Genomic DNA, 288,358 nt, shown 5'->3' with positions numbered 1-288,358 from the left:
AAATTTATTTTTTACTGGTGCTTAACTTGTCAACATAAAGAATAACACCCAGTGCTCATGCCATTAAGTGCCCCCCTCAGTGCCCGTCATCCAGTCACCCCCATCCCCCGCCCACCTCCCTTTCCACCATCCCCAGATCCTTTCCCAGAGTTAGGAGTCTCTCACATTCTGTCTCCCTCCCTGATATTTCCCACTCATTTTTTCTCCTTTCCCCTGTATTCCCTTTCACTATTTTTTATATTCCCCAAATGAATGAGACCATATAATGTTTGTCCTACTCCGATTGACATATTCAATCAGCATAATACCCTCCAGTTCCATCCAGGTTGAAGCAAATGGTGGGTATTTGTTGTTTATAATGGCTGAGTAATATTCCATTTTTTTATGTAAATTTATTTTTTATTGGTTTTCAAGCTGCCAACATATAGAATAACACCCAGTGCTCATCGTGTCAAGGGCCCACCTCAGTGCCCATCACCCAACCACTCTTACCCCTCAACCACTTCCCCTTCCACACCACTAGTTCATTTCCCAGAGTTAGGAGTCTTTCATGTTCTGACTCCCTACCTGATATTTCCCACTCATTATCTTTCCCCTTTATTCCCTTTAACTATTTTTTACATTCCCCTAATGAATGAGACCATATAATGTTTGTCCTTTTCCGATTAACTTATTTCACTCAGCATAATACCCTCCAGTTCCATCCTTGTCGAAGCAATGGTGGGTATTTCTTGTTTCTAATGGCTGAGTAATATTCCATTGTATACATAAACCACATCTTCTTTATCCATTCATCTTTCAATGGACACCGAGGCTCCTTCCACAGTTTGGCTATTATGGACATTGCTGCTAAAAATATCAGGATGCAGGTGTCCCGGCATTTCATTGCATCTGTATCTTTGGGGTAAATCCCCAACAGTGCAATTGCTGGGTCATAGGGCAGATCTATTTTTAATTCTTTGATGAACTTCCACACGGTTTTCCAGAGTGGCTGCACCAGTTCACATTCCAACCAACAGACCAAGAGGGTTCCCCTTTCTCCACATCCTCTCCAACATTTGTGGTTTCCTGCCTTGTTAATTTTCCCCATTCTCACTGGTGTGAGGTGGTATCTCATTGTGGTTTTGATTTGTCTTTCCCTGATGGCAAGTGGTGCGGAGCATGTACTCATGTGCTTGTTGGCCATGTCTGTGTCTTCCTCTGTGAGATTTCAGTACATGTCTTTGGCCCATTTCATGATTGGATTGTTTGTTTCTTTCTGTTGAGTTTAAGAAGTTCTTTATAGATCTTGGAAACTAGCCCATTATCTGATAGGTCATTTGCAAATATCTTCTCCCATTCTTAGGTTCCCTTTTAGTTTCCTTGACTGTATCTTTTGCTGTGCAAAACTTTTGATCTTGATGAAGTCCAAATGGTTCATTTTTGCTTTTGTTTCTCTTGCCTTTGTGGATGTATCTTGCAAGATGTTACTATGCCCAAATTCAAAAAAGGTGTTGCCTGTGTTCTCCTCTAGGATTTTGATGGAATCTTGTCTCACATTTAGATCTTTCATCCATTTTGAGTTTATCTTTGTGTATGGTGAAAGAGAGTGGTCTAGTTTCATTCTTCTGCATGTGCGTCCAATTTTTCCTGCACCATTTATTGAAGAGATTGTCTTTCTTCGAATGGATACTCTTTCCTCCTTAGTCGAATATTAGTTGACCGTAAAGTTCAGGGTCCACTTCTGGGTTCTCTATTCTGTTCCTTTGATCTATGTGTCTGTTTTTGTGCCAGTACCACACTGTCTTGATGACCACAACCTTGTAGTACAGCCTGAAATCTGGCATTGTGATGCCCCCAGCTATGGTTTTCCTTTTTAATATTCCCCAGGCTATTCGGGGTCATTTCTGATTCCACACAAATCTTAAAATAATTTGTTCCAACTCTCTGAAGAAAGTCCATGGTATTTTGATAGGGATTGCAATAAAAGTGTCAATTGCCCTGGGTAACATTGACATTTTCACAATATTAATTTTTCCAATCCATGAGCATGGACTATTTTTCCATCCCTTTGTGTCTTCCTTAATTTCTTGCAGAAGTGTTCTATCATCTTTAGGGTATAGATCCGTTACCTCTTTGGTTAGATTTATTCCTAGGTATCTTATGCTTTTGGGTGCAATTCTAAATGGGATTGACTCCAAAATTTCTCTTTCTTCAGTCTCATTGTTAGTGTATAGAAATGCCATTGACTTCTGAGCTTTGATTTTGTATCCTGCCACATTGCCAAATTGCTGAATGAGTTCTAGCAATCTTGAGGTGGCGACTTTTGGGTTTCTACGTGGAGTATCGTGTAATAGGCAAAGAGAGAGAGTTTGACTTCTTCTTTGCTAATTTGCATGCCGTTAATGTCTTTTTGTTGTCTGATTGCTGAGGCTAGGACTTCCAGTACTATGTTGAATAGCAGTGGTGAGAGTGGACGTCCCTCTCTTGTTCCTGATCTTAGCGGAAAGGCTCCCAGTGCTTCCCCATTGAGAATGATATTTGCTGTGGGCTTTTCATAGATGGCTTTTAAGATGGTGAGGAATGTTCCCTCTATCCCTACACTCTGAAGAGTTTTGATCAGTAATGGATGCTGTATTTTGTCAAATGCTTCCTCTGCATCTAATGAGAGGATCATATGGTTCTTGTTTTTTCTCTTGCTGATATGATGAATCACATTGATTGTTTTACGAGTGTTAAACCAGCCTTGCGTCTTGGGGATAAATCCCATTTGGTCATGGTGAATAATCTTCTTAACATATTGCTGTATCCTATTGGTTAGTATCTTGTAGAGAATTTTTGCATCCATGTTCATCAGGGATATTGGTCTATAATTCTCCTTTTGTTGGAGTCTTTCTCTGGTTTTGGAATTAAGGTGATGCTGTCCTCATAGAACGAGTTTGGAAGTATTCCATCTCCTGTCTTTCCAAACAGCTTTAGTAGAATAGGTATGGTCCTTAAACATTTGATAGAATTCCCCAGGGAAGCCATCTGGCCCTGGACTTTTGTGTCTTGGGAGGTTTTTGATGACTGCTTCAATTTTTCCCTGGTTATTGGCCTGTTAAAGTTTTCGATTTCTTCCTGTTCCAATTTTCGTAGTTTGTGGCTTTCCTGAAATGTGTCTGTTTCTTCTAGATTGCCTAACTTATTGGCGTATAGCTGTTCATAATATGTTTTTAAAATCGTTTTTATATCCTTAGTGTTGGTAGTGATCTCTCCTTTCTCATTCATGATTTTATTAATTTGAGTCTTCCCTCTCTTCTTTTTAATAAGGCTGGCTAATGGGTTATCTATCTTATTAATTCTTTCAAAGAACCAACTCCTGGTTTTGTTGATTTGTTCCACAGATCTTCTGGTCCTTATTTCATTGAGTTTTGCTCGAAACTTTATTAACTCTCTACTTCTGCTGGGTGTAGGATCCATTTGCTGTTTTTTTCTCTAGCTCCTTTAGGTGAAAGGTTCGCTTTTGTATTTGAGTTCTTTCCAGTATTTGGATGGCTGCTTGTATTGCGATTTATTTCCTCATCAGGACTGCTTTTGCTGTATCTCAAAGATTTTAAATGATTGCATCTTCATTCTCATTAGTTTCCTTGAATCTTTTTAATTCTTCCTTAATTTCCTGGTTGACCCTTTCATCTTTTAGCTGGATGGTCTTAACCTCCACTTGTTTGAAGTGCTTCCAAACTTCTTGTTGTGATTTAGTTCTAATTTCAAGGCATTATGGTCTGAGAATATGCAGGGGATGATCCTAATTTTTTGGTATCGGTTCAGACCCGATTTGTGACCCAGTATGTGGTCTATTCTGGAGAAAGTTCCATGTACACTTGAGACGACTCCGTATTAAATTGTGTTTGGATGTAAAGTTCTGTAGATATCTATGATATCCATCTGGTCTAGTGTATCCTTTAAAGGTCTTGTTTCTTTGGCGATGTTGTGCTTAGAATACCTCTCCAGTGTAGAAAGCGCTAGATTGAAGTCACCAAGTATAAGTGTATTATTATCTAAGTATGTCCTAACTTTGGTTATTAATTGATTGATATATTTGGCAGCTCCCATTTTCGGGGCATATATATTGAGGATTGTTAAGTCCTCTTGTTGGATAGATCCTTTTAATGTGATATCATGTCCCTCTTCATCTCTCACTACAGTCTTCAGGATAAATTTTAGTTTATCTGATATAAGGATGTCTACGCCTGCTTTTTTTTGAGGACCATTTGAATGGTACATGGTTCTCCAACCTTGTATTTTCAGGCTGTAGGTGTCCTTCTGTCTAAAATGGGTCTCTTGTAGACAGCAAATTGATGGGTCCTGCTTTTTTATCCAGTCTGAAACCCTGCGCCTTTTGATGGGGTCATTATGCCCATTCACATTCAGAGTTACTGTTGAAAGATATGAGTTTAGTGTCATCATGATACGTATTCACTCCCTGTTTTTTTGGATTCTTCCAATGGACTTCCTCTTAAAGAGGTATTTTAAGAGTCCCCCTTAAAATTTCTTGCAGAGCTGATTTGGTGGTCACATATTCATTCATTTTCTGCCTATTTTGAAAGCTCTTTATCTCTCCTTCTATTCTGAATTAGAGCGTTGCTGGATAAATTATTCTTGGCTGCATGTTCTTCTGTTTAGGACCCTGAATATACCCTCCAGCCCCTTCTGTCCTGCCAGGACTCTGTGGAGAGGTCTGCTATTAATATGATATTTCTCCCCATAAAAGTTAGAGATTTCTTGTCTCTTGCTGCTTTAAGGATCTTCTCTTTATCTTTGGAATTTGCAAGCTTCACTATTAAATGTCGAGGTGTTTGTTGAACGGTTTTCATTGATATTGGGGGGGGTGTCTCTCTATTTCCTGGATCTGAATGCCTATTTCCCTTCCCATATTAGGAAAGTTTTCGGCTATGATTTGTTCAAATACATATTATGGACCTCTGTCCCTTTCGGCGCCCTCAGGAACCCCAATTAAATGTAGATTTTTTTCCCTCAGGCTGCCACTTATTTCCTTTAATCTATCCTCATGATCTTTTGTTTGCCTCTTTTTCCCTCAGTTTCCCTCTTTGCCATCAACTTGTCTTTTAGGTCACTCACTCGTTCTCGTTCTTCTGCCTCATTAACCCTCATCGTTAGGACCTCTAGTTTGGATGGCATCTCCTTTAATTGATTTTTAATTTCTGCCTGATAGGATAATAATTCTGCAGTCATGAAGTCTCTTGAGTCCTTTTTGTTTTTTTCTAGAGCCAACAGTAGCTTTATAATTGTGCTTTTGAATTGGCTTTTTGACATTGAATTGTAATCCAAATTTTGTAACTCTGTGGGAGAGGGGACTCTTTCTGTTGAGGTGAGTTTTTCCTTTTAGTAATTTTGCTCAGTGCAGAGTGGCCAAAAACAAGTTGTTTTGGGAAAAGGAGAAAAAGAGAGAAGAGAAAGAAGAAAAGAAAAAAGAAGAGGGAAAAAAAAGAGAAGAGAAGAAAAAAAAAAGCGGGGGGAGGCAGCAAATCAAAATTAAAACACCAAAATACAAGGGGGAGTATCCTCTGATTCTGTATACTGTAAATCCCTTGACTTCTCCTGGAACTTTCTAGTGCTGCTTGGTCAATAATTTCTTTTTCCCCCTGTCTGTCTAGCTGGTCTTCTTGGTGAGGGGCCTGCTGTGCTGATTTTCAGGTGTTAGCACTTGAGGGAGCTGCTCAGCCCCCTGCAGGGTTCAGGGCTCAGTGAAAGTTGTTTAACCAGTTTATCTGGTGAGGCCGCTGTGAGGCTCAGTGGAGGTTGTTTATCCTGTGAGGCCCCAGGAGGCACAACAACAGTAGCAGCTTGAGTCAGCAGCTGCAGTAGCATGAGCTCTCAGTCTACAGGGGCCTTGATGCCCTGGGGGCGGGGCTGCTGATCTGCTCAGCTCAGGGCCACCAGGAGGCACGAGTGTCCTTGCTGACCTGGGCCCTCCTGGCTTCTACCTGACCTGGGGGCAGTGCTGGATCTTGGGCTGTGTCCTTTGCACCCTGTGCTCCCGGACGTGCGCTGTTGGAATTGCGCTCCCGGCCGCGCAGCCCCCTCCGTGGGAAACCTCTGCCAGAGCTGCCTGCCTCCGAGCTGCTCCCGGGTCCAGCCCTGTGCGCTGCAGCCCTTTAGGGAGCTCGGCCACCGGGTTTGGCGCGCTCTCCTCGGGCCGCAGGTGTCTGTTAGTGTCCCAGGGAGCCTGAGGGCATCCCTACCCTCCTGGAGTCCTGCTCCAACTCCCTGCTAGTGCCTTTCCGTCCTTGAAGATTGGTAAAGCTCCTGCTTCTCCAGGACGGAGCTTTCCTGTCCTGGGGGCACTAGCTATGGCCTTAGCCCGACTCCTCGTGGGGCCCCTCCCCCTTGGATGCCTTTTGTGTCCCCCCTCTCCCCCCCCCCCTCCCCCCGTCTTCCTACCTTGATAGAGGCGTGAATTCTCACTGTAGCATTCCAGCTGTTCTCTCTTTAAATGTCAAGCCAAGTTCCTAGGTTTTCAGGATGATTTGAAGGCTATCTACGTAATTTGGTGGGGACGGGTGACTTGGGGTCCCTACTCTTCCGCTATCTTGCCCCACCTCCCTATCAGCTAGTATCTTGTTGAGAATTTCTACATTTGTGTTCATCAGAGATATTGGTCTATAATTCTCATTTTTGGTGTAGTCTTTCTGTGGTTTGGAATTAAGGTGATGCTTGCCTCATAGAATGAGGTTGGAAGTATTCCATCGCATTTTATCATTCTGAAAACCTTTAGTAGAATAGGTCTTCTCTAAATGTTTCATAGAATTCCCTTGGGAAGCCATCTGGCCCTGGACTTTTGTGTCTTGGGAGGTTTTTGATGACTACTTCCATTTCCTCCCTGGTTATTGGCCTGTTCAGGTTTTCTATTTCTTCCTGTTCCAGTTTTGGTAGTTTGTTGTTTTCCAATATGCATCCATTTCTTCTAGATTTCCTAATTAATTGGTGTATAGCTGCGCCTAATATGTTTTGAAAATCATTTGTATTTCCTTGTTATTGGTGATGATCTTTCCTTTTTCATTCTTGATTTTATTAATTTGAGTCTTTTCTCTCTTCTTTTTAATAAGGTGAGCTGCTTTCTGGGCTCTAAAGTTCTTCCCAGGCTAGCAAGTTTGAGTCTTGAGCATCACCTCCCACTGGCACCCGAAGATCCAGGAGCTTCAGTCCACAAATAGGGTTTCAATGTATTCACCAAAGCAGCTGCACCCAGCCTGGGCCCCGGGATCATCTCAGATGTTTACTGAAGAGCACTCTCAGGAAGGTTCAGCTGTTCAAACCATGTCCGAAGTGTTAGTAAAGAACCTTAGCAAACTGACTCTCAACCCTAGTATCAAACTCCCTTCCCCTCTACCAGAATATCCACCCCAGCAGCAGGAGAGAGAGAAGAAAACACAGGGGCTTGTTGACAGCATCCTCAGCAACAACAGGAAGAGGAGTGGAGTGAGGACTCTGTTAACTGCGAGGAAAGAAAGGATGGAGAGGATGATTCGATTGATTCAGTACCAGCGCTACCTCAAAGAGCAGTCCATGCTTCAAAAGGATCTACCAGAGCAGGAAATTGAGGGTGAATCCAGAGTGGAAAGATTTAGATGTACCTGTCATTATTGCCTGTATCATAAAGATATTTCTGAGGATACAGCATGGAGAATAATTATGACACGGAGCCAATGTAAACATAAACTTGTACTATTTCCTCTAATTAGTAATTCAGGATCGTTATGCAGCAGCTCGGGAAAGCTGTTCTATGTTAAGAAAAATTGTAATATTTTAATAATATATGATATAAACTATCTTGTATCTATTCTAGATTGATATTAGTAGTTTGTGAGGAATCCTGTAGTTTTCATTTGAATGACTTCAGTTCCTGTAGTTTGCATTTGAATGGTGTCAGTTTATGTCCACTTTTCAATTTGACCTAATAGTGAAGCTTGCAAATTCCAAAGATAAAGAGAAGATCCTTAAAGCAGCAAGAGACAAGAAATCCCTGACTTTTATTGGGAGGAGTATTAGGGTAACAGTAGACCTCTCCACAGAGACCTGGCAGGCCAGAAAGGGCTGGCAGGATATATTCAGGGTCCTAAATGAGAAAAACATGCAACCAAGAATACTTTATCCAGCAAGGCTCTCATTCAAAATGGAAGGAGAGATAAAGAGCTTCCAAGACAGGCAGGAACTGAAAGAATATGTGACCTCCAAACCAGCTCTGCAAGAAATTTTAAGGGGGACTCTTAAAATTCCCCTTTAAGAAGAAGTTCAGTGGAACATTCCACAAAAACAAGGACTGAATAGATATCATGATGACACTAAACTCATATCTGTCAATAGTAACTCTGAATGTGAACGGGCTTAATGACCCCATCAAAAGGCACAGGGTTTCAGACTGGATAAAAAAGCAAGACCCATCTATTTGCTGTCTACAAGACACTCATTTTTGACAGAAGGACACCTACAACCTGAAAATAAAAGGTTGGAGAACCATTTACCATTCAAATGGTCCTCAAAAGAAAGCAGGGGTAGCCAGCCATATATCAGATAAACTAAAATTTACCCCGAAGACTGTAGTGAGAGATGAAGAGGGACACTATCTCATACTTAAAGGATCTATTCAACAAGAGAACTTAACAATCCTCAATATATATGCCCCGAATGTGGGAGCTGCCAAATATTTAAACCAATTAATAACCAAAGTGAAGAAATACTTAGATAATAATACACTTATACTTGGTGACTTCAATGTACCTCTTTCTACCCTTGATAGGTCTTCTAAGCACAACATCTCCAAAGAAACGAGAGCTTTAAATGATACACTGGACCAGATGGATTTCACAGATATCTACAGAACTTTACATCCAAACTCAACTGAATACACATTCTTCTCAAGTGCACATGGAACTTTCTCCAAATAGACCACATACTGGGTCACAAATCGGATCTGAACCAATACCAAAAGATTGGGATCGTCCCTGCATATTCTCAGACCATAATGCCTTGAAATTGGAACTAAATCCCAACAAGAAGTTTGGAAGGACCTCGAACACGTGGAGGTTAAGGACCATCCTGCTTAAAGATGAAAGGGTCAACCAGGAAATTAAGGAAGAATTTAAAAGATTCATGGAAACTAATGAGAATGAAGATACAAACGTTCAAAATCTTTGGGATGCAGCAAAAGCAGTCCTAAGGGGGAAATACATGGCAATACAAGCATCCATTCAAAAACTGGAAAGAACTCAAATACAAAAGCTAACTTTACACATAAAGGAGCTAGAGAAAAAACAGCAGATAGATCCTACACCCAGCAGAAGAAGAGAGTTAAGAAAGATTCAGGCAGAATTCAACGAAATCGAGACCACAAGAAGTGTGGAACAGATCAACAGAACCAGGAGTTGGTTCTTTGAAAGAATTAATAAGATAGATAAACGGGATCCCTGGGTGGCGCAGCGGTTTGGCGCCTGCCTTTGGCCCAGGGCGCGGTCCTGGAGACCCAGGATCGAATCCCATATCAGGCTCCCGGTGCATGGAGCCTGCTTCTCCCTCTGTCTGTGTCTCTGCCTCTCTCTCTCTCTGTGACTATCATAAGTAAATAAATAAAAATTAAAAAAAAATAAGATAGATAAACTATTAGCCAACCTTATTAAAAAGAAGAGAGACGAGACTCAAATTAATAAAATCATGAATGAGAAAGGAGCGATCACTACCAACACCAAGGAAATATAAACGATTTTAAAAACATATTATGAACAGCTCTACGCCAATAAATTAGGCAATCTAGAAGAAATGGACGCATTCCTGGAAAGCCACAAACTACCAAAACTGGAACAGGAAGAAATAGAAAACCTGAACAGGCCAATAACCAGGGAGGAAATTGAAGCAGTCATCAAAAACCTCCCAAGACACAAGAGTCCAGGGCCAGATGGCTTCCCAGGGGAATTCTATCAAACGTTTATTTTTTTTTTCTATCAAACGTTTAAGGAAGAAATCATACCTATACTACTAAAGCAGTTTGGGAAGATAGAAAGAGATGGAGTACTTCCAAATTCGTTCTATGAGGCTAGCATCACCTTAATTCCAAAACCAGACAAAGACCCCACCAAAAAGGAGAATTACAGACCAATATCCCTGATGAACATGGATGCAAAAATTCTCAACAAGATACTAGTCAATAGGATCCAACAGCACATTAAGAAAATTATTCACCATGACCAAGTTGGATTTTTCCCTGGGACACAAGGCTGGTTCAACACTCGTAAAACAATGTGATTCATCATATCAGCAAGCAAAAAACCAAGAACCATATGATCCTCTCATTAGATGCAGAGAAAGCATTTGACAAAATACAGCATCCATTCCTGATCAAAACTCTTCAGAGTGTAGGGATAGAGGGAACTTTCCTCGACATCTTAAAAGCCATCTACGAAAAGCCCACAGCAAATATCATTCTCAATGGGGAAGGACTGGGAGCCTTTCCCCTAAGATCAGGAACAAGACAGGGATGTCCACTCTCACCACTGCTATTCAACATAGTATTGGAAGTCCTAGCCTCAGCAATCAGACAACAAAAAGACATTAAAGGCAAAGAAGAAGTCAAACTCTCCTTCTTCGCTGATGACATGATACTCTACATAGAAAACACAAAAGTCTCCACCCCAAGATTGCTAGAACTCATACAGCAATTTGGCAGTGTGGCAGGATACAAAATCAATGCCCAGAAATCAATGGCATTTCTATACACTAACAATGAGACTGAAGAAAGAGAAATTAAGGAGTCAATCCCATTTACAATTTCACCCAAAAGCATAAGATACCTAGGAATAAACCTAACCAAAGAGGTAAAGGATCTATACTCAAAAAACTATAGAACACTTCTGAAAGAAAATTTTTTTTAATTTATTTTTTATTGGTGTTCAATTTACTAACATACTGAATAACCCCCAGTGCCCGTCACCCATTCACTCCCACCCCCTGCCCTTCTCCCCTTCTACCACCCCTAGTTCGTTTCCCAGAGTTAGCAGTCTTTACGTTCTGTCTCCCTTTCTGATATTTCCCACACACTTCTTCTCCCTTCCCTTATATTCCCTTTCACTATTATTTATATTCCCCAAATGAATGAGAACATATAATATTTGTCCTTCTCCGACTGACTTACTTCACTCAGCATAATACCCTCCAGTTCCATCCATGTTGAAGCAAATGGTGGGTATTTGTCATTTCTAATAGCTGAGTAATATTCCATCGTATACATAAACCACATCTTCTTTATCCATTCATCTTTCGTTGGACACCGAGGCTCCTTCCACAGTTTGGCTATCGTGGCCATTGCTGCTATAAACATCGGGGTGCAGGTGTCCCGGCGTTTCATTGCATTTGTCTCTTTGGGGTAAATCCCAAAAGATTTTGATGGAATCTTGTCTCACATTTAGATCTTTCATCCATTTTGAGTTTATCCTTGTGTATGGTGAAAGAGAGTGGTCTAGTTTCATTCTTCTGCATGTGGATGTCCAATTTTCCCAGTACCATTTATTGAAGAGACTGTCTTTCTTCCAATGGGTAGTCTTTCCTCCAATATCGAATATTAGTTGACCATAAAGTTCAGGGTCCACTTCTGGGTTCTCTATTCTGTTGCATTGATCTATGTGTCTGTTTTTGGGCCAGGACCACACTGTCTTGATGACCACAGCCTTGTAGTACAACCTGAAATCTGGCATTGTGATGCCCCCAGATATGGTTTTCTTTTTTCATATTCCCCTGGCTATTCAGGGTCTTTTCTGATTCCACACAAATCTTAAAATAATTTGTTCTAACTCTCTGAAGAAAGTCCATAGTATTTTGATAGGGATTGCATTAAACGTGTCAATTGCCCTGGATAACATTGACATTTTCACAATATTAATTCTGCCAATCCATGAGCATGGAATATTTTTCCATCTCTTTGTGTCTTCCTCAATTTCTTTCAGAAGTGTTCTATAGTTTTGAGGGTATAGATCCTTTACATCTTTGGTTAGGTTTATTGCTAGGTATCTTATGCTTTTGGGTGAAATTGTAAATGGGATTGGGCATTGATTTGGTATCCTGCCACGCTACCGAATTGCTGTATGAGTTCTAACAATCTTTCGGTGGAGACTTTTGGGTTTTCTATGTAGAGTATCATGTCATCGGCGAAGAGGGAGAGTTTGACTTCTTCTTTGCCAATTTGAATGCCTCTAATGTCTTTTTGTTGTCTGATTGCTGAGGCTAGGACTTCCAGTACTATGTTGAATAGCAGTGGTGAGAGTGGACATCCCTGTCTTGTTCCTGATCTTAGGGGAAAGGCTCCCAGTGCTTTCCCATTGAGAATGATATTTGCTGTGGGCTTTTCATAGATGGCTTTCAAGATGTTGAGGAATGTTCCCTCTATCCCTACACTCTGAAGAGTTTTGATCAGAAATGGATGCTGTATTTTGTCAAATGCTTTCTCTGCATCTAATGAGAGGATCATATGGTTCTTGGTTTTTCTCTTGCTAATATAATAAATCACATTGATTGTTTTATGGGTGTTGAACCAGCCTTGTGTCCCAGGGATAATCCTACTTGGTCATGGTGAATAATTTTCTTAATGAACTTTGGATCCTATAGGCCAGGATCTTGTGGAAAATTTTTGCATCCATGTTCATCAGGGATATTGGTCTGTAATTCTCCTTTTTGCTGGGGTCTTTGGTTTTGGAATTAAGGTGATGCTGGCCTCATAGAACGAATTTGGAAGTACTCCATCTCTTTCTATCTTTCCAAACAGTTTCAGTAGAATAGGTATGGTTTCTTCTTTAAACGTTTGATAAAATTCCCCTGGGAAGCCATCTGGCCCTGGACTCTTGTGTCTTGGGAGGTTTTTGATGACTCCTTCAATCTCCTCCCTGGTTATTGGCCTGTTCAGGTTTTCTATTTCTTCCTGTTCCAGTTTTGGTAGTTTGTGGCTTTCCAGGAATGCGTCCATTTCTTCTAGATTGCCTAATTTATTGGTGTAGAGCTTTTCATAATATGTTTTTAAAATCGTTTTTATTTCCTTGGAGTTGGTAGTGATCTCTCCTTTCTCATTCATGATTTTATTAGAGTCTTCTCTCTCTTGTTTTTAATAAGGCTGGCTAATGGTTTATCTATCTTATTAATTCTTTCAAAGAACCAACTCCTGGTTCTGTTGATCTGTTCCACACTTCTTCTGGTCTCGATTTCGTTGAGTTCTGCTCGAATCTTTATTAACTCCCTTCTTCTCCTGGGTGTAGGATCTATTTCCTGTTTTTTTCTCTAGCTTCTTTATGTGTAAAGTTAGCTTTTGTATTTGAGTTCTTTCCAGTTTTTGAATGGATGCTTGTATTGCCATGTATTTCCCCCTTAGGACTGCTTTTGCTGCATCCCAAAGATTTTGAACGGTTGTATCTTCATTCTCATTAGTTTCCATGAATCTTTTAAATTCTTCCTTAATTTCCTGGTTGACCCTTTCATCTTTAAGCAGGATGGTCCTTAACCTCCACGTGTTTGAGGTCCTTCCAAACTTCTTGTTGGGATTTAGTTCTAATTTCAAGCATTATGGTCTGAGATATGCAGGGACGATCCCAATCTTTTGGTATCGGTTCAGACCCGATTTGTGACCCAGTATGTGGTCTATTCTGGAGAAAGTTCCATGTGCACTTGAGAAGAATGTGTATTCAGTTGAGTTTGGATGTAAAGTTCTGTAGATATCTGTGAAATCCATCTGGTCCAGTGTATCATTTAAAGCTCTCATTTCTTTGGAGATGTTGCGCTTAGAAGATCTATCGAGTATAGAAAGAGCTAGATTGAAGTCACCAAGTAGAAGTGTATTATTATCTAAGTATTTCTTCACTTTGGTTAATAATTGATTTATATATTTGGCAGCTCCCACATTCGGGGCATATATATTGAGGATTGTTAACTCCTTTTGTTGAATAGATCCTTTAAGTATGATATAGTGTCCCTCTTCATCTCTCACTACAGTCTTCGGGGTAAATTTTAGTTTATCTGATATATGGCTGGCTACCCCTGCTTTTTTTGAGGACCATTCGAATGGTAAATTGTTCTCCAACCTTTTATTTTCAGGCTGTAGGTGTCCTTCTGTCTAAAATGAGTCTCTTGTAGACAAAAATAGATGGGTCATGTTTTTTTATCCAGTCTGAATCCCTGCGCCTTTTGATGGGGTCATTAAGCCCGTTCACATTCAGAGTTACTATTGACAGATATGAGTTTAGTGTCATCATGATATCTATTCAGTCCTTGTTTTTGTGGAATGTTCCACTGAACTTCTTCTTAAAGGGGAATTTTAAGAGTCCCCCTTAAAATTTCTTGCAGAGCTGGTTTGGAGGTCACATATTCTTTCAGTTCCTGCCTGTCTTGGAAGCTCTTTATCTCTCCTTCCATTTTGAATGAGAGCCTTGCTGGATAAAGTATTCTTGGTTGCATGTTTTTCTCATTTAGGACCCTGAATATATCCTGCCAGCCCTTTCTGGCCTGCCAGGTCTCTGTGGAGAGGTCTGCTGTTACCCTAATACTCCTCCCCATAAAAGTCAGGGATTTCTTGTCTCTTGCTGCTTTAAGGATCTTCTCTTTATCTTTGGAATTTGCAAGCTTCACTATTAAATGTCGAGGTGTTGAATGGTTTTTATTGATTTTAGGGGGGTATCTCTCTATTTCCTGGATCTGAATGCCTGTTTCCCTTCCCAGATTAGAAAAGTTTTCAGCTAGAATTTGTTCAAATACATATTCTGGCCCTCTGTGCCTTTCGGCACCCTTGGGAACACCAATTAAACGTAAGTTTTTCTTCCGCAGGCTGTCGTTTATTTCCCTTAATCTATCTTCATGGTCTTTTAATTGTTTGTCTCTTTTTTCCTCAGTTTCCCTCTTTGCTATCAACTTGTCTTCTATGTCACTCACTCGTTCTTCCACCTCGTTAACCCTCGTCGTTAGGACTTCTAGTTTGGATTGCATCTCATTCAATTGATTTTTAATTTCTGCCCGACTGGATCTAAATTCTGTCGTCATGAAGTCTCTTGAGTCCTTTATGCTTTTTTCTAGAGCCACCAGTAGCTGTATAATAGTGCTTCTGAATTGGCTTTCTGACATTGAATTATAATCCAGATTTTGTAACTCTGTGGGAGAGAGGACTGTTTCTGATTCCTTCCTTTGAGGTGACGTGTTCCTTCTAGTCATTTTGCTCAGTGCAGAGTGGCCAAAAGCAAGTTGTATTGGGAAAAGGAGAAAAGGAGAGGAGAGAAAGAAGGAAAGAACAGAGAAAGAGAAAAAGAAAGGAAGAAAAAAACGAAAAAAAAAAAGAAGAAAAAGGGAAAGCAAAAGAAAGAAAGGAGAAAAAAGAGGGATGGGGGAAGGAAACAAATCAAAACGCAAAACAAAACAAAACAAAACAAAACAAAAAAAGAACTACGGGGGAGTATCTTCTGATTCTGTGTTCTTTAAGTCCCTTGGCTTCCCCTGGAACTTGTCCAACTAGCTGGTCTTCTGGGGGTGGGGCCTGTTGTGCTGATTTTCAGGTGTGAGCACTTGGGGGAGCTGCTCTTCCCTCTGCCTGGTGCAGGGCTCAGTGGGGTTGTTTACCCCGTGAGGCCCCAGGAGGAACAGCCCCAGTGGCGGGGCCAGCTCTGGAGCCCTGGAGTCAGCTCCCGCAGTAGCTCCAGAGCTCTCCGTCTGCAGCGCCTGGAGGCTCCGGGGCGGGGCCGCTGATCTGCTCAGGTCGGGGCAGGAGCGTCCTCGCTGTCCTGGGCCCTCCCGGCCTCTGCCTGTCCCGGGGGAGGCCGGATCCTGGCCTGTGTCCCGGCGCCCTGTGCTCCGGAGCCTGAGCTGGTGGATTCGCTCCCGGGCCGTGCAGCCCCCTCCGCGGAGCCGCGGGCCGAGCCCTCCCGAGCTGCTCCTGGAACCGCGCAGCCCCCTCCGCACGAAGCCTCTTCCTCTGCCCGAGCCCCTCCGAGCTGCTCCCGGTCCCGCCGGGTCCCGCCGTGCGCGCTGCAGCCCTTAGAGAGCTCGGCGCACTCTCCTGGTCGCGCAGTTGCTCTGTTACTGTCCCAGGAAACCCGAGGGCATCCTCACCCTTCTGGGTCCTGCTCCCACTCCCTGGGAGCCCCTTTCCTCCCAGGAAGGTTGGTGCAGCTCCTGCTCCTCCGGGACGGGGCTCTCCTGTCCTGGGGACACTCGACCCAGCCTCAGCCCGGCTCCTCGGGGGGCCCCTCCCCCTTGGAGGCCTTTGTTTCTTTATTTCTTTTTCCCCGTCTTCCTACCTTGATGGAAGCGCAAACTCTTCTCACTGTAGCATTCCAGGTGTTCTCTCTGTAATTCTCAGGCCGAATTCATAGATTTTAAGGATAATTTGAAGGTTTTCTAGGTAATTTGGTGGAGACAGGTGATTTGGAGACCCTACTCTTCCGCCATCTTGCCCCTCCCCCCCACTTCTGAAAGAAATTGAGGACTACACAAAAAGATGGAAAAATATTCCATGCTCATGGATTGGCAGAATTAATATTGTGAAAATGTCAATGTTACCCAGGGCAATTGACACGTTTAATGCAATCTCTATCAAAATACCATGGACTTTCTTCAGAGAGTTAGAACAAATTATTTTCAGATTTGTGTGGAATCAGAAAAGACCCCGAATAGCCAGGGGAATTTTAAAAAAGAAAGCCATACCTGGGGGCATCACAATGCCAGATTTCAGGTTGTACTACAAAGCTGTGGTCATCAAGACAGTGTGGTCCTGGCACAAAAACAGACACATAGATCAATGGAACAGAATAGAGAATCCAGAAGTGGACCCTGAACTTTATGGTCAACTAATATTCAATAAAGGAGGAAAGACTATCCATTGGAAGAAAGACAGTCTCTTCTATAAATGGTGCTGGGAAAATTGGCCATCCCCATTCAGAAGAATGAAACTAGACCATTGTCTTACACCATACACAAAGGTAAACTCAAAATGGATGAAAGATCTAAATGTGAGACAAGATTCCATCAAAATCCTAGAGGAGAACACAGGCAACACCCTTTTTGAACTCAGCCACAGTAACTTCTTGCAAGATACATCCACGAAGGCAAAAGAAACAAAAGCAAAAATGAACTATTGGGACTTCATCAAGATTAAAAGCTTCTGTACAACAAAAGAAACAGTCAACGTAACTAAAACACAACCTACAGAATAGGAGAAGATATTTGCAAGTGACTTATTAGATAAAGGGCTAGTATCCAAGATCTATAATGAACTTATTAAATGCAACAGCAAAGAAACAAACAATTCAATCATGAAATGGGCAAAAGACATGAACAGAAATTTCACAGAGGAAGACATAGTCATGGCCAACATGCACATGAGAAAATGCTCTGCATCACTTGCCATCAGGGAAATACAAATCAAAACCACAATGAGATACCACCTCACATCAGTAAGAATGGGGAAAATTAACAAGGTAGGAAACAAGAAATGTTGGAGAGGGTGCGGATAAAAGGGCACCCTCCTACACTGTTGGTGGGAATGTGAACTGGTGCAGCCACTCTGGAAAACCATGTGGAGGTTCCTCAAAAAGTTAAAAATAGACCTGCCCTCCGACCCAGCATTTGCACTGTTGGGGATTTACCCCAAAGATTCAGATGCAATGAAACGCCGGACACCTGCACCCCAATGTTTATAGCAGCAATGTCCACAATAGCCAATCTGTGGTAGGAGCCTCGGTGTCCACTGAAAGATGAATGGGTAAAGAAGATGTGGTTTATGTGTACAATGGAATATTACTCAGGTATTAGAAATGACAAATACCTACCATTTGCTTCAATGTGGATGGAACTGGAAGGTATTATGCTGAGTAAGTAAGTCAATTGGAGAAGGACAAACAGTGTATGTTCTCATTCATTTGGGGAATATAAATAATAGTGAAAGGGAATATAAGGGAAGGGAGAAGAAATGTGTGAGAAATATCAGAAAGGCAGACAGAACATAAAGACTCCTACTTCTGGGAAATGAACTAGAGGTGGTTGAAGCGGAGTAGGGCGGGGGGTGGGGGTGAGTGTGTGACGGGCACTGAGGGGGACACTTGACAGGATGAGCACTGGGTGTTATTCTGAATGTTGGTAAATTGAACATCAATAAAAAATTATTTTATTAAAAAAAATAAGTCGAGCTAATGGTTTTCCTATCTTATGAATTCTTTCAAAGAACCAACTCCTAGTTTTTAAAGATCCCTAACTAGGAAACGAATTAGGGGTGATGCAATGGGAGGAGGGTGTTGAGGTGGGGGTGAATGGGTGACATGGGTGAATGGGTGATGGACACTGAGGGGTGCACTTGACGGAATGAGCACTGGGTGCTATTCTGTGTGTTGGCAAATTGAACACCAATAAAAATTAATTTATTATTTAAAAAAAAAGAAAGAACCAACTCCTGGTTTTGTTGACCTCTTCCACAGTTCTGGTTTCTATTTCATGGAGTTCTGCTGGAATCTTTCTTAACTGTCTTCTTCCGCTGGGTGTAGGTTATATTTGCTGGTCTTTCTCCAGATCCTTAGGTGCAATGTTTAGCTTGTGTATTTGAGTTTTTTCCCAGCTTTTTGAGGGATGCTTGTATTGCAATGTATTTCCCTCTCATTACTGCTTTTTCCATACCCCAAATATTTTGAGCAGTTGTATCTTCATTCTCATTAGTTTCCTTGAATCTTTTAACTCTGCTCTAATTTCCTGGTTGAGTGTTTCATCTTTTATCAGGAAGCTCTTTAACCTACACGTGTGTGAGTTACTTCCAAATTTCTCCTTGTGATTGAGTTCAAGTTTCAAAGCATTATGATCTGTACATATGCATGGACAACCCCAATGTTTTGGTATCAGTTGAAGCCTGCTTTGTGACCCAATATGTGGTCTATTCTGGAGAAAGTTCCATGTGCACTTGAGAAGAAAGTGTATTCAGCTGCACTTGGATGTAAAGTTCTGTAAATATCTGTTGAAATCCATCTGGTCCAGTTTATAATTTAAAACTCTTTTTTTCTTTGGTGACATTTTGATTAGAATATTTGTCATTTGCTGAAAATGCTGTGATGAAGTCTCCCAATATTAGTGTATTATTATCAAGTATGTCTTTACTTTGGTTATTAATTGATTTATATACTTGGGAGATTCCAGATTAGGCATGTAAATATTCACGATTGTTAGGTCTTCTTGTTGGATAGATCCTTTAAGTATGATATAGTGTCCCTCTTCATTTCTTACTACAGTCTTTGGGATAAACTTTAATTTAATTGATAAGAAGATTGCTACCCTGCTTTCTTTTGAGGACCATTTGAATGGTAAATGGTTCTCCAACCTTTCATTTTCAGGCTCTAGGTGTCCTTAGGTCTAAAATCAGTCTCTTGTAGATAGCAAATAGATGGGTCTTGCTTTTTTTATCCAGTCTAAAACCCTTCATCTTTTGATGGGATCATTTAGCCCATTCACATTCACAGTTACTATTGAGAGATATGAATGTTGTGTCATCCTAATACCTATTCAGTCCCGATTTTTGTGGATTATTTCTTTGGGCTTTCCCTTTTTTTCACAGAGTCCCTCTTAATATTTCTTGCAGAGCTGGTTTGGAGGTCACATATTCTTTCAGTTTCTGCCTGTCTTGGAAGCTCTTTATGTCTCCTTCTATTCTGAATGAGAGCCTTGCTGGATAAAGTATTCTTGGCTGCCTGTTCTTCTCATTTAGGACCTTGAATATATCCTGCTATCCCTTTCTGGCCTGCCAGGTCTCTGTGGAAACGTCTGCTTTTAATCTAATATTTCTCCCCAAATAATTTAGGGATCTCTTGTCTCTTGCTGCTTTAAGCATTTTCTCTGTGTCTTTGGAATTTGCAAGTTTCACTATTCAATGTCAAGGTGTTGAACTGTTTTTATTCATTTTGAGTTGGGGGACCTCTCTATCTCATGGATTTGAATGCCTGTTTCCCTCCCCAAATTAAGGAAGTTTGCAGTTATGATTTGTTCAAATATGCTTTCTATCCCTCTGTTCCTTTCGGTACCCTCTGGAACCCCCTTTACACGTAGATTTTTCCTTCTGAGGCTGTCATTTATTTCCCTTAACTTTTCCTCATGGTCTTTTGTTTGTCTCTTCTTTCCTCGGCTTCCTTCCTTGCCATCAACCTGTCTCCTATGTTACTCACTCGTTCTTCTACCTCATTTTTTTTTTACCTCATTAACCCTATCGTTAGGACCTCCAGTTTGGATTGCATCTCATTTAATTGAGTTTTAATTTAGGCCTAATTAGATCTAAATTCTGCAGTCATGAAGTCTCTTGAATCCTTTATGCTTTTTTCCAGAGCCACCATTAGCTTTATAATTGTGCCTTTGAACTGGCTCTCTGACATGGAATTGTAATCCAAATTCTATAACTCTTTGGTACAGAGCACTCTATCTGATTCTTTCTTTTGCGGTGATTCTACTTTCTAGTCATTTTGCTCGGTGCATAGTGGCTAAAAACGAGTTGTACTGGAAAAAGGAAGGAAAGAAAAAACCAAGAATGGGTATCCTTTCGTTCGATATACTGTAAACACCTGGACTTCCCCTGGAGCTTTCCAGCACTGCTAAGCTAAGAACTTGCTCTTCCCCTGTCTTTCCAGCTGGTGTTCTGGGGGAGGGGCTGCTGTGCTGATTATGAGGCGTGTGCACTTGTGGTAGCTGCCCTGCCCTCTGACTGTCTCAGTGGAAGCTGTTTATCCCGTGAGGCCCCTGTTCCCTGCCTGCCCCACTGCATCCTAGGCACATGACGCAAGTAGGAACAACACTGTCAGCGGTCAGCTCTCCAGCCTTGGTGTCAACTGCCACAGTCTCCCAGTGTGTACTGGCCTAGATGCTCTTTGGCTGGAGGTTGCTGATCTGCACAGCTTGGGGGTGCCAGTTGGCAGGAAGGTCCTAGCTCTCCTGTGCCCTCCTTGCCTCTTCCTGTCCCAGGGTGGAGTGCAGGATTGTGCGCTTTTGTTCCCCAGCGCCCTGGGATCTGGTGCCTGGGTGCTGGAATCCTGCTACCAGGGCCTCGGTTCCCAAAGCCAGCAGGGCGCAGCCCCCTCTTCTGCAAGCCCCCACCTGACTGACCTACTTCTCCTCACAGCTCCACTGGTAGTGCACTCCAGCCCTTTACGGAGATCGGCCCACAGTCTGGCTTGCTCTCCCTAGGGTGCACTACCTCTCCTAGTGGTGCTGGGAGACTGGAGGCTCCACTGCCCCTCCTGCACTTCTGCTCAAATTCCCTGCTAAGCACCTTCCTGTTGGGAAAGAATCCGGTACAGATTTTTAAAGTTCCTGCTTCTCCGGGGCTGAGCTTTCCTCTCCTGGGAGGCTTTTACCACTGCCACCACTTAGCCTGGCTCCTCGCATGGCACCTCCCCCACTTGATTTTTTTAAATTTCTTCCACCTTCCTACCTACAGTCTCACTCATTTGGGGAATATAAAAAATAGTGAAAGGGAATAAAGGGGAAAGGAGAAAAATGAGTGGGAAATATCAGAAAGGGAGACAGAATATGAAAGACTCCTAACTCTGGGAAACGAACTAGGGGTGGTGGAAGGGGAGGTGGGCGAGGGGTGGGGGTGACAGGGTAAGGGGCACTGAGGTGGGCACTTGACGGGATGAGCACTGGGTGTTATTCTGTATGTTGGCAAATTGAACACCAATAAAAAATAAATTTATAAAAAAAAAGAAGCGAAAACCCTTCTTTCTGTAGGATTCCAGCTTTTCTCTCTTTAAAACTCAGGTTGAATTCATAAGATTTTCAGGATAATTTGAAAGTTATCTAGGTAAGTTGGTGGGGACAGGTGACTTGGGAACCCTATTCTTCCGCCATTTTGCCTCGCCCCTCAGATTTTCTACATGTAGTATAAGTGTTTTCTAAACAGTGAAATCTTGAGTTTTCCTTGCTGATTTTGATGCCTTTGATTGCATTTTGTTTCCTGATTCCTGAAGTGAGGATTTACATTAATATGTTAAACAACAAGGGTGAGGTGGACATTACTGTTTTGTTCCTGACAATAGGAGAATAGCTCTCAGTTCTTCTCCATTGAGGATGGTATTAACTGGGGATCTTTCATATAAGATCTTTATGATGTTGAATTTGTGTTCTGTCTATACTTACTGTGCTGAGGTTTATTTTAAATCAAGAATGGATGCTATAATTTTTTTAATAATAAATTTATTTTCTATTGGTGTTCAATTTGCCAACATACAGAATAACACCCAGTGTTCATCCCGTCAAATGCCCACCTCAGTGCCCATCACCCATTCACCCCTACCCCCCGCCCACCTCCCAATTCACCACCCCTAGTTCCTTTCCCAGAGTTAGGAGTATTTATGCTCTGTCTTCCTTTCTGATATTCCTACCCATTTCTTCTCCCTTCCCTTCTATTCCCTTTCACTATTTTTTATATTCCCCAAATTAATGAGAACATATAATGTTTGTCCTTCTACAATTGACTTATTCACTCAGCATAATACCCTCCAGTTCCAACCAGGTTGAAGCAATGGTGGGTATTTGTTGTTTATAATGGCTGAGGAATATTCCATTGTATTTTATATATATTTATTTTTTATTGGTGTTCAAGCTGCCAACATATAGAATAACACCCAGTGCTCATCCTGTCAAGTGCCCACCTCAGTGCCCGTCACCCAATCACCCTTACCCCTTGCCCACTTCCCCTTCCACCACCCCTAGTTCGTTTCCCAGAGTTAGGAGTCTTTCATGTTCTGACTCCCCTTATGATATTTCCCACTCATTTTTTATCTTTCCCTTTTATTCCCTTTCACTATTTTTTACATTCCCCTAATGAATGAGACCATATAATATTTGTCCTTTTCCGATTAACTTACTTCACTCAGCATAATACCCTCCAGTTCCATCCACTGGACACTAACAGACACCTGTGCCCCAGGGAGAGTGCGCCGAGCTCCCTAAAGGGCTGCAGCGCACATGGCTGGACCCAAGAGCAGCTCAGCGGGGCTTGGATGGAGGCTCCGCACAGAGGGGGCTGCCCAGCCGGGAGCTTGAATCCACAGCGGGAGCACAGAGCGCCTGGGACACAGCCCGGGAGCACAGAGCGCCTGGGACACAGGCCAGGATCAGGCCTCCCCCCAGGACAGGCAGAGGCCAGGAGGACCCAGGACATCAAGGATGCTCCTGCCCCAAGCTGAGCAGATCAGAGCCCGCCCCCAGAGCATCCAGGCCCCTGCAGACTGAGAGCTCTGTAGTTACTGTGGGAACTGACTCTAGGGCTCCAGAGCTGACCGCAGCCACTGTTGTTGTTCTTCCTGTGGCCTCACAGAATAAACAACACCCAATCAGCCTCACAGTGCCCTCACCGGATAAACAGGATAAACATCACTCACTGAGCCCTGCATCACACAAGGGGCAGAGCAGCTCCCCTAAGTGCTAACACCTGAAAATCAGCACAACAGTCCCCTCCCCCAGAAGACCAGCTAGACAGACAGGGGAAAAAAATTATTGACCAAGCAGCACTGGAAAGTTCCAGGGGAAGTCAAGGGATTTACAGTATACAGAATCAGAGGATACTCCCCCTTGTTTTTTTTTTTTTTGATTTCTGTTTCCTTCCTCCAAACTTTCTTTTCTTTCTTTCTTTTTTTCTCTTTTTTATTTCCATAATTTTATTTTACTTTATTTATTTTATAATAAATTTATTTTTTATTGGTGTTCACTAGGCCAACATACAGCATAACACCCAGTGCTCAATCCATCAAGTGCCCCCCTCAGTGCCCGTCACCCATTCACCCCCACCCACTGCCCTCCTCCCCTTCCACCACCCCTAGTTTGTTTCCCAGAGTTAGGAGTCTCTATGTTCTGTCTCCCTTTCTGATATTTCCCACACATTTCTTCTCCCTTCCCTTATATTCCCTTTCACTATTATTTATATTCCCCAAATGAATGAGAACATATAATGTTTGTCCTTCTCTGATTGACTTATTTCACTTAGCATAATACTCTCCAGTTCCATCCACGTTGAAGCAAATGGTGGGTATTTGTCATTTCTAATGGCTGAGTAATATTCCATTGTATACATAAACCACATCTTCTTTATCCATTCATCTTTCGATGGACACCGAGGCTCTTTCCACAGTTTGGCTATTGAGGACATTGCTGCTATAAACTCTTTATCTTCTATTTTTTTCTCTTTTTCTTCCTTCTTTCTTTTTTCCTTTTCTTTCCTTCTTTCTCTTCCCTCTTTTTCTCCTTTTCCCAATACAACTTATTTTGACCACTCTGCACTGAGCAAAATGCCTAGAAGGAAAACCTCACCTCAAAAGAAAGAATCAGAAACAATCCTCTCTCCCAGAGTTACAAAATTTGGATTAAAATTCAATGTCACAATGCCAATTCAGAAGCACTATTATAAATCTCCTGGTGGCTCTAAAAAAGCATAAGGGACTCAAGAGACTTCATGACTGCAGAATTTAGATCTAATCAGGCAGAAATTAAAAACAATTGAATGAGATGCAATCCAAACAAGAAGTCCTAATGACGAGGGTTAACGAGTTGGAAGAACGAGTGAGTGACATAGAAAACAAGTGAATAGCAAGAGGGAAACTGAGGAAAAAAGAGACAAACAATTAAAAGAAAATGAGGACAGATTAAAGGGATTAAATGACAGCCTGAGGAAGAAAAACCGACGTTTAATTGGGGTGCCAGAGACTGCCAAAGAGACAGAGATCCAGAAGATGTATTTGAACAAATCATAGCTGAAAATTTTCATAATCTGGGAAGGGAAATAGGCATTCAGATCTAGGAAAAAGAGAGATCCTGCCATAAAATCAATAAAACCATTCAACACCTCGACATTTAATAGTAAAGCTTGCAAATTCCAAAGATAAAGAGAAGATCCTTAAAGGAGCAAGAGACAAGAAATCCCTGAATTTTATGGGGAGGAGTATTAGGATAACACCAGACATCTCCACAGAGACCTGGCAGGCTAGAAAGGCCTGGCAGGATATATTCGGGGTCCTAAATCAGAAAATCATGCAACCAAGAATACTATAGCCAGCAAGGCTCTCATTCAGAATGGAGGGAGAGATAAAGAGCTTCCAAGACAGGCAGGAACTGAAAAAATATGTGACCTCCAAACCAGCTCTGCAACAAATTTTAAGGAGGACTGTTAAAATTCCCCTTTAAGAAGAAGTCCAATGGAACAATCCACAAAAACAGGGACTGAATAGATACCATTGTGACACTAAACTCATATCTTTAAATAGTAACTCTGAACGTGAATGGGCTTAATGAACCCACCAAAAGGCGCAGGGTGTCAAACTGGATAAAAAAGCAGGACCCATCTATTAGCTGTCTACAAGACACTCATTTTAGACAGAAGGACACCTACAGCCTGAAAATAAAAGGTTGGATACCCATGTACCATTCAAATAGTCCTCAAAAGAAAGCAGGGTTAGCCATCCTTATATCAGATAAACTAAAATTTACCCCGAAGACTGTAGTGAGAGATGAAGAGGGACACTATATCACACTTAAAGGATCTATCCAACAACAGGACTTAACAATCATCAATATATATGCCACGAATGTGGGAGCTGCCATATATATCAATTGATAACCAAAGTTAAGACATACTTAGATAATAATATACTTGGTGACTTCAATCTAGCGCTTTCTATGCTCGATAGATCTTCTAAACACAACATCTCCAAAGAAACGAGAGCTTTAAATGATACACTGGACCAGATGGATTTCAGAAATATCTACAGAACTCTACATCCAAACTCAACTGAATACACATTCTTCTCAAGTGCACATGGAACTTTCTCCAGAATAGATCACATACTGGGTCACAAATCAGGTCTGAACTGAAACGAAAAGATTGGAATCGTCCCTGAATATTCTCAGACCATAAAGCCTTGAAATCAGAACTAAATCACAACAAGAAGTTTGGAAGGACCTCAAACACGTGGAGGTTAAGGACCATCCGGCTAAAAGATGAAAGGGTCAACCAGGAAATTAAGGAAGAATTAAAAAGATTCATGGAAACTAATGAAAATGAAGATACAACCATTCAAAATCTTTGGGAAGCAGCAAAAGCAGTCCTAAGGGGAAATGCATCGCAATACAAGCATCCATTCAAAAACTGGAAAGAACTCAAATACAAAAGCTAACCTTACACCTAAAGGAGCTAGGGAAAAAACAGCAAATAGATCCTACACCCAAAAGAAGAAGAGAGTTAGTAAAGATTCGAGCAGAACTCAGTGATATAGAGACCAGAAAAACTGTGGAACAGATCAACAAAACGAGGAGTTGGTTCTTTGAAAGAATTAATACGATAGATAAACCATTAGCCAGACTTATTAAAAAGAAGAGAGAGAAGATTCAAATTAATAAAATCATGAATGAGAAAGGAGGGATCACTACCCACACCAAGGAAATACAAAGGATTTTAAAAGCATATTATGAACAGCTATACGCCAATAAATTAGGCAATCTAAAAGAAATGGATGCATTTCTGGAGAGTCACAAACTACCAAAACTGGAACAGGAAGAAATAGAAAACCTGAACAGGCCGATAACCAGGGAGGAGATTGAAGCAGTCTTCAAAAACCTCCCAAAACACAAAAGTCCAGGACCAGACGGCTTCCCAGGGGAATTCTATCTAACATTTAAAGAAACTATACCTATTCTACTAAAGCTGTTTGGAAAGATAGAAAGAGATGGATTACTTCCAAATTCGTTCTATGAGGCCAGCATCACCTCAATTCCAAAACCAGACAAAGACCCCACCAAAAAAGAGAATTATAAACCAATATCCCTGATGAACATGGATGCAAAGATTCTCAACAAGATATTAGCCAATAGGCTACAATAGTACATTAAGAAAATTATTCACCATGAGCAAGTAGGATTTATTCTCGGGACACAAGGCTGGTTCAACACTCGTAAAACAATCAGTGTGATTCATCATATAAACAAGAGGAAAACCATGAACCATAGAATCCTCTCATTAGATGCAGAGAAAGCATTTGACAAAATACAGCATCCATTACTGATCAAAACTCTTCAGAGTGTAGGGATAGAGGGAACATTCCTCGACATCTTAAAAGCCATCTACGAAAAGCCCACAGCAAATATCATTCTCAATGGGGAAGCACTGGGAGCCTTTTCCTTAAGATCAGGAACAACACAGGGATGTCCCCTCTCACCAATGCTATTCAACATAGTACTGGAAGTCCTAGCCTCTGCAATCAGACAACAAAAAGACATTAAAGGCATTCAAATTGGCAAAAAAAGAAGTAAACTCTCCCTCTTTGCTGATGACATGATACTCTACATAGACAATCCAAAAGACTCCACCGAAAGATTGTTAGAACTCATACAGCAATTTGGTAGCGTGGCAGGATACAAAATCAACGCTCAGAAGTCAGTGGCATTTCTATACACTAACAATGAGACTGAAAAAAGAGAAATTAAGGAGTCAATCCCATTTACAATTGCACCCAAAAGCATAAGATACCTAGGAATAAACCTAACCAAAAAGGTAAGGGATCTATACCCTAAAAACTACAGAACACTTCTGAAAGAAATTGAGGAAGACACAGAGAGATGGAAAATATTCCATGCTCATGGATTGGCAGAATTAATATTGTGAAAATGTCAATGTTACCCAGGGCAATTGACACATTTAATGCAATCCCTATCAAAATGCCATGGACTTTCTTCAGAGAGTTAGTACAAATTATGTTAAGATTTGTGTGGAATCAGAAAAGACCCTGAATAGCCAGGGGAATTTTATTTTTTTTTTATTTTATTTTTTTTTGTTTTCACATCTCATTTTATTTATTTTTTTTTATGCCAGTTGCAAGCCCTCTGTTTCTTTCTCTTTTTTTAATTTTTTTAATTTTTTTAATTTTTTTATTTTTTTTATTTATTTTTTATTGGTGTTCAATTTACTAACATACAGAATAACCCCCAGTGCCCGTCACCCATTCACTCCCAGCCCCCGCCCACCTCCCCTTCCAACACTCCTAGTTCGTTTCCCAGAGTTAGCAGTCTTTACGTTCTGTCTCCCAGGGGAATTTTAAAAAAGAAAACCATATCTGGGGGCATCACAATGCCAGATTTCAGGTTGTACTGCAAAGCTGTGGTCATCAAGACAGTGTGGTACTGGCACAAAAACAGACACATAGATCAGTGGAACAGAATAGAGAACCCAGAAGTGGACCCTGAACTTTATAATCAACTAATATTCGATAAAGGAGTAAAGACTATCCATTGGAAGAAAGACAGTCTCTTCAATAAATGGTGCAGGGAAAGTTGGACATCCACATGCAGAAGAATGAAACTAGACCATTCTATTACACCAGACATCAAGATAAAATAAAAAATGGATGAACGATCTAATTGTGAGACAAAATTCCACCAAAATCCTAGAGGAGAACACAGGCAACACCCTTTTTGAACTCGGCCATAGTAACTTCTTGCAAGATACATCCACGAAGGCAAAAGAAACAAAAGCAAAAATGAACTATTGGGACTTCATCAAGATAAGAAGCTTTTGCACAGCAAAGGATACAGTCAACAAAACTCAAAGACAACCTACAGAATGGGAGAAGATATTTGCAAATGACCTATCAGATAAAGGGCTAGTTTCCAAGATCTATAAAGAACTTATTAAACTCAACAACAAAGAAACAAACAATCCAATCATGAAATGGGCAAAAGACATGAACAGAAATCTCATAGAGGAAGACATAGACATGGCCAACATGCATATGAGAAAATGCTCTGCATCACTTGCCATCAGGGAAATACAAATCAAAACCACAATGAGATACCACCTCACACCGGTGAGAATGGGGCAAATTAACAAGGTAGGAAACAACAAATGTTGGAGAGGATGCGGAGAAAAGGGAACCCTCATACAGTGTTGGTGGGAATGTGAACTGGTGCAGCCACTCTGGAAAACTGTGTGGAGGTTCCTCAAACAGTTAAAAATATACCTGCCCCCCCAAAAAAAAAAAATACCTGCCCTACGACCCAGCAATTGCACTGTTGGGGATTTACCCCAAAGATACAAATGCAATGAAACGCCGGGACACCTGCACCCTGATGTTTATAGCAGCAATGGCCACGATAGCCAAACTGTGGAAGGAGCCTCGGTGTCCAACGAAAGATTAATGGATAAAGAAGATGTGGTTTATGTATACAATGGAATATTCCTCAGCCATTAGAAATGACAAATACCCACCATTTGCTTCAACGTGGATGGAACTGGAGGGTATTATCCTGAATGAAGCAAGTCGTTCAGATAAGGACCAAAATTACATGTTCTCATTCATTTGGGGAATATAAATAATAGTGAAAGGGAATAGAAGGGAAGGGAGAAGAAATGGGTAGGAAATATCGGAAAGGGAGACAGAACATGAAGACTCCTAACTCTGGGAAATGAACTAGGAGTTGTGGAAGGGGAGGTCTGTGGGGTTTGGGCTGAATGGGTGACGGGCACTCATGGGGGCACTTGACAGAATGAGCACTGGATATTTTTCTGTATGTTGGCAAATTGAACACCAATAAAAATAAATTTATTATTAAAATGTAAAACAAAATCCAATTTGTCTGATATAGGGATGGCTACTCCATCTTTCTTTTGAGGATCTTTTGAATTAAAAATATTTGTGTATCATCTCACTTTCAAACTTACTCATATCTGTTTGACTTAGATCTCTGGCTCTAACCTTATCCTGTTCTTTCATTTGAGATGAATTCTTCAGGCTTAGCATTTTGTCTAAATCTCTGTTTTCTTCTTTGTGTTCGAAAAGCCCATTATATTTCCTGTTCCTGGGAGTCATGGGTTTATGAGGAAGAGTTCATATAGTTTCCAGAGCCTACCCTTCATGGCATGTCTCTGGTGTGTGCTGCGTGCACTCTACTCTTGTGTTTTAGTTGCTCTGGCCTTCAGGCCAGTCATCTGCAGAGACTCTCCTCACCCACATTGGCAGTGTTTGATCCTTGGCCAGGTTGTGCTGAAATTTTTTCTGAATTTAACTAGGTGTTCTCTGATCTGCTTGTTAAGTAAGATTTGATACTACTTCCACTAGAACAGAAGCTTTTCAGGACTCTCTGGCCAGGAGACGTTGTCTTTCTTCTGATCTTCTAAAAGGGGTCTACTGCACTGGGATTGAGGCAAACTTGACCAATAAGTATACAGCCAGAGCTCAGGGGTATGGGAGTTTGTGTAAGCAGGTTAGATAGGCACTGTAGGCCCTGTGTTCTTTATCACAGGTAGCCCTATGTTTATGCTGAGGAATAGGTAGGTGATGGAGATAGTGTCAGCCAGCTCCTTTATACCTGGAGAGGAATTTCAGGATATGTTGCTTCTTGAGAAGAGCAAATAATCCTTCTGTGTATCCCAGGTATTTTTCAGATCACTTTTTCTACACTGTCTGCTTCCCAGTTTTTTACCTGCCTTCTCTCCAAGAGCAGAACAGTGTCTTCCAGGCCCCATCCCAGGCAAGCTTGCTGACTTTTTTCTTTCAAGATTTTATTTAAATTCAAGTTAATTCATATAGAGAGCAGTATCAGTTTCAGAGGTAGAATTTAGTGATTCATCAGTAGCATATACACCCAGGCCTCATCCCATTATGTGCTCTAGTTAATGCCCATTACCCAGGTACTCCAACCCCAATTACCTTCCCTCCGAAGACCCTCAGTGTGTCCCCTGTATTTAAGAGTCTCTTATGATTGCCTTCCTCTCTGTTTATCTTTTTTTAATTTTCCTTCTCTTCCTCTATGTTCATCTATTTTGTTTCTTAAATTCCACATATGAGTTAAATCATATGATACTTGTCTTTCTCAGACTTATCTATCAACTGCACTACTAGTACTACTAGTACAACATATGTTGGGTCTTGCTACACTGGGACTGACACATACTTGATCAAGAAGGGCAGTTGTGTTGAGCGTTGAGGTGTGGGACTTGGCATAAGCAGGTTAGGCAACCAGTGTCCCAGCTGACCTGCATTCCTCAGATGGCCCTGCATTTATGCTGAGGGGTGAGGGAGGGAAATGGTGCCAGCCAGCTCCCTTGTCCTCAGAAAGGCATCTCCTTGAAAACTAATTCTCAGTGATTCATTCCAAGAAATGCAATAATCACCCTCTTGTGTGCTCCAGGCATTTCTCAGGTAGCTGTTTCCACATGGTCTGCCCCTGGGTTTTTCGCCTGCCTTTTCATCTGGAGTAGGGCACTGCTTTCAGGGCTCTATCCCAAACCAGCCCATCGGCCTTTAAAACTCTAGGCTTTAAAAAACAAAACAAAACAAAACAAAACAAAACAAAAGCGAAACAAAAAAACTCTAGGCTTTAAACCCCACTGGTTGCAAGAACTCATGAAAATAAGCCCCTCTATTTTCCCCATTCTAGTTCATGGGAAAATGTTCTAGTTATTTCCATGTCTCCTCTTTGTCTGACCTTCCTCTGTGACCTTGGCTCCCTCATTTCCCCTCCATAGCACCAGAGAGACCTATCTTCCCCAAAATAAGTCTCTGCACTTCCTATTTTCTTCAGTGTGGCTTTGTCTCTCTCCTTAGTTGTAGAGTTTGTTCTTTCAGTCTTCAGATTGATTTCTGAGGTGATTTGACAATTATCTGGCTATGTTTCCAGAATGAGACAAGCCTAGTGTCATCCTACTATGCCATCATCTTGGCTCCTTCTCCCCACATCTTCATTTTTTTCTTTTTGCATTTAAGCTTAGTTGCTTTCCATTACCCTATCTTCCAAATTGCTGATTCACCTTTATGTGTTCTATAAACTTCCTTTAAAAAAAGATTACTTATTTATTTGAGAGAGAAAGCGAGAAAGAGCACAAGCATGGAGAGGGGCAAAAGGAGAAAAGCAGACTCCCCACTGAGAGCACAGCCTTACACAGAGCTCAAGCCCAGGACTGAAAGATCATGACCTGAGTTGAAGTCTTACCTAACCAACTGAACCAGCAAAGTGCTCCTATGTTCTTTAAACTTCTACTAATACTTCAAAGTGCATTATTTATTTCATTTGTTGGATTTTTAAATTCTAATTTTATCCACTCATTTCTCAAGTCCATTTAGTATCTTTATAAACATTACTTTAAATTCTTCATCAGGGATATTGCTCATCTCTAATTCCATTTAGCTCTTTTGCTATGATTTTTGTCTTTTTCTTTCATTGGAGGTATATATGTCTTTCTTCTTATTTTATCTAAATCTCTGTGTTTTATTAATGCATAGTTAAGTCAACTATATCTCCTGGTCTTGAAATTAGTGGACTTGTGTTGAAAAGTACTTATAGTCTCCTGTAGCACAATACCCCCTGGTCAGCAGAAAACAGAACTCTAGGGGCATTTACTCTGTAGGTTATGAGCACCCCACTGCTATGGTCAAGCCACATTTTCTGCTGCTTCTGCTTCTTCCTCTCCTCCTCCTTTTCCTCCTCCCCCCTCCTCCTTCTCTTCCTCCTTCTCTTCTTCTTCTTCTTCTTCTTCTTCTTCTTCTTCTTCTTCTTCTTCTTCCTCCTTCTATATGGCTTCTACATTATGATTACCTGCACAAGGTCTCTTCTGCCAGTCTTCAGGTCATCTTAAAAGTTAGTTGCATATGTGTATTTGTTATCTCAGTATATCCATGGGACAAAGGGAACTCAGGATCATCATGAAAACATTTTCCCCAAACCCCTGAATTCCTGTGTTCACCTTAGGATCTTTGAGCATATTTAGAATATTTTATTTGAAGGTGTTTCTAATAAATCTAATTTTTGTGTTTCTCTAGGAACAATTTCCAGGATGGTTATTTGTTTGTTGCTTTTTAACATTTTTTAATTTAAATCCCAGTCAGTCAAGAGAGGGAATAACATTAGTTTCATGTGTATACTATAGTGACTCAACACTTTTATACAACACTCAGTGATCATCACTACAAGAGCACTCTTTAGTCTCCATCACCTATTTAACTCATCATCCTTCCACCTTCTCTCTGGGAACCATCATCTTGTTATCTATAGTTAAGGGTCTGTTTCTTGATTTGTATTTCTCTCTCCCTTACCTTTGCCCATTTGTTTTCTTAAGTTTCTTTCTTAAATTCTACCATATGAGTGAAATCATAAGGTACTTGTCATCCTCCAAGTAATTTATTTGGTGTAACAGAATATTCTGTAGCTCCATCCACATCATTACAAAGGCCAAGATTTCATTTTTTAAAGATTTTTATTTATTCATCACACACAGACACAGACACAGACACACACACGTGCACGCAGGCAGAGACACAGACAGAGGGAGAAGTAGGCTCCATGCAGGGAGCCTGACGAGGGACTGGATCCTGGGTTTCCAGGATCACACCCTGGGCTGAAGGCAGCGCTAAACTTCTGAGCCACCCAGGCTACCCAGATATCATTTTTTGATGGCTGAGTAATATTGAAATTTTGAAACTTTTTCTTCCTTTTCTATTTTTGGAATAGTTTGAGGAGAATAGGTGTTAACTGTACTTTAAATGTTTGATAGACCTCACCTGTGAAGTCTTCTGGCCCTGAACTTTTTTAGTTGGTGGATTTATGATTACTACTTCAATTACTTTTAATCAATGTGTTCAAGTTTTCTATATCTTCTTCTTTCAGTTTTGGTGGTATAATGTTTTTAGAAATATAGACTTTTCTTCCAGCTTCTGTAATTTGTTGGCACATAGATTTTCATAATCTTCTCTTACAATTGTGTGTCTTTCTGTGATGTTGGTTACTTATACTCTCTCAGTTGTGATTTTATTTAATGGGATTCTGTATCTTTTCTCTTTGATAAGTCCGGATACAGGCTTATCAAATTTTTTTTCGAAGAACCAACTCCTGGTTTCATTGACATATTCTATTTTTTGTGGTTTCTATATCAACTTTTTCTACTCTATTAGTATTTTCTTCTTCTACTGGCTTTAGTATTTATTTTGTGTTCTTCTCTAGCTCTTTTACATGTTTAGTTAGGCATTTATTGAACGTTTTTCATACTTCTTTAAGTAGACCTGTATTGCATTATACTTCCCTCTTAAGCCTGCTTTTGTTGCATTATTTTGGATTATTTTTAACGGGAGAAAATATTTCTTTTTTTTATTGGACTTCAATTTACCAACTTATAGCATAACACCCGCTGCTCATCCCATCAAGTGCCCTGGTCAGTACCCGTCACCCAATCACCCCCAACGCCACCCACCCCCCTTTACAGAAACCACTTGTTTGTTTCCCATAGTTAGGAGTCTCTCAAGTTCTGTCCCATCTCTGATATTTCCCACTCCTTTTTTCTCCTCCCTTCCCCTTTATTCCCTCTCACTATTCTTTATATTCCCCAAAGAATGAGACTATATGATGTTTGTCCTTCTCCGATTGACTTATATCACTCAGCAAAATACTCTCCGGTTCCATCCTCGTCGAAGCAAATAGTGGGTATTTGTCGTTTCTAATGGCTGAGTAATATTCCATTGTATATATAGACCACAGCTTCTTTATCCATTCATCTTTTGAGGGACACTGAGGCTTCTTCCACAGTGGCTATTGTGGACATTGCTGCTATAAACCTTGGGGTGCAGGTGTCTTGGCGTTTCACAGCATCTGTATCTTTGGGGTAAATCCCCAGCAGTGCAATTCCTGGGTGTAGGGCAGATCTATTTTTAACTCTTTGAGGAACCTCCACACAGTTTTCCAGAGTGGCTGCACCAGGTCACATTCCCACCAACAGTGCAGGAGGGTTCCCCTTTCAACACATCCTCTCCAACATTGTTGTTTCCTGCCTTGTTAATTTTCCCCATTCTCACTGGTGTGAGGTGGTATCTCATTGTGGTTTTGATTTGTATTTCCCTGATGGCAAGTGATGCAGAGCATTTTCTCATGGGCTTGTTGGCCATGTCTATATTTTCTTCTGTGAGATTTCTGTTCATGTCTTTTATCCATTTCATTTTTGGATTGCTTCTTTGCTGTTGAGTTTAATAAGTTCTTTAAAGATCTTGGAACCTAGCCCTTTATCTGATAGGTCATTTGCAAATATCTTCTCCCATTCAGTAGGTTCTTTTTAGTTTTGTTGACTGTTTCTTTTGTTGTGCAAAAGCTGTTTATCTTGATAAAGTCCCAATTGTTCATTATTGTTCTTGTTCCTCTTGCTTTCATGGATGTATCTTGCAGGAAGTTGCTGTGGCCGGGTTCAAGAAGGGTGTTGCCTGTGTTCTTCTCTAGGATTTGGATGGAATCGTGACTCATATTTAGATTTTTCATCTTTTTTGAGTTTATCTTTGTGTATGGTGCAAGAGAGTGGTCTACTTTCATTCTTCTGCATGTGGATGTCCAATTTTCCCAGCACCATTTATTGGAGAGGCTGTCTTTTTTTTTTTTTTTTTTTGAGAGGCTGTCTTTTTTCCAGTGGATAGTCTTTCCTGCTTTGTCGAATATTAGTTGACCATAAAGTTAAGGGTCCACTTTTTGATTCTCTATTCTGCTCCATTGATCTATGGGTCTGTTTTTGTGCCAGTACCACACTGTCTTGATGACCACAGCTTTGTAGTACAACCTGAAATCTGGCATTGTGATGCCCCCAGCTATGATTTTTTTTTAATATCGCCCTGGCTATTCGGGGTCTTTTCTGATTTCACACAAATCTTAACATAATGTATTCCAACTCTCTGAAGAAAGTCCATGGTATTTTGATAGGGATTGCATTAAATGTGTGAATTGCCCTGGATAACATAGACATTTTCACAATACTAATTCTTCCAATCCATGAGCATGGACTATTTTTCCATCTCTTTGTGTCTTCCTCAGTTTCTTTCAGAAGTGTTCTATAGTTTTAAGGGTATAGATCCTTTACCTCTTTGGTTAGGTTTATTCCTAGGTATCTTATTCTTTTGGGAGCAATTGTAAATGGGATTGACTCCTTAATTTATCTTTCTTCAGTATCTTGTTAGTGTATAGATATGTCACTGACTTCTGGGCATTAAATTTCTATCCTGCCACACTTTCGAATTTCTGTATGAGTTCTAGACATTTTGGGGTGGAGTCTTTTGGGTTCTCTATGTACAGTATCATGCCATCTGCGAAGAGGGACAGTTTGACTTCTTTGCCAATTTGAATGCCTTTTATTGTTTTTTCTTTTTGTTGCCTGATTGCTGAAGATAGGACTTCTATTACTATGTTGAACAGCAGTGGTGAGAGTGGACATCCCTGTCTTGTTCCTGATCTTAGGGGAAAGGCTCCCAGTGTTTCCCCATGGAGAATGATATTTGCTGTGGGCTTTTCGTAGATGGCTTTTAAGATGTCGAGGAATGTTCCCTCTATCCCTACACTCTGAAGAGTTTTGATCAGGAATGGATGCTGTATTTTGTCAAAAGCTTTCTCTGCATCTATTGAGAGCACTCTATTTTTCTTGTCTTTTCTCTTGCTGATATGATCAATCACTTTGATTGCTTTGTGAGTGTTGAACCAGCCTTGTGTCCTGGGGATGAATCCCAGCTGTTCATGGTGGATAATCTTCTTAATGTATTGTTGGATCCTATTGGCTAGTATCTTGTTGAGAATTTTTGCATCCATATTCATCAGTGATATTGGTCTATAATTCTCCTTTTTGGTGGGGTCTTTTTCTGTTTTGGAATTAAGGTGATGCTGGCTGAAAGAACGAGTTTGGAAGTATTACATCTCTTTCTATCTTGCTGAACAGTTTTAGTGGAATAGGTATGATTTCTTCTTTAGACATTTGATAGAATTCCCCTCGGAAGCCATCTGGCCCTGGACTTTTGTGTCTTGGGAGGTTTTTGATGACTGCTTCAATTTCCTCCCTGGTTATTGGCCTGTTCAGCTTTTCTATTTCTTCCTGTTCCAGTTTTGGTAGTTTGTTTCCAGAAATGTGTCCATTTCTTCTAGATTGTCTAATTTATTGGCATATAGGTGCTCATAATAAGTTTTTAAGATCGTTTGTATTTCCTTGGTATTGGTGGTGATCTCTCCTTTCTCATCCATGATTTTATTAATTTGAGTCTTCTCTCTCTTCTTTTTAATAAGTCAGGCTAATGGTTTATCCTTCTTATTAATTCTTTCAAAGAATCAACTCCGGGTTTTGTTAATCTGTTTCACAGTCCTTCTGGTCTCTTTATCTTTGAGTTCTGCTCGAATCTTTTTAACTCTCTTCTTCTGCTGGGTGTAAGATATATTTGCTGTTTTTCTCCAGCTCCTTTAGGTGCAATGACCGCTTTTGTATCTGAGTTCTTCCCAGTTTTTGGATGTATGCTTGCATTGCGATGTATTTCCCCCTCAGGACTGCTTTTGCTGTATCCCAAAGATTTTGAACAGTTGTATCTTCATTCTCATTACTTTTCATGAATTTTTTTAATTCTTCCTTAAGTTCCTGGTTGACCTTTTCATTTTTTAGCAAGGTGGTCCTTAACCTACATGTGTTTGAAGGCCTTCCAAACTTCTTGTGATTTAGTTCTAATTTCAAGGGATCATGGTCTGAGAATATGCAGGGGATGATCCCAATCTTTTGGTATCCGTTAAGACCTGATTTGTGACCCAGTATTTGGTCTATTCTGGAGAAAGTTCCATGTGCACTTGAGAAGAATGTGTATTCAGTTGTGTTTGGATGTAAAGTTCTGTAAATATTGGTGAAATCCATCTCATCCGGTGTATCATTTAAAGCTTTTGTTTCTTTGGAGATGTTGTGCTTAGAAGATCTGTCAATTACAGATATGGCTGTGTTCAACTCTCCCTGTATAAGTGTATTATTATCTACGTATGACTTAACTTTGGTTATTAATTGATTAATATACTTTGGCAGCTCCCACATTCGGGGCATGAATATTGGTGATTGTTAAGTCCTCTTGTTGGATATATCCTTTAAGTATGATACAGTGTCCCTCTTCATCTCTTACTACAGTATTTGGAATAAACTTTAATTTATCTGATATAAGGATGGCTACCCCTGCTTTCTTTTGAGGACCATTTGAATGCTAAATGGTCCTCCAACGTTTTATTTTCAGGCTGTAGGTGTCCTTAGGTGTAAAATGTGTCTGTTGTACACAGCAAATAGTTGGGTGCTGCTTTTTTATCCAGGCTGAAACCCTGTTCCTTTTGATGGGGTCATTAAGCCCATTCACGTTCAGAGATACTATTGAAAGATATGAATTTAGTGTCATCATAATACCTATTCAGTCCCTGTTTTTGTGGATTATTTCCTTGGTCCTCCTCTTTCCATTACAGCATCCTCCTTAGTATTTATTGCAGAGCTGGCTTGTTTGTCACATATTATTTCAGTTCCTGACTATCTTGGAAGCTCTTTATCTCTCCTTCTATTCTGAATGAGACCCTTGCTGGATAAAGTATTCTTGGCTGCAGGTTCTTCTCATTTAGTATCTTGAATATATCCTGCCAGCCCTTTCTGGCCTGCCAGGTCTCTGTGCAGAGTTCTGCTGTTAATCTAATATTTCTCCTCATAAAATTTAGAGATTTTATTGTCTCTTGCTGTTTTAAAGATATTCTCTTTATCTTTGAAATTTGCAAGTTTTGAAAGGTGAATGGATAAAGAAGATGTGGTTTATGTATACAATGGAATATTACTTAGGCATTAGAAATGACAAATACCCATCATTTGCTTCAACGTGAATGGAACTGGAGGGTATTATGCTGAGTCAAATGAGTCAATCGGAGAAGGACAAATATTATATGTTCTCATTCATTTGGGGAATATAAATAATAGTGAAAGATAATAGAGGGAAGGGAGAAGAAATGGGTAGGAAATATCGGAAAAGGAGACAGAACATAAAGACTCCTAACCCTGGGAAATGAACTAGGGGTGGTGGAAGGGGAGGAGGGCACGGGGTTGGGAGTGAATAGGTGATGGGCACTGAGGTGGGCACTTGACAGGATGAACATTGGGTGTTATTCTGTATCTTGACAAATTGAACACCAATAAAAATAAATTTATTAAAAACAAGAAATTTGTAAGTTTCACTCTTAAATGTTGAGGTGTTGAGCGCTTTGTTTGATCTTAGGGGAGGGGGATGTCTCAGTCCTGGATCTGAATGCCTGTTTCCCTTCCCAAGTTAAGAAAGTTCTCAGTTATGATTTGTTCAAATACATATTCTGGACCTCTGTTCTTTTCGGTGCCCTTGGGAACCTCAATTAAACGTAGATTTTTCTTTCTGAAGTTGTCATTTAATCCCCTTAATCTCTCTTCATGATCTTTTAATTGTTTTTCTCTTTTTTTCCTCAGTTTCCCTCCTTGCCATCAACTTGTCTTCTATGTCACTCACTCATTCTTCTACCTCATTAACCTCATTGTTTGGACCTCTGGTTTGGATTGCATCTCATTTCATTGATTTTTAATCTCTGCCTGATTAGATCTAAATTCTGCAGTCATGAAGTCTCTTGAGTCCTTTATGCTTTTTTCTAGAGCACCCAGTAGCTTTATAATTGTGCTTCTGAATTGGCTTTCTGACATTGAATTGCAATCCAAATTTTGTAACTCCTGGAGAGGACTGTTTCAGATTATTTCTTTTGAGGTGAGTTTTTCCTTCTATTCATTTTGCTCAGTGCAGAGTGACCAAAAACAAGTTGTACTGGAAAAAGGAGAAAAAGAGATAAGAGAAATAAGAAAAGAAAGAAGAAGAAAAAGAGAAAAATAAGTGAGGCGAAGCAAACAGAAAACAAAAAATAAGGGGTAGTATCTTCTGATTCTATATACTGTAATTCCCTCGACTTCCCCCGGAATTTTCCAGTGCTGCTTGGTCAGTAACTTGCTTTTTCTCTGTCCTTCTAGCTGGTCTTCTGGGGGAGGGGCCTGCTGTGCTGATTCTCACGTGTGCACCTGGGGGAGGTGCTCAGCCCCATGCCTGGTGCATGGCTCACTGGGAGTTGTTTATCCTGTTCATCCTGTGAGCCCACTGTATTGTTTATCCTGTGAGGCCCCAAGAGGGACAGCAACAGTGTGTGTGATCAGCTCACCAGCCCTGGATTCAGCTCCTGCAGTAAGTACCCCAGCTCCCAGTCCACAGGCACCTGGGTGCTCCGGGGCGGGTGCCGCCCATCTGCACACCTTGGGGCCGCCCAGTAGCAGGAGCGTCCTTGCTGTCCTGTGCCCTCCCTTCCTCTGCCTGTCCCAGGGGGAGTGCCATAACTTGGGCTGTGTCTCCCAGCGCTCTGGGCTCCCGGGCCTGCACTGCTGTAATCGCGGTCCCAGGGGATGCAGCCCCCTCCCCGCGCCGCCGAGCCACTGCCTGAGCCCTCAGAGCTGCTCCCGGGCCCCACCCTGCCCGCAGTGCAGCGCTTTAGGGAGCTCCGCCCCAGTGTGTGGTGCGCTCTCCCTCGGGGTGCTGGTCCTCGGTTAGTGCCCCTGGGAGCCCGAGGGCATCCCCGCCCTCCTGGGTCCTGCTCCAACTCCCCGCGAGCCCCTTTCCGCCCGGGAAGGTCGGTGCAGCTCCTGCTGTCTCCGGGACGGGGCTCTCCTGTCCTGGGGACACTCGCCCCGGCCTCAGCCCGGCTCCTTGCGGGGCCCCTCCCCCTTGGAGGCCTTTGTTCCTTTATTTCTTTTTCCCCGTCTTCCTACCTTGATAGATGCGCGAACTCTTCTCACTGTAGCATTCCAGCTGGTCTCTCTTTAAATCTCAGGCCGAATTCATAGATTTTCAGGATGAGTTGAAGGTTATCTAGGTAATTTGGTGGGGACGGGTGACTTGGGGACCCTACTCTTCCGCCATCCTGCCCCCTTCCAATATTTTGGATTTTTGTGTTTTTATTTTCATTTATATCTCTGATTTTATTATTGTTTTCTTTTTTTATTGGTTGACCCCTTCGGTATTTAGCAGTTTGTTGTTTAACGTCCATGTATTGTGGTCTCTCTAAAGTTTTTCTTGTAGTTAACTTGTATTTTCATAGTATTGTGGTCATAAAAGGTATATGGTAGTATGTCAGTATCTTTTTTTATTATTGTTGACACTTCATTTATCATATAATATGTGATCTGTCTTGGAGAATATTCCATATGCATTTGAAAATAATGTGTATTCTGATGTTTTAGGATTGAATGTTGTGAATATATCTGTAATTCCATCTGGTCCAATGTATTTGGGTGCTCCCACGTTGGGGGCATAAATATTTACAATCATTAGATCTCCTTGTTGGATCATCCAACTTATGATATAGTGCCCTCCTTTCTCTCTTGTTACTATCGTTGTTTTAAAGTGTAATGTTCTGATTAAGCATTGCTACTCTGGCTTTCTTTTGAAACCATTGCAAGATAAATGTTTCTTCATCTCTGACTTTCAATGTGCTGGTATCTTTAGGTCTAAACGGAGACTCTTGTAGGCAACATATAGATGGGTCATGTTTTTTTGTTGTTGTTTTTGTTTTTGTTGTTGTTGTTGTTGTTGTTTTTATCCATTCTGACACCCTCTGTCTTTTGATTAGAGCATTTAGTCTATTTACATTCAGAGTAATTAGTGAAAGATGCGCATATTGCCATTTTAGTACTTGTTTTGATTTTGTTTCTGGAGATTTTCTCTGTTTCTCTATTGCCTTTGTTTCTTTTGGTCTCCTTTGCACTCAAAGTATCCTCTTTAGTATTTCTTTCAGAGCTCGTTTAGTGGTCATGAATTCCTTAATTTTTGGTTTGTCTGGGAAATTCTTTATTTCTCCTTATATTCTGAATGGTAGCCTTCCTGGATAGAGTATTGATGGTTGCAGAATTTTCCCAAGCAGTACTTGGTATAAATCATGCCACACCCCTCCGGCTTCCCAAGTTTCTGTTGAGAAATGTTGAGCCTGTCTTATGGGTCTCCCCTTGTAAGTTAAGGACTTCTTGTGTCTCTATGCTTTAAAGCATTTTTTAACATTGTATTTTGCAAATTTAATTATAATATTCTTGATTTTGGCCTGCTATTGTTGTTTTTGATGAAAGTTGTCTATGCCTCCTGCATCTTGATGTCTGTTTCCTTCCCCTGAATAAGGAAGGTTTTTACTTTTATTTCTTGAAATATTTTTTTCTGTTTCCTTTACTGTCTCTTCTTCTTCTGGAACTTTGATAAAATTATTGTTATATTTGATGGAGTCGGTGAGTTCCCTTAGTCTATTCTCATATTGCATAATTATTTCTCTGCTTTGTACAGCTTAATTATTTTCCATTATTTTGACTTTTAATACTCTGTTTCTCTGCTTCTTCCAGGCTGATCTTCATTGCATCAAGCCTGTTTCTAATGTTGTTTATTGCATTCTTCATCTCTGATTGATTCTTTATTTTATTTTATTATTTTTTATAAATTTATTTTTTATTGGTGTTTAATTTGCCAACATATAAAATAACACCCAGTGCTCATCCCATCAAGTGCCACCTCAGTGCCCGTCACCCAGTCACCCCCACACCCCTCCCACCTCCCTTTCCACCACCCCTAGTTCATTTCCCACATCTTTCATGTTCTGTCTCCCTTTCTGATATTTAGACTCATTTTTTCTCCTTTCCCCTTTATTCCCTTTCACTATATTTTATATGCCCCAAATGAATGAGACCATATAATGTTTGTCCGTCCTTCTCTGATTGACTTATTTCACTCAGCATAATACCCTCCAGTTCCATCCTTGTCGAAGCAAATGGTGGGTATTTGTCATTTCTAATGGCTGAGTAAGATTCTATTGTATACATAGACCACAGCTTCTTTATCCATTCATCTTTCAATGGACACTGAGGCTCTTTCCACAGTTTGGCTATTGTGGACATTGCTGCTATGAACATCGGGGTGCAGGTGTTCCAGCAGCGTTTCATTGCATCTGTATCTTTGGGGTAAATCCCCAGCAGTGCAATTGATGGGTGGCAAGGCAAATCTATTTTTAACTCTTTGAGGAACCTCCACACAGTTTTCCAGAGTGGCTGCACCAGTTCACATTCCCACCAACAGTGCAAGAGGCTTCCCCTTTCTCCACATCCTCTCCAACATTTGTGGTTTCCTGCCTTCTTGATTTTCCCCATTCTCACTGGTGTGAGGTGGTATCTCATTGTGGTTTTGATTTGTATTTCCCTGATGGCCAGTGATGCGGAGCATTTCATCATGCTTGTTGGCCATGTCTGTGTCTTCTTTGGTGAAATTTCTGTTCATGTCTTTTGCCCATTTCATGATTGGATTGTTTGTTTCTTTGGTGTTGAGTTTAATAAGTTCTTTATAGATCTTGGAAACTAGCCGTTTATCTGATACGTCATTTGCAAATATCTTCTCCCATTCTGTAGGTTGTCTTTGAGTTTTGTTGATGGTATCTTTTGCTTTGCAAAAGCTTCTTATCTTGATGAAGTCCCAATAGTTCATTTTAAAAACTTTTGTCTCGGTTTTAAGGGTCCACTGGTTTCTTCTATCATATTCTCAAGTCCAATGAGTATCCTTATGATTAAATTCTCTCTCATGCATGTTACTTACATCTGTGTAGCTTAGATCTCTAGCTGTGGCCTTACCTTGTTCTATAATTTGGGATAAATTCCTACATCCTAGAATTTTTTCTATAAAGCTGCCTTCTTCTGTATTAGAAAAGCTATGTTTCCTTCTCTGAATGTAATGACCTCATGAGAAAAACTTCATGTAGTGTCCACAGTCTGATGCTTCAGGGATTGTCTCCAGGATGTGCTATGTGCTCTGCCTGTTGTGTTCTGGCTGCTTTATTCCTCAAGCCAGTGATCTGCAGAGGCTCTTCTTGCCTGCTGTGGCATAGTTTTGTACATGGCCTGAATGTGATGTTTTAACCAGGTGTGCCCTGGAATGTTTGTGAAATGAAACCTGACAACAACTCCTCCAGAAGTAAGGCCCTGCAGAACTCTCTTATCTGGAGACATGGTATAGGCTGAGATTTATACTGGTTTTCAGGGGTGGGTTCCCATGTCTTTGAAACTATGACAATCTTGACTGAGAGGAGCTCTGCAAGAGCATAGAGTTATGATGCTTGGTACAAACAAGTTAGGCAGCCAATGTTGGTGATGTGTTACTTCCCATCATTGGCTTTGCGTTCATCTTAGTGCTGGGAGAAAGTAATGGCACCAAGCAGCTCCTATGTTCATGGAGAGGTATTCTGTGAATGCTGCCTCTTAGGGTACACTCTGAAAAGAGCAATCACCCACCGACACCATGGCCCTGTCTTTCTTCACTTTGCTGTTCCCAGACTCTCTGCCCTTGGTTGTTTTCCTGTCCTATCTCCTGTTTTGCCTTCCAGGCTCTCTCCCATCCAAGCCCACTGACCTTAAAACTCTGCTTTAAAACCCTACTGCTTTCAAGAACTCATGAAAATCTACCCCTCTTTTCCAAGCCAATAGTTTCAGGGAAACTTTCTCCTTGTGTGTTCCCCTGTGTGATCCTCTCTCCTTTCACCATTCTCTGTGACCATAGCTCCCTCCCCTCTGCATTATCCAAGATCCATTTCTTCTCTAAGTCATATCTATGTACTTACTACCTTCTTTGATGTGGTCTCTTCTTTCCCTTCAGCTGACATTGTAAAATGTCCCTTCTGGTTTGATAAGCAAGTCATAGTGGAAAAAGTCTTGTAAGAAAGATTGAGACACATGAAGAGAATATTCCAGAGTAAATGTAGTGCTAAATGTGTGGCATATATGGAAATGAAAATATGTTGATATATTAATGGAGAATTTTCTTGTAAAAATAAGAACTGGTGATGGACTAGTTAAAAATAATGATGGAGTAGGGGACAAAAAGATAATTTCTAAAGTGTGAGGCTTTCTGACTTAAATAATAAGGGACTGGGGCACCTAGGTGGCACAGTGGTTGAACATCTGCTTTTTGCTCAGGGCTTGATCCCAGGGTCCTGGGATCAAGCCCCATATTGGGCTCCCTGTAGGGAGCCAGCTACTCCCTCTTCCTGTGTCTCTGCCTCTCTCTGTGTGTCTCCAATGAATAAATAAGTCAAACCTTTAAAAAATAATAATAATAAGGGACCACTACATGAGATGTGTGTGTGTGTGTGTGTGTGTGTTTCCTTACGGGTAATGAAATAAAGTTTAGTTTAGTTTTGTTTTCATTTAAACTTCAAGTTTTACAAGAAAAAAATCAGTGAGGCAGAAAGATTCTTTACATGGAAATTAAAACAACAATATTTCAAAAGGACACATAGATATTTAATATTCAAAATTTTAAAGAATCATTTATTGTAGCAAATCTATAACACAAGAAAATCTACAGCCACACAGAAAAGATTTTCACTTTCTTAAATGAAGAGAGTGCTCAAATGCTTATAAAAGTTACCTTTGCATACATTATAATCTCATCTGGTAAAACACAGATTTCTGTAAATGTATTGTCAAGATTTAGCAAAGAAATTGTGGGTAAATATCCTCTGTACAAAATATTTCTTGTTTCATTTATATTCTGTGCAATTTCTTGAAATTCTCTTCTTCAAATCAAAATAAAATATTTGTCACTTCCATTTTTATACTTTCTTGTTAGGGATAATGGTACACTGACTCACATTTGCATTTTGTTTTATTCTCTCAGGATTTATTCTCCAACAACATTGATTCTGAGACTCCATGAAAATCTGCTTTAATCAGAGTTACCTTCTGGAAATGTGGTGTTTATTATTGTAACCAAATTTTCTCTTTTCCAGTGAAATCACAGTTATTGTAGTTTCTGAAAATAACTTTTAAGAATTTATAAAAATAATACATTATGATAAACGTAAATGAATAGAAAAACAGACACATAGATCAATAAACAGAATACAGATTCCATAAGTGAACCCATAACTTTATGGTCAACTAATATTCAACAAAGCAGGAAAGACTATCCACTGGAAAAAAAAAACACAGTTTCTTCAATAGACGGTGCTGGGAAAATTGGACATCCACATGCAGAAGAATGAAATTAGACCATTCTCTTACACCATACACAAAGATAAACTCAAAATGGATGAAAGATCTAAATGTGAGACAAGATTCCATCAAAATCCTAGAGGAGAACACAGGCAACACCCTTCTTGAACTTGGCCACAGCAACCTCTTGCAAGATACATCCACGAAGGCAAAAGAAACAAAAGCAAAAATGAACTATTGGGACTTCAACAAGATACGAAGCTTTTGCACAGCAAAAGAAACAGTCAACAAAACTAAAAGACATCCTACAGATGGGAGAAGATATTTGCAAATGACCTATCAGAAAAAGGACTAGTATCCAAGATCTATAAAGAACTTCTTAAACTCAACACCAAAGAAACAAACAATCCAATCATGAAATGGGCAAAAGACATGAACAAAAATTTCACCAAAGAAGACACAGACATGGACAACAATCACATGAGAAAATGCTCCGCATCACTGGCCATCAGGGAAATACAAATCAAAACCACAATGAGATACCACCTCACACCAGTGAGAATGGGGAAAATAAACAAGGCTGGAAACAACAAATGTTGGAGAGGATGTGGAGAAAGAGGAACCCTCTTGCACTGTTGGTGGGAATGTGAACTGGTGCAGCCACTCTGGAAAACTGTGTGGAGGTTCCTCAAAGAGTTAAAAATAGAACTGCTCTATGACCCAGCAATTGCGCTGCTGGGGATTTACCCCAAAGATACAGATGCAGTGAAACGCCAGGACACCTGCACCCCAATGTTTATAGCAGCAATGTCCACAATAGCCAAACTGTGGAGGAGCCTCAGTGTCCAACGAAAGATGAATGGATAAAGAAGCTATGTTCTATGTATACAATGGAATATTACTCAGCCATTAGAAATTACAAATACCCACTATTTGCTTCGACGTGGAGGGACCTGGAGGGTATTATGCTGAGCGAAATAAGTCAACCAGAGAAGGACAAACATTATATGGTCTCATTCATTTAGGGAATATAATAATTAGTGAAAGGGAATAAAGGGAAGGGAGAGAAAATGAGTGAAAATGTCAGTGAGAATGACAGAACATGAGAGACACCTAACTCTAGGAAATTAACAAAGGGTAGTGGAAGGGGAGGTGGGCTGGGGGTTCAGGTGACTGGGTGATGGGCACTGAGGTGGGCACTTGGTGGGATGAGCACTGAGTGTTATGCTAAATGTTGGCAAATTGAACTCCAATAAATATTTTTTTAAAAAAGTAAATGAATGGAGTAGACAAACTTCTTTTTTAAATTGAAGTTGGATTAAGTTACACACTTTTTCTTTTAGGAAATACACAAAATCACCTCAGCTTCTAGTTGCCTTTTCAATGAATTAAATTAATGAAACTAAAAGTTAAATAAAATAATCAATAAAAAGAATGGAAGAAAAGAAAGAAATCCAGTTATAGCTTTGGGATCAATGAAGTGATAAATACAGTACTTAGATATAAATTATTCCATTGAATTGATATTGGAATTATTACTACCATTAATGGGATATGGAAATATTTCTTCAGTTGTGACTGGCTCAGAATATGCTAAACAGAAAGATTGAGTTATGTTTATCATTGTGGCATTGCACTAAGACACTCTTAATTGTACCAATTATACTATGTCTATTTTGGTATAATTCAACCCAAAATGTCCATATTAAGTAATATCAATTTTATAATATAATTTTCAATACTTACCTTTTGAAATTTGGTTTAGGAATCCATTATAAATTGATTATTTTAGAGTGTCTCTCAAATCCTTTGCATGTTTGTGGTCAAAAGCAATATCTTTCTTGCTAGAACTTTTCTGAAAGCTGTCTTCACATCTTTGTTTCTCAGTGTATATATGAGAGGGTTTACCAAAGGGGTAACCACACAGTAAAACACTGAGATCACTTTACCAATGGTGAAGTTGTGCTTCGCTGGAGGGTGAACATAGGCAAAGATAATGGTGCCATAATAGATAGAGACCACAGTGAGATGGGAGGCACAGGTGGAGAAAGTTTTTTTTTGTGCCTTTTGGGAAGACAGCTTGATTATTGTGACCACTATGTAGCCATAAGAGGACATAGTGAGAAGGAAAGAACTTAGAATCACGACAGAGGTACATGTGTAACCCAAAGTCTCCACCAAAAGTGTATCTGAGCAAGAGAGTTTGAAAATGGGGTCTGAGTCACAAAAGAAATGGTTAATCTTCTGAGGGCCACAGAAATTTAGATGAGAAATGAGTATGGTAGGTGGGAGAGGGGCAATGAAGCCCCCAATCCAAGATCCAGCTGAAAACCGCAGGCACATACGAATACTCATGAGGAGTGAATAATGGAGAGGACTGCAGATGGCCAGGTACCGATCATAGGCCATCACTGCCAGCAGTATGCACTCTGTAGCTCCCATAGAGAAAAAGAAGTAGTACTGGGTGATACAACCAGAAACAGAGATGGTAACAACCTGTGAGAGGCAGATGTCCAGCAATTTAGGTACCGTGGCTGTGGTGTACCAGATCTCCAGGAATGACAAATTTCCTAAGAAAATGTACATAGGTGTTTGGAGTGTGATATCCATGAGAACAATGAAAATAATGAGGGTATTTCCCATGAGGGAGAGCAGATATACAATAAGAAATATCACAAACAAGGTGATCCGCAGATGTAGAACACCAGGAAACCCAAGAAAAATGAACTCTGTCACTCTTGTTTGGTTTGTTATATCCATAGCTCATCGTCTCTGATCTAGAATAAACCAGCAAAGCCCAGAGTGTGGTGGATAAGCAAAAATGGAATATTTATTTCATGATAATAGACTTCTAATAATAATTTAAAAAGTTAGTGGCTGGCAGTAACCTTAGTTGGTGTCTTTATAAAAATTTTCCATGAGTTAGCTCATTTGGTTTGCAGAATAATTCTCCAAAATAAATAGTATAATAATCCACTTCTCTAATAAAGAAACTGAGTTGAGAAATCATTTTGTCACTGTTACATCACTTTAAGTGGTGAGACAGATTCTATCCAGGGAGGTTGTTTTAAAAGTCCACAGTCCAAACTAATATATAAAATGTGGCTATTGGAAGAACATAGCATTGTTCCATAACTGAGTATTTCACATACTATTCATTAGATGATGGAGAAAGATAAATAACATGTTTATCAGGGGCTAGTGGATAGGATGGAGCTCTTATAATGAAGCTCCTAGGCATACTTGTTGTCTTATGAAGATAAATGGTTGCCTGCAGTATTAACTTTATTACCCATAATATACACCACCAATTAGGGTTAGGTTGGAGATGGGTACATGAGTAAATTCTATCTCCAGAAAATAGTAGGATTCAACATCTATATGGAGATAATTTTTTCATAAATATTCCCTTAATTTTCTTATTTTTTTATTTTTAGTCATTACACAAACCAATTTTCCTACATTAGGGACAGTAAAGAAAATAATTTTAAGTCAAAAATCCATTATTCTCAACGAACATAGAGTTTGTTTCCATAGTATCATTACTGTGAAAGAACATTTAATATAACCACTTACCAATTTTAAACGTACAATATGATATTTATAGTTATAGTTATGTTAAATGTTTCTGCCAAAATAAACACAAAAAATAGCCTAGAATTTATAATATAAGAAAATGATTAGAGAAAAAATTGGGAGTAATTTTTTAAAATATTTTTCTTGAGTTTGATTTTTTATTTTCATTAGAAAAATATTAACATTTATGTAACACATGTAAGACCAAGAGACCGAAGTATCTCTTTTTGCTATTATCAGATAAATATTGTATGGAAAATTTTCTCCTAGTATTAATATAACAAGAAAAATAAGAGTTTGGAAAGTATATCACTAGAGCCATGAAAAAAGAATTATCACAAAGAAAAAAATTTCTCTTTCTAAAAGACATCATACTTATTTAATTCTGTCTTTAGTAAAAATAGGGTTATATATGGGGTGCCTGTGTGGCCCAGCTAATTGGGCATCTGCCTTTGGTTCTGATCATGGTTTCAGGGTCCTGAAACCAACCCTGTGTTGGGCTCTCCTGAGCAGGGACTCTGCTTCTCTCTCTCCCTCTGCCCCTCCCCTCTGTTCCTGCAATATTTACTCTCAAACAAGCAAACAAATAAATCATTTTAGAAAAAGGCTTAGACAAGTTATATATAACCATAGGAGGGAATTGGGTGATTAAAAAATCAATTTTAAATCATTTAACAGATTTATAAAAATAAAATAATATTGAAATATGAATATGAACATATATATTTTTAAATTTATAATTTTATATATTTATTTTATACTTTGCATACCTATAAATTTATGCATAATATATTTACATTATTTATAAAACTATATATTTTTAAATTCATTAAATTTAAAAATTAATTCATATATTATTAAAATTTATTTATAGTTGTTTTAATTTATAGGCCATGGTTGACTATCCTACATGCCAAATAAAATTCTGAGAAGGAATATTTCCCCAGATTGCAGAAATATCCCAAATTATAAAAGTATTTTATTAAATACCTCCACTATTCTCTAGGCAAGTGAAAAACAGTGCAGATTATATCCCCCAGATGTACTCACAGAATTTATTCTGTTTGATTATTTTTCAGGAGTGGAATTTTATTGGTTACATGCTCTTTAAATATTTCTTTTCACCAAGGTATATGTTACAGCACTCTGTATTCAATTTGTTACAAGGGAAGTAAGCTAAGTAATCTCCACCCTGCTATTTTATTGGCTGTTTTACACCATCTATGCTACAAATAAACACCAAATTCCTTGTGTGTGTGTGCGTGTGTGTGTGTGTTTTCCCTCTATTTTCTTATACCTAATTGCCAGGATGCAGGAAACAGCACATTCTGAAATTGCCTGTGTGAGAAGTATTAGAATTTTATGAGTATTGAGCCTTGGAAATTTGCCTTTACCTTAGGGCATTCATGTAGATTCCCTGAGGACTCTCCTTTGGAGAGGGTCAAAGTACTCTCTCCCCTTGGGGCCAAAGGAAGAACAAAGCAACTATGAGAAATATTAGAAACAGAAGGAATAAAAAAAGAAAAAAAAGAAACTGAAGGAATAGTCTCCTAAGTGGCTTCATTAGCTGCTATTGCTCATGGTATTCACCCTTCATTTATGAGTATGGACTTGAACCTCTTAATATTTCAGCCACCAGAGGCATGACCAGAAAATACTATTTCCTAGCTGCAAAATACATACAAGATCAGCATTGAAAATCTTCTTTCAAAATAACAGAATACAAAACTAATAAGACAAACAAAACCCTGGATTGGTATCATTTATAAAATAAAATAATTAAGAAAGCACTGACCAAGTGTGTAAGAACACATTGCTACCCACTATGCAGATTCCAAGGTTTAAGCATTTCACAAAGGTTTTAGGTACAGGAGCATAGTGAATATGTGCAGAAAGTATGAAAATATGACAAACTTTCGTATTGGAAGATAAGAAAATGATAATATAGAAAATCAAATAAAATAAATATGGATGATATCCATATATGTGTATTTATAATAAAGGAATTTACAATATGAGTTTGAGCTTGTTCAAATTATTCAAGGAAAAGTATGTTTTGTTCAGTAAATTGTTTTATGAACACTGGTTATGCCATACATAAAATAAAAATTCACATCTTGTGCATAAATGCCAAGTAAGCCAAACATTTATTTATTTATTAAAGAATGGAACTTTAAACAAATGCTTATCACTATGTAAGTGGAAATCACCAAGGGATACTTGAAAATATGCAGAGGTGTTCATCTGCAGTGATATGGGATGCTGATGGCATGTATCTAGATGGACATGAGCATTGCTAATTATGTAAGGATGCCAAGTAATGCACCAGGGTGTTAGTCCTCTTCTCACTAAGAATAATTCCCCAAAAGGCAACAGGAGATATCTTTTAAAAATAAAATTGTGGAGTTACAGTTAACATATGATAAAATACACCTGTTATAAGTGTAAAGTTCAATATATTTTGGCAAATGTATACATATGTGTAGCTACAACCACAATAAAGAAATACAGTCTTCTTAATCACTCAAAATTTTCTCAAGCCTAATGCACTCAATTAATTTCTCCCTTTAGAGTCAAGCAATCACTGTTCACTACTATGGCTTAGCTTTCCTTTACTAGATGTTCACATATGCACAGTCATAAAGTATATACTTCTGGTGTTGGGCTTATTTCATCCACCATTATAAATTAGAGATTCAATTCATGATGCTGTGTGTTATTTTAAAGATTTATTTATTTAACTGAGAGAGAGGAAGTAAGTGGAAAGGAGGGGAAGAGGGAGAGAATCTTCTTGGCTGAACATGGAGCCCCAACAGGGCTGGATATCATGACTCACAGTATCATGGCCTGAGTCAAAATCAAGAATTGGACACTCATTCAACTGAGCCACCCAGGTGCCTCCTTACTGCTGTGTTCTTTGTAAGCCTATCACTTTTTAGTGCTGAGTTGTATTCCTTTGAATAAATATACTAAATTTAATCATCCATTTACTCATTGTAGATTTATTTGTTTATTTTATTCCTATTTTGATAAGAATGAAACTGCTTTTAAAAAGAATAAAAACTGCTTTGCATTGTTATGTACAAATCCTTGGCATAGATGTGTTTCTTTGTTGTTTTGTTTCCAAATGTTAAACTATCTTCATATTACTTGCATATATTTTGGTTGGTCATGATTCAATTCACATATTATTTTGTATGTGTCTATTTATATAGTCTGAAAATTACCTAAAGGTCTGATGAAGGGTCCTTATCTGGCTTGCTTAACTTGGAACATAGACTGGAAGATTTGCAGACATTATTCCTAAATGTTACAGTAAAGAGCATTAAAACACAAAAGGAGGGCAGCCCAGGTGGATCAGCGGTTTAGCGCTGCCTTCAGCACAGCGCATGATCCTGGAGACCTGGGATCAAGTCCCACATCGGGCTCCCTGCATGGAGCCTGCTTCTCCCTCTGCCTGTGTCTTTGCCTCCCTCTGTCTCTGTGTCTCTCATGGATAAATAATTAAAATCTTTAAAAAAACATACTAAGGATAGGAAAATTCAACTAGTCAACATAGAATTGACTTCCAAAATTCAGAAGAAAAGAATTTTGAAGATTCATTTGACATTGTGGACATTTGAACATAACCATGTGTACAGGACACTATAGAAAGTTATATGTATGTTCAGGGCATGACATGTTCATAAAAGACTGGAGAAAATGTAAAGCTTCTTACCATAGTCTGATCCCTAGGATTAATGCAATACTGGCTAAAGGTGGAAGGATAAAAAAAATTAAAAAAATAAATAAAGGTGGAAGGAGGCTCACTATAGTCAATACACTAAGGCTAGGAATGTTCTGATAGGTGTGTGCATTTTATTTTACTAGTTCCTAGAATTCATATGAACCTCTCAAAATACATTTGTATTTACAAAATATCAAAAAATCATTAAACACCTAGGATAAAATAATCAAAGCATGTAAGTTGTGTACATGGAGTACAATATCATATTGCTGAAAAAAATTAAGAAATAAATTCTGAATAATTTAAAAGATATATTGTGCTTCATATACAAACAATTCAGTCAACATTTCAATACTACATAATCTGCAAAGTCAATGTCTTTTTTTCTGAAATGGAAAGCTGATTTTCAATTACCTAGAATTCTTTTTTTTTTCAAGATTTTATTTATTTATTCATGAGAGAGAGAGAGAGAGAGAGAGAGAGAGAGAGAGGCAGAGACACATGCAGGGAGGCTGACATGGGACTTGATCCTGAGACTCCAGGATCACACTCCAGGGCTGAAGGCGGTGCTAAACCAGTGGGCCCCTGGGGCTGCCCTATTACATAGAATTCTTAGATGCTTTAAAGAGCCAAACTTTCTTGAAAAAAGAAGAAAATGTTGAAGGACTCATATTCTTGATTTCAAAACAATATAAGACTGACATAAGAGTAGACATATACCATTGATATAGAATGACAGATCAGAAATAAACACATCTATGGAAAATAGATTTCTGAGAAGAATGCCATTTCCACTCAATGGGAAAAATGAAATTTCTTTAACAGATGATATTTGGATAAATGAACTTCCATATGCAGGAAAATGAAGTTGGACTCCTACCTCAGTATATATGATAATTAATCCAAACAGACCAAATACATAAATATAAGAGTTGCTATTATAAAACTCTTAGAAGAATAAATGGTAATAATACTTTGTGACTTGATATTTGACAGTGATTGCTAGATATAATACCAAATATACAAGCAGCAAAAGAAAGTAATGATAAATTGAACTACATCAAAATTAAAAGCTTTGTGTATGAGAAGTCATTGTCAGGAAAGTGCAAAGACAACATATAGAAGTGAAAAAATACTCATAAATTATGTCTGATAAGGTTTTAATATCCAAGTTATTCAAATAAGTCATGAAAAAATTTAAAAACACAATAAATGATCAAAAGACATAAATATTCATTTCTTTGATGATATACATATATGATCAATAAATACATTCAAATGTGTTCAAAATCATTAGTAATTAGGAAAATTCAAATAAAAATTGTAAGAGGGACACCTGGGTGGCTCAGTGGTTGAGCATCTGCCTTCAGCTCAGGTTGAGATCCTGTGTCCTGGAATCAAGTTCCATGTCAGGCTAGAGAGCCTGCTTCTTCCTCTGCCTGTGTCTCTGCTTCTCTCTGTGTCTCCCATGAATAAATAAATAAAAATTTTAAAGAACATCATAATCTAAAATGACTTTGCACCTACCGCATATTGTATATATACAGTGGAATATTATTCAGCCATAAAAAGGAAATCCTGTTATTTGCAACAATATGAATGGACCTGTACATATCTCCTGTATGTGGAGATATCATACAGAGAAAAACAAGTAGTATATAATGTCATATATGTGGAATCTCAACCAGCAAAACATAGAGTGAGAGTAAATTGCTGGTTAATAATGTATAGGGTTGGAGGAAATAACAGATATTATTTAAGGGTATAGGCAAGATACAGGTAATAAATAAGCCCTAGAGATCTAATACAGAGTATAGTAAATATAGGCAACAATATTATATACAAATCATCAAACTTACTGAGATGAGAACTTAATTAATCCAACCACTGAAAAGAAATGATAATAATATAATAGGGGTGCTAATTATCACTGCAATGACAATTAGATGACAATATATGAGTGCATCAAATTATGTATACCATACATTTACACAATATTATATTATAAACAAAAATTAAAATAAGTGTGATATCTCATTTGGCTTATAGCCATAGATGAGCCATCTCCATGCACTTTTCCCGTGTTCTACCACCCAAATGGCTTTAAAGTACAGGATCCTCTTTGAAATGCCCAGAAATAACCAAGAATCAGAGATTTTGAACTTAATTTGTCTGCCTAGAGCATTTGTCAGACTTTTGCCTACATACTACAGGAGGAATTAAATAAAAAATAGTGGTAAGAATATTTGGGCAGGAAATTGGAACAATTCATTATTGTCAAAATACTAACTCTCTGTCAACATCATGGTTGGCTTCTAGAAACTGTATGAAATTTTAGTTAATGAATTGTTTGTATAATTTGGAAAATCCTTCATAAAGCTATTCACAAGAAACAGTCATGCTTGGGGATTGTTATTGTTATAAATTTTCCATACCAGGCAATTGTTCATAATTGTTGATTTATTAGATTTCTTAGGAAGATATTTCCTGAGAACTTCCATTTATGGGACATATTTGATTTCCAAGATAAGGCCCACACTTACTATGTTAAGGCATTGAGCTAGGAAACCTTTAAAAGCTATTGGGTGAAGAGAGATGTGGTCTAACCAACTAGTTTTGTCCCTATTTATTATCCAGGAGAAAAGGGGTAAATATAATTATTTGAATTCAGTGTTTGAATAAACATGATCCAGCAGGGCAAGATGGTGGAAGAGTAGGGTCCCAAAGTCACCTGTCTTCACCAACTTACCTAGATAAATTTCAAATCATCCTGAAAACAAACAAATTCGGCCTGAGATTTAAAGAGAGAACAGCTGGAACACTACAGAGAGAAGAGTTCGTGCTTCTAAAAAGGTAAGAAGATGAAAAACAAACAAACAAACAAACAAACAAATAAATAAATAAATCCAGTGGGGGAGGGGCCCTGTGAGGAGCCAGGCTAAGGCTGGGCAGGGAAAGCCTCCAGGACAGAAAAGCCCAGTCCCAGAGAGCAAGGAACTTTAACAATCTTCACGGAAGGCCAGGTGCTCGCAGAGAATAGTGGCAGGATCCCAGGAGGGCAGTGGAGACTCCAAGTTCTGAGGATCACTAAGAGAAGAGGGGCGCCCTGGGGGAGAATGCGCCAAACACCTTGGGCCAAGTGCAGTAAAGGACTGGAGCACCCGCCTGGCAGGAACCTGGGTGCAGCTCAGGCATCTATCCGGATGGAGGGAGCTGCACACCCTGGGAACGGGATTCCAGTAGAACAGGCCCCAGATCCCAGGGCGCTGGGGGACACAGCCCAGGATCCTGCATTACCCCCAGGACAGGCAGAGGTGGGAAGGGCACAGGACAGCAAGGAGGCTCATGCCACTGGCCTATCATGAGCTATTTAGGTCAGTTCCTTCCTCCCCTGGATCATCCAGCCTAGTGCAGACTGGGAGACTGTGGTGGTTACTGCGAGAGCTGACTACAGGGCTGGGGAGCTAACCACTGCAGTCTTGTTGTTCCACCTTGTGTCACCCGGTAACTGGGAGGGTCGCCAGGGAACAGGGACAGGAACTCAAATAAAAAGAGAACCTTGCACCTACAGGAGCTGGAGAAAAAAACAAAAACAAATAGATGCTACACCCAGCAGAAGTAGAAAGTTAATAAAGATTTGAGCAGAACTCAATGATATAGAGACCAGAATAACTGTGGAACAGATCAAAAAAAAAACCAGGAGTTGGTACTTTGAAAGAATTAATAACATAGATAAACCATTAGCCACCCATATTAAAAAGAAGAGAGAGAACTCAAATTAATAAAATCATGAATGAGAAAGGAGAGATCACTACCAACACCAAGGAAATACAAACGATATTAAAAACATATTATGAACAGCTATACACCAATAAATTAGGCAATCTAGAAGGAATGGATGCATTTCTGGAAAGCCACAAACTACCAAAACTGGAACGGGAAGAAATAGAAAGCGTGAACAGGCCAATAACCAGGGAGGAAATTGAAGTAGTCATTAAAAACCTTCCAAGACAAAAAAGTCCAGGGCCAGATGGCTTCCCAGGGGAATTCTCTCAAACGTTTAAAGAAGAAAACACACCTATTCTACTAAAGCTGTTCAGAAAGATAGAAAGAGATGGAGTACTTCCAAACTCATTCTATGAGGCCAACATCACCTTAATTCCAAAACCAGACAAAGACCCCACCAAAAAGGAGAATTATAGACCAATATCCCTGAGGAACATGGATGCAAAAACTCTCAACAAGATACTAGCCAATAGGATATAACAATACGTTAAGAAGATTATTTACAAAGACCAAGTAGGATTTATCCCAGGGAGGCAAGGCTAATTCGACACTGGTAAAACAATAAATGTGATACATCAAATCAGCAATAGAAAAACCAAGAACCATACGATCCTCTCATTAGATGCAGAGAAAGCATTGGACAAAATACAGCATCCATTCCTGATCAAAACACTTCAGAGTGTAGGGATAGAGGGAACATTCCTCAGCATCTTAAAAGCCATCTACGAAAAGTCCACAGCAAATATCATTCTCCGTGGGGAAGCACTGGGAGCCTTTCCCCTAAGATCAGGAACACGACAGGGATGTCCACTCTCACCACTGATATTCAACATAGTATTAGAAGTCCTAGCCTCAGCAATCGGACAACAAAAGGAAATAAAAGGCAATCAAACTGGCACCGAGTCAAAATCTCCTTCGTCACAGATGACATGATACTGTACGAAGAAAACACAAAAGATTCCGCCTGAACTCATACAGTAATTCGAAAGTGTGGCAGGATACAAAATCAATGCCTATATCAGTGGCAATTCTCTACACTAAAAATGAGACTGAAGAAAGAGAAATTGAGGGGTCAATCCCATTCACAATTGCATCCAAAATCATAAGATACCAAGGAATAAACCTAACCAAAGAAGTAAAGAATCTATACCCTAAAAACTACAGAACACTTCTGAAAGAAATTGAGGAAGACACAAAGAGATGGGAAAATATTCCATGCTCATGGATTAGAAAAATTAATACTGTGAAAATGTCAATGCTAGCCAGGGCAATTTACACGTTTAATGCAATCCCAATCAAAATACCATGGACTTTCTTCAGAGAGTTGGAACAAATTATTTTAAGATTTCTGTGGAATCAGGAAAGATCCCGAATAGCCAGGGGAATTTTAAAAAAGAAAACCATACCTGGGGGCATCACAATGCCAGATTTCAGGTTGTACTACAAAGCCGTGGTCATCAAGACAGTGTGGTACTGGCACAAAAACAGACACATAGATCAATGGAACAGAAAAGAGAATCCAGAAGTCGACCCTGAACTTTATGGTCAACTAATATTTGAAAAAGCAGGAAAGACAGTCCACTGGAACAAAGTCTCTTTAATAAACGGTGCTGGGAAAATTGGACATCCACATGAGGAAGAATGAAACAAGAGCATTCTCTTTCACCATAAACAAAGATAAACTCAAAATGGATGAAAGATCTTTTTTTCATATATAAATTTATTTTTATTGGTGTTCAATTTGCCAACATATAGAATAACACCCACTGCTCATCCCGTCAAGTGACCACCTCAGTGCCCTTCACCCAGTCACCCCCACCCTCCACCCACTTTCCGTTACACCACCCCTAGTTCGTTTCCCAGAGTTAGGAGTCTTTCATGTTCTGTCTCCCTTTCTGATATTTCCCACTCATTCTTCCTCCTTTGCCCTTTAATGTCTTTCACTATTTTTTATATTCCCCAAATGCATGAGACCATATAATGTTTGTCCTTCCCAATTGACTTATTTCACTCAGCATAATACCCTCTAGTTCCATCCATGTCGAAGAAAATGGTGGGTATTTATTGTTTCCAAAGGCTGAGTAATATTGCATTGTATACATAGACCACATCTTCTTTATCCATTCATCTTTCGATGGACACCGAGGCTCCTTTCACAGTTTGGCTATTGTGGACATTGCTTGTATAAACATAAACTTGCATTCTGGGGATAAATCCCACTTGGTCACACTGAGTAATCTTCTTCTTTTTTAAATAATGAATTTATTTTTTATTGGTGTTCAATTTGCCAACATACAGAATAACACCCAGTGCTCATCCCATCAAGTGCCACACTCAGTGCCTACCACCCAGTCACACCCACCTCCCGCCCTCCTCACTTCTACTACCCATAGTTCATTTCCAAGATTTAGGAGTCTTCCATGTTCTGTCTCCCTTTCTGATATTTCCTACCCATTTCGTCTCCTTTCCCCTCTATTCCCTTTCACTATTATTTAAATATCTCAAATGAATGAGACCATATAATGTTTTTCCTTCTCTGATTGACTTATTTCACTCAGCATGATACCCTCCAGTTCCATCCACGTCAAAGCGAATGGTGAGTATTTGTCACTTCAAATGGCTGAGTAATATTTCATTGTATACATAAACCACATCTTCTTTAATCTTTCATCTTTTTATGGACACCGAGGCTCCTTCCATAGTTTGGCTGTTGTGGACATTGCTGCTAAAACCATCCGTGTGCAGGTGTCCCCGCATTTCATTGCATCTGTATATTTGGGGTAAATCCCCAGCAGTGAAATTGCTGGGTCTAGGGCAGATCTATTTTTAACTCTTTGAGGAACCTCCACACAGTTTTCCAGAGTGGCTGCACCAGTTCACATTTCCACCAACAGTGTAAGAGGGTTCCCCTTTCTCCACATCCTCTCCAACATTTGTGGTTTCCAGCCTTGTTAATTTTCCCCATTCTCACTGGTGTGAGGTGGTATCGCATTGTGGTTTTGATTTGTATTTCCCTGATGGCAAGTGATGCAGAGCATTTCCTTATGTGTTTGTTGGCCATGAGTGTCTTCCTCTGTGAAATTTCTGTTCATGTATTTACCCATTTTATGATTGGATTGTTTGTTTCTTTGTTGTTGAGTTAATAAGTTCTTTATACATCTTGGAAACTAGCCCTTTATCTGATACGTCATTTGCAAATATCTTCTCCCATTCTGTAGGATGTCTTTACTTTTTGACTGTATCCTTTGCTGTGCAAAAGCTTCTTATCTTGATGAAGTCCCAATAGTTCATTTTTGCTTTTGTTTCTTTTGCCTTCGTGGATGTATCTTGCAAGAAGTTACTATGGCCGAGTTCAAAAAGGGTGTTGCCTGTGTTCTTCTCTAGGATTTTGATGGAATCTTGTCTCACATTTAGATCTTACATCCATTTTGAGTTTATCTTTGTGTATGATGAAAGAGAGTGGTCTAGTTTCATTCTTCTGCATGTGGATGTCCAATTTTCCCAGCACCATTTATTGAAGAGACTGTCTTTCTTCCAATGGATAGTCTTTCCTCCTTTATCGAATATTAGTTGACCATAAAGTACAGGGTCCACTTCTGGGTTCTCTATTCTGTTCCATTGATCTATGTGTCTGTTTTTGTGCCAGGACCACACTGTCTTCATGACCACAGCTTTGTAGTACAACCTGAAATCTGGCATTGTGATGCCCCCAGATTTGGTTTTCTTTTTTAAAATTCACCTGGCTATTAGGGGTCTTTTCTGATGCCAAACAAGCCTAAAAACAATTTGTTCTAACTCTCTGAAGAAATTCCATGGTATTTTTTTTTTAATTTTTATTTATTTATGGTAGTCACACACAGAGAGAGAGAGAGAGAGGCAGAGACACAGGCAGAGGGAGAAGCAGGCTCCATGCACTGGGAGCCTGATGTGGGATTCAATCCCGGGTCTCCAGGATCGCGCCCTGGGCCAAAGGCAGGCGCCAAACCGCTGCGCCACCCAGGGATCCCAATTCCATGATATTTTGATAGGGATTGCGTTAAACGTGTAAATTTCCCTGGCTAGCATTGACATTTTCACAATATTAATTCTGCCAATCCATGAGCTTGGAATATTCTTGATCTCTTTGTGTCTTACTCAATTTCTTTTAGAAGTGTTCTAGAGTTTTTAGGGTATAGATACTTTACCTCTTTGGTTAGGTTTATTCTTAGGTATCTTATGCTTTTGGGTGAAATTGTAAATGGGATTGACTCCTTAATTTCTCTTTCTTCAGTCCCATTATTAGTGTATACAAATGCCATTGATTTCTGGGCATTGATTTTGTATCCTGCCACACTGCCAAATTGCTGTATGAGTTCTAGCAATCTTGGGGTGGAGGCTTTTGGGTTTTCTATGTATAGTATCATGTCATCGATGAAGACGGATAATTTGACTTCTTCTTTGCCAATTTGAATGCCTTTAATGTCTTTTTGTTGTCTGATTGCTGAGGCTAGGACTTCCAGTACTATGTTGAATAGCAGTGGTGAGAGTGGACATCCCTGTATGTTCCTGATCTTAGGGGAAAGGCTCCTACTGCTTCCCCACTGATAATGATATTTGCTGTGGGCTTTTTGTAGATGGCTTTTAAGATGTCGAGGAAAGTTCCCTCTATCCCTACACTCTGAAGAGTTTTGATTAGGAATGAATGCTGTATTTTGTCAAAAGATTTCTCTGCATCTAATGAGAGAATCATATGGTTCTTGGTTTTTCGCTTGCTGATATGTTGAATCACATTGATTGTTTACGAGTGTTGAACCAGCCTTGTGTCCAGGGGATAAATCCTACTTGGTAATGGTGAATAATTTTCTTAATGTACTGTTGGATCCTATTAGCCAGTATCTTGTTGAGAATTTTTGCATCCATGTTCATCAGGGATATTGGTCTGTAATTCTCCTTTGGGTGGGGTCTTTGTCTGCTTTTGGAATTAAGGTGATGCTGGCCTCATAGAACAAATTTGGAAGTACTCCAACTCTTTCTATCTTTCCAAACAGCTTTAGTAGAATAGGTATGGTTTCTTCTTTAAACGTTTGATAGAATTCCCCTGGGAAGCCATCTGGCCCTGGACTTTTGTATCTTGGGAGGTTTTTGATGACTGCTTCAATTTCCTCCCTGGTTATTGGCCTGTTCAGGTTTTCTATTTCTTCCTGTTCCAGTTTTGTTAGTTTGTGGCTTTCCAGAAATGCGTCCATTTCTTTTAGCTTGCCTACTTTATTGGCGTATAGCTGCTCATAATATGTTTTTAAAATTGTTTGTATTTCCTTGGTGTTGGTAGTGATCTCTCCCTTCTCATTCATGATTTTATTAATTTGAGTCTTCTCTCTCTTCTTTTTAATAAGGCTGGCTAATGGTTTATCTATCTTATTAATTCTTTCAAAGAACCAACTCCTTGTTCTGTTGATCTTTTCCAGTTTTCTGCTCTCAATTTCGTTGAGTTCTGCTCGAATCTTTATTAACTCTCTTCTTCTGCTGGGTGTAGGATCTATCTGCTGTTTTTTCTCTAGCTCCTTTATGTGTAAGGTTAGCTTTTGTATTAGAGTTCTTTCCAGTTTTTGAATGGATGCTTGTATTGCCATGTATTTCCCCCTTAGGACTGCTTTTGCTGCTTCCCAAAGATTTTGAATGGTTGTATCTTCATTCTCATTAGTTTCCATGAATCTTTTTAATTCTTCCTTAATTTCCTGGTTGACCCTTTCATCTTTTAGCAGGATGGTCCTTAACCTCTACGTGTTTGAAGTCCTTCCAAACTTCTTGTTGTGATTTAGTTCTAATTTCAAGGCATTATGGTCTGAGAATATGCAGGGGACGATCCCAATCTTTTGGTTCGGTTCAGACCCAATTTGTGACCCAGTATGTGGTCTATTCTGGAGAAATTTTCATGTGCAGTTGAGAAGAATGTGTATTCAGTTGAGTTTGGATGTAAAGTTCTGTAGATATCTGTGAAATCCATCTGGTCCAGTGTATCATTTAAAGCTCTCGTTTCTTTGGAGATGTTGTGCTTAGAAGACCTATCGAGTATAGAAAGAGCTAGATTGAAGTCACCAAGTATAAGTGTATTATTATCTAAGTATTTCTTCACTTTGGTTATTAATTTATTTAAATATTTGGGAGCTCCCACATTTGGGGCATATATATTGAGGATTGTTAAGTTCTCTTGTTGGATAGATCCTTTAAGTATGATATAGTGTCCCTCTTCATGTCTCACTACAGTCTTCGGGGTAAATTTTAGTTTTTCTGACATGAGGATGGCTACCCCTGCTTTCTTTTGAGGACCATTTGAATGTTAAATGGTTCTCCAATGTTTTATTTTCAGACTGTAGGTGTCCTTCTGTCTAAAATGAGTCTCTTGTAGACAGCAAATAGATGGGTCCTGCTTTTTTATCCAGTGTGAAACCCTGTGACTTTTGATGGGGTCATTAATCCCATTCATGTTCAGAGTTACTATTGAAAGATATGAGTTTAGTGTCATCATGATATCTATTCAGTCCTTGTTTTTGTGGAATGTTCCACTGAACTGCTTCTTAAAGGGGAATTTTAAGAGTCCCCCTTAAAATTTCTTGCAGAGCTGGTTTGGAGGTCACATATTCTTTCAGTTCCTGCCTGTCTTGAAAGCTCATTATCTCTCCTTCCATTCTGAATGAGAGCCTTGCTGGATAAAGTATTCTTGGTTGCATGTTCTTCTCACTTAGGACCCTGAATATATCCTGCCAGCCCTTTCTGGCCTGCCAGGTCTCTGTGGAGATGTCTGCTGTTACCCTAATATTTCTCCCCATAAAATTCAGGGAATTCTTGTCTCTTACTGCTTTAAGGGTCTTCTCTTTATCTTTGGAATTTGCAAGCTTTACTATTAAATGTGGAGCTGTTGAACGGTTTTTATTGATTTTACGGGGGGATCTATTTCCTGGATCTGAATGCCTGTTTCCCTTCCCTGATTAGGAAAGTTTTCAGCTATGATTTGTTCAAATACATATGCTGGCCCTCTGTTCCTTTCGGCGCCCTCGGGAATCTCAATTAATCGTAGTTTTTTCTTCCTCAGGCTGTCGTTTATTTCCCTTAATCTATCCTCATGGTATTTTAATTGTCTCTTTTTTCCTCGGTTTCCCTCTTTGCCATCAACTTGTCTTCTATGTCACTCACTCTTTCTTCCACCTTGTTAACCGTCGTCATTAGGACTTCTAGTTTGGATTGCATCTCATTCAATGGATTTTTAATTTCTGCCTGATTGGATCTAAATTCTGCAGTCATGAAGTCTCTTGAATCCTTTATGCTTTTTTCTAGAGCCACCAGTAGCTGTATAATAGTGCTTCTGAATTGGCTTTCTGACATTGAATTGTAATCCAGATTTTGTAACTCTGTGGGAGAGAGGACTGTTTCTGATTCTTTTGAGGTGAGGTTTTCCTTCTAGTCATTTTGCTCAGTGCAGAGTGGCCAAAAACAAGTTATATTTGGAAACGGAGAAAAAGAGAGAGAAAGAAGGAAAGAAAAGAGAAAAAGAAAAAAGAAAAAAGGAAGAAAAAAGAGAAGAAAAAGAAAAAGAAAGACTGGAAAAAAAGGGTGGGGGAAGCAAACAGAAATCAAAAAGGAAAAAAAAAAACCCACGGGGGAGCATCTTCTGATTCTGTGTACTTTAAGTCCCTTGACTTCCTCTGGAACTTGTCCGTCTAGCTGGTCTTCTGGGGGAGGGGCCTGTTGTGCTGATTTTCAGGTGTTAGCACTTGGGGGAGCTGCTCTGCCCCCTGCCTGGTGCAGGGCTCAGTGGGGGTTGTTTACCCCGTGAGGCCCCAGGAGAAACAACCCCAGTGGCGGGGCCAGCTCTGGAAACCTGGATTCAGCTCCGGCAGGAACTCGGTCTGCAGGGCCTGGAGGCTCCGGGGCGGGGCCGCTGATCTGCTCAGCTGGGGCAGGAGCGTCCTCGCTGTCCTGGGCCCTCCCGGCCTCTGCCTGTCCCGGGGGAGGCCAGATCCTGGGCTGTGTCCTGGCGCCCTGTGCTCCGGGGCCTGCGCTGTTGGATTCGCGCTCCCGCCCCGCAGCCCCCTCCGCGGAGCCGCCCCCGAGCCCCCCCGAGCCGCTCCCGCCCCGCAGCCCCCTCCGCGGAGCCGCCCCCGAGCCCCCCCAGCTGCTCCCGCCCCGCAGCCCCCTCCGCGGAGCTGCCCCCGAGCCCCCCCAGCTGCTCCCGCCCCGCAGCCCCCTCCGCGGAGCCGCCTCCGAGCCCCCCGAGCTGCTCCCGCCCCGCAGCCCCCTCCGCGGAGCCGCCCCGGAGCCCCCCCAGCTGCTCCCGCCCCGCAGCCCCCTCCGCGGAGCTGCCCCCGAGCCCCCCGAGCTGCTCCCGCCCCGCAGCCCCCTCCGCGGAGCCGCCGCCCGAGCCCCCCGAGCTGCTCCCGCCCCGCAGCCCCCTCCGCGGAGCCGCCGCCCGAGCCCCCCGGAGCTGCTCCGGGTCCCGCCGTGCGCGCTGCAGCCCTTAGGGAGCTCGGCGCACTCCCCCGGGGCGCAGGTGCCTGTTAGTGTCCCCGGGAGCCCAAGGGCATCCCCGCCCTCCTGGGTCCTGCTCCAACTCCCTGCGAGCCCCTTTCCGCCCGGGAAGGTCGGTGCAGCTCCTGCTTCTCCGGGACGGGGCTCTCCTGTCCTGGGGACACTCGCCCCGGCCTCAGCCCGGCTCCTCGCGGGCCCCTCCCCCTTGGAGGCCTTTTCTTTCTTTATCTTTTTCCCCGTCTTCCTACCTTGATAGAAGTGTGAACTCTTCTCACTGTAGCATTCCAGCTGGTCTCTCTTTAAATCTCAGGCCGAATTCGTAGATTTTCAGGATGATTTGAAGGTGATCTAGGTAATTTGGTGGGGACAGGTGACTTGGGGACCCTACTCTTCCGCCGTCTTGCCCCTCCTCTTATCTATCAAACCGGTATTTAAGTTCTAATATGTGACTTAAAAGCATCCTTTTTTGAAACTCTCTCCTCCACATTCTATGTATATTCTGTCATATTTTACACCTAATTACAAACTCCTCCTTTTTACTTGAATAAGTCCCTCTGGTGACACAGGTGGCTAAGTGTCCAACTCTTACTTTCAGCTCAAGTCATGATCTCAGGGTCCTGAGATTGAGCCCCACATCAGGCTCCATGCTCACAATGGTGTCTGCTTGGAATTCTCTTTCTCCCTCTGCCTGTCCCCCTGCTCACTCTCTCTTTCTCTAAAAAATGAATAAATAAAACCTTAAAAAGAAGTCTCTTTGACTTACTTCTAAGTCTGGTTTAGTGATGATAAGGTCTTTCAACTTTTGTTTGGTAAAAAGTATATCGTACTGCTGGGTTTGGGTCTTCAAAGTTTTTGCTGATAAATCAGCATATAACCCTTGTATGTGACATTTTCCTTATCTCTTGCTGCTTTTAAAATTCTATCTTGGGACTCCTGGGTGGCTCAGCAGTTGAGCGTTTGCCTAACGATATATTATTTATTTCCACTTTTTTAGTTTGTTTTTATTTTTTAGTTCTTTTCTGAGATTTTGTCATGTTCCTTCTATTGGGGATATATTCATCTGTCTTTTTGTTTTGCTTGACTTTCTGTGTTTGTCCCTGTAGATTGGCCAAAATGGTTACTTCTTCCCAAGTTTAAGGAATGGTCTTCTGTCTAGTTGTTCTCTATGTAGATTCTGTGTTCTTAATGACTTTTTTTTTTGGTGGCTGGAGATATGGTTGGAATTATCTTGGGGATGTGGGGCTTTCCACTCAGTTGTCACCCTGTCAATACAGTGGGTGCATGCTTGGTTGTCCCAAAGCTGTATAAGCAGAGGACACCTTGGCAGGAGAGCTAAAAGCTAAAGTGGATATAAGCTGATGTATCCCAGGTCTCTCCACAAAGCAGGTGCCCTGGCAGGGAGTCTGGAGATGAGGCATGAATAATCTGGCAGGTCCTGAGTCTTTCCTTTCAGGGGATTCCCTGACAATAAAGCTATAACTAAAATGGGTACAAGCCAGTGAGTCCAAGTATTCTATACACCGAGGCCATCCTGGCAGAAGAGCTGAAGGTGAAGTGGGTGCAAACAGGGTGTCCCAGGATGCTCCAAGTAGGATGTGGGGCTGTTGAGCCTGAGATGGTTTACGGCCTGGGAGTTCCCTGAGATCCCATCACAGGGGGTGCTCTTGGAGGACACCTGAGGCTGAAGTGAGGGCATAGGTGGGGTCCTGGAACTCTACAAACAAAGTGCACCTCAGCAGGATGGGTGAAGTTGAATGAGTATAAACTGAGGTTTTCTGGGAATCTAAGCACAAAACGTGCTCTGAACGGTTTGGCTAGAGCTGAGGAGGTGGCCTGGGGGCACTCCACCCTGATGCCATCATGGAACAACACTAAAACTGAAGTCAACAGAAGCCAGCCTGTCCCAATGCTCTGCATGGTGAGGGCACCCTTACTTGGCAGTGGAGGGTAAAATGAGTGCAATGCAGCGTATTCCAGGGAGTACCTAGGCAGGGTAGCTGGAACTGAGGAAGGCATGGGCCAGTGTTTCTTGCGATGCCTAACACAGGGGGCACATTGGTGGGGCAACTAGACCAGAGGATGTATCAGCCAGGAGTTCAAAGGTGCTCAGCCAGGGGTGGCCTCGCAAGCTATCTAAAACCAAAATAGTGTATCCATCTATTCTTCCAAGAGGTTTTGTGCATATATAACCTTGGTGCAAAGGCTGGAACTATAATGAGTGCTATTCAGGGGTGTCCCAATATGCAGTGCCCTACAGTCACGTTGGTGGGATGGATGGGCCTGGTATGGGCTTGACATCTGGGTACTCCTGAGATGGTAGGCTGTTTAGGGCACCCAGAAGTATGCACTGGTCTGTGCTTTCAGAGTGAGGAGGGAATGCAAACATTGTCTACCAGCCTCTCCCACGAGAAGACAGTTCCAGGAGCTGCCTAGTCGGATAGCAGACCTCTAGGGCTGGCTTTTTATACACTAGTTGCTCTTTTAAATCCCAGGGCTTCTTGTATGTGTGCTCCAGAACAAGTGCATCTGCTCCCAGTCCCTTAGTACTATCCTTGTCCAGTTTAAGCATCATGGGTAGTGACACCTTTGTTACCATGTCGCCATCTCTCTTGCATTTGACTCATGCCCTTCTCTCTCTCTTGGGTTGTGCAGAAGCTATTCTGTCAGGCTTCACTTGTTCAGTAGAAATCATTCTATAAATAGCTGTAATTTTGTGTGTTCAATGGGAAAGGTGAGTGTAGAGTTTTCCTATGTTGCCATTATGAACTGGAACGAATAGCTTGACTTTTCATTTTGTTGGCTGTTTCTTTTGCTGTGGAAAATGTTTATATGTTTCCAATTTTAAATATTTTTTTTCTCCAGCTCCTTTAGGTGCAAGGTTAGCTTTTGTATTTGAGTTCATTCCAGTAAATAGATCCTACACCTAGCAGAAGAAGAGAGTTGATAAAGATTGGAGCAGAACTCAATGAAATCGAGACCAGAAGAACTGTGGAACACATTAACAACACCAGGAGTTGGTTCTTTGAAAGACTTAATAAGAGAGATAAACCATTAGCCAGCCTTACTAAAAAGCAGAGAAAAGACTCAAATTAATAAAATCATTAATGAGAAAGGAGAGGTCACTACCAACACCTGTATTGTATTTGGAAATACAAACGATTTTCAAACATATTAGGAGCAGCTATATGCCAATAAATTAGGCAATCTAGAAGAAATGGATGCATTTATGGAAAACCACAAAATACCAAATGGGAAAAGGAAGAAATAGAAAACGTGAACAGGCCAATAACCCGGGAGGAAATTGAAGCAGTCATCAAAAACCTCCCAAGACACGAAAGTCCAGGGCCAGATGGCTTCCCAGGGGAATTCTGTCAAACGTTTAAAGAAGAAACCATACCTATTCTACTAAAGCTGTTCCAAAGGATAGAAAGGGATAGAATACTTCCAAACTCTTTTTATTAGGACAGCATCACCTTATTCCAAAACCAGACAAAGACCCCACCAAAAAGGAGAATTACAGACCAATACCCCTGATGAACATGGATGCAAAAAATTCAACAAAAGACTAGCCAATAGGATCCAACAATACATTAAGAAGATTATTCGGGATCCCTGGGTGGCACAGCAGTTTGGTGCCTGCCTTTGGCCCAGGGCGCGATCCTGGAGACCCGGGATCGAATCCCACATCGGGCTCCCGGTGCATGGAGCCTGCTTCTCCCTCTGCCTATGTCTCTGCCTCTCTCTCTCTCTCTCTCTCTCTCTGTGTGTGTGACATAAATAAATAAATAAATAAATAACATTATTCACTGTGACCAAGTGGGATTGATCCCCAGGATGCAAGGTTGGTTCAACACGCATAAAGCAATCAATGTGACTGATCATATCAGCAAGAGAAAAAACAAGAACCACAAGATCCTCTCAATAGATGCAGAGAAAACATTTGATAAAATATTGCATTCATTCCTGATCAAAACTCTTCAGAGTGTAGGGATAGAGGGAATATTCCTCAACATCTTAAAAGCCATCTAAGAAAAAAAAGCCATCTACGAAAGCCCACAGCAAATATCATTCTCAGTGGGGAAGCACTGGGAGCCTTTCCCCTAAGATCAGCAACAACACAGGGATGTCCACTCTCACCACTGCTATTCAACATAGTACTAGAAGTCCTAGCCTCAGCAATCAGACAACAAAAAGAAATAAAAGCCATTCAAATGGCAAAGAAGTCAAACTCTCCCTCTTTGCCAATGACATGATACTGTACCTAGAACACCCAGAAGACTCCACCCCAAGATTGCTAGAACACATACAGCAATTTGGAAGTGTGGCAGGATACAAAATCAATGCCCAGAAGTCAGTGGCATTTCTATACACTAACAATGAGACTGAAGAAAGAGAAATTAAGGAGTCAATCCCATTTACAATAGCACCCAAGAGCATAAGACCTAGGAATAAACCTAACCAAAGAGGTAAAGGATCTTACCCCTTAAACAACAGAACACTTCTGAAAGAAATTGAGGAAGACACAAAGAGATGGAAAAATATTCCATGCTCATGGATTGGAAGAATTAATATTAGGAAAATATCTATGCCACCAGGGCAATTTACACATTTAATGCAATCCCTATCAGAATACCATTAACTTTCTTGAGAGTTGGAACAAATTATCTTAAGATTTGTGTGGAATGAGAAAAGACCCTGAATAGTCAGGGGAATATTAAAAAAGAAAACCATAGCCGGGGGAAACACAATGCCAAATTGCAGGTTGTACTACAAAGCTGTGGTCATCAAGACAGTGTGGTACTGGCACAAAAACAGACACATAGATCAATGGAACACAATAGAGAACCCAGAAGTGGACTCTGAACTTTATAATCAACTAATATTCAATAAAGGAGGAAAGACTATCAATTGGAAGAAAGTCTCTTCGATAAATGGTGCTGGGAAAATTGGACATCCACATGCAGAAGAATGGAACTAGACCACTCTCTTTCACCATACACAAAGAGAAACTCAAAATGGATGAAAGATCTAAATGTGAGACAAGATTCCATCAAAATCCCAGAGGAGACACAGGCAACACCCTACTTGAACTTGGCCACAGTAACTTCTTGCAAGATTCATCCATGAAGGCAAGAGAAACAAAAGCAAAAATGAATTATTGTGAATTCATCAAGATAAGAAGCTTCTGCACAGCAAAGAATACTGTCAACAAATCTAAAAGACAACCTACAGAATGGGAGAAGATATTTGCAAATGACGTATCAGATAAAGGGCTAGTTTCCATGACCTATAAAGAACTTATTAAACTCAACAGCAAAGAAACAAGCAATCCAATCATGAAATGGGCAAAAGACATGAACAGAAATTTCACAGAGGAAGACATAGACATGGCCAACAAGCACATGAGGAAATGCTCTGCATCACTTGCCATCAGAAAAATGCAAATGAAAACCACAATGAGATACCACCTCACCCAGTGAGAATGGGGAAAATTAACAAGACAGAAAACCACCGATGTTGGAGAGGATTTGGAGAAAGGGAAACCCTCTTGCACTCTTGGTGGGAATGTGAACTGCCGCTGCCACTCTGGAAAACCGTGTAGAGGTTCCTCAACGAGTTAGAAATAGATCTGCCCAATGACCCAGCAATTGCACTGCTGGGGATTTTCCCCAAAGATACAGATGCAGTGAAACGCTAGGACACCTGCAACCCAGCGTTTATATCAACATTGTCCACAATAGCCAAACTGTGGAAGGAGCCTCGGTGTCTATCGAAAGATGAATGGATAAAGATGTGGTCTATGTATACAATGGAATATTACTCTGCCATTAGAAAGGACCAATACCCCCCATTTGCTTCGACGTGGATGGAACTGGAGGGTATTATGCTGACTGAAGTAAGTCAATCAGAGAAGGTCAAACATTATATGGTCTCATGCATTTGGGGAATATAAAAATAGTGAAAGGGAATAAAGGGCAAAGGAGAAAAAATGAGTGGAAAATGTCAGAAAGGGAGACATACCATGAGAGACTCCTAACTCTGGGAAACGAACTAGCGGTGGTGGAAATGGAGGTGGGCGGGGCGTGGGGGTGACTGGGAGACGGTACTGAGGTGGGCAGTTGACGGGATGAGCACAGGGTATTATTCTGTATGTTGGCAAATTGAACACCAATAAAAATAAATTTATATATAAAAAATAAAATAAAATCATTATTCCTGGAGAAAAAAATGTAATAAATAAATAAATAAATAAATAAATAATAAATAAATAATTTTTTAAAAGATTTTTTTTCTTTATTTATTTATGATAGTCACACACACACACACAGAGAGAGGCAGAGACACAGGCAGAGGGAGAAGCAGGCTCCATGCACCGGGAGCCCGACGTGGGATTCTTTCCCGGGTCTCCAGGATCCCGCCCTGGGCCAAAGGCAAGCGCCAAACCACTGTGCCACCCAGGGATCCCCTAAATAAATAATTTTTATTGTCATTCCAATATATTTAACATGTAGTGTTATACCATTTTCAAATATTCAGTGCTCATCAAGATAAGTGTACTCTGAAAAAATATTTTTAGTTTGATACAATCCAATTCATTTTTTTCCTGTTCTTTTTTCTGTTCCTCTTCTTTGAGAAGCTGTGTCCAGATAAATATTCCTAAGGTCAGTGTCCAAGACATTACTACCTATACTTTGTTTTAGGAGTTTCATTGTTTCAAGTGAGGATTTAACCATTTTGAAGCTGTTTTTGTGTTTGGTGTACAAGTGGTCTGAGTTCATGCTTTTGCATATAGCTGTCCAGTATCCCCAGGGGCATTTATTTAGAGACTTTCTTTTCCCCATTATAGAATCTTGCCTTCTTTGTCAGAACTTAACTTTATAATCATGTGTTTAATTCTGGGCTTTTTTGTTCTATTAATGTGTCTATTTCTGTGCTAGCATCACAGTGTTTTGATTACAGTTGCATTATGATATACTTTAAAATCTGATATCATCAGCCTCAGTATTCTTTCTCAAGATTGCTTTGGCTTTTCAGAGTCTTTTGTGGGTTCATACAAATTTTACTATTGTTTTTTTTTTAGCTCTGTGGAAAATGCTGTTGATATTTTCTTAGGGATTGCATTAAATCTCTAGATTCCTTTGGGTGTATTTTAACAGTATTTGTTCATTGATCTATGAGAATGGAATGTCATTCCATTTCTTTGTGTCATCCTCTATTTCTTTCATCAGTATTCTATGGTTTTCGGAATATATGTCTTTCACTTTCTTTGGTTAGGTATATCCCTAAGTATTATTTGGGTATAAATATAAATGGGATTGCTTTCTTAATTTCTTTTTCTTCTGTTTCATTATTAACATTTAGAAATACAACAGTTTTGTGCACTTTAGTTTGTATCTGATTTTTTAAATAAATTCATTTATCAGTTCTAGTAGTTTCTTGGTGGATTCTTTTGAGTTTTCTACATAGAGCACCATGATACCTGCAATTGGTGTTTTTATTTCTTTATTATTTGGATGCCTTTTCCCTACTTTTTGTTTTCTTATTGCAATGTCTAGGACTTCTTGTACTATGTTGAATCAAAATGGTGAGAGAGGACATATTTGTCTTGTTCTTGACCTTAGAGGGAAAGCTCCCAGTTTTCACCATTCCGTATGTTTGTTCTGATTTTTTTAAATATATGCCCTGTATTATATTTATGTATGTTCCCTCTAAACAAACTTTGTTGAGGGTTTATGTTATGAATGATTTACTTTGTTAAATACTTTTCCTGCATCTATTAAAATGATCATATGGTTTTAACCCTTTTTCTTATTTATATGTATCATATTGATTCATTTGCAAAGACTGAAGCAGACTTGCAACCCAGAATAAAATCATATGTGATCATGGTGAATGATTCTTTTAATATATTGCTATTATTTTGTAGAAGATGAAGAGTTCTTTTTTGTGGTGTCTTTATCTGGTTTTGCTAACAGGATATTTTTTTTCACAGAATGAATTTGAAAGCTTTTCTTTCACTTCTCTTTTCTTTAGGGGGGGGCAGTTTGAGAAGAACTTGAATTAACTCATCTTTAAATGTTTGACAGAATTTGCCTGTGAAGTTATCTGGTGTGGACTTTTATTTGTTGAGTTTGCTGATTACTGATTCAATTTCTTTGCTAGTAATAGGTCCTTTCAAATTTTCTTTCTTTCTCTCACTTTCGGTAGTTTATATGTTTCTAGAAATTTATCAATGTCTTCCAAGTTGCTCAATTTGTTGTAATATAGTTTTTTTTTTAAATTTTTATTTATTTATGATAGGCACACAGTGAGAGAGAGAGAGAGGCAGAGACACAGGCAGAGGGAGAAGCAGGCTCCATGCACCGGGAGCCTGACGTGGGATTCGATCCTGGGTCTCCAGGATCGCGCCCTGGGCCAAAGGCAGGCGCTAAACCGCTGCGCCACCCAGGGATCCCGTAATATAGTTTTTAATAATATTCTTTACAACTGTTTATATTTCTGCCGTGTTGATTATTTCTCTTGTCTCATTTGTGATTTCATTTATTTGAGTCCTCTTTTCTCTTGATTATTTTGACCACAGATACATATATTTTGTTGATTTTTTTTCAAAGAACTGATTCATGGTTTGATGTTCTGTCATTTGTTTTGATTTTCTATCATCTCTTTCTGCTCTTATTTTTATTATTTCCTTTCATCTACTGGTTTTGTGTTTTGTTTACCATTCTTATTCCAGCTCCTTTAGTGTAAAGTTAAATAGTTTATTTTCTTTCTTTTTTTGATTTTATTAATTTTTAATGGAGTTCAATTTGCCAACCTATAGCATAACACCCAGTGCTCATACCATCAAGTGCCCCCCTCAATGCCATAACACAGTTGCCCCAACCCTAGCCCACCTCCCTTTCCACTACCCCTTGTTCATTTCCCAGAGTTAGTGTCTCTCATGTTCTGTCACCCTCACTGATATTTCCCACTATTTTCTCTCCTTTCTCTTTTATTCTGTTTCAGGATTTCTTATATTCCCCAAATGAATGAGACCATTTAATGTATGTCCTTCTCCAACTGACTTACTTCCCTAAACATAATACCCTCCAGTTCCATACATGTCAAAGCAAATGGTAGGTATTCTTCAATTCTAATGGCTGAGTAATATTCTATTGCATACATATACCACAGCTTCTTTATCCATTCATCTTTTGATGGGCTCTGAGGCTCCTTTCTCAGTTTGGCTATTGTGGACATTGCTGCTATAAACATTGGGGTGTAGGTGTTCCAGTGATTCACTGCATTTGCACCGTTGGGGTAAATCCCCAGCAGTGCAATTGCTAGACCATAGGGCAGATCTATTTTAAACTCTTTGAGGAACCACCACACAGTTTTCCAGAGTGGCTGTACGAGTTGACATTCCCACCAACAGTGCAAGAGGGTTCCCGTTTCTCCACATCCTCTCCAACATTTGTTGTTTCCTGCCTTGTTAATTTTCCCCATTTACACTGGTGTGAGGTGGGATCTCATTGTGGTTTTGATTTGTATTTCCCTGAGGGCAAGTGATGCAGAGCATTTTATCATGTGCTTGATGGCCATGCATTCTTTAGTGAAAGTTCTGATCAGGTCTTTTGCCCATTTCATGATTGCATTGTTTGCTTCTTTGCTGTTGATTTTATTAAGTTCTTTATAGATCTTGGGTACCAGCCCTTTATCTGATATGTCATTTCCAAATATCTTCTTCTATTCTGTAGGTTGTCTTTTAGTTTTGTTGACTGTTTGTTTTGCTGTGCAGAAGCTTCTTATCTTGATGAAGTCCCAATAGTTCATTTTGGCTATGATTTCCCATGCCTTCATAGGTGTATCTTGCAAGAAGTTGCTGTGGCCGAGTTCAAAAAGGGTGTTGTCTGTGTTCTCCTCTAGGATTCTGATGGAATCTTGTCTCACATTTAGATCTTTCATCTTTTTTGAGTTTATCTATGTGTCTGGGAAGAGAATGGTCTAGTTTCATTCTTCGGCATGTGGATGTCAAGTTTTCCCACACCATTTATTGAAGAGACTGTCTTTATTCCAGTGGATAGTCTTTCCTCCTTCATCCAATATTAGTTGACCATAAAGTTCAGGGACCACTTCTGGGTTCTCTATTCTGTTCCATTGATCTATGTGTCTGTTTTTGTGCCAGTACCACACTGTCTTGATGAACACAGCTCTGTAGTACAACCTGAAATCTGGCATTGTGATACCCCAAGCTATGGTTTTCTTTTTCAATATTCCCCGGGCTATTTGGGGTCTTTTCTGAATCCACACAAATTTTAGGATGATTTGTTCCAACTCTCTGAAGAAAGTCCATGGTGTTTTGATAGGGATTACGTTGAATGTGTAAATTGCCCTGGGTAACATTGACATTTTCACTATATTAATTCTTCCAATCCATGAGCATGGAATATTTTTCCATCTCTTTGTGTCTTCCTCAATTTCTTTCAGAAGTGTTCTGTTGTTTTGGGAGTAATATCCTTTACCACTTTGGTTAGGTTTATTCCTAGGTATCTTATGCTTTTGGGTGCAATTGTAAATGGGATTGACTCCTTAATTTCGCTTTCTTCAGTCTCATTGTTAGCGTATAGAAATGCCACTGACTCCTGGGCATTGATTTTGTATCCTGCCACGCTACCAAATTGCTGTATGAGTTCTAGCAATCTTGGGGTGAAGGCTTTTGGGTTTTCTATGTAGAGTAGTATCATGTCATCGGTGAAGAGGGAGAGTTTGACTTCTTCTTTGCCAATTTGAATGCCTTTAATGTCTTTTTATTGCCTGATTGCTGAGGCTAGGACTTCCAGTACTACATTGAATAGCAGTGGTGATAGTGGACATCCCTGTAATGTTCCTGATTGTATGGGAAAGGTTCCCAGTGTTTCCCCATTGAGAATGATATTTGCTGTGGGATTTTTGTAGGTAGCTTTTAAGAAGCTGTGGAATGTTCCCTCTATCCCACACTCTGAAGAGTTTTGATCAAGAATGGATGCTGTATTTTGTCAAATACTTTCTCTGCATCTATTGAGAGGATCCTATGGTTCTTGTTTTTTCTCTTGTTGATATGCTCTATCACATTGATTGCTTTACAAGTGTTGAACCAGCCTTCTATCCCAGGGTTAAATCCCACCTGGTCATGGTGAATAATCTTTTTAATGTAATGTTGGATCCTATTAGCTAGTATTTTGTTGATAATTTTTGTATCTTTGTTCATCAGGGATATTGGTCTATAATTCTCCTTTTTGGTGGGGTCTTCATCTGGTTTTGGAATTAAGGTGATGCTGGCATCATAAAATGAGTTTGGAAGTATTCCATCTCTTTTCATCTTTTGGAATAGCTTTATTGGAATAGGTATTGTTTCTTCTTTAAATGTTTGACAGAATTCCATTGGGACGCTATTTGACCCTGGACTTTTGTGTCTTAGGAGGTTTTTGATGACTGCTTCAATTTCCTCCCTGGTTATTGGCCTGTTCAGGTTTTCTATTTCTTCCTGTTCCAGTTTTTAGTTTGTGGTTTTCCAGAAATGCATCCATTTCTTCTAGAATGCCTAATTTATTGGCGTATAGCTGCTCATAATTTGTTTTTAAAATCGTTTGCATTTCTGTGGTATTGGTGGTGATCTCTCCTTTTTCATTCTTGATTTTATTAATTTGAGTCTTTCTCTTTTGTTTTTAATATGGCTTGCTAATGGTTTATCTATCTTATTAATTCTTTCAAATATCCAATTCCTGATTTTGTTTATCTGTTCCACAATTCTTCTGGTCTCTATTTCATTGAGTTCTGCTCAAATCTTGATTAAGTCTCCTCTGCTGGATGTAAGTTTTATTTGCTGTTCTTTCTCCATTTCCTTTGGGTGCAATGTTAGCTTGTGTATTTCATTTTTTTCCAGTTTTTTGATGGATGCTTGTATTGTAATATATTTCCCTCTCAGGACTGCTTTTGCTGTATCCCAAGGATTTTCAACAGTTGTATCTTCATTCTCATTAGTTTCCACAAATCTTTTCAAATCTTCTACAAAATCCTACTTGACCATTTTATTTTTTAGCAGGATGATCTTTAACCTCCACGTGTTTGAATTTTTTCCAAATTATTCTTGTGATTGAGCTCTAGTTTCAAAGCATTATGATCTGAAAATATGCAGCAGACTCTCCGAATCTTTTGGTATTGTTTAAGGCCTTATTTGTGACCCAGTATGTGGTCTACTCTGGAGAAGGTTCCATGTGCACTTGAGAAGAATGTATATTCGGTTGCGTTTGGACATAAAGGTCTGTAAATATCCGTGAAATCTATCTTGTCCAGTGTACCATAAAGCTCTTTTTTCTCTGAGGATGCTGTGCTCAGAAGATCTGTCATTTACAAAAAGTGCTGTGCTGAATTCTCCGAGTATAAATGTATTTTTAACTAAGTATGTCTTAAATTTGGTTATTAATTTATTGATATACTTGGCAGCTGTCACATTAGGGGCATAAATATTCATGATTGTTAGGTCTTCTTGTTGAACAGATCCTTTAAGTATGATAGAGTGTCCCTTTTCATTTCTTACTACAGTCATTGGGATAAACTTTAATTTTTCTGATATGAGGATGGCTACCCCTGCTTTCTTTTGAGAACCATTGGAATGGTACATTGTTCTCCAACCTTTCACTATCAGGCTGGAGGTGTCCTTAGGACTAAAATGAATCTCTTGTAGACTGCAAATAGATGGGTCTTGCTTTTTTATCCAGTCTGAAACTGCGCCTTTCAATGGGATCATTAAGCCCATTCCTAGTTATGATAGAAGAATCTGAATTTAGTGTCATCATGATACCTATTCAGTCCCTGTTTTTGTGGATTGTTTCTTTGGAATTCATCTTTCTTTTACAAAGTCCCCCTTAATATTTCTTGCACAGCTGGTTTGGTGGTCACATTTTCTTTCAGTTTCTGCCTATCTTGGAAGCTCTTTATCTCTCCTTGTATTCTGAATGAGAGCCTTGTTGGATAAAGTATTCTTGGCTGCATGTTCTTCTCATTTAGGACCTTGAATATATCCTGCCAGCCCTTTCTGGCCTCCAGAGGTCTCTGTGGAGAGGTCTTCTGCTAACCTAATACTTCTTCCCATAGAAGTAAGGGCTCCCTTGTCTCTTGCTTCTTTAAGGATCTTCTCTTTATCTTTGGAATTTGCAAGTTTCACTATGAAATGTCGGCTTGTTGAGCATTTTTTATTGATTTTAGGGGGTTGATATCTCTATCTCCTGGATCTGAATGCCTGTTTTCCTTTCCAAGTTAGGGAAGTTCTCAACTATTATTTGTTTAAATACACTTTCTCATCCTCTGTCCCTTTTGGTGCCCTCTGGTACCCCTATAAAACATAGATATTTCCTGCTGAGGCTGTCATTTATTTCCCTTAACCTATCCTCATGATGTTTTAATTGTCTTTCCTCTTTTTTTCTGTTTCCTCCCTTGCCATCAACTTGTCTTCTATGTCACTCACTTGTTCTTCTACGTCATTAGGACCTGGAGATACTGCATGCTTTTTTATTGATTTTTAATTTCGGCCTGATTAGATCTAAATTCTGCAGTCATGAAGTCTCTTGAAACCTTTATGCTTTTTTCTAGAGCCACCAGTAGCTTTATAATTGTGCTTCTGAATTGGCTGACATCGAATTGTATTCCAAATTCTGTACCTCTATGGGAGAGAGTACTATTTCTGATTCTTCCTTTTGTGGTTCTTCTTTCTAGTCATTTTGCTCAGTGCAGAGTGTCTGAAAACAAGTTGTACTTGTTATAAGCGTGAACTCTTCTCTCTGTAGCATTCCAGCTGTTCTCTCTTTAAATCTCAGGCTGAATTCGTATGTTTTCAGGATGATTTGAAAGTTATCTAGGTAAGTTGGTAGGGACAGATAACTTTGGGACCCTGCTCTTCTGGTATCTTTCCCCTCCCTCCAAAAGTAAATGGTTTATTTGAGATTGCTCTTGTTTCTTGAGATAGCCCTGTTTGTATAAACTTCCCACTTAAAACCATTTTTACTGTTTCAGGACATTTTGTTTTCATTATATCGTCTTCCATGTATTTTTCATTTCTTCTTTTATTTCCCAGTTGACCCATTCATTCTTTAGTAGCATTTTACTTTAACCTCAATGTATTTGTGCTTTTTCCAGGTTTTTTCTTCTGGTCTATAACTAGTTTCATAGTATTGTCATAAAAGACACAAGGAATGACTTTGATCATTTTATGAATTTTTTTAGGCTTGGTTTTGGGGCTAATTTGTGATCTATATGGATAATGTTTTTGTACTTGCAAAAAATATGTATTCTGCTGTTTAAATTTAGAATGTTCTCAATATATATGCTAAATCCAACTGCTCAATGTGCCATTAAAAATACTTTTCTTGGGGGATCCCTGGGTGGCTCAGTGGTTTGGCGCCTTCCTTTGGCCCAGGGCGTGATCCTGGAATCCCGGGATCAGTCCCGCATCGGGCTCCCAGCATGGAGCCTACTTCTCTCTCCTCCTGTGTCTCTGCCTCTCTCTGTGTGTATGTGTGTCTATCATAAATAAAAATAAATAAATAAGTCTTTAAAAAATATTTTTCTTTGTTGATTTTGTTTTCAAAAGCTGCCCATTGATATAAATGGAATATTAATGTTTCCTACTATTATTGTATTATTATCAATTACTTCCCTTGTGCTTTCTATTAATAATTTCCTGTATTTGGATGCTTCCATATTGGGTGCATAAATATGTATGATTGTTATATCATTTTGTTGACTTGTCTCTTAATGATTATAGTGTGCTTTGTCTGTTAACAGTTTTTCTTTACAAGTCTATTTTCATCTAAGTCTATTTCTACTGTGGCTTACTTTTGATATTTATTTTCATGATAAATATTTCTCCATCCCCTTCTTTTTAATCTTCAAGTGTCTTTGGGTCTGAATTGAGTCCCTTGTAGGCAGGGTATAGATGAATCTTGTTTTTTTATGTTTTATTATGTATTATTTAATCTACTCTGTCATACTGTGTCTTTTGACTGGAATATTTCTTCCATTGGCATCAAAGTAATTATTTTTTTAATTTTTTAATTTTTTTATTGGAGTTCAATTTGCCAACATATAGCATATCACCCGGTGCTCATCCCTTCAAGTGCCCCCCTCAGTGCTCATCACCCAGTCACCCCGCCCACCTCCCTTTCCACTATCCCTTGTTCATGTCCCAGAGTTAGGTATCTCTCATGTTCTGTCACCCTCTCTGATATTTCCCACTCATTTTCTCTCCTTTCTCCTTTACTCTCTTTCACTATTTTTTAAATTAAATTAATTTTTTTATTGGAGTTCAATTTGCCAACATATAGCATAACACCCAGTGCTCATCCCATCAAGTGCTCCCTTCAGTGCCCATCTCCCATTTCACTATTTTTTATATTCCCCAAATGAATGAGACCATATAATGTTTGTTATGGATTTAGATGTATTTATTTCCATTTTTTATTTGGTTTGTGGTAGTTCCTAAAGATTTTCTCAGATCCTATCTTCTCTTGTTCTGTTTCATGGTTTGCTGGTTTCCTTTAGTGATTTACCTGGAAATCTTTCTCCTTTTTCTTTGCGTATTTATTAGCTGTTTTTGATTTGTGGTTGCCATTTTTTTCTTAATTTTATTTTTTAATTTAAATTTGATTTAAGTAATATGTACTGTTTCAGAGGTAGAATTTAGTTATTCATTAGTTGCATACTACACCTAGTGTTTATTCCATAAAGTGTCTTCCTTAATGACCTTAACTTATCTATCATTCCCCTCCAGAACCCCTCACTTTGTTTTCTAGAGTTAAAAGTATCTTATGGTTTGTCTCCCTCTATGATTTTATTTTTTCCTTTTCTTCCCATATGTTCATCTATTTTGTTTCTTAAATTCTACATATTAGTGAAACCACATATATATGTCTTCCTCTGAGTGACTTATTTAAATTAGCATACTACTCTCTAGTTCTATTCATGTCATTGCAAATGGCAAGATTTCATTCTTTTTGACGGCAGGGTAATATTTCATTGCCTATATAGACCATATCTTCTTTATCCATTCATCTGTCAATGGACATCGTACCTTTTTCTACAGTTTGGCTTTTGTGGATATTGCTGTTATAAACTTTGGAGTGCATGTACCCCTTTGAATCACTGTTTGTATCCTTTGGTTAAATACCTAGTAGTGAATTCTCTGAGTCATAGGGATAGCTCTATTTTAACTTTTTGTGGGACCTCCACACTGTTGTATTTCCCCAGTTTACATTCCTACCAACACTGCAAGACAGGTCCATTTCTCCACACCCTCACCAACATCTCTTGTTTTCTTAGTTGTCAATTTTAGCCATTCTCACTGGTGTGAGGTGGTATTTCATTGTGGATTTTATTTCTATTCCCCTAATGGCAAATGATGTGGAACATTTTTTTCATGTGCCTGTTGACCATGTGTATGTCTTCTTTTGAAAAATGTTTCTTCATGTCTTCTGCTCATGTCTTGACTTGATTATTATTATTTTTTAGGAGTGTTGAGTTTGACAAGTTCTTTATAGATCTTAGATACCAGCCCTTTATCTCATAAGTCATTTACAAATATCCTCTTCCTTTCCATAGATTGCCTTTTAGTTCTTTTGGACTGTTTCCTTTGCTGTGCAAAAGCTCTCTATCTTGATGAACAAAGAAAATTTAAGGTATCAAGCTATTAAATAATTTGGGTATCCTACCCAAGATGTTTGAGAGGGTTTTTTCCTCTAAAGATGACAGATTAATACTGATTTCAGTTTTCTATATAAAAATGTCCACAATTCAAGCTTGTGTTACAAAGAAATAATTAAGGAGAAGATAAGTCTTTTATATGGAAATTTAGTACAGGAGTATTTCAAAGGAGCACATGAGTTAAAAGTTAATATTCAAAATATAAATGGTGACATTTGTTTCAGAAAACTACACCACAGTAAAAGAGACAAAGAAATGTTTACAAACACTTTTCTAAAACAGGAAGTTCTTTAAATATTTATAAAATTTAGCTTTATGTGCATATCCATAACAGCATAATATGTGTAAATGTATTTTCAACACATAGAAAAGAGCTGTAAATAAATGTCTTCTTTATAAAATCTTTTTGTCTCCTTTACACTCTGGAAACTTTCTTCAAATACTGTTAAAGTTTTATAATCAAAATACCATTTGCTTCAACGTGGATGGAACTGGAGGGTATTATGCTGAGTGAAGTAAGTCAGTCGGAGAAGGACAAACATTATATGTTCTCATTCATTTGGGGAATATAAATAATAGTGAAAGGAAAAAGAAGGGAAGGGGGAAGAAATGTGTGGGAAATATCAGAAAGGGAGACAGAATGTAAAGACTGCTAACTCTGGGAAACGAACTAGGGGTGGTAGAAGGGGAGGAGGGCGGGGGGTGGGAGTGAATGGGTGACGGGCACTGGGTGTTATTCTGTATGTTAGTAAATTGAACACCAATAAAAAAAAAAATAGAATGGAGTGAAAAAAAAATAAATAAATAAATAAATAAATAAAAAAAAAAAAAAAAAAAAAAAAAAAACAAAATACCAGGCAACGAATGCATGAAATATGTTCAACAACAATAATCATCAGGGAAATGCAAATCAAAATTACAATGAGACAACCGCACACCTGTCAGAATGTCTAAAATAAAAAGGGCAGGAAATGAGAGTTGATTTGGACAAAAAGAAACCCTAAAGTAACGTTGAAAATGCAAATTAGTGGAGCCATTGTGGAAAATACTGTGAAGGTTCCAAATAAATAAATATACAACCACCATCTAATCCAGTAGCTCCACTGCTGAGGATTTACCAAAGAAAATGAAAACACTGATTCAACAAGATATATGAACACTCATGTTTATTGCAGTATTATTTACAATAGCTAAGGAATGGAAACAACCTATGTGTTTATCCATAGATTAATGGATACAGAAGATGTAGTCTACACACACACACACACACACACACACACACAATGAAATATTCCTTAGCCATAAAAAGTATAAAATCTTGCAATTTACAACATGTTAACCCAGAGGGTATAATGTTAAGTGAAATAAGTCAGAAACAGAACACATACCATTCAGTTTTATTCAAATAGAATTTAAAACAAAATAAAGAAACAAAAAAAGTCAAAAGTCCCCCAGATTCTTAAATAGAGGGAACAAACTGGTAGGTTGCTAGAGTGAAGAATGGGTGAAATAGATAAAAGCAATCAATAGTACACTTAATGGAGTGAACACTGAGTAATGCATAGAATTGTTGAATCATTATGCTGTACACCTGAAACTAATATAACACTATATGCTACAGAAATTATAGAACAGCTATTTCAGTAGGGTTCAACTCAAAATATAAAGTGAGAGAATTGTCCAAAACAGATGGCATGTATTTCACAATATCATTTTCAATGATTTCCATTTTTTATATTTTTAAAGTTTTAATTATTTAAGTGATCTTTACACCTAATTTTGGGCTTAACTTCATGAACCTGAGATCAAGAGTTGAATGTTTTACTTACTGAGCCAACTAGGCATATATCAATAATTAGTATTCTGAAACATGGTTGGAAATGCATTCTAAATTGTTCATTTTAGTTGATTTCTCAAATTTCTTGCATGTATCTGAACAAGAGAAATCTTTTTTGAGCTAGAACCTTCCTGAAAGCTTTCTTCACCTCTTTGTTTCTCAGGGTGTAAATGAGAGGATTTATCAATGGAGTGACCACACAGTAGAACACTGAGATTAATTTACCAATAGTGAAGTTGTACTTGGCTGGAGGGCGAACATAAGCAAAGATAATGGTGCCATAATAGATAGAGACCACAGTGAGGTGGGAGGTGCAAGTGGATAATGCTTTCTTCCAAGCCTCACGGGAAGGCAGTCTCATTACTGTGACTATGATGTGTCCATAGGAAGACATAGTGAGAAGGAAAGAACTTAGAATCACAACAGAGCTACATGTGTAGCTCAAGGCCTCTGCCAAAAATGTATCTGAGCAGGAGAGTTTGAAAATGGGGTCTGAGTCACAAAAGAAATGGTTAATCTTCTGAGGCCCACAAAAGTTGAGATGTGAGATGAGTATAGTAGACAGGAGAGGGGAAGTGAATCCCCCAATCCAAGATCCAGCTGAAAACCACAGACAGATATGGATACTCATGAGGAGTGAATAATGGAGAGGACTGCATATGGCCAGGTACCGATCATAGGCCATCACTGCCAGCAGGATGCACTCTGTAGCTCCCATGGAGAAAAAGAAGTAGTACTGGGTGATACAACCAGAAACAGAGATGGTAACAGTCTGTGAGAGGCAGGTGTCCAGTAATTTAGGCATCGTGGCTGTGGTGTACCAGATCTCCAGGAATGACAAATTTCCTAAGAAAATGTACATGGGCATTTGGAGTGTGGAATCTAACACAACAATGAAAATGATAAGAATGTTTCCCACGAGGGAGAGCAGATATACAATAAGAAATATCACAAACAAGGTGATCCGCAGATGTAGAACACCAGGGAACCCAAGAAAAATGAACTCTGTCACTCTTGTTTGGTTTGTTATATCCATAGCTCATCATCTCTGATCTAGAATAAATCAGCAAAGCCCAGAAGATAATATATGAACATGAAGACAAGTTAGAACATTTTTGTAGTCATTTATTTTATGATGATTAGGAACCATAGTAGCAATACAAATGAATGGCTAAAATATAATTGGTATCTTTATAAAATTTTTTCATGGATTAACTCACTTGGTTTAGAAAACACATCTCCATTGTATTCTATTTTTGTAAGCGTCAATGCAGGGCTTGAACTCAGTATCCTGAGACCAGGACCCATGATGAGATTAGGTGCCCCTAAATATTCTATTAACTTACATTTTATAAATGAAGAAACTAAACGGACAAATAATCTCCCCACAGTTACATCATACACTTGAACTGGTGGGATAAAATTTAAGCTCAGCCATGTTGATTCAAATGACAAAAGCCAAAAGATACAATGTGGTTATGGAATTGTTTATCACTAGAGAATTAACAAATAGAAAGATGGTCAAGAAATTTTAAGACAATGCGGATCAGCTACCATTAGATCCTTGGGGAAGGTGGGTTGTGTCCAAGAATAGAAAGTATAATAATTACTTGCTGTATCAAGATGAATATTGCCTATGATTTTATCTTAAAAATTTCCAATTTATTCCATCACTTAATGTTGGTAAGAGGATGGTATGTGAATAAGCTTTGTCTCCAGAAAACAAAACAAAGGGTCAGATTCAAATTTATAAAAAATATATTTTTATAAATATTTAAACCTTTCTTAATTTTTGGTTTGCTTGTTTTTAAAATAGACATATCCGTATATTTTCCTAAATTTGTTAGAAAAAGTCAAAAAAATACATTTTTATTATTTTTTATTTATTTATTTTTATTTGTTTATTTATTTTTTATATTTATTTTTTATTGGTGTTCAATTTACTAACATACAGAATAACCCCCAGTGCCCGTCACCCATTCACTCCCACCCCCCGCCCTCCTCACCTTCCACCACCCCTAGTTCGTTTCCCAGAGTTAGCAGTCTTTACGTTCTGTCTCCCTTTCTGATATTTCCCACACATTTCTTCTCCCTTCCCTTATATTCCCTTTCACTATTATTTATATTCCCCAAATGAATGAGAACATATAATGTTTGTCCTTCTCCGACTGACTTACTTCACTCAGCATAATACCCTCCAGTTCCATCCACGTTGAAGCAAATGGTGGGTATTTGTCATTTCTAATAGCTGAGTAATATTCCATTGTATACATAAACCACATCTTCTTTATCCATTCATCTTTCGTTGGACACCGAAGCTCCTTGCACAGTTTGGCTATCGTGGCCATTGCTGCTATAAACATCGGGGTGCAGGTGTCCCGGCGTTGCATTGCATTTGTATCTTTGGGGTAAATCCCCAACAGTGCAATTGCTGGGTCATAGGGCAGGTATATTTTTAACTGTTTGAGGAACCTCCACACAGTTTTCCAGAGTGGCTGCACCAGTTCACATTCCCACCAACAGTGTATGAGGGTTCCCTTTTCTCTGCATCTTCTCCAACATTTGTTGTTTCCTGCCTTGTTAATTTTCCCCATTCTCACTGGTGTGAGGTGGTATCTCATTGTGGTTTTGATTTGTATTCCCCTGATGGCAAGTGATGCAGAGCATTTTCTCATATGCATGTTGGCCATGTCTATGTCTTCCTCTGTGAGATTTCTGTTCATGTCTTTTGCCCATTTCATGATTGGATTGTTTGTTTCTTTGGTGTTGAGTTTAATAAGTTCTTTATAGATCTTGGAAACTAGTCCTTTATCTGATATGTCATATGCAAATATCTTCTCCCATTCTGTAGGTTGTCTTTGAGTTTTGTTGACTGTATCCTTTGCTGTGCAAAAGCTTCTTATCTTGATGAAGTCCCAAAAGTTCATTTTTGCTTTTGTGTCTTTTGCCTTCGTGGATGTATCTTGCAAGAAGTTACTATGGCCGAGTTCAAAAAGGGTGTTGCCTGTGTTCTTCTCTAGGACTTTGATGGAATCTTGTCTCACATTTAGATCTTTCATCCATTTTGAGTTTATCTTTGTGTATGGTGAAAGAGAGTGGTCTAGTTCCATTCTTCTGCATGTGGATGTCCAATTTTCCCAGTACCATTTATTGAAGAGACTGTCTTTCTTCCAATGGATAGTCTTTCCTCCTTTATCGAATATTAGTTGCCCATAAAGTTCAGGGTCCACTTCTGGATTCTCTATTCTGTTCCACTGATCTATGTGTCTGTTTTTGTGCCAGTACCACACTGTCTTGATGACCACAGCTTTGTAGTACAACCTGAAATCTGGCATTGTGATGCCCCCAGATATGGTTTTCTTTTTTAAAATTCCCCTGGCTATTCAGGGTCTTTTCTGATTCCACACAAATCTTAAAATAATTTGTTCTAACTCTCTGAAGAAAGTCCATGGTATTTTGATAGGGATTGCATTAAACGTGTATATTGCCCTGGGTAACATTGACATTTTCACAATATTAATTCTGCCAATCCATGAGCATGGAATATTTTTCCATCTCTTTGTGTCTTCCTCAATTTCTTTCAGAAGTGTTCTATAGTTTTGAGGGTATAGATCCTTTACATCTTTGGTTAGGTTTATTCCTAGGTATCTTATGCTTTTGGGTGCAATTGTAAATGGGATTGACTCCTTAATTTCGCTTTCTTCAGTCTCATTGTTAGTGTAGAGAAATGCCACTGACTTCTGGGCATTGATTATGTATCCTCGCATGCTACCGAATTGCTGTATGAGTTCTAGCAATCTTGGGGTGGAGGCTTTTGGGTTTTCTATGTAGAGTATCATGTCATCGGTGAAGAGGGAGAGTTTGACTTCTTCTTTGCCAATTTGAATGCCTTTAATGTCTTTTTGTTGTCTGATTGCTGAGGCTAGGACTTCCAGTACTATGTTGAACAGCAGTGGTGAGAGTGGACATCCCTGTCTTGTTCCTGATCTTAGGGGAAAGGCTCCCAGTGCTTCCCCATTGAGAATGATATTTGCTGTGGGCTTTTCATAGATGGCTTTTAAGATGTCGAGGAATGTTCCCTCTATCCCTACACTCTGAAGAGTTTTGATCAGGAATGGATGCTGTATTTTGTCAAATGCTTTCTCTGCATCCAATGAGAGGATCATATGGTTCTTGGTTTTTCTCTTGCTGATATGATGAATCACATTTATTGTTTTACGGGTGTTGAACCAGCCTTGTGTCCCAGGGATAAATCCTACTTGGTCATGGTGAATAATTTTCTTAATGTACTGTTGGATCCTATTAGCCAGTATCTTGTTGAGAATTTTTGCATCCATGTTCATCAGGGATATTGGTCTGTAATTCTCCTTCTTGGTGGGGTCTTTGTCTGGTTTTGGAATTAATTTCATGCTGGCCTCATAGAACGAATTTGGAAGTACTTCATCTCTTTCTATCTTTCCAAACAGCTTTAGGAGAATAGGTATGGTTTCTTCTTTAAACGTTTGATAAAATTCCCCTGGGAAGCTATCTGGCCCTGGACTCTTGTGTCTTGGGAGGTTTTTGATGACTGCTTCAATTTCCTCCCTGGTTATTGGCCTGTTCAGGTTTTCTATTTCTTCCTGTTCCAGTTTTGGTAGTTTGTGGCTTTCCAGGAATGCGTCCATTTCTTCTAGATTGCCTAATTTATTGGCGTATAGCGGTTCATAATATGTTTTTAAAATCGTTTGTATTTCCTTGGTGTTGATAGTGATCTCTCCTTTCTCATTCATGATTTTATTAATTTGAGTCTTCTCTCTTTTCTTTTTAATAAGGCTGGCTAATGGTTTATCTATCTTATTAATTCTTTCAAAGAACCAACTCCTGGTTCTGTTGATGTGTTCCACAGTTCTTCTGGTCTCGATTTCGTTGAGTTCTGCTATAATCTTTATTAACTCCCTTCTTCTCTTGGGTGTAGGATCTATTTGCTGTTTTTTTCTCTAGCTCCTTTATGTGTAAGGTTAGCTTTTGTATTTGAGTTCTTTCCAGTTTTTGAATGGATGCTTGTATTGCGATGTATTTCCCCCTTAGGACTGCTTTTGCTGCATCCCAAAGATTTTGAATGGTTGTATCTTCATTCTCATTAGTTTCCATGAATCTTTTTAATTCTTCCTTAATTTCCTGGTTGACCCTTTTATCTTTTAGCAGGATGGTCCTTAACCTCCACGTGTTTGAGGTCCTTCCAAACTTCTTGTTGGGATTTAGTTCTAATTTCAAGGCATTATGGTCTGAGAATATGCAGGGGACAATCCCAATCTTTTGGTATCAGTTCAGACCCGATTTGTGACCCAATATGTGGTCTATTCTGGAGAAAGTTCCATGTGCGCTTGAGAAGAATGTGTATTCAGTTGAGTTTGGATGTAAAGTTCTGTAGATATCTGTGAAATCCATCTGGTCCAGTGTATCATTTAAAGCTCTCGTTTCTTTGGAGATGTTGTGCTTAGAAGACCTATCGAGTATAGAAAGAGCTAGATTGAAGTCACCAAGTATAAGTGTATTATTATCTAAGTATTTCTTCACTTTGGTTAATAATTGATTTATATATTTGCCAGCTCCCACATTCGGGGCATATATATTGATGATTGTTAAGTCCTCTTGTTGAATAGATCCTTTAAGTATGAGATAGTGTCCCTCTTCATCTCTCACTACAATCTTTGGGGTAAATTTTAGTTTATCTGATATAAGGATGGCTCCCCCTGCTTTCTTTTGAGGACCATTCGAATGGTAAATGGTTCTCCAACCTTTTATTTTCAGGCTGTAGGTGTCCTTCTGTCTAAAATGAGTCTCTTGTAGACAGCAAATAGATGGGTCCTGCTTTTTTATCCAGTCTGAAACCCTGCGCCTTTTGATGGGGTCATTAAGCCTGTTCACATTCAGAGTTACTATTGAGAGATATGAGTTTAGTGTCATCATGATATCTATTCAGTCCTTGTTTTTGTGGACTGTTCCACTGAACTTCTTCTTAAAGGGGAATTTTAAGAGTCCCCCTTAAAATTTCTTGCAGAGCTGGTTTGGAGGTCACATATTCTTTTAGTTGCTGCCTGTCTTGGAAGCTCTTTACCTCTCCTTCCATTTTGAATGAGAGCCTTGCTGGATAAAGTATTCTTGGTTGCATGTTCTTCTCATTTAGGACCCTGAATATATCCTTCCAGCCCTTTCTGGCCTGCCAAGTCTCTGTGGAGAGGTCGGCTGTTACCCTAATACTCCTCCCCATAAAAGTCAGGGATTTCTTGTCTCTTGCTGCTTTAAGGATCTTCTCTTTATCTTTGGAATTTGCAAGCTTCACTATTAAATGTCGAGGTGTTGAACGGTTTTTATTTATTTTAGGGGGGGGGATCTCTCTATTTCCTGGATCTGAATGCCTGTTTCCCTTCCCATATTTGGAAAGCTTTCAGCTAGAATTTGTTCAAATACATATTCTGGCCCTCTGTCCCTTTCGGCGCCCTCGGGAACCCCAATTAAAGGTAGGTTTTTCTTTCTCAGGCTGTCGTTTATTTCCCTTAATCTATCTTCATGGTCTTTTAATTGTTTGTCTCTTTTTTCCTCAGTTTCCCTCTTTGCTATCAACTTGTCTTCTATGTCACTCACTCGTTCTTCCACCTCGTTAACCCTCGTCGTTAGGACTTCTAGTTTGGATTGCATCTCATTCAATTGATTTTTAATTTCTGCCTGATTAGCTCTAAATTCTGAAGTCATGAAGTCTCTTGAGTCCTTTATGCTTTTTTCTAGAGCCACCAGTAGCTGTATAATAGTGCTTCTGAATTGGCTTTCTGACATTGAATTGTAATCCAGATTTTGTAACTCTGTGGGAGAGAGGACTGTTTCTGATTCTTTCTTTTGAGGTGAGGTTTTCCTTCTAGTCATTTTGCTCAGTGCAGAGTGGCCAAAAGCCAGTTGTATTGGGAAAAAGAGAAAAAGAGAGGAGAGAAAGAAGGAAAGAAAAGAGAAAGAGAAAAAGGGAAGAAAAAAAAAGAAAAAAAAAAGACGAAAAAGAGAAAGAAAAAGAAAGGAGAAAAAAAGGGTGTGGGGTAAGGAAACAAATCAAAAAGCAAAAAATAAAAAAAAAAAAAAGAACCACGGGGGAGTATCTTCTGATTCTGTGTACTTTAAGTCCCTTGGCTTCTCCTGGAAGTTGTCCGTCCAGCTGGTGTTCTGGGGGAGGGGCCTGTTGTGCTGATTTTCAGGTGTTAGCACTTGGGGGAGCTGCTCTGCCCCTGCCTGGTGCAGGGCTCAGTGGGGGTTGTTTACCCCGTGAGGCCCCAGGAGGAACAGCCCCAGTGGCGGGGCAGCTCTGGAAACCTGGATTCAGCTCCGGCAGGAACTCCGTCTGCAGGGCCTGGAGGCTCCGGGGCGGGGCCGCTGATCTGCTCAGCTGGGGCAGGAGCGTCCTCGCTGTCCTGGGCCCTCCCGGCCTCTGCCTGTCCCGGGGGAGGCCGGATCCTGGGCTGTGTCCCGGCGCCCTGTGCTCCGGAGCCTGCGCTGGTGGATTCGCGCTCCCGGCCCCGCAGCCCCCTCCGCGGAGCCGCCGCCCGAGCCCCCCGAGCTGCTCCGGGTCCCGCCGTGCGCGCTGCAGCCCTTAGGGAGCTCGGCGCACTCCCCCGGGGCGCAGGTGCCTGTTACTGTCCCCGGGAGCCCGAGGGTATCCCCGCCCTCCCGGGTCCTGCTCCACCTCCCTGCGAGCCCCTTTCCGCCCGGGAAGGTCGGTGCAGCTCCTGCTCCTCCGGGACGGGGCTCTCCTGTCCTGGGGACACTCGCCCTGGCCTCAGCCCGGCTCCTCGCGGGCCCCTCCACCTTGGAGGCCTTTTGTTCCTTTATTTCTTTCTCCCCGTCTTCCTACCTTGATAGAAGCGCGAACTCTTCTCACTGTAGCATTCCAGGTGTTCTCTCTTTAATTCTCAGGCCGAATTCATAGATTTTCAGGATAATTTGAAGGTTTTCTAGGTAATTTGGTGGAGACAGGTGACTTGGGGACCCTACTCTTCCGCCATCTTGCTCCTCCCCCCCACAAATACATTTTTAAATATCCATTCATCCATAGCCAAGTTATGGAAAGAGCCAAGATGTCCATTGACAGATTAATATATTAAGAAGATCCGGTGTATAGATGCCTGGGTGGCTTAGCGGTTGAGTGTCTGCATTTGGATCAGGGCATGATGCTGGAGTCCCAGGATCAAGTCCCTCATTGGACTCCTTGCAGGAAGCCTGCTTCTCCCTCTGCCTGTGCCTCTGCCTCTCTGTCTCCCATAAATAAATAAATAAAATCTTGAAAAAAGAAGATGTGTTGTATATATACAATGGAATATTACTAGCAATCAGAAAGGATAAATACCATTTACATCGACTTGAATGGTACTATAGGGTATTATGCTGAGTGAAATAAGTCAGTCATGGAAAGACAATTATCATATGGTGTCACTCATATGTAGAATATAAGAAAAAGTGCAGAAGATCATAGGATAAAGGAGGGAAAATTGAATGGGAAGTCATCAGAGTCATCATATATACTATTAACTGTAGGAAACAAACTGAGGATTGAAGGAGAGGGGATGGATATAGAGATGGGGCAACTGGGTGATGGGTACTAAGGAGGGCATGTGGTGTGATGAGCACTGGGCATTATATGCAACTGATAAATCATTGACCACTACATCTGAAACTAAGTATGTACATTATGTTAGCTAATTGAAAACCAGAGAGGGTGACAAAACATGAGAGACTCCTAACTCTGGGAAATGAATAAGGGGTAGTGTAAGAGGAGGTGGGCAGGGGAATGACTGGATGATGGGCACTGAGGGGGACACTTGACCACTTGATGGGATGAGCACTGGGTGTTTATACTATACATTGTCAAATTGACCTCCAATAAAAATATATACAAAAAAAATTTTAGGGGACCCCTGGGTGGCTCATAAATAAATAAATAAGTAAAAATTTGAATAAAATCTCAATAATAAGTAAAATCTTTTAAAAAATTTTTAAATCCATTTAGCTATCAATAGACTCTGAGGTTTCCATATCTTGGATACTGAGAAAAACACAACAGGAGATCTATTTACATTCCAAATATTAAAGTGTACAATAGAGTATTGATAACTATAGTTACGTTCTTATGAAAATAAGAAAAAAGTCAGAAATTTTGTCTTTAAAAAAGATTTCTAATGGATGTATTTATGTGTATGACTGCTTTAATGCCAAAACATCAAAATAAGCATAGCAGAAAAGATAAAATTTTAGTAACATAATGAAAACTTTCTTATATATGTAAATAATGTTTTTTTAGTTTTTAAAAAGTAACCTGATATAAAATTACAGGCCTGGTATTCCCTATATAACAATTAAAGAAGTTGAGTTCAGCCTGAATGCAATTGTGTCCTTGTGTATGTGTTACTATGTTAAACTTGTATGTGGTTTAAGAAACATAAGCCCAATTAAAACTATATAAAGGTTTTATGTCATATCATTAATAGTGCATGTGGAGCACTTCTGATACAGTTGAGATTTTTCTGAGGATACACCTCATAGAAATTACTAGTTAGATATGGTTAAAGAGTCAAATTATGTTCCTATGATCAGGAGACTACATTGTCCCACCACATCAACTTGTAGATTTTTTTTAATAATAAATTTATTTTTTATTGGTGTTCAATTTGCCAACATACCAACTTGTAGATATTAATCTCCTCAAAGTGCTAATATTTTTTTCATTTTACTCTGAGTAACAATAGTTAAATTTTAATTTGTGCCATGTATAAAATCTGTCAAAAATAATTATGGGACGCTTGGGTGGCTCAATGGTTGAGCTCCTGCCTTCAGCTAAGGGCGTGACCCTGGGGTTCAGGATCAAGTTCCATATCTGGCTCCTGGAAGGGAACCTACTTCTCCCTCTGCCTGTGTCTCTGCCTCTCTCTGTGTGTCTCTCATGAATAAATAAATAAAATCTTTTTAAAAATATTTTGAAAAGTATTATAACCAGCAAACACATAAAATTTATAACTTAAGAAAATTCATTAGGTATGAATTAGGAATAACTTTTTAAAAATATTTCCTTATTCTGATTTTCCGGTTCCACTAGAACAATACTGCCATTTACATTATTCACTTACTTCGAAGGAACCAAGATATCATCTATGTCACAATTATGAAAAATACATTGTATGACTATTTTTCTCCTAGAATTAACAAATAAATGAGAAATTTGAAAAATAAATAATAGTAAAACTTTGGCAGAACAATCAGGTTCATGTCATTTCAATGAAAAATATATTTTCTTTTTCTAAATGTGTCACAACTGTCTAACTTTGCCTTCAAAAAATAGAACTATACATTTTTAACAGTAACAAATCTAAGACGGAACTGGAAGTTAGTAAAAATTATTTTTAAAGTAATTAATACTATTATCTAGTTAAAATTTAAATATGAAAATAACTTACATATCACTTTAACTTATTGTTTTTAATTTTCAAGCTGTGTCCTCAACATATGTGCAAAATAAATCTAAATTATATTGCTTGTAAATATAGAAATATTCAAAATTATAAAAGTACAGTTATGTAATGCCATCACTCAAGACAAATGAGAAATAATATGAAATATATACCCTGAAATATACTCACTGTTTGATTATGTTTCAGCATTGGGATGTTTTAAATTTAAATTATCTTGGAACTCCTGGGTTGCTCAGCATTTGAGCATCTATCTTTGGCTCCGGGTGTGATCCTGGGTCCAGGGATTGAGTCCCGCATAGGGCTCCCTGCGAGGAACCTGCTTCTTCCTCTGTGTCTTTGCCTCTCTCTCTGTGTCTCTCATGAATAAATTTTTTTAAATCTAAAAATAAATTTAAAATAAATAAATAAATTTTCTTTAAACTTTCTTGTCTCAGCAAGGTTATGTATTAGACCCTACCACATTCAACTAGAAAATACATGAATAAAGCTAAAAAAAAATCTTGGCTTCTATGACATTGGCTGTCCCATATCATCTATGCTTTAGATGAACTCTAAATTCACTTGTGTATTTTTTCTTCATTTTTCCCCTATACCCAGGATCAAAGAAAGACACAATCTGAGATCCCATTCTGAGAATTATTGTAATTTCACCCACCTGGGGCTTGGAGACCTGACCTCCATTTTGGGGCATTCACAAAGGTTCCAAGAGGACTTTCTTTTGGTGAGAGTCATTCCATTGGGACTAAAGGAAAAACAAAAAAGTGAGGAAAGCAGGAGATATGTCACCACATGACCTGAAATAAAATCTTACTATTAGCTTCTTCAATCGCCACTGACTGTAGTATGCAACTGTTATTTATAATTGTAACCCTCAGTATTTCAGGCAGTGAAAGCATGGCGTGACGATCCCATTCTTTTTTTTTTTTTCTTATTGCAGTTCAATTTGCCAACATACAGCATAACACCCAATGCTCATCCCATCAAGTGCTCCGCTCAGTGCCTGACTCTCACTCACCCAACCTCCCAAACACTTCATTCCCATCTTGTTCCTTTTCCCAGAGTTAGGAGTCTCTCATGTTCTGTCTCCCTTGCTGATACTCCAGCTCAATTTTTCTCCTTTCCCCTTTATTCCCTTTCACTATTTTTTATATTCACCAAATGCATGAGAACATATAATGCTTGTTCTTCTACGATTGACTTATTTTACTCAGCATAATACCCTCCAGTTCCAAACACGTCAAAGCAAATGGTGATACTTGTCGTTTCTTTTTTTTTTTTTTACTTTTTAAAAAATTTTTATTTATTTACGATAGTCACACACACACATAGAGAGAGAGAGGGGCAGAGAGACACAGGCAGAGGGAGAAGCAGGCTCCATGCACCGGGAGCCCGACGTGGGATTCGATCCCGGGTCTCCAGGATCGCGCCCTGGGCCAAAAGCAGGCGCCAAACCGCTGCGATACTCAGGGATCCCCGTATTTGTCGTTTCTAATGGCTGAGTAATATTCCATTGTATATATACATAGACCACATCTTTATCCATTCGTCTTTCTATAGACACTGAGGCTCCTTCCACAGTTTGGCTATTGTGGACATTGCTGCTAGAAACATCGGGGTGCAGGTGTCCCAGCGTTTCATTGCATCTGTATCTTTGGGGTAAATCCCCAGCAGTGCAATTGCTGGGACATAGGGCAGATCTATTTTTAACTCTTTGAGGAACCTCCACACAGTTTTCCAGAGTGGCTGTACCAGTTCACATTCCCACCAACAGTGTAAGAGGGTTCTCATTTCTCCGCATCCTCTCCAACGTTTGTTTCCTGCCTTGTTAATTTTCCCCATTCTCACTGGTGTAAGGTGCTATCTCTTTTTTTTATATAATAAATTTATTTTTTATTGGTGTTCAATTTACCAACATACAGAATAACACCCAGTGCTCATCCCGTCAAATGTCCCCCTCAGTGCCCGTCACCCATTCACCCCCACCCCCCGCCCTCCTCCCCTTCCACCACCCCTAGTTCGTTACCCAGAGTTAGGAGTCTTTATGTTCTGTCTCCCTTTCTGATATTTCCCACACATTTCTTCTTCGTACCCTTATGTTCCCTTTCACTATTATTTATATTCCCCAAATGAATGAGAACATACAATGTTTGTCCTTCTCCGATTGACTTACTTCACTCAGCATAATACCCTCCAGTTCCATCCACGTTGAAGCAAATGGTGGGTATTTGTCGTTTCTAATGGCTGAGTAATACTCCATTGTATACATAGACCACTTCTTGATCCATTCATCTTTTGATGGACCCCGAGGCTCCTTCCACAGTTTGGCTTTTGTGGACATTGCTGCTAGAAGCATCGGGGTGCAGGTGTCCCGGCGTTTCACTGCATCTGTATATTTAGGGTAAATCCCCAACACTGCAATTGCTGGGTCGTAGGGCAGATCTATTTTTAACTCTTTGAGGAACCTCCACACAGTTTTCCAGAGTGGCTGCACCAGTTCACATTCCCACCAACAGTACAGGAGGGTTCCCTTTTCTCCACATCCTCTCCAACATTTGTGGTTTCCTGCCTTGTTAATTTGCCCCATTCTCACTGGTGGAAGTGGTATCTCATTGTGGTTTTTATTTGTATTCCCCTGATGGCAAGTGATGCAGAGCATTTTCTCATGTGCGTGTTGGCCATGCCTATGTCTTCGTCTGTGAGATTTCTGTTCATGTCTTTTGCCCATTTCATGACTGGATTGTTTGTTTCTTTGGTGTTGAGTTTAATAAGTTCTTTATAGATCTTGGAAACTAGCCCTTTATCTGATAGGTCATTTGCAAATATCTTCTCCCATTCTGTAGGTTGTCTTTGAGTTTTGTTGACTGTATCCTTTGCTGTGCAAAAGCTTCTTATCTTGATGAAATCACAATAGTCCATTTTTGCTTTTGTGTCTTTTGCCTTCGTGGATGTATCTTGCAAGGTGTTACTGTGGCTGAGTTCAACAAGGGTGTTGCCTGTGTTCTCCTCTAGGATTTTGATGGAATCTTGTCTCACATTTAAATCTTTCATCCATTTTGAGTTTATCTTTGTGTATGGTGAAAGAGAGTGGTCTAGTTTCATTCTTCTGCATGTGGATGTCCAATTTTCCCAGCACCATTTATTAAAGAGGCCATATTTCTTCCAATGGATAGTCCTTCCTCCTTTATCGAATATTAGTTGACCATAAAGTTCAGAGTCTACTTCTGGGTTCTCTATTCTGTTCCACTGATCTATGTGTCTGTTTTTGTGCCAGTGCCACACTGTCCTGATGACCACAGCTTTGTAGTACAACCTGAAATCTGGCATTGTGATGCTCCCAGCTATGGTTTTCTTTTTTAAAATTCCCCTGGCTATTCGGGGTCTTTTCTGATTCCACACAAATCTTAAAATAATTTGTACTAACTCTCTGAAGAAAGTCCATGGTATTTTGATAGGGATTGCATTAAACGTGTCAATTGCCCTGGGTAACATTGACATTTTCACAATATTAATTCTGCCAATCCATGAGCATGGAACGTTTTTCCATCTCTTTGTGTCTTCCTCAATTTCTTTCAGAAGTGTTTTATAGTTTTTAGGGTATAGATCCTTTACCTCTTTCCTCTTTGATTAGGTTTATTCCTAGGTATCTGATGCTTTTGGGTGCAATTGTAAATGGGATTGATTCCTTAATTTCTCTTTCTTCAGGCTCATTGTTAGTGTATAGAAATGCCACTGATTTCTGGGCATTGATTTTGTATCCTGCCACACTGCCAAATTGCTGTATGAGTTCCAGCAATCTTGGGGTGGAGGGTTTTGGGATTTCTACGTAGAGTATCATGTCATCGGTGAAGAGGGAGAGTTTGACTTCTTCTTTGCCAATTTAAATGCCTTTTATTTCTTTTTGTTGTCTGATTGCTGAGGCTAGGACTTCTAATACTATGGTGAATAGCAGTGGTGACAGTGGACATCCCTGTCTTGTTCCTGATCTTAGGGGAAAGGCTCCCAGTGTTTCCCCATGGAGAATGATATTTGCTGTGGGCTTTTCGTAGATGGCTTTTAAGATGTCGAGGAATGTTCCCTCTATCCCTACACTCTGAAGAGTTTTGATCAGGAATGGATGCTGTATTTTGTCAAATGCTTTCTCTGCATCTATTGAGAGAATCATGTGGGTCTTGTTTTTTCTCTTGCTGATATCATGAATCACATTGATTGTTTGACGAGTGTTGAACGAGTCTTGTGTCCCGGGGATAAATCCTACTTGGTCATGGCGAATAATCTTATTAATGTGTTGTTGCATCTTATTGGCTAGTATCTTGTTGAGAATTTTTGCATCCATGTTCATCAGGGATATTGGTGTATAATTCTCGTTTTTGGTGGGGTCTTTGTCTGGTTTAGGAAATAAGGTGATGCTGGCCTCATAGAACGAGTTTGGAAGTACCCTATCTCTTTCTATCTTTCCAAACAGCTTTACTAGAATAGGTATGGTTTCTTTTTTAAACATTTGATACAATTCCCCTGGGAAGCCATCTGGCCCTGGACTTTTGTGTCTTGGGAGATTTTTTTCTTTTTTTTTTTCTTTTTTTTTTCTTTTTTTTTATTGATTTATGATAGTCATATATATATAGAGAGAGAGAGGCAGAGACATAGGCAGAGGGAGAATAAGCAGGCTCCATGCACCGGGAGCCTGACGTGGGATTCGATCCCAGGTCTCCAGGATCGCGCCCTGGGCCAAAGGCAGGCGCCAAACCGCTGTGCCACCCAGGGATCCCTCTTGGGAGATTTTTTATGACTGCTTCAATTTCGTCCCTGGTCATTTCCCTGTTCAGTTTTCCTATTTCTTCCTATTCAAGTTTTGGTAGTTCGTGGCTTTCCAGAAATGCGTCCATTTCTTCTAGATTGCCTAATTTATTGGCGTATAGCTGTTCATAATATGTTTCTTTAATCGTTTGTGTTTCCTTGGTGTTGGTAGTAATCTCTCCTTTGTCATTCATGACTTTATTTTTTTTAAAGATTTATTTATTTATGATGGACATAGAGAGAGAGGCAGAGACACAGGAGGAAGGAGAAACAGGCTCCATGCTGGGAGCCCGACGTGGGACTCGATCCCGGGACTGCAGGATTGCGCCCTGGGCCAAAGGCAGGCACTAAACCGCTGAGCCACCCAGGGATCCCCCTCATGACTTTATTAATTTGAGTCTTCTCTCTCTTCTTTTTAATGAGGCCTGCAAATGGTTTGTCTATCTTATTGATTCCTTCAAAGAACTAACTTCTGGTTTTGTTGATGTGTTCCACAGTTCTTCTGGTCTCGATTTCACTGAGTTCTGCTGGAATCTTTATTAACTCTCTTATTCTGCTGGGTGTGGGATCTATTTGCTGTTTGTTCTCCAGCTCCTTTAGGTGTAAGGTTGGATTTTGTATCTGAGTTCTTACCAGTTTTTGGATGGATGCTTGTATTGCGATGTATTTCCCCCGCAGGACTGCTTTTGCTGCATCCCAAATATTTTGAATGGTTGTATCTTCATTCTCATTAGTTTCCATCAATCTTTTTAATTCTTCCTTAATTTCCTGGTTGATCTTTTCATCTTTTAGCAGGATGGTCCTTAACCTCCACATGTTTGAAATCCTTCCAAGCTTCTTGTTGTGATTTAGTTTTAATTTCAAGGCATTCTGTTCTGAGAATACGCAGGGGACGATCCCAATCTTTTGGTATCAGTTCAGACCCGATTTGTGACCCAGTATGTGGTCTATTCTGGAGAAAGTTCCATGAGCACTTGAGAAGAATGTGTATTCAGTTTTGTTTGGAATTAACGTTCTATAAATATCTGTGAAATCCATCTGGTCCAGTGTATGATTTAAAACTCTTGTTTCTTTGGAGATGTTGTGCTTAGAAGACCTATTGAGGGTAGAAAGCGCCTTAATTGATGTCACCAAGTATAAGTGTATTATTATCTAAGTATGTCTTAACTTTGGTTATTAATTGATTAATTTGGCAACTCCCACATTCGGGGCCTATATCTTGATGATTGTTAAGTCCTCTTCTTGCATAGATCCTTTAAATATGATATAGTGTCCCTCTTCATCTCTCACTACAGTCTGTGGGATAAGATTTAGTTTATCTGATATAAGGATGGCTACCCCTGCTTTCTTTTGAGGACCATTTGAATGGTAAATGGTTCTCTAACCTTTATTTTCAGGCTGTAGGTGTCCTTCGGTCTGAAATGAGTCTCTTGTAGACAGCAAAGTGATGGGTCCTGCCTTTTTATTCAGTCTGAAACCCTGGACCTTTTGTTGGGGGTCATTAAGCCCATTCATGTTCAGAGTTAGTATTGAAACATATGAGTTTAATGTCATCATGATACCTATTCAATCCCTGTTTTTGTGGATTGTTCCACTGAACTTCTTCTTAAAGAGGAATTTTAAGAGTCCCCCTTAAAATTTTTGCAGAGCTGGTTTGGTGGTCACATATTCTTTCAGTTCCTGCCTATCTTGGAAGCTCTTTATCTCTCCTTCTATTCTGAATGAAAGTCTTGCTGGATAAAGTATTCTTGGCTGCATGTTCTTCTCATTTAGGACCCTGAATATATCCTGCCAGCCCTTTCTTGCCTGCCAGGTCTTGTGGAGAGGTCTTCTGTTAATCAAATATTTTTCCCCATATAAGTTATGGATTTCTTGTCTCTTGCTTCCTTAAGGACTTTTTCTTTATCTTTGGAATTTGCAAGCTTAACTATTAAATGTCAAGGTGTTGGGTGGTTTTTATTGATTTTAGGGGGGATCTGTCTATTTCCTGGATCTGAATGCCTGTTTCCCTTCCCAGATTAGGAAAGTTTTCAGCTATGATTTGTTCATATACATATTCTGGACCTCTGTCCCTTTTGGCGTCCTCGGGAACCCCAATTAAACGTAGATTTTTCTTCCTCAGGCTCTCACTTATTTCCCTTAATCTACACTCATGATCTTTTAATTGTTTGTCTCTTCTTTTCCTAGTTTCCCTCTTTGCCATCAACTTGTCTTCTATGTCACTCACTCGTTCTACCACCTCGTTAACCCTCGTCGTTAGGACCTGTAGTTTGGATTGCATCTCATTCAATTGATTTTTAATTTCTGCCTGTTTAGATCTAAATTCTGCAGTCATGAAGTCTCTTGAATCCTTTATGCTTTTTTCTAGAGCCACCAGTAGCTGTATAATAGTGCTTCTGAGTTGGGTTTCTGACATTGAATTGTAATCCAAATTTTCTAACTCTGTGGGAGAGAGAACTGTTTCTGATTCTTTCTTTTGAGGTAAAGTTTTTCCTTCTCGTCATTTTCCTTAGTGCAGAGTGGCCAAAAACGGGTTTTATTGGGAAAAGGAGAAACATTATATGGCCTCATTGAATAGGGGAATATAAAAAGTAGTGAAAGAGAATAAAGGGGAAAGGAGAAAAAAATGAGTGGGAAAAATTGAAAAGGAGACAGAACATGAGAGACTCCTAACTCTAGGAAACGAAGAAGGGGTGGTGGAAAGGGAGGTAGGTGGGGGTTGGGTTGAATGTGTGACGGGCACCAAGGGGGGCACTTGGTGGGATATGAACTGGGTGTTATGGTATAACTTGGTAAATTGAATTCCAATAAAATACTAAAAATAAATAAATTATAAATCCGTGTGAATGATAATAGTTACATAAAATATAATCTTCAGTACTGAAAACTATGTCAACAACAGATAATAATTTTTGAAAATAATAGAAGCATATCAACAGATAATAATTTTTGAAAATAATAGAAGCATAACCAAATAGAGCACTTACATCATCACAGATAATAATTTTTGAAAATAATAGAAGCATAACCAAATAGAGCACTTACATCATCACCTCTCTGTTTTCTTCAGTGAATTCTGACTAATATCTCTTTCCTTGAAATGATTTATTTGCTGTACACTGATACTTTGCTTTTATGAGCTAGAAAATTATAAACAAAAGCAGGTGTCTTCATTATGTTTAATTTTTTTCATTTATGTTAGAAAGAGCAAGAGAGGTAGGAGGGGCACAGGGAGCGAGCAAGAATCTCAAGCAGGGTCCATGGAACCTGATATGGACCCAGACCTTATATGAACTTGAGATCATGATCTGAGATGAAATCAAGAATTAGATTTACAGATGTTGATGAGGACGTGAGGAAAGGGGAATGCTCTTATACCCTTGGTGAGAATGCAAACTGTTGCAGACACTGTGGAAAAGAGTATGGAGATTCCTTGAAAAGTAAAAAATAGATCTGCTCTATGACCCAACAATTGTACCACTAGGTATTTATCCAAAGGATACAAAACTAATGATTTGTAGGGGCATATGGAACCCAATGTCCATAGCAGCAATATCCACAATAGCTAAAAAATGGAAAGAGCCCCAATGTCCATCTACACATGAATGGATAAAGAAGATGTGACATGTACACACACACACACACACACACACACACACACAACAGATGGAACAACAGAGTATTATGTTAAATGACATAGCTCAGTCAGAGAAAGACAAATATCATATATTTTCACCCATACGTGGAATTTAAGAAACAAAATGGACGAACTTAGAAGAAGGAAAAATAGAATAAGATGAAATCAAAGAGGAAGGCAAATCATAAGAGACTCTTAACTCTTGGAAACAAACAGAGGGCAAATCAAAACCACAATGAGATACCACCTCACACCAGTGAGAATGGGGAAAATTAACAAGGCAGGAAACCACAAATGTTGGAAAGGATGTGGAGAAAAGGGAACCCTCTTGCACTGTTGGTGGGAATGTGAACTGGTGCAGCCACTCTGGAAAACTGTGTGGAGGTTCTTCAAAGAGTTAAAAATAGATCTGCCCTACGATCCAGCAATTGCACTGCTGAAGATTTACCCCAAAGATACAGATGCAGTGAAACCCGGGACCTGCACCCGATGTTTCCAGCAGCAATGTCCACAATGGCCAAACTGTGGAAGGAGCCTTGGTATCCATCAAAAGATGAATGGATAAAGAAAAAGTGGTCTATGTATACAATGGAATATTACTCAGCCATTAGAAACGACAAATACCCACTATTTGCTTTGATGTGGATGGAACTGGTGGGTATTATGCTGAGTGAAATAAGTCAATTGGAGAAGGACAAACATTATATGGTCTCATTCATTTGGGGAATATAAAAAATAGTGACAAGGAATAAAGGGGATAGGAGAAAAAATGAGTGGGAAATATCAGAAAGGGAGACAGAACATGAGAGACTTCTAACTCTAGGAAACGAATAAGGGGTGGTGGAAAGGGTGGTAGGTGGGGGGTGGGGGTGACTGGGTGACGGACACAGTGGGGCACTGATGGGATGAGCAATGGGTGTTATGCTCTATGTTGGCAAATTGAACTCCAATAAAAAATGAATATATGCAAGTGATGAATTACTGAACACTACATCGGAATGATGCACTATAGGCTGGCTAATGGAGTTCAAGTATTTAAAAAAAATTAATATGTCAATCAAGAAATTAGAGAAGACATTTTTAAAAACAAATGGAAACAAATGGAAATGAAAGCACAACGACCCAACACGTTTGGGATGCAGCAAAATTGGTCATAAGAGAGAAGTATATAGAAATATGGCCTACCTTAAGAAGCAAGTAAAATCTCAAATAACCACCTAACCTTACACTTAAAGGAGTTCCAAAGAACAAAAAATGAAGCCTATAGCCAGAAGAAGGGAGGAAATAATAAAATTAGAGCAGGGGCAGCAGGATGGCTCAGACAGTTAAGTGTCTACCTTCAGCTCGGGTCATGATCTCAGTGGGATCAAGCCCTGTGTCAGCCTCCCTGGAGAGCCTGCTTCTCCCTCTCCCTCTGCCTGCCACTCGCTCTGCTTGTTGTCTCTCTCTCTCTCTTTGTCTCTGTCTCTCTCCCCCTCTCTCTCTTTGTCAAATGAAGAAATCTTTTTTTAAAAAGAAAAAAACTATTAGAATAGAAATCAATGATATAGATACTAAAATAAACAAAAAAATGAAAACAAACAAACAAACAAAAAATCCACAATAGAACAACTCAAGGAAACCGGGAGCTGGTTCTTTGAAAAAAAAAAATGATAAAAGTGATAAACCTCTAGCCCGAATTATCAAAAAAGAAAAGAGAAAGGAACCAAATAAATAAAATCAGAGAGGAGAAAAAGCAAACGAGAAAAAGAAAACAATAGCTCAGAAATACAGACAATTATAGAGAATATTATGGGAGCTCCTGGGTGGCTTAGTCAGTTAAGTGTCCAACTGTTGGTTTTGACCTAGGTCATGGTCTCAGGGTCCTGGTATCAAGTACTGTGTTCAGCTCCATGATCAGTGAGAAGTCGGCTTGGAATTATCTTCCCCTCCCTTTCTCTCTATCTGTATCTCTGCACTCCCTCTCAAATAAATCTTTTTAAAAATAGTATTATGGACAACCCAGGTGGCTCAGTGGTTTAGTGCCGCCTTTGGCCTAGGGTGTGATCCTGGAGGCCCGAGATCGAGTCCCATGTTGGGATCCCTGCATGGAGCCTCCTTTCCCCCTCTGCCTGTGTCTCTGCCTCTGTGTGTATGTGTGTCTCTCATGAATAAATAAATAAAATATTTAAAAAAATAAAAAAGAGTATTATGAAAAACTATATGCCAACAAACTAGACAACCTGAAAGAAGCTGGTACATTTTCTTATTGGAGTCCAATAGGACAACATATAGCATAACACCCAGTGCTCATCCCATCAAGTGCCCCCTTAGTGTCCGTCACCCAGTCGCCCCAATGCCCGTCCACCTCCCTTTCCACCACCCCTTCTTCATTTCCCAGAGGTAGGAGTCTCTCATGTTCTGTCCCTCTCATTGATATTTCCCACTCATTCTCCTTCCTTTCCCCTTTATTCCCTTTCATTATTTTTTATATTCCCTGAATGAATGAAGCCAAATAATGTTTCTCCTTTTCCGATTGACTCAATTCACTCAGCATAATACCCATTAGTTCTATCCATGCTGAAGCAAATGGTGGGTATTTCGATGCGCACTGAGGCTCCTTCCACAGTTTGGCCATTGTGGATATTGCTGCTATAAACATTGAGGTGCAGATGTCCCATCGTTTCACTGCATCTAAATCTTTGGGGTAAATCCCCAGCAGTGCAATTGCTGGGTTGTAGGCCAGTTCTATTTTTAACTCTTTGAGGAACCTCCACACAGTTTTCCAGAGTGGCTGCACCAGTTCACATTCCCACCAACAGTGCAGGAGGGTTCCCCTTTCTCCGCATCCTCTCTAACATTTGTGGTTTCCTGCCTTGTTAATTTTCTCCATTCTCACTGGTGTGAGGTGGTATCTCATTGTGGTTTTGATTTGTATTTCCCTGATGGCAAGTGATGCAGAGCATTTTCTCATGTGCGTGTTGGCCATGTCTATGTCTTCCGCTGTGAGATTGCTGTTCATGTCTTTTGCCCATTTCATGATTGGATTGTTTGTTTCTTTGCTGTTGATTCTAATAAGTTCTTTAGAGATCTTGGATACTAGCCCTTTATCCGATATTTCCTTTGCAAATATCTTCTCCCATTCTGTAGGTTGTCTTTTAGTTTTGACGGTTTCTTTTTATTTTATTTTATTTATTTTATTTTATTTTATTTATTTTATTTATTTTTATTTTTTATTTATTTATTAACTTTCTTATTGGAGTTCAATTTGCCAACATATAGCATATGCTGTGCTCATCCGGTCAGGTGCCTCCCTCAGTGCCCGTCACTCAGTCACCCTAACCCCGCTGCCCACCTCCCTTTCTAAAACACCTTGATTGTTTCCCAGAGTTAGGAGTCTCTCATATTCTGTCATCCTCACTGATATTTTCACTCATTTTCTCTCCTTCCCCCTTTATTCCCTTTCACTATTTTTGATTCCCCAAATGAATGAGACCATATAATGTTTGTCCTTCTCCGATTGACTTATTTTACTCAGCATAATGCCCTCCAGTTTCATCCACGTTGAAGCAAATGGTGGGTATTTGTCATTTCTAATGGCTGAGTAATATTCCATTGTATACATATATCACATCTTGGGAGATCCAGTGGTGTTACTGGGAGGCAGGACTTCTGGAAGAATGAGTGGCACAGACCTTGAAGACCAGAATATATTGAAGGATTATGGGGCAGAGTGGCAGAGACTCTTGAACAATTAGGGAATGGTCAAAAGGCAGGGATCTTAGGTCTCATTTGAAAAACTATCATCTATTTACAAAGTAGTAGGAGAATACTTCTATGTTTTAAAAACTGGGTTACTCAAACTAGCACATATTAGTTGAGTATAAATGTTATCTCCAGTAAATCCCAACTCTTCAAAGTGAGCAAGATTGAAGTGAAAGGTAAGATAAAAAATGCTTTAGATGAATGCACAAAATAAGTAAAAAGATTAAATATAATTGTATATTGCATAGAAAAGTAGCAGTGATTGGGGTGCCTGGGTGGCTCAGCTGGTTATGTGCCTACCTTCTACTCAGGTCATGATTCCAGAGTCCTGGGATTGAGACCATGCTGGGGCCCCTGCTCAGTAGGAAGCCTACTTCTCCCTCCCCCTTGCCCACTCATGCTCTCTCTCACTACCTCTATCTCTCTCTCTCTCTCTCAAAGAAGTAAACAAAAAAAAGTAGCAGTGATGAATTATTTTATTGATCAGATGTGAAAAAATAACTTTCAAGGGAGACTTGCACATCAAATATGTCAAAAGGAAGGATAAAATAGACAAACTACATACTATAATTGTATTTTTTTTCTCCTTTGAGACTTAATCTTACCAAAAATACTTTGGGAAGATGTCCGTTTAAATTTTGAACTTCCTAGAAGCATAGTTCAGCAACTACAATCTTGAAGCTTCACTAAAGGAAAAAAATCCTTGTTTATGTTATATTTTGATGCTATGCAATATTGGAATTTAATTTGGTTCAGGTTCTTGGATTTCCTCAAAAGGCATATATACTAGGCGCTAATGGAAGAAGACAATTTTGAATTCAGATTTGCTGCTTTATTTCATACAATGGACGTTTTAACAATTAAATGAAACTTTAGACTTGAAGCTAAGCTTCATGAAAGTGTGTTACTCAATTTTGGTAACTGCAAAAGCTGTATAACTATCATTGAAGGTTTTACTCCCCCCCTCCCCCCCGTTTTTATTAGAGCTAACCTCTGCCTCTACATAGAAAGGACTTCACTAAGGGAATATAAGGGAAGGGAGAAGAAATGTGTGGGAAATATCAGAAAGGGAGACAGAACATAAAGACTCCTAACTCTGGGAAATGAACTAGGGGTGATGGAAGGGGAAGAGGGTGGGGGGGGGTCAATGGGTGACAGGCACTGAGGGGGGCACTTGACGGGATGAGCACTGGGTGTTATTCTGTATGTTGGTAAATTGAACACCAATAAAAAATAAATTCATTATTTAAAAAAAAGGACTTCACTGAGATATTTTATCTAAAGCTGTGTGGTGAGGTTTCCCCCTAGTGTGGAAATACCACACTCGTTACAGAAACTGCCCTTAGATGTGTCTAACATTCTGATAGAATCCGTTGTTGCATGAAGAACTTGGGATTTTAAGTTGGCCTCATTCACTACCCTTGGGAGTATGTGCCCCAATGGACATTTAGTTTAAACTGGTGAAAATAGTTCATTCTTTTTTAATAAATACAATTGAGTCACTAATACATGCTTTCATCTTATGATACACCTGGGAATATTTCATTATGACTGTGTTATTCTAGTCCTGGAATCACATAAGCAACTTGACTTCAGAGTGTTTATCCACACACACACACACACTTGGGCATAATTAAAACACCACACACTAATTTGATTTAAAAAAAAAGCACCTTCCAGAGATATCAGTAATTGAAATAATGAGGCAAGATCTTTTAGTTTAATACAACTTTTTTGAAATTGATGTATCTGAATAATAATCATGGGGCTTGTGAAACTAACGAGGTAACTGAGAATAATTTGGAGTTCTTACAGTTCTGTCTCCTGGGTATCCCTTCCTAGATTAATTATGGTGCATATGGTTAATATCACCCAAAAGAACAAACATCTAATGCAAAGGATTCCTTTGAGAAATTGAGAGATCAAAAAGTCAAAATAACTGTGAGAATTAGAAAATAAGAGAAGTATCTCAAAGCAACTGTCAGAAAAATATTCCAGAAAGAAAGATAGAGGAGGCTAACAGGTGATTCTAAGTTGAGAGAAAGAACTTGATTCATTGCACAAAGAGCCAGAAATTCAAATATGTGAATTAGAGAATCCTATTAACCTGCTTACAGTCAGTGTTGTCAAAGAACATGATGATGAAACATTGAGAATTTAGTTCATTAGAAAGATGATTTGATGCTGGCCTCATAGAACAAATTTGGAAGTACTCCATCTCTTTCTATCTTTCCAAACAGCTTTAGGAGAATAGGTATGGTTTCTTCTTTAAACGTTTGATAGAATACCCCAGGGAAGCCATCTGGCCCTGGACTTTTGTGTCTTGGGAGGTTTTTGATGACTGCTTCAATTTCTTCCCTGGTTATTGGCCTGTTCAGGTTTTCTATTTCTTCCTGTTCCAGTTTTGGTAGTTCGTGGCTTTCCAGGAATGCGTCCATTTCTTCTAGATTGCCTAATTTATTGGTGTATAGCTGCTCATAGTATGCTTTTAAAATCGTTTGTATTTCCTTGGTGTTGGTAGTGATCTCTCCTTTCTCATTCATGATTTTATTAATTTGAGTCTTCTCTCTTCTTTTTAATAAGGCTGGCTAAAGGTTTATCTATCTTATTAATTCTTTCAAAGAACCAACTCCTGGTTCTGTTGATCTGTTCCACAGTTTTTCTGGTCTTGATTTCGTTGAGTACTGCTCGAATCTTTATTAACTCCAAAACAGACAAAGACCCCACCAAAAAGGAGAATTACAGACCAATATCCCAGATGAACATGGATGCAAAAATTCTCAACAAGATACTAGCCAATAGGATCCAACAATACATTGAGAAAATTATTCACCATGACCAAGAAGGATTTATCCCCGGGACACAAGGCTGGTTCAACACTCGTAAAACAATCAATGTGATTCATCATATCAGCAAGAGAAAAACCAAGTACCATATGATCCTCTCATTAGATGCAGAGAAAGCATTTGACAAAATAGAGCATCCATTCCTGATCAAAACTCTTCAGAGTTTAGGGATAGAGGGAACATTCCTCGACATCTTAAAAGCCATCTACGAAAAGCCCACAGCAAATATCATTCTCCATGGGGAAGCACTGGGAGCCTTTCCCCTAAGATCAGGAACAGGACAGGGATGTCCACTATCACCACTGCTATTCAATATAGTATTGGAAGTCCTAGCCTCAGCAATCAGACAACAAAAAGACATTAAAGGCATTCAAATTGGCAAAGAAGAAGTCAAACTCTCCCTCTTCACCGATGACGTGATACTCTGCATAGAAAACCCAAAAGCCTCCACCCCAAGATTGCTAGAACTCATACAGCAATTTGGTAGCGTGGCAGGATACAAAATCAATGCCCAGAAATCAGTGGCATTTCTATACACTAACAAGGAGACTGAAGAGAGAGAAATTAAAGAGTCAATCTCATTTACAATTGCATCCAAAAGCATAAGATACCTAGGAATAAACCTAACCAAAGAGGTAAAGGATCTATACCCTACAAACTGTAGAACACTTCTGAAAGAAATTGAGGAAGACACAAAGAGATGGAAAAATATTCCATGCTCATGGATTGACAGAATTAATATTGTGAAAATGTCAATGTTACCCAGGGCAATTGACACTTTTATTGCAATCCCTATCAAAATACCATGGACTTTCTTCAGAGAGTTAGAACAAATTATTTCAGATTTGTGTGGAATCAGAAAAGACCCTGAATAGCCAGGGGTTTTTAAAAAAAGAAAATCATATCTGGGGGCATCACAATGCCAGATTTCAGGTTGTACTACAAAGCCGTGGTCATCAAGACAGTGTGGTACTGGCACAAAAACAGACACATGGATCAGTGGAACAGAATAGAGAACCCATAAGTGGACCCTGAACCTTATGGTCAACTAATATTCGATAAAGGAGGAAAGACTATCCATTGGAAGAAATATGGCCTCTTTAATAAATGGTGCTGGGAAAATTGGACATCCACATGCAGAAGAATGAAACTAGACCACTCTCTTTCACCATACACAAAGAGAAACTCAAAATGGATGAGAGATCTCAATGTGAGACAAGATTCCATCAAAATCCTAGAGGAGAACACAGGCAACACCCTTTTTGAACTCAGCCACAGTAACTTCTTGCAAGATACATCCACGAAGGCAAAAGAAACAAAAGCAAAAATGAACTATTGGGACTTCATCAAGATAAGAAGCTTTTGCACAGCAAAGGATACAGTCAACAAAACTCAAAGACAACCTACAGAATGAGAGAAGATATTTGCAAATGACGTATCAGATAAAGGGCTAGTCTCCAAGATCTATAAAGAGCTTATTAAACTCAACACCAAAGAAACAAACAATCCAATCATGAAATAGGCAAAAGACATGAAGAGAAATCTCACAGAGGAAGACAGACATGGCCAACATGCACATGAGAAAATGCATCACTTGCCATCAGGGGAATACAAATAAAAACCACAATGAGATACTACTTCACACCAGGGAGAAAGGGGAAAATTAACAAGGCAGGAAGCCACATATGTTGGAGAGGATGTGGAGAAAAGGGAACCCTCTTATTCTGTTGGTGGGAATGTGAACTGGTGCAGCCACTCTGGAAAACTGTGTGGAGGTTCCTCTAAGAGTTAAAAATAGACCTGCCCTATGACCCAGCAATTGCACTGTTGGGTATTACTCTAAAGATACAGATGCAATGAAACTCCAGGACACCTGCACCCGATGTTTCCAGCAGCAATGTCCACAATAGCCGAACTGTGGAAGGAGCCTCGGTGTCCATGGAAAGATGAATGGATAAAGAAGATGTGGTTTAAAAAAAAAAAAAAAAGAAGATGTGGTTTATGTATACAATGGAATATTACTCAGTCATTAGAAACGACAAATACCCACCATTTGCTTAAACGTGGATGGAACTGGATGGTATTATGCTGAGTGAAGTAAGTAAATCGGAAAAGGACAAACATTATATGTTCTCATTCATTTGGGGAATATAAATAATAGTGAAAGGGAATATAAGGGAAGGGAGAAGAAATGTGTGGGAAATATCAGATAGGGAGACAGAACATAAAGACTCCTATCTCTGGGAAATGAACTACGGGTGGTGGAAGGGGAGGAGGGCAGGGATGGAGGTGAATGGGTGATGGGCACTGAGGGGGGCACTTGATGGGATGAGCACTGTGTGTTATTCTGTATGTTGTTAAATTGAACACAAATAAAAAATAAATTTATTAAATATAAAGAAAGATGATTTGATTGGACAGACTATTAAATTTATAGACTAGAGAATTACTTCAGTTTTTTAATTTAAATTTAATTAATTAATATATACTGTATTATTAATTTCAGAGGTAGACTTTTTTTTCCCAAGGTAGACTTTAGTGATTCATCAGTTGCATATAATACCCAGTGCTCATCACATAATGTGCTCTACTTAATGCTCATCACACAATTACTCCAGCCCCCACCCACCTCCTGTCCAGCAACCCACATGTTTCCTGAAGTTATGAGTGTCTTATAGTTTGTCTACCTTTCTGATTTCATCTTCTTTTAATTTTCCCTCCCTTCCCCTATGATCCTATGTCTTGTTTCTTAATTTCCATATAAGAGTAAAATCATATTAGATCTCTTTCACTGATTGACTTATTTTGTTTGGCATAATACCCTCCAGTTCCAGCCACATTGTTGAAAATGGTAAAATTTCATTTTTTGATGGCTGAGTAATATTCCAGTGGAATATTATACACACACATGCATGCGCACGCGCACACACACCTTCTCTATCCATTCATCTGTTGAGAGACATCTTGGCTCCTTACACAATTTGGTTATTGTGGACATTGCTGCTATAAACATTGGGATGCAGGTACCCCTTTGGATCACGACATTTGTATATTTGAGATAAATGTCTACTAATGCATTTGCTGGGTCATAGGGAAGCTCTGCTTTTAACATTTTGAGGAAATCCATATTGTTTTTTAATTGTTTTGAAATTTGTAATTTTTATAGATAAGGAGATGAAAGACTATGTCAAAAATTCTGATCAATATCCATTTAACAAAGTAAAATATGTAATAAAGTTTTTCTTTAAAATTTCTCAGTAAACTTGAAGTATCAAATAGCTATAATAGCAAGCAAAGGATCCTCAATACGGTATTCTTGGGCATTTTACATTAAGGTGTGTACTCCAAGAATATCCCCATCCCATGGCAGGTATGGGGTAATTGGGTGATGGGCATTAGGGAGGGCAGAAAATGTGATTAGCAATCACTGTAATATGAAACTGATGAATTACTGAACTCTACATCTGAAACTATTGATGTCCCATATGTTGGCTAATTTAATTTAAATTTAAAAAGCACATACAGAACTGTATATATTTAATAGAAGAAAAAGAACCAAAAAATAAAAAGTTAAAAAAACTAAATTATAACTAAAACTTATAGGAAATATAAGAAGCTAGTGGGAAAAAAAGCAGAATGTTCATGCATAAAATAAGAGGAAAATGTAGTAAATGGAAAAAACGTAATTTCTTTAAAGGTTAAGAAGACAAAAGAGAATATCTGATAATTGACTGAGACTCCAAGCACATGAAGTGGTCCTGGGAATGAAAAAAGATGGTGGAGGAGTAGGGTCGCCAAGTCACCTGTCCCCACCAACTTACCTAGATAACTTTCAAATCATCCTGACAACCTACGAATTCGACCTGAGATTTAAAGAAAGAACAGAGGATTCCTGGGTGGCTAAGCAGTTTAGCACCTGCCTTCGTGATCCTGGAGTCCTGGGATCAAGTCCCACACTGAGCTCCCTGCATGGAGCCTGCTTCTCCCTCTGCCTGTCTCTCTGCCTCTCTCTGTGTGTCTCTCATGAATAAATAAATAAAATCTTTTTAAAAATAAATTAAAAAGAAAGAGAGAACAGCTGGAACGCTACAGAGAGAAGTTTCTGTTTTTAACAAGGTAGGAAGGTGGAAACAAAATTAAAAGAATCAAGTCAGGGAGGGGCTCCCATGAGGGGCTGGGCTAAGGCCCCACGGTGAAAGTCTCCAAGACAGGAATGGCCAGTCAAAGAGAATCAGGAAGTTTAAAAATCCACACTGGATTCTTCCCGGATGGAAAGATACTTGGCAGGGAAACAGGGCAGAACCATAGGAGGGGCAGTGGAGCCTCCAGGTTCCCATGGGCACTAACAGAGGAAGTGCTCCTGGGGGAGGGGAGCACACCACATACTGTGGGCCCAGCTCAGCAAAGGGATAGAGTGTGCCCAACAAGGCCTCAGGGAGAAGCCAGTGGGTCAGGCAGGGTCTCCAGGCCGAGGGGGTTGCACCCTGCTGCCATCAAGAGACCCGCCCCTGGGAGTGCAATTCCAGCAGCACAGGCCCCAGAACCCAGGGTCCTGAGTGGACACAGCCCAGGATCCTGCAATTCCCCCGGGACAGGGGGAGGTGGGGAGGGCACAGGACACTGAGGACTCTCCTGATGCTGGACACGCCCAAGCTGTGCAGATCAGTGTCCCCCGCCCCAGGAGCCCCCAGGGCAGTATGGACTGAGACACTGTGGTAGTTACAGTGGGAGCTGACTCCAGGGCTGGAGAGAAGGCCGCTGCCAGTGTTGTTCCTCCAGGTGTCACAGTGTGGCAGGGATGTAGGGGGCCCACAATGGTACAAGGGACTCACAAGATAAACAGCTCGCACTGGGGGATCCCTGGGTGGTGCAGCAGTTTGGCCCCTGCCTTTGGCCCAGGGCGCGATCCTAAAGACCCGGGATCGAATCCCACGTCGGGCTCCCGGTGCATGGAGCCTGCTCCTCCCTCTGCCTGTGTCTCTGCCTCTCTCTCTCTCTCTCTGTGACTATCATAAAAAAAAAAACCAGCTTGCACTGAACCGTGCACACACCTGAGAATCAGCAAGCAACACCGCCCCCCCCCCCCGAAGAACAGCCGGAATGACATAAGAAGAGAAAGTTATTAACAAAGATGCACTGGAAAGTTCCAGGGTAAGTAGAGGGATTACTTTATAGAATCAGAGGATAATCCCCCTTATTTTTTGTTTTCTGTTTGTTCCCTGACCCCTTTCTTTTCTCCCTCTTTTTCTCCTTTTTCCAGTACAACTTGTTTTTAGCCACTCTCCACGGAGCAAAATGAATAGAAGGAAAAAAATCACCACAAAAACAAAACAAAACAAAACAAAAAAACAGAAACAGTACTCTCTCACACAGAGTTACAAAATCTGGATTACAATTCAGTGTCAGAAAGCCAATTCAGAAGCACAATTATAAAGCTACTGGTGGCTCTAGAAAAAAGCATAAAGTATTCAAGAGACTTCATGACTGCAGAATTTAGATCTAAAGAGGCAGAAATTAGGGATCCCTGGGTGGCGCAGCGGTTTGGCGCCTGTCTTTGGCCCAGGGCGCGATCCTGGAGACCCGGGATCGAATCCCACATTGGGCTCCCGGTGCATGGAGCCTGCTTCTCCCTCTGCCTGTGTCTCTGGCTCTCTCTCTCTCTCTGTGACTATCATAAATAAATAAAAAAAATAAATAAAGAGGCAGAAATTAAATATCAATTCAATGAGATGCCATCCAAACTGGAGGTTCTAATGACAAGGGTTAATGAGGTAGAAGAACGAGTGAGTGACATAGAAGACAAGTTGGTGGCAAGGAAGGAAGCTGAGGAAAAAAAGAGACAAACTATTATAAGATCATGAGGATAGGTTAAGGGAAATAAATGACAGCCTCAGAAGGAAAAATCTGTTTAATTGGGGTTCCCGAGGACGCCAAAAGGGACAGAGGACCAGAGAGTGTATTTGAACAAATCAAAGCTCAGAACTTCCCTAACTTGGGGAGGGAAACAGTCATTCAGATCCAGGAGATAGAGAGACTCCCCCCCCACAAAATAAATAAAAACCGTTCAACACCTCGATATTTAATAGTGAGGCTTGCAAATACCAAAGAAAAGGGAAGATCCTTAAAGCAGAAAGAAACAAGGGATCCCTAAACATTATGGGGAGAAGTATTAGGTTAACAGAAGACCTCTCCATAGAGACCTGGCAGGCCAGAAAGAGCTGGTAGGATATATTCAGGGTCCTAAATGAGAACAACCTGCAGCCAAGAATAACTCATCCAGCAAGGGTCTCATTCAGAATAGAAGGAGAGATAAAGAGCTTTCAAGATAGGCAGAAACTGAAAGAATATGTGACCTCCAAACCAGCTCTGCAAGAAATATTAAGGGGTACTCTGGAAAAGAAAGAGGAAGTCCAAGGAAACATTCTACAAAAAAGGGGACTGAATAGGTATCATGATGACACTAAACTCATATCTTTCAATAGTAACTCTGAACGTGAATGGGCTTAATGACCCCATCAAAAGGCGCAGGTACTCAGACTGGATAAAAAAGCAAGACCCATCTATTTGCTGTCTACAAGAGACTCATTTTAGACAGCAGGACACCTACAGCCTGAAAATAAAAGGTTGGAAAACAATGTACCATTCAAATGGTCCTCAAGAGAAAGCAGGAGTAGCCATCCTTAAATCAGATAAATCAAAGTTTATCCCAAAGACTGTAGTAAGAGATGAAGAGGGACACTTTATCATACGTAAAGTATTTATCCAACAAGAGAACCTAACAATCGTCAATATTTATGCCCCTAATGTGGGAGCTGCAAATACATCAATCAATTAATAACCAAAGTTAAGACATACTTAGATAATAATACGTATATACTTGGTGACTTGAACACAGCTCTTTCTACAATCAACAGGTCTTCTAAGCACAACATCTCCAAAGAAACAAGAGCTTTAAATGATACACTGGACCAGATGGATTTTACAGATATTTATAGAACTTTACATGCAAATGCAACTGAATACACATTCTTTTCAAGTGCACCTGGAACTTTCTCCAGAAGAGACCACATACTGTGTTAAAAATCAGGTTTGAACTGATACCAAAAGATTGGGATCATCGCCTGCATATTTCCAGACCATAATTCTTTGAATGTAGAACTAGTCACAGGAAGAACTTTGGAAGGATTTCAAACACGTGGAGGTTAAGGACCATCCTGCTAAAGGATGAAAGGGTGAACCAGGAAATTAGAGAAGAATCTTAAAAAAATATATGGAAACTAATGAGAATGAAGATACAACCATTCAAAATCTTTGGGATACAGCAAAAGCAGTCCTGAGGGGGAAATACAACACAATACAAGCATCCATCCAAAAACTGGAAAGAACTCAAATAGAAAAGCTAACCTTGGACCTAAAGGAGCTGGAGAAAAAACAGCAAATAGATCCTACACCCAGCAGAAGAAGAGAGTTAATAAAGATTCGAGCAGAACTCAATGAAATAGAGAGGAGGAGAACTGTGGAACAGATCAACAAAACCAGGTGTTAGTTCTTTGACAGAATTAATAAGATAGATAAACCATTAGCCAGCCTTATTAAAAAGAAGAGAGAAAAGACTCAATAAAGTCATGAATGAGAAAGGAGAGATTACCACCAATACCAAGGAAATACAAACAATCTTAAAAACTTATTATGAGCACTCTGCCGAAGATGGCGGAAAAGTAAGTTCCCCAAGTCACCTGTCCCCACCAAATTACCTAGATAACCTTCAAATCATCCTGAAAATCTACGAATTCGGCCTGAGATTTAAAGAGAGAGCAGCTGGAATGCTACAGTGAGAAGAGTTCGCGCTTCTATCAAGGTAGGAAGACGGGGAAAAAGAAATAAAGAAACAAAGGCCTCCAAGGGGGAGGGGCCCGCGAGGAGCCGGGCTGAGGCCGGGGCGAGTGTCCCCAGGACAGGAGAGCCCCGTCCCGGAGAAGCAGGAGCTGCACCGACCTTCCCGGGCGGAAAGGGGCTCGCGGGGATTTAGAGCAGATTCCCAGGAGGGGTGTGGATGCCCTCAGACTCCCTGGGACACTAACAGAGCACCTGTGACCCGGGGAGAGCGCACCACACCCCACGGCCGAGCTCCCTAAAAGGCTGCAGTGCACAATCGGCTGGACTCGGGAGCAGCTCCGGGCGGCTCTGGCAGAGGCTCCGCTCGAAGGGGTTGTGGGGCCAGGAGCGCAAATCCAACAGCGCAGGCCCAGGAGCACAGGGCGCCGGGACACAGCCCAGGATCCGGCATCCCCCCAGGACAGGCAAAAGCCAGGAGGGCCCAGGACAGCAAGGACGTTCCTGCCCCGAGCTGAGCAAATCAGCGGCCCCGCCCCGGAGCCTCCAGGCCCTGCAGACGGAGAGCTCTACAGTTATTATGGGAGCTGAATCCAGGGCTCCAGACCTGGCTGCCGCCACTGTTGCTTTTCCTCCTGGGGCCTCACAGGATAAAAAAAAAAAAAAAAAAAAAAAAAACCAATGAGCCTCACAGTGGCCTCACCGGATAAACAGCTTAAACATCACATCTTTCCCTGAGCCCTGCACCAGGCAGGGGGCTGAGCAGCTCCTCCAAGTGCTAACACCTGAAAATCAGTACAAAACGTCGCTCCCCCAGTAGACCAGCTGAACTGAGAGGGGAAAAACAAATTACTGTCCAAGCAGCAGTAGAAAGTTCCAGGGGAAGTCGAGGAACTTACAGTGTACAGAATCAGAGGATAATCCCCCTTGTTTTCTTTTGTTTGTTTCTTTTTTTACTTCTGTTTGCGCCCTCCCTTTTTTTCTTCCTTTTTCTTTTTTCTTCTTTTTTTATTTTTCCTTTTTATTTTCTTCCTTTTTTCTTTCTTTTTCTATCCTTTTTTTCTCTTCTCTTTTTCTCCTTTTCCCAATATAACTTGTTTTTGGCCACTCTGCAGTGAGCAAAATGACTAGAAGGAAAACCTCACCTCAAAAGAAAGAATCAGAAACAGTCCTCTCTCCCACAGAGTTAGAAAATTTGGATTACAATTCCATGTCAGAAAGCCAATTCAGAAGCACTTTTATAAAGCTACTGGTGGCTCTAGAAAAAAGCATAAAGAATTCAAGAGACTTCGTGACTGCAGAATTTAGATCCAATCAGGCAGAAATTAAAAATCAATTGAATGAGATGCAATCCAAACTAGAAGTCTTAACGACGAGGGTTAACGAGGTGGAAGAAAGAGTGAGTGACAAAGAAGACAAGTTGGTGGCAAAGAGGGAAACTAGGAAAAGAAGAGACAAACAATTAAAACATCATGAGTATAGATTAAGGGAAATAAGTGAGAGCCTGAGGAAGAAAAATCTATGTTTAATTGGGGTTCCCAAGGATGCCTAAAGGGACAGAGGTCCAGAATATGTATTTGAACAAATCATAGATGAAAACTTTCCTAATCTGGGAAGGGAAACAGGCATTCAGATCCAGGAAATAGATCCCCCCTAAAATCAATAAAAACCATTCAATACCTCGACATTTAATAGTTAAGCTTGCAAATTCCAAAGATAAAGAGAAGATCCTTAAAGCAGCAAGAGACAAGAAATCCCTAACTTATATGGAGAGGAATATCAGATTAACAGCAGACCTCTCGACGGAGACTTGGCAGGACAGAAAGGGCTGGCAGGATATATTCAGGGTACAAAATGAGAAAAGCATGCAGCCAAGAATACTTTATCCAGCAAGGCTCTCATTCAGAATAGAAGGAGAGATAAAGAGCTTCCAAGATAGGCGGGAACTGAAAGAATATGTGACCTCCAAACCAGCTCTGCCAGAAATTTTAAGGGGGACTCTTAAAATTCCCCTTTAAGATGAAGTCCAGTGGAACAGTCCACAAAAACAAGGACTGAAGAGATATCATGATGACACTAAACTCATATCTTTCAATAGTAACTCTGAACATGAACGGGATTAATGACCCCATCAAAAGGCGCAGGATATTAGACTGGATAAAAAAGGAGGACCCATCTATTTGCTGTCTACAAGAGACTCATTTTAGATATAAGGACACCTAGAGCCTGAAAATAAAAGGTTGGAGAACCATTTACCATTCGAATGGTCATCAAAAGAAAGCAGGGGTAGCCATCCTTATATCAGATAAACTAAAATTTACCCCGAAGACTGTAGTGAGAGATGAAGAGGGACACTATATCATATTTAAAGGATCTATCCAACAAGAGGACTTAACAATCCTCCATATATATGCCCCGAATGTGGGAGCTGCCAAATATATAAATCAGTTATTAACCAGTGAAGAAATACTTAGATAATAATACACTTATACTTGGTGACTTCAATCTAGCACTTTCTACACTCGATAGGTCTTCTAAGCACAACATCTCCAAAGAAACGAGAGCTTTAAATGATACACTGGACCAGATGGATTTCAAGATATCTACAGAACTTTACATCCAAACTCAACTGAATACACATTCTTCTCAAGTGCACATGGAACTTTCTCCAGAATAGACCACATACTGGGTCACAAATCGGGTCTGAACCAATACCAAAAGATTGGGATCATCCCCTGCATATTCTCAGACCATAATGCCTTGAAATTAGAACTAAATCACAACAAGAAGTTTGGAAGGACCTCAAACACGTGGAGGTTAAGGACCATCCTGCTAAAAGATGAAAGGGTCAACCAGGAAATTAAGGAAGAATTAAAAAGATTCATGGAAACTAAAGAGAATAAAGATACAACCATTCAAAATCTTTGGGATGCAGCAAAAGCAGTCCTGTGGGGGAAATACATCGCAATACTAGCATCCATTCAAACACTGGAAAGAACTCAATTACAAAAGCTAACCTTACACCTAAACGAGCTAGAGAAAAAACAGCAAATAGATCCTACACCCAACAGAAGAAGAGAGTTAATAAAGATTTGAGCAGAACTCAACGAAACCGAGACCAGAACTGTGGAACAGATTAACAAAACCAGGAATTGGTTCTTTGAAAGAATTAATAAGATAGATAAACCATTAGCCAGCTGTATTTAAAAGAAGAGAGAGAAGAGTCAAATTAATAAAATCATGAATGAGAAAGGAGAGATCACTACCAACACCAAGGAAATACAAACGAATTTAAAAACATATTATGAACAGCTATATGCTAATAAATTAGGCAATCTAGAAGAAATGGACGCATTCCTGGAAAGCCACAAACTACCAAAACTGGAACAGGAAGAAAATGAAAACCTTAACAGGCCAATAACCAGGGAGGAACTTGAAGCAGTCGTCAAAATCCTCCCAAGACACAAAAGTCCAGGGAGATGGCTTCCCTGGGGAATTCTATCAAACGTTTAAGAAGAAACCATACCTATTCTGCTAAAGGTCTTTGGAAAGATAGAAAGAGATGGAGTACTTCCAAACTCGTCCTATGAGGGCAGCATCAACTTATTTCCAAAACCAGAGAAAGACCCCACCAAAAAGGAGAATTATAGACCAATATCCATGATGAACATGGATGTAAAAATTCTCAACAAGAGACTAGCCAATAGGATCCAACAATACGTTAAGAAGATTATTCACCATGACCAAGTAGGATTTATCCCCAGAATTCAAGGCTGGTTCAACAATCACAAAGTAATCAATGTGATTCATCATATCAGCAAGAGAAAAAACAGGAACCATAGGATCCTCTCAATATACGCAGAGAAAGCATTTGTCAAAATATAGTATCCTTTCCTGATTAAAACTCTTTAGAGTTTAGGGATAGAGGGAACATTCCTCAACATCTTAAAACCCATCTACGAAACGCCCACAGCAAATATCATTCTCAATGGGGAAGCACTGGGAGCCTTTTACCTAAGATCAGGAACAAGACAGGGATGTCCACTCTCACCACTGCTATTCAACATAGTACTGGAAGTCCTATGTCTAGATTCTTTCAATGTATTGAATTTAATTATGGTAGATATATGAGATATGGGCTTTTGTTTTGTGTTTTTTTCTGCCTCATTTTGTCTTACAATGGCAAAAGCTAATACCTTCTAAAATATGACCAGCATGCACCCAGAACCAGGGGAATACCATGCTGGTTCATTATGTGAAATTATATTCTCTCTTAATTCCCATTCTGTCCCTTCTTTTATCTCATTTATGTTTTGATGGTCAATGGTGGGGCTTTCTACAAATGTTTCTGGTTTATAAAATTTGAGACTGAGCATCTTCTAACATACAGAACTTAATATACTCAGAATGAAGAGGCTTACCCTCTAGGACCCCTCAGATAGACTATATTCTCCATCCACTACAATGTCTTCACCACCACCACCACTTCTTCTTCTCTTCTCTTTTCTTTTTTTTAAGATTTGATTTATGTATTCATGAGAGACACAGAGAGAGAGGCAGAGCCAGAGGTAGAGGGAGAAGCAGGCTCCATGCAGGGAGCCTGAATTGGACCTCGATCCCAGGTCTCCAGGATCATACCCTGGGCTGAAGGCGGCGCTAAACTGCTGAGCCACATGAGCTGCCCTCTTTTCTTTATTTTTTTTCTCTTTTTCTTTTTTTCCTCTCTGTTTTTGGTTTTGGGCTTTTAATTTTTACTATTCTTTTACATTTCTTTTTCACTTTAGTGGTCCTTTTATTATATTCTGTTCTTCTTCTTTTACTTCTGGTCTCTGACCTCTTCAGAATCATCTAGGATGTATTTTACTTAGGTTGTGGTTGATATTCTTGACTCAGGCTACTCATACAGTCCCTCTGAACTAGACAAAATGACTATAAGGGCAAATTCAGCATAAAAGAGAGACCAGAGAAATAGTACTCTCTGCCACAGTGTTACAGAACTTGAAATTCAATATGGTGTCAGAAATTCAATTTAGAACTACAATTATAAAGCTACTGATGGCTCTGGAAAAAAGTGTAAAGGCCTCTAGAGACTTTGTTACAGCATAATTGATAACTAATCAGGCAGAAATTAAAAATAGATTATATGAGATGTAATCCAAACTGGATGTCCTAATGACTAGGGTTAATGAGGTGGAAGAGAGAGTGGGTGACATAGAAGATAAGTTGATGGCAAGGAAGGAATCTGAGGGGGAAAAAAGAGAAAAACAATTAGGAGCTCATGAGACTTAGGAAAGATTTAGGGAAATAAATGATAGCTTGAGAAGGAAGAACATATATATAAATGAGATTCCAGAAGAGACTGAGAAAGACAGGGAGGATCACAAAGTATATTTGAATAAATCATAGCAGAGAGCTTCCCAAATCTGGGGAAGGAAACATGCATTCAAATCCAAGAGATAGAGAGGACTCCACCATAAAATCAAGAAAAACCATTCAACACCTTGATATTTAACAGCAAAACTTGCAAATTTCAAAGATAAAGAGAAAATTCTTAAAGCAGCATGAAACAAGAGATTCCTAATTTATATGGGAGCAATATCAGATCAACACTGGATGTCTCCCAGAGACCTGGCAGGCCAGAAAGGGCTGGCACGATATATTGAAGGTACTAAATGAGAAGAACATCCAGCCAAAAATATCCAGCAAGGCTGTCATTCAGAATAGAAGGAGAGATAAAGAGCTTCCAGGATAGACAGAAGCTGAAAGAATATGTGACCACCAAAATAGTTCTACAAGAAACATTAAGGGGGATCCTGTAAATGAAAGAAGAATCCCAAAGAAGCAATTCACAAAAACAGGGACTGAATAGGTAATACAATGACCCAAATTCATATGTTTCAGTAGTTACTCTGAATGTGAATGGGCTAAATTATCCCATCAAAAGATGCATGGTATTGGACTGGATAAAAAAAGCAAGACCATATATATGCTGTCTGTAAAAGGCTCATTTCAGACCTAAGGACACCTCCAGATGAAAATGAAGGGGTGGACACCATTTATCATTCAAATGGTCTTCAAATGTGGTCTTTGTATACAATGGAATATTAGCCATTAGAAACGACAAATACTCACCATTTGCTTCAATGTGGATGGAACTGGAGGGTATTATGCTGAGTGAAATAAGTCCATCAGAGAATGACAAACATTATATGGTCTCATTCATTTGGGGAATATAAAAAAATAGTGAAAGGGAATAAATGGGAAAGGAGAGAAAATGAGTGGGAAATATCAGAAAGGGAGACAGAACATGAGAGACTCCTAACTCTGGGAAATGAACTAGAGGTGGTGGAAGGGGAGGAGGGCAGGGGGTGGGGGTTACTGGGTGACGGGCACTGAGGTGGGCACTTGATGGGATGAGCACTGGGTGTTATTGTATATGTTGGCAAATTGAACACCAATAAAAAATAAATTTATTTTTAAAAAGGGGGAAAGGAGAAAAAAGAGTGGGAAATATTAGAAAGAGAGACAGAACATGAGAGACTTCTAACTCTGAGAAATGAACTTGGGTTGAACTTGGGTAGAAAGGGAGGAGGGCAGGGATGGGGGTGACTGGGTGACATGCACTGAGGGGAGCACTTGATAGGATGAGCACTGGGTGTTATTTTATATGTTGGTAAATTGAACACCGATAAAAAATAAATTTATATAAAAAAACAAGTGGTCTTCAAAAGAAAGCTGGCATACCAATACTCATATTAGATAAATTAAAGTTTATCCGATAGACTGTAGTAAGAGATGAAGAGGGAACCTATATCATACTTAAAGGATCTATCCAACAATAAGACCTAACAGTCATGCATATTTATGTCCCTAGTGTGGGAGCTGCCAAGTATATCAATCAATTAATACCCAAAGTAAAGACATACTTAGATAATAATACACTAATATTGGGAGACTTCAACATGGCACGTTCAGCAAATGACAGATATTTTAATCATAGCATTGCCAAATAAACAAGGGACTTAAATGATACACTGGACCAAATAGATTTCACAGATATATAGAGCTTTCTATCCAAACGTAACTGAATACACATTCTTCTCAAGTGCACATGGAACTTTCTCCAGAATAGACTGCATACTGGGACATAAATCAGGTCTAAATGGATTCCAAAAGATTGGAATTGTCCCCTGCATATTTTCAGATAAAAATGCTTTGAAACTAGAACTCAATCACAAGAAGAAATTTGGAAGAAATTCAAACACATGGAGGTTAAAGACAATCCTGCTAACAGATGAAAGGGTCAACCAGGAAATTAGAGAAGAATTAAAAAGATTCATGGAAATTAACAAAAATGAAAATACAACAATTCATAATTTGGGGATACAGCAAAAGCAGTTCTAAGAGGGAAATACATCGCAACACAAGCCTCCTTCAAAGAAATTGGAAAAAACTCAAATACACAAGGTAACCTCACACCTAAAAGAATTGGAGAAAGAACAGCAAGTGAAACCTACACCAAGCAAAAGAAGAGAAATAATAAAGATTCGAGAAGAACTCAATGAAATAGAGACCAGAAGAACTGTAGAACAGATCAATAAAACCAGGAGCTGGTTCTTTGAAAGAACTAATAAGATAGATAAACCACTAGCCTGCCTTATTACAAAGAAAAGAGAAAAGATTAAAAAAAATAAAATCACGAATGAAAAAGGAGAGATCATCACCAATACCAAGGAAATACAAATTATTTTAAAAACTTATTATGAGCTCTGCATGCCAATAAATTATGCAATCTAGAAGAAATGGATGCATTTCTGGAAAACCACAAACTACCAAAACTGGAGCAGGAAGAAATAGAAAAGCTGAACAGGCCAATAACCAGCGAGGAAATTGAAGCAGTCATCAAAAACCTCCCAAGACACAAAGTCCAGGGCCAGATGGTTTCCCAGGGGAATTCTATCAAACTTTTAAAGAAAAACAATACCTATTCTACTGAAGGTATTTCAAATGATGCAAAGGGACAGAATACTTCCATACTCGTTTTCTGAGCCCAGCATTAACATAATCCCTAAAGCCAAAGACCTTACCAAAAAGGTGAATTATGACAAATATGTCCGAAGAACATGGATGCAAAAATTCCCAACAAGTTACTAGCCAATTGGATCCAACAATACATTAAGAAGGTTATTCACCATGACCTAGTGGAATTTATCCCCAGGATACAAGGTTGGTTTAACACTTGTAAGATAATGAATGTGATAGATCAGATCAACAAGAGAAAAAACAAGAACCATATGATCCTCTCAATAGATGCAGAGAATGCATTTGACAAAATACAGCATCAATTCCTGATCAAAATTCTTCAACGTGTAGGGATAGAAGAAAAATTCCTCAGCATCTTAAAAGCCAGCTACAAAAAGCCCACAGCAAACATCATTCTCAATGTGGAAACACTTGGAGCCTTTCCCCTAAGATCAGGAGCACGACAGGGATGTCCACTCTCACCACTGCTAATCAACAGAGTACTAGAAGATTGTCTGCCCTCACATTTAACTGTCCACTTCTCCCTCTCTGCTTGGTCCCAGGACCCATGAAACTTCAGAAGACTTTTCTCAACAGCGATATGATTTTCCCACTGATTCTAATTTACTTCATCTTCTTCCTCAATGCACCGTTCCATGGAGGAAAATGAACAGGAGTTGGCACTTTCTGCAGTTTGGACTTTTCTCATGCCTTTATAGTATGTGGCCAAATGTTTTATTGTAATTTGTGTTGACTGGTTGCTTTAGTTGTCTTCTCCAACAGAAGCAGCTCAATTCTCCATCTTGGCTCAGATGACTTGACCATAACCACTTATGTTCCTTCAATATCTGCTCTGCAGACACAACCAAGACAGAGCCTGACCATGGGGACTATGACACCTGATAAACGCATTCTTTCTTCCATAGGGCAGTCATGGATCAATTATTATGCATCAGTCATCATAGAAATTATGTAAAATATCAGTAAAACATGACTTCAGTTTAAGAAATAGCTTAGCAGGGATCCCTGGGTGGCGCAGCGGTTTAGCGCCTGCCTTTGGACCAGGGCACGATCCTGGAGACCCAGGATCGAATCCCACGTCAGGCTCCCGGCATGGAGCCTGCTTCTCCCTCTGCCTATGTCTCTGCCCCTCTCTCTCTCTCTCTCTGTGTGACTATCATAAATAAATAAAAATTAAAAAAAAAAGAAATAGCTTAGCATTTGATAGAAATATACAGATGTAAACATTAGGTCAGTAGTGTCTTATAATTTCTATGACAGAAGATTTAGGGTATAGGGTGAACACAAAATAAATCTTGTAGCATGAAGAGACATGAGATGTAAAGGGGGAATGTCCTTCAGAGTCAAAGAGAGGTTTGTCCTTAAGTGGCTAGTGCTGAGTCTTAAAAAGGACATAGATAATTTCCAAGATGGAGGGGACTGGAGAAGAAGAAGAAGAAGAAAAAAAAAATATATATATATATATATATTTGTTGTTTTGTTGTTTTGTTGTTGTTGTTTGTTGTTGTTAGAGGAGTAACACAGAAACAGTATAGCTGAGTGAGAAAAAATTAAGATATTGCAAACAGCTCAGTATGGCAGGGTGAAAATTAGGCGTGTGGATGTGGACATAGATGTCAGGGGGTGCAGGCCAGAATAAGTAAGGCCTTGAGTGCCCTGTGTGTAGTGCCTGTCACTCTGCCTGCTGTATGGGGCTTAGTCTGAATTATAATTAGAGGCAAAAAGATAACAACATGCACTATTATATTTCTCACTGTAGTATCTGACTGTCACTTGCCGTATCTACCTTCATTATTGTTTATCCAGTCAGTTCTACACAGTCAGGTGTTCTTTTTTTAAGATTTTATTTATTTACTCATGAGAGACACAGAGAGAGAGAGAAAGAGGCAGAGACACAGGCAGAGGGAGAAGCAGGCTTCATGCAGGGAGCCTGACATGGGACTCGATCCTGGGTCTCCAGGAACAGGACCTGGGCTGAAGGTGGTGCTAAACCACTGAGCTACCTGGGCTGCCCAGAGTTAGGTGTTCTAAAACAGATTTCTTCAAAATCATCCATATCTGTAGGCTGTCAGCCTACACTCCAAAATCCTTACCAAACTAACAGACCTAGTTCTTTCCGATCTTTTTTTTATTTCTCCCTTCATACTTGCACAGTGACTTACTACTTCTTATTTTAGGAAAACAGAAGGAGAATTATCATCTTAAGATTTCTCACACAATTTGGACTTATTTCAACACCTCTACTACTTGTTATTTATTTTATCTTTATTGAATGTCACCCTGCTTTGTGTCTGCTTTTAAAAATTTGATTGTAACATTTCCTTTCTTTTAACTTGTATTAATATTTATATTTTTTCCATTTTTATTCCTTTTGTCATAGTTAGTGTATTAATTCTCAATAATAGGACAATGTCAACATTAGAATTTTCTAAAATGTGAGAAAATAATTTGTGATCATCATGGACATTCTCCTTCCTAAGTGTGGGAGCGGAAAGACTACATCTGATTCACATCTAGCTCGGTGCATAAAATATGCCCACTAGATGCAACCATCTTATTTGAATCCTTTACTATTATTTCACAATCAGAAAGAAGAACATTAGTCAATGGGGAAGTGGAATATATTTTCAATTGAACTCTTGGCAAGTTTGGCAAACTGTTAGAGAATGGAAATATATTCTGACATTTTATATTTCCTAGTTTTCTCATTCTTAGAGGAACACATGAGATTGTCTTATAGTATTCATTTTATCCCTCTTTTCATTAAAAACAGTATTCACTTAAATTTGTCATTTTAATTCAATTTATTTTCCTCCAATTAAATTTTTAAGTAATGTTATTTTTAGTAATTGTCAGTCTACTCACACTACATAATCTTACTTTATATCATGAGAACAATGGGAATGTCTTTTTATTCTTTTTGTTAAGTTTTTATATTAATTAGACTGTAGTTAACATATAATGTTATGCTAGATTGAAAATATCTCCCATCAAGTGTATTGTCTTTTGTTTTGTTGATTGTTTCCTTCGCTGTGCAGAAGCTTTTTATTTTGATGAAGTCCCAGTAGTTTTATCTTTGCTTTTATTTTCCTTGCCTTAGGAGAGATGTATGTAGAATAAAGTTGCCCTAGTAGATGTCAAAGAAGTTATTGCCTGTTTTTTAACTTATAGTTACTATTAGTACATAAAAAGTTCTGCATAGAGCAGTCTGTATTAAGTTGATGATTGTTTAAATTTGAACCTGTTTCTTCTCTCCTTTCTACATTTTAGGAACATGTTAATACATTTTATATCCTTTCTTTGTGAGTTCACTGACTGATATTTTGCAGATATATTCATTTTTACTTCTTTTGTGTTTTCTACTTTTATACACTCACTTTTGATCAATCCTTTCCACTTAAATAGTCCCCTTTAATATTTCTTGCAAGATTGATTTAGTGGTCACAAACTCCTTTAGTATTGTTTGTCTGGAAAGCTATTTATCTCTCTTTCTATTCTAAATGATTACTTTGCTGGATAGAATATTCTTGGTTGCAGATTTTTCCCATTCAGCACTTTAAATATAGCACACTATTCTCTTCTGGCTTGTCAAGTGCTAGCCAATGAACTTTCCATTGTAAGTTAATGACCCCTTTTGCTGCTTTAATTTTTTTCTTTATGTCTATATTTTGCCAATTTGATTATAACATATCTTGGTGTGTATCTGATTTTGTTGCATTTGATGAGGGTTCTCTGTTCTTGGGTTTCAATATCTGTTTTCTCCCCCAGGCATGGGCAGTTTTCAAGTAAATTTTCTTCCCTATTTTTTATCTTTTCTCTTATGGCACTGCTATGGTACAAATGTTTGATGGAGTCCCTGGGTTCCCTAAACCTATTCTCAGTTTGCATAATTATTTTTCTCTCTTTTGTTCAGCTTAATTACTTTCCATTACTCTCCCTTCTAGGTCACTAATTCAATCCTCTGCTTCTACCCTACTGTTCACTCTATCAAGCATGTTTCTCATTTTGTTTATCAAGCCCTTTGTTACATTATTCCTCATCTCTGTGTTAAGGCTCTTATTCATATCTTCCACTCTTCTCAAGTCCAGTGGGTATCCTTATGATCATTGCTTTAAATTCTCTGTAGGGGTGGGGGAAGGGGTGGTGGGCAGGGAGTGGGGGTGACTGGGTGATGGGCACTGAGGGGGGCACTTGATGGGATGAGCACTGGGTGTTATTCTATATGTTGGCAAATTGAACATCAATAAAAAATAAATTTATAAAAAAGGAAAAATAAGTTCTCTGTCAGATATGTTACTTATATCTGTTTCACTTACAACTATGGCTGTAGCCTTGTTTTGTTCTTTCATTTGGGACACATTTCTCTGTCTCCTCATTTTGCCTGCCTCTGTCTTCTGCAGAAGAGGTCCTGGAATCCCGGCAGTGTTCCCTGGCCTCCAGAACCTTGGGCTTCAGGGAAGCATCCTATGTGTGTTCCTTAACTTCCTGTTGTTGTGTCTGAGTCACTTTTCCTTTCAGTACAGTTGTCTGCATTGAATCTCTGACTTTTGTGGTCTATACTTGCTCTCTGCAGTGTTAGTGGGACCCAGGTAGGCTAGCTCAGAAGGGATATGCTTACTGGGGATGTTGGGAGTGAAGCAGAGGTGTTACCAAAATTTGTCCTGGGACTCCACTCATATACCAGGTCCTCTGAAGTACTGCTGTGACTGGGGGCTGCTTGCTGGAGTGGCTGGTGGTTTGGAGCTGGGAGTTGTGTGTTAGGATGGCTGGGAACAGCTGGGTCTGGTGTGCAGTGGTGGCTGTGGGCACATGGCTTGGGGCATCCTGGTGGCTGGGTCAGCAATATGGAGGCTGGGCATGATATGGTAGCTGGGTAAAATATGTAGTGACAACTGTGCACCTGGTAGCTGGGCATGGTACATGGTGGCAGCCACACAACCTAAAATTTAGTTTAAAATGCAAATCATTTAATATTTAACTATTCAACTCTGTGTTTTAATCTCTAGATAGAGTTTTAAATCCAAGTATCTTACTTTTCTCTGTTGATATAGTGTACACAGATGAATGTGTAAGAATGTATATAAAGGGAAAAGATGAAGAGAAATTTCTCCCTATGTTAAGACCTGAATATTGTATCTTGTATGCATAATTTTGTTGATAGTTAAAACCATGGAGATGATACTTGCTTCTTTATTTTGAGAGACAATTCATTTCAATAGAAGTGAGCTCATGTTTTTTGATATGTGTGCAAACAACCCCAACATTGAAAACACTCAAAAATTTTGACGAGTCATTGGACTTGATGTTCTGAATCAGCAAGCTAATGAGGGTAAAAAAAATAATAAGTTGCACAAGTTAGTTTCTATCAGCCCTTCTATTTGTACATTGTGAATCTAGGATAATTTTTTTCAAATGCACCTGTTCTCATTTCCCTCTTAGCAGAAGCAGTTCCCTCTCTAGAAATGGAAAAGGCCAATGTGAGCTCCTTGATGGGTTTCATCCTTCTAGGCTTCTCAGACCACCCTCACCTGGAAGCTGCACTCTTTGTATTTGTCCTTTTTTTCTACCTCCTGACTCTTGTGGGGAACCTCACCATCACCATTATCTCATACCTACATCCCCTCCTCCACACCCCTATGTACTTCTTCCTCAGCAACCTCTCCCTGCTGGACCTCTGCTTCACTACTAGCCTTGCACCTCAGATGCTAGTTAACCTGAGAGGTCCAGAGAAGACTATCACTTATGGTGGTTGTGTAGTACAACTCTATATTTCGCTAGCACTGGGCTCCACTGAGTGTATCCTCCTGGCTGTAATGGCTTTGGATCACTATGTTGCCATCTGCAAGCCCCTTCACTATGTGGCTATCATGAACCCAAGGCTATGTCAACAGCTGGCATCCATCTCCTGGTTTAGTGGTTTGGCCAATTCGCTGATCCATGCTACTATTACCTTGCAATTGCCTCTATGTGGCAACCACAGACTCGATCATTTTATTTGTGAAGTGCCAGCTCTCCTCAAGTTGGCTTGTGTGGACACCACTGTCAACTATTGGTGCTTTTTTGGTTAGTGTCCTGTTTCTCCTAATACCCCCAACACTCATTCTTATCTCCTATGGCTTTATTAGTCAAGCTGTGCTGAAGATAAAGTCAGTGGAGGCAAGGCACAAAGCCTGCAGCACCTGCTCCTCCCACCTTACAGTGGTGATCATTTTCTATGGCACCATAATCTACATGTACCTGCAACCAAGGAACAGCTGTACTCAGAACCAAGGCAAATTTATCTCCCACTTCTATACCATGGTGACTCCAACCTTAAATCCTATTATCTACACTTAAGGAACAGGGATATGAAAGTGGCTGTGAAAACACTCCTGTCAAAAAAATTGTGCTCCCTATGAACATGATGTACAAGGAAGTGTTTGAAAGACATGTAGTAACCCAGCTTCTATTAAGCCAAACCACATTACCACATTTCTCAATTTCACACCACTCAAGTTTGTGTTTACTTAATCTAACAAGGGAGATTTTCCTCTTATGTCTAACTAAACAAAACATATATGGTTTCTTAAGTTCAGAGCTTGAACAATGGGGAAGAGATTTGTGTGTGGGTATACATTGTAATCCTCACCAGAAAGTCTATATTTTATTTCTGACACTTATTCTCAGGGATTCAATAAATGTAAGTAATTAAATATTTACCAATTTTCTATGTTACAAATTCTTTTTTGTTGTTGTTTCCATTTTGTTGAGTTATTTAGTGTTCAAACACCTTAAATTTACTTTATAATGTCTCTTCATTAAGGCTCCATGTTGGAAAATGTACTTTCCCTACAAAGGCAGAAAAACAGATTTTCATACTTTCAATTTATTGAACCGTAGGATGCCATATTAATTGTTCTTTTCCATATTCTCATTTAAAATTAACTATCAAGAAAGGGTAGGAAAAACAAAATATACTAAGCATGTTTTTTTTTTGTTTTACCCCAAAAGATGCTACCTGTCCCTCCCTCACGGTTGCAAGCTAGATTTCATTTCAGAAACAAACAGCTGTGCCTTCTCACTAGATGATGTTGTTCTTGACATGGTTTGCATCAAAAAAATTGGCAGTTCTCACACCCACTCATTTTACTGATATTTTCTTGGTTAAATCTGAATACTGAGATTTTTAAATGTATATATTTATTTTTATTTAGAGTGTGACTGAAAAACAGAAGTCTCTATTGGGAAAATGCCTAATGTTAGATGATAAGGTAGAAAGACCCTAAACTAACATCCTTCATAGACACACCAAATCTATATCAATTGATAGAGCAAATCCTCCTAAAAAGAACCAAGAGCTAACTGAACAGCTTTTCTTCAACAAGACAGACCTTATAAAGAATGACAAGATTTCTGTTCATGTCTTTTGCCCATTTCATGATTGGATTGTTTGTTTTGGGAATATAAATAATAGTGAAAGGGAATAGAAGGGAAAGGAGAAGAAATGGGTAGGAAATATCAGAAAGGGAGACAGAACATGAAGACTCCTAACTCTGGGAAACGAACTAGGGGTGGTGGAAGGAGAGGAGGGCGGGGGGTGGGGATGAATGGGTGATGGGCACTGAGGGGGGCACTTGACAGGATGAGCACTGGGTGTTATTCTGTATGTTGGCAAATTGAACACCAATAAAAAATAAATTTATTATATAAAAAAGAATGACAAGAGATGAAGATACAGTGACAAAGGGAGCCCTCAGCCCTGATGGTGAAAATTGCATTGGGGATGGATAGTGAGAGAATGTGAGGAGATGTATGTGTCCTGGGGTGCTTTTTCTGCACAACTAGATATAGAGGAATTAGCCTTAGAACTCTGAGAGATGCTGGGGGAAATGCTGGAAATCTCTCAGATCAGAGGGGCTGGCAAAGGCCATGGTGTATGGTCCCTGTCCACTCTAATAGTGCAGACAGAGCAGTCTCTGGGCTCCCTAACCTTCCTGTTGCCTCAGGGACCCCTGGGTCCCTATTTCACGCCAGCTCTGGATGTTCTGAGGCACACAAAAGTTGTGATTTAAAACAGAAGCTGGAATATAACTGACCCAGGCCTTAAATTCTGCCTACAGTAGATGAGCTGCTGGAATTCTCCCCCCAGGCAAAGAAAGTAGTAAGCATCATGGTTTATGTTCCTCTTCCACTATGATCACAGAGGGAAACAGGGTCCAGGTTTTATAGGGAGGCTTCTGCCTCAGTAATTCCCAGGCCACTAACCCATACCAGCCCAGATGCCTTGGCACACAGACAAGAAGCCACAGTTTAAAGAAGTATATATATATATATATATATATATATATATATATATATATATTTTAAAGAAGTATATATATATGCTGAATATTCATATATATATGCTGAATATTCATATATATTCATATATATATGGTGAGTATCAGGACAGGCAGGTGCAACCCTCACCACCACTCTGCTGTCCTCTCATCTCTGGCCTACCTGTGCCCCACACCTGTTGGTGATGAGTGGCCCCAATAGCATGTCATAGCCCTGCCACCAGCCCACCCCTGGCATGTTCGTCACCTTGTGGGGTGGGACATTACCATCATCAGAGGCATGATCTTGGCTGTATACCTTCTCCAGATCTGCCTCCTCTTCATCATACTACACTGCTTGTACTGGCACAAAGGCACATACCACACCATGGAGGCAAAGGGCACAGAGTTTGCCTAAAGTGCATATTTGGCCCATCAGGATGACCACTCCCCCCAGGATGAAGATAACAGCAGCAGAAAGGAGTACTTTATCTGAGGGGATCCCGACCTGACTTACCTCAATGCCTCCTTCAGCTTAGTAAGAGAAGATGCACCCTGTAACCCCACCCTGCTACCTGTACCACCAGGCAAACCATGAGAGGGCCCCCCTAATCCCAGGATATGCACCTGGCCAAGGAACACTAAGTGGTATCTTGAGGGAAGAGGGGATAGAAGGAAGAATTGAGCCAGGAAAGGCCTCTCCCAGGCCCCCGTGGATGCAGTGGCCATGCAAGAGGCCTGCCTTTGCTCTGCCAGAGGGATAAGGTCTGGATCCTCCTGCATAATACAGATTATCATCAGCATGGTGTGGAAGTCCTTGCTGAATGGGTTGGTCTGAGGGCTGGGGAAGCAAGTAAGTGACTCTTCTGTAAGCTGAATGGCAATAATGGCATTAAATGTCAGTCCTGACATTTGGGAGAAGCAGCAGACGCCAAAGCTAAAGACACTTTTGTTTCCCATTGACCCACCTAAATGATTGGAAATAAATTTGAAATGTAACCAAGTATTCAGAGTCAAATAAACAAATAAAAAAGTGCTAGAATATAAAAGAGCTAGCCCTAAAACTCTGCCAAGTGATAAGTGAACTGTGGGAACACTTTCAGGGTTTGGAGGCTGGCAAGCACCATGGTTTACATTGTTCCATGGTTTTGATAGTGTGAATGAGAGCAGGGTTTGTGTGTCCTAGCTTGTCAACCACCTTAAGTGAGGTATGCCCCTAATCCACACCACCCTCAGCTGACTCATTAAGGTAGCTCCATATGGTACACACCTGGATATGCCTGGTCAGCACTCACTACAGTTCTAATCATCTTGCCAAAGCGACAAGTAGAAAGCACCATGGAACATTCTGAGCCTTCACCAGTTTGCTCTAGATGATATAAAAAGGCATCTCTAGTGGAGAGCACTTTGAGACTTCCTGGCTCATTCCATTTTTACTTCAAACTCCCTTGCCAGGGTGCTCCACTCATGGAGCATTCAGGAAACACTGGCCCATGTATGCCTCAGCTGCAGCCATGCTGCCAAGGTGGCCCTTGTGCTGAGCACACTGGGATAACTTGGCTTCACTCACATCAGCTTCAACTGTCCTGACAGACTTCTGTCTGTGTAGAGAGCCCTGACAAGCATGCATCCACTTTAACTTCAGCTGTTCTGCAAGGACACTATGCACAGGGAATACTGGAAATGTCTTGCCCATGTCCACTTCAGCTCTCTGTTCTTCCAGGGCATCCGTAGAATGGAGTGCTATGGGACCCTCATAGAACATATAACCCATAATTCCAGCCATTCAGCCTGTCACTACATACAACCTAAACAAGGGATGACTACACCTAAGATTATTCCTACAAGTTTAGGAGAAGTAGCTGTTAAACCTAATTCATAGAAACACAGAAAATTAAGCAAATCCAGGATACAGAGGAATATGCTCTCAAAAAACCCCCAACAAAAACCTTCATAAAAATAATAAATAAAACAAAAATAAACAATATATCTGATAAAAATTAAAAGTAATGATCAGCTTTACCATTTGCTTCAATGTGGATGGAACTGGAGGGTATTATGCTGAGTGAAATAAGCCAATCGGAGAAGGACAAACATTATATGGTTTCATTCATTTGGGGAATATAAATAATAGTGAAAGGGAATAGAAGGGAAAGGAGAAGAATTGGGTTGGAAATATCAGAAAGGGAGACAGAACATGAAGACTCCTAACTCTGGGAAATGAACTAGGGGTGGTGGAAGGGGAGGAGGGCGGGGGGTGGGGGTGAATGGGTGATGGGCACTGAGGGGGGCACTTGACGGGATGCGCACTGGGTATTATTCTGTATATTAGCAAATTGAACACCAATAAAAAACTTATTATTAAAAAAATAAAAAATAAAAGTAATAATCATAAAGATCCTCATTAGACTAAAGAGAAGAGTGAGAGAACTTCAAAAAAGAAATAGAAAATAATAAACAATCAATCAGAGTTGGAGAATATAATAGAAGAGAAAAATACACTGTAAGGAATCAAGAGTAGATTAGCAGAGGCAGAAGAGATTCTTGAACTGGAAGATAGGGTAATGGAAAACACCCAAAATGAACAGCAGAAAGAAAAATAAATTTTAAAAGTGAGGATAGCTTAAAGGATCTCTTTGAAAACAAGAAGTGAATAAACATTTATATTATGAGAGTTTCATAAAAAGAAAAGAGAGAAAGAGGCAGAAAACTTATTTGAAGAAATAATAGCTAAAATTTTCTCTAACTATCCAGTCCAAGAACCACAGAGTGTTCCAAAGAAGATGAACCCAAAGAAAGCCACACCACGACCATATTTATTTATTATTTATTTATTTAAGATGTTATTTATTTATTTGAGAGAGATACACAGAAAGAGATGGAGACATAGGCAGAGGGAGAAATAGGCTCCATGCAGGGATCCTGATGCAGGATTCTATTCCAGAACCCTGGGATCATGGCCTGAGCCAAAGACAGATGCTCAACCACTGAGCCTCCCAGGTGCCCCTACCATTAAACACATTTAAAATGTTAAACATTAAAGAGAAATAAGTCAATCGGAGAAGGACAAACATTATATGGTCTCATTCATTTGGGGAATATAAAAAATAGTGAAAGGGAATAAAGGGGAACGGGGGAAAAATAAGTGGGAAATATCAGAAAGGGAGACAGAACATGAGAGACTCCTAACTCTCGGGAACGAGCAAGGGGTGGTGTAAAGGGAGGTGGGCAGGGGGTGAGGGTGACTGGGTGATGGGCACTGAGTGGGGGACTTTATGGGATGAGCACTGGGTATTATGCTACATGTTGGCAAATTGAACTCCAATTTAAAAAATATGTAAAAAAATAAAATAAATAAATAAATAAATAAATAAATAAATAAATAATAAATAAAATTAAAAAGAGGAAAATAATTACAAAAGACAAAAACCAAAAACAGAAACAAAACCACAACAAGCCAGTTATGTACAAGGGAAACCCCATAGGAATTTGAATGAATTTTTCAGCAAAAACTTAGCAAGCCTGAAAGGAATGGCAATATATATTCATAGTACTGGAAAACAACAATAACAAAAAAAACAACAAACAACTACAACTAAAATATTCTACCTAACAATATAATCTTTCAGAACTGAAAAATAAATGCATTTTCAAGGAAAAAAAGTTAAAATGGTTCATCACCACTATACTGACTTTAGAAGAAATTTTAAAGGGACTTTTCATTTTTAAAAGATTTATCTATTTATTTAGATTTAGAGATAGAAGGGTGAGGGAGGGGCAGGGGAAAGAATCTCAAGCAGACTCCCCACTGAGTGTTGAGCCCAAAATGGGGCTCAATATGGACATCTTGAGCTCATGATCTGAGTTGAAATCAAGAGTCTAGCGAAGCTTCACCAACTGAGCCACACAGGTGCCCTGGGCGTTTCTAAGTAGACAAGAAAAGGCCACAATTAGAAGTAAAAAATGTATGAATAAAATGGTGCAAAATATGACAACACATACATAAAACATAGAAGGAGTAGGAAAAAAGTTATTAAAATGTGTTAGAATTTAAATGAACATAATCTTTTTTTTAAAGATTTTATTTATTTATTCATGAGAAATAGAGAGAGGCAGAGACAGAGGAAGAGGAAGAAGCAGACTCCATGCAGGAAGCCTGATGCAGGACTCAGTCCTGGGACTGCGGGATCATGCCTTGAGCCAAAGGCAGATGCTCAACCGCTGAGCCACCAAGGCGCTGACTATCATCTTAATATAGACATATTCTTTTTTAAATATAGACTTATATTCTTATGATGTTATATATGAACTTCGTGGTAACCACAAACAAAATGTATAATACATTTTCACACACAAAAAACTAAACAGAAAAAAATCCAAACATAATGTTACAGACAACAACTACAAGGATAAATGAGAAAAAATGCAACCAAGAATACTTTATCCAGCAAGGCTCTCATTCAGAACGGAAGGAGAGATAAAGAGCTTCCAAGACAGGCAGGAACTGAAAGAATATGTGACCTCCAAACCAGCTCTGCAAGAAATTTTAAGGGGGACTCTTAAAATTCCCCTTTAAGAAGAAGTCCAATGGAACAATCCACAAAAACAGGGACTGAATAGGTATCATGATGACACTAAACTCATATCTTTCAATAGTAACTCTGAACGTGAATGGGCTTAATGACCCCATCAAAAGGCACAGGGTGTCAGACTGGATAAAAAAGCAGGACCCATCTATTTGCTGTCTACAGGAGACTCATTTTAGACAGAAGGAAACCTACAGCCTGAAAATTAAAGGTTGGAGAACCATTTACCATTCAAATGGTCCTCAAAAGAAAGCAGGGGTAGCCATCCTTATATCAGATAAACTAAAGTTTACCTCAAAGACTGTAGTGAGAGATGAAGAGGGACACTATCTCATACTTAAAGGATCTATCCAACAAGAGGACTTATCAATCCTCAATATATATGCCCCAAATATGGGAGCTTCCAAATATATCAATCAATTAATAACCAAAATTAAGACATACTTAGATAATAATACACTTATACTTGATGACTTCAACTAGCGTTTTCTACACTTGATAGGTTTTCCAAGCACAACAACTCCAAGAAACAAGAGCTTTAAATGATACACTGGACCAGATGGATTTCACAGATATCTACAGAACTTTACATCCAAACTCAACTGAATACACATTCTTCTGAAGTGCACATGGAACTTTCTCCAGAATAGACCACATACTGCGTCACAAATCAGGTCTTAATGGATACCAAAAGATTGGGATCATCCCCTGCATATTCTCAGACCATAATGCCTTGAAACTAGAACTAAAGCACAACAAGAAGTTTGGAAGGACTTCAAACACAAAGAGATTGAGGACCATCCTGCTAAAAGATGAAAGGGTCAACCAGGAAATTAAGGAAGAATTAAAAAGATTCATGGAAACTAATGAGAATGAAGATACAACCGTTCAAAATCTTTGGGATACAGCAAAAGCAGTCCTGAGGGGGAAATACATCGCAATACAAGCAGCCATCCAAAAACTGGAAAGAACTCAAATACAAAAGCTAACCTTACACCTAAAGGAGCTAGAGAAAAAGCAACAAATAGATCCTACACCCAGCAGAAGAAGAGAGTTAATAAAGACTAGAGCAGAACTCAATGAAATTGAGACCAGAAGAACAGTGAAACAGATTTAAAAAACCAGGAATTAGTTCCTTGAAAGATTTAATAAGCTAGATAAACCATTAGCCAGCCTTATTAAAAAGAAGAGAGAGAAGACTCAAATTAATAAAATCATGAATGAGAAAGGAGAGATCACTACCAACACCAAGGAAATACAAATGATTTTAAAACATATTATGAACAGCTATACGCCAATAAATTAGGCAATGTATAAGAAATGGACGCATTTTTGGAAAACCACAAACTATCAAGACTAGAACTGGAAGGAATAGAAAATCTGAACAGGCCAATAATAACCAGGGAGTAATTGAAGCAGTCATCAAAAAACTCCCAGGACACAAAAGTCCAGGGTCAGACGGCTTCCCTGGGGAATTCTATCAAACGTTTAAAGAAGAAACCATACCTACTCTACTAAAGCTGTTCAGAAACATAGAAAGAGATGGAGTACTTCCAAACTCATTCTACGAGGCCAGCATCACCTTTATTCCAAAACCAGACAAAGACCCCACCAAAAAGGAGAATTATAGACCTATATCCCTGAGGAATATGGATGCAAAAATTCTCAACAAGATGCTAGCCAATAGGATCCAACAGTACATTAAGAAGATTATTCACCATGACCAAGTAGGATTTATCCCCGGGATGCAAACCTGGTTCAACACTCGTAAAACAATCAATGTGATTCATCATATCAGCAAGAGAAAAACCAAGAACCATATGATCCTCTCAATAGATGCAGAGAAAGCATTTGACAAAATACAGCATCCATTCCTGATCAAAACTCCTCAGAGTGTAGGGATAGAGGGAACATTCCTCGACATCTTAAAAGCCATCTACGAAAAGCCCACAGCAAATATCATTCTCAAAGGGGAAGCACTGGGAGCCTTTCCCCTAAGATCAGGAACAACACAGGGATGTCCACTCTCACCAATGCCATTCAACATAGTACTGGAAGTCCTAGCCTCAGCAATCAGACAACAAAAAGACATTAAAGGCATTCAAATTGGCAAAGAAGTCAAACTCTCCCTCTTCACAGATGACATGATACTCTACATAGAAAATCCAAAAGCCTCCACCCCAAGATTGCTAGAACTCACACAGCAATTTGGCAATGTGGCAGGATATAAAATCAATGCCCAGAAGTACATGTCATTTCTATACACTAACAATGAGACTGAAGAAAGAGAAATTAAGGAGTCAATCCCATTTACAATTGCACCCAAAAGCATAAGATACCTAGGAATAAACCTAACCAAGGAGGTAAAGGATCTATACCCTCAAAACTATAGAACACTTCTGAAAGAAATTGAGGAAGACACAAAGAGATGGAAAAATATTCCATGCTCATGGATTGACAGAATTAATATTGTGAAAATGTCAATGTTACTCAGGGAAATTTACATGTTTAATGCAATCCCTATCAAAATACCATGGACTTTCTTCAGAGAGTTGGAACAAATTATTTTCAGATAATTTGTTGGAAATATCTGGAAATTGGAATCAGAAAAGACCCCAAATAGCCAGAGGAATATTAAAAAAGAAAACCATATCTGGGGGCATCACAATGCCAGATTTCAGGTTGTACTACAAAGCTGTGGTCATCAAGACAGTGTGGTCCTGGCCCAAAAACAGACACATAGATCAATGGAACAGAATAGAGAATCCAGAAGTGGACCCTCAACTTTATGGCCAACCAATATTCGAAAAAGGAGGAAACACTATCCATTGGAAGAAAGACAGTTTCTTCAATAAATGGTGCTGGGAAAATTGGACATCCACTTGCAGAAGAATGAAACTAGACCACTCGCTTGTACCATACACAAAGATAAACTCAAAATGGATGAAAGATCTCAATGTGAGACAAGATTCCATCAAAATCCTAGAGGACAACACAGGCAACACCCTTTTTGAACTTGGCCAAAGTAACTTCTTGCAAGATACATCCACGAAGGCAAAAGAAACAAAAGCAAAAATGAACTATTGGGACTTCATCAAGATAAGAAGCTTTTGCACAGCAAAGGATACAGTCAACAAAACTCAAAGACAACCTACAGAATGGGAGAATATATTTGCAAATGACATATCAGATAAAGGGCTAGTTTCCAAGATCTATAAAGAACTTATTAAACTCAACACCAAAGAAACAAACAATCCAGTCATGAAATGGGCAAAAGACATGAACAGAAATCTCACAGAGGAACACATAGACATGGCCAACATGCACATGAGAAAATGCTCTGCATCACTGGCCATCAGGGAAATACAAATCAAAACCACAATGAGATACCACCTCACACCAGTGAGAATGGGGAAAATTAACAAGACAGGAAACTACAAATGTTGGAGAGGATGCAGAGAAAAGGGAACCCTCTTGCACTGTTGGTGGGAATGTGAACTGGTACAGCCACTCTGGAAAACTGTGTGGAGGTTCCTCAAAGAGTTAAAAATAGACCTGCCCTACGACCCAGCAATTGCACTGCTGGGGATTTACCCCAAAGATACAGATGCAATGAAACACTGGGACACCTGCACCCTGATGTTTCTAGCAGCAATGTCCACAATAGCCAAACTGTGGAAGGAGCCTCGGTGTCCATCGAAAGATGAATGGATAAAGAAGATGTGGTTTATGTATACAATGGAATATTCCTCAGCCATTAGAAACAAGTACCCATCAATTGCCTCGACGTGGATGGAACTGGAGGGTATTATTCTGAGTGAAATGAGTCAATCGGAGAAGGACAAACATTATGTGGTCTCATTTATTTGGGGAACATACATAATAGTGAATTGGAATAAAGAGGAAAGGAGGAAAAATAAGTGGGAAATATCAGTAAGGGAGACAGAACATGGAAGACTCCTAACTCTGGGAAATGAACTAGGGGTGGTGGAAGGGGAGGTGGGCGGGGGTGGTGTGCCTGGGTGGCGGGCACTGAGGGGGCCACTTGACTGGATGAGCACTGGGTGTTATCTTGCATGTTGGCAAATTGAACACGAATAAAACATTTATTTATTAAAAAATTAAAAATAATAAAATAAAATAAAATGTATTATGTTGGGGACACGTGGTCGCTCAGAGGTTGAGCATCTGCCTTTGGCTCAGGGCATGATCTCAGGTCAGGGATAAGGTCCCGCATCAGGCTCCTCGTGGGGAGCCTGCTTCTCCCTCTGTCTGTGTCTCTGCCTCTTTCTCTGTGTGTGTGTCTCCAATGAATAAAAAATAAAAATATTAAAATAAAATAAAAATATATAGATTATGCTAGTATACTCACAATGAACACCAACCATATTTTACTTTCTTCATATTTTTTAAAAACTTGGTTTATACTTTCTGAAACTTAAATCAAACTATAAATGCGTTGTCTGACACTTTTTTGTCTACATAATAACATTCATAGTTGGAAAAGGACAGAATTATTTAAAATATTTACATCAAATCCAAATAACATTATTTCAAATTAGCACTTCCTCCATGACACAGAGTGAACAGATTTATAGTTTTGGATTTATGTACAATGATTCATTCAATTAACTAATATATATCTACCTGGCAAAATACTGGAAAACAATTATATTAGCTTCCCTTAAATGTAATTAATAACAGAAATGTTTATTCAATTATGTATTTATTATAAAACAGCCATAAATAAGTGATTGCTTTACTTTCCATAGAGCCTCTTGTCACAAGATCTGTACACACACATGAAGAGAAATAAGGGCTTTGTTATTGATATTGTTTACCTGAGGTCAAAAAGCAGACACCAGCAAAGGGAAAATGAATCCACCCCATAAAGAGGCAGACTCTCCTTTGTCTCTAAAATGAGAATATAAGGAAGTAACGAAGAGCAATATTTAGTATGTTTACTTGGCCGAGGTCACTGGGGCAAAGAACCCCAAGGAAGTAATTAAGACATGTGTTCACTGGTGTTTAGTTCATTAGGAATCACTGAGGGAAAAGGAAGCCTGTAGGATAGAAATTTCTGTCAGTCTAATATTACTATTTAGCAAGGGATTATCTGCTGTTTTCAGCATCCAAATAAGATGACCAACTTATTTCACTAAGCATTATGATTTCTAGATCTATCCATGTTATTGCAAATTGCAAGATTTAATACTTTTATATTTTTAGATATAATATATTTATAGATATTTATAGATATATATCATATATATCTTTACCTATTCATTTATTGATGGGCACTTTTAAATAATGTGTAATAAACATAAGGGTATATGAATCTTTTCAAATTAGTGTTTTTATATTCTTTGGGTAAATACCCAGTAGTGGAAGTACTGGATCATAGGATATTCTATTTTTAATTATTTGAGGAAGCTCTATACTCTTTATCACAATAGCTGCAACAGTGTGCATTCCCACCAACAATTCATGAGAGTTTCTTTTTCTCCACATACTCACCAGCACTTGTTTCCTCCTCTGTGTGTGTGTGTGTGTGTGTGTTAGCCATTCTTATAGATGTGATATAATATCTCATAGTCATTTTAATTTACATTTCTCTGATGACAAGTGATGTTGATCATCTTTTATTTTTTTAATTTTTTTATTTTAAGTTAGTTTTTTATTGGAGTTCAATTTGCCAACACATAGCATAACACCCAGTGCTCATCCCATCAAGTGCCCCCCTCAGTGCTCGTCACCTTGTCACCCCCACCCCCCCGCCCACCTCCCCTTCCACCACCCCTAGTTCTTTTCCCAGAGTTAGGAGTCTTTATGTTCTGTCTCCCTTTCTGATATTTCCCACACATTTCTTCTCCCTTCCCTTCTATTCCCTTTCACTATTATTTATATTCCCCAAATGAATGAGAACATACACTGTTTGTCCTTCTCCGATTGACTTACTTCACTCAGCATAATACCCTCCAGTTCCATCCACATTGAAGCAAATGGTGGGTATTTGTCGTTTCTAATGGCTAATATTCCATTGTATACATCAACCACATCTTCTTTATCCATTCATCTTTTCATGTGTCTGTTGGCCATCTGGTTGTCTTCTCAGGAGAAATATTTGTCCATGTCTCTGCTAAATACCCTGTCTTTTGATTGGAACATTTAGTTCATTTAGATTCAAAGTGATTATCAACAGATATGTACTTATGAAATTTTATTTCTGGTTTTGTGGTTGTTTTGCTAATTCTTCTCTGTTCTCTATTTTTGCCTTGCTTTGTCTCTTGTGGTTTGATGGCCTTCTTTAGTGATATGCTTGGAATCCTTTAAATGTTTTATATATCCATTATAGATTTTTTTATTTGTGTTTACCATTAGGTTCACATACAACATCTTATGAATATAGCAGTCTATACTATGTTGATGGTCATAAGTTTGAACAAATTTTAAAAGCATTAAATTTTTACTGCCCTCCCCATGTTATATGAATATGATCTCATAGTTCATATTCTTTATTTTGTGCATCTCTTGATTGATTTTTGTATTTATAATTTGTTTTACTGCCTTTGTGCTTTAACCACTATACTGATTTTATAATGATTAGTCTACTACTTTTTTATATGTCTGCATTACCTTTTAAATGTTTTCCTTTTATGTTTCCTTATAAATGTTTTCCTTTAGTCTTATTCCTAACTATAGCCTTTTCTTTCCACTCAATAATCCACATTAATGTTTTTTGTAAGGCTGGTTTAGTGGTGATAAAGTCCTTTAACTTTTGGTTGTCTGGGGAAATTTATGCCCCTTCTACTCTGAATAATGGCCTTGCTGGGCATTCTTGGATACAAGTTTTTCTTTTTTCTTCTCTTTTTTTTTCCTTTGAGGACTTTGAACCTACTCTTTTTTTTTTTTTTGCTTTAAGTTTTTGTTAAAAGATCAGCTGATAGGGCAGCCCAGGTGACTCAGTGGCTTAGTGCCACCTTCAGCAGGGCCTGATCCTGGAGACCCAGAATAGAGTCCCGCATTGGACTCCATGCTTGGGGGCTGCTTCTACCTCTGCCTGTGTCTCTGCTATTCTCTCTCTCTCTCTCATGAATAAATAAATAAAATCTTTAAAAGAAAGATCAGCTGATAACCTTATGGACTTTCCCTTGTATGTCTTTTAAACATTTCTCTGCTGCTTTTAAAGTTCTCAATCACTACTTTTTACCATTTTATTTGTTATGTGTCTTGCTGTGGACCTCCTTGGGTTGATTTTGTCGGAGGCTCTCTGTGCCTCCTAGATGGGGATATCTGTTTCCTTCTCCAGGTTAGGGAAATCTTAAGCTATTATTTCTTCAAATAATTTTTTTGTCCCACTTATCTATCTTCAGAGATCCCTTTCTGGGATCCTTATAATGCCACTGTTATTAGGTTTGATGATGTCACTTAGTTCCCTTAATGTATTCTTATGTTTTATTATTATTCTTTTTTTTTTCTATATGCTGTTCAGCTTTATTACTTCCCATTATCCTGTCTTCCAGATCACTGATCTGCTCTTCTGCTTTCTCTCATGTTTAATCAATATTCCCTTTGGTGTATTTTTTTTAATCTCAGTTTTTGCATTCTTCATCTCTGGTTCATTTTTATATTTCCTATATCCTTGTTGAAGGTTTCACTAAGATTTTTCAGTTTCCTCAAGTCCAGCAGGAATCTTTATAACCTTTACTTTGAATTCTTTATCAGTCATATGTTATTTGTTTCATTTTGCTCTTTTGCTATGGCTTGGCCTTATTCTTTTATTTGAGACATATTCTTCTGTTTCTTCATTTTATCTGATTCTCTGTTTGTTTCTATGTATTAGGAAATCCAGATATGTTCCAGACCTTAAAAATTATGGCCTTGTGAAAAAGAGGTCTTACGGTGCCCTGTAGTACAACAACCCTGTTTCCCAGACCAAGAACTTCAGGTGTGTTCACCATGTAGGTTGCATGTGCCCAACTCTTGTGCCTGATCTGTGTTTATTTTCAGTCCAGTTGGCTGCAATGGTCCCCTTTGCTTGTTGTGGACACATGGGCATGATTAGGTTCCTATGCTGTTATTGGGCCTGTCAGGGCTTGTAGTTGCCATGTCAGCAGTCAGAGTACCTGGAGTTAAGGCCCATTGATTGTAGAAACAAATTTAAGCCCCACACATTATCAAAGCCAGATATGATTGGGACTGGTCTTAGTGCAGGTTCGCCATGTCTAGGGTGTCTGGTGTGGCTCTCTAATCCTCTTGTTTCACCATGCTTGTTTCACCCTTCTCTTTGTGGTTAATCCTGCCAAGTATTTGTTTCCCAAAATACCTGCCCTTCTGACCTTTTCTGATATGGCCTCTTCTCTATAATTAACTATGGAAAATCTGTTCTTCCCCAGGTCCATTTCAGAGTTAGATGCACTAAAGTGTCTGTTATCGCAGTGTGTTTGTGGAGCAAGGTGACCTCAGGATTTTCCTACTCTGCCATCTTCCCCAAACTCCCAATATGCCTGAATTTTAAGACAAAACACTCTTCAAAGTCCTCCAGCAGAGGTAACTAGTCATAGATTAAATTCAGTAGTATGTTGTGAACAAAGCTATATACACAAAGTTTACTTTTGTTTTTGCTTGTTTGGTTTAGGTTTTTGGTTTTTAGGTTTTTTTTAACTAGTCTTTGAACAGAATCTTCTGATTTACCATTGAAGAAAAAGACAGTGAGTAACTAACTTGATGCATTTCTTCTTTTTTAATGACTTTCAGTTTCCCCTCTCAGAAAGGTCAGTGTCAAAACCTATTGATTCTTAGAACTCTTACCACAGTTTACAGAAAAGAATTTCTAATACATGAAAAAATCAAAATTTAAATAAAAATCAGGTTAGCAAAGGGTCTGATCACTGGTCTTATATTTTAAAAGTTTATTGAGTAGAATTACACCTCAAAAGTGAAATAGATAATTATGAGTGGAAATTCTTGGCATTTGAAATTTGAAGAACAGTGCTGGAATTGGATATTAAGTCATATATCTATGGATGTCCATTGTCCTAAGAAGTTTCCACTATCTCCATGTCCCCAAACTTACAAACAGAAAGCTGTAGGATGCTCCATACCTTTAGGTCAATGTATATGGCTTAACCCAAACCACAGAGTTGTCATGTTTCAGAGATGCAGAAACCCCCCCCTGGAGGTCACTATTCATTAATCTTTGTTAGTGTAAGATGATGAAGCATGAGATTTCTAGCGGGGAAGCACGAGTTCATAATCATGCTCAAGGCTACAGGAAGAAGGCCTAGTGACACAAGTCATCTTGATGAGGGCATATTCTGTTTCTGGTGCATCTCTATATGTCCTCACTCTCTTTGTGGTGGAGTCAATATTCTCATATCCATCATCATTGGAGCTCAGGGAGGGCCTCCGACACGGTCTGTGACTAATGACAGAGTAGCACAGTTCCTCAGAACCACTGCCATTCTCATTTTCCTGCCAAGCACAAGAATAATAATAACAATAATAAATCAAGGATCCAGGACCATTAATCAAATTTGAGTTTAGTGACTGCCCCTCCTTTCTTCTTGTCTTATGGTTATCTTAACATATCAGGTATCCAAAGCACTTTCTCAAAAGGGCTTCAGAAATATCTTATAGATTTCATTTTAGCAAAATGTACTGTGCTCCAAGCTATTGTTCATTATGTTTTTGTTTCACTTCAAATAACAAAAGAGAAAAGAAGGATATTATTATCATTCTGAATATCTAAAAATTGTAGTTGTATACATTGAGTCACACATATTCAGACATAATATATGCAATAATCATACCTCAAGTAATTAATTGAACTATATAAAACATTAAGTTTCATAAGACAAAGTAAAATTAAATTTTTGAGCTTAAATACATTCTCAACTGCACAGACTATGAAAGAAAAATGAAAGCATTAAGATACTATATTGTAATTAAATCAATAAAATGTTTGTGATATGGTATTAAAAGGAATAAACATTTTTATGTCTATTAATTTCCACCATATTTTTTAAAGATTTTATTTATTCACTCATGAGAGACACAGAGAGAGAGAGAGAGAGTGACGCAGAGACACAGGCAGAGGGAGAAGCAGGCTCCATGCAGGGACCCCGACACAGGACTCAATCTTGGGACTCCAGAATCATGCCTCAGGCTGAAGGCAGGCACTTAACCACTGACCCACCCAGAGATCCCCAATTTCCACCATATTTGTAAATATAAATGCTAATTCCTGGGTTTAAATATTAGAAGGTAACATAGAAAGCTGAAAAAAATTAATGTTTTATGATGGTCAAATTATAAGTATAAATTTATTTCATTTTATTTTCATTATAGTAATTTTGAAAATGTATTTAAAAAATCTAAACAAAAAATAAATAAATAAATTGTACATCAGCAAAACCGTAAAAAAAATGAAAATTAAAATAATAAACTTCAGTAGAATTTGGGTCAACCAGAAGAATTTTCCAGTCACTTAAATCAGTTAATATATTGTTTTATTTTTTAATGTTCTCTATTTCTGCATTAAAACTATAAAGGAAATTATTTATAGCATAAAATACTTTGATAAGCTTATTCAAAAATTACAAGAAAGACAGCTACCCTTAAATAGTCATCTGTAGTTTAACATTTATCACACAAATTAATATTTTTTATTACCTGATTAGAAGTGGGTGAAACTCCTTTACCTGAAGGATTAAAAAAAAAAGTAACTAAGATTTTTGACTATCACAAGTTGGAGGAAAAAGTGAAAAGGATAAAATACAGTGATAAAACTGGAAAGAAGTCCACCATCTAAGCATGTAACATTATCTCATTATTATTAAGGTTCTCAAGTTGAATGACAATATCAGGAAAGAATATATGTCAGTATATGTGAATATATGTAAAAGAATATATGTGAATATATGTTGATGAAACAGTAATACTATGCTTCTTTGTATTTTCCTAAAGTAAATTTGCTAAATAAAGGTAGATTTTGGAATTGGGTAATAAAATTTTCTTCACAAACATGCCACAACAATAAAGTGGGGCAAGTTTCAAGAAGGAACGATTATATATGAAATTTAAGATATAAATTCTATAAAGCTATCATAGAGAATCTTTTTTTTTATCATAGAGAATCTTAATTCTTAAAGATAAAAAATCATTACAGAGAAGGATACTGAAGTAACAAGATGAACTATTTTAAATTAAGTACCAATGTATAGATTCAAGTCAATTGCATCTATGAATGCTAAAGTAATTTATATTTTTGTTGTTAATCTGAGATCCACAACTAGTATTTTTTAGAGAATTATTTATTCATTTGTTCATATCCATTTTTTAAGCTTATTTCTGTCTTTATTTCCCTTACCTCAGGGACATTTCTAGAAAAAAATTGTTATGGACAGTGTCAAAGAGGTTACAAAACCAAAAGGCAACCTATGAAATGGTATAAGATATTTCCAAATGACATATTTGATAATGGGTTAGTATCTAAAATATATAAAGAACTTATAAAACTCAAAAAACAAAAAAACAAATAATCCAATAATAATGGGCAAAAGACATGAAAAGACATTTTTCCACAGAAGACATACAGATAGCTAACAGGCACATGAAAAGATGCTCAACATCACCCATCATCAGAGAAATGCAAATCAAAACTACAACTGCTTCTCTCCAAAAGCAGTGCAGTGTCCTTCAGGCTCTATTCCAGCTGAGCTCTGGCCTTTACAACTCCAAGCTTTAAGCCTTGCTGATTGCAAGAACTCATGATAATTCAAGTCCTCCCATTTTTCTAGCCAATGACATTGGGAAAGCATTCTACTTGTGTGTTCCTCTGTGTGCTCCTCTGTCTCCCTTCTCTGTATCCATGGCTTCCTCCCTTCCATGGTACCCATGATCCGTTTCTCCCCTAAACCACACATCTGCACTTTCTACATTATTCAATGTGGTCTCTTCCTTCCCTTAAGTTGTTGAGTTTGTTCAGTCAGTCTTCAGGTCTATTTCTAGGGTATTTAGGATAATTTGCTTGTTATCTAGTCATGTTTGTGGAATGAGACAAGCCTAGGATCCCTCTACTCCATGGCCATCTTCCTGCTCCCCACAACTAGTATTTTTTTAATTAACAAACTAGAATAAGGGAGGTCAAAGAACACTAAATATCGCAAAAATCCCAATTTATAAGAGGAATATTAAGTAATTCTGAAATTTACAACTTAATAAGTTTGATAGTGACCCTTAGCAAAATACTACTTTATACTAAATAAATTTAACAGATTCTGCAAAACTACATTATGTTAATAACTTTTCATAGCTCATTATTTTTCATAAATTGAAGTCATGTTCAATGCATTCATTTCATGTATGGGATTTTATTTATTTACTTATTTATAAATCATTCATATATAATAATATAATTATATATGAACTGAGGGGATTATATATGAATGGAGGGAATTATATATAAACTGAGGAATTGCATAGCTTGAATAAATTCAATCACAGCATTAAATATAATTTGAAAAGCCAATTATCCATATAAAGAGCATGAGAAAATTAGACTACTGGGTGAAACAATTGTCACTATTGGTGCTAAAGTTGTTAAAATTCTTAGTAACAAACATACTTAGTCTCAGTTCAAAAACGTGGAACATCCCATGACTATACTAAAGACCAGTTGAATTAATATTTAGAGTAGATTTCTTGTTGAATGTTAGGGCATTGATTAGAGAAAAAATATATACATTTTGTTAAAATCAGAATGAAAATATTAGAGAGAATTTCTGATGACTATGATTACCCTGAATCCCAACTGCCAACAAACATTTTGTCAGATGAGGCACTCCTTTTGTTCCTGAATAATGAAACTCGTCCTACTTTGAAAACCCTGAAGAAGTTATCTTGCACAGAAAACCCAAAGACTATGCCTTACCAATGGCACTTCAATATATTCAGACTCGAAGTGAAAATCAGACCCACCATGCTCTTGAAATGAGGTAGATTGTAACAGAAAAGTATTCCCTAATAAAACACCAAATTGAGCTAACAAAAGTGTTAATTTAGCATCATGGTGCTGTTATTGAATGAACTCTGTAAGTTCTAGATTATGAAAGGAAGCATATATATTCTATAGTACTGAATGAATGTCTTCATATCAGTGCACTTACCAGATATGGAATTAATATTGCACTCACAGACTTAAAAGCACTTCCAATCATTAATTGGAGTGGCTGCCTAGAAGTTGATCTCAGTAATGACAACCCACATAAAATAGAATCAGTGTTTCAGGGTTTTTTAAGTGTCCTATTGCCGCTATAACCAATTACCACAATGTGATGGCTTAAAACAATATGTGTTAGTTATCTTAAAATACTGGAGATCAAAATTAACAAAATTAGCCTCATAGGGCTAAAATCAAGGAATTGATAAGGCTGAACACCTTTCTGCAGAATCTAGGGGAGCTACATTTTCCCTTCTTTTCACTTTTAGAAGCTGCCCTCATTCTTTGGATCATGGCTTCCTCCTTTTTCAACCATAGACATAAAACCAGCAATGGCTGTTCAAATTTTATTCCTGATGCATTATTTTGGCACTATTTCTCCTGTTCCTCTCCATCACCTTCTAAAGATCTTTGTGTTTACTCTGGCCTCAGCTGTATAAACTAGATGAAAATATAACACCATATATGTAAAATGTGGAGAGGAGAGAAATAAAGAATATTCAAACTTAAATGATCTTCAACTTAATATGACTCCTGTATGCAGAAGATGTTTTATATAAACTTGATGTTAACCAAAAATCAAAAACCACTGTAAAGAAATGCAAAGGATAAGGAGAAAGAAATTTAAATGTAACACCAAAGAAAACCAGCAAACCAGGAGAGAAGAATGGATCAAATAAATATTCAGAAACAACCACAAAATAAGTAATAAAATAGCAATGATCTGTTTCTTTCAATAATTATCTTGAATGTAAATGAACTAAATGTCCCAGTCAAAAGACAAAGGGTGGCCAAAAGGCTTTTTAAAAAACCCAAAACCCATCTATATGCTGCCTACAGGAGACTCAGTTTAGACCTAAAGACACCTGAAGATTGGAAGAGGGGATGGAGAAACATTCATCATTCATCATTCATCATGTAATGGATGTCAAAAGAAAGCTGGATAGCAATACGCTCATTGCACAAAATAGACTTTAAGATGCTTTAAAAAGAGAAAAAGAAAGACACTATATAATGTAAAGGGGACAATCCAACAAGAAGATCTAACAATTATAAATATTAATGCACCCAGCATAGGAGCTCCCAAATCCACAAAACAGTTAATAATAAACATAAAGAAATAAATTGATAATAATACAATAATAAGAGGAGATTTTCACACCCCACTCACAGCAAGGATAGAGCATATAAGCAGGAAATGAACAAGGAAACAATGGCTTTGAATGGCACATTGAAACAGATGGACTTAACATATATTCAGAACACTTCATCCTAAAACAGCAGAATACACATTCCTCTCAAGTGTACATGGGACGTTCTCCAGGATAATTTGCATAATAAGCTAGAAAACAAATCTCAACAAATTTTTAAAAAGCGAAATCATACCATGCAACTTTTCTGACTATAACGCTATGAAACTAGAAGTCAACCACAAGAAAAAATCTGGAAAGGAGCAGCTGGGTGGCTCAGTGGTTGAGCGTCTGCCTTTGGCTCAGGGCATGATCCTGGGGTCCTGGAATCAAGTCCGGCATTGGGTTCCCCGTAGGGATCCTGCTTCTCCCTCTGCCCACATCTCTGCCGCTCTCTGTCATGAATAAATAAATAAAATCTTTTAAAAAAGAAAAATCTGGAAAGAGCACACACACATAGAGGTTATATGAAATTAAAAAGTACACGGAAACAAGTGAAAATGAAAACACGACAGTCCAAAGCCTTTGGGATGCAGCAAAAGTGGTTGTAAGAGGGAAGTATAAAGCAATACAGACCTACCTCAAGAAGCAAGAAAAATCTCAAATAAACTGCCTAGCCTTACACCTAAAGGAACTAGAAAAGGCACAACAAATGAAGCCTAAAGTCAAAAGAAGAAAGGAAATAATAAAGATTTGAGCAGAAATAAATGATATAGAAAAAACAACAGGAACAACAATAGAGAACAGATCAATGAAACCGGGAGCTGGTTCTTTGAAAATATTAATAAAACTGATAAGCCTCTAGCCAGACTTCTCAGAAGAAAAAAGAAGGGACTAAAATAAACAAAATCACAAATGAGAAAGAAAAAATAACAGAAGCCACATAAATACAAAAACTATGAGAATATTATGAAAAATGATATGCCAACAAATTGGACAACCTAGAAAAAATGGAAAAATTCCTAGAAACATATACATTACCAAAATTGAAACAGAAAGAGTAAATTTGAACAGCCCAACTATCAGCAAAGAAATTGAATCAATAATCAAAAATCGCCCACTAAACAAAATCCAGGACCAGAGAGCTTCACAGGCAAATTCTACCAAACATTCCAAGAAGAATTAATACTTTCTTAAACTCTTCCAAAAACAGAAAAGGAAGGAAAACTTCCAAATTCATTCAATCAGGACAGCATTACTCTGATACCAAAACTGGATAAAGACTCCAATAAAAAAGAGAAATACAGGCCAATATCCCTGGTAAGCATGGATACAAAAACCCAAACTATGATCAAAAAAATTCAACAAAACATTTTAAAAAATCATTTACCATGATCAAGTGGTATTTGTTCCTGGGTTGCAAAGGTAGTTCACTATTTGCAAACCAATCAACATAATTCATCAAATCAATAAGAGAAAGGATAAGAAGCATATAATCATTTCAACAGATCCATAAAAACCATTTGACAAAGTACAGCATCCATTCATGATAAAAACCCTGAACAAAGTATCTTTAGAAAAGACACACCTCAACATAATAAAGGTCTTATAGAAAACAACAACAACAACAACAAAACCATAGCTAAAATCATTTATAACGGGTAAAAACTGAGAGCTTTTCCCTTAAGGTCAATAAGAAGACAAGGATGTCCACTGTCATCTCTTCTATTCAATATGGTACTAGAAGTCCTAGCTGCTATAATCAGACGAAAAGAAATAAAAGGAATGCAAATCAATGAAGAAGTCAAAATTTCATATTTGCAAATAACATGATACTCTACATAGAAAACCTGACTCATCCAAAAATCTGCTAGAACTGATGAACAAATTCATTAAAGTTGCAAAATACAAAATCAATGTGCATAAATCAGTTGAATTTCTATAAATTAATAATGAAGCATCAGAAAGATAAATTAAGGAATCAATCCCATTTACAATTGCACCAAAAATAAGATACCTAGGAATACCTGTCCAAAGAGATAAAAGATCTGTACTCTGAAAAATACAAAACACTGATGAAAGAAATTGAAGAGAACACAAAGATGGAAAGATATCCCATCCTCATGAATTAGAAAAACAAATAGTGGGACGCCTGGGTGGCTCAGCAGTTAAAGCATCTGCCTTTGGCCCAGGATGTGATCCTGGATCCCAGGATTGAGTCCCACATCAGGCTGCCTGCACGGGGCCTGCTTCTCCCTCTGCCTGTGTCTCTGCTTCTCTCTCTGTGTGTCTCTCATGAATAAATAAATAAAATCTTTTTTAAAAAGAACAAATATTGTTAAAATATCTATACTACCCAAAGCAATCTACCCAATTAATGCAATCTCTATCAAAATAACAACAGCATTTTTCATAGAACTAGTATAGACAATTTTACAATTTGTATCAAAACACAAAAGACCCTGAACTGCCAAAGCAGTCTTGAAACAGAAAAGCAAAACTGGAGGCATCACAGTTTCGGACTTCAAGTTATATCACAGGGCTGTAGTGATCCAAACAGTATCATACTGGAAATATATATATATATATAACATAATATATATTTGTCTATATTTTTATTTATATATTTTTATATTTTATATATGAATATATATAAATATATATTATATATATATATGATTTCACTCATGTGAAATTTCAGAAATAAGACACATAAACATGGCAGGAAAAAAAACAGAAAATCAAACCAGGAAACAGATTCTTAACAATAGAGAACAAACTGATGATTACTGGAGGGGAGTGGGTGAGGGGATGGTTTGAATAGGTCACGGGTATTAAGGAGGGCACTTATAGTGAGGAGCACTGAATGTTCTGTGTAAGTGATGAATCACTAAATTCTACACCTAAAACTAATATCACACTGTATGTTAACTAACCAGAACTTAAATTAACACTTGAGGGAAAAAAATGATAGGTCTTACATCCCTCCTCTCCACCACTAAAACAAGATATGGTATATAGGTGATGTATGGAATTGCTGAATCACTGTATCATACACCAAAAGCTAATATTACACTTTAGAAAAAAGTAAAATATTACACTTTAGAAAATGGGAAAATATTGACAGATTTGGGAGTATACACATATTAAAATGAATATATCTTTTTTTAATGTCAATTTTATTTATTTATTTATTTATTTATTTATTTTATAATAAATTTATTTTGTATTGGTGTTCAATTTGCCAACATACAGAATAACACCCAGTGCTCATCCCATCAAGTGCCCCCATCAGTGCCTGTCACCCATTCATTTCCACCCACTGCCCTCCTCCCCTTCGACCACCCCTAGTTCGTTTCCCAGAGTTAGGAGTCTTCATGTTCTGTCTCCCTTTCTGGTATTTCCTACCCATTTCTTCTCCCTTCCCTTCTATTCCTTTTAACTATTATTTATATTCTCCAAATGAATGAGAACATATAATGTTTGTCCTTCTCCGATTGACTTATTTCACTCAGCATAATACCCTCCAGTTCCATCCACCTTGAAGCAAATGGTGGGTATTTGTCGTTTCTAATGGCTGAGTAATATTCCATTGTATACATAAACCACATCTTCTTTATCCATTCATCTTTCTATGGACACCGAGGCTCCTTCCACAGTTTGGCTATTGTGGACATTGCTGCTAGAAACATCGGGGTGCAGGTGTCCCAGCGTTTCATTGCATCTGTATCTTTGGGGGTAAATTCCCAGCAGTGCAATTGCTGGGTCGTAGGGCAGGTATATTTTTAACTCTTTGAGGAACCTCCACACAGTTTTCCAGAGTGGCTGCACCAGTTCACATTCCCACCAACAGAATAAGAGGGTTCCCTTTTCTCCACATCCTCTCCAACATTTGTGGTTTCCTGCCTTGTTAATTTTCCCCATTCTCACTGGTATGAAGTGGGATCTCATTGTGGTTTTGATTTGTATTTCCCTCATGGTCAGTGATGCAGAGCATTTTCTCATGGGCATGTTGGCCATGTCTATGTCTTCCTCTGTGAGATTTCTGTTCATGTCTTTTGCCCATTTCATGATTAGATTGTTTGTTTCTTTGCTGTTGAGTTTAAGAAGTTCTTTATAGATCTTGGAAACTAGCCATTTACCTGATACGTCATTTGCAAATATCTTCTCCCATTCTGTAGGTTGTCTTTTAGTTTTGTTGAATGTATCCTTTGCTGTGCAAAAGCTTCTTATCTTGATAAAGTCACAATAGTTCATTTTTGCTGTTGTTTCTTTTGCCTTCGTGGGTGTATCTTGCAAGAAGTTACTGTGGCCGAGTTCAAAAAGGGTGTTGCCTGTGTTGTCCACTAGGATTTTGATGGACTCTTTTCTCACATTTAGATCTTTCATCCATTTTGAGTTTATCTTTGTGTATGGTGAAAGAGAGTGGTCTAGTTTCATTTTTCTGCATGTGCATGTCCAATTTTCCCAGCACCATTTATTGAAGAGACTGTCTTTGCTTCCAATGGATAGTCTTTCCTCCTTTATCGAATATTAGTTGCCCATAAACTTCAGGGTCCACTTCTGAATTCTCTATTCTGTTCCATTGATCTATGTGTCTGTTTTTGTGCCAGTACCACACTGTCTTGATGACCACAGCTTTGTAGTACAACCTGAAATCTGGCATTGTGATGCCCCCAGCTATGGTTTTCTTTTTTAAAATTCCCCTGGCTATTCGGGGTCTTTTCTGATTCCACACAAATCTTAAAATAATTTGTTCTAACTCTCTGAAGAAAGTCCATGGTATTTTGATAGGGATTGCATTAAATGTAAATACCATAATTTTAAAAGTAGACTCATTTTCTTAGAATGGAGAGGACAATGATAAAAGGAGAACAGAGATATGAATGGAATAAAAAATAAAGACAAGGTGATTCTGAAAAGAAAATATTTAGATTTTATGTTACATAGATTTATTTTTTAAGCTATCTGTTTGCTTTGGCAAATTCAAATTGGATTAACTCCAAAGCGAATTTAATCATTTGGGCAGAAAATGGTAATAGTGGCTGAAAAAAATCATATTTAATGAATAAATAGTCCCAAAAAATGATATTGTTTCTAATTAGAAAAACTTGGTTTTACTGAGATTTATATCATAGTCCAAAAGATTGATCTTATTTTTCACCTTCTGAAAATACCTTCAACCCCATCCTCCCCTCTCTCACAGCCTTTCACAGGAAGAATAACATATAAGCAAAATATGTGAAAAATATATTCAGAGAGGCAAGCCTCAGAAACAGCAGTCAGGAAAGGAAGCAAGTAGGAAAGTCTATTCACACCAGATTTTAGCCTCCTGGTGAAACAGGTATGTGGAGTGGTGATAGGTGGGAATGTGATTTGTAAAAGTTCCCCTTAATAAGACCCAATGCTGTAGCAGTTCATCAAGTGTCATTTAGTATGCTGGTTTGTATTTCAGGGAATGTAATTTATCTGCCTGAATCCATGTAATAATGAAGTATGATTCCAAGGAATATTAATTTAAATCAAGATAAATAAGTTCATTGTACATTGCACTCAAGAATGATGTATATTCAACAATAACATCTCAAGAATTTGGGCATAATGTATATCTCAAACATTTTACTAATAGAAGAAGGCATTACATTCTCAAAAAAAAAAATAGATGGAAAGCACCCACACTCGCACATGCAGAAACAATGTTAGGAATGAGCAAGAAGGAACCACTACAGATCCTAGAAACATTAAATACATAGAAGTATATACATAATAATTTTAAGTTTCAAGACTTTAAAACATTAATTGAAAAAAAAGAAAACAACAAATGTAATGAGAAATGAAACTCATAAAGCTGCAAGAAAATGGTAATAGTCTGTAGGTTTTCATCTGCATGTTAAAAATTTTCTTTATAAATGTCTTCTACCCTAGATAGCTTCACCAGAAAATTATTTCAAAGATTATAAGAAGAAAAATTCATCAGTCACCAATTCTTTATGAAGTAGGAAAAATCCAAGGCTGGATGACTGAAGGGCACCCACACCTTAGGTGTCCCCAAGAAAAGGCATGTCAGGGAGCAGAAAGGTAGCCATGACCTAGGACATGAACAGTAGGGTATAGAGGCCAGGGAAATGAAGAAAGAAACAGTTTTAGGATGTAGATTTTGACCAATATTTGTAAGTGCTAGTGATAGGGTAGTTTAAGATTGACAATTGTCTATTAGAGTCTGTAGTTACATTTTGGCAGAGGCACTTCACTTTTTTTTTAAACAAAACCTAGAGTTAGAAATGTATTTTCTGCCATGCTTTAGTACAATCATATACATATACATACAATCGATATGATTGTCTCCTATGACAATTTTATGTCTAACACTATGATGTTTTTAAAATATATTATTCTACTTATGGCTGTGATGATGTTTGGTGAAATACATTTATTTCATGGGCCATGAAATAGGCTCAATGAAGCAGTAGTTCCAGAAGCAAGCACCATGAGCTGAGAGGTGATTAAGAAATGAAAATTTCCAAATAATGAGGCTAAAAATGATATCAATACACTTGGCTGTAAGTTGAGGCAGTAGGGATAAAAAATGAGTTTCTTTCAGATATGTCTATCCCCAGGGACAAACATTGCTGTTCATAATTATTCATTCTGAGTAGTTACATGATTACTACATATGGTTACTATGCCAAAAAATGAGTACTAGAGCAAAAGAAGAAAAGAAAAAAAGAAGAGAAGAGAAAAAAGAAACACAACATAGCTAATTTTCAAATGGCCTTATTTAAAACTTCTATATAGAAATTAAAACAGCAGGATTTGGGTTAATTGCTTCCCATGGATGTTCATAAAGTGTTTCTCAAAATAAACCATACACAATAGTTTAATTTTGTTTTTTTTCTCTTTACCAAATAAGACATGTCTAACTTTTTTTCTATAGCTGATATCAAAGAAATTACTGCCTATGTTTTCTTGTAAGAATTTTATGGTTTCAGGTCTCACGTTAGCTCTTTAATTCATTTTGAGCTATGTGTATGTGTTGTAAAAAAGTGATCCAATTTCATTATATTGCATGTTGCTGTTCAGTTTTTCAGACACCATTTCACCATTTGTTGAAGAGACTATCTTTTTCCAATTATATATTCTTGCCTCCTTTATTAGTTTAGTTAGTTGTTAGTTAGTAGTTTAGATTAGTTGACCATAGAAATGTGGTTGTATTTCCAAAGTCTCTATTCTGTTCCATTGATCTATGTGTCTATTTTTTGTGCCTGTGCCATACTGTTTGGATAATGATAGCTTTGTAGTACATCTTGGAATCTGATATTGTGATATTTCCAGTTGTTCTTTTTCAAAACTACTTTGGCTCTTCAGGGTCTTTTGTGGTTCCATACAAATTTTAGGATTACTTGTTCTAGTTCTGTGAAAACTGTTGACACATTGATAGGGATTGATTTGAATCCATAGATTGCTTTGGGTAGTGTGTATGTTTTAACAAATTGGTTCTTTCAATCCATAAACATGGAATATCTTTCCATTTATTTGTGTTGTCTTCAATTTAGTTTATCAATGTTTTATAGTTTTCAGGGTACAGGTCTTTCACCTCCTTGGTTCAGTTTATTCTAAGGTATTTTATTCTCTTTGGTGTAATTGTAAGTGAGACTTTTTTCGATTTATGCTTCCTCTACCTCATTATTAACGTATAAAAATGTTATAGATTTCCGGATATTTTTTTTTCTTTGCAATTTTGCTGAATTCATTTATCAGTTCTAGTAGTCTTTGATGGGGTCTTTAGGGTTTTCTATAGTATTGTGTCATCTACAAATGAAAGTTTTTCTTCTTCCTTACCAATATGGATGCCTTTCTTTTTTCTTGTTTGATTATTATGCCTAGGAATTCCAGTATGATGTTAAATAAAAGTGGTAAGAATAAATATTGGGACTACTCCAAAATAAAAAGTTTTTGAAGAGTAAAGGTAACCATCAGCCAAACAAAAAGGAAACCTACCCAATGGGAGAAGATATTTTCAAATGATATATCTGATAAAGAGTTAATATCCAAAAATATGTTTAGAATTTGAACAACTCAACACCGAAAAAAAAACAATTACAAAAATGGACAGAGGATCTGAACAGATATTTTTGCAGAAAAGACATGAGGATGGCCAACAGACATGAAAAGATGCTCAACATCACTCATCATCAGGTATATACAAATAAAAACTACAATGAGATTATCTGTCACAATGGTTAAAATTAACACAGGAGACAACAAATGTTGGAGAGGATGTGAAGAAAGAGGAACCCTCTTGTACTGTTGGTGGGAATGCAAACTGGTGCAGCCACTCTGGAGAACAGTGTGGAGGTTCCTCAAAATTTAAAAATAGAACTATCCTAGAATCCAGCAATTGCACTACTGGGTATTTACCTTCCAAAATACAAAAACATTAACTCAAATAAATATATGCACCCTGATGTTTATAGTAGCTTTGTTTACAATAACCAAATTATGGAAGCAGCCTAAGGGTCTATCAACTGATGAATAGATAAAGATAATGTAGTATGTGACACACACACACAGTGAAATATTACTTAGCAATAAAAAAAGAATGAAATCTTGCCATCTGTTATGACATGAGTTGAATAGTATTATGCTAAGCAAAATAAGACAGAGAAAGACAAATACCATATGATTTCATTCATATGTAGAGTTTAAGAAAGAAACACACCAAACAAACCAACGGTTCCCAGAGAGGAGTTGGGCAGGGGATGAGTGAAATAAGTGATGACATTAAGGAGTGCCTTGCTGTGATGAGCACTGAGTAATGTTTTGAATTGTTGAATCACCATATTGTACACCTGAAGCTAATAAAAACTGTATGATAACTATACTAGAATTAAAATAAAAACTTAATAAATTCAAAATGTACAATTCACAAGGAAAAAGAAGAAATTCAGGATACCCAGGAAAGAATGGAGTATTTCTTATAGTACAAATAGCTAAGAATCTAGTTTTCCCCCCCTCTTTCTGTATTTTACATGTCATTTGATTAACACTCTCTTGAGTTATTAGATTTTTAGCAAGGTAAATAAATGATTACTACTAACAAAAATGAGTTTAAAACTTGAGAAAAAAATTAAAAATTTAAGGAAATCAAAAAATAATATACAGATACTACTGTCATACAAAAAGTAATGAGTAATGAGTTTTGTTAGACAAAAAGGAAAGAAAGAAAGAAAGAAAGAAAGAAAGAAAGAAAGAAAGAAAGAAAGAAAGAAAAAAAGAAGGGCTAAGACATCCCTAGAAGGACCCCAAGCTGTGTTTCCTGTCTAGCACAGTATCAGAACTAATTTAGATGTTTAAATTTACAACTTCCCTTGTCTTAAAAATGTTATGAAGCAATGACTTACTTTTCTTATCTTGAATTTGATTTTGTCTCTCAAATGTAGTCATTTCCTGCCTATAAAGGAAAGATATAATAACATGAGACAGCCCAGTCATCTGAAGCTGAAAACATACTTGAAAGAAAGGTTTCATTATTCTTAACCTAATGTCATTGGTAGATTTACAATTCAAATATTAATTAAAATTAAAAGTCTGCTTACTCCAGCTATGTCTGAAAAACCAGGAAACATAACCATAACTGATTACACTGTTGAAGGATATGTTAATTAACCTAATAAGGGGAATTCTTTTCACAAAGTATACGTATATCACATCACCACATACACTTTAAAAATTTTTAAATTTTGCTTGTCAATTATAACTCAATAAAGCTGGGGGGGGAAAAACAAAAATCTAGGAAAAGTGTGGTGCCTGGGCGGCTTAGTTGGTTAAGTATCCAACTCTTGACACCAATTCAGGTTGTGATCTCAGGGTCATGAGATTGAGTGCTGAAGTGGACCCCATCCTGGATATGCGGCCAACTTATGATTCTCTCTCTCCCTCTCCCTTTGACCCTCCCCCTGTACATTCACTCTCTCTACAAAAAAAATCTAGGAAAAGAATAAGAAGTAGAAAATAAAATTCCATATTTTATGAAACTTAAGGAATTGCTAAATTATCATACTATGTGTAATGTACCATATGTATGAAAAAAAAGTTGTGAAATATAGTAATATTTGGAACATTTTATTTATTTTTAAATAATAAATCAGAAGATCACTGTAAAACCATACTTGAATATGATAGGGTGCAAAGTCATGTTACAAAGAAGTTGGTGAATGATGAATCTGACTTGCTCAGCCAGTTCTGTGGTTGAGGATCTGACCATAAAACCCAAATCTGTCTAAATTCACGTTGTGGATTATCACCATCAACTACTGACTGCCTATTTTAAATAGTGAGACTGTGGCTAGCTTTTGCTTCCAGACTGGAAATCTCCCTGGATTTTCTTACCTTCCTTTATTATTATTATTTTTTTATTGACCTGTGCTAAAGTTTAAACTGTGTCCACCCCCAAATAAACTCCCAGTATATTGCAATGTGACTTTATTTGGAGACCGAGCCTTTCCAGAGAAAACTGATTTAGAATGAGATTGGTGAGGTGAGCTTTCATCTAATTTGAGTGTTGTCCTTATAAGAAGAGGAAATTTGGACACAGACAGGCATACGGTGAGGAAGATATGAAGACAGTCACATAAGCCAAGGTGAGAGGCCTCAGAAGAGACCCACTCTGCTAATACTTTGATCTTGTACTTAGGGCTTCCAAGATTATGAGCAAATAAATTTCTGTTATACCTCTTGGTCTGTGGTACTTCGTTATGGCAATTAAAGCAAATCAATGCAGCCTTATATAGAAATTAGTTCAGAAAATATTAAGGGTTAATACTATACTCACCCTTATCATCTTTGTTTTCTAAAGAGGATTGCCTGTAATCCCCACACCTATTTTGACTCTTCCACCACATAAGTCTTCACACATGTTAGAAGATAAAGATTAACAAATTGCCCTCCTCTCATTTCAGAACAAAGATGGACAGGAGATGACATGATAAAGACGAAACCACAAACACCTGCAACTCTCATGCAATGTTTGTTACCAAAAATACTTAGAATCAATATGAAGCAAAGAAAAAAATAAGCATTAACTCAAATAAAATAGTAGTAGATTAATTTCTCTCAGACAGTAAGAAAAATAAGGACATAGAATATCTGAAATACATAATTAATCAAGTTTCCTTAACAGATAAATTTCAACTTATGATCCTTTAAAAAAAGTCATTGGAATATTCAAAGCCTATAGGGCATAATAGACATAATACTAGTTAGCTTATACTTAGTACATACTGGTAGCACCCAAGCATGTGCTAATGAATGAATGTTAATTTTTTAAATGTTACCTTAACAACCACTATCTAAAGTTGTACTATTGGGCAGCCCCAGTGGCCCAGTGGTTTAGCGCTGCCTTCAGCCCAGGCATGATCTTGGAAACCCGGGATCAAGTCCCACCTCGGGCTCCCTGCATGGAGCCTGATTCTCCCTCTGCCTGTGTCTCTGCTTCTCTCTCTCTCTCTCTGTGCCTCTCATGAATAAATAAAATAAAATCTTTAAAAAAATAAAGTCGTACTATTTTTAATTGTAAGACTATTTTTCATAAGAAGAAATCACATTGAAAGAATATAAGTCAATTGGAGAAGGACAAACATTATATGGTCTCATTCAATAGGGGAATATAAAAAATAGTGAAAGGGAATGAAGGGGAAAGGAGAAAAAATGAGTGGGAAATAACAGAAAGGGAGACAGAACATGAGAGACTCCTAACTGTGGGAAAAGAACTAGGGGTGAGGGAAGGGGAGGTGGGAGAGGGGTGGGGGTGACTATGTGACTGGCACTGAGGGGGGCACTAGATGGGATGAGCCCTGGGTGTTATTCAATATGTTGGCAAATTGAATATCAATAAAAAATAAATTTATAAAATAAATAAATTGTATTAAATCTAAAATATATAAATAAATAAGGAATATAAGTAACTTGTTTAAAGTTGATGAACAATATATGACAAAGAACTTTGATAAAATCTGCAAGCAGAAATAACAGACACTGATAATAATGCAATAAAACCAGAATTTATTATTAAAAATATACAACACGCAGGAGGGGCTGCGCGCCCTGGGAGCAGCTCTGAGGTGGCTCCGGCCTAGGAAGAGGCTCTGCGCGGAGGGGGCTGCGTGGCCCCAGGAGCAGCTGGAAGGGGCTGGGGCGGTGGCTCCGTGGGGAGGGGGCTGCACCACGGGGAGCGCGAATTCAACAGTGCAGGTCCGGAGCACAGGGCGCGGGACACAGCCCAGGACCCAGCCTCCCCCCGGGACAAGCAGAAGCCGGGAGGGCCCAGGACAGCAAGGACGCTCCTGCCCGGAGCTGAGCAGATCAGCGGCCCCGCCCCGGAGCCTCCAGGCCCTGCAGACAGAGAGCTCTAAGTTACTGCAGGAGCTGACTCCAGGGCTCCAGAGCTGGCCCCGCCACTGCAGTTGTTCCTTCTGAATCCTCACGGGGTAAACAACTCCCAATGAGCCTCACACTGGCCTCACCAGATAAGCCGCTTAAACAACACTCACTGAGCCCTGCACCAGGCAGGGGCTGAGCAGCTCCCCCAAGTGCTAACACCTGAAAATCAACACAAAGGGCCCCTCCCCCAGAAGACCACCTAGATGGACAGGGAATAAACAAATTATTGACCAAACAGCACTGGAAAGTTCCAGGAGAAGTCAAGTGACTTACAGTATACAGAATCAAGGATATCCCCCTTGTTTTTTTTTTTGTTTGTTTGCTTTGTTTTGTCTTTTTCTTTTTCTTTTCTTCTTTCTCTTCTCTCTTTTCCCCCTTTTCCCAATACAACCTGTTTTTGGCCACTCTGCATTGAGCAAAATGACTAGAAGGAAAACCTCACCTCAAAAGTTAAGCTTGCAAATACCAAAGATAAAGAGAATATCCTTAAAGCAGCAAGAGACAAGAAATCCCTGACTTTTATGGGGAGGAGTGTTAGGGTAACAGCAGACCTCTCCAAAGAGACCTGGCAGGCCAGAAAGGGCTGGCAGGATATATCAGGATCCAAAATGAGAAGAACATGCAACCAAGAATACTTGATCCAGCAAGACTCTCATTCAGAATAGAAGGAGAGATAAAGAGTTTCCAAGTAAGGCAGGAACTGAAAGAATATGTGACCTCCAAACCAGCTCTGCAAGAAATTTTAAGGGGGACTCTTAAAATTCCCCTTTAAGAAGTTCAGTGGAACAATCCACAAAAACAAGGACTGAATGGATATCATGATGACACTAAACTCATATCTTTCAATAGTAACTCTGAACGTGAATGGGCTTAATGACCCCATCAAAAGGTGCAGGGTGTCAGACTGGATAAAAAAGCAGGACCCATCTATTTGCTGTCTACAAGACACTCATTTTAGACAGAAGGACACCTACAGCCTGAAAAGTAAAGGTTGGAGAACCATTTGCCATTCAAATGGTCCTCAAAAGAAAGCAGGGGCAGCCATCCTCATATCAAATAAACTAAAATTTACCCCAAAGACTGTAGTGAGAGATGAAGAGGGACACTATATCATACTTAAAGGATCTATCCAACAAGAGGACTTACCAATCCTCAATATATATGCCCCGAATGTGGGAGCTGCCAAATATATCAATTAATAACCAAAGTTAAGAATACTTAGATAACAATACACTTATAATTGGTGACTTCAATCTAGCGCTTTCTACACTCGATAGGTCTTCTAAACACAATATCTCCAAAGAAACGAGAGCTTTAAATGATACACTGGACCAGATGGATTTCACAGATATCTACAGAACTTTACATCCAAACTCAACTGAATACACATTCTTCTCAAGTGCACATGGAACTTTCTCCAGAATAGACCACATACTGGGTCACAAATCGGGTCTGAACCGATACCAAAAGATTGAGATCGTCCCATGCATATTCTCAGACCATAATGCCTTGAAACTAGAACTCAATCACACAAGAAGTTTGGTAGGATTTTGATGGAATCTTGTCTCACATTTAGATCTTTCATCCATTCTGAGTTTATCTTTGTGTATGGTGCAAGAGACTGGTCTAGTTTCATTCTTCTGCATGTGGATGTCCAATTTTCCCAGCACCATTTATTGAAGAGACTGTCTTTCTGCCAGTGGATAGTCTTTCCTCCTTTATCGAATATTAGTTGACTAAAAAGTTTAGGGTCCACTTCTGGATTCTCTATTCTGTTCCATTGATCTGTGTCTGTTTTTGTGCCAGTGCCACACTGTCTTGATGACCACAGCTTTGTAGTACAACCTGAAATCTGGCATTGTGATGCCCCCAGATATGGTTTTCTTTTTTTAAAATTCCCCTGGCTATTCGGGGTCTTTTCTGATTCCACACAAATCTGAAAATAATCTGTTCTAACTATCTGAAGAAAGTCCGTAGTACTTTCATAGGGATTGCATTAAACGTGTAAATTGCCCTGGGTAACATTGACATTTTCACAATATTAATTCTGCCAATCCATGAGCATGGAATATTTTTCCATCTCTTTGTGTTTTCCTGAATTTCTTTCAGAAGTGTTTTACAGTTTTTAGGGTATAGATCCTTTACGTCTTTGGTTAGGTTTATTCCTAGGTATCTTATGTTTTTGGGGTGCAATTGTAAATGGGATTGACTCCTTAATTTCTCTTTCTTCAGTCTCATTGTTAGTGTATAGAAATGGCACGTACTTCTGGGCATTGATTTTGTATCCTGCCACACTGCCAAATAGCTCTATCAGTTCTAGCAATCTTGGGGTGGAGTCTTTTGGGTTTTCTAGGTACAGTATTGTGTCATCGGCGAAGAGGGAGAGTTTGACTTCTTCTTTGCCAATTTGAATGCCTTTTATTTCTTTTTGTTGTCTGATTGCTGAGGCTAGGACTTCTAGTACTACGTTGAATAGCAGTGGTGAGAGTGGATATCCCTGTCTTGATCCTGATCTTATGGGATTGGCTCCCAGTGTTTCCTATTTGAGAGTGATATTTGCTGTGGGATCTTTGTAGATGGCTTTTAAGATGTTGAGGAGTGTTCCCTCTGTCCTTACACTCTGAAGAGTTTTGATCAGGAATGGATGCTGTATTTTGTCAAATGCTTTCTCTGCATCTAATGAGAGGATCATATGGTTCTTGGTTTTTCTCTTGCTGATTTGATGAATCACATTGATTGTTTTATGAGTGTTGAACCACCCTTGTGTCTCAGGAATACATCCTACTTGGTCATGGTGAACAATTTTCATAATGTACTATTGTATCCTACTGGCTAGTATCTTGTTGAGAATTTCACAGAGGAAGACAGACATGGCCAACACGCACATGAGAAAATGCTCCACATCACTTGCCATCAGGGAAATACAAATCAAAACCACAATGAGATACCACCTCACACCAGTGAGAATGGGGAAAATTAACAAGGCAGGAAACCACAAATGTTGGAGAGAATACGGAGAAAAGGGAACCCTCCTGCACTGTTGGTGGGAATGTGAACTGGTGCAGCCACTCTGGAAAACTGTGTGGAGGTTCCTCAAACAGTTAAAAATATACCTGCCTTACAACACAGCAATTGTACTGCTGGGGATTTACCCCAAAGATACAGATGCAATGAAACGCCGGGACACCTTCACCCCGATGTTTCCAGCAGCAATGTCCACAATAGCCAAACTGTGGAAGGAGCCTCGGTGTCCATCAAAACATGAATGGATAAAGAAGATGTGGTTTATGTATACAATGGAATATTACTCAGCTATTAGAAAAGACAAATACCCACCATTTGCTTCCACATGGACGGAACTGGAGGGTATTATGCTGAGTGAAGGAAGTCAATCAGAGAAGGACAAACATTATATGTTCTCATTCATTTGGGGAATATGAATAATAGTGAAAGGGAATAGAAGGGAAGGGAGAAGAAATGGGTAGGAAATATCAGAAAGAGAGACAGAACATGAAGACTCCTAACTCTGGGAAATGAACTAGGGGTGGTAGAAGGTGAGGAGAGTGGGGTTGGGGGTAAATGGGTGATGGGCACTGAGGAGGGCACTTGACGGGATGAGCACTGGATGTTATTCTGTATGTTGGCAAATTGAACACCAAGAAAAAATAAATTTAGTATTAAAAAAATAAATATAATAAAATTTTAAGAAATTAAAAAAACTTTTAAATAATAAAATTGGTGACAAAACAAAAATAAATAAATAAATAAATAAATAAATAAACAAACAAATAAAAATATACAACAATGTTTGGCATTGAAAACAATTCAGGACCACAAAAACACAAAAAGTAAAGTAAAAAAATATTTGGCAATAATACAACAACATCTGGGATACAGACACCATGGAATACTAATCATTCATCAAAAGGAATGAAATTTTGCCATTTGCAACAACATGAATGGAACTGGAGCGTATTAAACAAAAAAGATCAGTGGGAGAAAGACAAATACCATATGATTTCACTCATGCAGAATTTTGGAACAAAACAGATGTATATAGATAAGAAGGAAAAATAAAATAAGGCAAAAAAAAGAGAGAGGCAAACCATGAGACACTTAACTCTAGGGAACAAACTGAGGGTTGCTGGAGAAGAGTTAGGTGGGCACTGGGTAACTGGGTGATGGGCATTAAGGAAGGCATGTGATGTGATGAGCATTGGGTGTTATATGCAACTGATGAATCACTAAATTCTACCTCTGAAACTAGTAATATAGGATATGTTACTTTAACTGAATTTAATCAAAAAAGAAAAAATATTAGAGGAAAAGTTATATTTGTACATGCTCTCATTTTTTAAATTTTTTTTATTGGAGTTCAATTTGCCAAGATATAGCATAACACCCAGTGCTCATCCCACCTAGTGCCCCCCTCCATGCCCATCACCCAGTCACCCCAACCCCCCAACCACCTCCCCTTCCACCACCCCTTGTTCATTTCCCAGAGTTAGGTGTCTCTCATGGTTTGTCACCCTCACTGATATTTTCACTCATTTTCTCTCCTTTCCTTTTATTCCCTTTCACTAATTTTTAAATTCCCCAAATGAATGAGACCATAAAATGTCTGTCCTTTTCTGATTGACTTATTTCACTCAGCATAATACCCTCCAGGTGCATCCACGTTGAAGCAAATGGTGGTTATTTGTTGTTTCTCATGGCTGACTAATATTCAATTTATACATAGACCACATCTTCTTTATCCATTCATCTTTCGATGGACACCAAGTCTCCTTCCACAGTTTGGCTATTGTGGACATTGCTGCTAAGAACATTGGGAAGCAGGTGTCCCAGCATATCACTGCATCTGTATCATTGGGGTAAATCCCCAGCAGTGCAATTGCTGGGTCATACATGCCCTCATTTTTAAACGAGAAAAATTGAAAAAACAAAAATTAAGTTTTGAATTGAAAGCAATTAAAACAGAAAAATGGAAAAAATCAAGGACAGCAAAAATAAGAATCTAATAAAGATAAAAGCAATGACACTGTGACATCCTGGAAAAAACACAAAGTAGAAGTCAGATTGGGGTTTCCAGGGGTTTCGGTGAGAAGAAGGTTGATAAAAGTCTTCCATATCTTGATTGAGATGGTAGTCACATGACTACATGCTTTTCTAAATTTATCAACTTACCTAAAAAGGGTGAATTTTAGTGTGCTATACCTCTGTAAACATAAATTTTAAAAAGCTAAATGACTTAAAAGAGCTCACACCATACCTTTTGTAAATATGTTTAAAATCATGAGTTAAATGATAATATTCTAATGAAAATGAAATAACCAAAATTGACTCAGGATGATGTAGATAATGTAACTTTACTCAAAGAACATCATCCTGTCAAATTAGCCAAAATGAGATTGAATTTAGTTCTAGCTCATATGTCGTATATATTTGATTTCAATTGACTCAGGTAGCCGAAACAGTTGAGATCTTCCTCATCAAATTAGTTAAATTTCTGTGAGTCCCATTCATAAAATTTGCAGCTTCTATGGAAAACAGTATGGAGGTTCCTCAAAAAGTTAAAAATAGAGCTACCCTATGGTCCAGCAATTGCACTACTAGTTATTTGCCCAAAGGATACAAAAACACTAATTCAAATGGATGAATGCATCCTGGTTTATAGCAGCTTTATCAACAATAGCCAAATTATGAAAAGAACCCAAATGTCCATCTACTGATGAATGTATAAAGAAGTGATATATAATGGAATATTACTCAGCTATAAAATAGAATGAAATCTTGCCATTTTCAATTATGTGGATGGAACTAGAGGGCATTATGCTAAGTGAAATAAGTCAGTCAGAGAAAACCACCATGTGACTTCACTCATATATGGAATTTAGGAAAGAAAACAGCAGTGCCTGGGTGGTCCAGTCAGTTAAACATCCAACTCTTGATTTTAGCTAAGGTTATGATCTCAGGATCATGAGATTGAGCCCTGGATTGGGATCTGTTTTGGACACTGAGCCTGCTTCAGATTCTCTCTCTCCTTCCCCATCTGTCCCTCTCCCCTCTGCTCACTTTCTTTCTCAAAAAATAAATAAGTAAAATATTTTTTTTAAAAAAAGAAGCAAAACATGCAAATCGGGGGTGGGGAAGAGAGAGGCAAACCAATAAACATACTCTTATCTATAGAGAACAAACTGATGGTCACCAGGGAAAGTGTGTGGGGGAATGGGGGAAATAAGTGATGGGGATTAAGGAGGACACTTATCATGATGAGAAGCGGGCATTGTAAGTGTTGAATCACTAAGTTGTTTTCTGAAACTAATATAACACTGTATGTTAACTATACCGGAATTAAAACTTTTTAAAAAGTGGATGGGGACACTTTGGAGACATTTAATTTCTCATTTAATTACTGTCTATTTGTAATAAAAACTTGGATATATTTGACAACATCAACACTTAAGTTCCTTTAAAGGGGAAGAATTGGAGAACATCACCTAACACAGATATCATTTTATACACAATAAAGCAAAAGCCAAGTTTAAACAACTTTTTGTTGCACAGAACCAGTTTGTGGAAGCCTGAAAAAAGGACCTTGTTTCAATAACATCATTTCTTCGGCTACATAATGTAAAGGAGATTAGTTACAAGAATGGCATAGCCGCCCCACTGTGCAGAGAAAATTTAAGTGAAGTACTTAGGAAATGACTGATTCCTGCAAACTTCATTTCATATCAGCAATAAATATGGGCCTTCCCTTTCATCCCTCAACCTTTCACACTTAAAGAAGGGGGCATCTCAGATAAAAACCCAGATCTTGAGATGCAATGATTAGGAAAGAGGTTGAGTGCAAAGATATGGAAATCCCATGATCAGCAAACAAGGCAGGGTTTATCTAAGCTGGGGCAAGATATCAGTGTCCAGATAGCTGTTGTTTTTCCACTCTTTTTTTTTCTTTTTTTCCACTGAGTATCTTGCAAAATTTGGGCAACAGATAGGCAAGTCAAGCAGTGGTCAAAGCCTCAAAGACCACATGGTCTATAAAGGAAGATGGACTATAAAGAGCTAATTTTTTTCCATCTCATCAATAAATGTTAGTGATAAATTTTTTTTTAAAAGTTAAACTAATATAAAGTTACTAGGTGATAGAAAGGTATAGTGGATGGTGCAGGAAATCCACTGGGTGTGGAAGCAATGTGGAGGTTCCCACATTGTATACTCAGGGATGTTTTCTGGAAGAGAGTGTCAGAACTAGAATTTTCAGAAAAAGATGCTATCAAGCACAAGCACAGAAAATAAAAACCATGAGTGGTAAAAGATTAGTGTGCACTAGGGCTCTGGGTTCAGGCTGAGCTTCATGGCTTCAAGAACATGAAATGACAGGAAGATAATGGGTGAGGGAGGAGGGTGGGGAATTAAATCAGAGAGATATGCAGGAGTCAATCCTTATAGGATTTCAGTCTTCAGTGAAGAGTTTCGTTTTTATTCTGGATGTAATGGAGAGCAATTAAAGGATCTCATGGGAAAGGCATGATGAAACTTATATTTTCCAAAGATTATTCTAAGTATGAGGAATAAGTTGGTGGTGTTGCCGTTGTAAATAGCCAACCCAAAATAAACATATTTTATTTCAGCTATATGTTTGTACTTTGTGCTTTATATAGTCAGGAAGGAATGAAACATGTGCACTAATACTCCATTTCTTTTGTTTTGAGCCTCCAGATAACCCTTCTGCCAAGTCTTAGAGGCAATCACCAAAGAATTCTATGAGTTTAGCTCTATGAGGCCTAAAATAAGATGTTGGCTCTTATGAGACAGAGATTCTCAGTCCCTTGTGAGACAGAGGTGAATCTTAGAGAAAAATGATGCAATACACTAGGTGCTTACCATTTTCTTTCCACATCTTGGTTTACATTCTTGAGCTCCTTTTGATTGTTTCTCAGGCAACTAGATGGAAACACATAGAAAAGAGATTCTTATCTCCCTTCAAATGTTTTCACCCCTTTCTCTTACCATTAAGATAAAGCCTGCTTTTCCTTGTTTGCCAAACTACCCTGTCCTTTATAACTGGCAGGAATTCACAAATACAGAAGAATGTCTATGGTCTGACATCTCCAGAAGAGGTGGGAGAGGCCAAGAATAGAGAAAGACCCTAACAGGAAGGTGTGGCTCCTCCAGTGAGCCAAAGGGACACCAGAAGCTCTTGGTTTATTCATTCCCATGAAATACTTGCACCATTAATCCTGGCCCTCTAATCCAGAGCAAGATTCTCCAAACTCTGCTGTTTGGCCATCCATACACATATACAACACTCTAATCCACACTTACATTCAGAGAACTTTGTTGTGCATATTACTCCTGGTATTTTCCCAATAATTATCATCTTCCTTATAAGCAAGCACTGAGTGATGGAATTAAGGCTAGAGAAATCAATGGTTACACAATAGTAAGATACAGACAAAAGTGAATGATTAAGTTAATCAAATTTGTCACTACACTGGTCATCCAAACAGTATTTTTTTGGAATGGTCTTTATCTGTTACTATCACACCTCCAACACTTGTCTATTCTCCTGCTTCTATGTAGGACTGAAGACAAAGTATTCCAGACTATAAGCCTCACTCTTGCTTACTGTCATTCAGAGAAGACATTTCCTTACTGACAATGATTAAAAGTTCAAGAACATGGTAAGATATTGACATATTTGGCCAGTAGGCAAAAAATAGAATCTTTTAAATACAAAGTAAATCAGATTTGAGGAAGAAGAACCCTTTTTGGAGATGAGTTCTTATGTAGAGATTTCGGGATAATATGCACAAATGATTAAATTTAGATGTTATCGTTACTTCATAGCATTGATTATAAATCAGGCAAAAGTTAATCTCAATGTCCCATGTGTTCTCTTCTGTTTTCCTAAAGTCCAGTTTTCTCAAAGTTCCTATTTTCTAAACTGGTCAATGAAAAAAGAATATACTAAAATAATTCTCCTTGAGGTTATTAATGATTCACTGATTTACCCTTCTAAGAGAGATTTGTATTTTAAAGTTAAAAACAGGAATACAAAATCCTTCACATTAAAAGGAATGTAATTAGAATTCCATGTCATTATTACTTAACATAAATGTTCACTAAATCTTGCCGTAGATAAGTAATTTTTTACTCAAGCAGAATTCAGATAACGTCAGGCCATAGGTGACGTACAAAGATTTGTTAGCTGAATTAATGAATCATCTAACACTCTGTCATTAAAACAATAGATATTAAATGAATTTTTAAAATGTATCTTGGTCAAAGTGTTGAGATAATGTGTGATTTTTGCATACTTCCTGGAATTTCCAACTTTTTTTTAACTTTCCAAATATTTGGCATTAATTTATGACTTCAAAACTCCATAGATAGGGAGGCAGGGCAAGATGGCAGAAGAACAGCGTCCCCAAGTCACCTGTCCCCACCAAATTACCTAAATAACCTTCAAATCATCCGGAAAACCTACAAATTCGTCTTGAGATTTAAAGAGAGAACAGCTGGAACACTAGAGTGAGAAGAGTTTGCACTCTATCAAGGTAGGAGAGATGGGGGTGGGGAAAGAAATAAAGAAACAAAAGGCATCCAAGGGGGAGGGGCCCTGCGAGGAGCTGGGCTAAGGCAAAGCGAATGCCCCCAGGACAGGAAAGCACCGCCAGGAGAAGCAGGAGCTTCACCAATATTCCCGGATGGAAAGGCGCTCCCAGGGAGTTAGAGCAGGATCCCAGGAGGGGCGGGGATGCCCTCAGGCTCCCTGGGACACTAACAGAGCACCAGCGCCCCAGGGAGAGTGGGCCACACCCAGCGGCCAAGCTCCCTAAAGGGCTGCAGGGCAGACCGGCTGGACCTGGGAACAGCTCAGAGGTGGCTCAGGCAGCGGCTCTGCGTAGGACAGGCAGAAGCCAGGAGGGCACAGGACAGCAAGGACGCTCCAGCCTCCAGGTGGCCTCAAGCTGAGCAGATCAGCGGCACCGCCCCCAGAGCATCCAGGTCCTTGTGGACTGAGAGCTCGTAGTTACTGCAGGAGCTGACTCTAGGCCTGGAGAGCGGACCCAGCTACTGATGTTGTTCCGCCTGGGGCCTCACAGGATAAAAAGCCCCACTGAGCTTCACAGTGGCCTCACAGGTTAAACAGGTTAAACAACTTGTACTGAGCCCTGCACCAGGCAAGGGGCTTAAGCAGCTCCCCCAAGTGCTAACACCTGAAAATCAGCACAGGAGGCCCCTCCCCTAGAAGACCGCTAGACCGACAGGGGAAAAACAAAATATTGACCAAGCAGCACTGGAAAGTTCCAGGGGAAGTCGAGGGATTTAAGTATACAGAATCAGAGGATACTCAACTTTCTTTTTTGTTTTTGATTTCTCTTTGCTTCCCCCCCCCCTTTTTTCTTTTCTTCTCTTCTCTCTCTTTTTTTTTTTCTTTTTCTTTTCTTCTTTCTCTTCTCTCTTTTTCTCCTTTTCCCAATACAACTTGTTTTTGGCCACTCTGCACTGAGCAAAATGACTAGAAGGAACACCTCACCTCAAAAGAAGGAATCAGAAACAGTCCTCTCTCCTACAGAGCTGCAAAATTTGGATTACAATTCAATGTCAGAAAGCCAATTCAGAAGCACTATTATAAAGCTACTGGTGGCTCTAGAAAAAAAACATAAAGGACTCAAGAGACTTCATGACTGCAGAATTTAGGTCTAATCAGGCAGAAATTAAAAATCAATTGAATGAGATGCAATCCAAACTAGAGGTCCTAACCATGAGGGTTACCCAGGTGGAAGAACAAATGAGTGACATAGAAGACAAGTTAATGGCAAAGAGGGAAACTGAGGAAAAAAGAGACAAACAATTAAAAGACCATGAGGACAGATTGAGGGAAATAAGTGACAGCCTGAGGGAAACAAATCTACGTTTAATTGGGGTACCCGAGGGCGCTGAAAGGGACAGAGGCCCGGAATATGCATTTGAACAAATCATAGCTGAAAAATTTCCAAATCTGGGAAGGGAAACAGGCATTCAGATCCAGGAAATAGAGAGATCCCCCCTAAAAAAATAAAAACCGTTCAACACCTCGAAATTTAATAGTGAAGCTTGCAAATTCCAAAGATAAAGAGAAGATCCTTAAAGCAGCAAGAGACAAGAAATCCCTAACTTATATGGGGAGAAGTATTAGGTTAACAGCAGACCTCTCCACAGAGACCTGGAAGGCCAGAAAGGGCTGGAAGGGTATATTCAGGGTCCTAAATGAGGAAAACATGCAGCCAAGAATACTTTATCCAGCAAGGCTCTCATTCAGAATAGAAGAGGAGATAAAGAGATTCCAAGACAGGCAGGAACTGAAGAATATGTGACCTCCAAACCAGCTCTGCAAGAAATTTTAAGGGGGACTCTTCAAATTCCCCTTTAAGATGAAGTCCAGTGGAACAATCCACAAAAACAAGGACTGAAGAGATATCATGATGACACTAAACTCATATCTTTCAATAGTAACTCTGAACAGGAATGGGCTAAATGACCCCATCAAAGGCGCAGGGTGTCAGACTGGATAAAAAAGCAGGACCCATCTATTTGATGTCTACAAGACACTCATTTTAGACAGAAGGACAACTACAGCCTGAAAACAAAAGGTTGGAGAACCATTTACCATTCAAATGGTCCTCAAAAGAAAGCAGGGGTAGCCATCCTTATATCAGATAAACTAAATTTTACCCCGAAGACTGTAGTGAGAGATGAAGAGGGACACTATCTCATACTTAAAGGATCCATCCAAGAAGAGGACTTAAAAATCAATATATATGCCCCAATGTGGGAGTTGCCAAATATATCAATCAATTTATAACCAAAGTTAAGACATACTTAGATAATAATACACTTATACTTGGTGACTTCAATCTAGCACTTTCTACACTCGATAGGTCTTCTAAGCACAACATCTCCAAAGAAACGAGAGCTTTAAATGATACACTGGACCAGATGGATTTCACAGATATCTACAGAACTTTACATCCAAACTCAACTGAATACACATTCTTCTCAAGTGCACAGGGAACTTTCTTCAGAATATACCATATTCTCAAGTGCACATGGAACTTTCTCCAGAATATACCATATACTGGGTCACAAATTGGGTCTGAACTGATACCAAAAGATTGGGATCGTCCCCTGCATATTCTCAGACTATAATGCCTTGAAATTAGAACTAAATCACAACAAGACATTTGGAAAGATTTCAAACACTTGGAGGTTAAGGACCGTCCTGCTAAAAGATGAAAGGGTTGACCAAGAAATTAAGGAAGAATTAAAAAGATTTTGGAAATATTTCATACACGTGGAGGTTAAGGACCATCCTGCTAAAAGATGAAAGGGTCAACCAGGAAATTAAGGAAGTATTAAAAAGATTCGTGGAAACTAATAAAAATGAAGATACAACCGTTCAAAATCTTTGGGATACAGCAAAAGCAGTCCTGAGAGGGATATACATCACAATACAAGCATCCATCCAAAAACTGGAAAGAACACAGATACAAAAGCTAACCTTACACCTAAAGGATCTAGAGGAAAAACAGCAAATAGATCCTACACCCAGCAGAAGAGAGTTAATAAAGATTTGAGCAGAACTCAACAAAATCGACACCAGAAGTTAGGCCCAGAAGTTAGGCCCAGGACCCTAAGCAGAGAGCAGTGCCTGAAGAGTAGAATGAAAAGTGGTCTCTGCAACTGCAAATATGGAAAACCAAAACATTTCCATCTGTCTGAGTCTAAATGGCTTCATTACAACATGATTGAATTGAAACAACACCCTCTCACTGCTTTAATGGTAATAAATAAGAAAAGTCCATGGCTGTTTCCAAAGACCACCATCTCCATCAGAACATGGTAACAGATGTGTGTCAGAAAATTTATCAATTAAAAATGGTAAGTCTCAGTATTCTGAAGCAGAACATGTTGTCCTCTGCTTTCCTCAAATGAAAATTACAAATGCTTCTCCATAACAGCCAAAAATCATTTATAGAAAAACTTCTTTCCATAAAGCATAAGCACAAGTTTTAGGGTTAAAGTTTTAAGGGTACTGTCATTGTAATCAAATGATCCATAATCTAAAAGACTTGTACATGTAATCACGAAAGTAGGTAGAATGTGGTTAGTGCCATAAATGCATATAAACCATTTAGAAATCATAAAAATGTGAAAGAATAGCTCCTGGCAAAGATCAGGAAGATATGGCATTTGGCCAGGGCATTGCAGAATGAATATTTTGATGAGTAAAGAGGGTTGAAAATGTACTTTGGAGTAAGAGTTTTGATAGCCAGTGCACACAGCTTGAAATCAAACGATTAACCAGTGGTCAGATTGATGATGGTATAAGGTCCATGTGATATATTTAGGGTAGAAAGGGCAGCAAAGCATATTAATTTATGCTGCCTTTAAATCCAAATTAATTTTACTGCCTTTAAATCCCTACTTTGCACTAAGTTCTAGGGAGACCTACAGACTGCAAAGATATATTCATGGCAACAATTACCCTTGAAGGATTCTCTACTAAACAGAAAACAGTTGATTAGAGGCTCATTGCTAAGCCTGGCAGTGAAGGCAATGCCCAAATTGAGAAGAGAACAAGAAGGATGGAGTTATTAAAACAGAATATCTAAGATATTAAATTCCAAAATAAGTGGTCTACACTTCACATGTTAAGTAGTGGGAAATGAATGTACTGCTGAAACACAGGAGAATGTGATTAGACTTTTGCCATGGGTAAACCTAGTTCTGTTACACAATCAAGTGGCCAAAAGTTACATTAAGAGGTGCTCACCATCACTCATCATAGGGAAACACACATCAAAACCACCATGAGATATCATCTCATGTGTAACGGAATGGAAAGAAGAGGTATCATGTTGGCAAGGATATAAAGAAAAGGGAACCTTTTTATACTGTTGGTAGAAATGTAAATTGATCTAGCCACTAATTCTTTAATAAAAAATGGAACTACCATACAATCCAGCAATCCCACTTCTGGATACACAGTCAAAGGTAATGAAAACAGGGTATCAAAGAGATATCTGCACTACCATGTTTATTGCAAAATTGATCACAATAGCCAAGATATGGAAACAGTCTAAATGTCAGTCAAGGGATGGATGGATAAAGAAAATGTGGCAGATGATAGATAGATTATGGATGGTGATGATGATAGATAAATAGATAATAGAATATATACATATTATACTACTCAGCCATGGGAAAAAAGAAACCCTGACATTTGTGACAAAATTGTATGGCATCAATTTGAGGGCATGATGCTAAGTGAAATAAGTCAGAGAAAGACAAATATCACTTCTATGCGGAATTTCAAAAGGCTGAACTCTTAAGAACAGAGAGTAGAATGGTGGGTGTCAGGGATGGAGGTGAAAGAATTAGGGTGATGCTGTTTGAGAGCACAAACTTGCAACTAGTAGGCAGATATGCCCTGGAGATCTAACTCAAAAAACAGTGATTATTATCAACAATATTATACTGTAAATTTCAAACTTGCTAAGGGACTAAATCTGAACTGTTCCAATCACAAAAAAGAAATGATAATTTATGTGATGTGACAGAGGTGTTAGCTAACACTACCATAATAATCATATTGCAATATATAAATGTATCAAATCAACGCATTGTGCACTTTAAACTTACAAAATTTATATATCAATTATATCTTAATTTTAAAAATATAGTCTTGTTATATAACATATAAGACTGGAAGGGGTTCAGGTATGTGGATTGGAAAGTGGGGTGCTATAAAGACAATCCTTTAAGATTAAGCAAACTATAAAAAGAATAATGTCTGTTGGGGATCCCTAGGTGGCTTAGCAGTATAGTGCCTACCTTTGGCCCAGGGCATGATCCTGGAGTCCCAGGATCGGGTCCTGCATCAGGCTCCCTGTATGGAGCCTGCTTCTCCCTCTGCCTGTGTTTCTGCTTCTCTCTCTCTCTCTCTCTCTCTCTCTCTCTCTGCGTATATGTCTCTCATGAATAAATAAATAAAATATTTAAAAACAAAGAATAATTCTGTTAACCACATCTATTCTACAACTTCAAAAGCATTTGAATAAGATGAGGAAGGCTAAATATCATAGTGAAAGAGATTATAGGGGAAAGGAGAAAAAATAAGTGGGAAAAATTAAAGAGGGTGACAAAACATGAGAGACTGCTAACTCTGGGAAATGAACTAGGGGGGGTGAAAGGGGAGGTGGTTGGGGGGTGGGGGTTACTGGGTGACAGGCACTGAGGGGGGCACTTGATGGGATGAGCACTGGGTATTATACTATATGTTGGCGAATCGAACTCTAATAAATAAATAAATTAATAAATAAATAAAATCACCAAAGGAAGGTCCTACCTAAAAGCATTTGAGTACATTATTTTGCATACATAATTTTCAAGGACGTGTTCATTCACATGCAGACCCCATGAAGCTAATAAATGGGAAGATAAACCATATACCCAGATGAGGATAGAAAGTTATAGATTCAGGTGACTACAGACTAGGGTTCCTGGATAAAATGCAGAATGTCAAGATTTGAATTTCAGATAAACAACAAATAATTTGTTTAGTGTAGGTATGAGGCATACAATAATGCTCCAAATATTGTGTAATATTTGTGTCATATTTGTGTCATATTTATGCTTCAAAAGAAAGGTTTATCTCAAATTCAAATCTGACTTGACATCCTGTATTTTTATTTTCTAAATCTGGCAACCTACCATGGTTCCAAATTATGGCCAAAGAAGGAGTAAACTGAGGTGGTGAGGGGTGACTGTGAGTTATTAAAGAACTTAAAGAACACAGTCTTCAGGTTCAAACCTCTGAAAACATCACAGTGTAAGTGTTCCAAATGCATATACCCAGTCTCCCCCTCCCTGCTCTTCCAACAAAGGGCCCTGCCCAGAGTCAGACTCACCTGAGTTCTCTCAGGAGATAATTCCCCATTTTCTCACTGTGACTCTGTTTTTCAGCTCCTGAGTTTCACTCCACTTTCAGCAATGATGAGCACAATATGAGGCAGGACGTTTCATCTAACCACTGGCTTGTGCTCCTACCAACAGAGAGCTGCCAAGAGATGGGCATCGTAGAGAAGGCAGGAACCATTCTGAAGGGGAGGGGGGAGGAAGGCATGTGGGTTAAAAAAATAAGGCTGAAATATAAGAGAATAAATCTAACACTGCTGGTTCACTTTGCTTTCAAGGAAATTCCAGGATTGGAGAATCAGAAGAGATAGGGGATTTCCTATTCTTCAGAAATCTTATATCTCCAGAATACCAATATTTTGTCCTCTTCCAAACAAGCAAAAAGAAATCCTCTTGTAGGGAAGGCTAAAAATGAAAGAAAGAAAAGAAAACATAGAAATAAAATGTGTTTGTTCTTCAGGTTATAAAAATTAAATCAAATGTAAATGTCTCTCCTAAAAGGTCTGATACTTCAAAAAAATTGTAAGATGGGAAAAAATGGAAAAGGATATGAAAATAGAAGTGTATTGATATTATACAAGCTAGGTAAAGAAGTAACTGTTCTTCCTGCTGTTGTTCCAAGGCTAGCATTGCAAGGGGGAAGGAGACAGGGCCTGAGAGACCCATCACCACCATCTGGTGCTGTACTTCCTCCCTCACACCACCCACCAGAGCCACAGAGCACCAGCTGGCCTCCGTGATAATTTCAAGGCAGGTGATTAGCTGGCTGCTGACTCTCAGCTGTTGCTTTGGGGGGAATGAAATAGTTTATTCATATTGTCTTTCACCCAGAAGCATGCAGAACAGATGAAAACTTCTTCAGTTTCATCTAACATGAAATTGATTTGCTGAAGTCAGAAATTATATGCCATCTACCCCAATGTTTCATTTCATTTCATTTTGTTTTGTTTTGTTTGTTAACCAAATGAAGATCCCAAGCCTGAGGAAGTTTGTCAGTGCTACCCATCGCAAAGCTCTGGGTTCTCATTTCTTATTACTATTTTATATTTCAATCATAGCATGGGAAAATGTATTTGAAGCAGGAGTGACACACTCATGCTGGGTTTATGCTACTTAATTCATATTTGAGAACCTATGTATCAAACCCTGCTTCCCAAACTTTCACATTTTACCAATGTCAGAGGATTCTGTAAAGTGTTAATTCTGATTCTGTCAAGCTACGTTCAACATCCTTCCTTTCTAACAAGCTTCCAGGTGATACCACTCTTGCTATTCCTTTGAGTAACTATACAGGAGGCCAGTGGACCTCAAAGCATAGTCCCAAACCAGCAGCATCACCTTCACCTGAACTTATTAGAAATGCAAATTCTCAGGTCCTAACACACACACCTGCTTAATCAGAAACTCTGGGAGCAGAATCCTCCCATTGCCTGCTAACATTTGAGAAGGACTGCAAAGAAAAACAATCTTCCCCTTGTTCTGATTAATCATGCATAGTCATGAATCTACAAGTATTCAGTTAAGTAGGTCCTTGTTGGGTCTCAGACCCTAAATGGTAGAGATGTGGTTACTCAAAAATCTTCACTTTCTTCAGCCTCTTAAACTCTCCTTTCTGTTCACACTGGCATGAATCTATATAGAAAAAGACAAGCCTTTGATTCCACTACCAGTGTCTAACCAATGGACATCATGGAACTCATCTCCTTCTGTAGAATGAATAGGATACAAGGAAGTGAGTTTTAGCAAGCTGTACTCTGTAGGGATGGGGACAGTGATTCTTCTTTAACCACAATAAACATGCACATATACACTTTCCTTTGGACCATTAGTGCCATGTAGAAGAGACAGTAGCCCTTTTAATGCCTACTGGATGTAGGTCATTCATATCTCCCCAAGATTTCTGTCAATATTGTCTACTGGTTGCTGTTCTTTTTATCTTACTACTTAGTCTTCTGCTTATCAGCAGTTCAGGTTTTATACAAAATGTTATCCAGTAACCTTGATACTCAAAACTATCATTTCAGTTTGGGCTGTTAAAGTTAGGAATTTTGAATGGAAAAAAATCTGTAGCCAAGAATACTCTATCCAGCAAGGCTGTCACTCAGAATAGAGGAAAAATTGAGAGTTTCCCATGAAAACAAAAACTAAAGGAGTTTGTGACCACTAAACCAGCCCTCCAAGAAATACTAAGCAGACTCTTTGAATGGGAAGAAAAATAACAACAAAGACTACAAGGGAATAGAGAAAATCTGCTAAAACGATGACAAAACAAGTAATAAAATGGCACTAAATATGTATCTATCCATAATTACTCTGAATATAAATGGACTGAGGCGGGACAAGATGGTGGAAGAGTAGGGTCCCCAATCACTTGTCCCCACCAAATTACCTAGATAACCTTCAAATCATCCCAAAAATCTACGAATTCGGCCTGAGATTTAAAGAGAGAACAGCTGGAATGCTACAGTGAGAAGAGCTTACGCTTCTATCAAGGTAGGAAGACGGGGGGAAAAGATAAAGAAAGAAAAGGCCTCCAAGGGGGAGGGGCCCGCAAGGAGCCGGGCTGAGGCCGGGGCGAGTGTCCCCAGGACAGGAGAGCCCCGACCCGGAGGAGCAGGAGCTGCACCGACCTTCCCGGCGGAAAGGGGCTCGCGGGGAGGTGGAGCAGGACCCAGGAGGGCGGGGATGCCCTCGGGCTCCCGGGGACACTAACAGACACCTGCGCCCCGGGAGAGGCGCCGAGCTCCCTAAGGGCTGCAGCGCGCACGGGGGACCCGGAGCAGCTCGGGGGGCTCGGGGGCGGCTCCGCGGAGGGGGCTGCGGGGCGGGGCGAATCCAACAGCGCAGGTCCCGGAGCACAGGGCGCCGGGACACAGCCCAGGATCCGGCCTCCCCTCGGGACAGGCAGAGGCCGGGAGGGCCCAGGACAGCGAGGACGCTCCTGCCCCGACCTGAGCAAATCAGCGGCCCCGCCCCGGAGCCTCCAGGCCCTGCAGACGGAGAGCTCCGGAGTTCCTGCCGGAGCTGAATCCGGAGCTCAAGAGCTGGCCCCCTTCACTGTGGTTGTTCCTCCTGGGGCCTCACACTGACCTCACCGGATAAGCAGCATAAACATCACTCACTAAGCCCTGCAGCAAGCAGGGGACTAAGCAGCTCCCCCAAGTGCTAACACCTGAAAATCAGCACAACAGGCCCCTCCCCCAGAAGACCAGCTAGACCAACAGGGGAAAAACAAGTTATTGACCAAGCAGCACTGGAAAGTTCCAAAGGAAGTCAAGTGACTTACAGTATACAGAATCAGAGGATACTCCCGCCCTGGTTAGTTAGTTAGTTAGTTAGTTAGTTAGTTAGTTAGTTAGTTAGTTATTTGGCTTTTGGATTTCAGTTTGCTTCCCTCCCCTTTTTTCTCTATTTCTTCTGTTTCTTTTTTTTTCTTTTTTCTTTTATTCTTTTTCTTTTCTTCTTTCTCTTCTCTCTTTTTCCCCTTTTCCCAATATAACTTGTTTTTGGACACTCTGCACTGAGAAAAATGACTAGAAGGAAAACCTCACCTCAAAAGAAAGAATCAGAAACAGTCCGCTCTCCGACAGTGTTACAAAACTTGGATTACAATTCAATGTCAGAAAGCCAATTCAGAAGCACTATTATACAGCTACTGGTGGCTCTAGAAAAAAGCATAAAGGACTCAAGAGACTTCATGACTGCAGAATTTAGATCTAATCAGGCATAAATTAAAAATCAATTGAATGAGATGCAATTCAAACCAGAAGTCCTAACGACAAGGGTTAACAGGGTGGAGAACGAGTGAGTGACAAAGAAGACAAGTTGATGGCAAAGAGAGAAAATGATGAAAAAAGAGACAAGCAATTAAAAGACCATGAGGACAGATTGAGGGAAATAAATGACAGCCTGAGTAAGAAAAGCCTACATTTAATTGGGGTACTTGAGGGCGCCGAAAGGGACAGAGGTGCAGAATATCTATTTGAACAAATCATAGGTGAAATTCCTAATCTGGGAAGGGAAACAGGCATTCAGATCCAGGAAATAGAGAGACCCCCCCCCACCTTAAAATCAATAAAAACCGTCAACACCTTAACATTTAATAGTGAAGCTTGCAAATTCCAAAGACAAAGAGAAGATCCTTAAAGCAGCAAGAAACAAGAAATCCTTAACCTATTTGCGGAGGAGTATTAGGTTGACAGCAGACCTCTCCACAGAGAACTGGCAGGCCAGAAAGGGCTGGAAGGATATATTCAGGGTCCTAAATGAGGAAAACATGCAACCAAGAATACTTATCCAGCAAGGCTCTCATTCAGAAGGAAGGAGAGATAAAGAGCTTCCAAGACAGGCAGGAACTGAAAGAATATGTGACCTCCAAACCAGCTCTGCAAGAAATTTTAAGGGGGACTCTTCAAATTCCTCTTTAAGAGGAAATCCAATGGAACAATCCACAAAAACAAGGACTGAGCAGGCATCATGATGACACTAAACTCATATCTTTCAATAGTAACTCTGAACAGGAATGGGCTAAATGACCCCATCAAAGGCGCAGGGTGTCAGACTGGATAAAAAAGCAGGACCCATCTATTTGATGTCTACAAGACACTCATTTTAGACAGAAGGACAACTACAGCCTGAAAACAAAAGGTTGGAGAACCATTTACCATTCAAATGGTCCTCAAAAGAAAGCAGGGGTAGCCATCCTTATATCAGATAAACTAAATTTTACCCCGAAGACTGTAGTGAGAGATGAAGAGGGACACTATCTCATACTTAAAGGATCCATCCAAGAAGAGGACTTAAAAATCATCAATATATATGCCCCAATGTGGGAGTTGCCAAATATATCAATCAATTTATAACCAAAGTTAAGACATACTTAGATAATAATACACTTATACTTGGTGACTTCAATCTAGCACTTTCTACACTCGATAGGTCTTCTAAGCACAACATCTCCAAAGAAACGAGAGCTTTTTTTTTTTTTTTTTTTTTTTTTTTTTTTGAAACGAGAGCTTTAAATGATACACTGGACCAGATGGATTTCACAGATATCTACAGAACTTTACATCCAAACTCAACTGAATACACATTCTTCTCAAGTGCACATAGAACTTTCTCCAGATTAGTCCACATACTGGGTCACAAATTGGGTCTGAACCGATACCAAAAGATTGGGATCGTCCCCTGCATATTCTCAGACCATAATGCCTTGAAATTAGAACTAAATCCCAACAAGAAGTTTGGAAGGACTTCAAACACGTGGAGGTTAAGGACCATCCTGCTAAAAGATGAAAGGGTCAACCAGGAAATTAAGGAAGAATTAAAAAGATTCATGGAAACTAATGATAATGAAGATACAACCATTCATAATCTTTGGGATACAGCAAAAGCAGTCCTGAGGGGGGAATACATCGCAATATAAGCATCCATTCAAAAACTGGAAAGAAGTCAAATACAAAAGCTAACCTTACACCTAAAGGAGCTAGAGAAAAAATAGCAAATAGATCTTACACCCAGCAGAAGAAGAGAGTTAATAAAGATTCGATCAGAACTCAACGAAATCGAGACCAGAACAACTGTGGAACAGATCGACAAAATCAGGAGTTGGTTCTTTGAAAGAATTAATCAGATAGATATACCATTAGCCAGCCTTATTAAAAAGCAGAGAGAGAAGACTCAAATTAATAAAATCATGAATGAGAAAGGGGGGATCACTACCAACACCAAGGAAATTCAAACGATTTTAAAAGCATAGTGTGAACAGCTATACGCCAATAAATTAGGCAATCTAGAAGAAATGGACGAATTTCTGGAAAGCCACAAACTACCAAAACTGGAACAGGAAGAAATAGAAAACCTGAACAGGCCAATAACCAGGGAGGAAATTGAAGCAGTCATCAAAAACCTCCCAAGACACAAAAGTCCAGGGTCAGATGGCGTCCCAGGGGAATTCTATCAAACGTTTCAAGAAGAACCCATACCTATTCTCCTAAAGCTGTTTGGAAAGATAGAAAGAGATGGAGTACTTCCAAACTCGTTCTATGAGGCCAGCATCACCTTAATTCCAAAACCAGACAAAGACCCCACCAAAAAAGGAGAATTAGAGACCAATATCCCTGATATACATGGGTGCAAAAATTCTCAACAAGATACTAGCCAATAGGATCCAGCAATACATTAAGAAAATTATTCACCATGACCAAGTAGGATTTATTCCCGGGACACAAGGCTGTTTCAACACTCATAAAACAATCAGTGTGATTTATCATATCAGCAAGAGAAAAACCAAGAACCATATGATCCTCTCATTAGATGCAGAGAAAACATTTGACAAAATACAGCATCCATTCCTGATCAAAACTCTTCAGAGTGTAGGGATAGAGGAACATTCCTCAACATCTTAAAAGCCATCTACAAAAAGCCCACAGCAAATATCATTCTCAATGGGGAAGCACTGGGAGCTTTTCCCCTAAGATCAGGAACAAGACAGGGATGTCCACTCTCACCACTGCTATTCAACATAGTACTGGAAGTCCTAGGCTCAGCAATCAGACAACAAAGAGACATTAAAAGCATTCAAATTGGCAAAGAAGTCGTCAAACTCTCCCTCTTTGCCGATGACATGATACTCCACAAGAAAACCCAAAAGACTCCACCCCAAGATTGCTAGAACTCATACAACAATTTGGCAGTGTGGCATGATACAAAATCAATGCCCAGAAGTCAGTGGCATTTCTATACACTCACAATGAGACTGAAGAAAAAGAAATTAAGCAGTCAATCCCATTTACAATTGCACCCAAAAGCATAAGATACCTAGGAATAAACCTAACCAAAGAGGTGAAGGATCTATACCCTACAAACTATAGAACACTTCAGACAGAAATTGAGGAAGACACAAAGAGATGGAAAAATATTCCATGCTCATGGATTGGCAGAATTAATATTGTGAAAATGTCAATGTTACCCAGGGCAATGTACACGTTTAATGCAATCCCTATCAAAATACCATGGACTTTCTTCAGAGAGTTAGAACAAATTATTTTCAGATTTGTGTGGAATCAGAAAAGACCCCCTAATAGCCATGGGAATTTTAATAAAGAAAACCATATCTGGGGGCATCACAATGCCAGATTTCAGGTTGTACTACAAAGCTGTGGTCATCAAGACAGTGTGGTCCTGGCCCAAAGACAGAGACATAGATCAATGGAACAGAATAGAGAATCCAGAAGTGGACCCTCAACTTTATGGCCAACCAATATTCGAAAAAGGAGGAAACACTATCCACTGGAAAAAAGACATTCTCTTCAATAAATAGTGCTGTGAAAATTGGACATCCACATGCAGAAGAATGAAACTAGCACGATACACAAAGGTAAACTCAAAATGGATGAAAGATCTCAATGTGAGACAAGATGTCATCAAAATCCTAGAGGAGAACACAGGCAACACCCTTTTTGAACTCAGCCACAGTAACTTCTTGCAAGATACATCCACGAAGGCAAAAGAAACAACAGCAAAATGAACTACTGGGACTTCATCAAGATAAGAAGCTTTTGCACAGCAAAGGATACAGTCAACAAAACTCAAAGACAACCTACAGAATGGGAGAAGATATTTGCAAATGACATATCAGATAAAGGGCTAGTTTCCAAGATCTATAAAGAACTTATTAAACTCAACACCAAAGAAACAAACAATCAAATCATGAATGGGCAAGAGACATGAGCAGAAATCTCACAGAGGAAGACATAGACATGGCCAACACGCATATGAGAAAATGCTCTGCATCACTTGCCATCAGGGAAATACAAATCAAAACCACAATGAGATCCCTCCTCACACCAGTGAGAATGGGGAAATTAACAAGGCAGGAAACCACAAATGTTAGAGAGGATGTGGAGAAAGGGGAACCCTCTTACACTGTTGGTGGAATGTGAACTGTTGCAGCCACTCTGGAAAACTGTGTGGAGGTTCCTCAAAGAGTTAAAAATAGACCTGCCCTACCACCCAGCAATTGCACTGCTCGGGATTTACCCCAAAGATACAGATGCAATGAAACGCTGGGACACCTGCACCCCGATGTTTCTAGCAGCAATGTCCACAATAGCCAAACTGTGGAAGGAGCCTCGGTGTCCATCGAAACATGAATGGATAAAGAAGATGGGTTTATGTATATAGTGGAATATTACTCAGCCATTAGAAACGACCAATACCCACCATTTCCTTCAACGTGGATGGATCTGGAGGGTATTATGCTGAGTGAAGTAAGTCAATCGGAGAAGGACAAACATTGTATGTTCTCATTCATTTGGGGAATATAAACAATAGTGAGAGGGAATATAAGGGAAGGGAGAAGAAATGTGTGGGAAATATCAGAAAGGGAGACAGAACATGAAGACTCCTAACTCTGGGAAATGAACTAGGGGTGGTGGAAAGGGAGGAGGGCAGGGGGTCGGGGGGAATGGGTGATGGGCCTGAGGGGGGCACTTGACGGGATGAGCACTGGGTGTTATTCTGTATGTTGGTAAATTGAACAGCAATAAAAAATAAATTTCTTATAAAAAAACAATTTCTGGCTGACAATTTATTATTATTATTATTGTTATTATTATTATTATTATTATTACTATTACTTTATGTTAAGAATTTTAAAATTAGCCTAACTGGCCCTCATCAGGAAATTGTGGAGAATGTACCTTGGTATTAATAAAATATTTGCAAATGTAGAAGAAAATGTTCCTATGATGATGCCACTTGCCTGGAATATATCACAACCATGTGTTGTATTTCATTCAGCAGTGCTGCCCAAAAATGACCAGAAATTCTGAAGGATGCATAAGTTAAAGCTAACAGTGTTAGAGGATTTGAGGAGGTCCTTTCCATCATCCCTTTTAGAATCAAGACCTGGTTGAAAACATCTGCCTAACTAATGGATGTTGTGATTTGGTTTAACAAACTGTGAGGATCAGTGGCCTCATGGTGTCTGTCCAGAAGGCAACTGTTCAATCCCTTATCAAATGTATGATTTGTGGGCAACCCCGGCTGCGACGGTTTAGCGCCGCCTGCAGCCCGGAGAATGATCCTGGAGAACCTGGATCGAGTCCTGCGTCAGGCTCCCTGCAGGGACCCTGCTTCTCCCTCTGTCTGTGTCTCTGCTTCTCTCTCTCTCTGTCTCTGTCTCTGTCTCTGTGAATAAATAAATAAAATCTGAAAAAAATGTATGATTTGCAAATATCTTTTCCCATTCACCAGGTTGCCTTTTCATTTTATTAAATGGTTTCCTTCACTGTGCAAAAGTTTTTTATTCTGTTGTAGTCCTAATAGTTGATTTTGTTTCTGTTTCCCCTGCCTTAGGAGACCTATCTAAAAAATGTTGCTGTGGCCCATGTTAGAGATGGTTTCAGGTCTCACATTTAGGTCTTCAATATATTTGGTGTTTATTTTTGTGTACTGTGTAAGAAAGTGCTCCAGTTTCACTCTTTTGCATGTAGCTGTTCAGTTTTCCCAACGCTAATTGCTGAAGAAGCTATCTTTTACTCACTGCATGTTCTTGCCTCCTTTGTCATAGATTAATCAACCATATGATTGTGGGTTTATTTCTGGGCCCTCTAGTCTATCCCATTGTCTATTTCTATGCCAATATTGGTTTCATTACTACCACTTTTTTGTAGTATTACTAATGGGTTAATATCCCAAATATGCAATGAACTTACAGAACTCAATACCAAAATAAACAATCTGGTGTTAAAAATGGGCAGAATGCCTGAATAGACATCTTGCAGAGAAGACTTCCAGTTACTCAACAGGCTTATAATAATATATTCAACATCACTAGCATCAAGGAACATGAAATCAAAGCTGCAATGATATGTCATCTAACATCATCAATAATTCGGCTATTAGTCTTTTTTATTTTTTAATAATAAATTTATTTTTTATTGGTGTTCAATTTGCCAACATACAGAATAACACCCAGTGCTTATCCCGTCAAGTGCCCCCCTCAGTGCCTGTCACCCATTCACCCCCACCCCCCGCCCTCCTCCCCTTCCACCACCCCTAGTTCGTTTCCCAGAGTTAGGAGTCTTTATGTTCTGTCTCCCTTTCTGATATTTCCTACCCATTTCTTCTCCCTTCCCTTCTATTCCCTTTCACTATTATTTATATTCCCCAAATTAATGAGAACATATTAGTCTTTTTTAAAATAACAATAATGGTAAGAATGTAACTTGGTGTAGTATGAAGTTTCCTCAAAAATTTAAAAATAGAGCTGCCATATGATCCAGCAATTCCAATTCTGGGTTTTCACACAAAGAAAATGAAAACACCAATTTGAAGAGCTATATGAAGCTCTATGCTCATTATATCATTATTTACAATATCTAAGGTATGGAATCAAGCTAAGTGTCCATTGATAGATGAATGGGTAAAGTTGTGGTGCGTACATATATATTCATATATCACATGCATAAGGGGATATTACCCAGTCATATAAAAAGATAAAATCTTGACAATTTTGACAACTTAGATGGACATTAAGGATATTATGATTAAAAAAAGGATATTATGCTAAATGAAATGTATCAGAGAGAGACAAATACCAGATTATTTCACTTATATGTGGAATATAACAAATGAAATAAATGAGCAAAACAGAAACAGACTCATAGATATAGAAAACAATACCTATTGGTTACCAGAGATGTGAGGTTTTGGAGGTGGGCAAAATAGGTGAAGTGCATTAAGAAGTACAAAATAAATATCAGGGATGTAAAGTAAACCACAGGGAATAAAGTCAATAATATTTTAATAACTTTGTATGGTGAAAGATGGTAACTGGACTCTTGTGGGGATCATTTCAAAACATATAAAAATACAAGTAACTGTGATGTATAACTGAAACTGATAGGATATTGTATCTCAATTTATTTTTTTAAGATTGTATTTTTTCTTATTCATGAGACACACAGAGAGATGCAGAGATACAGGCAGAGGGAAAATCAGGGTCCCTGTAGGGAGCCCGATGAGGGACTTGGTTCCAGGACCCCGGGACTATGACCTGAGCCAAAGGCAGATGCTCAACCACTGATCCACCCAGGGTATTATGCTAAATGAAATATATCAGACAGAGAGAGACAAATACCAGAAGATTTCACTTATATCTGAAATCTAACAAATGAAATTATATCTCAATTTTAAAAAGGAACAATGTGAAAATATGTAGTAGAATAGATTATTATTACAATTGCCCTCCTTATCAGTCCCTACATTTATTGTAATAAGTCACAGGATATGGAGCTCACCCAGATGGGGAGCTGAGCCCGCCTTATCCTGGGAGAAAAAAATCCAGCCCATAAAGAATTATTAAAGATTCTGATTTAATCCTTCCATTCTGGACAGTGGATCTAGATCCGACAGTGAAGGGTCTGAGTTCTTAAACATACATATCATGCTTTCAGTGATGCTCATGGGCTGTGGTTTCAGTTATATGTTGGTGAAAAGGCTCTTGGTGAGAAAGATGCAGAGTTTGCTACAGGATGTGGAATCCCCATACCTCTCCGTGGACCAGAGATCTGCATTCTTATCCTTTTTAAAAATTATATTTATGTTTTTATTAAGTTAGAATTGTTTTAAAATTATATTTATTTTTTAAAGATTTTTTAAATTTATTTATTCATGAGAGAGAGAGAGGCAGAGACACAGGCAGAGGGAGAAGCAGGCTCCATGCAGGGAGCCCGATGTGGGACTCGATCCTAGCATTCCAGGATCATGCCCTAGGCCAAAGGCAGGCACTAAACCACTGAGCTACCCAGGAATCCCAAAATTATATTTATTTTTTAATTTATTTTTTATTGGTGTTCAATTTGCCAACATATAGAATAACACCCAGTGCTCATCCCACCAAGATTATATTTATTTAAAGTACACAACATGATGGGGGCAATTTTTTTTGATGGGGGCAATTTTTTAAGATGGCAGAGTAGAACCGTGTGCTCACCCCATCCCATATTTTTGACCAGGTATCATCCATATACAAGTCAGTAAAAGGGAGAGTGACTGAAGATGATGGAATAGATGGCACAACTAAATACGGAAAAGCTGCACCTGAAAGGTTAGGAAGGCCAGAAGGGTGAAAGGAAGCTGCCCACAGGACAGAGGGGACTGTTCACACAGAGAGAGCAGAGATGTGAGTCCTCCCCATGGAGCTCAAAGCATAAAATACTTCATAATAATTTGTCTTTAAAATCCAGAGGGGCTGAATTCTGTGAATCTTTAAAACCAGTGGGACATGGATTGTGGAGCATTAGAAGACTGCACTGGGTGAGCCAGGAGAGCAGGTGATACCTGGGTTATGATCCTTAAAAATAGAGCAGCCTGTGCAAAGGGGCCATATAAAAAATTGCAGTTTATACAATGCTGGGGGCAAACTGGAGACAGATCTTTCATACAGAGCATGTTGGGGGTCTTTGAAAAGAAGAGCTGATAAAAATGCCACTTTACCTCTGTGGTCTTCTTCCCAATAGCATTAGACAAATTTCAATACTGGAGTATTCTATAAAATATCTGACCAGTAATCCTCAAAACAGTCAAAGTCTTCAAACATAAGGAAAGTGTGAGAAACTGTCACAGTCAAGAGAAGCCTAAAGGTACCATAACAACTAAATGTAATGTGGTATCCTAAATGAGAAATTTCAATAGAAAAAAATGATATTGAAAGGTGAAAACTCAGAAAATCTGGATAAAAACTATGGATTTTATTTTAAAATAATATATCAACATTGGTTCATTAATTGCAATAAACGCATTATACTAATATAAGATGTTAATAATAGGAGAAACTGAGCATATGATGTATGGGGACCAGCTATACTATGTAGTGCATATCTTAAACTGTTCTACAAGGGAAAGGAGGGGAACTGAGTGGGAAAAATTAGAGAGGGAGACAAACTATGAGAGACTCCTAACTCTGGGAAACAAAGGGTAGTGGAAGGGGAGGTGGGTGGGGGGATGGGGATGGGCACTGAGGAAGGCACATGATGGGATGAGCACTGGGTGTTAGACTACATGTTGGCAAATCAAACTTAAAAACAAATGAAAAAATGAAAAAAAATAAAATAAAACTGTTCTAAAAAATAAAATATATTAAAAAAAAAGAAAAGGAGAAAGCTGGCAGGTGCCATTGGACTGTCCGCCCAGCATAAACACTGAGCCACCTGCAGGGCATAGGGCACAACACTTGTAACCTCAACCCTGGGCTCATGGCACACTCTATGAAAACTGTGCATGCCCTGTTCAGGTATTAGGTGCACAGCTGCCGCCAGACACGTACTCAGGTGCAGCACCAGGCTTACCATGCACCCTAGGCACCTCACAAACCAGGCCCAGTCGCCAGGGAGCACCATACCCAGCCTCTCACGCCCCCACTGCCCCGGGGCAAAGCCAACAGCTGCTGCTTAGGGAGATCCAGCATATGACTAGTTGCCCAACACAAAATTTTATTCATTCAGTTAGTCAATATAAAGTAATACTTAGTTTCAGATGTAGTGTGCAATGATTTATCACTTGAGTATAATACCCACTGCTCATCACATCACCTGCCCTCTGCAGGGCCTGTCACCCACTTATCCCATCTCCAACCCACCTCCTCTCCAGCATCCCTCAGTTTGTATCCTTTAGTTAAGAGTCTCTCATGGGTTGTCTCCCTCTCTGATGACTTTCCCTTCAGTTTTCCTTCCTTTCCCTTATGATCCTCTGCACTGATTCTTATATTATTCATATGAGTGAGACCATATGAAAATTGTCTTTATCTGATTGACTTATTTCATTCAGCATAATACCTTCCAGTTCCATCCACGTCGAAGCAAATGGTGCGTATTCATTGATTCTACTGGCTGACCAATATCCCATTGCATATATAGACCACATCTTCTTTATCCATTCATCTGTCCAAGGACATTGAGGCTTCTTCCACAGTTTGACTATTGTGGGCATTGCTGCTATAAACATCGGGGTGCAGGTGTCCTGACATTTCACTGCGTCTGTATCCTTGGGGTAAATACCCAGTATGCAATTGCTGGGTCATAGGATAGCTCTATTTTTAACTTCTTGAGGACCCTCCATCCTGGTTTCCAGAGTAGCTGTACCAGTTTACATTCCCACCAACAGTGCAAGAGGGTTCCCCTTTCTCCACATCCTCTCCAACATTTGTTGTTTCCTGTCTTGTAAATATTCACCATTCTCACTAGTGTGATGTGGTATCCTATTGTGGTTTCGATTTCTATTTCCCTGATGCTGAGGGATGTGGAGCATATTTTCTTGTGTCTGTTGGCCATGTGAAGATCTTTTCTGGAAAAAGTCTTATCCTATTCTGTAGGTTGCTTTAAGTTTTGTTGACTGTTTCTTTGGCTTTGCGGAAGCTTTTTATCTTGCTGAAGTCCCAATAGTTCATTTTCACCTTTGTTTCCATTGACTTTAGAGACATGTCTCATAAGAAGATGCCATGGCCAACGTTAAAGAGGTTTATAGCAGCAATGGCCACGATAGCCAAACTGTGGAAGGAGCCTCGGTGTCCAACGAAAGATGAATGGATAAAGAAGATGTGGTTTATGTATACAATGGAATATTACTCAGCTATTAGAAATGACAAATACCCACCATTTGCTTCAACGTGGATGGAACTGGAGGGTATTATGCTGAGTGAAGTAAGCCAGTCGGAGAAGGACAAACATTATATGTTCTCATTCATTTGGGGAATATAAATAATAGTGAAAGGGAATATAAGGGAACGGGGAAGAAATGTGTGGGAAATATCAGAAAGGGAGACAGAACATAAAGACTCCTAACTCTGGGAAACGAACTAGGGGTGGTGGAAGGGGAGGAGGGCGGGGGGTGGGATTGAATGGGTGACGGGCACTGGGGGTTATTCTGTATGTTAGTAAATTGAACACCAATAAAAAATAAATTAAAAAAAATAAAAATAAAGAGGTTGCTTCCTGTGTTCTCTTCTAGGTTTTTGATGGATTCTTAACTGACATTTAGAACTTTCATCCATTTTGACTTTGTCTTTGTGTATGGTGTAAGAAAATGGTCTATTTTCATTCTTCTGCACGTGGCTGGGCCAGCACCATTTATTGAAAAGACTGTCCTTTTTCTAGTGGATAGTCTTTCCTGCTTTGTTGAATATTACTTGACCATAGAGTTGAGGGCCCATTTCTGGGTTCTCTATTCTGTTCCATTGATCCATGTGTCTCTTTTTATGCCAGTACCACACTGTCTTGATGATCACAGCTTTGTAGTACAATTGAAATCAGGCATTGTGATGCTCCCAGCTTTGGTTTGCTTTTTCAACATTCCCTGGGTTATTAGGATTTTTCTTGTTCCAACTAATCTTAGGATTATTTATTCCAACTCTGTGAAAAATGTTCATGGTATTTTGACAGGGATTGCACTGAGTGTGTAGATTGCTTTAGGTAGCATAGATATTTTCACACTATTAATTCTTCCAATCCATGAGCATGGGATATTTTTCCATCTCCTTGTGTCTTCCTCAATTTTTTAGGGGTATTCTGTACCTTTTAGGGTACAGATCTTTTGCCTCTGTGGTTAGATTTATTCCTAGGTATCTTATGCTTTTGGTTGCAATTGTAAATGGGATTGACTCCTTAATTTCTTTCTTCAGTCTCATTGTTAGTGTATAGAAATGCCACTGATTTCTGGGCATTGACTTTGTATCCTGCCACATTTCTGAATTGCTGTATGAGTTCTAGCAATCTTGGGGTGGAGTCTTTTGGATTTTACACATAAAGTATCATGTCATCTGCGAAGAGGGAGAGTTTGACTTCTTCATTGCCAATTGTAATGCCTTTTATTTCTCTTTGTTGTCTGATTACTGAGGCTAGGACTTCTAGTACTATGTTGAATAGCAGTGGTGAGAGTGGATATCCCCGTCCTGTTCCTGATCTTAGGGGAAAGGTTCTCAGTTTTTCTTCATTGAGGAATGGTATTTCCTTTTCTTAATAATAAATTTATTTTTTATTGGTGTTCAATTTGCCAACATACAGAATAACACCCAGTGCTCATCCTGTCAAGTGCCCCCCTCAGTGCCTGTCACCCATTTACCCCTACCCCCTGCCCTCCTCCCCTTCCAGCACCACTAGTTCGGTTCCCAGAGTTAGGAGTCTTTATGTTCTGTCTCCCTTTCTGATATTTCCTACCCATTTCTTCTCCCTTCCCTTCTATTCCCTTTCACTATTATTTATATGAGAAATGGTATTTCCTGTGAGATTTTTGTTAATGGCTTTTATGTACTGAGGTATGATCTCTCTGTCCTTATATTTTGAAGAGTTTTGATCAAGAATGGATGTTGTATTTTGTCAAATTCTTTTTCTGCATCTATTGAGAGGATCATGTTTCTTTTTTTCTTAATGTGATCTATCAAGCTGATTGATTTGAGGATGTTGAACCACCTTGCATCCCAGGAATAAATCCCACTTAGTTACTTGGTCATGGTGAATAATACTTTTAATGTATCGTTGAATCCAATTGGCTTGTTTCTTAGTGAAAATTTTGACATCCATGTTCATCAGGGATATTGGTCTGTACTTTTCCTGTTCGATGGGGTCTTGGTCTGGTTTTGGGATCAAGTTGGTGCTGGCCTCATGGAACAAGTTTGGAAGTTTTCCTTCCATTTCTATTTTTGTTATGTTTTGTTTTTGAAATATATATGCTTAATTTTTTTTATTTTTTGTATATTTTTTGTTGGATTTCTATTTGCCAACATATAGTATAACACCCAGTACTCATCCTGTCAAGTGACCCCTCGGTGTCTGTCACCCAGTCACCCCGTCCCCCCGCCCACCTCCCTTTCCACTACCCCTTGTTGGTTTCCCAGAGTTAAGAGTCTCTCATGCTTTGTCACCCTCACTGATATTTCCCATCCATTTTCTCTCCTTTCCCTTTATTCCCTTTCACTAATTTTTATATTCCCCAAATGAATGAGACCATATAATGTTTGTCCTTCTCCAATTGACTTACTTCACTCAGCATAATACCTTCCAGTTCCATCCACGTCAAAGAAAATGGTGGGTATTTGTCGTTTCTAATGGCTGAGTAATATTCCGTTGTATACATAAACCACATCTTCTTTATCCATTCATCTTTCGATGGACACTGAGGCTCCTTCCACAGTTTGGCTATTGTGGCCATTGCTGCTAGAAACATCGAGGTGCAGGTGTCCCAGCATTTCACTGCATCTGTATCTTTGGGGTAAATCCCCAGCAGTGCAATCGCTGAGTCATAGGGCAGGTCTATTTTTAACTCTTTGAGGAACCTCCACACAGTTTTCCAGAGTGGCTGCACCAGTTCACATTCACACCAACAGTGCAGGAGGGTTCCCTTTTCTCCACATCCTCTCCAACATTTGTTGTTTCCTGCCTTGTTAATTTTCTCCATTCTCACTGGTGTGAGGTGGTATCTCATTGTGGTTTTGATTTGTATTTCCCTGATGGCAAGTGATGCAGAGCATTTTCTCATATGTGTGTTGGCCATGTCTATGTCTTCCTCTGTGAGATTTCTGCTCATGTCTCTTGCCCATTTCATGATTGAATTGTTTGTTTCTTTGCTGTTGAGTTTAAAAAGTTCATTATAGATCTTGGATACTAGCCCTTTATCTGATACGTCACTTGCAAATATATTCTCCCATTCTGTAGGTTGTGTTTTAGTTTTGTTGACTGTTTCTTTGGCTGTACAGAAGCTTTTAATCTTGATGAAGTCCCAATAGTTCATTTTTGCTTTTGTTTATTTTGCCTTCGTGGATGTATCTTGCAAGAAGTTACTGTGGCTGAGTTCAAAAAGGGTGTTGCCTGTGTTCTCCTCTAGGATTTTGATGGAATCTTGTCTCACATTTAGATCTTTCATCCATTTTGAGTTTATCTTTGTGTCTGGTATAAGAAAATGGTCTAGTTTCATTCTTCTGCATGTGGATGTCCAATTTCTCCAGCACCATTTATTGAAGAGACTTTCCTTTCTCCAGTGGATAGTCTTTTCTGCTTTGTCGAATACTAGTTGACCATAGAGTTGAGGGCCCAGTTCTGGATTCTCTATTCAGTTCCATTGATCTAGTCTGTTTTTGTGCCAGTACCACACTGTCTTGATGACCACAGCTTTGTAGTACAACCTGAAATCTGGCATTGTGATGCCCCCAGCTATGGTTTTCTTTTTTAAAATTACCCTGGGTATTCAGGGTCTTTTCTGATTCCACACAAATCTAAAGATGATTTGTTCCCACTCTCTGAAGAAAGTACATGGTATTTTGATAGGGATTGCATTATATGTGTAAATTGCCCTGAGTATCATTGCCATTTTCACAATATTAATTCTTCTATTACATGAGCATGGAATATTTTTCCATCTCTTCATGTCTTCCTCAATTTCTTTCAGAAGTGTCCTGTAGTTTTTAAGGTATAGAATATTTATCTCTTTGGTTAGGGTTATTCCTAGGAATCTTATGCAAAACCTTATTCCTTTGTTGATCTTCTGCTTAGATTATCTGCCCATTGCTGAGAGTGGAGTGTTGAAGTCCCCTACTATTACCATCTTGTTATTGATGTGTTTCTTTACTTTGGTTATTAATTAGTTGATATAATTGGCTGCTCTTAAACTAGTAGGGTGAATATTTATAATTGTTAAATCTTCTTGTTGGACAGACACTTTCAGTATGATATAGTGTCCCTCTTCATCCCCTACTATAGTTGTTGATGTAAAATCTAATTTGTCTCATATGGTCATTGCTACCCCAGCTTTCTTTTGAGGTTCATTGGCATGATAAATAGTTGTCTATCCCCTCACTTTCAGTTTGGGTGTCTTTACATCTAAAATGAATCTCTTGTAGACAGCATATGGATGAGTCTTGCTTTTTCATCCATGATACTCTGTGTCTTTTGACTGGAACTTTTAGCCCATTTACATTCAGAAAACCTATTGAAAGTAAAAAATTTAGTGCCATTGCATTACCTGTAAAGTCCTTGTGTTTGTAGATTATCTCTGTTTCTTTCTGGCCCATGTTATTTTTGGGGCCTCTCTTCACTTACAGGGTCCCCTTAATATTTCTTGCAGAGTTGTTTTGGTGGTCACATAATATTTCAGCTTCTGTCTGTCCTGGAAGCTCTTTCTCTCTCCTTCCATTCCTAATGACAGCCTTGCTGTATAAAGTATTCTTCGCTCCATGTTTGTCTCATTTAGTACCCAGAATATATCATTCCAGCCCTTTCTGGCCTGCCAGGTCTCTGTGGATAGGTCTTATGCCAGTCTTATATTCTTAGCCTTATAGGTAAGGAACCTTTTGTCTCAAGTTGATTTCCAGATTTTCTCTTTATCTCTGACATTTACAAGCTTTATTATTATATGTCAGGGTGTTGATCTATTTTTTATTGATTTGGGGAGGTGTCTTCTCAACCTCTTGGACATGAATGCTTGTATCCATCCCCAAATTAGGGAAGTCCTCAGCTATGGTTTGCTCAAATATATCTTCTGGCTCTTTTTCTCTTACTTCACCCTCAGGCACCCCAATAATTCTGATATTTCCTCATTTTATAGCATCACCGATTTCTTGAAACCTCCCTGCATGATACATTAGTTGTTTTTCTTCTTTTTTCCTCAGCTTCCTTCCTTTCCATACACTTGTCTTCTATGTCACCTACTCTTTCTTCTGTCTCATTTACCCTCGTTGTTAAAGAATCCAGTTTAGACCTCATCTCAGTTACAGCATTTTTTTATTTTATTTTTTTAATAATAAATTTATTTTTTATTGGTGTTCAATTTGCCAACCTACAGAATAACACCCAGTGCTCATCTCGTCAAGTGCCCCCCTCAGTGCCCGTCACCCACTCACCCCCACCCCCTCCCTCTTCCACTTCCACCAACCCTAGTTCGTTTCCCAGAGTTAGGAGTCTTCATGTTCTGTCTCCCTTTCTGATATTTCCTACCCATTTCTTCTCCCTTCCCTTCTATTCCCTTTCACTATTATTTATATTCCCCAAATGAATGAGAACATATAATGTTTGTCCTTCTTCGATTGACTCATGAATAAAGAAGATGTGGTTTATGTATACAATGGAATATTACTCAGCCATTAGAAATGACAAATACCCACCATTTGCTTCAACGTGGATGGAACTGGAGGATATTATGCTGAGTGAAATGAGTCAATCAGTTACAGCATTTTTGTTTTAGCCTGATTAGATCTGATTTCTATACTAAGAGATTTTCTAGTGTCTTCTATGTTTTTCTCAAGCCCAGCTAGTAACTTTGTAATTGTTATCCTGAATTCCATCTCCTGCATTTTACTTAAATCCATATCTATAATGGCTTTGGCAGAGAGTATTAACTCTGTTTATTCTTTTTGTTGTGTGTGTATAATATTTATTTTTCACAAATTATTCCAAAAAATAGAAATAGAAGAAAAACTTCAGAACTCATTCTACAGGGCCAGCTTTAACCCTGTTACCAAAACTAGATTTAAAATTCCACCAAAAAAGAGAAATATAAGCTAATATCTTTGATAAACATGAATGCAAACATTCTCAATAAAATTCTAATAAATCAAATACAATTAATTTTAAAATAATCATTCACCATGGTGAAGTGGGATTTATTCCCAGGTTATAAAGTGGTTCAATATTTGAAAATCAGAGTATGTGATACGTACCATTAATAAAATAAAGGATAAGAATCATAAGATCTTCCTAATACATGCAGACAAAGCATTTGACATAGTAAAATACACATTCATGATAAAACCCCTCATCAACTGCAATATAATAAGCACATAACCTCACATTTTTCCCTAGCCCTAAACATTATTTTGTCTCTAAACCTAGCCCTAATCCTAGATCTTAGGGGGGGGGGAAATGATTTGGAATATATATAATAGAATATTACTCAGCCCTAATGCAATCCCTATCAAAATACCATGGACTTTCTTCAGAGAGTTAGAACAAATTATTTTAAGATTTGTGTGGAATCATAAAAGACCCCGAGTAGCCAGGGGAATTTTAAAAAAGAAAACCATATCTGGGGGCATCACAATGCCAGATTTCAGGTTGTACTACAAAGCTGTGGTCATCAAGACAGTGTGGTACTGGCACAAAAACAGACACATAGATCAGTGGAATAGAATAGAGAATCCAGAAGTGGACCCTGAACTTTATGGGCAACTAATATTTGATAAAGGAGGAAAGACTATCCATTGGAAGCAAAGACAGTCTCTTCAATAAATGGTGCTGGGAAAATTGGACATCCACATGCAGAAGAATGAAACTAGACCTCTCTCTTTCACCATACACAAAGATAAACTCAAAATGGATGAAAGATCTAAATGTGAGACAAGATTCCATCAAAATCCTAGAGAAGAACACAGGCAACACCCTTTTTGAACTCGGCCACAGTAACTTCTTGCAAGATACATCCACGAAGGTAAAAGAAACAAAAGCAAAAATGAACTATTGGGACTTCATCAAGATAAGAAGCTTTTGCCCAGCAAAGGATACAGTCAACAAAACTCAAAGACAACCTACAGAATGGGAGAAGATATTTGCAAATGACACATCAGATAAAGGGCTAGTTTCCAAGATCTATAAAGAACTTATTAAACTCAACACCAAAGAAACAAACAATCCAATCATGAAATGGGCAAAAGACATGAACAGAAATCTCACAGAGGAAGACATAGATATGGCCAACATGCATATGAGAAAATGCTCTGCATCACTAAAAAAGAATGATATCTTGTCATTTGCAACAACATGGGTGGAGATGGAGAGTATTATACTAAGTGAAATAAGTCATAGAAAGACACATACTGTATTACATCACTTATATGTGTAATTTAAGAAACAAAACCAAGAATAAAAGGGGGAAGAGAGAGAGAGAAAGAGAGAGAGAGAGAGAAGCCAAGAAACAGACCCTTAACTATAGAGAACACACTGATGGTGACCAGAGGGAATATGGTGGGGGGATAGGTTAAATACATGGACTTGCCCTGATGAGGACAATGACATGGACTTGCCCTGATGAGCACAGGGTGTTGTGGGAAGTGTTGAGTTACTATACTGCACAACTGAAACTAATATAATACTGTATATTAACTAACTGGAGTTAAAGGGAGAAGAAATGGGTAGGAAATATCAGAAAGGGAGACAGAACATAAAGACTCCTAACTCAAAAAAAAAAAGACTCCTAACTCTGGGAAATAAACTAGGGGTGGTGAATGGGGAGGAGGGTGGGGGGTGGGGGTGAATGGGTGACGGGCACTGAGGGGGGCACTTGACGGAATGAGCACTGGGTGTTATTCTGTAGGTAGGCAAATTGAACACCAATAAAAAATAAATTTATTATTAAAAAAATAATAAAAATAAAAAATAAAGATTTAAAAATAAAAGGCTCTACTCCAGCTTTCACCACTCAAAAAGAATATACAACTTGATGATTTGATATACATATACATTGTAAAATGTTCACTAAGATGAAGCAAATTATCCCACCTATCACTCCACATGGTGACCTTTTATAATGAGAACATTTAACATTTACTTTCAGCAAATTTCAAATATACAATGCAGTATTATTAATAACCACTATTCTGTGCATTAGATACTCAGAACTTAAATATCTTCCCCAAATGAATGAGACCATATAATGTTTGTCCTGAAAAGATACAGAACATGAAAGACTCCTAACTCTGAGAAACAAACTAGGGGTCATGGAAGGGGAGGTGGGTGGGGGGGTGGGGGTGACTGGGTAATGGGCACTGAAGTGGGCACTTGACAGAATGAGCACTGGGTGTTATTCTATATGTTGGCAAATTGACACCAATAAAAAATACATTAAAAAAATAACTTAATATCTAATAAGTTTGTATCCATTGACCAATATCTCTCCCCATTTTTTCCCACTCCCCAGCTTCTGGCAGCCATCATTTAACTATTTCTTTAAGTTTGAATTTCGTTCTTTCTATCTTTCTTTCTCTTTTTCTTTCTTTCTCCTTTTTCTTTCTGTCTTTCTACATATAGATTAGATTATAAAAAATATTTTTCTTGCTCTGTATAACTTATTTCACTTAGCATAACCCCTTCCAGTTTCACCCATATTGTTTCAAGTGGAAGAGTCTCATGATTTTTATGGCTGAAAAATGTTCCAATATATATTCTTCATCCATTAGTCCTTCAAGAGATACCTGCTGTTTCCGTATTTTGGTTATTCTGAATATGCTGCAATAAGCATGGGAGCATGGGTATTAGCCGATAGATACATAAAAAGGTGCTTAATACCACCAGTAATCAGGAAATACAAATAAAGACCCCAATGTCATGTCATACCTGCTAGAATGCTTATATTCTTTTTTTATAAATTTATTTTATTGGTGTTCAATTCGCCAACATATAGAATAACACCCGTGCTCATCCGGTCAACTGCCCACCTCAGTTCTCATCACCTGGTCACCCCCATCTTTCGCCTACCTCCCCTTCCACCACCCCTAGTTTGTTTCCCAGAGTTAGGAGTCTTTCATGTTCTGTCTCTCTTTCTGATATTTCCACTCATTTTTTCTCCTTTCCCCCTTATTCCCTTTCACTATGTTTCATAATCCCCAAATGAATGAGACCATATAATGTTTGTCTTTCTCTGACTGACTTATTTCACTCAGCATAAGATCCTCCACTACCATCCACGTCAAAGCAAATGGTGGTGGGTATTTGTCATTTCTAAAGGCTGAATAATATTACATTGTATACATAAACCACATCTTCTTTATCCATTCATCTTTCGGTGGACACCAAGGCTCCTTCCAAGTTTGGCTATTGTGCACATTGCTGCTATAAAAATAGGGTGCAGGTGTCCCAACATTTCATTGAATCTATATCTTTGGGGTAAATCCCCAGCAGTGCAATTACTGGGTCGTAGGGCAGATCTATTTTTAACTCTTTGAGGAACCTCCACACAGTTTTCCAGAGTGGCTGCACCAGTTCACATTCCCACCAACAGTGCAGGAGGGTTCCCTTTTCTCCACATCCTCTCCAACATTTGTTGTTTCCTGCCTTGTTAATTTTCTCCATTCTCACTGGTGTGAGGTGGTATCTCATTGTGGTTTTGATCTGTATTTCCCTGATGGCAAGGGACGCGGACATTTCCTCCTGTGCTTGTTGGCTATGTCTATGCCTTCCTCTATGAGATTTCTGTTCATGTCTTTGCCCATTTCATGATTGGATTGTTTGTTTCTTTGCTGTAGAGTTTAATAAGTTCTTTATAGATCTTAGAAACTAGCCCTTTATCTGATACGTCATTTGCAAATATCTTCTTCCATTCTGTAGGTTGTCTTTGAGATTTGCTGACTGTTTCTTTGGCTGTGCAAAAGCTTCTTATCTTGATGAAGTCCCAATTGTTCATTTTTGCTTTTGTTTCTCTTGCCTTCGTGGATGTATCTTGCAAGAAGTTACTGTGGCCGAGTTCAAAAAGGGTGTTGCCTGTGTTCTTCTCTAGGATTTTGATGGAATCTTGTCTCACATTAAGATCTTTCATCCATTTTGAGTTTATCTCTGTGTATGATGCAAGAGAATTGTCGAGCTTCATTCCTCTGCATGTGGATGTCCAATTTTCCCAGCACCATTTATTGAAGAGACTGTCTTTTTTCCAATGGATAGTCTTTCCTCCTTTGTCTAATATTAGTTGCCCATAAAGTTGAGGGTCCACTTCTGGATTCTCTATTCTGTTCCATTGATCTATGTGTCTGTTTTTGTGCCAGGAGCACACTGTCTTGATGACCACGGCTTTGTAGTACAACCTGAAATCTGGCATTGTGATGCCTCCAGCTATGGTTCTCTTTTTTAAAAATTCCCCTGGCTATTAGGGTCATTTCTGATTCTACACAAATCATTTTTTTTAATATTTTATTTATTTATTTAGGATAGTCACAGAGAGAGAGAGAGAGAGAGAGGCAGAGACACAGGCAGAGGGAGAAGCAGGCTCGATGCACCGGGAGCCCGACGTGGGATTCGATCCCGGGTCTCCAGGATCGCGCCCTGGGCCAAAGGCAGGCGCCAAACCGCTGTGCCACCCAGGGATCCCTACACAAATCATTTTTAATACTAAATTTATTTTTTATTGTGTTCAATTTGCCAACATACAGAATAACACCCAATGCTCATCCCATCAAGTGCCCACCCCAGTGCGTATCACCCAGTACACCCACCCCTAGCCCTCCTCCAATTCCATCACCCCTAGTTTGTTTCCCAGAGTTAGGAGTCTTCCATGTTCTGTCTCCCTTTCTGAATATTTCCCACTTATTTTTCTCCTTTCCTCTTTATTCCCTTTCACTATTATTTATATTCCTCAAATGAAGGAGACCATATCATGTTTATCCTTCTCTGATTGACTTATTTCACTCAGCACAATACCCTCCTGTTCTATACACATCGAAGCAAATGGTTCTACACAAATCTTAAAGTAATTTGTTACAACTCTCTGAAAGTCCATGGTATTTTGATAGGGATTGCATTAAACGTGTAAATTGCCCTGGGTAACATTGACATTTTCACAAGATTAATTCTGCCAATCCATGAGTATGGAATATTTTTCCATCTCTTTGTGTCTTCCTCAATTTCTTTCAGAAGAGTTCTATAGTTTTTAGGGTATAGATCCTTTACATCTTTGGTAAGGTTTATTCCTAGGTATCTTATGCTTTTGGGTGCAATTGTAAATGGGATTGACTCCTTAATTTCTCTTTGTTCAGTCTCATTGTTAGTGTCTAGGAATGCCACTGACTTCTGGGCATTGAGTTTGTATCCTGTCACACTGATAAATTGCTGTATGAGTTCTAGCAATCTTGGGGTGGAGGCTTTTGGGATTTCTCTGTACAGTATCATGTCATCGGGGAAGAGGGAGAGTTTGACTTCTTCTTTGCCAATTTGAATGCCTTTTATGTATTTTTGTTGTTTGATTGCTGAGTCTAGGACTTCCAGTACTATGTTGAATAGCAGTGGTGAGAGAGGATATCCCTGTCTTGTTCCTGATCTTAGGGGAAAGGCTCCCAGTGTTTCCCCATTGAGAATGATATTTGCTGTGGGCTTTTCATAAATGGCTTTTAAGATGCTGAAGAATGTTCCCTCTATCCCTACATTCTGAAGAGTTTTGATCAGGAATGGATGCTATAGTTTGTCAAATGATTTCTCTGCATCTACTGAAAGGATCCAATGGTTCTTGTTTTTTTCTCTTGCTGATTTGATGAATCACATTGATTGTTTTATGAGTGTTGAACCAGATTTGCATCCCAGAGATAAATCCTATTTGGTCATGGTGAATAATCTTCTTAATGTACTATTGTATCCTATTGGCTAGTATCTTCTTGAGAATTTTTGCATCCATGTTCAGGAGTATTGGTCTATAATTCTCCTTTTTGGTAGGGTCTTTGTCTTGTTTTGGAATTAAGGTGATGCTGGCCTCATAGAACGAGTTTGGAAGTCCTCCATCTCTTTCTATCTTCCCAAACAGCTTCAGTAAAATAGGTATCGTTTCTTCTTTAAACGTTTGATAGAATTCCCCTGGGAAGCCATCAGGCCGTGGACTTTTGTATCTTCGGAGGTTTTTGATGACTGCTTCAATTTCCTCCCTTGTTATTGGCATGTTCAGGTTTTCTATTTCTTCCTGTTCCAGTGTTGGTAGTTTGTGGCTTTCCAGAAATGCTTCTACTTCTCTAGATTGCCTAATTTATTGGCATATAGCTGTTCATAATATGTTTTTAAAATAGTTTGTATTTCCTTGGTGTTGGTAGTGACGTCTCCTTTCTCATTTATGATTTTATTAATTTGAGTCTTCTCTCTCTCTCTTTAATAAGGCTAGCTAATGCATTATCTATCTTTCAAAGAACCAACTCCTGGTTTTGTTGATGTGTTCCACAGTATTTCTGGTCTCAATTTCATTGAGTTCTGCTAGAATCTTTATTAACTCTCTTCTTCTGCTGGGTGCAGGATCTATTTGCTGTTTTTTCCCCTGCTCCTTTAAGTGCAAGGTTAGCTTTTGTATTTCAGTTCTTTCCAGTTTTTGGATGGATGCTTGTATTGCGATGTATTTCCCCTTCAGGACTGCTTTTGCTGCATCCCAAAGATTTTGAACGGTTGTATCTTCATTCTCATTAGTTTCCATCAATCTTTTCAATTCGTCCTTAATTTCCTGGTTGACCCTTTCATCTTTTAGCAGGGTGGTCCTTAAACTCCACGTGTTTGAAATCCTTCCAAACTTCTTCTTGTGACTTAGTTCTAATTTCAAGGCATTATGGTCTGCGAATACGCAGGGGATGGTCCCAATCTATTGGTATCGGTTAAGACCTGATTTGTGACCCAGTATGTGGTCTATTCTGGAGAAAGTTCCATTTGCACTTCAGAGGAATGTGTATTCACTTGTGTTTGGACGTAAAGTTCTATAAATATCTGTGAAATCCATCTGGTCCAATGTATCTTTTAAAGCTCTTGTTTCTTTGGAGATATTTTGCTTAGAATACCTGTCAAGTATAGAAAGCGCTACATTGAAGTCACCAAGTATAAGTGTAATACTATCTAAGTATGTCTTAACTTTCGTTATTAATTGATTGATATATTTGGCAGCTCCCACATTCGGGGCATATATATTGAGGATTGTTAAGTCCTCTTGGATAGATCCTTTAAGTATGATATAGTGTCCCTCTTCATCTCTCACGACAGTCTTCGGGGTAAATTTTAGTTTATCTGATATAAGGATGGCTACCCCTGTTTTCTTTTGAGGACCATTTGAATGGTACATGGTTCTCCAACCTTGTATTTTCAGGCTGTAGGTATCCTTCTGTCTAAAATGAGTCTCTTGTAGACAGCAAATAGATGGGTCCTGCTTTTTTATCCAGTCTGAAACCCTGCGCCTTTTGATAGGGTCATTAAGCCCATTCACATTCAGAGTTACTATGGAAAGATATGAGTTTAGTGTCATCATGATACCTGTTCAGCCCCTGTTTTTGTAGATTGTTCCATTGGACTTCTTCTTAAAGGGGAATTTTGAGAGTCCCCCTTAAAATTTCTTGCAGAGCTGGTTTGATGATCACATATTCTTTCAGTTCCTGCCTATCTTGGAAGCTTTTTATCTCTCCTTCTATTCTGAATGAGAGCCTTTCTGGATAAAGTATTCTTGACTGCATGTTCTTCTCATTTAGGACCCTGACTATATCCTTCCAGCCCTTTCTGGCCTGCCAGTTCTCTGTGGAGAGGTCTGCTGTTAATCTAATATTTCTCCCCATATAAGTTAGAAATTTCTTGTCTCTTGCTGCTTTAAGGATCTTCTCTTTATCTTTGGAATTTGCAAGCTTCACTATTAAATTTGAGCGGTTTTGATTGATTTTGGGGGGGGGGACTTTCTCTATTTCTTGGATATTAATTCCTGTTTCTCTTCCCAGATTAGGAAATTTTTCAGCTATGATTTGTTCAAATACATATTCTGGTCCTCTGTTCCTTTCGGCACCCTCGGGAACCCCAATTAAACATACATTTTTCTTTCTGAGGTTGTCATTTAATTCCCTTAATCTATCCTCATGATCTTTTAATTTTTTGTCTCGTTTCTCCTCAGTTTCCCTCTTTGCCATCAACTTGTCTTCTATGTAACTCACTCTTTCTTCCACCTTGTTAACCCTCGTTGTTAGGACCTCTAGTTTGGATTGCATCTCATTTAATAGATTTTTAATTTCTCCCTGATTAGATCTAAATTCTGCAGTCTGAAGTCTCTTGAGTCCTTTATTTTTTTTTCTAGAGCCATCAGTAGCTTTATAATAGTGCTTCTGAATTGGCTTTCTGACGTTGAATTGTAATCCAAATTTTGTAAGTCTGTGGGAGAGAGAACTGTTTCTGGTTCTTTCTTTGAGGTGAGTTTTTCCTTCTTGTCATTTTGCTCAGTGGCCAAAAACAAGTTGTATTTGTGAAAAGGAGAAAAAAGAGGAGAGAAAGATGAAAATAAAAAGAAAAAAAAAAAGAGGAAAAAAAAGAAAAAAGAAAAAGTAAAAAGGAGGGAAGCAAACAGAAAGCAAAAGCAAAAAACAAGGGGGAGTATCCTCTGATTCTCTGTGCTATAAATCCCTCGACTTCCCCAGAACTTTCCAATGCTGCTTGGTCAATAATTTGTTTTTCCCCTGTCGGTCTAGTTGGTCTTCTGGGGGAGGAACCAACGTGCTGATTTTTCAGGTGTTAGCACTTGGGGGAGCTGTTCAGCCCCCTGCTTCCTGCAGGGCTCAGTGAAAGGTGCTTAACCTGTTTATAGGGTGAGGCTACTGTGGGGCTCAGTGGGTGTTGTTTACCCAGTGAGGTCCCAGGAGGAACAACCCCAGTGGCGGCGGCCAGCTCTGGAGCCCTGGAGTCAGCTCCGGCAGTAACTCCAGAGCTCTCCGTCTGCAGGGCCTGGAGGCTCCAGGGCGGGCCCGCTGATCTGCTCAGCTGGGGCAGGAGCGTCCTTGCTGTCCTGGGCCCTCCCGGCCTCTGCCTGTCCCGGGGGGAGGCCAGATCCTAGGCTGTGTCCCCGGCGACCAGTGCTCCCAGGCCTGCGCTGTTGGAATCGCGCTCCCGGTGTAGCTCTGTCTGTGCGGAGCCTCTGCCGGAGCCGCTTCAGAGCTGGTCCTGGGGCTATGCAGCCCCCTCCTCGTGGAGCTTCCGCCCGAGCAGCCTCCAAGCTGCTCCCGGGTCCAGCCGTGCGCTTGTTGCTCCTTTAGGGAGCTCGGCCGCAGTGTGTGGTGGCTCTCCCTGGGGCGCAGGTGTCTGTTAGTGTCCCAGGGAGCCTGAGGGTATCCCCGCCCCTCCTGGAATCCTGCTCCAACTCCCTGTGAGAGCCTTTACATCTGGGAAGATTGGTGAAACACCTGCTTCTCCAGGACGGAGCTTTCCTGTCCTGGGGGCACTCCCCGTGGCCTTAGCCCGGGTCCTCGTGGGGTCCTGTCCCCTTGGATGCCTTTTGTTTCTTTATTTCTTCCCCCTGCTCCTGCCCCATCTTCCTACCTTGATAGAAGCCCGAACTCTTCTCACTGCAGCATTCCAGCTGTTCTCTCTTTAAATCTCAGGCCAAATGCGTAGGTTTTCAGGATGATTTGAAGGTTATCTAGGTAATTTGCTGGGGACAGGTGACTTGGGGACCCTTCTCTTCCGCCATCTTGCCCCACCTCTGAATATTTATTTTCAAAAAGACAAGAGATAACAAAAGCCAGTGAGGATGTGGAGTGAAGGAAACTCATGTGCACTGTTAATGGGACTGCAAATCAGTACAGACATTGCCGAAAACAGTATGGGGATTCCTCAGCATTTTTAGTTTAAACCTCAATTAATTCAATAGAACCTGATCAGTTATTAAGCAAAGCAATGAAAAAATTAACCAAGCCAAGAAGTGTCCTGTTTTTGTTTTCCACAAACTTCCAGGTTCCTTTGATGGGATGTGTGGTATGCATTTTAATCTGCATATCAAAACTTTTCTACTTTCTACTTTCTTTTGTATTTCTGTGGGTAGACTGAATCCTAGTCAGTTACTAAACTGTTTCAGAAAAGGTGTTGGGCAAACAGCGTGGGTGTTTGTGTGTGTATATGTGTATGAGTGTGTGCCGCTGTGCACACAGTTATTTTGCATCTTTGCCTAAGTAAAGGCTGTTTTCTCAAGGGAAGGTGTTTATCAGGGAAGGCTGTGTCTGGAAGGGATGTAAAGGATGCCAGTTTGAGAGAGGATCTGTGTAATACTGTTTCTATATTGCATAAATAGGAGCTTTAGATCTGGTCAGAGCTAACTGAAATAAAGCTGGGTGCTTTCAGCTATAGGATTAATAAGTTCCAGAGATGTAATATACAACATGGTGATTCTGGTTAACAATCCTGTTATATATTCAAAATGTGCAAAGAGAATAAATCTGTTTCCAGCACACTCATAGGAGAAAGGGGAGGTGGTGGGTAGATCAATTATCTTCATTGGAGGCATCATTTCACAGTGCATACGTATGTAAACATATCACTGTGTACACCTCAAATATATATAATATTTGTCAACCACACCTCAATAAAACTGAAAAAAGAGGGTCGGGGGAAGAACTTAAGTGAGTTCTTAAATCACACTGGGGGGCATTGCCCATAACTCTGAAATTTTAGAATTGAAGAATCACAGTGCTTTGAACTGAATCATGACTCCCCATTCATGTGTTGAAACCCTAATTCCAGTACCTTAGAATGCATATTTAAAGACAATATTTTTTAAAGAAGCAGTTAACTTAAAATAAGACCATTAGGGTGGAACCCAATCCAAGTGACTGGTGTCATAAAAAGAGGAGATTTGGACACACAGAGAGACATCAGTGATGCACAAACATGTGAAGACACAAAGAGACGTTACCATCAAGTCTAGGAGAGGTCTCTTCAGATAAATGGTCTCTAATGGCACCTTGATATTTACAGAACTCTATCTTCCAGGACTGTGAGAAATAAACTTCTATTGTTTTAACTACTCAGGTTGGTTTTGGGTTTTTTTTTTTTTGTATTTTGTTATATCAGCCTCATCAAACTAATACGTATGTTTCCATCACAGTTTGCCACATACACATTCATTCACAAGCACAAACACAAAAAAAGGAAAAATGAAAAGTATATATCTTTTACCCAAGAGAGGAGTCGCCTTGGGGATTAGGATTTCAACTATAATTGGGGGGGGGGCTGGAATTCTGTCCATAATACCATCCAAATGAAGATACAGTTCAGGGAGTTAGCCATAGAAATCTGAAGTTTGGCATAGAGGTGCTGGCTACAGATGTAACTTGGAAAGTCTCCAGGATTTACTATTTGAACTCATTGGACTAGATGAGGTCACTAAAGGAGTGTGTGAAATAGAAAAAGAATGTTACTTAGGAGTGCAAATTTACGTGCAGTTCTTGCTCTGCATTTAGTAGCCATCTAACCTTTAAAAAAAAGATTTTATTTAAATTCAATTTGCCAACATACAGTATAACATCCAGAGCTCATCCCATCAAGTGCGCTTCCAGTACCCGTCACCCAGTTCCCCATTCCCCCACCCACTTCCCCTTAGTATCCATAGGACCTTGAACAAGACCACTCAAAACCATACTGGCCTCATCTTTAACAGGGCACTCATAATAGATATTTAAAGAGTTTAACTAAGAGTAATCTGAATAATTTAGGGATCATCCAAAAGTCAGATAAAATTATTATTGGTGTAAAATGACTCATTGGAGTAAATTATGTCACAGACATATTCCAATGCCTGTATCCCTGTGTTATATGAAAAGCATTATTGTCATCATTAACAGAATAGATCTGGAATCATTCATTCATTGAATAAGAATAATAATGATAATAATAATGTATTAGATGTCAACATGCCAGGTACCAAATCAAGGTATATATTGGGACAATGGAGAATATAATAGTAACCAGGTTAGACACAGGTCTTACCTTCACAGGGTTTAAAAATTAAAATTATATTCTACAAATCTTTTAATGTGCATATCAAAAAACAGAAGACAAGTAAATTTAAGAGGCTTGACTAATAGCTAGAACTAGCTAGTTGCAGTTCAATGTGCAAATCTAGGCTTGACAAATTATAAAGGCGAAATTCTTAGTAATTATGCTCACCCAAATCTTTACACAAATTGAAGAATAAATGAATAATGATGCAATTAGGGACCAGTGCTGAAGAAGAAGAAATACTATCCAATGAAGTTTTTCCAAATATATGTAAAAGTGTATAGCTATCAGCTAGACATTGAAGAAAAGAAAATTGCAGACCAATGTACTTTATTAATGTAGATACAGAAATCCTCAAAAAAATAGCTAATCAAATCCTGCAGAGCATATTAAAAGCATTATACATGATGACTAAGTGAGATTTAGTATAGTAATGCAAGGACCATTCAACATGCAAAAATAAATTCATGTATTTCAAGAAGGAAACTGCTTCAACATGATAAGGTAGTAGTTTAAAAACCCACATCTAACATCATACTCTATTGTAAAAAACTAAGATTACTCTCTAAAATCAGGAACAAGTCAAGGGCATCCACCAATATCACTTCTGTTCAACATTGTGCTGAAGTTCTAGACGAAGGAATTAGGCAAACAAAAGAAATAAAGACTCTCAAAAAGAAAAGAGTGTAATAAAATGATCTCTACTCACAAATGGCATGATTTTTAATGTATCCAAACCTGGAGAATCACAAAACTGTTAGAGCAAATAAATGAATTCACCAAAGTTGAAAGACTCTCCATCAAAACACAAAATACACAAAATAGTTTTTGTACACTAGCCATAAACAACCCCAAAATGAAATTAACAGAGTAATTCTATTTACAATAACATGGGAGGAAGAAAATAGTTAGGAATAAATTTAAGTATGTTTAAGATTTCTACATTGAAAACAATAAACTATTGATGAAAATATTGAAGACTTAATAGACGTTCATGTCTATGAATGGGAAGACTTAATATGGCTAAGATGGCAACACTCCTCAAAATGATACATGGATTTAATTCAATTCCTATCAAAACCCCAATATTTTTTGTTCTCATCATTGCAAAAATAGAAAAGCCAATTCTGAAATTTATATTTAATTACAAGGAACCCAGAACAGCCAAAACAATATGCAGAGGGGGGACCCAAATTCACAGACCTCAATTTTCCACTTTCAAAACTTATTACAAATCTATAGTAATCAAAATTGTGGTACTAACATAACAATAGATCAGTGGTACAGAAATAGAAGTACGGGGGGGAGGGGCAAGATGGCGGAAGAGCAGGGTCCCCAAGTCACCTGTCCCCACCAAATTACCTAGATCACCTTCAAATCATCCTGAAAATCTATGAATTCGGCCTAAGATTTAAAGAGAGAGCAGCTGGAATGCTACAGTGAGAAGAGTTCGCGCTTCTATCAAGGTAGGAAGACGGGGAAAAAGATAAAGAAAAGGCCTCCAAGGGGGAGGGGCCCCGCGAGGAGCCGGGCTGAGGCCGGGGCGAGTGTCCCCAGGACAGGAGAGCCCCGACCCGGAGGACGCAGGAGCTGCACCGACCTTCCCGGGAGGAAAGGGGCTCGCAGGGAGGTGGAGCAGGACCCAGGAGGGCGGGGATGCCCTCGGGCTCCCGGGGACGCTAACAGACACCTGCGCCCCGGGAGAGTGCGCCGAGCTCCCTAAGGGCTGCAGCGCGCACAGCGGGACCCGGAGCAGCTCGGGGGGCTCGGGCGGCGGCTCCGCGGAGGGGGCTGCGGGGCGGGAGCGCGAATCCACCAGCGCAGGCCCCGGAGCACAGGGCGCCGGGACACAGCCCAGGATCCGGCCTCCCCCGGGACAGGCAGAGGCCGGGAGGGCCCAGGACAGCGAGGACGCTCCTGCCCCAGCTGAGCAGATCAGCGGCCCCGCCCCGGAACCTCGAGGCCCTGCAGACTGAGAGCTCCGGAGTTACTGTGGGGGCTGAATCCAGGTCTCCAGAGCTGGCCCCGCCACTGGGGCTGTTGCTCCTGGGGCCTAACGGGGTAAACAACCCCCCCTGAGCCCTGCACCAGGCAGGGGGAAGAGCAGCTCCCCCAACTGCTAACACCTGAAAATCAGCACAGCAGGCCCCTCCCCCAGAACACCAGCTAGACTGACTGACAACTTCCAGGGGAAGCCAAGGGACTTAAAGTACACAGAATCAGAAGATACTCCCCCGTGGTTCTTTTTTTTTTTATTTTTTATTTTTATTTTTTTTTATTTTTGATTTGTTTCCTTCCCCCAACCCCCTTTTCTTCTCCTTCCTTTCTTTTTCTTTCTCTTTTTCTTCTTTTTTTTCGGTTTTTTTCTTCCTTTTTTTTCCTCTTTCTCTTTTCTTTCCTTCTTTCTCTCCTCTTTTTCTCCTTTTCCCAATACAACTTGCTTTTGGCCACTCTGCACTGAGCAAAATGACTAGAAGGAAAACCTCACCTCAAATGAAAGAATCAGAAACAGTCCTCTCTCCCACAGAGTTACAAAATCTGGATTACAATTCAATGTCAGAAAGCCAATTCAGAAGCACTATTATACAGCTACTGGTGGCTCTACAAAAAAGCATAAAGGACTCAAGAGACTTCATGACTGCAGAATTTAGATCCAGTCAGGCAGAAATTAAAAATCAATTGAAGGAAATGCAATCCAAACTAGAAGTCCTAACGACGAGGGTTAATGAGGTGGAAGAACGAGTGAGTGACATAGAAAACAAGTTGATGACAAAGAGGGAAACTGAGGAAAAGAGACACAAACAATTAAAAGACCATGAAGATAGATTAAGGGAAATAAACGACAGCCTGAGGAAGAAAAACCTACATTTAATTGGTGTTCCCGAGGGTGCCGAAAGGGCCAGAGGGCCAGAATATGTATTTGAACAAATTCTAGCTGAAAAGTTTCCTAATCTGGGAAGGGAAACAGGCATTCAGATCGAGGAAATAGAGAGATCCCCCCTAAAATCAATAAAAACGGTTCAACACCTCGACATTTAATAGTGAAGCTTGCAAATTCCAAAGATAAAGAGAAGATCCTTAAAGCAGCAAGACACAAGAAATCCCTGACTTTTATGGGGAGGAGTATTAGGGTAACAGCAGCCCTGTCCACAGAGACCTGGCAGGCCAGAAAGGGCTGGCAGGATATATTCAGGGTCCTAAATGAGAAGAACATGCAACCAAGAATACTTTATCCAGCAAGGCTCTCATTCAAAATGGAAGGAGACATAAAGAGCTTCCAAGACAGGCAGCAACTAAAAGAATATGTGACCTCCAAACCAGCTCTGCAAGAAATTTTAACGGGGACTCTTAAAATTCCCCTTTAAGAAGAAGTTCAGTGGAACAGTCCACAAAAACAAGGACTGAATATTTATCATGATGACACTAAACTCATATCTCTCAATAGTAACTCTGAATGTGAACGGGCTTAATGACCCCATCAAAAGGCGCAGGGTTTCGACTGGATGAAAAAGCAGGACCCATCTATTTGCTGTCTATAAGAGACTCATTTTAGACAGAAGGACACCTACAGCCTGAAAATAAAAGGTTGGAGAACCATTTACCATTCGAATGGTCCTCAAAAGAAAGCAGGAGTAGCCATCCTTATATCAGATAAACTAAAATTTACCCCAAAGACTGTAGTGAGAGATTAAGAGGGACACTATATCATACTTAAAGGATCTATCCAACAAGAGGACTTAACAATCTTCAATATATATGCCCCGAATGTGGAGCTGCCAAATATATAAATCAATTATTAACCAAAGTGAAGAAATACTTAGATAATAATACACTTATACTTGGTGACTTCAATCTAGCTCTTTCTATACTCGATAGGTCTTCTAAGCACAACATCTCCAAAGAAACGAGAGCTTTAAATGATACACTGGACCAGATGGATTTCACAGATATCTACAGAACTTTACATCCAAACTCAACTGAATACACATTCTTCTCAAGCACACATGGAATTTTCTCCAGAATACACCACATATTGGGTCACAAAACGGGTCTAAACCGATACCAAAAGATTGGGATCGTCCACTGCATATTCTCAGACCATAATGCCTTGAAATTAGAACTAAATCACAACAAGAAGTTTGGAAGGACCTCAAACATGTGGAGGTTAAGGACCATCCTGCTAAAAGATGAAAAGGTCAACCAGGAAATTAAGGAAGAATTAAAAAGATTTATGGAACCTAATGAGAATGAAGATACAACCATCCAAAATCTTTGGGATGCAGCAAAAGCCATCCTAAGGGGGAAATTCATCTCAATACAAGCATCCATTCAAAAACTGGAAAGAACTCAAATACAAAAGCTAACCTTACACATAAAGGAGCTAGAGAAAAAACAGCAAATAGATCCTACACCCAAGAGAAGAAGGGAGTTAATAAAGATTAGAGCAGAACTCAACGAAATCGAGACCAGAAGAACTGTGGAACACATCAACAGAACCAGGAGTTGGTTCTTTGAAAGAATTAATAAGATAGATAAACCATTAGCCAGCCTTATTAAAAAGAAGAGAGAGAAGACTCAAATTAATAAAATCATGAATGAGAAAGGAGAGATCACTACCAACATCAAGGAAATACAAACGATTTTAAAAACATATTATGAACAGCTATATGCCAATAAATTAGGCAATCTAGGAGAAATGGACGCATTCCTGGAAAGCCACAAACTAACAAAACTGGAACTGGAAGAAATAGAAAACCTTAACAGGCCAATAACCAGGGAGGAAATTGAAGCAGTCATCAAAAACCGCCCAAGACACAAGAGTCCAGGGCCAGATGGCTTCCCTGGGGAATTTTATCAAACGTTTAAAGAAGAAACCATGCCCATTCTCCTAAAGCTTTTGGAAATATAGAAAGAGATGGAGTACTTCCAAATTCGTTCTATGAGGCCAGCATCACCTTAATTCCAAAACCAGACAAAGACCCCACCAAAAAGGAGAATTACAGACCAATATCCCTGATGAACATGGATGCAAAAATTCTCAACAAGATACTGGCCAATAGGATCCAACAATACATTAAGAAAATTATTCACCATGACCAAGTAGGATTTATCCCTGGGACACAAGGCTGGTTCAACACCCGTAAAACAATCAATGTGATTCATCATATCAGCAAGAGAAAAACCAAGAACCATACGATCCTCTCATTAGATGCAGAGAAAGCATTTGACAAAATACAGCATCCATTCCTGATGAAAACTCTTCAGAGTGTAGGGATAGAGGGAACATTCCTCGACATCTTAAAAGCCATCTATGAAAAGCCCACAGCAAATATCATTCTCAATGGGGAAGCACTGGGAGCCTTTCCCCTAAGATCAGGAACAAGACAGGGATGTCCACTCTCACCACTGCTGTTCAACATAGTACTGGAAGTCCTAGCCTCAGCAATCAGACAACAAAAAGACATTAAAGGCATTCAAATTGGCAAAGAAGAAGTCAAACTCTCCCTCTGCGCCGATGACATGATACTCTACATAGAAAACCCAAAAGTCTCCACCCCAAGATTGCTAGAACTCATACAGCAATTCGGTAGCGTGGCAGGATACAAAATCAATGCCCAGAAATCAGTGGCATTTCTATACACTAACAATGAGACTGAAGAAAGAGAAATTAAGGAGTCAATCCCATTTACAATTGCACCCAAAAGCATAAGATACCTAGGAATAAACCTAACCAAAGATGTAAAGGATCTATACCCTCAAAACTATAGAACACTTCTGAAAGAAATTGAGGAAGACACAAAGAGATGGAAAAATATTCCATGCTCATGGATTGGCAGAATTAATATTGTGAAAATGTCAATGTTACCCAGGGCAATATACACGTTTAACGCAATCCCTATCAAAATACCATGGACTTTCTTCAGAGAGTTAGAACAAATTATTTTAAGATTTGTGTGGAATCAGAAAAGACCCCGAATAGCCAGGGGAATTTTAAAAAAAAAACCATATCTGGGGGCATCACAATGCCAGATTTCAGGTTGTACTACAAAGCTGTGGTCATCAAGACAGTGTGGTCCTGGCACAAAAACAGACACATAGACCAGTGGAACAGAATAGAGAACCCAGAAGTGGACCCTGAACTTTATGGGCAACTAATATTCGATAAAGGAGGAAAGACTATCCATTGGAAGAAAGACAGTCTCTTCAATAAATGATGCTGTGAAAATTGGACATCCACATGCAGAAGAATGAAACTAGACCATCTCTTGCACCATACACAAAGATGAGCTCAAAATGGATGAAAGATCTAAATGTGAGTCAAGAGTCCATCAAAATCCTAGAGAAGAACACAGGCAACACCCTTTTTGAACTCGGCCATAGTAACTTCTTGCAAGATACATCCACGAAGGCAAAAGAAACAAAAGCAAAAATGAACTATTGGGACTTCATCAAGATAAGAAGTTTTTGCCCAGCAAAGGATACAGTCAACAAAACTCAAAGACAACCTACAGAATGGGAGAAGATATTTGCAAATGACATATCAGATAAAGGACTAGTTTCCAAGATCTATAAAGAACTTATTAAACTCAACACCAAAGAAACAAACAATCTAATCATGAAATGGGCAAAAGACATGAGCAGAAATCTCACAGAGGAAGACATAGACATGGCCAACACGCACATGAGAAAATGCTCCACATCACTTGCCATCAGGGAAATACAAATCAAAACCACAATGAGATACCACCTCACACCAGTGAGAAATGGAAAATTAACAAGGCAGGAAACCACAAATGTTGGAGAGGATGCAGAGAAAAGGGAACCCTCTTACACTGTTGGTGGGAATGTGAACTGTTGCAGACACTCTGAAAACTGTGTGGAGGTTCCTCAAACAGTTAAATATATACCTTCCCTACGACCCAGCAATTGCACTGTTGGGGATTTACCCTAAATATACAGATGCAGTGAAACGCAGGAACACCTGCACCCCGATGTTTATAGCAGCAATGTCCACAATAGCCAAGCTGTGGAAGGAGCCTCGGTGTCCATCGAAAGATGACGGATAAAGAAGATGTGGTTTACGTATACAATGGATTTTTACTCAGCTATTAGAAATGACAAATACCCACCATTTGCTTCAACATGGATGGAACTGGAGGGTATTATGCTGAGTGAAGTAAGTCAATCAGAGAAGGACAAACATTATATGGTCTCATTCATTTGGGGAATATAAATAATAGTGAAAGGGAATATAAGGGAAGGGAGAAGAAATGTGTGGGAAATATCAGAAAGGGAGACAGAACGTAAAGACTGCTAACTCTGGGAAACGAACTAGGGGTGGTGGAAGGGGAGAAGGGCAGGGGGTGGGAGTGAATGGGTGACGGGCACTGGGGGTTATTCTGTATGTTAGTAAATTGAACACCAATAAAAAATAAATTAAAAAAAGAAATAGAAGTACAGAATAAACTCATACACCTATGGCAATCGATTTTCTTTTTTTGTTCAATGATATTTTTTGAAAGTTGCTGTTTTCTTGAAATAAAACATTTGGCACAGCATTATTTTATAATTAGCAAATATTTGTTATTGAGAGAGTAGAATTACTGAATTAGGTGCTTTTTTTGAATTAGATCCTTTTTATTTAAGTTATGTAATAGTAGAAACGTCTTGGTAAAAATTTTTTTTAATTTATTTTTTTTTTAATTTTAGACAAGGGTGTCAAGACCATTCAATGGGGGAAAGAATAGTTTCTTCAGTAACTAGTGCTGGGCCAAATACATATATACCTGTTAAAGAATGAAGCTGAGCCCCTATCTTACATCATATTAAAACTAACTAACTAAATAAATAAATAAATAAATTCGCCGAGGGACCTAATTGTAAGGGCTAAAATTTAAAAACTCTTGGAAGACTATGGAGAAGAAATACTTCATGAGTCTGGATTTGGTAAAACTCATAAATTCAATGGATGTGGCATTAAAAAGTTTCCTAAATATGACACCCCAAATTATGAAGCAAAATGAAAATAGACAGATTGGATTTTGTGAAAAAAATTCTTTGTCAAAGGACACTATGGAAAAAGTGACCAAGAAAACAGCACACAGATAAAAGAAACTGTTTGCAAATGATCTATCTATAAAGTATCTAATAATCAGAATATAAAAAGAACTAATTTCTTAACTAATTTCTTAACAACAAAAAGACAAACAATGCAATTAAAAGTGGGCAAAGAACCTGATTAAATACTGCTTCAAAAAAGATAAAGTGACCAAAAGTACATGAACAGATGCACAATATCAATCTTTAGGGAAGTACAAATCGAAACTAGAAGGAAATGTGACTTCACACCCACCAGGATTATTACAAAAAAAAAAAAAACCTTAAGTGGAAAATAAAAAGTAGTGGTGAAGATGTGGAAAAATCAGAACATACAATGCAGTGCTTATAGGAATATCAATGATGTGTCACTGTGAAAAGTTTGACAGTTCCCCCATAAATTAATCACAGAGTTCTCATATGTCCCAGTGAGTCCAATCCTAAGTGTATACCTGAAATAATTGAAAACAGGCATTCAGACACAATTTGTAGAGAAATGTTCAGAAAAACTCAATTCACAATAGCTGAAGGTAGAAATAGCCAAAATATCCAACAAATACACCCAATATACATCAGCAAATAAATAGGTAAATATAATATGGCGAAGGCACACAATGGAATAATATTCAGTTACAAGAGTGAGCAAAACATATGCCATAATGTGGATGAGCAAGACATATGCTAAGTGAAAGAATCCAAACATAAAAGGCCACAAAACATATTATTTCATTTATGTGTAATATCCACAATAGGTAAATCCTTAGGGACAAAGCAGATCAGTGGTTGCCAAAGCCTGGAGAAAGAAAGCAAATGAAGAGTGACTCTGTCACGGCTACATCTGGAGCAACAAGAAAGTTCTGCAACTAGATGTTGGTGAGGGCTGCACTGCCCTGTGAACACCCTTAATTTCACTGATTTGTATACTTAAAAAATTATTATGATGCTAAATTAATGTTATGTGTATTTTACCACAAGAAAAATAGGCTCATTTTTAAAGAAAATGTATCAGTTCATTGCTGTGGTGGACACCAATAATTATATGATTGAATTTTAAAGAAAATCTATAGCAACATGTGCCAAAATTGTAATGAGCAAATACTTCAGGCTCTGTCCTCCACTGTGTGATAAATCTTTCTGTAGAGAGGTTTGATTCTATGTTTTGTAAACAGTGTTTGGCAGTAAAAACACTTACAATAGTGTTTTATTCATAAAAGAAATCAATTAGTTTGGTTACAATGAAATTGTAATTATTCAAAAGGGAAAAACAAATCCCCAAAGCTTCTTTCCTTGCAATTTCAATCCCCTGACATATACATCACCCTCTGCTTCCCTCCTGAATGCTCCAGAAGATAAAACAAGTGTCTTGTGATTAGACATTTTTTACAACACACTAGATCCTTTGAGAGTTGGCATATATTTCTCTTCCTGGAAACACTGAGAGTCATCCTCACTCTTTTTGTTAACAGTTTTCATAGGAAAAAAGTGTTTCTTTCTAATGTAAGCCTATTCTGATTTTAAAACTTAAAAATGTGTTCTTTAGACATGCATTTGAACAGAATCTAAGACTTCTGCCACCAAAGACGGAGATTTCCAATATTTTTAGGGCTTCTCCAAATCCATTGCTACTTCCCTACTTTTTAATGCCACATCCATTGAATTCATGGGTTTTACCAATCTTTGAAGGAAAATATTCCCCATTATTCAACATTTCCACTCTCCATAGAGGGAGGTGCTGCAGCTAGCCCACCATCTGTAAGTGACATTCTTGGATTTGTTTGCTTGTTCATTTGTCTGTTTGTGGTTTTTTATGATATTTAAGATGAATTGGGATCAAAGTTTCTGGTAATTCCAGTTAAAGTTGATGAACAGTGATCCATTTCAATAATCTGATTTGTTCTTCTGGATGTCTGGTATTTTGTCAGGTTACCTACAGCCAGAAGAAGAGTTTGTGACTGCATAATTGACTTAAAATGTGAACTCAAAACATTTTCACAACTGTCACTATGTTATCTTTCTTTGTCATAGTACCACAGGACTTGGGGCGAGGTCACATTTTCAAGAATGATTATTGTGACTGCGTTGGTGATTCTCTGCAAATGAGCAAACCTCCTTTGCTGGTAGCGTTATTTTCATACTAAGAATCTGAATGTCTTGGGTGTAGCTCAAGCTCACCCCAGCACTGATCAGCTCTGGTACTTTGGGTAAACCATGAACATTTCTAGAAATAGATCATATCACCACAAAGGTCCTTACTTCCTCAGAAACTCTACTGAACTGTTATCTCCATGACTGACCTTATGGTGGCCATCTCTTGATATTCATACATTTTCTTCATAAGTGAATCTACAAATTTTCCAAATCTCCATGGAGGGGACACATCCTCAGGGGACATAGAGTTTTGAGTTTTGTCCTTTACTTTTCCATGTTCTCATTCACTCATCTAAGATGATTCTCTGTGTGGGGTGATCACCTCATCGTGTCGTGGCTCAGATGCACATATCTGACCAAGATACCCTTGGTGACTTCTCTCTCACACCCACATTAGGAAGCCACCCATGTCCTTGTGGCTCTCTATGCTTCCCCAGTTTGCAGGAGGTCACAATCTATTTCCCAGATGCTTTTTCAGAGCATCACTGCTGCTCTGCTCTCTGATTTGCAAACCAGACAACTGTCTCAGTTCTATGGCTCTGTGAGGTCCACACTGGTTTCTGTGCATAAATTTTGGCAAATGCCTGAAGCTCTCTGAGCCCCATTTTTACATGTGCATGATGGAAACTCTACAGGTACTTTGAAAATCTGTGAATAAACATGTGTGTTCAAATTCTATTTAACTTGGTCAACTTCCAGTTTTAGAGATGAGCAAGTTTCATTCCCTGGGATTTTGAAAGGGATCGTTGAGTTTATAGCTGCTCTGTTCTTCATACTTGCATGATTTCTAATTATAATGCACTTACTCTTCCTTTTAAAAGACAAGGAAGAAATATATTAATGTTTTTGTAAGAAAGACTTCAGAACTTTTCAAGGACATCTGAAGCACACTGAAGATGTCCATGTTTCTCTATGGGGATTTCTAGCTTCTTGCGTGGTCTGAAGGTTTGCTTTCTTCATCCTGCATAAGAAGAAGGAATAATGTCAGCAGTACGTGACTCTGGCAGTTCCAAGAGTTCCTTCCTGACAACACTACTGTGAGATTACACTGAGCATTCCTTAATGATGCCTTCATATTACTCTGGTTCTTCTGTCACTATAACCATGTACACATTCTAGTGACCTGTTTCACAGTTTGCTCATTCAGTGACTATTGATTGAGGGATAGTTGTGTATCAGTACTGGGCTAGGCATTGCAGAGACAGAAGCAAACAGAGTAAACTTTCTGAAAGTTTCCAGAAGTCCGTGGAGTTTAAACTCTAGCAGAGGTACAAACATAGTAACTCAGACTAGCGTGTTTGTCCTATAGTGATAAGTACTATGAATAAAAATAAAGCAGAAAAGGAAGAAAGGGAGCTGGGAGGAGTTTCAATACTAAGTAGCACCTTTGCTTCATTGTATGGAAGTACTGAATCATTATATTGTTCACCTGAAATTAATATTACACTGTAGGTTAACTAACTAGAACTTAAATAAACACTTTGAAAAATAATGCTTTTGCTTCAATGAAAGATTCCTTTTGAAAAACAACCTGAAGGAGGTATGAAGTTGAGCTGTGGATGGATGTCTTGGGGGAAAGGCACTGCAAGCCTTGCTCTAGGAAAACAGGAGTGCTAAGCAGTGGAGCAATATGATCATATTGTATCCTAATGTAATTTTCCGGCTGCTATGTTGAGAATACTCTGAAGGGAACTAAGGCAGAAAGCAAAAAGACAAGTTAGGATATTAGATTTATCACAGCATAGCCCAGGGTGGTAGCAGGGAGGCTGAAGAAGTGATGGAATCTGAATTTAATGATAAAGCAAAAATTTGCTGATTGTGGGATTTAAGAGTAAGAGAAATGATATGATGGACTCCATGTGCCCATTAACTGGAGAATGACTACCACCAGCATGATTTTAGTGCCTCTGTAGTGTTTCATCACATGAAATGCCATCTTTTACCCAAGAAAAACCTCATCACTAAACATTCAGGTTGACTCCAGATGTTGCTACTAGAAGCAATGTTTCAATAAAATAATCAGTGCCAAGAACTTTACATGAATGTCCATTTTCTGCTAGGTATGCATATTTTCATGTCTCTCCAAAATGGCCTTCAAGAAGATGATGCAACATCATCCATGGAGCATTTGAGTAGATGCTTTCAACAAAATAAGTATAAAATTATGTTTGAAGTTTGCTAACTGATATAATCACTTGGGGCTTCATATTCTGTGCCCCTACCCCCATTCACCACAGGTGGCCTTTTTGCCCCACTCCTGGCTTCACATGATGATGGGAATAGCCAATGTAAGTTCTCCAGAAGTCTTTGTACTCCTGGGCTTCTCTGCACGACCCTCCCTAGAATCCATCCTCTTCATCATTGTCTTAGGGTTTTACGTGGTGTCTATCTTGGGCAATGGCATCATCATTCTGGTTTCCTGCATGGATGTGCACCTCCACACGCCTATGTACTTCTTTCTTGCTAACCTCTCCTTCCTTGACATTAGCTTTACCACAAGCATTGTCCCACAACTTCTGGTCAACCTCTGGGGACCACAGAAAACCATAAGCTACGGAGGGTGTGTGGTCCAATTCTATATCTCCCACTGGCTGGGAGCGACTGAATGTGTCTTCTTGGCAGTCATGTCCTACGACCGCTATGCTGCCATCTGTAGGCCACTTAATTACACCATCATCATGCATCCACAGCTTTGCCTCAGCTTGGCCCTCGCCTCATGGCTTGGGGGTCTGACCACCAGCATGGTGGGCTCCACACTCACTATGCTCCTGCCGCTCTGTGGGAACAATCGCATTGATCACTTCTTCTGTGAGATGCCCCTCATTATGCAATTGACTTGCGTGGACACCAGCCTCAATGAGGTGGAGATGTATGTGGCCAGCTTTATCTTTGTTGTCTTGCCCCTGGGTCTCATCCTGGTCTCATATGGCCACATTGCCTGGGCTGTGATGAAGATCAGGTCAGCAGAAGGACGGAGAAAGGCCTTCAACACTTGCTCCTCCCATGTGGCAGTTGTGGCTCTATTCTATGGGAGCATCATCTTTATGTATCTCCAGCCAGCCAAGAGTAACTCCCATGAACAGGGCAAGTTCATAGCCCTCTTCTACACTGTGATCACCCCGATGCTGAATCCCTTGATTTACACGCTCAGGAACAAGGATGTGAAGACGGCTCTCAGGCACATTGTGTTAGAGAAGTGCTGTGGCTTTGCAGGGCCATGGGGGCATATTTAGACACTTTAGTAACTAGTGAGGAGAAAGAGAAGATTGAAATATATCAAAATTGATTGGAGTGGCAGGATACTTGGGATGTAGTTTCTGTTCCAATGTTGCTGGAGTTCAAGGTAGATGACAATCTGATATGAGTGTGCTCATACATCATTTCCAAGCCAAGGCAAAGAGAAAGTATTTTACTATTTGTTACTAAACCTATTGTTTTGTTAGCCATTTATATTGTTATATACATGTAATATATATGCTAATTCTCCTATTGTTAATTGCCTGTATAATTATATATGTTCATTGTTATTTTGTTAATTGTTTATACTAATTGACTTTGGATATGACTAATCTGTGTGAAGTTTTTTTTCATTTTTTTCCTAATATTTGTAACAATTCCACAAGGCAAATATTATTAATTTGATAAAGGTTAAGCAATCACAAAACTATTAAGGGCTTATGCTGAGATCTAATTCTAGATCTATCTATCCATACACATGTTCACCATTTTGCCTGCAATCTTTTGTGATATAATCCTTCGTGGTCTTTGTGCCTAATGACACAGTTTCCAGGGCTCTTGGGATTTCTTGAGTGATTTGGGTGAGAGGTATATCTTTAGTTATTCATAATGAGGCCATTTCCATCATACCTTATTTATTCCAATGAGGTAACTCAAAGCAGGGCCTGCAGATAGCTTCAGGATAGAGGCTGGTGACCAGAGAAACCAACCATGTGATTAGAAGGTTGGAACCTTTAGACCTTCCCTTACCTTCAGGAAAGGAAGAAGGGCTGAAGGCTGAGTTCAATCACCAATGACCAATAATTTAATCAATCATGGCTACTAAATGGAACTTCCTTAAAACTCCTAAATGATGGTGTTTGGAGATTTAAGTGCAACACCCCAAACTCCACAGTAATAGATATCCACTAGGGAACTTTCCAGACCTCACCTCATGTACATCTTTCATTGGTTGTTCTTATTTTATATTTTATAATAAATCAGTAAGTGCTTCCCTGTGATTTGTGAAACATTTTAGCAAATTATTAAAGTTGAGGTAAGGATCATGGGAACCCTTTCTTTATAGCCATTTGGTCATATATGTGGTGGCAACCTGGCACTGACAACTGCCTTCTGAACTGAGGCAGTCTTGTTGGGACTGAGCACTCAAACCTCAGGAGTCTGTGCTAACTCTGGGTATTAGTGTCAGAATTTCATTTAATATAGGTGTCCAGAGAGTTGGAGAATTGACTATTGGTGTGGAAAAGTCTCACACATTTAGTGTCAGAATTGTTGGGAGTAAAACAGTCCATATCCCTTCAGTAGTAGGAGTTGGAAAATGCAAACATCTCAGGAGTAGAACTGCAATTGATTGCCAGTACATCAGCAGTTTCATCAATAATATACTGCACTGATTTATCTCTAACTACTGAATTACTGATTTTACTGTTCAACTATATACCTTCCTGTTTCAATATATGTAAAGATGTTTTCATTCATTCATTAGTACATTTGCTTACTTTACTCACATGTCCAAGCATGCACTCATTCTTTTTTTAACACTTATTTATTTCAGAGAGAGAGGGAGTACCTTGTGAGTAGGGGGAAGAGCAGAGGGAGAGAGAGAGGGAAAATCTCAAGCAGACTCCTCAATGATCATGGAGCCAGACGCCAGGCTCAATTCCAGGACCCTAAGATCATGACCTGAGCTGAAATCAAGACTCAGACAATTAACTAACTGAGCCACCCAGGAACCCCCATTCCTTCATTCTTAAAATGAGACCCATTTCTGGTTGTTATAAAAATGAGCACACCACACTACCCTAAGACAGATAAATCAAGTTCACAGAGCAGTCATTGACTTTATTGATTTAAATCTCAAAATAGTGTTGTAAAGTTGATGATGTTGCCATTTTAGAAATGAGAATATTCTGATCAGACAGAAAAGATGGCATTCATTTGTGTTTTAGCCTTGGATTAAGGGGAGGAATCCACAAAATCATGTACTTGCAACAATATTTTCACAGTTATTCTTTAGGTGGCCTTTCCCCTTGAGATTCACACCTCCAGAAAATGTCCCTCCACTTCTCTGAATTAAACACATTTCTAAATGTGACATATAGATTCTCATATGGTTAATACCAGCATATATTGGGAAATCTGGGTCTTAATATACACAGATAGAGCATTGGTGTTGATAACGGCCCAGCTTTATCAACGATTGCCTCCTTAAAACAGCTTCATTGCTAATGGAAGTGAAGAGTCTACAGGTCTGTAGAAAATGAGAACCAATGATTCACACATGTATATATTTATTGTAAACATAAAATAAGATTATAAAAAATTTGTAAAACCAAAAAGTTACCTGCATTCTATCCACATATTGATGGTTTTCCATATTTTCTTCTACCCAGTTCCCTTGTTTGCTCATTCACAAGCAAGGATTAGTACAGTACAGGTATAACTTTCTATTTCCTTTACCAATGGTAATGACAGCCATCACAGCTGACATACGTAGTTGATGACAGCTGACATACCTGAAGTCATAGCTGCTTAGTACTGCCAGGTACATTTCTAAACAACTTATCTGGCTTCGCTCATCTAATTTTCACACTAAAGTGATTAATTAGGCATCATCATTGTCCTTGTTTTATTTTTATTTTTTTAAGATTTTATTTATTCATGAGAGACACAGAGAGAGACAGAGACCAGGCAGAAGGAGAGGCAGGCTCCCTGCGGGGAACCCGATGTGGAACTCGATTCCCGGGATCATGATCTGAGCCAAAAGCAGATACTCAACAGCTGAGCTACCCAGGTGCCCCTGTCCCCGTTTTATAAATGAGGAAACTGAGGCCCAAATTAACAGAACGTAGATTCAGGAAGCTCATATTTTAATCCAGGCAGTTTCAGAGTGCCCTGCTTCTTCTTGAGTCCTTTATTCATTAAATGACATAAAAATGTTCACACTAGCACAGTCTCATGATGTTTTTGGAAATAATGCATGACAGTCTAATCAGTAGGTATTCCTTAGTTTCCACGTATTTCTATTTGTAGACATTTAGGCTATCTTTATGTTTTGCTATGTTATGGGATATATGAAGGTTTCTTTTTTATTGAATTATTTTCTTAAAATACTCCATGGGATATTTATTATTGTGAAAAATATCACAAGAATTGCATTTTTTTTCACAAACATTGGCCACATACTGGCAGTTGGGGAGGGAAATAGATTGTGGATATAATTCCATTTACTTCACAAATATGCCTTAAAAAGTGAAATCCACATGCATACCAAAATTACATCATATCTATTTGTTTTCATTGATTCTCTATTTCATATTGTACCACTCTATGCTTCTCTATAAAGCACTTCAGGTGCCAGGATCAAGAGTGGTACTCAGGTAACATGTCTGCCTCTGACGTGAAAAAAGAGTGCCACTCCTCTTTATTTATTAAGGTAATGGAAACCAAAGCTGTCTTCCAGATAACCTGCCATCCCACCTCAGCTATGAGGAAGAATGGAAATGAGTCTGGATTTGAGCCAGAGGACCTGGGTTTATAATCAAACTGGTCAGGCAATTACTGGAAAATTGTGTTAATCAGGGTCCCCTTGAGAAACAGATATAAAATTGGGTCATTTGAATGATATTTAATAAAGAGAAAATCATCTGTAGTGTGGGCAGACTGCAGAGAAATTTCCAGGGGTAGTATCTTAACTGGGGCTAGTCCCGGTGGAGACCATGATTACTTGTGGACAAAGGCAAGAGGACAGCAGCAGTTACAGGAACCCGAAGACAGAAGGGCTGTTTGGTGTCAGATGTTCAGGAGGAGCTATTATTTTTAGGGAAGAGAAACATACAGATGTGGCACTCCCAATAAGAAAGAGCAGGGGTCACTGTGTTGACCTAACTCTACTCCCTCTTTTCTACCTCCTATTATGGCCCCCCACTAGCTGAATATAACCACAAGCTAAAGGCTACAGTCCCACTGGTGTTATCTCTGCAGGTGGAACACAGAGCAAGTTGGACAAAGTAGAGGGTGAAGCTCCTGGGGCAGAGTCCATCTTCATTGCTCTTCCTCTCTCTACTGGTCTCTAATTTAGGTGAAAGTTCACATCTCCAACTTCAGGGACATATAAACAGCTACTATATCACAAGAAGTGATCAATTCAGGAATAAATTCTTGGAGACCTAAAATATTAGCCACCACCATTGTTTTTCACATAACTTAGTAGGATAGAAGGGAGGGCAATAATTTAACTTAAAACATAGCTGCTAACAATCCCCATTACTCATGAGAAGTATAAGATAAGAGCTTTTAGTCACAGCTTTTTCTTTCACCATCCAAACCATGTTCCCCTAACTTCTTTTCAGCATCTTAACTAGAAAGGGATTCTTTACCTGGTGAGGTGAACCATAACTTCATCCTTTTTAATTCCTGTGGGATTTTAGTATTTGATATCTTAGCTTTGTTGGAATGTTGTATTTTTCCTTGTGCAGGACTATTGGGCACCAGAAGTTTCTTCCCCAATTATTTCTCCTTGCAACATTCTAAAACAGCAATGCAAGTTTGATAGATGATAGATGATAGATGACAGATAGATGATAGATAGATAGATAGATGATAGATAGATAGATATAGATAGATAGATGATGATGATAGATAGATAGATAGATAGATAGATAGATAGATAGATAGATGATAGACAAAGACAGACAGCCTGGGTGGCTCAGCGGTTTAGCGCCAGCTTCAGCCCAGGGCATGATCCTGAAGACCCGGATTGAGTCCCATGTCGGCTCCTTGCATGGAGTCTGCTTCTCCCTCTGCCTGTGTCTTGGCCTCTGTCTGTCTCTCATGAATAAATAAATAAAATCTGTTAAAAAGATAGATAGATGGATAGATAGATAGGTAGATAAGAAATAAACATAGGCACAGAGAGAGGGAGGGGAAGGGAGGGAAGAAAGGAAGGATAGAGAAGAGAGATTAATCTTAAGGAATTGGCTCATGTGATTTGGAGTTTGGCAAATCCAAATTCTGCAGGACAGGCCAGCAAGCTGGAAATTCTGGCAGGAGTTAATGTTACATCTTGAATCCAGAGGCAGTCTGACGTCAGAATTTCCTCATCCTCAGGGAAACTCATTCTTTTCTCTTAAGGCCTTCATTGCATGGATGACATCCACCTATACCTTAGAAGATAATATACTTTGTCTATTGATTTAATGTTAATCATATTTTTTTTAATTTATGATAGTCACAGAGAGAGAGAGAGAGGGGCGAGCAGAGACAAAGGCAGAGGGAGAAGCAGGCTCCATGCACCGGGAGCCCGACGTGGGATTCGATCCCGGGTCTCCAGAATCGCGCCCTGGGCCAAAGGCAGGCGCCAAACCGCTGCGCCACCCAAGGATCCCTGTTAATCATATTTTTAAAAAAATATCTCTATAGCAACGTCTAGGCTGGTGTTTGAACAAAAACTGGGTTTAATAGTCTAGCCGAGGGGATACATCAGATTAACCATCATACTCACCAAGCCCAAACTTTAAGTGACATTCTCCAAGCAAAACTTTTCAACTAGACTATGATGTATAACAGTGAGTGAAGACACTCTCATCTCACTCATTGGTTCCTGGATCCAGGTGTCAAGTTATGGGGAAGATGGCCTCACACACTGACTGCAGGCTTTGGGCATTTACTGCTCCTGTAGGAAAGCAGTGATTATCTGTGCAGTATCATTTCTCAGCTTGTCCCATATCTGAACCTTACTGGTCCATTCCATCAATCTCTCCAGCTTGCTGCTTCTGAACACTAAAGTATGAAGTAAGAATCATAAATTCCAATGGTGACCCTAATACCACTCTCCCTTTGTTTTAAAATGTGTTCCCTGGACACAGGTGGTATTGTACGAGATGCCGTGGTGATGGTTAAGGCATTGTGAAAGTCCATTCTGTATGTGGTTAATGCCGGAAAGACAAAACTGCGCCCAGAATATTTTTGTATCTGTATAACAGCAATCATTACTTAATCTATGATAAAAAGAGTCTAATGCAATACACATGGTACAAGTGGAGCCCCTAGAGCCCTGTGAATGTGCTGAATCAGAGGCTAACCTTGGTTTCCCCACTTGCATAGTGGGTCTCCTTGCATACTGCTTGCTGTGAAGATCATGATGAATTTAAGCATGCAGAGCCTGGAAATGAAGATACACTGACCACAGGAACACGAGATGATGGAAATGTGTTTCCACTTCATCCCTCAGTGGACTGATCTGGGCTATATTTGTATTTGGGTGTTTTTATCACACCAAACAATTCCCTGACACAAACTGAGTGTTATAATTTAACCCAGTTTGTCTACTCTACCCAGAGATACCATCAGACCCCCCAGGTTAAGAGCTCAGTCCCAGACTGTCCCCACTTTATTTTTTTTTTTTGTCCCCACTTTAGATGTCAATTGCAAGTCCAGGTGTCTTACACTGTGCTTCTGACCCACCAGCTGTAAATCAGAGGTTCCCATAACTCCCGACTCAGGTTTGATTACTTTACTATAGTGGCTCACAGAACTCAGTTTACTTATTAGATTACTTGTCTATTCAAAAGGATATTAAATGATATAAATAAATAGCCAAGGCCTCCAAGGGGGAGGGGCCCCGCGAGGAGCCGGGCTGAGGCCGGGGCGAGTGTCCCCAGGACAGGAGAGCCCCGTTCCGGAGAAGCAGGAGCTGCACCGACCTTCCCGGGCGGAAAGGGGCTCGCGGGGAGTTGGAGCAGGACCCAGGAGGGCGGGGATGCCCTCGGGCTCCCGGGGACAGTAACAGCAACTGCGCACCCAGGAGAGTGCGCCGAGCTCCCTAAGGGCTGCAGCGCGCACGGCGGGACCCGGAGCAGCTCGGGGGGCTCGGGGGCGGCTCCGCGGAGGGGGCTGCGGGGCGGGAGAAGCTCGGGGGTTCGGGGGCGGCTCCGCGGAGGGGGTGCGGGGCGGGAGCAGTTCGGGGGGCTCGGGGGCGGCTTCGCGGAGGGGGCTGTGGGGCGGGAGCAGCTGGGGGGCTCGGGGGCGGCTCCGCGGAGGGGGCTGCGAGGCGGGAGCAGCTCGGGGGGCTCGGGGGCGGCTCCACCGAGGGGGCTGCGGCGCGGGAGCAGCTCGGAGGGGCTCGGGGGCGGCTCCGCGGAGGGGGCTGCGGGGCGGGAGCGGCTCGGGGGGGCTCGGGGGCGGCTCCGCGGAGGGGGCTGCGAGGCGGGAGCAGCTCAGGGGCTCGGGGGCGGCTCCGCGGAGGGGGCTGCGGGGTGGGAGCGGCTCGGGGGGGGCTCGGGGGGCGGCTCCGCGGAGGGGGCTCCGGGGGGGGGAGCAGCTCGGAGGGGCGCGGGGGCGGCTCCGCGGAGGGGGCTGCGAATCCACCAGCGCAGGCCCCCAGCACAGGGCGCCGGGACACAGCCCAGGATCCGGCATCCCCCCGGGACAGGCAGAGGCCGGGAGGGCCCAGGACAGCAAGGACGCTCCTGGCCAAGCTGAGCAGATCAGCGGCTCCGCCCCGGAGCCTCCAGGCCCTGTAGACAGAGAGCTCCATGGTGACTGCAGGAGCTGACTCCAGGGATCCAGAGCTGGCCCTGCCACTGCGGTTGTTCCTCCTGGGGCCTCACGGGGTAAACAACCCCAGTGAGCCCTGCACCAGGCAGGGGGCAGAGCAGCTCCCCCAAGTGCTAACACCTGAAAATCAGCACAACAGGCCCCTCCCCCAGAAGACCAGCTAGACGGACAAGTTCCAAAGGAAGTCAGGGGACTTAAAGTATACAGAAGCAGAAGATACTCCCCCGTGGTTTTGGGGTTTTTTGTTTGTTTGTTTGTTGTTTGTTTGTTGTTTGTTTGTTTTTTGATTTCTGATTGCTCCCCCACCCCCTTTTTTCCCTTTCTTTCTTTTTCTTCTCTTTCTTCCTTTTTTCTTCCTTTCCTCTTTTTTCTTTTTCTCTTTTTGTACCTTCTTTCTCTCCTCTCTTTTGCTCCTTTTCCCAATACAACTTGTTTTTCGCCACTCTGCACTGAGCAAAATGACTAGAAGGAAAACCTCACCTCAAAAGAAAGAATCAGAAACAGTCCTCTCTCCCACAGAGTTACAAAATCTGGATTACAATTCAATGTCAGAAAGCCAATTCAGAAGCACTATTATACAGCTACTGGTGGCTCTACAAAAAAGCATAAAGGACTCAAGAGACTTCATGACTGCAGAATTTAGATCCAGTCAGGCAGAAATTAAAAATCAATTGAAGGAAATGCAATTCAAACTAGAAGTCCTAATGATGAGGGTTAACAAGGTGGAAGAACGAGTGAGTGACATAGAAGACAAGTTGATGGCAAAGAGGGAAACTGAGGAAAAAAGAGACAGACAATTAAAAGACCATGAAGATAGATTAAGGGAAATAAACGACAGCCTGAGGAAGAAAAACCTATGTTTAATTGGGGTTCCCGAGGGCGCCGAAAGGGCCAGAGGGCCAGAATATGTATTTGAACAAATCATTGCTGAAAACTTTCCTAATCTGGAAAGGGAAACAGGCATTCAGATCCAAGAAATAGAGAGACCCCCCCCTAAAATCAATGAAATCCGTTCAACACCTCGACATTTAATAGTGAAGCTTGCAAATTCCAAAGATAAAGAGAAGATCCTTAAAGCAGCAAGAGACAAGAAATCCCTGACTTTTATGGGGAGGAATATTAGGGTAACAGCAGACCTCTCCACAGAGACCTGGCAGGCCAGAAAGGGCTGGCAAGATATATTCAGGATCCTAAATGAGAAAAACATGCAACCAAGAATACTTTATCCAGCAAGGCTCTCATTCAGGATAGAAGTGGAGATAAAGAGCCTCCAAGACAGGCAGGAACTGAAAGAATATGTGACCTCCAAACCCAGCTCTGCAATAAATTTTAAGGGGGACTCTTAAAATTCCCCCTTAAAGAAGTTCAGTGGAACAATCCACAAAAACAAGGAATGAATAGATATCATGATGACACTAAACTCATATCTGTCAATAGTAACTCTGAACGTGAACGGGCATAATGACCCCATCAAAAGACGCAGGGTTTCAAACTGGATAAAAAAAAACAGGACCCATCTATTTGCTGTCTACAAGAGACTCATTTTAGACAGAAGGACACCTACAGCCTGAAAATAAAAGGTTGGAGAACCATTTACCATTCGAATGGTCCTCAAAAGAAAGCAGGGGTAGCCATCCTTATATCAGATAAACTAAAATTTACCCCGAAGACTGTAGTGAGAGATGAAGAGGGATACTATATCATACTTAAAGGATCTATCTAACAAGAGGACTTAACAATCCTCAATATATATGCCCCGAATGTGGGAGCAGCCAAATATATAAATCAATTATTAACCAAAATGAAGAAATATTTAGATAATAATACACTTATACTTGGTGACTTCAATCTAGCTCTTTCTATACTCGATAGGTCTTCTAAACACAACATCTCCAAAGAAACGAGAGCTTTCAATGATACACTGGACCAGATGGATTTCACAGATATCTACAGAACTTTATATCCAAACTCAACTGAATACACATTCTTCTTAAGTGCACATGGAACTTTCTCCAGAATAGACCACATACTGGGTCACAAATCGGGTCTGAACCGATACCAAAAATTGGGATCATCCCCTGCATATTCTCAGACCATAATGCCTTGAAATTAGAACTAAATCACAATAAGAAGTATGGAAGGACCTCAAACACGTGGAGGTTAAGGACCATCCTGCTAAAAGATGAAAGGATCAACCAGGAAATTAAGGAAGAATTAAAAAGATTCATGGAAACTAATGAGAATGAAGATACAACCATTCAAAATCTTTGGGATGCAGCAAAAGCAGTCCTAAGGGGGAAATACATCGCAATACAAACATCCATTCAAAAACTGGAAAGAACTCAAATACAAAAGCTAACCTTACACATAAAGGAGCTAGAGAAAAAAACAGCAAATAGATCCTACACCCAGGAGAAGGAAAGAGTTAATGAAGATTCGAGCAGAACTCAACGAAATCGAGACCAGAAGAACTGTGGAACAGATCAACAGAACCAGGAGTTGGTTCTTTGAAAGAATTAATAAGATAGATAAACCATTAGCCAGCCTTATTAAAAAGAAGAGAGAGAAGACTCAAATTAATAAATTCATGAATGAGAAAGGAGAGATCACTACCAACACCAAGGAAATAAAACGATTTTAAAAACATATTATGAACAGCTATATGCCAATAAATTAGGCAATCTAGAAGAAATGGACGCATTCCTGAAAAGCCACAAACTACCAAAACTGGAACAGGAAGAAATAAAAAAACCTTAACAGGCCAATAACCAGGGAGGAAATTGAAGCAGTCATCAAAAACCTCCCAAGACACGAAAGTCCAGGGCCAGATGGCTTCCCAGGGGAATTCTATCAAACGTTTAAAGAAGAAACCATACCTATTCTAAAGCTGTTTGGAAAGATAGAAAGAGATGGAGTACTTCCAAATTCGTTCTATGAGGCCAGCATCACCTTAATTCCAAAACCAGACAAAGACCCCACCAAAAAGGAGAATTACAGACCAATATCCCTGATGAACATGGATGCAAAAATTCTCAACAAGATACTGGCCAATAGGATCCAACAATACATTAAGAAAATTATTCACCATGACCAAGTAGGATTTATACCCGGGACACAAGGCTGATTCAACACTCGTAAAACAATCAATGTGATTCATCATATCAGCAAGAGAAAAACCAAGAACCATATGATCCTCTCATTAGATGCAGAGAAAGCATTTGACAAAATACAGCATCCATTTCTGATCAAAACTCTTCAGAGTGTAGGGATAGAGGGAACATTCCTCAACATCGTAAAAGCCATCTACGAAAAGCCCACAGCAAATATCATTCTCAATGGGGAAGCACTGGGAGCCTTTCCCCTAAGATCAGGAACAAGACAGGGATGACCACTCTTACCACTGCTATTCAACATAGTACTGGAAGTCCTAGCCTCAGCAATCAGTCAACAAAATGACATTAAAGGCATTCAAATTGGCAAAGAAGAAGTCAAACTCTCCCTCCCTCTTCACCAATGACATGATACTCTACATAGAAAACCCAAAAGCCTCCACCTGAAGATTGCTAGAACTCATACAGCAATTTGGTAGCATGGCAGGATACAAAATCAATGCCCAGAAATCAGTGGCATTTCTATACACTAATAATGAGACTGAAGAAAGAGAAATTAAGGAGTCAATCCCATTTACAATTGCACCCAAAAGCATAAGATACCTAGGAATAAACCTAACCAAAGATGTAAAGGATCTATACCCTCAAAACTATAGAACACTTCTGAAAGAAATTGAGGAAGACACAAAGAGATGGAAAAATATTCCATGCTCATGGATTGGCAGAATTAATATTGTGAAAATGTCAATGTTACCCAGAGCAATTTACACGTTTAATGCAATCCCTATCAAAATAGCATGGACTTTCTTCAGAGAGTTAGAACAAATTATTTTAAGATTTGTGTGGAATCAGAACAGACCCCGAATAGCCAGGGGAATTTTAAAAAAGAAAACCATATCTGGGGGCATCACAATGCCAGATTTCAGGTTGTACTACAAAGCTGTGGTCATCAAGACAGTGTGGTCCTGGCACAAAAACAGACACATAGATCAATGGAACAGAATAGAGAACCCAGAAGTGGACCCTGAACTTTACGGTCAACTAATATTCAACAAAAGAGGAAAGACTATCCACTGGATAAAAGACAGTCCCTTCAAAAAAAAAAAAAAAAAAGACAGTCCCTTCAATAAATGGTGCTGGGAAAATTGGACATCCACATGCAGAAGAATGGAACTAGACCACTCTCTTTCACCATACACAAAGATAAACTCAAAATGGATGAAAGATCTAAATGTGAGACAAGATTCCATCAAAATCCTAGAGAAGAACACAGGCAACACCCTTTTTGAACTCAGCCACAGTAACTTCTTGCAAGATACATCCATGAAGGCAAAAGAAACAAAAGCAAAAATGCACTATTGGGACTTCATCAAGTTAAGAAGCTTTTGCACAGCAAAGGATACAGTCAACAAAACTCAAAGACAACCTACAGAATGGGAGATGATATTTGCAAATGACATATCAGATAAAGGGCTAGCTTCTAATATCTATACAGAACTTATTAAACCCAAAACCAAAGAAACAAACAGTCCCATTATGAAATGGGCAAAAGACATGAAAGAAATCTCACAGAGGAAGACATAGACATGGCCAACATGCACAGGAGAAAATGGTCCCCATCACTTGCTATCATGCAAATACAAATCAAAACCACAATGAGATACCACCTCACACCAGTGAGAATGGGGCAAATTAACAAGGCAGGAAACAACAAATGGTGGAGAGGATGCGGAGAAAAGGGAACCCTCTTACACTGTTGGTAGGAATGTGAACTGGTGCAGCCACTCTGGAAAACTGTGTGGTGGTTCCTCAAATAGTTAAAAATAGACCTGCCCTACAACCCGGCAATTGCACTGTTGGGGATTTACCCCAAAGATACAGATGCAATGAAACGCCAGGACACCTGCACCCCGATTTTATAGCAGCAATGGCCACAATAGCCAAACTGTGGAAGGAGCCTCGGTGTCCATCGAAAGATGAGTGGATAAAGAAGATGTGGTTTATGTATACAATGGAATATTACTCAGCTATTAGAAATGACAAATACCCATCATTTGCTTCAACGTGGATGGAACTGAAGGGTATTAGGCTGAGTGAAGTAAGTCAGTCGGAGAAGGACAAACGTTATATGTTCTCATTCATTTGGGGAATATAAATAATAGTGAAAGGGATTATAAGGGAAGGGAGAAGAAATGGTTGGGAAATATCAGAAAGGGAGAAAGAACATAAAGACTGCTAACTCTGGGAAACGAACTAGGGATGGTAGAAGGGGAGGAGGGCGGGGGGTGGGAGTGAATGGGTGACGGGCACTGGGGTTATTCTGTATGTTGGTAAATTGCACACCAATAAAAAAAATAAAAAAAATAGCCAGATGAAGAGATATAGATACATAGGGTGAGGTACAGAAGGGTCCCAAGCACAGGAGTTCTGCACCCATGGAGTTTGGAGTGCATCATCCTCACAGCATATGGATGAGTTTTTGTTCACCAACCCAGAAGCTCCCAAACCCCTTTCTTTTGAGCTCTTATGGAGGCTTCTTTATCTAGGCATTACTGATGAAATCATTTTCCATTAGTGATTAACTCAAAACCCAGCCAATCTCTCCACCCCAGATGTCAGGGCAGGATTGGAAACTGAAAGTTCTAATTTTCTAATCATGTGAGTGAGTCTCCTGGCAATGACCCTGGTCTGGTGTTTATCAAGAGATTTTCCAAACGTCATTTCATTATCATAAGCTCAAGTGTGGTTGAAAGGGATACTTTTTTAATGTAGAAATAACAAATGGCAGCCATTCAAACTTTACCACTGTAAATATCTCAGGAAGCAAGAGGAAAAAATAATATTATAATGAATGATTATTGCTCTAATCACCGACAAAATTAGAAGGATTTGAGGAGTTAAATGCCAGAAATTATGGGCTATTGACTAAGACCAATATATATGTTTCTTATTATATCATAATATCACTTCACTCAGCTATCTGGCCCCCATGGGATGGAGCACCAGTCACTCTTAGTTATGGCCAAATCCATCTTTGTCCTTGCCCTATATCCCTGCTCTGGGGGATCCTAGACTATCTACACTGGGCACAGCTTCTGCCTTGAAGATACCCAGACTAAGGTGATTTCCTCAATCTTAGTACACCAATTTGTCTTTCAGCTTGGGCAGAACATTGTGTAAAATGTCAGGAGGCAGATGGTATCAAAAATTTGAAGGTTAAAAATTATAAACACCCTCAGCATAGCAAGCTCCTCATTCCAAGAGAAGAATGCAAGACTTGAGAAACCAAACCAGAGTAAAGCAGGCTTGGACTTCCTGGCAATTTGGGTCACTAACAAGATCATGGATGTATTTTTCATATCAATATATGCGGTGCACATGTATCATGAAAACCCAATCACCAAGGGCATTTCCCATTGTTCATAATTAAAAATGAAGCTACATTCTATTTACATGTGTCATAACCCTTGCAAACTCAACTAGTAGTTCTAGATGATGGGTCTTAGAATACTGAAGCAAATAACATTCATATGTTTATATGCCTGACAAAGTTCAACATCCATTCTTGATAAAAACTCAAAGTGGATTTAGAGGGAAAACACTTCAACATAATAAAGGCCATATAGGAACAAGTCAAAGGGAAGGGGTCAAGATGGCAGAAGAGTATCTGTCCCCACCAACTTACCTAGATAACTTTCAAATCATCCTGAAAACCTACAAATTCGGTCTGAGATTTAAAGAGACAACAACTGGAGTGCTACAGTGAGAAGAGTTGGCACTTCTATTAAGGAAGGAAGACGGAAAAAAAATAATAAAGAAATAAAAAAGCATCCAAGGGGGAGGGGCCCCCATGAGGAGCCGGGCTAAGGCCACGCAGTGAGTGCCCCCAGGACAAGAGAGCCCAGGCCGGAAGAAGGAGGAGCTTTACCAATCTTTCCGGACAGAAAGGCCCTTGCACAGAGCTCAGGCAGGATCTCGGGAGGGGCAGGGATGCCCTCAGGTTCCCAGGGGCACTAAAAGAGGAACTGCGCCCCGGGGGAGAGCGCACCACACACCGTGGGCCGCTACCAAAAGGGCTGCAGTGCACACCCCACAGGGCCTCGGGAGCAGCTCCCCAGCTGCTTGGGCAGCGGCTCCTCGCGGAGAGGGCTGCGGGGCTGCGGGAGCGCAATTCAAGTGGCACAGGCTCAGGAGTCCAGGGCATTGGGGGACACAGCACAAGATCTGGCGCTCCCCGCAGGAGAGGCAGAGACCGGGAGGGCCTAGGACAGCAAGGACGCTCCTGCCGCAGGGCAGCCCCTAGCTGTGCAGATTGGCGCCCTCCCCGGAGCATCCAGGCCCCTGCAGACTGAGAGCTGCGGTAGTTACGGTAGTTACGGGGAGCTGATTCTAGGGCTGTACAGCTGGCCACCGCAACTACTGTTGTTCCTCCTGCTGTCACCTGTACCTGGGACTGAGCAGGAGCCTCACAGGATACACAGCTTGCACTCAGCGGTGCACCTGCCAGGAAGCTGGGCAGCCCCCCAAGGTGCACACACCTGAGAATCAGCAGAGAAGGCCTACCCCTCAGAAGACCAACTAGAAGGACAGGGAAAAGCAAGTTATTGACCAAGCACCACTGGAAAGTTCCAGGGGAAGTCGAGGGATTTACAGTATATAGAATCAGAGGATATTCCCTCTTGGTTTTTGTTTTCTGTTTGCTTCCCTACGCTTTTTTTTTTCTTTTTTTATTTTCTTTTCCTTTTTTGTTTCTCTTTTTCTCCTTTTTCCAGTACAACTTGTTTTTTGCAACTCTGCACTGAGCAAAATGACTAGAAGGAAAAACTCACCTCAAAAGAAAGAATAAGAAACTGTCGCCTCACCCACAGAGTTACAAAATTTGGATTACAATTCAATGTCAGAAAGCCAATTCAGAAGCACTATTATAAAGCTACAGGTGGCTCTAGAAAAAAAGCATAAAGGATTCAAGAGACTTCCAACACTGCAAAATTTAGATCTAATCAGGCCGAAATTAAAAATCAATTAAACGAGAGGTAATCCAAACCGGAGGTCCAAACGATAAGGGTTAACAAGGTAGAAAAACCAGGGAGTGACATAGAAGACAAGTTGATGTCAAGGAGGGAAACTGAGGAAAAAAGAGAAAAAGAATTAAAGATCATGAGGATAGGTTAAGGAAATAAATGAAGCCCCAGGAAGAAAAATCCACGCTTAATTGGGGTCCTGAGGGTGCCAGAAGCGACAGAGGTCCAAAATATGTATTTGAACAAATCATAGCTGAGAATTTCCCTAACTTCACAAGATAGGCAGAAACTGAAAGAATATGTGACCACCAAGCCGGCTCTGCAAGAAATACTAAGAGGGACTCTGTAATGGAAAGAGGAAGTCCAAGGGAAAAATCCACAAAAAGAGGGACTGAATAGATATCATGATGACACTAAATTCATATCTTTCAATAGTAACTATGAACGTGAATGGGCTTAATGACACCATCAAAAGGCGCAGGGTTTCAGACTGGATAAAAAAGCAAGACCCATCTATTTTCTGTCTACAAGAGACTCATTTTAGATATAAGGACACCTACAGCCTGAAAATGAAAGGTGGGAAGACCATTTACAATTCAAATAGTCCTCAAAAGAAAGCAGGGGTAGCCATCCTTATATCAGATAAACTAAAATTTATCCCGAAGACTGTAGTGAGAGATGAAGAGGGACACTATATCATACTTAAAGGATATATCTAAGAAGAGGACTTAACAATCATCAATATATATGCCCCAAATGTGGGAGCTGCCAAGTATATCAATCAATCAATAACCAAAGACACACTTAGATAATAATACACTTATACTTGGTGACTTCAATGTAGTGCTTTCTCCAATCTAAAGGTCTTCTAAGCACAACATCTCCAAAGAAACAAGAGCTTTAAATGATACACTGGACCAGATGGATTTCACAGATATTGACAGAACTTTACATCCAAACGCAACTGAATACCGATTCTTCTCAAGTGCACAGGGAACTTTCTCCAGAATAGACCACATACTGGGTCACAAATAAGGTTGGAACTGATACCAAAAGACTGGGATTGTCCCTTGCATATTTTCAGACCATAATGCTTTGAAATTAGAACTAAATCACAAAACTCTTGAGAGTGTAGGGATAGAGGGAACATTCCTCAGCATCTTAAAAACCAGATCTACGAAAAACCCACAGCAAATATCATTCTCAATGGGGAAACACTGGAAGCATTTCCTCTAAGATCAGGAAGAAGACAGGGATGTCCACTCTCACCACTACTATTAAACATAGTACTGGAAGTCTTAGCCGAAGCAATCAGACAACAAAAAGATATAAAAGGCATTCAAATTGGCAAAGAAGTCAAACTCTCCCTCGTTGCCGATGACACCATACTCTACACAGAAAACCCAAAATCCTCCACCCCAAGATTACTAGAACTCATACGGCAATGTGGCAGTGTGGCAGGATACAAATTCAATAGAAGTCAGTAGCATTTCTATACACTAACAAAGAGACTGAAGAAAGAGAAATTAAGGGGTCAATCCCATTTACAATTGTACCCAAAATCGTAAGATACCTAGGAAAAAACCTAACCAAAGAGGTATAAGATCCATACCCTAACAATGACAGGACACTTCTGATAGAAATTGAGGAATACTCAAAAAGATGGAAAAATATTCTATGCTCATGGATTGGAAGAATTAATATTGTGAAAATGTCAATGTTACCCAGGGTAATTTACACATCTAATGCAATCCCTATCAAAATACCATGGACTTTCTTCGCAGAGTAGGAAGAAATCATCTTAAGATATGTGTGGAATTAGAAAAGACCCTGAATAGCCAGGGGAATATTAAAAAAGAAAAGGATAGTTGGGGGCATCACAATGCCAAATTTCAGGTCATACTACAAAGCCCTGGTCATCAAGGCAGTGTGGTACTGGCACAAAAAACAAACACATAGATCAATGGAACAGAATAGAGAACCCAGAAGTGGACCCTCAACTTTACGGTCAACTAATATTCAACAAAGGAGGAAAGACTATCCACTGGATAAAAGACAGTCCCTTCAATCAATGGTGCTGGGAAAAATGGACATCCACATGCAGAAGAATGGAACTAGACCACTCTCTTACACCATACACAAAGATAAACTCAAAATGGATGAAAGATCTAAATGTGAGACAAGATTCCATCAAAATCCTAGAAGAGAACACAGACAACACCCATTTTGAACTTGGCCACAGTAACTTCTTGCAAGTACATCCATGAAGGAAAGAGAAACAAAAGCAAAAATGATCTATTGGGACTTCATCAAGATAAGAAGCTTTTGCACAACCAAAGAAATAGTCAACAAGGGGATCCCTGGGTGGCTCAGCGGTTTAGCGCCTGCCTTTGGCACGGGGAGCAATCTGGGTGCCCGGGATCGAGTCCCACGTCAGTCTCCAGGCATGGGCCTGCTTCTCCCTCCTCCTGTGTCTCTGCCTCTCTCTCTCTCTCTATGTCTATCATAAATAAATAAATCTTAAAAAAAAGAAAGGGTCCACAAAACTAAAAGACAACCTACAGAATTGGAGAAGATATATGCAAATGACATATCAGATAAAGGACTAGTATCCAAGATTTATAAAGAACTTATTAAACTCAGCAGCAAGGAAACAAACAATCCAATCATGAAATGGGCAAAAGACATGAACAGAAATCTCACAGAGGAAGACATAGACATGGCCAACATGCACATGAGAAAATGGTCCCCATCACTGGCCATCAGCGAAATACAAATCAAAACGACAATGAAATACCACCTCACACCAGTGAGAATGGGGAAAAGTAACAAGGCAGGAAACCACAAATGTTGGAGAGGATGCGGAGAAAAGGGAACCCTCCTGCACTGTTGGTGGGAATGTGAACTGGTGCAGCCACTCTGGAAAACTGTGTGGAGGTTCCTCAAAGAGTGAAAAGTATATCTGCCCTAGACCCAGCAATTGCACTGCTGGGGATTTACCCCAAAGATACAGATGCAATGAAATGGCGGGACATCTGCACCCCAATGTTTATTTTTAATTTTTTTATTTTTTTATTTATTTTATTTTTTTATTATTTTTTATTTTTTAATTTTTTAATTTTTTTAATTTTTTTATTTTTTATTTATTTTATTTTATTATTTTATTTTTTTACACCCCAATGTTTATAGCAGCAATGTCCACAATAGCCAAACTGTGGAAGGAGCTTTGGTGTCCATGGAAAGATGAATGAATAAAGAAGGTGTGGTTTATGTATACAATGGAATATTCCTCAGCCATTAGAAACGACAAGTACCCACCATTTGCTTCAACGTGGATGGAACTGGTGGGTATTATGCTGAGTGAAATAAGTCAGTCAGAGAAGAATAAACATTATATGGTCTCATTCATTTGGGGAATATAAAAAATAGTGAAAGGGAATAAAGGGAGGAGGCGGGGCAATATGGCCGAAGAGTAGGTTCCCCAAGTCACCTGTCCCCACCAAATTACCTAGATAACTTTCAAATCATCCTGAAAACCTACAAATTCGGCCTGAGATTTAAAGAGAGAAGAGCTGGAATACTACAGTGAGAAGAGTTCATGCTTCTATCAGGGTAGGAAGATGGGGGGGGGGAGAAATAAAGAAACAAAAGGCATCCAAGGGGGAGGGGCCCACAAGACAGCAAAGCCCCGCCCGGGAGAAGCAGGAGCTTCACCAATCTTCCCAAATGGAAAGGCACTCACAGGGATTTAGAGCAGGATCCCAGGAGGGGCAGGGATGCCCGCAGGCTCCCAGGTACACAAACAGAGGAACTGCACCCCGGTGAGAGCCGCGAAACCCCGTGGTCGAGCTCCATAAAGGGCTGCAGCGCACCTGGCTTGACCTGGGAGCATCTCGGAGGCAGCTCAGAGCAGAGGGTCCACGCAGAGGGAACTGTTGGCCGGGAGCGGGATTCCAACAGTGCAGGCCCAGGAGCCCAAGGTGCCAGGGGACACTGCCCAAGATCCGGCGCTCCCCCTGGACAGGTAGAAACCAGGAGGGCACAGCACAGCAAGGACACTCCTGCCACCCGGCGGCCGGAGCTGTGCAGATCAGTGGCCCCCGCCCCCCCGGAGCATCCAGGCCCCTGCAGACGGAGAGCTCAGGTAGTTACTGCAGGAGCTGACTCCAGAGCTGGAGAGGTGGCCGCTGCTGCTGTTGTTGTTCCTCCTGGGGCCTCACAGGATAAACAACCCCCACAGAGCTTCACATTGGCCTCACAGGTTAAACAGGTTAAACAACTTTCACTGAGCCCTGCACCAGGTAGGGGGCTGAGCAGGCCCCCCCCCCCCCCCGCCCCAAGTGCTGACACCTGAGAATAAGCACAGCAGGCCCCTCCCCCATAACAAGCTTGACCAACAGCAGAAAAACAAACTATTGACCAAGCGGCCCTGGAAAGTTCCAGGGGAAGTAAGGGATTTACAGTATACAGAATCAGAGGATACTCCCCCTTGTTTTTTGTTTTCTGTTTGCTTCCCCACCCCATCCCCCTTTTTTTCCTTTTCTTCTCTGCTTTTTTCCTTCCTCCTTTTTTTCTTTTTCTTTTCTCCTTTCTTTTCTCTCTTATTCTCCTTTTCCCAATATAACTTGTTTTTGGCCACTCTGCACTGAGCAAAATGACTAGAAGGAAAACCTCACCTCAAAAGAAAGAATCAGAAACAGTCCTCTCACCCACAGAGTTACAAAATTCCACTTGGTCATGGTGAATTATCTTCTTAATGTATTGTTGGATCCTACTGACTAGTACCTGGTTGAGAATTTTAGCTTCTGTGTTCATCAGGGATATTGGTCTGTAATTCTCCTTTTTGGTGGGGTCTTTGTCTGGTTTTGGAATTAAGGTGATGCTGGCTTCATAGAACGAGTTTGGGAAGTACTCCATCTCTTTCTATCTTTCCGAACAGCTTTAGTAGAATAGGTATTGTTTCTTCTTTAAACGTTTGATAGAATTACTCTGGGAAGCCATCTGGCCCTGGACTCTTGTGTCTTGGGAGGTTTTGGATGACTGCTTCCATTTCCACCCTGGTTATTGGCCTGTTCAGGTTTTCCATTTTTTCCTGTTCCCATTTTGGTAGTTTATGGTTTTCCAGAAATGTGTCCATTTCTTCAAGATTGCCTAATTTATTCGCGTATAGCTGCTCTTTTAAATCTTTAAAATTATTTGTATTTCCTTGGTATTGATGATGATCTCTCCATTCTCATTCATGATTTTATTAATTTGAGCCTTTTCTCTCTTCTTTTTAATAAGGCTGGCTAATGGTTTATCTGTCTTATTAATCTTTCAAAGAACCAACTCCTGGTTTTGTTGATCTGTTCCACAGTTCTTCTGGTCTCTATTTCATGGAGTTCTCCTGGAATCGAACTCCGTGGGAGAGAGGACTGTTTCTGATTCCTTCTTTTGTGGTGAGTTTTTCCTTCTAGTTATCTTACTCAGTGCATGCGGCCAAAAACAAGTTATACTGTGCACCCAGGCGGAGGCCTGCAGAGCCGGCTGCCAGGCGCCTGTAGCGCCGGAACCCCCGGGCATGGAGTGCAGCCACGCAACGTCCTGCATCGGCTGTTCCTGGCGTCAATATTAATATATCTAAGAAATACCTTCAGAGCAACATCGGTACAGGTTTTTGACCTATTACCTGAGTATTATGGCCTAGTCTGATTAACACATAGAGTTCACCATAACAGACATGAATTAGTTCCTAGAAGTAATTGAAATTAATTTCATTAATTTTTACAACTTAGACTGTCATTCTCACCTTTTACTATAAGTCTGAGAAAAAATATTGCAAAGTAAACTATATCTTGCCATTAAATCTTAAATTGTTCCTATTTCAGAATTGTCAGAAGGTGAAAATACATGAGTTAATGCAGTACAGATCCATTTTCATCATAATTAGCATCATATCACCATCATCACCATCATCATCATCATCATCATCACCACCTACCCTGGCAAACTCTCCTACTATGCAGCTCTGGCTCCATGCCTTTCCACCCTCTGGCCATTCACATGCTACCATACCACTATCTCCTTTTTAAAAAAAGTTTTTTTTAATTTTTATTTATTTATGATAGTCACACAGAGAGAGAGAGGCAGAGACACAGGCAGAGGGAGAAGCAGGCTCCATGCACTGGGAGCCCGACGTGGGATGCAATCCCAGGTCTCCAGGATCACGCCCTGGGCCAAAGGCAGGCGCCAAACCGCCGCACCACCCAGGGATCCCCCCACTATCTCCTTCTATGACCCGTTCTTTAATTAGTAAGAAAGGTATCCCTAAAAAGAGAGACTCTTGCTTACTCTCTCTCAAATAAAAAAATAAAACTTTAAAAAAATATCTAAGTCTTATTCATTTAAAACTTTAAAAAAAGGAAAAAGAAGAATGAGAGAGAGATGAACCAGGAAACAGACTATTATCTACAAAGAACACACTGATGGTGGGGGGGAGAACAGGTGACGGGGAAGAAGGAAGGCACTTGTGATGAGCACCAGGTGTTGTATGTAAACAATGAATCACTAAATTCTACACCTGGAATGAATATTACACGCATGTACCTAAGTGAAATTTAAATAAAAACTATTTTTAAAAAGGAGGAAAAAAGAGTATTGGTGGGGGGAGGGAGGAATTGTATCCCTATTTCCTCCCCGTGCAAATGTACTGCCTGCTTGCGAGCTTGTTCCAATAAAGACTATCTGGGGCAGGGACTTACAAACTGTCAATGGTTCACTGAGAAAAACATTTGATAAACACAGATGACCCGCCCCATCCTCTATGGAACCTCCTCTTCCCTTTCATGCAAACATAACTCCCTTTTATAATTTTTTAGAGATTTTATTTACTTATTAATGAGAAACACAGGCAGTGAAGCAAGCTCCTGCAGGGAGCCCGATGCGGGACTGGATCCTGGGACCTGATTAATTGTTTTGTTGATGGGACGATCAAGAAGTGTCCTGTGACCTTGTTTGGAGGTTCTAGCAGGGGAGCGCAGCTACTCGTATACCCTTGACAGAAGAATGGTCCTCCTCTATCGGGGATGGTAGTCCTCTTCGAACGAGCGGGCAGCTTTGGGAGGGACACACATGGAGCGGTGAGGGAGGAAGGAGACACCCGCCTAGCCAGCCAGATCAGCCAAATCAACCCTGGCAATCAATGAGGTGACAGATGTTGCAGCTAGATCGCCCTCACATCCTGTTTATAGCAGCAATGTCCACAATAGCCAAACTGTGGAAGGAGCCTTGGTGTCCATCGAAAGATGAATGAATAAAGAAGATGTGGTTTATGTATACAATGGAATATTCCTCAGCCATTGGAAACGACAAATACCCACCATTTGCTTCAACGTGGATGGAACTGGAGGGTTTTATGCTGAGTGAAGTAAGTCAGTCGGAGAAGGACAAACATTATATGTTCTCATTCATTTGGGGAATATAAATAATAGTGAAAGGGATCATAGGGGAAAGGAGAAAAAATGAGTGGGAAATATCAGAAAGGGAGACAGAACATGAAGACTCCTAACTCTGAGAAACGAACTAGGGGTGATGGAAGGGGAGGTGGACGGGGGGTCGGGGTGACTGGGTGATGGACACTGAGGTGGGCATTTGACGGGATGAGCACTGGGTGTTATTCTATATGTTTGCAAATTGAACACCAATAAAAATAAATTTATTATTAAAAAAATAAAAAATAAAATAAAAATAAGTGTCCTGTGACCTGCACTTCTAAAGAAGTGCTGTTCTTAACGAGGCTGCCATCACTTATTGCACAGAGGCAGGAGTGCACAGAGGTGACAGCAGAGTCTCCAGGAGGGTCAAGGACTTTTGCTACAAAAGGACACCGAGAATGCAACACCTGTACCTCAAAATACCGGTCACAGCCTCACAGTTTTTCTGCCACAGTGTCTCCTTCTCGAGATCTGACTTAATAGTGCCAGCATAGTATTCTGGGATGGACAGGGAGTCTGTTCAATGGCAAGCACGGATGCCAGGCCTGTAGTCGGGGAGCCCTGGACCTGCCACAATCACAGTCCAGCGTCCTGCTGACCCTGCACACGGCCTCTGCATCAGACACTCCGTGGATTCTACGGATCAGACAGCTGCAGCCCAGCGCAGGAATGGCCACCGGGGTCAGCTCGGTCCAGTACTGGGGATGCCCTCCACGGTCAGCTCGGTCTGGCACCTGGGATGCCTGCAGTGGTCAGTGAGGTCCAGCGCCCCATATGCAGCTGTCTCTCCCCAGCACCTTCCACATTGCCCCTGCACGTCTTTGTTTCTCAGCATGTAGATGAAAGGATTCAGGGTGGGGGTTGCCAGACAGTAGAACAGAGTAAGAAACTAGCCCTGGTCCTGGCTTTCTACATTCCCAGGCTGCATTTACATGGAGATGCTGCTGCTGTAGAAGAGGGACACCAGCGCCATGTGGGATGAGCAGGTGTTGAAGGCCTTGCGTCTGCCAGCTGCAGACCGGATGCCCGCAACCTTGACGGCAATGTAGCTGTAGGACACGAGGATTGTGGAGAGAGGCACTAGCACGATGGGGATGGCCAGGAAGAAAGCCAGGCCTTCCACATGTCTGGTGTCCATGCACGAGATGCGGATGATGGCTGACATCTCACACACAAAGTGGGTGATGCGGCGCTGACCACAGAGGCCCAGGGACATCATCAGTGGGGACATGAGGATGGAGTTGACCATCCCACTGAGCCATCCAAAGGCCGCCAGCTGCAGGCATAGCTGGGGGTGCATGATGGCCATGTAGTGCAGTGGCTTGCAGACGGCCACAAAACGGTCATAGGCCATTATAGACAGGAGAATGCACTCCGTGCCTCCTACAGACAGGAAGGCAGAGAGCTGGATGACACAACCCACGTAGGTGATGGTCTTGCTTGAGCCCCACAGGTTGATCAGTATCTGGGGAATGCTGCTAGTGGTGTAGCACATGTCCAGGAGGGAAAGATTGCAGAAGAAGAAGTACATGGGCACGTGCAGTCAAGAGTCCATCACTGAGAGGAAGATGATGCTCGAGTTGCCCTTGATGGCCAGAAGGTAAAAAACCATGTTAATGAAAAACAGAACCATCTCCAGTTTTTGGCTGGTCAGAGAAGCCCAGCAGAATGAAGTCTCCTGTGGAGATCGCATTACCTCTCTCCATCACTCTCAGCCTGAGAAGCCTGTGTGGAGAGGTTAGCAGGTGCCTGTCACTCCTGCAGGAAATAGTGCCGCCCTACTTGTCCTGACGTTGGATGCATTCATAGTGCCAACTTCTAATGCTGGAACTTGCTGGACCTGGGTCTCGCACCTGCCCATCCCTGAAATTGTAGTGGGAGGTGCTAAAAAATATTTGCCTGTAATGGATGAAAGCTATCAATTTTGCCTCAATATCTTATAATATGGTTAAATGACATAAGCACATAGATATTTTAAAAACATAAGTTTTATTAATATAATTAGGAATTAAGTAATTTTGAAAAAAAAAAGGGGGGACGCCTGATGGCTCAGGGGTTGAGCATCTGCCTTTGGCGAATTGTGTGATCCCTGGCTCAGAATCAAGTCCCACATCAAGCTCCCTGCATGGAGTCTGCTTCTCTCTCTGCCTGTGTCTCTGCCTCTCTCTGTGTCTCTCATGAATGAATAAATCAAATCTTATTTTAAAAATTAGATAAAAGAGCAGAGGCAGAGCAAGATTGTGGAAGAGTAGGATCCCCAAGTCACCTGTCCCCACCAACTTACCTAGATAACTTTCAAATCATCTTGAAAACCTACGAATTCGGCCTGAGATTTAAAGAGAGAACAGCTGGAATGCTACAGTGAGAAGAGTTTGCGCTTCTATCAAGGTAGGAAGATGGCGGAAAAAAATAAAGAAGTAAAAAAAGCATCCGAGGGGGGGGGCACAAGGAGCGGAGCAAAGGTGGTGTGTCGAGTGCCCCCAGGAAAGGAAAGCCCAGTCCGGAAGAAGCAGGAGCTTTACAAACCTTCTCAGACAGAAAGGAGCTCGCAGTGAACTCAGGCAGGATCCCAGGAGGGGCAGGGATGCCCCCAGGCTCCCAGAAGCACTAACAGAGGATCTGCGCCCCAGGGAGAGCACGCCACACACCACCAGCAGAGCTCCCTAAAGGGCTGGAGTGTGCACCCGGCGGGGCCATGGGAGCAGCTGAGGCGGCAACCTCAGCAGTGGCTCCAGGCGCACCAGGTTGCCGACCCGGGAGCGCAATTCCAGTGGTGCTGGCCCCGGAGCCCAGGGCACTAGAGACACAGCCCAACATCCAGCACTCCCCCCAGGACAGGCAGAGGCCAGGAGGACACAGGATAGCAAGGATGCTCCTGCTGCCAGGCAACTCCGAGCTGTGCAGATCGGCACCTCCCGACTCCAGAGCATCCAGGCCCCTGCAGACTGGAGGCTGCAATAGTTACTGCAGGAGCTGACTCAAGGGCTGGTGAGCTGGCTGCCGCCACTGTTGTTGTTCCTCCTTGTGTACCTTGTACCTGGGACTGAGCAGGGGCCTCACAGGATAAATAGCTCCTACTAAGCCGTGCACCTGGCAGGGGGGCTGGGCAGCTCCCCCAGGTGCACACACCAGAGAATCAGCACAGCAGGCCCCTCCCCCAGAAGACCAGCTAGAAGGACGGGGAAAAGCAAGTTATTGACCAAGCAGCACTGGAAAGTTCCAGGGGAAGTCAAGGGATTTACAGTATATAGAATCAGAGGATACTCCCCCTTGTTTTTTGTTTTCTATATTTGTTCAGCCCCGTATTTTTTTCCTCTCTTTTTCTGCTTTTTCCAGTACAACTTGTTTCCAGCCACATGCACTGAGTGAAATGACTAGAATGAAAAACTCACCACAAAAGAATCAGAAACAGTCCTGTCTCCCACAGAGTTACAAAATTTAGACTACAATTCAATGTCAGAAAGCCAATTCAGAAGCACAATGATAAAGCTACTGGTGGCTCTGGAAAAAAGTATAAAGGATTCAAGAGACTTCATGACTACAGAATTTAGATCTAATCAGGCCAAAATTAAGAATCAATTAAATGAGATGCAAACCAACTGGAGGTCATAACAACGAGGGTTAACAAGGTAGAAGAACGAGTGAGTGACATAGAAGACAAGTTGATAGCAAGGAAGGAAACTGAGGGAAAAAAGAGAAAAACAATTAAAAGATCATGAGGATAGGTTAAGGGAAATAAATGACAGCCTCAGAAGGAAAAATCTACGTTTCAATGGGGTTCTGGGGAGCAACAAAAGAGACAGAGGTCCAGAAAGTGTATTTGAACAAATCATAGCTTAGAACTTCCCTAACTTGGGAAGGGAAAGAGGCATTCAGATTCGGGAGATAGAGAGATCTCCCCTAAAATCATAAAAATCGCTCAACGCCTCAACATTTAATAGTGAAACTTGCAAATTCCGAAGATAAAGAGAAGATCCTTGAAGCAGCGAGAGACTAGAAATCACTTTATGGGGAGATCTTTATGGGGAGAAATATTAGATTAACAGCAGAGAATAGCTAGAAGGACAAGACCTGCCAAAGAGACCCGGCAGCCCAGAAAAGGCTGATAAGATGCATACAGGGTCCTAAATGAGAAGAACAAGCAGCCAGGAATACTTTATCCAGCAAGGCTCTCATTCAGAATAGAAGGACAGATAAAGAGCTTCCAAGATAGGCAGAAACTGAAAGAATATGTGACCACCAAACCAGCTCTGCAAGAAATACAAAGGGGGACTCTGTAAAAGAAAGAGGAATTCCAAGGGAATAATCCACCAAAACAGGGACTGAATAGACATCATGATGACACTGAATTCATATCTTTCAATAGTAACTCAGAACGTGAACGGGCTTAATGACCCTATCAAAAGGCGCAGGATTAAAGACTGGATAAAAAAGGAAGACCCACTATTTGATGTCTAAAAGAGACAAATTTCAGACATAAGGACACCTCCAGCCTGAAGATAAATGGTTGGAGATCCATGTACCATTCAAATGGTCCTCAAGAAACCAGGGGTCACCATCCTACATGAGATGAATTAAAGTTTATCCTAAAGACTGTAGTGAGAGATGAAGAGGGACACTATATCATACTTAAAGGATCTATCCAACAAGAGGACCTAACACATGAATATTTCTGTCTCGAATGTGAGAGCTGTCAAGTATATCAATCAATTAATAGCCAAAGTTAAGATATACTTAGATAATAATACACTTATACTTGGTGACTTGAATATACTGCTTTCTACCAACGACAGATCTTCTAAGCACAACATCTCCAAAGAAACAAGAGCTTTAAATAATACACTGGGTCAGATGGATATCACAGATATTTACAGAACTTTACATCCAAACACAACTGAATACACATTCTTCTCAAGTGCACAGGGAACTTTCTCCAGAATAGACCACATACTGGGTCACAAAGCAGTATGACACCAAAAGATTGGGATCAAACCCTGCAAATTTTCAGACCATAATGCTCTAAAACTAGAACTAAATCACAAGAAGAAGTTTGGAAGTATTTCAAACACGTGGAGGTTAAGGACCATCCTGCTAAAAGATGATAGAGTCAAGCAGGAAATTAGAGAATAATTAAAAAGATTCATGAAGAATGAGAATGAGAATGAAGACACAACCATTCAAAATCTGTGGGATACAGCAAAAGCAGTCCTGAGGGGGAAATACATTGCAATACAAGCATCCATCAAAAAACTGGAAAAAACTCAAATACAAAAGCTAACCTTGCACCTAAAGGAGCTGGAGAACAAACAGCAAATAGATCCTACACCCAGCAGAAGAAGAAAGTTAATAAGGATTCGAGCAGAACTCAATGAAATAGAGACCAGAAGACTATGGAACAGATCAACAAAACCAGGAGTTAGTTCTTTGAAAGATTAATAAGATAGATAAACCATTAGCCAGCCTTATTAAAAAGAAGAGAGAAAGGACTCAATTTAATAAAATCATGAATGAGAAAGGAAGGATCACCAACAATACCAAAAAATACAAATAATTTTAAAAGCATATTATGAGCAGCTATACACCAATAAATTAGGCAACCCAGAAGAAATGGACACATTTCTGGAAAACCACAAACTACCAAAACTGGTACAGGAAGAAATAGAAAACCTGAACAGGCCAATAACCAAGGAGGAAAATGAAGGAGTCATATAAAACCTCCGAAGACTCAAAAGTCCAGGGCCAGATGGCTTCCCAGGGGAATTCTATCAAATGTTTAGAGAAGAAACCACACTTATTCTACTAAAGCTGTTCGGGAAGATAGAAAAAGATGGAATACTTCCTAACTCGTTCTATGAAGCCAGCATCACCTTAATTCCAAAACCAGACAAAGACCCCACCAAAAAGGAGAATTATAGACCAATATCCCTGATGAACACAGATGCTAAAATTCCAAACCAGGTACTAGTCAGTAGGATCCAACAATACATTAAGAAGATAATTCACCATGACCAAGTGGGATTTATCCCTGGGATGCAAGGCTTCTTCAACACTCCTGAAGCAATTAATGTGATTGATCATATCAGCAAGAAAAAAAACAAGAACCATTGGATCCTTTCAGTAGATGCAGAGAAATCATTTGACAAACTACAGGATCCATTCCTGATCAAAACTCTTGAGAGTGTAGGGATAGAGGGAACATTCCTCGACATCTTAAAAGCCATCTACGAAAAGCCCACAGCAAATATCATTCTCAGTGGGGAAGCACTGGGAGCCTTTCCCCTAAGATCAGGAACAACACACGGATGTCCACTCTCACCACTGCTATTCAACATAGTACTGGAAGCCTCACCAGACAACAAAAAGAAATAAAAACCATTAAAATTGGCAAAGAAGAAGTCAAACTCTCACTCTTTGCATATGACATGATACTGTACCTAGAAAACTCAAAAGACTCTAACCCAAGATTGCTAGAACTCATACAGCAATTCAGCAGTATGACAGGATACAAAATCAATGCCCAGAAGTCAGTGGCATTTCTATACACTAACAATGAGACTGAAGAAAGAGAAATTAAGGAGTCAATCCCATTTACAATTTCACCCAAAAGCATAAGATACCTAGGAATAAATCTAACCAAAGAAGGATCTATTCACTAACAACTACAGGACATTTCTGATAGAAATTGAGGAAGACACAAAAAGATGGAAAAACATTCCATGCTCACGGATTGGAAGAATTAATATTGTGAAAATGTCAATAATACCCAGGGAAATTTACACATTTAACACAATCCCTATCAAAGTACCATGGGCTCTCTTCACAGAGTTGGAAGAAATCATCTTATGATTTGTGTGGAATCAGAAAAGACCCCAAATAGCCAGGGGAATATTAAAAAAGAAAACCATTGCTGGGGCCTCACAATGCCAGATTTCACATCGTACTACAAAGCTGTGGTCATCAAGACAGTGTGGTCCTGGCACAAACACAGACACATAGATCAGTGGAACAGAATAGAGAACCCACAAGTGGACCCTCAACTTTATGGTCAACTAATATTCGACAAAGGAGGAAAGACTATCCACTGGAAAAAAAACAGTCTCTTCAATGAATGGTGCTAGGAAAATTGGACATCCACATGCATAAGAATGAAACTAGACCACTCTCTTACACCATACACAAAGATAAACTCAAATTGATGAAAGATTTTAATGTGAGACAAGATTCCATCAAAATCCTAGAGCAGAACACAGGCAACACCCTTTTTGAACTTGGCCACAAGTTCATCCATGAAGGCAAGAGAAACAAAAGCAAAAATGAACTATTGGGACTTCATCAAAATAAGAAGTTTTTGCACAGCAAAAGAAACAGTCAACAAAACTAAAAGACAACCTACAGAATGGGAGAAGATATTTGCAAATGACCTATCAGATAAAGGACTAGTATCCAAGATCTGTAAAGAGCTTATTAACCTCAACACCAAAGAAACAAACAGTCCAATCATGAAATGGACAAAAGACATGAAGAGAAATCTTACAGAGGAAGACATAGACATGGCCAACACACACATGAGAAAATGCTCCACATCACTTGCCATCAGGCAAATACAAATCAAAACCACAATGAGATACCACCTCACACCAGTGAGAATGGGGAGAATTAACAAGGCAGGAAACCACAAATGTTGGAGAGGATGTGGAGAAAAGGGAACCCTCTTGCACTGTTGGTGGGAATGTGAACTGGTGCAGCCACTCTGGAAAACTGTGTGGAGGTTCCTCAAAGAGTTAAAAATTGATCTGCCCTATGACCTAGCGATTGCACTGCTGGGGATTTACCCCAAAGATACAGATGCAGTGAAACGCCGGGAAACCTGCACCCCGATTTTATAGCTAATGTCCACAGTAGCCAAACTGTGGAAGGAGCCTCAGTGTCCATCGAAAGATGAATGAATAAAGAAGATGTGGTTAATGTATACAATGGAATAGTACTCAGCCGTTAGAAACGACAAATACCCACCATTTGCTTCGATGTGGATGGAACTGAAGGGTATTAGGCTGAGTGAAGTAAGTCAATCGGAGAAGGACAAACATTATATGGTCTCATTCATTTGGGGAATATAAAAAAATAGTGAAAGGGAATAAAGGGGAAAGGAGAAAAAATGAGTGGGAAATATCAGAAAGGGAGACAGAACATGAAAGACTAAAGACTCCTAACTCTGGGAAACGAACTAGGGGTGGTGGAAGGGGAGGTGGGTGGGTGTTGGGGGTGACTTGGTGATGGGCACTGAGCGAGGCACTTGATGTGATGAGCACTGGGTGTTATTTTATATGTGGGCAAATTGAACACCAATAAAAAATAAATTTATACAAAAAAAGAAAGATGAATGGATAAAGATGTGGTGTATGTATACAATGGAATATTACTCAGCCATTAGAAAGGACAAATACCCACTATTTACTTCATTGTGGAGCGACCTGGAGGGTACTATACTGAATGAAATAAGTCATTGTGAAAAGGACAAACATTATATGGTCTCATTCATTTGGGGAGTATAAAAATTAGCAAAAGGGAATTAAGGGGAAAGGAAAGAAAATGAGTGAAAATATCAGTGAAGGTGACAAAACATGAGAGACTCCTAACTCTGGGAAATGAACAAGGGGCAGTAAAAGGGGAAGTGGGCAGGGGGTTGGGGTGACTGGTCATGAGGGAGGCACTTGGCTGGAGGAGTACTGGGTTTTATGCTAAAGGTTGACAATTTGAACTCCAGTAAAATAATTTAAGATAAAATTAGAAAAAATGAAGCAAATAATTTTGGCAGAATCCACTAACTTTGAGCCAAATTACCCTCTAAAATTGGTAGGGGTAGCTTCAATTAATATGATCAATTCTCATGTTTCCATGACTATAAACAACTGGGGAAAAAGTGTATTGTTGTCTTTCTGTGGACCAGATCCTGCAGGAATTGACAAGATGAGAGATACCATCTATTTATATAATACTTAAATTATCTATAGCAGACAGGAAAGTAACAACCTGGAGGACATTGAAATAAGGGAGTCCTGAATTTACTTGACTCTGAATTGTTAGTGGTTTGGTACAATCTCTGAACCCGGTGATTAAGGTTGAGTTATCTAATAGATTATACAAAGGTTAGGGGACTTTCTTCCCTGACATGTGCATTCACAAAATGAGCATAAAATGAGGGACGTTCTTTTGCACATTCAGGTCAACATCATAACAATGCCCTGAGGTCAGTTAAGGGAAATAGTAAGGATCATCATGCAGGGATATTTTTGGAGCAGGTTTGGGAGATTTGGGCAGGGAAGAGCTGTTAATCTGCATGGCTTCAGTAAAAGTGAACTAAATATTTACATCTTTGAATAAACACCAATCAGATATTTGCTTGTGAACTCCTGTAACATTCAGAAATTAACAGAACAAGATGTATGTCCTCCATATGGACAATTAAATGCTAGCTATAGGATATAGTTTCCTGCCATCAAGTTGTTTAGGGTTGACAAGGACCAAGCTGCTGGACAGGTTAGAATACCATATACACAGAGTTTATAAATCCATGCCTGCCATCCCCGCAGCTCTCCCCCTGCTGGGGGGCATGTCCACTTACAGTCCAGTCAGAAAGGGCTATAGACCCTAGACTCAGAAAAAAGCTATCATCTGAAGTGAAGCCATACACAAAGGACAATTAGAGCCAATAAACTTGAGTGCTTGCTTCGGCAGCACATACACACACACACACACACAACAAAAAAAACCTTGAATATTTTAGACAAAGTAGCTTAAGAGAGAGCTTGGAAACAGTATATTGGAGGAGGGGCAAGATGGGGGAAGAGTAGGGTCTCCAAATCACCTGTCTCCACCAAATTACCTAGAAAACCTTCAAATTATCCTGAAAATCTATGAATTCGGCCTGAGATTTAAAGAGAGAACACCTGGAATGCTACAGTGAGAAGAGTTCCCGCTTCTATCAAGGTAGGAAGATGGGGAAAAAGATAAAGAAAGAAAAGGCCTCCAAGGGGGAGGGGCCCGCGAGGAGCCGGGCTAAGGCCTGGGCGAGTGTCCCCCGGACAGGAGAGCCCCGTCCCGGAGAAGCAGGAGCTGCACCAACCTTCCCGGGTGGAAAGGGGCCCGCAGGGAGTTGGAGCAGGACCCAGAAGGGCGGGGATGCCCTCGGGCTCCCGGGGACACTAACAGACACCTGCGCCCCGGGAGAGTGCGCCGAGCTCCCTAAGGGCTGCAGCGCGCACAGCAGGACCCGGAGCAGCTCGGAGGGGCTCGGGCGGAGGAAGAGGCTCTGTGCGGAGGGGGCTGCCCGGTTCCAGGAGCACCTCGGGGGAGCTCGGGCCGCGGCTCCGCGGAGGGAGTTGCGGGGCCAGAGCGCGAGTCCAACAGCGCAGGCCCCGGAGCACAGGGCGCCGGGACACAGCCCAGGATCTGGCATCGCCCCGGGACAGGCAGAGGCCGGGAGGGCCAGGGCAGCAAGGACGCTCCTGGCCCGAGCTGAGCAGATCAGCAGCCGCCCCAGAGCCTCCAGGCCCTGCAGACGGAGAGCTCTGGAGCTACTGCAGGAGCTGATTCCAGGGCTCCAGAGCTGGCCCCGCCACTGCGGTTGTTCCTCCTGGGGCCTCACGGGGTAAACAACCCCACTGAGCCCTGCACCAGGCAGGGGGGGCAGAGCAGCTCCCCTAATGCTAACACCTGAAAATCAGCACAACAGGCCCCTCCCCCAGAAGACCAGCTAGACGGACAACTTCCAGGAGAAGCCAAGGGACTTAAAGTACACAGAATCAGAAGATACTCCCCCTTTGTTCCCTTTTTGTTTTGTTTTGTTTTGTTTTGCTTTTTGATTTGTTTCCTTTCCCCACCCCCCTTTTTTACCTTTCTTTTTTTTTCTTTCTCTTTTTCTTCTTCTTTTTTTTTTTCGTTTTTCTCTTCCTTTTTTTTCTCTTTCTCTTTTCTTTCCTTCTTTCTCTCCTCTCTTTTTCTCCTTTTCCCAATACAACTGGCTTTTGGCCACTCTGCACTGAGCAAAATGACTAGAAGGAAAACCTCACCTCAAAAGAAAGAATCAGAAACAGTCCTCTCTCCCACAGAGTTACAAAATCTGGATTACAATTCAATGTCAGAAAGCCAATTCAGAAGCACTACTATACAGCTACTGGTGGCTCTAGAAAAAAAGCATAAAGGACTCAAGAGACTTCATGACTGCAGAATTTAGAGCTAATCAGGCAGAAATTAAAAATCAATTGAATGAGATGCAATCCAAACTAGAAGTCCTAACGACGAGGGTTAATGAGGTGGAAGAAAGAGTGAGTGACATAGAAGACAAGTTGATAGCAAAGAGGGAAACTGAGGAAAAAAGAGAAACAATTAAAAAACCATGAAGATAGATTAAGGGAAATAAACGACAGCCTGAGGAAGAAAAACTTACGTTTAATTGGTGTTCCCGAGGGCGCCGAAAGGGACAGAGGGCCAGAATATGTATTTGAACAAATTCTAGCTGAAAAGTTTCCTAATCTGGGAAGGGAAACAGGCATTCAGATCCAAGAAATAGAGAGATCCCCCCCTAAAATCAATAAAAACGGTTCAACACCTCGACATTTAATAGTGAAGCTTGCAAATTCCAAAGATAAAGAGAAGATCCTTAAAGCAGCAAGAGACAAGAAATCCCTGACTTTTATGGGGAGGAGTATTAGGGTAACAGCAGCCCTGTCCACAGAGACCTGGCAGGCCAGAAAGGGCTGGCAGGATATATTCAGGGTCCTAAATGAGAAGAACATGCAACCAAGAATACTTTATCCAACAAGGCTCTCATTCAAAATGGAAGGAGAGATAAAGAGCTTCCAAGACAGGCAGCAACTAAAAGAATATGTGACCTCCAAACCAGCTCTGCAAGAAATTTTAACGGGGACTCTTAAAATTCCCCTTTAAGAAGAAGTTCAGTGGAACATTCCACAAAAACAAGGACTGAATAGATATCATGATGACACTAAACTCATATCTCTCAATAGTAACTCTGAATGTGAACGGGCTTAATGACCCCATCAAAAGGTGCAGGGTTTCAGACTGGATAAAAAAGCAGAACCCATCTATTTGCTGTCTACAAGAGACTCATTTTAGACAGAAGGACACCTACAGCCTGAAAATAAAAGGTTGGAGAACAATTTACCATTCGAATGGTCCTCAAAAGAAAGCAGGGGTAGCCATCCTTATATCAGATAAACTAAAATTTACCCCGAAGACTGTAGTGAGAGATGAAGAGGGACACTATATCATACTTAAAGGATCTGTCCAACAAGAGGACTTAACAATCCTCAATATATATGCCCCGAATGTGGGAGCTGCCAAATATATAAATCAATTATTAACCAAAATGAAGAAATACTTAGATAATAATACACTTATACTTGGTGACTTCAATCTAGCTCTTTCCATACTCGATAGATCTTCTAAGCGCAACATCTCCAAAGAAACAAGAGCTTTAAATGATACACTGCACCAAATAGATTTCGCAGATATCTACAGAACTTTACATCCAAACTCAACTGAATACACATTCTTCTCAAGTGCACATGGAACTTTCTCCAGAATAGACCACATACTGGGTCACAAATCGGGTCTGAACCGATACCAAAAATTGGGATCGTCCCCTGCATATTCTCAGACCATAATGCCTTGATATTAGAACTAAATCACAACAAGAAGTTTGGAAGGACCTCAAACATGTGGAGGTTAAGGACCATCCTGCTAAAAGATGAAAGGGACAACCAGGAAATTAAGGAAGAATTAAAAAGATTCATGGAAACTAATGAGAATGAAGATACAACCATTCAAAATCTTTGGGATGCAGCAAAAGCAGTCCTAAGGGGGAAATACATCGCAATGCAAGCATCCATTCAAAAACTGGAAAGAACTCAAATACAAAAGCTAACCTTGCACCTAAAGGAGCTAGAGAAAAAAACAGCAAATAGATCCTACACCCAAGAGAAGAAGGGAGTTAATAAAGATTCGAGCAGAACTCAACGAAATCGAGACCAGATGAACTGTGGAACAGATCAACAAAACGAGGAGTTGGTTCTTTGAAAGAATTAATAAGATAGATAGACCATTAGCCAGCCTTATTAAAAAGAAGAGAGAGAAGACTCAAATTAATAAAATCATGAATGAGAAAGGAGAGATCACTACCAACACCAAGGAAATAAAACGATTTTAAAAACATATTATGAACAGCTATATGCCAATAAATTAGGCAATCTAGGAGAAATGGACGCATTCCTGAAAAGCCACAAACTAACAAAACTGGAACTGGAAGAAATAGAAAACCTTAACAGGCCAATAACCAGGGAGGAAATTGAAGCAGTCATCAAAAACCTCCCAAGACACAAGAGTCCAGGGCCAGATGGCTTCCCAGGGGAATTTTATCAAACATTTAAAGAAGAAACCATACCTATTCTCCTAAAGCTGTTTGGAAAGATAGAAAGAGATGGAGTACTTCCAAATTTGTTCTATGAGGCCAGCATCACCTTAATTCCAAAACCAGACAAAGACCCCACCAAAAAGGAGAATTACAGACCAATATCCCTGATGAACATGGATGCAAAAATTCTCAACAAGATACTGGCCAATAGGATCCAACAGTACATTAAGAAAATTATTCACCATGACCAAGTAGGATTTATCCCTGGGACACAAGGCTGGTTCAACACCCATAAAACAACCAATGTGATTCATCATATCAGCAAGAGAAAAACCAAGAACCATATGATCCTCTCATTAGATGCAGAGAAAACATTTGACAAAATACAGCATCCATTTCTGATCAAAACTCTTCAGAGTGTAGGGATAGAGGGAACATTCCTCGACATCTTAAAAGCCATCTATGAAAAGCCCACAGCAAATATCATTCTCAATGGGGAAGCACTGGGAGCCTTTCCCCTAAGATCAGGAACAAGACACAGATGTCCACTCTCACCACTGCTATTCAACATAGGACTGGAAGTCCTAGGCTCAGCAATCAAACAACAAAAAGACATTAAAGGCATTCAAATTGGCAAAGAAGAAGTCAAACTCTCCCTCTTTGCCGATGACATGATACTCTACATAGAAAACCCAAAAGTCTCCACCCCAAGATTGCTAGAACTCATACAGCAATTCGGTAGCATGGCAGGATACAAAATCAATGCCCAGAAATCAGTGGCATTTCTATACACTAACAATGAGACTGAAGAAAGAGAAATTAAGGAGTCAATCCCATTTACAATTGCACCCCAAATCATAAGATACCTAGGAATAAACCTAACCAAAGAGGTAAAGGATCTATACCCTAAAAACTATAGAACACTTCTGAAAGAAATTGAGGAAGACACAAAGAGATGGAAAAATATTCCATGCTCATGGATTGGCAGAATCAATATTGTGAAAATGTCAATGTTACCCAGGGCTATTTACACGTTTAATGCAATCCCTATCAAAATAGCATGGACTTTCTTCAGAGAGTTAGAACAAATTATTTTAAGATTTGTGTGGAATCAGAAAAGACCCCGAATAGCCAGGGGAATTTTAAAAAAGAAAACCATATCTGGGGGCATCACAATGCCAGATTTCAGGTTGTACTACAAAGCTGTGGTCATCAAGACAGTGTGGTACTGGCACAAAAACAGACACATAGACCAGTGGAACAGAATAGAGAACCCAGAAGTGGACCCTGAACTTTATGGTCAACTAATATTCGATAAAGGAGGAAAGACTATCCATTGGAAGAAAGACAGTCTCTTCAATAAATGATGCTGGGAAAATTGGACATCCACATGCAGAAGAATGAAACTAGACCACTCTCTTTCACCATACACAAAGATAAACTCAAAATGGATGAAAGATCTAAATGTGAGACAAGATTCCATCAAAATCCTAGAGGAGAACACAGGCAACACCCTTTTTGAACTCGGCCACAGTAACTTCTTGCAAGATACATCCACGAAGGCAAAAGAAACAAAAGCAAAAATGAACTATTGGGACTTCATCAAGATAAGAAGCTTTTGCACAGCAAAGGATACAGTCAACAAAACTCAAAGACAACCTACAGAATGGGAGAAGATATTTGCAAATGACATATCAGATAAAGGGCTAGTTTCCAAGATCTATAAAGAACTTATTAAACTCAACACCAAAGAAACAAACAATCCAATCATGAAATGAGCAAAAGACATGTACTGAAATCTCACAGAGGAAGACATAGACATGCCCAACAAGCACATGAGAAAATGCTCCTCATCACTTGCCATCAGGGAAATACAAATCAAAACCACAATGAGATGCCACCTCACACCAGTGAGAATGGGGAACATTAACAAGGCAGAAAACCACAAATGTTGGAGAGGATGCGGAGAAAAGGGAACCCTCTTACACTGTTGGTGGGAATGTGAACTGGTGCAGCCACTCTGGAAAACTGTGTGGAGGTTCCTCAAACAGTTAAAAATATACCTGCCCTACGATCCAGCAATTGCAGTGTTGGGGATTTACCCCAAAGATACAAATGCGATGAAACGCAGGGACACCTGCACCCCGATGTTTATAGCAGCAATGGCCACGGTAGCCAAACTGTGGAAGGAGCCTTGGTTTCCATCGAAAGATGAAGGGATAAAGAAGATGTGGTCTATGTATACAATGGAGTATTACTCAGCTATTAGAAATGACAAATACCCACCATTTGCTTCAACGTGGATGGAACTGGAGGGTATTATGCTGAGTGAAGTAAGTCAGTCGGAGAAGGACAAACATTATATGTTCTCATTCATTTGGGGAATATAAATATTAGTGTAAGGGAATATAAGGGAAGAGAGAAGAAATATGTGGGAAATATCAGAAAGGGAGACAGAACGTAAAGACTGCTAACTCTGGGAAACAAATTAGGCGTGGTCGAAGGGGAGGAGGGCGGGGGGTGGGAGTGAATGGGTGAAGGGCACTGGGGGTTATTCTGTATGTTAGTAAATTGAACACCAATAAAAAATAAATTAAAAAAAAAGAAAGAAACAGTATATTAAGGGTGCAGCCTATCTGCAGCTCTCCCAGGGCAAATGCATACCAAGAGCAAAAACAGGTCAGTATGAATTGCAATCTTGGAAAATATAACATTGACACAAGGAATCTTTTTCTTTTCTTTTCTTTCCTTTTTTTGGGGAGAAGAATTTTTACATTAAAAAATTTTTAAAAATTAAAAATTAAATTTAAAAACCACATTGTAATGAGACATAACATTTGATTTGTAATCATCATACATAAAGGGACAACATTTTAATTTTTCTTATTTTTAATTTTTGGCTGAAGACAAAGGTTTATTATCTATTTAGTTAGTTACTTTAAAACAACTCATTGTAAGAGCAACATGTCTGTTACAGAAAAATAAGAAAGCAATGACCATTAAAGAAAAAATAAGTGCATAATCCCATCTACTCATAGACAATAATTATTGATAAACTTATGTATATACTTGTTTCCTCTTTCTTCTTCCAGATTTTTAGAGCTTGTATATTATATATATACACATATATGTATACATACATATACATACATATACATATATATACACAAATATATGAATCATATATACATATATATTTCGGCTTTACTGAGGTACACAGTTGGAATATAAACTTGTAAGATATTTAAGGTGTACATTGTGGTAATTTGATACATGAGTACACCAGGAAACGAGCCCTGCATCTAACTCATCCCCACGTTCATCACCTCACGTGTTCCTCGTGTGTGCATGTGTGCACGTGTGCAGGAACACTTGGGTTCCACTCTTTCAGCACAAGGAACCACTCGCTACTTGCCCCGTGCATTCACTCACTGCTTTGCTCCAGTCTGATATCTTAAAGATAGTAAGCCAAAATCCATGATCTCAGCAGGGTTTTGTCAACCAAATACCTGTGGGTTTGGTTAATGACAGAGATATTCCTGGGCTCAATTGCCATTGGGTCACCTGAACATTAGTCCATTTGGACCCTAGTGACCTCATCAAGGTGCAAAAGTCCTTATAATGCTGCCATTCCTATTCATGATCAATCAATATGTTACTTTTTTTAAGATTTTATTTATTTATTTGAGAAAGAGGGAGAGTATGAGCAGGGGAAGGGGCAGAGGGAGAGGTAGACTCCCCGCTGAGCCAGGAGCCCAATGCACCTGCTTGATCCCAGGGCCCCGGGATCATGACCTGAGGCAAAGGCAGTTGCTTCACTGACTGAGCCACCCAGAAGCCCCCCAAATCAATATTTTAAAGGTGTATTTACATACTCACCACAGAGCAAGAGAGTCTCTACCATTAGCAGACAGGGGGATGTTTCCAACTGTGTAATTCCTCTGACAAAGGTCTAGAGAAGCTTTACCCAGTTCACATGCCATCATTATTAACTGTTCCCATGTAGGAGTGGTGGCATTGCAGATGGGGTGGGATTATTACAAGGGGGAAGACCTTTGTGACCTCAGGAGAAGAGGTAAGCTGCACATTCCCCAATGGCAGCACACTTCTCGAGGAGCCATGGGAAGTGGGGCTGAGAAGTCCATGTGACCAGAGGACAGTCAGCACACCCGAGAGGTCACATGTTTAGGGGAAGTCCCTTGAGGGATTTCAGATCTATATGCTCATGTCCTCTGCCACAGGACACAGTTCATAATGCCAGATTTGCTGTTTGCTGGAACTTCCCAAATGACATATTAGTTTGCATTGGTTGCTCTGAAATTCATCTTAAAACAAAGACTACGAAATATTGAGAAAAGTGGCATAGAAATCTAGAAAGTGCATCACACATCTGAAAAATACATTTGCCTCACCATCCACCTCCCTGATTAACTGTTATAGCAATGGCTTCTGAGTCAGGTTTGTGTGAGCACAGCAGGGCTTAAAGCCTTTTGTCCTGAGATCTGAGATGTTGATCCACATACCCCTTGGGTCCCAGTGTCACCATGAAAACTGGTTTCTGCTCACAAGAAAATATGAGTGACCATATCACAGGGTTTTTCAGAACATTCCTTAAAATACTTGTATTTAAAGCACTCAAATGCTTTTTTTATAAAATGAAAATCAGAATATTTGTTAGGAAAAAATAACAAAATAATTCTGAAAATATACATATGTAAAACTTACAAAGCTTCTCATTCTAGGTATTCTAGGTATTCTAGGTATTCTAGGACAGTGTCCTGGGAGCCCATGATCTCAGACGAAATACACTTGCCGGGAGGTCTTTTTGGGTAACATTTCCCCTACTGCGGCACTGTTGTTACTTATACTGACCTGCACCAAGTTCTCAGAAGACACGATGAGTAGATCTGGGATGAGAGGTTATCCCTGGATTGATGATGCCCCTTCCCAGAGTCACCACCTTGTGCCAATGGAGCAGGTGGTAGAGGGGGGGAGCCAGGGCAATCCTCCAAGAGGAGCCATGATCAAGGCTCACTGGGTTTGGAAGAGGAGGGTCAATTAAGTTCATGGGCTACAGAAAATCAGCAGCAGATCTCTTAGTCGTCCTGCTGTTGTGGCAGATCCTCAACAACCTGCTCCTGTCTCCGTTGTCTGCATTTTAGCAATGCCTGTGTTCCAAGTTTGGAAGGGAAACCTGGAGGTCTGGCGAGTTCCTCAGATGCAACACAAAACAAGGCAAAAGCAATCACCTAGACCTTCATAGGAAGTGATTCTCCCATGGGAGATGGCCAATAGAAATAGAAGCCGATGCCCTGATCAAGGATCTGCAGTCTGCAGTTCTCTTAGAAAAAAACAAACTGCAAAACCACTTACGGCAGGATTTTTTAATACTTTGTACATTGTATGAGGCATGGTTCCTTGACTATTGCTGTATAAATAACATTAACGGATTCCATTTATTGCTAGTGGCATAAGTGCATACGCAGATCATTGGGGGGGGATGCACCCATGAGCTCCTCCCTGAGACAGGTGTTGGGTGGGTAATTTGGGGACCAAAGAAGATAACAAGGTTTTCTGAAAGAAATGTGAACCAGGAAACCCCTGTTTAGCTAAAATAGCATATATCTAGGGAACAGAGTAACAAACTGGTTGCACAACTAGATTATTTGACCAAATCAATATTGGCATTGGATTTAATATTACTTTTCACATTTAGCTTGGAAATGAAGAGAGAATGTAACATGAACTGTCTCTGAAATACTGATCCAGGGGAGGAAGTAAGTATTCAGGGTAATGACAGTCTCCATGAGGAGAAGGCTGCACTCCAGAGCCTTGGAGATGGAGTGATGAAAGTCTGCTACCCCAGAAAAGCTCATCCTTCCCCTTGTTGCCCAGAGCGAGGGCCCACAGTGGTTGCTCCACCCCTATACCAGTGTTCCTCTCACACCTGCCACTGGAGGGAGTTTTAAGGCTTTTCCAGTGGTTACAAAATTAGCATCAAGTCCCTGGAGATTTCTTGGAAAGAGCTTAAGTTGTTTATGCTATTAGATAGTCCGTGTTCCTAAGTCTTCTTCTATCCTCTAGAAACATAAGACCCTAAAGGGAAACAACTCTCAAGAGATCGATGTGGAAGAAGTAGGGGAAGGCAAGTCATGTAAACAGTCTTACCTCAGACAGCTCACTAAGATGACTCAGATTTAGAGATGAGAGAGGAGAGGACTTGTCCTTCTAAATATTAATTAATCAATTGCAAAAAAAACAAAAAACTGAGTACCTGTGTACCTGGAGCCACAAAATAATTTGACTGACATTTCTACTATATTTGAAAATATTGCATTGCATTTAAACAGGAAATATTAAAAGCACAAATGCTTATTTGAACGATCTGTAATTCTGACCCAGGACTCAACACCTTGAGTAATGCCTAGGATGGAAAAATTCGTGAGGCAGAGTGGCTGTCTTCTACATTCACACACACAATTATTGATGATTAGCATGAGTTACCAAGAAGATTGCCATGATTAGCAAATTAGGTTTCACAAACTTGGCCCAGACTGATGAAAAAATAAAGAGAATGTAATCATTATCTTAATAAAAACAATGGTGAGAGGGATCAGTTTTTAGTTGGATTGTGAAAAAGGTCTTTCACATGGAAGAGCAGATAATTAAATAGGAGAGAGAGGGTCGTGCCTTTACAAAAATAGTAATTGGCAAGCAATGTAAATAAACTTAACTTTCTGCCTTTCATGAGAAAACAATGCAAGATGTTTTTGTTTCTGTTTTAGGAGCTGGGCATGATTCTAAGCAATTTGAGCACTCACCATATCCTCACCCAGTGGTAGAACATGGAAAGGCCAGGCATTGGATCCCTATGGGTTTGGATTCATTTCCAGACTCTACCACCCACAAGCTGTGTAACTGTGGACAGACTAGGTTTCCTCCCATCCTTTAGTCTCTGCTTCCACCTTCTTTGGGGATTCACAATGGCATCATACATTTAGGTACCCAATGAGGACATGAAAGGATGTTCAACCTCAGTAGATATTAGGAAAATCCAAGCCATGATGAAATGTCATTGCACATCTATTCGTCTGAGACCAGCACTACCAAGTGCTGATGGGGTTGGCAACTGGAATTCTTATACATTGATTGTAAAAATGCAAAATGGGATAACATTCTGGAAAATGGTTTTTCACTTTTTAAAATAAACATATACTTATCCTATGACCCTGTAGTTCCACTCCTGAGTGTTTAACCCGGAGAAATTAAATATTATGCTTCTTTGGAATCTATATTCAAAAGTTCATAGCACCTCTATTTATAATTACCCAACACTGGAAACAACCTAAATATCCTTCAATCAGTGAGTGGATAAGCAAACTAATAGTCACAATGCAATTCTCCTCATTAAAACATAGAAAGTAGCACTGACACAACAATTTGTATAAATCTCAAAGACATTCTGCTTAATAAAAAGAAGCCAATCTTAAAACCAACCCAAGTACTTGATGGGATGAGCATTGGATGTTATACTATATGTTGGCAAATTGAATTTAAATTAAAAACAAAACAAAACAGCGACAACTGAGTGGCTCAGTGATTGAGATTCTGCCTTTGGCTCGGGGTGTGATACCAGAGTCCCGGGATTGATTCCCACATCAGGCTCCCTTCATGGAGTCTGCTTCTCCCTCTGCCTATGTCTCTGCCTCTCTCTGTGTATCAAATACATACATACATACATACATATATACATAATATATTTTTAAAAAAACAACCAAGATACCTTATCATTTTATTTGTAGACTGTTCAAAACTCAAAAAGACAATAATATGGTGATTTTCAAAGTTTAGGTTTGGGAAGACTGTAAATGAAGGCATAAGACAAGGAAGTTTGGGGGTGGTGATAAAACTGTCTTATATTCTGATCTTGATGGTAGTTACATAAATCTATATATGTGTGCAAAATTCATAGAACTGTTCACCAAAACTTAGTGACTTTATGACAAATTTAAAAAAATAAATTTTAAAACAATCCAAATAAAGTTTTTTTTCATGTATTAGGGATTCTTTGTCTTATTCAAAAAGCTACTGGTGTGGAAATGTTGAATTTGGAGCAAATGATCAAGAAAGAACTGTTGAGGCATTTTTGCTACAAAAAGGTGGTTTCATTAAAGCATGAGACAGGACCCATGGGCAGGAAGAGATGCAGTAGGGTTGTGAGGACTGACTGATTATATAGTTCAAGTTGAGAGGGGGTTAGGGAGAGCATGGGTCTTTAAGGAGTTTTGGAAGCAAGTTTTCCAGGACCTTGAGAGGGCCAGGTGTTGTTGGAAAGGTCATTCATTACCGTCTAATAAAACCTGAGTCATGAGATCCTTCAGATGCATATCGATCAGTCATATGTTTGAAGGATGATCACCAACACATATTTTGGGAGGTAGAAATAAGGAAGTTTCCAAAGGAATTTCTATGTGTTACAGACTCACAGGATCCTGGAGGTTGGGATAATGTTAAGCTAAGATTGCCTTTTGCCCTTGACAAAATATTACCATCAAGGCAGCTGAGTTCGCAAAGGAAGGTCACTCCTCCTGTTTCAAGGATTTGTCAATGGGCTATAAGTTGTAAAGAAATTTATTTTTTTTCTTTTGCCTTTGCTTCCCACATCAGCTATCAAGTAGAAATGATTTTCAAATTTTAGATTCATTCTTCTGTCTGGAATATAGTATTTCCAATGCCATTAGGATATGAAAAACAGAAATAAGGGCCTAGAAAATTCAAGACAACGCATTTTAAAGACATATTTTTTAACCTGGATGATCTTAATCCTCCTATTTCCTTTGCCTGAATGGACTGGAAAAATGGTGCTTTGTTATGTCTAATTATGTCTCTATTAACAAAACAGTGGAGTGGGATGATTAATCCAAACAACATAAGGAATTTAAAAGAATGAATTTAAACAGGACAGTTTGAACCTCTTACCCATAGTAGTTTGGCCTACAGATGCGTTTCCCACTCCCAGAAGAGGCAGGACTCCAGGGGTCAAACTGTCTCCAACTTTGCACAGCACAGTAAAGTTTCAAATGGGTTGACCTGTGATATGGATCTCTCACTGCGTTTTCATCACTTCCACCCAGGCCTGTGGTTCCTTCGATGGAGATGACAAGGAGGCCCCACTACCAGTTGTCACCTCAGGGGCCCTGCTCAGACATGATTGCACCAAACTTAATGACTCACTTCCACAGCTGGGGGGTCTATTAGCAAAAGCTTAATGAGGGCAAGCCCTTCTGTGCCAGCAGCTCCTTCCTCAAAGGGCAGAACTAATCTGACATAGGTATTTTTATGGGATTTTTTTCTTAAAATAATGAATTTTGAAATCCTTCCTTCTGATTTGGGAGAGAACTATGCTGTAAGTCGTGTTATTGAAGTCATGCTCTTCAGCCACCAGCACCAACATGTTCCTTCTACATCCAGAAAAACACAGCAAACACCAGGCATTGAGACTAAAGTATTCTCTGTTGCCCATTGCTCATTTCCAATCAGATCCCCAGTCTTGAGTCTATTTCTCTAACATCTCCAAAATCCAATTTCTATCCTTCATCTTCACCCATTTCCTTCACCAAGTTCTCATAACTTCTCATTTGGATTATTGATGCTTTTCCTCCTTTTCTTTCCTATATTATGCTTTAAATTGCAGCAAATGATCTGCCTACAATATACCCTATTGATGTCACTCTCTTTCCTAAGTACATTAATTTCCTTTCCATGGTAGGAAAAATAAAATATTCAGTTCCCCAACTGAATATTCATCAAGACCTGGCTCTGGTGCACACAACCATTATTTTACTCACTACTATTCCCCTGAGGGATCCCATGTCCAAATACCTCAAACTACTGAACCCAGGACACATTGCATCCTCTCCTAGCTTGAGCACATGATTTTTGTTCTTTTCCACATCACCTTCTTTCCATTTTTCTACTTCTTAAATTATTCAGCTTTCAAACACCGAACAGTGATCATCTCCTACAGAAAATCAAACTTCAACAATCAAGTAAAGTGCCCAGCCCATTCACCCCGTAGCACATTATCAACATCAATCAGTTTACACTGTCCTTTTCTTTGTGTTTCATACTTGTATCTCCATCATCCCAGGGTCATGTGTGGTATGTCACAGATCCTCAGGAAATACTTGGTGGTTGAATAAGAAAAGGTGAACAAAATGCCAAATAACTAAATAAATGAATGATTATTAATCATTTTAATACCCCCAATTATTTTCTCAAAACCAGAGTTTTGGTATATCAGATATAGTGTCACACAAATAGTAATTTCAAATTATAAAATGGGAGGTTATAGTACAGCTTGCTTGTGTCTTATATACCATTCTTTAGTCTTATTATGGATCAACGTATTTTACAAAGGATTTATTATGTATTTGTCACTGTGCCAAGTATCCTTTTGGGTGAAATAGTAGAAAAATACATTGCTTCTCCCTAAGAATTTTAAATTATATGCAAGTTGGTCTCTGCAGATATATGTGTGACTAAGAGGCTGCCCCATATGCAAATCCTCCTGGAATCTGAAGTCTTTCTTCTTCCAAAGGTGACATAGGGTCACATCCATCAGCCCTGCACTCAGTGACCACAGAGCATATTTGGAATTCTGTTTTCTTCATCCTCCCAAAGCAAATCACATCTAGATGGAAGGGGCCCATGCTTAGATATGTAAGAGATTCATATTTTCTTGTAAGAAGATCCCACAATTGCAGGAAGAATAGTGGCTTTGGCGAAAATATGGTTCGTACTCGTAGGCCTTGATTAAATGTCTTTGATTTGAGAGGAAAGACCCAGATCTTGTCAGTGTTGAAAAGCTTATTATAAACCTTCGAGGAATTTTCAAGTCTGTCCAAGTTATAAGCTGTGGTGATGCCTTAGAATTGGTAATAGAATCCCAAGTTTGATTGCATACTTACATTAGAAACACCAACAAATCTTTTGTTATTAAAAATCAAATATTAGAGATGAATCTTCAGGGATTCTTATTAATAAGCCTGAAGGACAAGATTAATACAGATTTGGATCATCTGGAGAAGAGTTGTGAAGGCAACAAACCTAAGCAGTCCTGGTAAAATAGATTGTCAAAGACAAAGGCAAAGGCAGAAAGAATAAGGACAGCAGAGCTGGCCCATGTCCCTACTCCACAGGCCTCCCTCCTTCCCTCTCACACTCTGGCCCTGGCCCTCATGCCCAGGAGAGCAAAGTGCAGCCTCAACCAGCAGAACTGGGTTTTAGCCTTCAGGCCATCACTGGGGCATCATTCAGCTTCCTCTGGCTTTGCTACACAGGAGTTGGTGATGTTTCCTTAATGAAGTGACTTCAGAACAGATAAATGAGATAACACTGTCTGGTCATTTCAGTATGAGAGGTTAAGACATGGAGGGTTGTAACCATGGACGTGCTTTCCCTCACTAATCTACTTCTATCCTTCTCACATCTCATGCTCTCAAACTTGAGTCATTGGGGTCTGACTCAGAATCATTTGACAATGTCAGTGCCAACCCTGGAAACAGTAATTCAACCCCAAATGAAGCCTCTTCTGGTAAACCCTCTTAGGCTCAGCTTTCTTATCTAGAGAATATTAATAGTGTTTACTTCTCAGCAAATATTAGCTCAGATAACATAAGGAAAGCTTAGCATAGTGCCATAGACAATGTTCAATAAATTCTACTTGTTACTATCTTGTAAACATTAAACTGTGAAAGAATAGATAAGGAGAAGGGGCCAAAAAATCATCATAGAGGGAGATGCCTGAGTGGCTCAGTTGGTCAAGTGTCCAGCTCTTGATTTTAGCTCAGGTCATGATCTCAGGACTGTGAGATTGAGCCCCTTGTTGGGCTCCATCCTGGACATGGAACCTGTTTTGGATTCTCTCTGCCTCATCCTCCCCACCCCACTGTCATGCTCTCTCTAAATTAGTGAATTAATTAATTTTAAAAATCATTATAGAGGGAGGGACAGCTGCCAAAGAAATATTTTCTTAACTTGACTGATAGGATTTGAATATCTACAGAAAATATCAACTGTGTCAAAAGGAATAAAGGAGAATCGCAGTAGCAAGAACTTATTTTTACTACTCAAGCTGTAGGTAGAGAAGGTTGTTTGAATCTTTTCTGTTTTTATTAAAAGCAGGTCAGACAGAGAAAGGCAAATATCACAGGATTTCATTTATATGTGGAATCTAAAAATCAAAACAAATGAACAAACAAAACAGAAACAAACTCATAAATACAGAGAACCAACTGGTGATTGCTAGAGGGGAGTTGAGTGGGGGATGCATGAAATAGGTGAAGTGGATTAGGAGCATAAACCTCAGTTATAAAATAAATAAGTTATGGGGATGAAAAGTTCAGCCTAGGGAACACAGTCGATAATATTGTAATAACTTTGTAATGTGACAGGTGGTAGCTACACTTGTGGTGAGAAATGAGTAATGTACAGAATTGTCAAATTACTATGTTGTACATGGGAAATGAACATAACATTGTATGTCAACTATACTTCAATATAAAATAAATAAACAAAGCAGGAAAGACCAACTCAAGCTAACTCAATGTAAATGTAAGTGGAAGTGACTATAAAAATATGAGTGATCTTGGGATACCTTGGTGGATCAGTGGTTGAGCACCTGCTTTTGGCTCAGGTCATGACCCCAGGATCCTGGGATCAAGTCCTGCATTGGTCTCCCCACAAGGATCCTGCTTCTCTCTCTCTCTTCCTGTGTCTCTGCCTCTTTCTGTGTGTCTCTTGTGAATAAATACATAAAATCTTTAAAAAAAAATATGAGTGATCTCACAGGAATTTAAGGCAGGACCAAAGCACAACCAGACCTTTTCATGAGAAAAGCAGATTGAAGTGAAACACAAGATCTTGCTTCCTTCTCCTGCCTGCCCTGGCCAACTTCATTTCCTTATACCACTGGCTGAGTTATCCAGGTACTTTACTGTCATGTACACAACTGGTTTAGAGAACCACAGTCTTATTTCTAACTGGCTTTTTTCTACATGACAATGTGTCTGCTTTGGGCCTTCCTTGCCATATTAATTCCTCACATAATCATTTCTAAATTTATCAGAAAGTAATTAACTTGAAGTTCAGCTCATTTTTCAACCCATATCACATCTGTAAGAGGCTACTCACTAGGAGTTCATCATGCTAAACTGGGACCATATTCTTTGATTGGAGCTTCAAGTAAAGCATGGAGATATCCCAGGATGAAGATCATGGACTCTGGAGCCAGATGCTCTGGGATCAGAACCTATCTCCAGCACTTGCAAGCTGCATGGTCTATTTTGAGTCACAGAACCTCTTTGTGTTTTCATCTCTTCTCAGGGTAATTTTAAGGATCCAAGTGAGAAATATGGGGCAAATGTTTATGAGTGCCTGGCACATGGTAAACCAGGCAAGTTTTAGACATTGATTTTTAGCAGACATTAATAACCATTAACCATTAATTTTAAATTGAATTCCTATTATTTGCTTTACACATTGACCAAGCCACTTTCTGATCATTTTGCTTCCCCACATACCTACAGAACAGGGATAAAATCTACTGTTCAGAGTCTAGAAGAGATGGTATAATTATAATTAAAAGATAGTTTCCCATCATCATTAAGTAGCACATTGCCTTTCTGGCTCTATTGAAGTTGGCTACACTCTGTATCCCTGAGCCTGTTCAGCTAGGGGGCACTGTGTCCGAAGGCGGGATCTCAGCTTCTAAACCACAGCACATCCCAGTGCAAATCCAAATGTGGTGGATCTGCTGGCCTCAGGTAAATATTCCTCTGGTCAAATTTCACCTTACATAAAACCTTTACCTTACATAAGGCCATTTACTCTGCCTCTACCACCATGAACAACTCTCTCAGATTGAAATATTTATTTCCATATAATGTACTTACTTTCTGCTCTTTTCAAATTTTTTTTATAAATCACCAGAATTCCATGACTTCTAGCTGTTCCAATTCGGCTCTGTGGTCAAATCTTTATCACTATTTCATCTACTCTCTTCTTAATTTTACTCTTTGCCATATCATATTTTATTATATTAGTACTTTAGTCCAGTTTCCTTCCTCTTGATGAAATTCGGAGGGACCATCTCTGAGTTAGTTTCTTAAGTCCTTAAATCACTGGCCAGTTCATAGATGGGTCAATTCCCCACCCCATCTCCTGAAGCTCTCTTTTCCACTAACTATAAATAAGGGTAAGATTTGGTTGAAGCAAAATTTGCCCACTGCTGCAGTGTCAATACTGGTACAGCTGTCATGGATCTGACTGGCAGTGTATCTGATGCTACCTGGGTGACTCCTTGAGCTTAAAATGGAAATTTAAATGCTTTTTTTAAAGATTTTTTTTTTGAGACAGTGAATGTGAGTAGGGGTAGGAGCGAAGGAAAAGGATCTCAAGCAGATGCCTCACTGAACATGGAGCCCAACACAAAGCTCATGACTTTGACATCAGCAACTGAGCTGAAATCATGAGTTGGAAGCTTAACTGACAGAGCCACCCAAGCCCCTCTAAATGTTCTTTTTTTAATCAAAAATCAAGGCCATATTTGGCTACCAAAGAGTTCAGAATTTAACTGCATGGAACCTAAAATAACAAAAGGCAGCTGGTGAGCTGGATAGCTCAACTGGAAGTAGGAAATATTTGACAGACACTAAGCTTCCCTGTGTTCTGACACATTACTTGCAAATGGAGTAAAAAAAAAAATCCTTCCATACGTCCTGGGATCATCTTTATAATATAGCAGGATGACAGAAGCAAATGAATTGAACATTATTCTCAATATATCCAGAACATTTTGTTGAATGACTTTGACATAATTTCTCCATTTCCAGCTAGGTATTTTATCATAGATGTCACCTCCACCATAAGCCCAACAGCTTGAACTCATATTCTCTACTACTAATGAATCAGCACACTTACCTGAGTCTCTACCACCCACACCCCCCACATTTATACTAGGGTACTAAGAAAACAACAAAGTCCTCTGCGGGGGTAAAAGGGAATGTATTTACCTAATATAAAAGAAGTAAGTGAAGGGTGTTTCTTATACCTAAGAGAAAGCATTTTTCACCTTGCAGGTATTGGGAGAGAACATACTAAAGGCAATTTTCATTAAAAACTAGATCAAAATAATAAAATTAAATCTATTCCAAAAGGAAAAGACTGATAATGGCTGTGGTATACAGACAGAAAGGACACATAGAAGATCCACTTGCCTCATACTTGACATTTCTCACCTCATTTAACCTCTACTACAATCTTGTAAACTGAGGATGTTCTCCCCTATAATACAGATTAGAAATGCTGAACTTCAAGAGATACTAGTAAGATGATAAATCAATTCCAGACCCAGATATGGGTGATGTCTCCCAGGCTTTGTTTACAGCATGATTCATGTCCAGTGAAGATGGTCATACATTCAGCATGCTCTACACCAGGATTCCTAGTTGATGTAAGGAGTTGGATTTAAATTATTTCGAAAACAATAATTTCCAAATCTTGCTATCATCAGTGATACCTAGAAATCATTTCTAAAACAGAGCGGCCTAGAACCCATACCTGGAGTTAATGATGCAATGAATCAAGGAGGGCACCCATTGTCATGAGCACTCACTGGGTGATGTATAGAATTGTTGAATCATTATACTGTACACCTGAAACTAATATAACACTGTATGTTAACTAAAACTAAAATAAAACTTAAAAAGCCAAATAACAAAAACAAAAACAGGAATCTCCTCACTTAAGAAAAAACAACCTACGTCTAGGACGGAGTATTATGATTTGACTGATGTTGTCTCAACGACCTCTGAAAACCACCAGAGTCATAAATAAAGGAGTTTCAAGAGGAGGCTACTAGTGGCGTCTTGCTTTTATTTTTTTTTATTTTTTATTTTTTTTTGGTGTCTTGCTTTTATTTGATATCTCATGATGTAATCTGTAGACTGTGTGCTTTGAATTGGTGCTACCAGTGGATGAAGCCCAAAGATGGATAAAAGGCAAGTAAAGGAGAGATTTCCTCAAGTACACCTTTAAATGAAAGGGAACCATTTCACATCCATAGAGCCTGGGATGAGGTCACACTCAAAATTATCATGTCTGGCTGTGTTCACTGTACTCTGAAAGTTCACTCTCCACATCATCACCTACACATCCAAGAGACAGACTCCAGAACAGCATCCATGACCCCAGAAATCATTCCTCTCACTTAGGCTTCCCTGGCCCCCTTCTCACCCTTCAGGAGCCTCCTCATCACCCCCTTTACATCCTTGTTCCTCAGCGTGTAGATCAGGGGGTTGATACTGGGAGTGATGATGGTGTAGAAGAGGGTGAGGAACTTGCCTTGGTCTTGGGAGTAGCTATTGGCGGGCTGCAGGTACATGTAGATGATGGTCCCGTAGAAAAGGGAGACCACCATCAGGTGGGAAGAGCAGGTGTTGAAAGCTTTCTTGCACCCTGCTGCTGACTTGATCCTCAGCACAGTGGCTGCAATCATGCTGTAAGAGATGAGGATCAGGGAAAGGGGCACCAGGAGAAGGGCAACACCCAGGGCAAAGGCAAATGCTTCCACCAGCATGGTGTCTTCACAGGACATGGCGATAAGAGCAGGCATCTCACACAGAAAGTGGTCCACCATATGGTGCCCACATCGGGAGAGTTGCATGGTCTGGGGACACATGACAAAGGAATTTAGAAAGCCACAGAACCAGGACACAGTCACCAACTGCAGGCAGAGACGTGGATGCATGATCACAGTGTAGTGCAGGGGCCGGCAGACAGCCACGTAGCGGTCATAGGACATGACAGCTAGGAGAACACACTCGGTTGAGCCCAACACCATGTAGATGTAGAGCTGGGCCACACAACCATGGTAGGTGATGGTCTTCTCTGGACCCCAAAGGTTCCACAGCAACTGGGGGACAATGCTCGTCGTAAAGCAGAGGTCCAAAAAAGAAAGGTTCCCAAGAAAGAAGTACATGGGTGTGTGGAGCCTGGCATCCAAGATTGACAAGAAGATGATGGCACTGTTGCCCAAGAGGGTCAGGATGTAGAAGACCAAGACAAAAGCAAAGAGAATTATCTCTAGTTGAGGACGGTCAGAAAAGCCCACCAAGATGAATACTTGCTGGTAGCTGTCATTGTCTCTTGCCATAATCTTTGCCAGCTGTTATGGAAAAACAAGAAAGCATTGGATAAGACAGCAAGTGGAGACTCTACTCAGCACTTTCCAGTTTCCATGTGTGGGGCTGTAAAGTTAGGAGAGTTATTTGCTCTTCCATACTTTCTTAGCACACACTTATTGATACTCATTGTATGCAAAGCAGTCTAATTCTCCTGGAAGATAGAGGATAAATGAACTCAGAAGCTGCCCTCCTTACTGAATGATGTTCATAAATAATGGGAAAAAAAGAGAAAGTAAAAGTTGTCTAAAGGATTTGTTAAAAAGATGAGTGTGTTCAAATTATTCCCAATTGATCAAGGAAGCCCCCACAGAAGAATTTATGTTCAGGGACACTGATGTACCTGAGAAGGTTGTTTCTTGTTTTGGTTTTGTTTTCCAAATAACAAGAATTTTACATGTGGCAGATTAAGCAAAATGTGTCTCAAGAAGGGAAAGTGGTACATGCAGAAACACAAAAACCAAAGTCACAGATGATGTCCAGGGAGTTCACAAATATGCACATCGCACAATTCCTTAACAACACATAATTTTATTGAGGTTAAACATAACGTTGGACACTCACTATCAGAAAAAGTTGAGATGACAGATTATACCCTGCCTCTGTACAGGCACATGTAGATACATGTGAAACCCCATGAGTTTCTCTCTCCATGCCTTAGCATCTGTTTGTACACATTTCAAGTCCCCTCTCAGACCGCACAGCTCTGTGGCCCTGGTGGCATCAGCACTTGCCTGCCCAGAATGTGTTTAGCTCTTCATGTGTCCCACAACTCATGCCAAGCACTTGGATGGAGCTCAGCCTTACAGCACTAGTGCCCAGCAGGCTTGTGTCAGCCATGGGGATGGCAAATTCGAGTAGCTGTTAAGAAATGGCTTCATGCAACATGCATGAAGGAAGCAGTGGGAACCTGAGAACGGAAACATTCTGAAGTGTGTGTGTCTCCGTGTGGCTGCTGTCATCACCTGTCTACCCTGACAGTGGAGAAGCTGTGAACTTTACTCAGCTGGGGCTGCAGCCAGGAATTCTGCATGTTCCCTTTACTGCTCCAGGCATAGGACCCCCAGGAGAGCCCCCTGAAGACACAGAAGTCACAGAATAATGATAAGCAGCAGCAAGCCAAAGACTGCGAGACCTCACGACATCGCCTGGGTGCTCAGGAAGATGTTCCCACACACACTCTGCTGGTGGTGGTTGGGAAAACAACTGGCATTCTTATATCCACAGAACCATCACAGCTTCATTCAAGCTCAAGAGACTCAGTAAAGGGGTCCCATGAGTGGTGAGGAGAAACACAACACAAATAGCTCATTGCAAAGTCATCATATTAATTTCTTTATAATATTTCTATTCTAGGTGACATTTGTCAATGATATATCCTTCATTCCAAGATGACCGGCTGCTCATTCTTATGTCCAATATCCAGCGGCTCTCCTCTGTGTCATCCCTACAGGTATGTTAAGTATAAACCACTATACTTGGTTCTTTCATGTGCATTAGCTCTGATCCCTAGTCTGAACGATGAAACTACAAGGAATGGAGCTGCTGGAAATGGATATTGATGAAGGATAGAGCTAATCCCACAACTGTAGCACTTAGTGAGCACACAATGTTCAAGTGTGTACCCATTCTGACAACTTTGGTCCAAAGATCTGAAGTTGCATGGATGCATGGGGCTTGATTCTCTGAAGGAATCTGCACTGACCCACAGTAGGGAGGGAACTTGCCGAATGATATTCTGTGTCCACTGAGTGGGACTTAGTACCACGCAGCACAGCTATTTTTTTTGTCTGTGTTAGGTACACAGCACATCCTTAAAGCCAGCATTCTTCACATTTACAATCATTTAGATGTTTCACAGAGCCTTTCCACCTATGGGTCTGGGCCATAACAGCCCTGCAAGGTGCACAGGCCAAGTTTTAGGATCGTGGTTTGGAGAGGTCCAAGAGCAGACCACATCTGCACCACAGCTTCTATCAGAGCAAGGACCATAATGCTGTCACTCACTACACGTTAGCTTGAACTTCCCAGTCTTCCTCCCTCCCCCGTTCTTATCATGTTAACCTTGTTTAGAGGTGGTCATTTCCTACTGCTCCCACCACTGATGTACATCCAGGCCCAATGATAAAACCTATCATTATGGAGAAAAGCTCGTGATCATTGTCCACATTGCCAGGGAAGCATTGCAATGCTTGATTTGTCACCATGCAAAAGCAGAACAACACAGAGTTGTTCTGTTCAACTGGCTGTCATTTCATTGGGGAAACCAGAAAGGATGATCTGATGCACGTGTATCAAGGTCAGAGGATGCCTTCAGATTGGCCCCGCTGGGAATGGGGAAGGTTCCACCCATCAAAGATCCACTTTGTTAGAATTTGGTGCAGTCATCTCTGAATTGGATGCAGTAACCGTGTTCCAAACTGCAATTAGCATGCAAAGTAGCATTCAGAAGACTTATTCAGGTGCCCTGACAGATATAAACCTTAAGAGAACTATCACACAAGACAATTATGCACCCACAGATGAGGGACCAAAAATACAGAAATGAAACTCATCGCTACAGCAAAGCTCTATCCACACCCTCACTCTTGTTTTCCCCAGAATGTGGAAGACCTAAGAGTCTGTCCACCCTCCTTACGTCAATTCCAGAGATCAATCTGGAGTTTTCTTGGGGAGAAGGCAGCTAATTCTGCCCCCTTTTTAGTTCCTGGATCTCCCAGCAGAAATTCCAACAAACACTCTGATCGGAGATTGAGCACAGAGGTGTGTCCCATCCAAGTGTTAATGAATCTTTAAGTGGCACAGCGTGGATGAAAGCTAACCAGGGGCTGAAGCTCTCCAGACCAGCCTGAGGTGGCATCTCCTCTGCAGCTAAGTGGGGAGTGGCATCAGGCCAATTTCAAATTGGCATGTTTTATGTCACACATGTATATAATGGTTCCCTAGGGCCAAGGAGGTGGTAAATGACCCCCAAGGATAAAGGGAGGCACACTGTTTCTAAGAGCTTTGAGAATTGGCATAGGCAGAGGATGGGATCACTGGGTGACAGGCACTGAAGAGGGTGCACAATGAGATGAGTACTGGGTGCGACACCATATTTTGACAAGTTGAATTTAAATTTTAAAATTAAAATTTAAAAAATAATAATAAAGAATTTACATAAATGCCATTTTATTGGTGCCTACTAAGAGGATGAAAAGACAAATGTAATACCCTGTCACCTTGGGAATTTGGAATAGTCTGGGGGCTTGAGGGCAGATAACAGCTTGTTTACAGAGCTAGAGCATTAGGGACTGGGGTTGTCATTCAGAGGTTTGTCCCATTTCCCAGGTAGAAAGGCCTCCAGGGGGCATCATGGAAAGTTCTCAAACAAGGAACTCCGGTTTTCTGGAAGAGAGAATTTATTTCTGAGTTTCATGTAAAAATACATGTAGATCAATTTCTTCATTTGGTTCTGGACTCACAGAATGAAGACCATGAAACTGTAGGGAGACAAGCAACTCCAAATAGTTGGATCTGCGCCCTCTGCCATGGGAAAGAATGGAGTTAGGGGACACTCTCGGGCCAGCATTGCCCTGTTGAGACACCGAGAGCAGCTTCACTTCTTCGACTACACTCAGTGGAGAGGCCCCCTTCTAAGTGCAGGGCGCCACATGGTCAGGACACTGTTGGGCCAGTCCAGTCCAGCTCAGATGACCTGACCATGTCCATCTGCCCTGTTTATAGTCACTGTGCATATGTCTTTCCAGGTGCCAAGGCTGTCTTTTCTTGCCTCTCAGACTCCCAAACACTCGATGGAAATGTTAGCCTTCTACTCAACTGGCAAAAATAATCTGACTGAGACCATTTATTTAGCTTGTAGCTCATTAAATTGGCAGTGGCGCTACCCACTGCATGAGGACAGGGATCTCTGAGAAGTAAAACATGGAATAGATCAGATTTTACTGGGTCTGAGCTGCTCACACTTCATCGACTAAAAACAGTCTTGCACACACCTTCAAAAAGCATGACTTCTAATATTACATATAAAGGGTTGAATCTCCAGATATGCTGTGACTTCCTCAGGGTCAGGTCACCAGTGGGTGGTGACTCCCAACCGAGGATCAGCTCCCTCAGACCTTCTGAACTTACACTCTGTGACATCGAATAAAATGCAACTGATGCTCACTGAGGTGGAAGGTAATCAGCAATTAGATCCAAGCTGTGGCTTTTCCACCTGCAAATCTCAAGTTCAAGCCCTCCTTCTAAGGAATAAAAAAATAAAAATAAATAAAACTTTTTAAAAAAGGAATAAAAATATGTGTCTGCTGTACAAGATCCCTTGTGTTCGTGGACTTTGGAAATCAGTAGTCCTACCTAGAACTGGAGATATTTTTTGCATCTGAACCTTGGTATGACACATTTTCCTTCTGCAGCACTGGAGTTGGGCATTTTTTCCTTGATTCGGAATTTCCCTTTATTAAAGGGGTAAAGTCCATCACAGTGAAGTCTGTCACAGAAAAGGGATGTTCAGATACCTGGCGGCTATCCAAGCCATAAATTATCTTCTCTTATTTCAGCATTATATGAAGCTTTTAAACACATTATTAGGCAACCGGAGAATAGTAACCTACATTCTTCACATAGATAACAAATATTGCTAATTTTTTTTGATCATTCTAAAGTCTGGGCTACATTTGTGGATTTGTGTGTACATGTTTAAGTGTAGCTCTATATTTTTTTTTCCTGGAATAATCCACAACACTTGGTCTATGCTATTTCCTTGTACAAATAGATTGAGATTCACATAAAATAGTTGAACTTTGGGCACCAACAATTTTGATACAGTCTTACAATTGTCAACGAATCTGCTTAATTCCTGTGCAGTCTGCATCTGGACATTTGGACACTTGTATTTGTTTCCATTTGGGTATGTATGTGAGATCTTGGCAATTAAGTATTTAAGATTCCTGTTATCGAATGTAAAATTCTTAAAAGCACAATCTTATACATATTTAGAAATTATAGGGATGCCGGGGTGGCTCAGCAGTTGGGCATCTGCCTTCAGCCCAGGGCATGACCCCAGGGTCCTTGGGATCAGGTTCCGCATCAGGCCCCATGTATGGAGCCTGCTTTTCCCTCTGCCTGTGTCTATCCCTCTCTCTGTATCTCTCATAAATATGTGAAAAAAATTCTTTAGCAAAAAAAAAAAAAAGAAGAAGAAGAACTTACAGGAATTTTAGATATCATTTGGTCCTTGAACAGTAAAAACAATAATGAGACAAAGAAAGCGTCAGGGAATTGTCTGATACCTGGCCACTCGGCCTGGCCCTGACTCTTCTTATAGGAAGCTGCTTATAAGCAAGTACTTATTGTATCCAGGCCAGTGGAAGCCTAAGATCAGCATTATCAGCTAACTTCGCAGTTTGTTAAAATTCCAAATACTATTTTTTGTCTATTAAATGCACCTTCATTTCTTCCAGCTTTATTTTTTAAAATTTTTTTGCAGTTCAATTTGCCAAAATATAGCATAACACCCAGTGCTCATCACGCCAAGTGCCCCCCTCAATGCCCATGACCCAGTCACCCAAATCCCCTGCCCACCTCCCTTTCCACTACCCCTTGTCCATTACCCACAGTTAGGTGTCTCTCATGTTTTGGCACCCTCACTGATATTTTCATTCATTTTCTCTCCTGTCCCCTTTATTCCCTTTCACTAATTTTTATATTCCCCAAATGAATGAGACCATATACTGTTTGTCCTTTTCCGAATAACTTATTTCCCTCAGCATAATACCCTCCAGTTCCATCCCCATCGAAGCAAATGGTGGGTATTTGTCATTTCTAATGGCTGAGTAATATTCCATTGTTTACATATACCACATCTTCATCGATTCATCTTTCGATGGACACCGAGTCTCCTTCCACAGCTTGGCTATTGTGGACATTGCTGCTAGAAACATCGGGGAGCAGGTGTCACAGCATTTCACTGCATCAGTATCTTTGGGGTAAATCCCCAGCAGTGCAATTGCTGGGTTGAGGGGCAGATCGATTTTTTTTTAATTTATTTTTTATTGGTGTTCAATTTACCAACATACAGAATAACCCCCAGTGCTCATCACCCATTCACTCCCACCCCTCGCCCTCCTCCCCTTCTACCACCCCTAGTTCGTTTCCCAGAGTTAGCAGTCTTTACGTTCTGTCTCCCTTTCTGATATTTCCCACACATTTCTTCTCCCTTCCCTTATATTCCCTTTCACTATTATTTATATTCCCCAAATGAATGAGACCATATAATGTTTGTCCTTCTCTGATTGACTTACTTCACTCAGCATAATACCCTCCAGTTCCATCCATGTTGAAGCAAATGGTGGGTATTTGTCATTTCTAATAGCTGAGTAAAAATCCATTGTATACGTAAACCACATCTTCTTTATCCGTCATCTTTCGATGGACACCGAGGCTCCTTCCACAGCTTGGCTATTGTGGACATTGCTGCTATAAACATCGGGGTGCAGGTGTTCCTGCGTTTCATTGCATCTGTAGCAGATCGATTTTTAACTCATTTAGGAACCTCCACACAGTTTTCCAGAGCAGCTGTACCAGTTCATATTCCCACAAGCAGTAAAAGAGGGTTGCCCTTTCTCAACATCCTCTCCAACATTTGTTTCCTGTCTTGTTAATTTTCCCTATTCTCTCGGGATCCCTGGGTGGCGCAGCGGTTTGGCGCCTGCCTTTGGCCCAGGGCGCGATCCTGGAGACCCAGGATCGAATCCCACATCAGGCTCCCGGTGCATGGAGCCTGCTTCTCCCTCTGCCTGTGTCTCTGCCTCTCTCTCTCTCTCTCTGTGACTATCATAAATAAATAAAAATTTAAAAAAAAAATTTCCCTATTCTCACTGGGATGAGATGGTATCTCATTATGGTTTTGATTTGTAGTTCCCTGATGGCCAAGGAGGCAGAGCATTTTCTCATGTGCTTGTTGTCCAAGCGTATGTCTTCCTCTGTGAAATTTCTGTTCATGTCTTTTGCCCATTTCATGATTGGATTGTTAGTTTCTTTGCTGTTGAGTTGAATAGTTCTTTATAAATGCTGGATACTAGCCCTTTATCTGAAACGTCATTTGCAAATATCTTCTCCCATTCTGTAGGTTGTCTTCTAGTTTTCTTGACTGTTTCTTTTGCTGTGCAAAAGCTTCTTATCTTGATGAAGTCCCAATAGTTCATTTTTGCTTTTGTTACCCTTATCTTCATGGGTGTATCTTGCAAGAAGTTGCTGTGGCCAAGTTCAAAAAGGGTGTTGCCTGTGTTCTGCTCTAGGATTTTGATGGAATCTTGCCTCACATTCAGATCTTTCATCCATCTTGAGTTTATCTTTGTGTATGGTGAAAGAGAGTGCTCTAGTTTCATTCTTACGCATGTGGATGTCCAATATTCCCAGCACCATTGATTGAAGAGACTGTCTTTCCTCCAGTGGATAGTCTTTCCTGCTTTGTCAAATATCAGTTGACCATAAAGTTGAAGGTCCACTTCTGGATTCTCTATTCTGCT

General features: G+C 39.7%; 4 protein-coding genes and 1 pseudogene across 4 annotated transcripts; 2 read left to right on the top strand and 3 right to left on the bottom strand.

The window, feature by feature from the left end:
• Positions 1-130,828: 130,828 nt before the first annotated feature.
• Positions 130,829-131,764, top strand: LOC112672713 (olfactory receptor 2G3-like). The gene is given in 3 exon segments (XM_025467837.1): positions 130,829-131,412; positions 131,414-131,697; positions 131,700-131,764. Coding segments are annotated over 3 exon segments (933 nt in total).
• A 15,382-nt stretch (positions 131,765-147,146) lies between these two features.
• GCSAML (germinal center associated signaling and motility like) lies at positions 147,147-267,606 on the bottom strand. Its single transcript, XM_025467843.3, has 6 exons — positions 267,466-267,606; positions 181,005-181,193; positions 172,930-172,989; positions 162,003-162,052; positions 148,924-148,952; positions 147,147-147,723 (listed from the first exon to the last, which is right to left on the bottom strand). The coding sequence occupies exons 2-6, from the start codon at positions 181,031-181,033 to the stop codon at positions 147,481-147,483; spliced, it is 411 nt and encodes a 136-aa protein (XP_025323628.1). The 5' UTR covers positions 181,034-181,193; positions 267,466-267,606; the 3' UTR covers positions 147,147-147,480.
• On the top strand, positions 226,028-227,045 carry LOC112672723 (olfactory receptor 2C3). The gene has a single exon (XM_025467845.3). It carries the CDS (start codon positions 226,028-226,030, stop codon positions 226,988-226,990), a length of 963 nt encoding a protein of 320 aa, XP_025323630.1. The 3' UTR covers positions 226,991-227,045.
• On the bottom strand, positions 250,907-251,863 carry LOC112672714 (putative olfactory receptor 2W6; annotated as a pseudogene).
• Positions 267,607-279,856: 12,250 nt separating the features above from the next.
• LOC112672715 (putative olfactory receptor 2W6) lies at positions 279,857-280,801 on the bottom strand. The gene has a single exon (XM_025467838.1). It carries the CDS (start codon positions 280,799-280,801, stop codon positions 279,857-279,859), a length of 945 nt encoding a protein of 314 aa, XP_025323623.1.
• Positions 280,802-288,358: the final 7,557 nt, after the last annotated feature.

The sequence above is a fragment of the Canis lupus genome, chromosome 8 (assembly GCF_003254725.2).
Source record: "Canis lupus dingo isolate Sandy chromosome 8, ASM325472v2, whole genome shotgun sequence".
Lineage (NCBI taxonomy): Eukaryota > Metazoa > Chordata > Mammalia > Carnivora > Canidae > Canis > Canis lupus.
The sequence above is the reverse complement of the archived record's forward strand: the minus strand, read 5'-3'. Positions and strand labels throughout refer to the sequence as shown.

Coding starts and splice junctions, on each gene's coding strand:
- LOC112672715 (XM_025467838.1), bottom strand. CDS start 280,801: ATGGCAAGAGACAATGACAGCTACCAGCAAGTATTCATCTTGGTGGGC.
- GCSAML (XM_025467843.3), bottom strand. CDS start 181,033: ATGGGGAATTATCTCCTGAGAGAACTCAG. Junction 172,990..181,004: donor TATCTCCTGAGAGAACTCAG/GTGAGTCTGACT, acceptor GTTTCCATCTAG/TTGCCTGAGAAACAATCAAA. Junction 147,724..148,923: donor TTTCACCCACTTCTAATCAG/GTAATAAAAAAT, acceptor TGTGCTTGGCAG/GAAAATGAGAATGGCAGTGG.
- LOC112672723 (XM_025467845.3), top strand. CDS start 226,028: ATGATGGGAATAGCCAATGTAAGTTCTCCAGAAGTCTTTGTACTCCTG.